We start from the raw sequence: 288,358 nt of genomic DNA on the forward strand, positions 1-288,358 counted from the left end.
GGCCTCTCAGCCTAAAACCTGTGTTTAAATTGTGTTTTAGGTTTAATAGTTCTTATATTACGTGTTAATGTTTATGTATTTTGAGAGCTGCACTAGTAACTTGTGTTAACAGGGCAACCCTCTAAGTATAGTTAATAAGTACATGGAGGGAGCAATCCTATGGCCGCTAGACAGCGGCTAGACGGCCATAGGAAATCTGGTTTTCCAGGAACTAACCTTGGAACCCACGGTCCAAGGTCGATTCCCAGAGGATCAACCTCCCCCCACTTCTGTGCTGTGTCAGAGGCAGCGCGGAACAGCCCTGTGCTCCACATTCGCAAGAGGAGTGTGGAGCAGCTGAGAAGGGGCGTTCCTGGAGGGCATTCCGGGGCGGGGAGGGCGGAAATGCTGGTATGACACATCTAATGTGTCATACAGCAGCCTCCTCCCCTGCTCTGTCCTCCTGTGGCTAGATAGCCGCAATTGGCTGTCTAGCCGAAAATGCAGGGTGGGAGAAGCATGGAGGAAACGATCCCCTCCGTGCTTCTCCTGCCCTGCATTGGATAGGCAGTCACCTCCAACTCCGAGTTCGGAGACTGCCACCTATCTGAATAGGATTGCGCCCTAAATAAATAAAATGTATTTAAGACCAGTAGGGTTACCTCCATTCTCTGACAGAGACTCCAGTCCAGAGTACAGTGTGCATCAAGCAGAAAGCAGCAACAGCACAAAAAAGTACAGACAGAGCAAATAACTCTTACGATGTCTGGTGTCTTGTTTTGTTTTTAACATATAGCTCTGCTTTTGACCAACATTACCTGCTTCAATGACAATGAAATCTTCACTTCACTTTGTCCACATTGGAACAGCCCTGGATAAATCAGAGGTGGAAGTTTACTAAAAAGCATCTACTCTAGATGCTGTGTTTCCAACGTGCTTAATAGAGAACCCAACAAATCCTAGCACCTCCAATTTAGTCTATGTCTTAGTGCCATATTTGCAGAACATCTTCCTTAAGAAGGGATTACAACTTCTTCCATCATTTCTCCACAATTAGAACTATTCCCAAGAAGTGCAATGTATCTTTCTACCTTGACGCTACAAGTTTATATGCTTACACCCTTACAGGACAATCCCATGTATGTCTACTCAGAAATAAGCCTCATTTAGTTCAATGGGGCTTACTCCTGGGGAACCAAGTGGGTATAAGACTGGATCTTCAGACAGGTAAGTCACTAAGAATGCTAACCTATGCATGTTTAGACAGAAAAACTCCTACAACTCCCAGCATGCCTCAGCCAGCCATGCTGTCTTGGGCATGCTGGGAAGGACTTTTTTCTGTCTAAACATGCATTGGATTGCGTGCTAATCTAGCATAACAGTAGCTGCTGGAAAGCAGGAAACACCATCAATGCTCCAAAAACTATGATCATCTCAATGATGTGGCTGGAAGTGTTGTAATTTAAAAGTGTTCTGTTATATAAGCAAACTCAGGGGCCTCGTAATTTTCAGCTTGGCAAGCAAAGCCAAAATCATTAGATTTTTTAAATTTATTTTTTTAAGCAGAGATGTTTGCTCTGACAGTGGTTTCCTAAATGCCACAATGACAAATGGGAGCATTCTAACATACCCACAGATATTTATTTAACCAAAGAAGTAGCAAGTTTATGGTCCAAAATGAGTAATAAATAATGTCAAAATTTCCATAAAGAACAGAGTGCTCTTCAGAGCATTCAGAGTGGTGGGAGCCACCAATGACTATTCCTTTGTGAGGCATTGCCATGCTCAGCTTCAGCTGGCATCTCTGCAGCTCCAGAAGTAAACAACGGGTGAAGGGAGACAGGCAAAACATTCTAAAAGGGGTGTTCACTAAACATTGTTCACCGTCACAACAGTGTGTTCAGTGAACAGGGCAGGAGGAGTGGGTTCATGTCTACTAGCTACACCATTCATGTGCCTAGCCTCACATACCTGGCTGCTGTGCATTCAGCACTGGAGTGAAGGGGCACTATACCCATACAGATGTGTGTGTGTATGGGCTCCCCTATGCAAGCAGGAATCCTGATTGCCCAGGATTCTCACTTCATGGAGTCTGCACTTGCATACATCTGTACGCAGATAGCGCCCCCTCATACTACCATTGAACATGGGACCACCATGGGCATGGCCAGAGGTGTGCTGGTGTTTGACAGCATAGGGTGAGTGTGCAAGGTTGATTGTCTTAACCCCCCCCCCCTCGTGGTATGCTGGAAATCATTTGAACACTGATTTGCTGCATTCCAAAGTACTTATTTTCCAGGCAGAGAATCAAGGATGGCACACTTTGATTAGCAGGGATGCTGACATGATCTGCCAGCGCCCTCAGACTTCTCTGTTCTCTCTGAGCTTAGCTGCAATCTTCCAAGTTGCTGGGGGGCAGGGGGGGAGATGAATTTTCCCAGCAACAATATATTGTTCCTTGTGGTAATGTATGGCATTTTGGAGTGACTTGGTCTTGAATTGGCCATTACAACCCATTAGCTTTCCTATAACCTGCTCCTAGCAGATGAAAACTCCTAGAACTGCTTTGTTGACACAGATCAACACAGCTGCCTGTAATGTTGGCTTCTCCTTAGTGCCGTGGCTATGGGGACTCTCATGATGAGTGCCTGCACTTCCAAATTGACCACTGTGTATGTTCAAACCACTTCCACTGCACTTCCCCCCAGAGTGTGTTAGGAAATTATGCAAGTGTGTTGACACTGGGCAGAGGAGCACAGGATATGCCAAAAACAACAACCACCAGGATTAAAATGGGGAAGAAAGTAGAGTGGAGGTGATCTGGCCATCACACCAGCAGAGACACCACCATGTCTGAGAGAAACTCCATACCTGGTCTTCCATATGGCCATGCCTGAGATGCAGGTATAGCTATATACTGCTCTATTCCCACTAATCTTCTCCCACATGATTTCACTGGTTGAAGAGGGATCATGATTGTATTTAGGGGAAACCGCCTATGTGAACTCACCCAGAAGTTCTTCCAGCCTGAGACTTGATTGATCTTCTCTGGATAATGGTAGGCTGCTGGTCTCTTGAATCAGACAAAACAAAGGTGAGTCAGGTAGGCAAGAGTAGCTGTCAAAGTCTGCACAAAATATACCAGAGCTTCAACAAAGAAAAAGAAAAATAGAACTCCCCTTTAGAATAGTGGGGGGGGGGGCGTGGGAGGATAAGGTGGCTATGTGTCTTCTTTTACAGAGGACACTCCACTGTTTGAAGGGCTGCTGGTCCAAGTCTGGTTGGAAGATAGTGAACCATTAAAAACTGCTTTCCATCAACACTTAGCCAGCAGGCTGAACAGACAGGCACACCAGTCATCTGGTCACAGGCTTCTACAGTATGACAGGCTTCCACACTATGGTGAGATATACTGTATTTCTCTTTAAATTATCATCATTATTTCTAAATTTGCATCTATATACAAATACATTAAATTGGCATTTGCACATTTTGTGCAAATCTGTGTCCTCTTTTATCCTCTTTTTTGGTGATGTGTTTCCTCTTCTTGGCAATTCATAAGTGGCCACCATGGGGCAGGAGAGGGACGAATTGCTTTAAGAAAATGCTGCCTTGGAATCAGACTTTGCATGGCAAGCAGCTGCTTGCTTGTTTCCTATATTTGTTTGTTGCCATTTGAAAAATAGCCTTGGGGGCTGCAATGGTGGGCAGGGAGGTTCCTTAGCCCTTTCCCTCCCTGCCATTGGTCCCCTCAGTGTTGCCTTCTCCAAACGGCTTTTCTCCCTGGGAATGCAACAAAATATGGAAATCTTGTATGTATTTATTTATTTCATTTATATCCTGCCTTTTTCCTCTTGCAAGGAACCCAAGGCAACTTAGATTACCCACCTCTCCATTTTATCCTCACAACAACAACCCTGTGAGGTAGGTTGGGCTGAGAGTCTGTGACCGGCCCAAAGTCACCCAGTGAGCTCCCATGGCCGAGTGGGGACTAGAACCCGGATCTCCTGACTCCCAGTCCAACACTCCCACCACTACACCACATTGGCTCTCACACCATGCTGGTATCTCCCACGCACCCCAGAAAAACCCCTTGGATAGGGAAGCAGCTTGAAAGAGTGGGGGCGAGGTGGGGGGGATTTGAGCAGAGACATGGCTGGCAAGGAAAGAGTTAAACATCTACCACTTCTGCTGCCGCAGCCGCCCCTGTTTCTCTTCTGCCCTGAGCTGCAGCATCTGAGGCTGCTTTTCATTTTAAAAACCTCAAACCATTCAGGGACAGAAATGCAGCAGTTTGTACTGTGTATGCCTTGGCCCCAAGGCTGGAAGAAGGTGGTGCAGGGCAGCCTCCCTCTTCTCCCTCACCCCCACAACCATATCCAGTAAGCACATTTTAACTGTCAAGCCTGTTTGTGCAACAGCGCACAGTCTGTCAGCACATATCAATACTCGATGGAAAGCATCCGTCCGCCCACTCGCATTTAGGAGTCAGCTCCATCAGTCCTGAATCTTAGTTAATGGATCTTGACAGCACTGGAGGCTGAAGCCCTTTCCTTTTTTTTCCTCCTTAGAGGCAAGATGTAGACAACACTGACTAGGGATGTTGGAGAATTCCGCCACGGACTCCAGTGAGTCCCCCGGAGTCTGTGGCGGAATAGGGCAATCCCCCCCGCACCCCGCAGAATCCCCCCGTGACGGAGCCTACCTGGCGGCGGCGGTGGCTCCTGGTCGTCTTCCGGGCTGCTGCAGCCACAAATGGCATCCTGCGTAGGGGACACCATTTGCGTCCCTATGCTAAGCCATGATAGGCTATGTAAATATATACGTAGCCTATCACGGTCTAGCGCAGGGACGCAAATGGTTTCCCCTACACAGGACGCCATTTGCGTCCGCAGCAGCCCGGCAGTGGATGGAGGCCCCGCTGCAGATCAGCCTGGCTGGCGGCTCTGCAGACTGGCTGCAGAGCAGAGCCGGCCAGGCAGGATTCCGGGGGGGAGGACTGGATCGCCTCCCCACCCCCATCGAGGATTCCGGGGGGAGGACTGGATTGCCTCCCCCCCCCGTGGAACCCAGTGGAGCCAGGTAAGTGGGGTTTCGTACACCCCTAACACTGACTAGGCATCAGGAATCCCATTCCTGAAAGCAAAGCTCAATTTAGGGATATATCTAACCCAGCTTCTTTTTTCCCCAGGGGAGCAGGAGCCTGTTGGTTTCACACCAAAGTACAACTGCCTTTTCAGATCTACAAGACCATGCTATGATCACGCAGCTCTAAGTTGGACCTCAGCCAACCATTGCTCATCAACCTCTGAGTTGTACTCCTGGATTCTGCACTCCAGGGGTATTATTACTCCTGTATTACTGCTGGGCCATCTTGCTCCAAACCAGCTCCGCTTTTCTACATACCGAGCATCCCACAACCACCTGTCCTACGTCATGTGATGCTATAGCAGGAGAACGGGCAAGACACCCTGGTGCAAATTTGTCACACTGGCATTCTCAGGGCCAAAACAGACATTACATTAAATGAGTGTCTAGCGGCAACTTCTTTTTTTGTCTTAATTTTACTCTAGAGTAGGGATTGCCCATGCCCAATGTGGACAGGAACCCAAACATGGGGAGTGGGGGGCTTTTACGTTTGGATCAGCCCCCTGTGCCTCCTCTAGAGTAAAACTGAAAAGAAAAATAAGACAAAGCTGCTGGACACATTTAAAGTAATGTCTGTTTTGGTCCTAAAAGAGGTAAATTTACAGCTTGAACTCAGGAGCAAGTCTAACTGTGAATACATGGTCCCTAGACATTTTGCTGCCCAAGGTAAAGGACAAGCCCACCCCTGCATGCCATGTACAGAAGCTAACTGGATTGGCAGTTGAATCTTAGTTCAATGCTAGAAATATGGGAAGGCATCCTACACTGCGCCCCGAGGACAGCAGTCTAACGTAAGGGGTGCAGGGCAGGCCGCCTGGTACATGTTCTCCAGCACCTCACTGTTGCTCCCCACCATCCAGCATCCACCACCTGGAGCAGTCACCTCACTCTGCCTAATGGTAGGGCTTGCCCACCCAAACAGTGTGCATAGGATTTGTTTGTTTGTTTGTATGTTACATTTTTATCCTGCCTTTCTTCCAGATAGGGTGGCCAATTAATACATCACCAAAGAGAACACAGCAGAGTACAGATTTGTATAAAATTTACATTTGCTCATTTATATGCATTGATGCAAATGCAAAAATTATTACTGTAAGTTAATTAGAAATACAGTACATTCCACCATAATGGAGAACATCTGTGTGCCTGCTCAGTCTGCTGCCCAGGTGGTAACTACCAGTGGGCAAATTCAAGGCATCTGCTCTTTTCCCTTATATTTATCTTTAAACCAGACTTGGAATAGACAGCTTTTCAATTAGAGGATGACTTCAAACAGAGGACTATTTTCTGAAAGCCCTTCAAATACAGGACTGTCCTCTGTAAGGTAGGAGGACATGTGGGCCACCCTACACCAAAGCCTCAGCTGTGAATATCTTAGGAGTTTGTTGTTTGAGCAAGCACTTAGTATATATCTTACTGTGTATGCATGCGTGTGTATTCATTGATGTGTTCATAAGATTTTAAATTATTAACTTTATTAAATATTAAATATTATTAAATAACATTGTTTTGCAGTGTCGTTTCTAAATTCTCCTGCGAGGCATATCCTGCTTTTACTGCTGGTCAAGGAAGCTAAATAAGAAACTTTAGTGAACTTCAGCTGGAAGAGATTCAAATCAGGGGGCATACAAAGTCTCCTAAAACTGCCATTAGATGTTGATGTAATATGTCAGCGCATCAGAGAACTTAAATTTTGAAAGCATAGGAAAAACTTTGGGAGAGAGGTCTATAACTAATTCTCTCCATTCGATTGTATTTACTGTCTTAATCACGATGTGGTGGTTTTTAGTGTTTTATTGTATTATGTATTAATTTATATTTGTACACCACTGGTAACTGCAAGGATGAAGGTTGGTTTAAAATGTTTAATGAAAAATAATAAATAAATAAATAAATAAATAAATAAAGTTTCTCTGCCTGCTCTCTTCTTATAGACCTGGTTTACAAAAGAATAAAACAGTCAGCAAGATGATTCTGGTAACACTAAAAGCTGCAACAGGTGCGAGGGAGAAAGTGTTTCAGGTGTGATGGGGCTTGCAGTGATAGTATGTAGGATCACCTACATTTGTGGGAGGGGCCACAGGTCAGTCTTGGAGCCCCTGCTTGGCATGCAGAAGGTCCCAGGTTCGATCCCCAGCATCTCCGGGTAGGGCTGGAAAAATGCCTGCCTGAAACCCTGGAGAGCCTTTGCTGCCAGTGAGAATTGACAATACTGGGCTAGATGGACCCAGGGTCTGACTCAGTATAAGGCAGCTTCCTATGTTGTTCCATTTTCTCAGAAGTTAGCAATTTGTGGTCATAAAACCAACAAAAGGGAAAGCCACAAAACCAAGAGAGGAAACATCTATTTCGCCCAACACATTTCAAAAATATAATCCCTTCTTCAGGGGCTTTGCCTTCCTACAGATCTGCAGCAATCAGATTTGCTTCTGATTCCTTCTGCTCCTCCCCCTGCTAAAACTGACTATTTGCGTACATGCCCTCCGAGAACGGCCTGAAACCTCTGGAAAAAATGGTTCGTCTTTAAGGTGCCACTTCGTTGTTTTTGAAAATTGGTTGACTGGTGTTGCAAAGCAAAATTGTGTGTTATGCCAGTCCTCATTCTGTGTTCTTAATTTTCATGGACCTTGAATAATCATGTGGTGTTGGAAGAGGTGACTGAGAATACCCTAGCGGCCATTTCTATAGTCAAGGCCCTCATAGAGCTTTATAGATCAGAAACGCCTTGTATTGTGCGCTGTATTTCAATTTGTATTGAAAGCCAAATTCAGGGCAGCCCTTTCTAGTCAGACTCTCGCAGTCAGGTACCCCTATCACAACAGACTGCTGCAGACAATAATCAAGACTGTCCCTTTTCTTTAGAGAGCACATAGTTGAACTGTGGCATTTTCTGCTACACACTGTGTTGACAGCCATGGATTTAGGTGGCTTTAAAAGGGGATTAGACAAATCCATGGAGGATAAGATGGAAGCCCTGTGGGTGAGTGGTTCCCAAGGCCAGGAGATAGGCTCATTGCCTGTTCTGGGTGGGGCTGAACTCCCTCTGAAAGATCAGGCTTGTAGTCTCGGGTACTCCTAGATCCATCATTGTCACTGGAGCCCCAAGTGGCCATGGTGGCTCGGAGTGCCTTTTACCAGCTTTGGCCTCTCCTGGACAGGGACAGTTTGGCCACAGTGGTGCAGGCACTAGTAACCTCAAGACTGGATTACTGCAATGCCCTCTATGTGGGACTGTCCTTGAGGCTGGTCTGGAAGCTGGAGCTAGTGCAGAATGCAGCAGCTCAGCTGTTGTCGGGAGCTGCCCCTTTTCAGCGTGGAACTCCTCTGCTGAGGGAATTGCACTGACTGGATGCCCATTCACTACCAGGCCGGGTTTAAGATTTTGGTACTAGAGTTTAAAGCCCTAAAGAACTTGAGACCAGGATACCTGAGAGAGCACCTTCTCCCTTACCAACCTGCCCGGTCACTGAGGTCATCAGAGTGCACGTTCCTAGTGGTTCCACATGGACCTAAGGCCTGATTGGAGTCCACCAGGAGAAGAGCCTTCAATGTGGCAGCCCCCTTTCTTTGGAACTCCCTGCCCTTGGAGGTCAGGAAGCTGCCAACACTGGTGCTTCCAGCACCTCCTGAAAACAGCTCTTTTCCAGGAAGCATTCCTTAACTGGCCAGCCACAGTTTTATTGGTATTCTCTTTAAAAAAAATGTTAATATGGTGTTTTAATTCTTTTTATATTTTTACTATTTTACCCATTATGTTCACCGCTCTGGAATCTGTTTTAGATGTGGAGCAGTATACAAATGTTGTCAGTAAGTAAGTAAGTAAATAAATAAATGGCTATCAATGGCCACTTGTCATGGTGGCTGTATGCTACCTCCATGATCAGTAGTAGGCCTCTGAAAAATACAAGTTGCTGAGGGAGAAAGCTATTGCCCTCAGATCCTATGGGTGGCTCTTCCAGAAAACCTGGCTGGTCACTATGGGAAACAGGTTCCTACAGGCCCTTTGCCTGATTTGCCAGGGCTGCTCTTATGAGCCCATTCCTGTCTTCACTCGCACAGAGGGAAGATGTCTATCATTCTGAAAATCTCTCAGCATCTGTTACTGTGAAAGCCTGAGAATCTGAGCTCCCAATATTACCTGGTACCAAAATGAATATGGAGAGAGCCAGACTTATCCTCAAACGGAAAGCATTCCATATATGAAGATGCTTTCACTGAGTTTATTCATGTGATCATATTGTACAGTGCCCTGTAACCGTTCTTTGCTTTGTGAATAATCAGATGTGATAGGGCTTTGCGGAAGTACAAGTTGTTTTGAACAGTCCAGGCCAGATGAAATAATCTCTTTAACGGCTCCTCCGAATTACTTCTAATTAATCTCTCAAGGGCAGCCAAAGATTATAGGTTAGCCTTAACAAGATGATAGTGAACACGTGGCAAGTGAGAACTAAACAGCAAGGGGCATTTCCTGAAGGGAAAACACTCAGGCTTGCAAAGGGAAGCAGTGAAGGATTCTGGCAGGCAAGATTTCAGCAGAATGCTGAAAAAAGTGCTGACCAAGGCGTTGAATACAGGAAACTGTTTCCATTTCCACCCAATTCCAACATCCAAGTCTTGGTTTGTAGTTGAAAAGTTTGCAAGCCCACCTCTCACCAATGCTGAACACTTTTCTTTTCTTTTTTGGATGGCTGTCCCTTTTCAATAATATTGAATATATATCATCATGGAATGAAACTGATATATGACAGAAAATGCAGACAAAATAGTAGGATCTTCAGAAGCATCCTTAACCAACCTGGTGCCCTACAGGGGTTTTGGACTGCAACTCCCATCAACCGAAGCCAGCATGGCCAATGGAAATCAATGCTGGGAGTTGTAGTCTAAAACATCTGGAGGGCAACAGATTTGGGAAAGCTGTCCTAGGGTTATCTTCTCAAGAGACAGATATTTTAAAATTTATTTTATTTATTATTACATTTATATCCCACTTTTATTCCTCCAAGGGAACCATGGCAGCTTACATAGTCCTCCTCCTGTCCATTTTATCCTCACAAAAACCCTGTCAGGTAGGTTAGGCAGAGGATCAGTGACTGGTGTAGTCACCCAGTGAGCTTCATGGCTGAGCAGGGACTAGGACCCAGATCTCCCGAGTCCCAGTCCAACACTCTAGCCACTACACCACACTGGCTTTGATATGATGCATGGATCACAGATCAGAGATGACAGTCTGAACCATTTGTAGATCGCTACATAAGGAAGTTGCCACCTCTTCCAGGAGAGAGAAAATGACTGTTTTTCATTTGAATATATTTCATTCATATGGGGGTCGGGGAGAGCCCATTACTTAGCATGGCAACAAAACCTAAAGGAAATGGGCGGAGCAAGGGCTGGGTGGGGAGCCAGGCTGTGGCTCCTTCTCATGCCATAGTTGGCCTGCCAGAAAACTACTGGAGCAAGGATGAGTCAGGGTGAAGGCTTCTCCCATGTGTCCTTAGACTTGGAACATTCCACACACAAGAAAAAGCCAATGTCAGATATAAGCCCTAGGCTGCATCGCCAATAGTCAGGGATGCTGGGGGCTGTAGTTCAATGAGATCTAGAGTTCTCCATCCCTTCCTTACAGTCTCAAGCAATCTTTAATAAGATACCAAGCTAGACAAGTGACAAGTCATGCACTTTACTTTATTTGTTCCAGGTACTTGTTTCGCTTCTGCGGACTGCCGATCATGCAGTTTTAAACTGCTGGATTTCGTTATTTAAAATGGTCTCTGTTGCTTGAAACACAGCATCACCATAGCAATGTCCTTAAAATTTCTATCTAATCAAGAAGACTTGCTAACCCAGCTTTCCCCAACCTGGTGTTCTCCAGAGGTTTTGGACGACAGCTCCCAGCACTCCTGACCATTGCCTGTGCTGGCTGGGAATGACAGGAGTTGAAGTCCGAAAGACCTGGAGGGTGCCAGGTTGGGGAAAGCTGGTCTCGATGCTTATTTGTGTTTTTATCCACGTAGCAGCTACCTTGTCCATAGACGAGACAGCCAAATGCCAAGCCTCTGAAGGCAGGCACCCTGCTGCAAGAGACTATGTTCTTCTGTCCTTTAAAGCTGCTCCTCAGTTAGGCTGGGTTTAGATTAAAATATCTTGGGATAAGATGATGAGACACAGCATCCTGCCTAGCAGCTACAAGATGGTTGTCCAGATTCTCTTCCAGACCTGGGAAAATAGGTGAACTGGGGCTACAGAGTTGGCAGCAGCAGCAACAGGGCAGGTGGCACAGAGGGCATGTAGGCACCATGGCAGAGTGGGGTGCAGTGGAGGCTGGTGGCTCCAATTTCATTGGGGCTGTGAATGCATTCTGGGTTTCAGTCAGAATGAACTAGAACTCTAAAGGAGCTATCCAAGGTGCTGAATCCCCATTCCCAAGCTCCCTTAGAATTCTGGCTGGTTCTGACTGAAACCCAGAATGGATTCACAGACCCACCGAAATTGGACCCACCAGCCTCCACTGGTTGGGTGTGAGGCAGAATTGCTGAGGAGAGGGCCCAATGTTGGCAGGATGGATAGCACAGTAACAAGATGCCCAGAAACCCTCACTACATCTCAGAAACATTGACCTGCAGTAGGGATGGGCAAACAATCGATTTTCGTGATCGCTGAGATACTCCAAAAACCACCTTGACACTCAGCTCACCTTGTTTCCAATGTTTGATTGAGTTCTTTTATAGTTTCATTAGAACTGGGAAAGTGTGTACTTCAAAAGGGGAAAATGCAGATTTTTAAAAAAGTACCCCAAATGCGTACTTTTCCCCCATACAGAAAAGCATGAAAATGCTAATTTAAAGTACTCAGTTTTAAAAATGTGCTTTTTTCAAACACACGTTTGGGAATTTGTGAACATTTTCAGAGGACAAGCTCTCTTCCCATGTTCTGCAAATGGGGCACGTTCACATGTGTGAATACAAAGTTCTCATACATCTCTGATGTTCAGCTGAGTTGTCAGTTGAGTTGCAGTTGTTGTGTAACTTTTTGAATGAAACTAGGAGGACATCTAGAGGTGAAAGGATGCAGTAAGTCAATCTAAACCTAAGATAGTTTTTGTTTTCCAAAATTATTACATCTGCCAACTGAAATTGTGGTTGTTAACCAAGTATGTATCAAATATGGCTGCTTATCGGCAACTCCACCAGTTTGGACTGCCACAATAATCTCTACCTTACCAGATCTCACAACCTTGCTATCGGCCAAGTTCCATGCAATAATAACCCAGAATTTAAAATGATGGGTTACTGGGAACAAGGCACCCTGTTGGCGCATGCTTTCTGATCACTCCTACTGCAAGTGGGAGCAGCTAAACAAACAGTGGATGTTCTGTTTGTGGCTTGGTTAGAGTTATGTGTGAACCGGGAACTCTGCCCTGACAAGCCAGAGAAAGGGGAGTGTAGTGAGTTTGTTGGTGAGCAATAAGGTGGACTTCACAGTGTTCCTATCTGCTGTTGGTAGCCACCTAGAGGCTTGTGTAGTTTGGCCTAGCCAGCAGCTTTATAGTTAATAGAGTGGGCCTCTCACACAGACTAGTAAATTACAGCTTCACCCTGAAGCTGTAAAGAACAGAAAGCAGAGGGTAGGTATAAATTGTAAATCCTCCCAATGGAGGAAAGTAAATAGTGGGTTCCCACAGGGATCTGTATTGGGACCAATGCTTTTTAACTTGTTCATAAATGATCTGGAATTAGGAGTAAGCAGTGAAGTGGCCAAGTTTGCCAATGACAACAAATTATGTAGGCTGGTTAAAACTAAAAGGGAAGTGTAAAGTGATGCATGTTGGGGGAAAATTCCCACTTTAAGTATAACCTGAAGGGATCTGAGCTAGCAGTGACTGACCAAGAAAGAGATCTTGAGGTTTTGGTGGACAGCTCCATGAAAATGTCAACCCAGTGTGCAGCCGCTGTAAAAAACGCAAATTCCATGTTAGGCATAATTAGAAATGGAATTGAGAATAAAACTGCCAATATCATACTGCCCTTATACAAATCTATGGTGCAGCCACACTTGGAATACTGTGTCACCACACCTAAAAAAAAGATATTGTAGAGCTAGAAAAAGTGCAGAAAAGGGCAACTAAAATGATCAGGGGGCTGGAGCATCTCCCCTGTGAGGGAAAGCTACAACAGCTGGGACTGTTTAGCTTGGAAAAAAGAAGGGTAAGAGGAGACATGATAGAGGTCTACAAAATTATGCATAGTGTGGAGAATGTGGATAGGGAGACATTTTTCATTCTAGGTTATTGATTTGTGCAAGCCGAGTAGTACTGCAGTGGTGGACAGTGGTAGTTTGCCATCCACCAACAGCCCACTGGCCAATTTCAAGTGGATTACCTAGCCTCTGTTGGTTGCTGGGATCCTTGCAAAGAATGCTGGATTAGATGAAGCATTGGCTTGATCCAGCAAGGCACCTACAACATTCTTAGCTATGCTGTTACTTGGGGGCAGGCAACCTGGTGCCCTCCAGATGTTTTGGATGACAATTCCCATAATCCTTGACCATTAGCCATGCTGGCTGGGGCTGATGAGTATTGTAATCTGAAACATTTGGAGCGCACCAGGTTACCTAGCCCTGCTGTAAGGTCATGAGTATGCACCCTTGCTTTTTTAAAATACAGACCTGGTGGGTTCTAACCATGTAAAAAACAAAGAGGAGACCATGCCAGATTGATGTCCCTGCTGTACTTAATTCAGAAATCCTAACCATCTCCATATATGGAAAGTGCTTAACAAATTAAAAATGGGCATATACAGAACATAATAAGAGCCCTGCTGGATCAAACTGAACATCTATCCAGTCCTGCATCCTGTCTCCCCCTGTGACCAACCAGATGCCTCTGGGAAGTCCACAAGCAGGACATGGCAACAGCCTTCTCCTGCTGTTGTTCAGCAAGTGGCGTTCAGATATCTTTGAGGTAGTATATAGCCATCATGACTAGTAGCTGTTGATAGCCATAAGTTCGTGAACTTGCCTGATTCCCGTTTAAAGCCATCTTAGCTGGTGGCCATCACCACATTACAGTGAATTCCGTTAAATTAATTACACACAGTGTGAACAGCTATGTCTTTTTGTCTGTCCTGAATCTCTGGCCTATCAGCTTCATTGGATGTCCCCAAGTCTTGGTATTATGAAAGAGGGAGAAAAACTTCCTTCTATCCGCTTTTCTCCACACCATGTATAACTTTATAAGTTTAGAAAATTTACTCTCACCTTTATAGTCCTATTCTTAACATCCAAAAGACATTTTACCAAGGTGGTAGAGGAAATTTGGACATTGTTTGCTAGGACATGTAGCAGACAGCATGGAAGAATTATTCACTATCAAAAGTCTAGCAAGACTAAGGTTACAACTGAATACATGCATATTTGGGGATAGGCACCACTGAGCAGAAAACATCCATAGGATTGCTCTTAGTTTATCATCAGATTAATAACAGTGACCAGAAGGTCTGAGCATCTAACACCAATTCTGGTTGACTTGCATTGGCTGCCTGTATGTTTCTGAGTCTGATTCAAGGTGCTGGTTCTAACCTATAAAGCCTTACATGGCTTGGGACTGCAATACCTGATGGAGCACTTCTCCGGATCCGAACCTACCCAGATACTACAATGAACACCAGAGGCCTTCCTCAAAGTACCTCCTCTGAGGGAGGCTCAGAAGATGGCAACAAGGGAGAGGGCCTTCTCAGTGGTGGCCCCCCAATTATGGAATGATCTCCCCACTGAAGCCTGCCTGGCGCCAACACTGTAAACTTTTTGGGGCCAGGTTAAGACTGTCCTCTCCTCCCAGGCATTTGATGGCATATGATAGGGCATTTATGCCAATTGTTTCTATCAGGTCCAGTATCTTATTGTGAGTGTTTTCACTGTTCAAATTGTTTTAAATTTTGTATGTTAGAGAATTATATGTTTTTATTATCTTGTATAGTGATGGGCATTTTCTGTGAACTGCCCAAGAGCTTCGGCTATTGGGCAGTATGGAAATGAATCTTTTTTGTATAACATAGGGTTGAATCCAACGTTACACAAGCAAACACCTGCTTGCACAACAGGCCCCCTTGCTCACCTCCCCCCTGTGCTCCCCCAAATCTGGTCTGGAGAGTCCCCAACCTTCAGAGAAAATTTGAGGGGCACTTGGGGGGCTCCAGGGAGAAGGGGAAATCTGTTTCCATTCTTCTGGCAGAGAAAGAGCATTAGAAACACAATCCACCAGTCCCCTGGTTTTTACTAAATCAGTTTGCCATGCCCTCAGCTAGGAGAGTAATGCCCTCTTGAGAGTGACCCATAGAGAGCTATAGCAAAAGCTGCCTTTGGAACTGAAATACAAATTGACTCATGTTTTCCCCTTGTAATGCCTCCTGTTGTACCTAAAATGGTAGCTCATTGGTTTGCAAAGCCCATATCTTCAGAACACAGGACAGAAGATAGTATTCAGTTGAGAATACTGCCGTTGAGTAAAATAGTCACTTTAGTGTAAAACCTAAATCACAATGCAGCCACTGGAGGTCAGCACAAACTTACTGAACACTTGTGCATAATAATATCATAATATAATAAACTCCTAACCTGTCCGTCAAAGACTGTTCATGTGATGTGAAGGTGGATAAAAAAGAAAAAAAAATGCAGAAAGTAAAGTCATGTGCAACCGCACATTACAAAAGGGAGAAGTGTATTTTGCTATATGAGGGCACAATCCTTCGCATGTTTAGACAGAAGAAAAGTCTTACAACTCCCAGCCTACCCCCAGCCAGCCATTTTTCTGTCTAGACATGCATAAGATTGTGCCCTAAGGGAATCAGAGGTTGCTGCAGAAGCTAGAGGAGGAGAGGAACTGTGACATGACAACACAGTATCCGAGTGTTAGAGAACCTCTCATTTAAGCAGTTTTGTCGCAATGAGGCTCTTTATGACTTGGTCCACACTAGGACTTCTGCGTGGGTCTGTTGCACAAGTGCCCCAGACTATCTAAACTAGTACTACACGGAGATGGTGCCAGTGTCTGCATTTTTATCAGTAGTAGAGAGAATGCTGAGACCCCAGTGCTAAATCTATGAACAGAATGGTCAACTGCAGGAGGTCTGGGGCATCCCCCCCACCCCCCAGCACATACACTTGGGCCACAGGGCCCTGTGTGCTCTGTAGGGCGCCCTGAATTTTTTTAAAAAAAGAAAAGAAAATGCAGTTTGGCACCAATATGCAGTGGCAAACTGCTCTACAGTGCTAAAGGAGTTATATTTAGCTTGTTCGCCAGCTAGATTTGACCCTTTGAGCGCTCTGTAGCAACTCCGAAGTACTAAAACGGTTGATTTTCACTTTTCAACAAGTGAAAATTTACTCTTTTAGCACTCTGTAGTGCTAAAAGCACCCATTTTTTCACAAGAAAAAAAAAACACTGCCACCAAATTTGGCAACGCGTCATGGACCACATGCAGCCCATGAACCACATGTTGCCAACCCCTGATACAGGCTGCTGACAAATGTATCAGAATAAAATGCTTCCCTTTCTGTTCTTATTTAGCAACACAGATCATATCAGGGGAGACAAAATGCTCAGAGAGGAGGTGAAAGTAAAGGTTAACACAAAGCATTTAGGATCCTACCTAAAATAATGAACATTTATTACTATGAAACAAAGATAATACAGTAGTTTAAAAGACAACAGCATTTGGGGCAATGCAATACAGCAAAGTAAATAAAAATTACATATGGCTATTCCTTTTAAAATATTTTTCTTCTCTTTTGCTAAATGTTTTTTGTTTTTTTAAGGAAAGACAAGTTTTCTATATTTCCCAAGAATCTACAATAGAAATGGAGGAAGATGCCTGTCTTTTGCTCAGGGCTGCTTCATGCTTCTATTCACAGAAGAAATCAATGGCCTGAAAAACATTAAAACATGTTGTTGTTGCTGCTTTGATAACATAATGGGCTGGCTACAATGCAACACTAAAGCAGTTTAGCATTACAAGTCTAGCCTTCCCACAAGCTTGTGCACTCTCCTCTCTCGTCTTTCAGCACGGCCACAAGAATGACTTTGGAAGCTTTTCCATCCATTTTAGTTTAATTGCAGCTTGTCATGACATCTCAACCTGGTTATAGTGGAAACAAGCTAACTTCAAGACACACTTTATGAAGCTGGCCTGTTTTCACTAACTGACCTTAGTTTATGGTTCAGGCAACATGTTAAACAGTGGTTAATCTAAAGTGGGAGCTTCTGATCTCCTCCCAACAGACATGCCAGCGGAGGAGAGGGAGCACGTGAAACTGAGGGGAGGCTAGGCTCATTCTTGTCATGCTGAACCATAATTTAGCATTGTGACTGAACACAACCATTGCCTTTTAGGGCCATCTCTGACTTTTTGAAAAAGACTGTCACGTAGTGTAGATAATGTACAAGAGTACTAACATGTCAAGAAATGCTAAGGGCCAACCTTGTTGCTGTATTTGGTTAGCACAGCTGCACTGCTACAATGGGGCTGGTTTGATCGCTTTTAGGACATGTTTCATGCCTCACCTCGCCTCCCCCCACCCCCAAGCCTCCTCTGTTGCTTTTCCTGGAGCACTGATAGCTGTATTCCCTGAAGGCTTTAAGCCTGAAGGAAAAGGTAGATAAGAGATGAATTTGAGGAGACTGAGGCTGCAAGCCTATATCCAATTACCTGAGAGTAATCCCCATTGAACTCAATGGAGCTTACTTTTGAGTTGACATGTATAGGAATACACAATGAGAGATTTCCCCCACCCCCCTTGGAAAAGGTATGCTGATGCACAAATCCCAAAAAGTGGAATGGAGGTAGCTGTCCTTTTGGCTTGATAGCAATTCCTTCCCTACTTTTTTTAAAAACAACAACAACAACCCAGCATTTTTGCATAATTTAAAGATACAAGACAGAGGAAGCCAGTAATGAAAGTGCTACAGGTGAAAGAAGATCTAAACGCATAGTTTCCAAAACTGAAAGGACTTACAGACTTAGTTCAAACATAACGCTAAACCACAGTTTCTTTAACCCATAGTTAGCCCATGGTTAGTTGCCCTCCCAGGGTTTGTCTGGCAGATGTTCAAATAAACCGTGGTTGGTTTTCTCAATCTCTGGGCTGTTTATTTTCTTCCTCCTTTGCCTGCTCCCTCCCTGTATCCCAAATGCCTTTGTGGCACTGTAGTGCTGGCATGTAGAGCAGCTGGTGTGTTTTTTAACCACACTTGCCTGCTGCCTCTATAGCCAGGCAAAATAACCCAGGAACAACCCACTGTTCTGGGTTCACATGTAATGACAACCCATCGTTTAAACAACTAAGAGTTCACAACCCAACAGCGAACAATCAGTTCTCTTTTTGAGTTGTTTGTGGTTAACAAAACATGATTTGTTAGCACAGCTGGGTTTGCACAACATGACAAGCCAGAAATCAACAACCCATACCATGGCTTAGTGTTATGTGTGAACCCAGCCACAGTCTCAAATGAGACCTACCCTCCTCAGCTGAGGTAGTAAATCTGTGTTTAGACTGCACCACTACAGCAGCGGTGGGCAACTTGTGGCTCTCCAGATGTAATTGGACTGCAACTCCCATCAGCCCTAGCCAGCACAGCCAATGCACAAGTTGCAGTCCAACAACATCTAGAGGGTCACAAGTTGCCCACCCCTGCAGAGACTCACATGATTGGATGCTCTGCCATTTAAAAAGATTCCCTCCATACAGGAAAAAACCTAGATGCCAAGGAGAATAGCAGATACCAGTATGCTGTCTGTATTTGTAGTAGCAGCTCATAGAGTGGGGTGGGGGGTGGGGTCAATAGAAAAAACAGTGTGCAGAGCAAAGCTGCCTCCTCCAGCTATTGCCCCAATCCAGTGTGGCTGCTTTTAAGGTAAAATTAAAATGCCAGGAGATATGATCATGGAGCACCAACATATACTTTGGCCCAGAGTCTCTGCCTGCAATCTGAAGTGGCATAGCCAGAGACTACAAATATCAGATTGGCTTACTAGCCAAGCCTCTATCCATCCTTGCTACCAATTTTGCACACACACATGCCTTATGCTACTGGTATCAGCAGAGAGCTTCTGGAAGAGGCCGAGGGTTCTGTCATTTGTGCTGTAGTATGAATAAGGTAAGAAGAAGCAAAAAATCTCCTTCTGCCCTTTTTTACCTCCCCCCCCCCCAAACTGCGGCACATGTGATAAGACCCCACCTCTTTTCCATGACCTTCCATAAGCAGAGAGGGCTTGGGAGAGACGTGGGGTCTGGTCTGACTTGTACAGAGGTGTGGAAAAGGATTACAAACACTGGGGAAAATGCCTGCTGTTTCTTTTCTTATTCAGATCTCAGTTCAAATGAGAAACCCCCCACGTCTCTTCTAGGCCCTCTGTGCTTGCTAGAGGGCTGGTGAAGGGAAAAGGAATGTGCCTCGCTTGGAGGAAGCATTGGCAATGCAAAGACACAGCAGATATTTCCTCCTACTGTTTCTGATCTTCTCCAAAGCTTCCTGCAAGTCAGGCATAACTCCACCTCTCCCCCTAGAAAAAACAGGGGGCTTCAGGGAGAGACAAGGTCTTGTTTCACTTCTGTGAAGCCCTGCATAAGGACAGAGAGAGCCACAGAAATGCCTGCTATTTCTTTTCCTCCAAACTGCTGCACAGGTGGGAACCTGTCCGAAGTTGCTGGGGGTCTGACTTGCCAGAGAGTAAGAGGCACTTGCCCCCAGCGAGCAGGCATGTAAAACTGTTGACACCTGTGTACTGCCAAGCTGCAGGTTTGCCACCTCAGGAAGAACTAGACCTGGGTTATGTTGAGGAAGCCATCATGTTCTCAGAACTCAAATAAGGAAGGCAGGAAGGCGGGGTGGGTGGAGGCATAATCTAGATATTCCTCAGGTTCCCAGAAACAGAGAATGTGGCATGCAGCCCAGTCAGGAAAAAGGCTGCTTCTAGCAACAGGAAGCAGTCCCGCCAATAAGCGCAGGGCTTACCTTGTTTCCAGAGGAGTGCACCTCTCAGCGTATGCAGGGCCAGAGCCAAGTCAATAAGGAACGTTCTGCAGAGGCTTATTCAATAATTTCAATGAAGCTAGATTGTCACTCAGCTGTCTTAGTAGAAATATTCCTCCAAACATGAGAGGTCATTGCTATAGTTACAAACCATGAGGTTTTGATCATAAACCCACACTGACCAGTTCAAAACATGCGCCTAGCTCGTTCATTCTGTACCTTTGTGGAAAGTGTCTCGTTTGCTTCCTGATAGACGTGCTGTTCTGTGACTAAACTCCTGGGGAAATAACCAACAGTGCCCATCTGGTCCTCGTAGTGTTCGCCATAAACCTGACAGGTTACATCAAACAAACCCAGAATTAAGCAGAGCCATTTATCAAGAGTAAACTAGCTTGCTTATTTGTTGAACCAAGGGCTACCACTGTCTTTTTATATCATTGGAGATTATTTTGGCCGCAGTGAGGTGCTAGCAAAATAGATCATAAATAATTATCTTGATAGATCTGTCTTTTGAACAGGGTTGGGTGTGTGTTTTTAAAAGTTACAATTAAACAAATGTCATTTCCAAGAAAAGGTGACACAAACAGATTCTACTTGTTCATCCATAGCCTCTAATAATGTTATTCTGAAAATAATATTGCTGGAAAATATTAAATCAGGGCGGACTCTAGTTTGAGGAATCCCTGGGCTCCCTTTGCCGGGGGTCCTGGTGGCCTACCTGGCATGGAGGGTAGGGTGGGCAGCAGCAGCACTCTGAGCAGCACCTGGGTGTTGCCATTTAAATTTCCCACAATACCCCAGAATGACGCTACCCTGGGGGGCACAGTGGAAAACTCAGCCACCTGGCGTTGCTCAAAGCTGGGCCTGTGTCAAGGGTAGGCATGGTCAGTCACCTGCTGAGGGCCCACACCCTGGAAGGCTCCATGGACAAGAGTCCCCTGGAGTTGCTCCTTCCCTTCCCCACTGCACCCTGTTTGTTCACCTGCCTCTCACTCTGGCCCAGACCATGCTGGTGGTGGTAGTGGTGGTGGTGGGGAGGAGGAGGAGGAGCAGTAGATACCTCTGCCTGCTTCCCCACTGGCTCTCTGCCTGTCAAGCGGGCAAGTGGTAGCAATGATGAAGAGGAGGAGGAGGAGGAGTAGCAGCTGGTGGCAATGGACTTGAGAAGGCCACTCGCTGAGGCACTGAGAAGGCCATAGGCCACTCACTGGGGGAGGCCCTCAAAACCAGGAGTCAGCACTGGCTCAGAGTGCCAGGCCGGATTTTGTTTTTTGAAGGGGAGGCTCACCGCAGGTGTGCGCTGGTAGCTGCCCAAGTTTACCAGGTGCTGACCCTGGATATGCCCTGGACATTGCAATAAATGTTAAGAATTAAGCAAAACAGAACTGTTTCTCATCAGTAATTAGTTCTGTCCTGGCAGCAGCAGTGGGGAGAGAATAAATGTGTTCATACACTCAACATACAGTATGAAGTATTTCAGTGTTTCACTACAACCTAACATCCTTACTAGTCTTGCATAGTACAGACCCAGTAGTTGGTGGGAGCCTGCCTAAGAAGCCCAACTTGGATCCTAAGCAGACGCCGTTCACCCAACACAGCTGTCCCACTCCATCCTCCTCCTCCTCACTGCAGCCTCCTGACCCCAACTCCTGAAGGTCGGGAGACCAGAAAGAAGATGCAAGATGTGGTGCAAGCAAGGGGAAATGGGTAGGCATTGGGAGTTCGACCTTGTGCGAGTGGACTATCTTTCCTCTCAAGCAAGGCAACTCTGGATCCAATCCCCATTTACTTTGAATGTAAAAATGGAAGAAAAGGGAGATATACATGCAACAATTTTTTAAAGTAAAGGACTGCTGTGTGTGTGTTATTTTTTTTTACAGTACTTTCTTTAATACTTAACCCCAATCCACTTTAGAGGCCTCCCCCCGCCCTTTACTTTTACCCTGGCTTTTGACAACCGACCTCAAATGCAGCACTCTAGTCAAAACTGACACACACTCCCATCAGCCCAGAGGAGTAAAAACCTGCAGCCATTTTCCCTACCGAACTACAGCTTTCCAGGGCTTTTTGTAAAGGTAGAAGCTCCTTTTGCCTGCCCGTCCCCACTGCTTTCCCCATGAACTGCTCAGTAAGAGAAGGAAAGGGGTGCGTACAGACTTACGGCTGGGACCTCCCTGAGCAGTAGGACCCAGAAATACTGCAAATGACTCCTGGCCTTTTGAGGACTCTGGTCAGCCCCATCTCTTTAAATTCCAGGTACTGAGATACTGTTTATATATCACAGATTCTTACACTTCCAGCCCAGAATTCTCCAGCTCCTCTTTCTTTCACTAGCTTTGAGTAAATGTAGATCAATTGCCCCTTTTTAATATTAATGAATCTGCAGTCTGGAGCACTGTAGTCGTCTTCTGCTCTTGCCAAGGAAATGGTATCTGGGGGGAAAAAAAGCAAGGATAAGGCAGACTGACTTTATAATGGATGAAAGTGGGGTTGAGGGAGAGGCTGTCTTTGTAAATTTGTAAATGCAGCCTTGCTTCATGTAATCAAGAAGCAGACTGACCATTTTCAGCACAGCCACAGTTCTCCTCCCTCTAAAGCACAGAATGTCTGTAGGCAGCATTTTAGGAAGAGATTTGTATAGATTTATTGCTATATAAGGATTAACTCCGGGATGTGGCCACCACAGACACACTGTAAACAAGAGTGCACATTAAGAGCACACAGGTTAACGAACAGATTGATGAGAGACTTACAAAACACTCCTCATCAGCACACAGCTTCTTGCTGGCAAGTTTGTCCATAAAAATGCCCTTTGTAGTCCGGAAAGTAAATCCAAGACAGCAGAAATATAAGCAAACAAACCGCCTGGGACATTTTCTTTTGCCTTTCTGCTCCCTCTCTTGCAAGCACCTTGCTTCTCCCTCGCATAAATGTTTCTCCTTTATAGGAACACTAATACACCTCTGGGAGAGAGAGAGAATGACAACCTCTCTGACCAATGGGAAGTTATGAGGGCTTAACATTCCATCACTTTTAAAGAGCTGCAAGTCTCAGAGGGGCCCTCTCCAGTCAATCTAAAATGCCTTTCTCTACTACACAGACAAATGAAAGTGATGTTCTTATCATTACATCAGCCTTCCCCAACCAGGGGCCCTCCAGATGTGTTGGGCTACAATTCCCAGCATCCCCAGCCAGTATGGCCTGCTGAGGGATGCTGGGAGTTGTAGTCCAACGCTTCTGGAGAGCCGCCCCTGGTTGGGGAAGGTTGCATTACATCAAACAGGCTTTGCACAAGGATAAAATTATCTAGCAAGTCACACAACCCTCTGGGTTTGTTTAAACTGCAGCAACACAAGCAATTCCTATGTTGGTCATGGACAGGGGAGAGAGGGAGGAAGTGGCAGAGCAGCATCACCAAAGAAACCTGGGCCTAGGGACTGCCCCCAGTGCAAAGGGACAAGTTGTCTTTCCACAGCCATACAGGAACCTCTGAGTCCCTGCCTCGGTACTGCAGCTCATAGGACTGGGATGCAAAGGAATCCATTTCAGTCCTCAAATTCTGGGCTTCTCCAAACAGCCGTTGCTTTTGATCTCCCTCTGATCTCCCAACTGTTATCTCAAAAAGTTGACATCAGAAGCATGCAGAGCTGGCAGGTCTTACTGAGGGCTCTAAGAATACTGATTGAGCTGTTATACAGTACAAGTGTCAAACATAAGACCCGGGCACCAACAGGCCCTTTTATCAATTGGGTTGAACCCAGAGGTCCCACCAGTGGCGTGAGATGTTCCTGGTGGTTCCACATGGACCCATGGCCCAACTGGAGTCTTTCAGGAAAAAAGCCATCAGTGCGGTGGCCCCCTTCCTGTGGAACTCCCTGCCTTTGGACGTCAGGCAAGTGCCAATGTTGCATTGCTTCCGGCACATCTTGAAGACATTGTTATTTTGGGAGGCCTTCCTTGATTGACCAGCCTTGGTTTATCAAAACTCGGTTTGTCAGAACTCTGCTTCTTTTTAGAAATATTAATTATTTTAACATGGTGTTTTTATTCTTTTATCCCGTCTGCTGTTCACACTCCAAGATCTTTGGATGTGGAGCAGTATACAAATATTGTAAATAAATAAAATAAATGATCCTATTGACAGAAGGGAGGAGTCCATTTCCGCTGATTCCTCCTTCCACCCCCATAAAACCTAGTATAAAGATTAGTGGATACTGGAACAAAGTGCTTATGTGAATGGTGGGAGCCGTGATGTTTGAGGAAGGGCAACTCTAGATTGAATTTATAAATTATATTTATACTCTGCTTTTCAGCTAAGATTGGCTCTCAAAGCAGTTTACAATGAATCGTCAAAGAGATACCCCAAAAAGCAAAGGAAGCTGTGTCATCTTAGAGAAATTCCAAAGTCCGTGCTTATGTAATACTTTTATTAGGCCAGCCAAAAGATCACAAAAACAGATCTCTTCTTTGGGCAAGATGTTAAAAAGGAGGCGGCGGGGGGGGGGGAAATTGTGAGGGGAAAGGGGTGATTGGATGCTGAAGTCACATTATCTGCAAATCCAGACTAGTTAGTCCCAGGTGTAGTGTGGGAACAGTCTGCAAGTCAGTATGTCATGTGATTGTTACAGGAGGACTGGTGCCCCGGGTTATGCTGGGAAGAACAGGGGTGGAGGGATGTTGCATCCTCCATTTGGGGAAATATGAAGTCCAGCTATTCTCAGGAGTGTTTTCCATCCTGGTTGAAGCACATGGGCTCCTTTTGCCAGCGGATCAGAGAGAAATTAGTCTTTATACTGACGAAGCAGGAGGTAATATATAATATACTGAAGGGCTCTGAAACATCCAACTGAGTTACACCTGGCCTCCTCTCAGAGTTCCTTCCAACAGAATCTGAAAACAACAACAGCAAGCTTTTAATGTTTAATTTTGTTATTGCCTGTTTTAGTCTTAAGTCTTAATTGTATCTTGCATTTTATTGAACCATCTTCAGGGCTAAGAATCGGATGCCCTTGTCCCCAGCTCTGCCCCAATACTCCCTCTAAATTAGAAACTGGGTTTCAAGGGACACATTATGAAGTACACAAGAGATGAGCACAAACAAAATGCATCAGAGCATTAATGGTGCTGAATTCAGATAGACATCTCAGTGAAAAAAATTAGTCACCGAGTAGGGAAGTTCGCACTCTAACCCATTTTGAGTTTGACACCCCTGCTCTACAGTCGTCTTTTGTTACATTTTGCAGATATGAAGGGATCATTTTAAATGATTCTGGAAATCTCAGCAAAGCAGCAGCTTAGTGCAAAAATAGGGCTCTTCTGGCTACCAGCTGCATATTTCAGGTGGAAGTTGTATGTATATGGAAGTTTGCACATCACTGTGAGATACTCAGATTTATTTATTTATTTATATCCCACTTTTCACTAAAAATAGTACCCAAGGTGGCTCTGACATCCCAGAAAGAAAAGTGACTATTCATGAATATGTTTGCATAACTGAATCTTTATAGTAAAATACTCAATCTGGAATATTTATGAAATATATCTTTTCTGCATTGTCTAGAGCAGGGGTGGGTAGAAGGTAGATCTCCAGCTGTTTTGGACTTCAACTCCCAGCATTCCTGACCATTAGACACATTGGCAGGAGCTTCTGGGAGTTAAAGCTTCTGGAGATCTACTTTCTGCCCCTTCTAGAGCAGGGGTGGGCAACTTGTATCCCTCCAGATTATTTGGCCTACAGCTCCCATGACTCCTTACTATTGGCTATGCTGGCAACGGCTGATGAAAGTTATTATAGGCCAAAACATCTGGAGGACTAAAAGTTGCCCACCCCTGCTCTAGAGCTTGGATATGGAAGTATCAATCATCACTGATATCCATCTGAAAAGAAGTTTTGCGTGGGGCGAGTATGTATTTCAAATTATTAGGACTTCCAAGTCCACCCAATTCCCAGTAAACTAATTAGCAAAAATGAACAATTTTGAGAAAATAAGGCTGCACCTTATATTCCCGTTTTAAGAAATACAAATTAGCTTTATTCCTAAATAGGCAACAGTTCTTAAAGAGAACTTCACTGTGGAGCACCTATGGTCACAGTATAAAAAATTGAACCATGTGCATCAACAACATTTAACAATGTTCAGCACAAGGAGTTAGCATTCTTTGAATGTATTTAGAATTCTTACAGGTGTCTATCTACTGAATGACCCCCAAAGATTTCTTACAAGACATTTTGTCCTGTGGGCCAGTCACAGACTCTCAGCCCAACCCACCTCACAGGGTTGTTGTTGTGAGGATAAAATGGAGAGGAGGAGGATAATGTAAGCCGCCTTGGGTTCCTTGCAAGAGGAAAAAAGGCGGGGTATAAATGCAATAAATAAATAAATAAATAAATAAATTTTCCTTAAACTTAAGGAACCACACTTCAAGCTATCAAAACAACCTCACAAAACAACATCTTCATGTTATCAGAACAATAAAGATCAAAGCACAATTCAAATGATTATTTTTGCACATTTTGTTTTATATACAATAATAAATAGGGGGATGGTTATGCAGTAATACGCACTCTAAGCCAGGGCGTATGCAACCCCTGTGCCTTCCAAATATTTTTGGACTATAAACCTGACCATTGGCCATGCTGGCTGGGGCTGATGAGAGTTATAGGACAGAATCCAATGGGGTGCTTTGCCCCCACCGATTTTCTTGCGCCTCACTGATTCTGTTGTACAAGCATTCGGTCCCACCAGTTCCATTGTACAAGCAGGACCCACCGTTTGTGCCACGCAGATGTAGCACTTCCCAGAGGAAGCCCTGAAATGAGCAGAAATGCTCATTTCTTGATTGGGACAGGTCAGTGGAGCTCCCTTATGTGAGCTCCGCCAGCCTGCCCCTTTCCATAAATGAGCATTTACACTCATTTCTGGTTGCCCCGAAAGCACTAAATCTTATTTCTGCAAGCGGTGGGTATCACTTGTGGATGGGAATTGGTGGGGCATAAAGAAATGGTGGAGGCGTAAGCGCCTCGTTGGATTCTGCCCATAGTCAGACATATCTGGAAGTCACCAGTTGCCTGCCCCTGCTCTAACCAAATGCTAACAGATAAAACTGATCAATTGTTTCTGATTTACAGAAGTAAATGCGGTCACACAGGAAGGAGCCATATTGTTTCTGAAGCAAATATGCTGTGCTAAAAAGCCAAATGCATGGATCTAAAACCTGTTTACTTGCAACTTGAGAATTAAGGTAAGAATTACCTGTTGATTTTGAGATGACTTTGCTTGGGTATTTCCTGGATTCTGGTTTGCTTCCTATTAAGAAATAAAAATAGAAATTTATCGCCGTCATACTTCCAGCCAGTATTAAAAGGGCTTGTATTTAGTTTAGAAATTGTGTTGTAACACACTCAGATTTAAAGAACAAGATCACTTACATGAATTTTAAATAGTTGCCAGTCATTCATTCTTAATCATTTGAGTTCTTCATAAGTTACAAACCACTTGTAGTTTTTGGAACAGTAGCTGGTAGAAAACAGGGGTGAATCAATTGCCACAAACAGCCAGCTCCTTAATCACCAGCACGTATGAGGGACTTTGTCCCACTACCCCCTTCCAACATCTCCACTCTCTTGTCTTCAGTAAAGAAGAAGACAGAATATTATTAGAGGGGCTTTGAGAATGCTTTGAGAAAAACAATTTCCTAGAGCTCTGAAAAGTAAATTTAAGGCTTGAATTCCTTAAATATTTTTCTTTTGGCAATAGCAACAGTGTCCCATGATACCCAAACAGGCCAGATCTACCGATTCCTTTCCTCTTACCTGTGGCAGCAGGTAGCATGTCCTCAGTTCAAAGGGATCCAAATTTTGACCAAGAAAAGCCTTCTCTTTTGTTAACTCTGAACTGCAAGCTGGTAAAAAGTATGGAATACTGTAATTGCTAGTCTTAATTTCACAAGTTACTTGTAATATCCAAATTTCATGTAAGTGCTTTTCAAATGAAATTTCCCTAAAAACCATTCTGTTAGTAGTTCCATTTATCTATTTTATTTTTGAAACTGAAAAGGCTTAACACATCTTAATGAAAGCATTATTTTTTTCTATATGCATCCCAATTTAATTATCCTACTGTTAATTAAGGTCATAGGCCAATGACACTTACAGCTAGATCAGGAGAGAAAAACACATTACAAACATGCCTTACCTGATTTGGCTTTCTGTTTGCAGTATTAGCAACCTGTTCCAAGGACTTGGTCTTCTTTTTCTTTTTTCTCCTTTCTCTTCTCTTTATCAGCAAATCATTTTAGAAATGATATCGGAGTCTGTTTTTGCATACTGAATGCACTGTTTAAATTAGAAAGATTGCATTAAGGTTAATCACAGCTAGGTGCTTCAGCCAGATGCTCAGGAACAAACTGAAAATAGATCTGAGGTCACAATATATCCAGTTTACAAACTGTTGTTAAGTTAAAGCTATGTTGTATATTGACACATAGGGTCTAACGGGCTTCCTTGGATCTGGGATGAGTGCACTGTTGTAAGCCTGTTGGGCAGAATAGTGATGGAAAACGTACCGCCAGAGATGGCAACACCATCCTTACAGTAGCAGGGACTCCAACACAATCTTCCCATCAATACTGGCATACCCTAGCCAGCAACAAGGTGCATCCCCAAGCCAAAAAGAGTGTAATAGCCAGGACAGGGAAGAGCGGCTACAAAATACTTTCATTTTACCACTAGTTTTAGTTCTTACCCTGAGTTCTTTGAAATGGTAACTGTTTAGACACAATTCATTTTATTATAGGAGAGAGCAATCCTATGTCCCCTAGACAGCATCTGGGGGGATATAGGATTGTTCGGTTTCTGGGATCTGACCTCAGAACCAGGGCTCTGACCTCGGAGCCCAGAAAGCATGTTCCCCGCCCCCTGCTCCCTCGTAGCCATCATGGTTCTCTCCGTGCTGGCTACATCTCTCAAAAATGGAGTGCAGAGAGAGGGAAAAGGGGCAATCCCAGCAGCGGGGAGAGGAGGAGACCACGGAAGCTGCTTTACACAGCTTCCTATTGTGTCTCCAGGCTCCTTCCTTCCCCCTCCCCAAAGCCACCCCTAGAAATCGCCCATCTAGGCAAAAATGCAGGATGGCCAGAGCACAGAAGAGAGGATCCCCTCCGTGTTCCAGCTGCCCTGAATAGGATAGTCTATTGCCTGATTTCAGATGCTGGCAACTATCCAGATAGGGCTACGCCCTCAGTTACTTTACAGTTCCCCTCATTGGCTACTTTATGCTTCACTACCCCCATTATATTCACAGCATTATTACAGTATTTAAAGAGAAAACAGTTATTTACCACATTAGAACAAATGTTGTCATGACAGGCTTGCTAGCAACATTTAAAATAGTATCTGCTTGTTAGGATATTGCTATTATACATTTCCCTAGAAAGCTGTAGATGAAAACTGCTGCAGCAGCTTAAGATAGGGACCAGATGATCTCATCACCAACCTTGCTAGTGTTAATTCATGCAGCATAAGGCTATCGGCAGCTACATGTTTTCTTCTCCTTCATTGGGATTTAATGGTGGATCAAGGTCAAAAAGGCCCCATAACTGCCACCTACTCAAAAACCAGAAAAACCCACAACTGATTCCTACAAGGGAGCATAAATGCCTGTAACATGGCTACAAGTCATCAGTCCATGATGGATATATATTGCCTCCAGCAATATGCCTCTGAATACCAGTTACTGGGGAACCTGAGCAGGAAGGTGCTATTGTACTCATGTCCTGCTTGTGGGCTTCCCATTGGGGCATCTGGTTGGACACTGTGGGCACAGAATGCTGGACTAGATAGGCCTTTGGTCAGATCCAGTAGGGCTCTTATGTTCACCTGGACGGCTCTCCATTCTCATAGAGAGAGGCCATTTTAAAGCTCAGCTGAGAAGTAACTGGCTGCAGGCAACCAGCAGTGCAATCCTACTGAGTTCAATGGGATGTATTCCCAAGTAAGCATGTATAGGATTGCAACCCAAAGGACACCAGCTGATATTCCTATTATACGTTGCCTCTAGAAAAAGCCAAATACAGTATGTGCTAAAGGCCAATCCTCTCTCATGGCAGACGAAGGAGGGTAAGAGGGATGGAACACATCCACACAGAATTCCCATTTCTTGACCCAAGTCGTTATAGCTCAGACTAGGACTGAGGGAACTGTCCTCAGTAACATAATGAACAAAGACAATACAGGTCACATTGGGTAACTGTAAAACAATATGAGTCAAATCTACAATCAAAGTTAAAATTCAGGTGACTATCTGTAGGAAGCACATATATTGATTCTCACAGCTTTTCAGGCACATTACAAGTAGTGCGTGGACACTTTTCTTCAGATTTAAATGACATTAAGGAGATGATGCTATTGAGTTGTCAGATCTTAAAATATTCACAAGTATTCCAATAAAAATAATTTTCATGTAGAGTTTTGCAGTTGTTTGAATATAACATTTAAACCACATTAACAGTGCAATCCTATGCATGCCTCCTCAGAAACCACTCCCATTGAATTCAATGGGGCTTACTTCCAGGGAAGTCTGTATAGGATTGCAGCATTAATGCACTTTATTGAATCCCCCTTCCCCCACCACACACACATCAAATATTTCAATTCAACTAGTTTTGGTTACTGGAAAATATTTCTGTGATATTCTTCTATGCAGCATGTCAAATTAACATGGTGCACTTTGTTTTCTTTGCTTCATCTAAGCAAAACAACAGCAGTGAGCTGCACCTCAACATATACCCGAGGGCGCATGATGCTGGCCGCCTGCTGGGGCTAAGCAGGTTTGAGCCTGGTGGCGCTTGGATGGGTGACCACCTGGGCTGCCAACTTCCATCTACTTTTTGGAGCTTCAGGATTAAAATGTATTTCTTTTACTTATTTCTTTGATTTATATTTTTACCCTGCTTTTCAGAGGATTGAAAATTGGGTTACAATTAAAACTGAATACAAAGGGACAGTATCTTAAAGAGATGTGGCTATGTGTCTGGCAGTCTCTCCTGGGCCATGACAGTTGGTGAACTCATAGGCAAGTTCTAAGTTCTTCCTTCCAGAGGGATGGAGCTGTCTACAGATGGACTGCTGGTCATGGTGCTGTGTGCTGGTGAAGATGCCAGACCACAGAAACAGCCCTTCTGTAGCTCTGCAGTGTCTCCGGGCACCTGGATTCCTAATAAAAGTTTTAAAAAATCAAATCAGGGCTGCTGTTGCTCCTCTCAGCTGTCACCGCCTGTTCCCCTGTCAGTGTAAACGGATTCTCTGCACCCTTTTGACAGCTAAAAGACAGATGTTACAACACTGCAGGGATAAACACTCAGCTCCTATAATGCAATGGATGAAGTACCTTACAACGCTTTTGATATTTAAATGGGTGGTATATAGACACCACCTTCAACTGGATACTTTTTTGGATATTTGGTCCACTTTTGTTGAAGCCCATGTATAATTGCTGGCAAGCTGTATGCATTTCATGCAAATCCATTTATGTATATTTTAAAAATGGGGAAAAAATAAAAAAAAATCAGATCAGGTCTTTCAGCAAATTGGGTTGAGTTGATATTTCCGTAGCAAAAGTGCAGTATATGTGCATCTTTATATTTAGTCATAGTTGTTCACCTGAACAATATGGCCATGACTGAAAGTTAAACATTTTAAAGTCTCCTTAGTATGAGCTCTTTCCTGTTAAAATCAGTGGGACATAGAAGTGCTTAATTTAGGCTTGATTGTGCTCACTGTCATTATTAAAATTATTAGTACGATCATTTCACAGTTATTTCATCTACAATAATGAAAGAGGACACGTGTAAAAAAATTTAAAAAAAAATTTGGGTGCCCGCAGGTGCCACATTGGGGACCCCAGGCTAAGAGATAGTGACTGGCCCACACCCATCCATTCAGCTTTGTGGCTGAGCAGAGACTTGAACGCAAGCCTTCCAAGTCCCAACTCTCTATCCACTTAATCACAACAGCTCTTTACAACAAAGCATAATGTATTTTAAATTAAAAATCACTAATACTGGCCAACCGTACAGGGTTGTTGTAAGAACTAACGAACAAAGAAAACAAAGATTCTTGTGGCAACTTAAAGACAGAAATTTATTCTGGCATAAGCTTTTGTGGAGTATAGTCCAATTCATCAGATGCATAAATTATTAACAAGAGTTTCAGATTTTTATACCGTACATATGGGGGCGGGGGGCGGGGAGGAGTGACAGCAAGATCCTTCCAACGGTTAGGTCAGAAGGAAATTAAATGCAAAAAGTACAGACAGTGACAAACACATTACTAACAGTAGCCATTCACAAAACAGTTGCTGCAGATAATACAAATCCTGGCATTAGGTAAGTCAGTTACCACATAGTAGGATAACAATCCTTTATCCAGAATCAAGCCTCTAGGGAAAAAAACTGAACCTCCTTCTGAATTCGAAGTCAGTACTCTCACTCTAACCACTCTTTTAAGTTTCTTTGCTCCACAATGGCCATTTCAAGAGGCTTGGAAGTTGAAGGGTTCTCCCACTACTTTTTGAATATTGCCATTTCTGATGTCAGATTTGTGTCCATTTATTCTCTTCCATAGAGACCTGTTTGACCTGTGTAGAATGCAGAAGGGCATTGCTGACAGACGATGGCATGTATCACACTGGGAGATGAGGAAGTGAATGAGCTCCTAATGTTGTGGGTGACATTACTGGGTCAAGTAATAGTATTGCCTGAGTAGATATGGAAACAAAGTTGGCATCTGGGTTTGTGGCAGGATTTGGTCCTTGAGTTTGTATCTTGTTATGTGGCCTGTTGTTGCTGGTGAGTAACTGTTTCAGGTGGAGGGGAGGGTGCTGACTGTTCTTGTTTTGCTGTTATGTGGAATGTTTTTAGTATAGGTGCCAACTCCCTCATGACCAAACCCCTTCTGCATTCAGAATTACTGGAGGGCCAGAGGGTGTATGCTCCTCTTAACTTAAATAATGCCCCCCTGAGGGCCTATTTAGAAGGCTCCAGGGGGTGGGGGTGGCTACAGAGCTGATTGGAGCAGGGCCTGTGGATTTCACTTAGGGTGCGATACTATGCATGTTTAGCCAAAAAAAAAAAAAAGCCCTACAACTTCCATGCTGGCTGGGCATTCCCCACGCTGGCTGGGGAATGCTGGAAGTTGTAGAGCTTTTTTTCTGGCTACACTTGCATAGGATTGCACCCTCTGGGTCTCTCGTCCCATTCCCCCCCACACGATTCAAGCACTGCGCTCAGGCGTGCAAGCCGACGGCTAACGTTCTCTTCCCGCCTCTGCGCGCGTTTCGCACGCTTTTGAGCTGGAAAATAAAGCCCTACAGTTCCCGGCATGGCTGGCCAGAGGGATGCTGGGAGTTGTAGGACTCTTTCCCTAACTCAACATGCACAGGATTGCGCCTTCAAAGAACTCGGCGGCGGGAACAGCAGCTCTTGGCTCGCCCGCCCGCCCCCCATCCCGGAAAGGAAAAATTTATGCAGCTAACAGAGAACTGAAGGGCAGGGGCGGGGCGAGAGCAGAACGCCAGAAGTTCTGGACTTCAACTCCCAGCATTCCTGACCATTGGCCGTGTTGGCAGGCGCTGATGGGAGGCGAAGTCCAAAAATCTGGAAGACACCCGGTTGGGGAAGGTGGGTGTAGCGCGAACCCTGCACCGTATTTCTCCAACACGGAGAAGCCTCAAATCCTCCCCCTCCTCCCTGCCTTGCAATGAGACCAACTAAGGAGCCCAACGCCACTTCCGGCATTCCGTCGATTTCAGTAGGTTCAAGCGAGATCCGTCGGGCTTTCACCACAGAGACGCCAGGGATAGAGCGACGCAACCATAGAAATCGCATTGTGGCCAATCTGTGCGGCCGAGGGGATCTTCCATAGAGACAGGAAGCGGGGAAAAGAAGGTCGGTGTGTATCAGATATACGCTACATATTATGCAGCCTGAGCTTGATTTCCGGTGAAAGCGGAAAGCGGACATTGGCCATCATTTTCTATGGTGCGCTCTAGGGCTCATCGTCTCCATGGTGAAGCCCCTCTATCCTTTGCTTTGGAAGCTAGAGCGGGACACCGGTTCGGACTTAAGCCGGAAGTGTTAGAGATGAAGCGGGACGGAGCGACGCTCTTCCCTTTTCCTCTGTTACCGCGTTTCCCCCGCGCGACAAGGCAGCGGAATCGACCCCATAACGGTCGATGGGCGAGCTCGCAGCCATCGATGAATTAATTGCCCCTCCTCGCCTTCGGAGCCCCCTTTGTTGCCCGCGGGGCCTGAAAAGACACGGGCGTCCCTGGTCTAAGGGAGGTTTACCCAGGAAGTGATTATTGTTCAATTCTGGGACGCGGCTCCAGGGCATGAATTCTGTAAGAAAGATGCCTCTGAGTATATACAGAGTGCGCCTTTGGACTGCCGCAAACCATTATCCTACTTGCGGTGTGAGTTTCAGCGGCAAGCACTTCCTTTCAGATAGCGAGTGTGGTGGCCAATGCCATACGTTTTCCTGGACTAATATGCAATATGTGGCTTGTGCCGTAATTTTGTTAGCCTTTAAGGCCCCTGAAGGCTTTTCACTGTTTTCGCTGCCACAGCCTTAACACGGGCACAAAGAATCAGTTCCCCAACACTTTTGAATGCTGGTATCCCAAAGTATCCTTGGAACAAAGTTGGACTTACTTCGAGTAAACGTGCAAAGGACCGGGCTGCCCTTCTAATTTCAAAGCACTTCACTCCAACAAAGCCCTGTTGACAACATACAGTAAAATCTAAAAGCCACTAGAGTGAAATTATACTAAACATAGAATAAACATCAGCAGAAAACCAGCAAATCCCAGCAATCAACTCTGCAAAAAAGAGTTTCCCTGATCACAGAAACAACACATGGAGGGAGCAGAGCTAATCTCTTGAGAGCGAGTTCCATAGACAGGGCATCATCGAGGCTTTAGAGATTTTTCTGGTATTTTTGGGCCCCACCCCTTTTGCCCTGCCCCTTTGCCTTTGACTGCACCCAGCCCTGGAATCCGGGGCTCCTTCACACGGAGCTTTTATCCTGCTATTGAGACTGTTCACTCACGGAAGTTTGTGGGCCCTTTTCATGACGTTGTCAGCCTCCAGGGCACATCTGGAGGTATTTCCCGGTTATTCCATGTTAAAAAGATCCTGGGAAAACAAGGTATCAAAATATATTGGATTGTTGCGTTATTAAAACAGCCACTAGATGGCGTTGTTTCATTGAGTTCTACAGAACCTTGAAAATTAAAAACTTCCCTTCTCAGCAATCACGTGGTTGCCATCTGGGAGCCTGCTGTAAACACAGAAAGGCTCCACAACAGTAGGACTATGGATTTTTTCTTTAATGTAAAGGCAGCCTTCACATGGAGCTTTTATCCTGCTATTGAGATTGCTCACTCACAGAAGTTTGCGGGCCCTTTAGATGACGTCGTTACTTCCAGGGTGTCTCCTGCACTAAATGACCTTCATTCCATTTTTTAAAAGGTTGGAGATAATGAGTTATCAAATTACAGTGCTTGAGTTCCCTTGTGAAAAGAGGAAAACGCACAAAAAGAGGAGCTAGATCACTGCACCATCTAGCTGCTGTATAATGAAACATATGGAAGACGCAGATAAGAAGGAGGGGAAAAGAAAGTGCGTGTAAAGGGACTCAGTCATGATCCTGCATTTAAAATGGAACCAGAAAGCCCTGTTTTAAATGCGGGATATTAGGCTGGTGTAGAGATGCTCCCAGTCTCCAAGAGCTTTTCTGAAACAGAATTCAGTCCTTTGATGAAAGAGGTCTCCTCACCCATGCTCTATTCTACTCTTTCATTTCTATCTAATGTAACAGGAGTGATACAAAGCAAGACAGCTCCAGATGACCTCAGTTAGTGAAGAGGTATACATGAGGAAAAGGCAGCAGGCTTGGAGATTTTAAATTAAAAGGCAGTTAAAAAAAAAAAAGAGTGCAATCCTATGCATGTTTAGACAAAGAAAAGTCCTACAACTTCCAGCATGTCCCAGCCAGTATGGCTGGCTGGGACATGCTGGGAGTTATAGGATTTTTTTTTTGGACTAAACTTGCGTAGGATTGCACCCTTAATCATTATAAGCTTTAAAGGTGAGAATCACCACTTAGAATAGGCCCTGGGCACTAACAAGTAACCAGTGCAGCTGTGCTAATGGCTTTTTAATTAAAAAAACCCTGTTGTCACCAAATGAGCTATGGCATTCTGCACCAGCTGAAACTTCCACACAGTTTTCCATGGGCAGCCCATTGTGGACAATAATCCAAATGGGAGGTTACCAGTGCAAGAAGAACAGAAGCAAGTTTAACCTGGTTAACAGATCAGTAGGTAGGAAAATGTGTTAGACCTTCCCAAACAGGGTATCCATTTTATTGGTGGCCCAAGAACATTTTAACTCATTCATTTGATTATAATTGAATCATCCTGCTATCTCAATGTCATGAATTCAGGAAAGCGTGTTGCATCCTTGCTGGGGCATCCAGTGTGCAAACTGAGATGTTAATGCTTCGGGACGGCAGTAGGCAAAGGAGGCACGTGGCCAGCATATGCAGGACCTCATGCAAGCACTGGTTGAGTGTGCAGCTCTCTCTCCCCATTGGAATCCCCTTGCTATTTCCAATCTGTGCAGAGACATAAGGGGATTCACTTTTGTGCAGCTGGCCCTCCCACTGGGAGGGGGAGTGGCACACAGGGGAGTCCCCTTGGTATCTCTAATCTGTCATCTAACAAAGAGATTCCTTCCCCCACCTCCGCCCACACCCCCAGTAGCCTCTGGGGGAGGGGCTACAGCCCTAGCCCCCATGGGCTGAATGGTGAAACTTTTGCAGGCTGTATTAGGCCTGTGAACTCTACAGTTTCTCTCATTCACGCCCACAAAGTACAAATCAAGCATCTGAATGTTAATTTGGGCCTTTCAAGCATCCCTCTGCATGATAGCTAAGATAAGGAAATGTGGCGGCAGAGAACACACAAACCAACATAGTTATTCTCCATAGAAACACTGGTAAAGAGAGAAAAGTATATATTAATTAGATGTGACATTTCAGAAGCTATTGTGCAATGGAATCCTACAGATGTTTACCCAATGGTCCTACTGTGTTTAATGGGGTTTACTCCCTAGAAAGTGTGTTTATGTTTACAGCCTTTGAAAGATGAAGAATGGGAGCTTTGTTATGCAAGAAAACATTTGCAGCTGAGTGTGCAATAAGAAGTTTTTTTATTATTGTTTTTCCCTACAGGATTAATATCTGACTCATCAACTTTTGACTAACCAGTGAAGGCAGTGGCTTAGAAATGCCTATATGGGCAAAGAATGTTCAATAAAAGCTGTTTAGAATTATTGAAAAATAAAGATGACCAAAAGATATACTTCAATTCCCCTGAGTTGCCTACAGGAATAAACATTCCTAAAAGTACAGATGATGAATGCTTGGAATCAGTTTGCTGGCAAAATGCCTTGATTTGTGTGAATGAGCAATCACGAAGTATTTTTCAAGGAGAGTTTGCTTTGTGAGAGAAAGGCTTAACCTAGTAGTGTACTGATGCGAATATATATTAAAATCAAAATTGTAGAGCATCTGGTGCTTAGATTGCTGATTGTGTTTCATGCACACTGACACATTTTTCTGCAGAGCGTTATGTCAATTATTCCCTCTATTTATGAAGTTGAGGAGTGAGTGCTGATCTTTATATAGCCTAAATGGCATCTTCCACGTGCAAAACCAGCAGGGTTTATAGTAAACCCCAGGGTTTATAGTAGTACAAAAAATATTGGGGGGGGGGGAGAACCTTAAAGGGGGAGGAACCATCCAATGAGGACTGAACATACCCACGATCAGCTGCCAGGAAGGAGAGGATAGCAGAGAAAAGGCTTGCAGAGAAGCGAAGCAGGAGAGTGGAAGATGGGCCATTATATCTCTGTATCTCTTCCTCCATTGTCCTTTGCCAAGAGAAAAAGAGAAACAAGCAAAAGAGGATGGAGGAAGAGATATGTAGGTATAAACAGGGCTCAGAGAGGCATCTTATTTTCTAGATATGCCCTTCTCTGGTTCACACTGAGAAGCTACTTTTAAATGTCTCCAGGAAAGAAAGCAAGAGTTGCTCATAGAAATCAAGGGAGACATCGAATATTTTAATGTAATATTTTAACAGGGCCTTCTCTGTGGTGGCCCCCACTCTGTGGAACTCCCTCCCTAGGGAACTCCGTCATGCCCCCTCTTTAATGAGCTTCCGTCGTGCATTAAAAACGTGGTTGTTCAGGCAGGCATTTGGGGTGGGTTAGGGTATTTTTTTTAAAAAAAAATTATGGTAAAATTTTATTGTTTTAAATTGTTTTATGGTGGGTTGTACATCGCCCAGAGTGGCTGGGTGACCAGTCAGATGGGCGATTAATAAATTTAATAAATAAATATTTTAAGGTAGCTGGGATTGGGCACCAGTGCGACCACCACCACCACCACCACAGAACCCAAAAGGTAGTAGCAAGGAAAAGAGTTCCTGCTCTATCTAATTCAGTTCTAATCTAATGTGAAGGATTTTTTTTTTTAAAGCCCTGCTTACGCAAATTTCAAAGCAAATGCAGTTCATTGTCCTGTACTGCAGGTTGGAAGAGGCTGTGGCTGGGAGAGAACGGCTTGTGACAGACTTGCAGCGTAGTTCGCAGTGAATACTGCAGGTCAAGCCATGGCTGATTCACAACAACCTTGCAGTGTTGTCCAGAGGTATTAGGCATGTGTTGCAGGTTGAGCTGTAGCTGAGAGAGTAGCTTATAACAATCCTGAAGTGTTAGCCATTCCTTTTATCCCCACATTGCAGGTTGGGCTGAGGTGACCGTATACAGTGGGGGTGGTCAGAAGGTTGAGCTAGATCTAATGGTAGATCTCTGGATGATTTGCAGTAGATCAGCAAGGATTTCCGACTTCCAGTTGTTTAACAAACAGCAGGAACAAAATGACTCACCTGCCCCAAATTATACTGCTGAACTGAAGAAAGCTCAGGGTAACCGGACATGGTCTTTTGGCTGGAAGGACTGTGTGTGCCATTCAGTTCTGTATTCAAAATAAATGCCAGGGCTAAGAATTCCTTTTTAAGTGTTTGTCTTTTGCACCAGGGTCCAGTTGGTAGATCTTGAGACTGTAGTAAAAAACACAAAGCAGATCCCGGAAGCCTGGAGTCTTCCCAGCTCTGGTATACAACAACCCTGCAGTGTAGTTTGCTGTTCTACACCACGACATGTTGGGGGGCTGTGCTGAGGCAGAGTAGCATACAGCAGTCCTGCAATGTAGTCCACTGTTAATATTGCAGGTCAGCAGTGGGGCTGAGGCTGGTTTGGACTTCCAGTTACACTCCCCACCCCGTACTTCTCAGGGTACAACAAAGGTTAATCTACTTACATTGCTCCCTCAGATGATGTTCTCCCAGGCCAAATCCAGCACTCAGCTGCATGCAGAAGCCTTGTGCTCCACTGTGTTGCATGCAGACTGGTAACACTTTTAAATGTTCAAGAACTTTATTTGAAAATCCTTTCAATTTTGCACATGAAGCAAGACCCGAGTCCTGTCTTTGATGCTACCCCCACCCCCAGGCTTGGGGAACACATGCATGCCAAGGACACACTGCAACATTTGTTGCAGGACCCCACTTGTAGTGTGATTCTTTCATACGCTGAAAGAAGACATCCTGAGGTTTTCTATACAAGGCTGTTAATCTGCTGTATCTACCATTGTTTTCATCACAGAACTGAGATCCGAGCACCACAGGATAAGCGTTTCCTTTCCTGCTTTTCTGCCACATAACCTCTAGGTGGCACTGTGATATAGCAGAATAGCACAAATACACAAGAGAAAATGGCGCTTTCTTTCACTTTCACAACTAAATGCCACATTTTCCCTACTCTAAAAACTTTTGCTGCTGCAAGTGCTGCTTAGACACAGAAGTGAAACTGGAGGGTCACGACATCGTCTAAAGAACCTGTAAACAACCATGAGTAGGGAATGATGAGCGCATGATAAATGCCTCGTGTAGAAAAGCCCGCAGTGATTCGTATTTTCTATATTGTCCTTAACAGAATGGAAATAGCTGAATTACATAAATAAATCATTTCTAAAAGTATGGGTATTTTCAGCTCCATCTTATAAAGCCAGGAAGTGATTCATATAAGGGTCTGAGAAAGTACTTCTTTATTCATAGATTTTATCTTGTCTTTCCAACTGCTGCTTATAAATAACCAGAAAAAAATACATAGGTCCTGATCCAGAGATTGTTGATTGTCATGTGTTGCATCTGACTAGTGCCGCGGGACACAGGATGGATGTGTGTGATTCCATTTATTACAGAACTGAATCATTCCCTCCAGATGGCTAGATTCATTTCACTGCCGCATCACATTTCCGTCTCTTCACTTGTATGATGGCCTCTCGTGCCGTTTTTGACACAGACACTTGCGGTGCTTAAAAACGTCTAATTACATTCCTGAAATGAACCAGGGATGAATGAAGTTGTGTCTTCTTGATGTTTGCAGTTAATTCAATCTTGTGCAAAACCATTAAATCATGTCTCCCTGCCCCCCAATCTTTGTAATTTATCAACCATGCAGAAATGAAGTATCACTTAGGAGGAGGAATGGAAAGATGCAAGCAATGAGTGTTACTCGCTAAGCATAGCCCCAGAACATCTAGGGCAGCCTTCCCCAACCTGGAGCCCTCTTCTAGAGGTCTGGGACGACAACTCCCAGCATTCTTCACCATTGGCCATGCTGCCTGGGGCTAATGGGAGCTGAAGTCTAAAAGAGCAGAAGGGCACCAGGTTGGGGAAGCCTGAACTAGGGCTTTTTGATGATCAGCCATGTAATATTGCAGTTGCCCGTGTGTGTCATCCCCCTGCGCCCTCAAGAGCTTTCCATTCCATCCTTTGTTGGCAACGTGAACCCAATAGCTTGTAGCATTCTGATCCTGACCAAAGTGGGCATCAAAGGTGAGAAATACCAGGAGTTTTGAACAAACAGGGCTGGCCCTACCATTAGGTGGAGTGCAGCAATCCCCTCAGGCAGCAGATGCATGGTGGTGTGGAGGGCGCAGTGGTGGCAGCCGCCTGGCTGTTCCCCTCCCTTGGAGGACAGAGCTGTGCGTGCCAGGCAGCCTGCCCCACACCCCCGACGCGAGCCTGCTGCCTGTGGTGAGGTGGAGGATGCTGCCCCATCGCCAGCGTCCAAGTAAGCGCCGACTGCCCGTCCTGTCAGCTTCCATAGGTGCCATCTTGAGGAAGCCTGCATGTTTGAGGAAACATGCATGTGTGCGCTTGATAAAAGGAGATCAGATGTAGAATTTCAAAAACACATCAAATGGCACAAATGCATTTGCAGACAGTCACGGGCAGTCAACCTGATTGTAATCAAGGTTCTTAGAAGACAGTGGAGCCTCTCTGAGACACTCTGACATTCTTTCCTCATTAGTGAGTGAGAGTGATTTAAATCGATCCAGATTTGGGGGGTGGGAAGGGAAGAGATCCTGCTTAGCCTCCAGTACCCTGAATTTTAACTTTGCATGCAAACCGGCAGAATACAAGTGGACCTAAGTAAAAGTGACTTGTCTGCAGAGCAAATGAGACACTTCTCAGGAAGCCAGGAAGTGACAGCCTCCAAATGCAGATTCACTAGATCACTCATCATCTGGAACAGTTAAGAATGTAAGAACACAAGAAGAGCCCCTCTGGATCAGACCAAAGGCCTATCTAGTCCAGCATTCTATGCCCACAGTGGCCAACCAGATGCCCCAGTGGGAAGCCCTCAAGAAAGACAAGAGTGCAACACCACCATCCCACTTGTGTTCCCCAGCAACTATTACTCAGAGGTATGCTGCTTCCGCTAAAGGAGGTAATATATAGCTATCATGTATCAGAGGCTATGGATTGTGGTTTGAAGCATTGTGGTTCTGGAAGAGGATGGCGCCATAATTGCCGCAACCATGACACAGTCTTTCAGGAGAGAAGGTCTTTATGCTGCAAGCAATTTCAGCCTCAGAGCCAACCAAGGCTCAGTTCATCTGGGTTCACGTTTTATCTCTCAAATTCCTCATAGCAAAGGGTGGCCTGTTCTGAAGAAGTAGCCTCAAGACAAAATTTGAGAGCCCATGGCTTGGCTACATTAACTGAAAAACTGCAAAAGCAGTGGTTATATCCACCAGAAAATTCGGGGATCCACTTATCTGATCTCTTAATTGTCCTGATTGGCTACTTTGACATGGATATGGGAGAGGAGGATTCTGTGTCCCCAGAAATTTGTATTATACTTATAATTGTGTACTTTTTCTATTGTTATAATAAAAACCTACATTCATTTCTCTTAAAAAATGAAATGGAGGGAGCAATCCTATGTCCCCTGGAAGACAAAGGATTGTTTGGTTTCCTGGATCTGAGCTCGAAGACAGGGCTCTGAACTCAGAGCCAGGAAACCGCATGCCCCTCCCCTCCGCCCTCATACCCATTACGGAGAGAACCGTGCAGGCTACTTCTCCACGCTTGGTAAACGCAGCACGGAGATGGGGGAAAGAGGGTGTTCCTGGGGGCAGGAAGGGGAGGAGACCAGGGCAGCTGGCTTACGCCTTTTCTTATTGCCACCCCAACCTCCTTCCCTCCCCGAAGCCTCCACTAGACAGGTGAAATTGCCCACCTAGTTACAAGGCAGCATGGGAGGTGCAGGGTGCCTCCAGCTCTGCATTGGATACACGTAAGCCTCCAAGTTCAAAGGTTTATGTGTACCCAGGGTACAACCCATAGGATTGCGCCCTTACCCATGTATTTTTGTTATATATATGTCCAGCCTGTCTTCTGAGGAGCTTAGGGCATCATATATGGGGTTCTTCAGAGGTCCTCCATCCAGGCATCCAGACCTGCTTAGCTTCAGCAAGGTTGTCGCATTATGTCTCTCAGGACACAGCCCTGTCCCCTAAGGATCTGATCGAGCTAACAACCATCCCTGATAATCAGCATTCTGCGTATCTTAACACTTGCCAGGGATTGATTGCAGATCACCATCACACTACTATTGGCTGTTTACAGTATAAGCATTTTACAGAAATCTCTCATTAGTTCATGGATGGGTGCAAAATATTATATAGACCTATCTACATTTGGTTACTGAGTTCACAAAGGCCCAGTTTGCACATCATGACAATATGTGAATAAGCCTAATCACTCTGGTTGCAAGCAGGGTTGGCTAAACAACCCACGGATGGTTTCGTTAGTGTTCCATGTTGGGTTGTTCCTCTGGCTTGTCAGACGAGAGACAAGCTAGAGTCCTTGGCTCACACACATAAGGCTAACCAAACCATGGATGGAAGATCTATAGGTTATTTTATTTATTTATTTATTTATTTATTTTCTATACTGCCCAATAGCCGAAGCTCTCTGGGCGGTTCACAAAAATTAAATCCAAAAAGTGCAGGGTAAAACAATATAAAATATAAAAGCATTAAAACCACAATATAACAATACAACCAGAAGAAAACCTAGCAACAATGCAGAGATTTAAAATACAGATTTAAAACACCCGAACTAAAAGACTAGAAAACTAAAATGCTAAAATGCCTGGGAGAATAGAAGGGTCTTCACCTGGCGCCGGAAGGAGAACAACGTAGATGCCAGGAGAACCTCTCTAGGAAGCTCATTCTACAGCTGGGGTGCCACAGTAGAAAAGGCCCTCTTCCTAGTAGCCACCCACCTCACTTCCTTTGGCAGGGGCTCACGGAGAAAGACTGCTGAGGATAATCTTAAGGTCTGTGTAGGCACATATGTGTTTTCCTTATAACATTCCCCCCCCCCCATCTAAAGCATAAATGTTTTGATCTAATTCCAATCATGTGTGACCTATGGCTTTCACAAAAGTGATGAATGTCTGCATTTTGCATGTTTGCTTATATTATCATTTCCACATGCTAACACATTGAAGATGAAACTGGTGGATGAATTTAATGTTATTCAAATGATAAAAATTAGTTTTAGATGTTTGAGTTTCCCTAGAGGGTCTTTATTGATTAGGCGCTGTGCCATCTGGCCCCATTATCACTTTTTGTTGAAAAGATGAGCAAAACACTACTTTTCTTGAATATATCTAGTCTCGTGCTCATTGATCTTCTACAGCTTTGTTGTTATCTCTTTGATTTCTCCTTATGAATGAACAGCACCATGACAGAGTACCACAGCATTTTGTAAGAGACAGCATGGCTAGGAAATATTTTGATTGTCCAATGCAGTGAAGTCACTTACATCGGGGTTTCTTTTAAAAAAATAAATGTATCAAAATAATGTTCGTCCTTGCTTATTCCCTTGATATAAGTATTTCCACTGGATCTAGTAGTAATGTTTATATCTTAATTTTTCTCTTAGTGTGTGCTGTTGCCGTGTGTCCTACTTTACAAAGGACATTCCTTTATTTGAAGGGCTATTAAAGGATGGTTCTCTGTTTGAAATGCTGTTCGGTTCAAATCCAGTTTAAAGATAAAGAACCATACAAGGGGAGAGCCAGGGCCTTGAAGTTGCCCATCAACACTTAGGTGCTGGGGCCGGCACATGAGTCATCTGGCCACAGTCTTCCCTACTATGGAAAAATGTACTGTATTTTTATTAAAAATTACAGGTATTCTTTTAAAATTTCCATACATACATATTCATCAGCACATGCAAAGTTGTATGCAAATCTGCGGCCACCTTTTTGGCGATGTGTAAATCCCCACCCTGCTTAATAACAGAACATTTACTGGAGATCAGTGCTGACTAACAATTTCATGGTAATCCCCAGCATTCAATGTAATGTTTGAGAGAGAGGGAGAGGGACAGAGGAGAGAGGGAGGTATTCTAATAATGGTCCTATGCCATAGTTTATGGTGGAGTGGTCCAGAGCTCAGTAGAATAGCATCTGTTTTCCATGCAGATGGTCCCAGTTTCAGTCTCTGGGATCTCAATTAAAAGGTTCAGGGGTAGCAGGGCTGGGAAAGACCTCAGCAGGAGACTTGTTGCCAGTTGGACTCACAACCTGGGCCAGATGCACAAATAGTCTATTCTGGTATAAGGCATCTTCCTGTGAGACATTGAACTCTGGTGTTGCACTCTTCCATGGAGATGGTTCTCTCGCTTACCTTAGGAGAGCCCCATTTGTTGCTCCTGCTCTAATGGCAGTTAGCCCTTATGTATCAAGATATGCTCTTTGGCATGACAAAGCAATACACACCAACCAGGTGATAGTCCAAGTTAAAATCTGAGGAAATATAATCGACAGTGAATACTACCCCAGTTCAGAAAGGTTTTGTGCTGGAGCTTGGAGCTTTGTGTTTTTCCCCTCCACCCCTGGGGTGTGAGCATGCTTTGGATGTGGTGGCTGTTACAGCAAAGTAGTGGTGGTGTATCTTTGCTCCTCCCAACTTGAATAGTTCTTCAGTCCAGAAAGGTTTGGCATTTTGTCTCGGAGCTCTAAGGAAGCTGTTGCTTCATCAACAGTGCAGTTCAGACTGAGGGCTTATATAGGCTCATCCCCTTCCTGGTTCTCAACCAGGCCCTGATCCAAGCAAGTGCTTGCATGCACCCCCTCCTCTTGACTGATGTGCAGCTAGCTAGGCACCTCACCAGCAGCCATGATGTTCCTGCCTGGCACACCACCTCCTCTGCTCCTGCCGCCCTGGAGGTGACAGGTGGTGGTGGTCCAAGAGCCATCTCAGCTCCTCAGAGTTTCTGGGGGTTCAGAAGCCTGCTGGGAGTTGCTGCTCCCCCTGCTCATCCTCCAAGTAGACCCCAGGTTACAAGCAAGAAACAAGCATGGGTCAACTCACAGGAGGATTCCTCCAGCAATTCAGTAAGGTTCATCTGCTTCATAAAGTGATACAATTACTCCAGGATAATGTGGGGTAATTCTTGCTGGTCCCAGCGCTCCATCCTCCCCATCTCGATTTGGGCCTGAAAAAATCAGGAAAAGTGTGGGTGCATGGAGGGTAAGTTGTAAACAAGCACAATTTGTGGCATTGCACAGCATCATCACTGATCATGGGGCACATCTGTTAAGGCATCAGCCTTAGCTTCCAGTTTCCTGGCTTTGTGGAACTTGAGCCAACATGAGATAACCTTAACTCTGGTCTTAAACCGGCAGGTTTTTTTTAAATCATTGAATATTAAAATCAGAACTCACATTTTCGTGGAAAATTATTGCTAGAGAAGTCACTGGGGATTGCAATTATCTGATTTGAATTACAAATTTAATGAGGTGTTAATGCTCGGATATATTTCAGACTGAGTGTCATTTTCCCATCACCACCATAAGCTCTTCTCCACTGCTGAATGTAAAACAAGATTCAGCACCCATGTAGTCAGCGTTCAGGCTGCTTCGTAAGTCCACGTGCAAAGTCCTTTTACATTCTGTGAAATTATACAGTGAACAACAAAGCCTTGTAGGAACAGCTGCCAAAGTTCTTTAATGCTAACACCTTTTCTGAATCAAGCTCTTGTTGATGGCTGTCAGCTAAGTGGCCAGACCACCCAATCCAGCAGGCTATTGTTTGTTAAGTATATTCTCTATATGGACGAATAGATTTTCTTGATGGTTTCTTTTTCGGAAGCATGTTGTGATTTTTGTCCTGCATCCAATTTGAAAATCCTCTCATCTGAGGTGTCTCCGTTGAAGGGCAGGTGCTGAAATCCAAGCTGCCGCAACCAAGCACACTGGGTGCCATGCATGGTTGTGGAGTGTGTATTTGGAATGCTGAAGGTGTGTTTCAAGGGCACCTGAGAAGTTAGCTAAGGTTGTGACTGCACAATGTGGCCCAGAGGGAGAGGCTGCCCGTTGTGCCTGCAGGGCCAGAACAGGATGCTCCCAAGATCCCACTGGTCAGTGAGGAGGAGCCAGGACTCCACCATGGCCGGGATCTGTGTGGCATCATGGTCTAGGATCAACTCCTGGGACTTCTGGAGTTGAGGGTAAGGATGCAGCAGCCAAAGGGGAGCAGAGAGAGAAGCCATGGGCATCAGGTCAAGGTGAGCAGCTAGATTGTGGAGCCCATGGCATGCCAACAAGGTATTGTGGCTGTGGCATTGGCAGCAGGGGGATGGGATTCCAGCCACACAGGTGCCAGGCAAACCAGGACTATTCAGGATAGGGGCCACCCTGGAGGATGTGCCTATGACATTGCCCAGTGAACCCTGCTGTTCAGCGGTGCCTGGAGCACCGTAAGCAAATCTCCAATATGTTCCCAAGACAGCAAGAGCCAGCACATGCCTCCAGGGTGTTCTGAGGAGCCATGACCAAGCCCAGGTATCCAAGGGGCCAGGGGCCATCTGGGACCTGTTTCTTCCTTCTTTGCTGTTGCCCCACTGCCTGCCTAGAGCTTGCTTGCTTGCCCATCGGTGTGTGAAAGGATTCCCTATCTGTTTACTTGACCCCTCACAAACATAGGAACAGTATCTGTGACATGGTGGTATTAATTGTACAGCATCTGGGGTGGGGTGGACCCTGAAAGGCAAAGACAGGTATTTGGAGTTGCCAACCGGTTGCTCCTGCAGGGCCGTGTCTTTGACATTTGCATGGTGGAGCGAAGAGGAGAAGATGTGGTGTCCCTCATGGCTTGGTGTCCATGTTAGCAGGATCTGACCAGCCATTGTTAGGACAGACTCCTCTACTAGACGTAGTTTGGTCTGATCCAGCAAGTCATTTCTTACAAACAAACCTACGTTAGCTACCAATAATTCTTATAATTCTTTTATATCCAATCACTAACTGATCTACTGTTGTCAATTTAGACCGCATCTAAAATATGCAGAATAATTACTGTCAAAATATATCCTCATCAAAATCTGAACTCTGAAACTTTTCTCAAGCTTCCAATTTTGATGTAAAAAAATTGTATTTATTTCTTTGTTCGTTCCTTGCTTTTATCCCATTATTCAGCTAGATGATTCCCCAAAGCAGCTTACAAACCTTCCATAACAATACAAAACAAGGCTTAATGGCAAACTCGGAAGTGACCAACTATCCAGTGCAGGGCGGGCGAAGTGCAGAGGGGATCTTCTCCTCCGTGATCCAGCCACCCTGCATTTGCTGTCTAGCTGGACCAGGTCAGAGCAGGGAGGGAGGCCAGATGGCGCATAGAAAGCGTCATACCGACATTTCCGCCATCCCTGCCCCAGGAACGGGGGTGCCCCTCCCCACCCCAGAATATAAAATATTCTTCAAAACAGGCTGAAACAATGTGAAGATTCATCAAAGGTTGTTGTAAAGATTACAGCTAAAGAATACTTGGGAAGCACTGTGAACACTTGAAGGTACTACAGAAATGTTAAGTATTATTGGTCCCTTGCAAATAATAAAGAAAAATATAAAAGTCATTTGACTTTTGCATGGTTAATTGGTGGTTCAGGGATTTTTTTTTCTTGTTCTTTTTTTTACAAATCATACACAACCCTGTCCAGTGACTAGTTCCAAGTATAGGAGAACACAGAACTCTCCCACAGTGCTTCCCGACAGAGGAGTCCTAGCACTAACCATTAAAAGGCATTGTGCAACTATTCCATGTTTTCTTCCTTAATGGGTCTTTTTTGTAAAACAAAACACAAAACACACACACAGATGAAAGAAACAGTGGGAAAACACAGGGGGTGTACAAATTAGAGGCAGCAATGACTGGAACCCCCATAAAATTCTGTGAATGAGGCAGTGCAATTGCACAATAAATGGCTCATCTGGAAGCACCCCCAGTCACTGGTGGCTTGCCTTGTTCTTCCCAATGAAGGATGCTGCGATCTATGTGTGTATTCCATCAATACGATACAGGTACAAGGATCTCCTTCCTCCCTTTGGAAAGCAATGGAAGGCTCTGATTTGGGGTGCTTGATTCTACACATTTATGGGGTGCTGTAGTTGTGCATGGTAAAACCAATAAGGGAGAAATAGTAACGATTCTACTGTTGCCCTTATTTTAAAATTAGGTGAATTAGATGTCTTCAGTCTTCCACTCTAGTCTACACAATTAATTCATCCAGTTAATTCACTCAGAGTCACTCTGATAATTAAATCAGAATAATATGCTCATTTCTAAAGAGCTGCCTAAGGTGCAAAAATTTGCACACTTTCTAAGCTTTAGTGGCACATTAAGAATGGAAAGCTTCACGGATGGGTCTGCTTTAAAAAAAAATGGCAGAAAAGGAGTCATTAACAGATTCAGAATTATAGCCACAGCCTGTGCTTATATGTGAAAAGCCCCAGGCTTCTGTTATGGAATTTAAGTAAAATTGGGATTTCGTCTAACTACAGTCATCATCTACTCTGAAATAATTCTTGCCTAGAACTAAATGCCCAGAAGATGGTAGGGAAAACCCCCCACTGTCTTCGATGATATTTTGACTGAGGATTTTCATTATCTTCAAATATTTCTCTATCAGCTCCCATGCACTCACACATCTTCTTTGCTGTGCAGATATTAAAAATTGCAGTGCAGTTTTACCGACCCATGTTGTGTATTTTATGTATTTATGTTGATTGCAAAAGAATACTCTATTACTATGCTGTTTAATTTCATTGATGTTGCTAGAAGTCTTCTTTAGATTTGCCAGTGCAATCATATTCTTGGAGCAGTGTGTACACCAAATAGGCCGCTAGAGGAAAAAGTCGCTTCTTTTATTTTGAAATATATACTCATAGGGAGGTACTAGAATTTTGCCTCTGTTCACAAGTCATACAAACATGTCCTGTTTGCAATCCTGAACGTGAATGCAAGCAGGAGCCCTTCTCTGGGGGTTTCAGAGTGATTTTGCCTTTCCAGGTTCCTAGTTGCTGCAGCTTGGGAACAGCAGGAGCTATGCATGTTGAGAGGTTTTTATCCCCTGCCCCCCTGCCCCTAAACTCTGTCTTATGCTCCCCTTTCCCCCTCCCTGAAAAAGCACTCCCCAAGCCCCTCTTCAAACCAACATGAAAGCCAGTGACCTCCTGTTCCATGCTTCCTCCTCTCCCATGCTCCCATTGTCATGTCTCAATGATACACTTCTTTCCTCTTCCCTTGCTCAATGCCCTCCATACCCACTTACCTGGGAGTATGTACCATTGAGATCAATGTGGCTTACCTCTGAGTAGACTTGTATAGAAATGCATTGTCAGCTTCCTAGTAGAGGGGAGAAATGAAGGAGAGAAATGGGTAATGGGGTAGGCTTGTAAAGACATTCCAGCATTTATTTCCTTCAAAGGAGAAATGGGTGTGTGGGGGAAGAAACACCAGTTTCACTCTCCGTTTGATTGAGCAAGACAGAAGTAGAGACAGAAGGAGAAGGGGAGAGGCTGATGAGGAAGACTGATCAAGCCTTCAGCCATGTGTCAGAGGCTTCCTGAAAGGACGTGCTGATGATGACTCTCCTTCTCCTCTACAAAGTGCTATCTTTTCTCCTGCTTGTGGGACCACAAATATATTCCATTGAGCACACCTGTGCAGGATCACTTTTGCAAGTAACATAATAGAAAAATGTGCAGATACTTGCAGCTGTGGAGCTGTGAAGGTGCACACTGAAAAGCACTATTAAAAAAAAGAAGTTCAATGGCTGACCACCCAGCCTGGTCAATGATGGGGAGCAAGTGGAGGACAGATTCCTGTTTCCTCCCCACTGTGCCACAGTGCTCCCACCAGCCATCCAAGGTGAAGGCAGGGAAGCCAGTTCTGCAGGGTGAAGCCACTCCCAATGAGGTGTCACGTTCCTTCGTCCTCCCCCTTCACAATCAACAGACTCCAGGAAACAAGGCTACAGGCTCACTACTTTATTAGCTAACGACTAGTTTCATTACAAATGCAGATGCTAGGAAACTCTCAAACTGCGATGGAAGAGCTAATCCACACATCTAGGAGTATCAATATAGGAGCTGAAGTGGAAGTTAGAGAAGTTGCCAGCAGTCTGGGCAAGGACTTCTTGGGCAGACTAGCTTTGCAGGGATGCCCCTCCCTTAGGGTGGCTCCCTCCTACATAGGCTTTCATGCGTGGCCAACCTGGTGGAGTGTCTGAGTGCCACCTCTAACTTTTCCTGCTTCGCTCTGCGACAGACCCTAGCATTCCTCAAGTCATGCCCCTCGCTCTCCTCCTCCCACGAAACTTGGGTTCTCATGGAGGAATAAAGGGGGGAGGCGTTCAGGATGAGTCATCTATGTGTCAAGGTCTTAGGAAGAAAGGCTTGCCGTATCTGAGCTCACTAGGGAGGGTGCCTCTCCCTGTTCTGACTGTTCCCATTCTGAATCTGAGCTGCTAGACATCTCCACACACTCAGATTCATTCCTGACAAGAGGCTCCAGACAGGAAGATTCCAAAACTGACCTAGACGGAAAATCAAATCTGAGTGGAAACGACCAAAAATTAGTACCGGTCAGCAAATAAGCCTGATGATATATAGCAAGATCCAGAAAACCGAACCCACCTTCTTTAACTGGAAGTTGCATCCTTTTCAAAGATATTCTTGATGGAAAGGAACTTCAGAAGAATTTATGAAATAAAGCATTACATTTTTGGAAATATTTGCCAGGTATAATTAAGGGGATCCCATGTATAATGTAAACAGTTCAAGGTATAGTATTCATCTTAAGTGTGTTAACCTTCCCCCATAAATTCAACTTTAAAGATGCCCATCTATCTATATCTCATTAAATATTGTTAACAACTTATTTAAATTTAACTTAATCATTTGAGATATGTCTCTAGGGATCATTATTCCCAAATAAATAATAAACGCTGGGGACCGCCGAAATTGCGAATTGGCTAATACATTGGAGTAAATCCTATCTCCAGTCAGCATTATTTCCAAATCTAATCAATTAATCGAATAACCAGACAAATCACCAAGAGTATTAATCAATTTCATCAACGCTGGAACTGATGAATGGACTTATATTTGGATATCTCCTCTGCTTTTACTGCAGTTTATGTGTAATCTATTATATTCTTTTTTTCCTTTTTTTCTCCTTCGAATGTTGCATTATTTGAAACTGAAGACTTTTGAGTATGTTGCTACATTTTCAATTTTGGGGTTATGTTTTTGGTTTTTGTTGTTGTTGAAACTCACAATAAAAAATTGATTTAAAAAATGCAAAGCAGGTGATCTACCCCTTAGCTACACCACCCCCCTTGACTATGAAGCATAAGGAATAAAACCAAAATGTAAACATGGAGCAAAATATATCCCGAGTGAATAATAATAACAATGTTTTTGTTAAGACCTATCGGTAGGATACAATAGCAGCATGAACCTCAGTAGGAAATGAAGGATACCTACATGCTGGTGCTATGCATCAAAGGAGGTTAAAACAGTCACATACAGCTCTCAGAGTAGTAATGCAGATGCTGAGAGACAGAATAGATCAGCTGACGAGCTGATTTGCAGTTTCCTTCCCCCAAAGAGTTGAGGGGGATGAAAGGAAAGGATAGCCTTGCAGACGAACTGATCTCCAACTGTGATGAGATGACATTGTCTTCAAAGCTTCTGTTGAATAAGAATGTCTTGCTGATTTCTCATGAACCAGAGATCAATCTTTTCTTTCTTTCTTTTTAGAAAGATGGCAGTTAAGCTGTTTGGAGCAAATTAGGAAGTACGTCCTCAATCCCCTTGCTCAGAATGGTGCTTTCTGTGATCTATGACAACTGTAGGAAGGCCTGGATGATGGCAGCTAGACAGTCTGGAGAATTGATTTTGACATGGCTTTATTCATCAAGTGTAAACACAGGCTGTTCCTCATGTTCATTCCCATTAGGTCCTTTACCTCAGAAGTAAATGTCAAAACAGGGTAGGAGGGGAAAAGGTATCTGAATCAACCGAACACAGAAATTCCAAGTTTCAATGACTAAGTAGAGAAACTATATTATTGTTATTTCTTTCTTTCAAATGGCACTGATAAGGTGTTTCACCTTCACCCAACTCATAGCTCTGTTTCTCCCCAAATCTTAACTCCAAACTTGCTCCAAATTGTTTCTCTGCCCCTTGCCATTAGCTGGAGGGTGTCAACTTCCAGAACTCTAACAGGCATTACATTCCAGAAGCTGGAGATAGATTCCCAGGTATACAGAGAGCTTCTGTCATTAGCTCCCATGGATGAAACATTAACTGATCTTCCTGAACCATGAGCAAACCATTAATCTAAGAAAAGGATAGCCTCCCAGCACTTATCTATTGCCTTTTCAGGGCTTTTCTAGACCTTTAGACACCAAGGATAAAACCAGACTTTTCACAACCTCTCTCCCCTACACCTTAGTATTTGGATGAGACCTTTCCTCTCCACCTATTGCAAGAATGGGAAACTTGTGGCCCTCCAGATGTTGTTGGACTGCAGATCCCATGATCCCTCACCATTGGCTATACTGGCTAGGGCAGATGAGACTTGCAGTCCCACAACATCTGGAACGCCACAAGTTGCCCACTCCTGACCCAGTGAGATCAGGGACCTAACGTCCTCTTTCCTCTCTCTTCCCAGTGTATAATGAGAACACCCATACCACTTGCCTGCCATTCTTTCATTTTTCTGTATGGAATTCTTTGAAAATAAATTGCAAAAACTCTTCTCCCTTATTCCTCCTCCATCTATTATACACAAGAGCCCCATTTCAGCACTCACTCCATGTGATTAAGAATCATGTGAAGGGAGAGAGCAGGGCCCACCTGCTGCCCCCAACATTTGGGGAAAACACCTGTAGAAGGGACCTTGGTGGACGTCTGTAGGCTCCTGCTGTAATGTGAGATCCCATCTACAGATGTTTTCCTCCAACATGTGGTCTGTGGGGGGCAAAGCTGGCAGGGATGTGATGGCAAGAGGAGGGCCAGGGGGCATAGCCTTGGTAACAATCAAAACTCTCCATATTCCTATACCTGTCTGGAGGTAGCTCCAGACTCATGAGTATGGGGTTCCTATTAGGGATGTACGAAAGTTCCGCCATGGATCTCGGGGAGGCCGAATGCCAGCACATTCGGCCCCCCGAAATCGGTGGCGGAACGGCCCCCCATGGGACAGGACTTACCTTAGGCGGATTTTCCTGGCAGTGGCGGTGGTGGTTCGGCGGCGGCTGGTCTTCCGACCGGCTGCCACCATTTCCAGGTAAAAAACAAAACAAAACAACGTGATAGGCTACGTAAAGATTTTAAAAAAACACCGTGATAGGCTACGTAAATGTTTACGTAGCCTATCACGGCTGATTAAAAAAAAAAATCAAACCCGCGTGTACGCAAATGGCGGCGCCCATGGGCGCCGCCATTTGCGTTCCTTATTTTGGCACGTCTTAGTCTACGTAAACATTTACGTAGACTAAGACGGCGAAAATAAGGGGAACGCAAATAGCGTAGCGTCTACGCTATTTGCGTTCCTCTTATTTTCTCCGTCTTAGTCGACGTAAATGTTTACGTCGACTAAGACATGCCAAAATAAGGAACGCAAATGGCGGTGCCCATGGGCGCCGCCATTTGCGTACGCGCGTTTTTGTTTTTAAGTCAGCTGTGATAGGCTACATAAACATTTACGTAGCCTATCACGGCTGACTGCAGGGACGCAAACGGCGGTGGCTACAGCTGCTGCTATTTGCATCCCTGCTAGCCAGCGGCTGGATGTCTGGCTGCTGGCGGAGCCGGCCAGCGGCTCAGCAGAATCGCTGTGGAGCACAGCCGGCCGGCCAGGATTCCGGGGGGGGGAGGAACAGAGCACCTCCCCCCCTGGTGAGGATTCCGGGGGGAGGGACGGAACGCCTCCCCCCGCACCATCAGCATAATCCCCGAAAGGTAAGTGATTTTCGTACATCCCTAGTTCCTATGCATGTGCCATCTTGTAGCAAATATGCCACCTGTTGGTTCCTTCTAATATCCCTTACCAGCTGAGGAATTACAGCTTTTAATGAATTATGAATGTCTTTCATATTTTCATGCAAAACCATATAAAACCATCTAATATTTCCTTAATGCCTAAACTGAGGTTTTGGTAATATGCAAATGTATTTAAATATAATTATCAATTACATGAGTGGTGATCAAGTAAAATATTTTTAATCCATTAACAGCTCTGGTGGGTGTATTCCGCTCAAGCTAAAATGCGATTGGGACATATTCTGACCAAGTCAGCATCGCTTCCATACAGAAACGTGCGCTAACAGTCTTTGTATGTCATACTAGACCATTCTACTGAGCAAGACCCACCTATAATCCAAGTGCAAATGACTTAACTGCTTTGTGCATTTCATTCTCGGTTGCTTAGTTCATATTACAACCATCATGGATTTGCTGTATAGCAGAATCTCTGGAATTGTTGAGGCACAGAGCACTATAAAGTGCTCCACCGAAGTTAATCCCTGGGGTTGTCATTCTTGCTTGCCAGAGCCTTATGGGGATATATGCAAATTAAAGCAGCCATCCTTCACTCCATATACCATACGCACCCCTACACTCTGATGTGAATGTGTCAACTGAAGGCATAATTCTCCTATACATAAGAGTGTTTTTGGAATGGGCACCAGTGTGCGGGAATCTACTCTGATATAGCAAATCTGAAAGCTCTACTCTTTAACCCTAGTTACATTTATATAATTACATTTATATAACATTTGTACATATAAATTTCATTTATATCTTTGTTGTTGTTGTTGTTCAGTCGTTCAGTCGTGTCCGACTCTTCGTGACCCCATGGACCATAGCACGCCAGGCCTTCCTGTCCTGCGCTCTCTCCCGGAGCGTGCTCAAGTTCATATTCATTGCATCCGTGATGCTATCTAGCCATCTCATCCTCTGCCGTCCCCTTCTCCTTTTGCCTTCAGTCTTTCCCAGCATCAGGGTCTTTTCCAGGGAGTTTTCTCTTCGCATTAGGTGGCCAAAATATTGGAGCTTCAGCTTCAGTATCTGTCCTTCCAAGGAGCACTCAGGGTTGATTTCCTTTAGGATGGACTGATTTGACCTCCTTGCAGTCCAGGGCACTCGTAAGAGTCTTCTCCAGCACCACAGTTCGAAAGCATCAATTCTTCGGCGCTCAGCCTTCCTTATAGTCCAGCTCTCACAGCCATACATTACTACTGGGAAAACCATAGCTTTGATTAGACGGACCTTTGTCGGCAAGGTGATGTCTCTGCTTCTTACTATGCTGTCTAGGTTTGCCATAGCTTTCCTCCCAAGGAGCAAGCGTCTTTTAATTTCATGGCTACAGTCACCATCTGCGGTGATCTTGGAGCCCAAGAAAGTAAAATCTGTCACTGCTTCCATTTCTTCCCCTTCTATATGCCAGGAAGTGATAGGGCCAGATGCCATGATCTTAGTTTTTTTAATGTTGAGTTTCAAACCAGCTTTTGCACTCTCCTCTTTCACCCTCAACAAGAGGCTCTTGAGATCCTCTTCGCTTTCTGCCATTAGGGTGGTATCGTCTGCATATCGGAGGTTGTTGATAATTCTCCCCGCAATCTTAATTCCGACCTCTGATTCATCCAACCCGGCATTTCTCATGATGTACTCTGCATATAAGTTAAATAAGCAGGGTGACAATATGCAGCCTTGTCGTACTCCTTTCCCAATTTTGAACCAATCGGTTGTTCCATGTCTGGTTCTGACTGTTGCTTCTTGACCCTCGTACAGGTTTCTCAGCAGACAGGTAAGGTGGTCTGGTACTCCCATCACTTTAAGAATTTGCCACAGTTTGTTGTGATCCACACAATCAAAGGCTTTAGCGTAGTCAATGAAGCAGAAATAGACATTTTTCTGGAATTCTCTTGCTTTCGCCATGATGCAGCGAATGTTGGCGATTTGATCTCTAGTTCCTCTGCCTCTTCGAAACCCAGCTTGTACTTCCGGTAGTTCTCGGTTCGCATACTGCTGAAGCCTAGCTTGTAGGATTTTGAGCATCACCTTGCTGGCATGTGAAATGAGCGCAATTGTGCGGTAGTTTGAACACTCTTTGGCGTTGCCCTTCTTTGGAATTGGAATGTAAACTGACCTTTTCCAGTCTTGTGGCCACTGTTGAGTGTTCCAGATTTGTTGGCATATTGAATGCAGCACTTTAACAGCATCATCTTTTAGGATTTTAAATAGCTCAGCTGGAATACTGTCATCTCCGCTAGCTTTGTTGTTACTAATGCTTCCTAAGGCCCACTTGACTTCACTCTCGAGGATGTCCGGCTCAAGTTCAGTGACCGCACTATCATGGCTATCAGGGACATTCAGATCTTTCCTGTATAGTTCTTCTGTGTATTCTTGCCACCTCTTCTTAATCTCATCTGCTTCTGTTAGGTCCCTGCCTTCTTTGTCCTTGATCATATAACACTGTCAGTGTGCATGGTGCTTCACAGAATAACAGCAAAAAGACAGATCTCTTCCTTGAGTTTATAATTGAGGTTTGGGGCCATAATGGTGATTTGTTGGAGACTCTACACATGCATAAAAGCAGCACCCTTTATTCTCAAGGTGGCACAGTCCCATACAACCTACTGGGGAGTAAGCCCCATTGAATTCTGTGGGGCCTCCGAGTAACCATGCAAAGGCCTGTTCCTTTTCAGAGGGCTGCCTGATTCACATTTGTACATGCTCATTTTTTACTACAGAATGTTTAAACCAGGGGCTGGCAACTTGTGGTTCTCCAGATGTTGTTGGGCTGCAACTCACACCATCCCTCACCATTGCCTAGGCTGGCTAGGGCTGCTGGGAGTTGCAGGCCAACATCTGGAGGGCCTATACCCCAGGATGAAATCTGGAATTAAATCTGGAGGGGTTTGGTTTTAAGGGCTGTGGGCATCTTCAGGGGGCTTCAGGGAAGGGCTGCAGCTCAGTGGTAGAACTCATGTGTTGCATGCAACATCCCAGGTATGTGGATTGGGGAGTTTGCAGGGTTGCACTTAGAAACTACAGGGTTGCTCTGTAGTTTGGGGGTGCTCCTGGATTCATCATTGTCATTAAAGGCCCAAGTGGTTTCTGTGGTGAGAAGTGCCTCAGGTTGGTATGTCAGCTACACCCTTTCCTGGACAGGGATAGGCTGGCCGCTGTAGTCCCTGCATTGGTAACCTCACGTTTAGATTACTGTAATGTGCTTTACGTGGGGCTGCCCTCGTGGTCTGGAAGCTGCAGCTAGTGCAGAATGCAGCAGCCAGGATGCCGACTGGAGTACCTGGCTGTGTACATATTACACTGGTGCTGAAGCAACTGCATGGGCTACCTATTAGCTACTGAGAATGTCTTGCTGTTAGCATATAAAGCCCTGAACACTTGGGACCAGGTTACCTGGCAGATCACCTTCCCCAATATGGACCTGTGCGAGCATTAAGATCATTGGAGGTCTTGCTGGTTGTACCATGATCTGCAGACTGCCATCTCACAGCAACCAGGAAGGCAGCTGGACCTTCTCTGTGGTGGTACTCAATTTATGGAACGCTCTCCCCCCTGGTATGCGGGAGGCGCCAACTGTATCATGCTTCAGGCGTCAATTAAAGGCCTATTTCTTGACCCAGGCCTTACCTGAGTGAATGTGCCACCTAGCCCATTAGTTTGTACTTACGATGTTGTTTTAATTTGATTTTAGTTTATATAAAAGTTTTGGCAATTTTTATAAACTTTAACGTATATTATAATGTATTTTGAGAACCGCTTAGAGATCTTTTTAGATATGTTCCGTGGTATATACATTAAATAAAAATAAATTAATTAAAGTGCCCAGGTTCAATCCAGGGCTGGTCAGGAAAACCTTTTATCCGAAATGCGGGAGAGCCACTGCGGGTTAGGCAACAGTGGGTAGATGGGCCAATGCTGGTACAAGGCAATTCCCTAGGGCAATAATAACAGCGCCTTTTTCTCCTGTGGCTGAACTCCGCCTTGCTGACTTCTATTTCTAGCAGCAACAGCAGTGGCCTTTAGGGACAAGCGCGCTTTGCCTCCCTCTCCGCTGAAGAGTTTGCAAGGCCATGGCCAGAAAATCTGAGGCTGCTGCTGCTGCTCCCCCCCCCCCACGCCCTAGAATATGTATTTATTTATAGCCTGCCTTTTTTCCTCTTTAAGGAGCCCAAGGCGGCGTCCATAATCCTCCTCCGCTCCATTTTGTCCTCACAACAACAACCCTGTGAGGTGGGTTGGGCTGAGAGCCTGCGACTGGCCCAAAGGCACCCAGTGCGGTTCCCTGGCCGAGTGCGGACGAGAACCCGGATCTCCCGGCTCCCAGTCCAGCACTCTCGCCACTGCACCACGCTGGCTCCCTATGATGGATGACGTGGAGGCGTTCTAAAAAGAGCGCCTCATTTGCATGGCTGCAGGCTACTGGCTCCCGACGTCGTGGCCTGGCGCCTCTGACGGATGGAGCTTTACGGTCGCACACCCTGGGCGGTTAAAAAAAAGGGGGGTGGGGGCGCTGCGTCATCAGAATCCAACCTAGAGAGGGAAGTTCCCGCGGGGCACAGGGCGGGCAACGCGTTCGGCGGCCGTTTGTCCCTCGGCAGCACCCTTACGAGAGCCCTGCGAGTGGTAGCGGCAGTGTTGTGGAGCCGAGGCCCGAGGGGAGGGGCGGCGTCGGCGGCGCTGCTGCTGCCGGCTCCAGGAGGACGGTCCTGGCGCGGCCGCAGCGCGTGGAGTAGCGCCTAGCAGGCGGAGGCGGAGGCGGAGCCGGCGGGAGGGGGAGCTGGCCGGCGCCTGGTGCTGTGAGCCGCGCAGCCGAGAGGAAGCGTCTGCCGCCGGGAGACACTGGGTGCCCCCGAGGGGCAGGCGAGGGGGGCTCCTCGTTCGCGGACGGCATGCGCCATGGCCTCGGTGAAGGTGGCTGTCAGAGTCAGGCCCATCAACCGCAGGTGAGCGAGCGCCCCGGAGGGAGGGAGGGAGGGAGGGAGGGAGGGAGGGACGCTTGTGCCCCCTCCCCTCCCCGACGGGAGCTCTGGGGTGGCCGCCCTGCCCCGGGCGCACTCGCCCTCCAGCCGCTTGCCCCGCCACCCACCCACAGCTGCGGAACCTGTTTTCTCGTGGCGTGCATCAGCCTTCGCCAACCCGGCCCTTCCCGGATGTTTTGGACTTCACCTCCCATCAGCCCCAGCCAGCATGGCCTATGGTCAGCAATGCTCGGAGCTGGAAGCCCAAAACGTCTGGAGGGGACCAGGTTGGGGAAGGCTGACGCGCGATACAACACGGGGCCGTGCCTGCTTCTTGGAGCGCCCGGATCAACTTCGCCGCTTCGACTGGCAGAGTCCCGGCGGGCCGAACAACTACAGCTTCTGCCGAGCCTGCCAGTGAGCAGGTGCAAAGGAGGCTCTTGGGCAGAGTTGGGTGGGAAAGGGCGTTTAATCAGGTGTCGTTTTTAAAAGGTGCACCTGCCAAAACTCCCCATGTTCCATAGAACTAAGTAATAAAGGCACAGGAGGCTTTGCCCTGTTTTTTAACCTACTAAATCTGGAAAACTATAATGTTTGAGAGTTCTATGTGTACAAGACACTGACAAACATATCTCTGGTATTCAAATGTAAACATGTACGTTTTCTCTTCTAAAGGAAACTACTGTTAAACACATACACACGTGTAGTTTTTTTTTTAAGAAAAACTTGAGTAGAGTATGCCACCTGTAAAATAACACCCAAAAGTAGTTTTATGACTTTTTAGTTTTTCCTTGGCTTGTACTATCATATAAGCTGGATACCAGTGACTGAGCGTTTGCTCCCTGGTGGCTGGTTATATCATTAAAATCTGATGTCAACATTGTGGAGAACCAGTTGTCAGCAGGATTTAGACACATAGGGAGGTGAGTTTTAATAACAAGATATTGTCAGTGGGTTCCAGAAGTGTCATAAAATTCACCTCGCAGTGTGGGCAGATGCTACAGGTGAGCGTCTCCCCACATAATTGGTGAATTTACAAGTGACCTCCACTGGGCAAATGGGAGATGTGTAACCAGCCCTAAAATCTATCTGTTGTTAATGTGTACTTGTTAGAGAATTTGAAGTTATTCCAGGCTTGCATGTAGCCGCTTGCCTCATTTTGCTAGTTTTTGTGGTGAGCAAAAATTGCATCTAGGCAACCAAAGACTGCTGTTCCTGCAGTCTCTTGTTGAAGGCCTTCACTCTTCCCTTTGCAGAAATGGGGGAAACAAATAGCCTGGCTGGCATTCTCCCTAACTGGGTTGTATATCCAAGGTTAGTCTAACTTAAGTCTCATTCATTACAGTGGGTCTACTTGTAAGTAGGGCTAACATTGGACACAACTCATGGCGCAGTTTGCGTATCACTGTTTAACCCAGGAATTGTGGGGATGAGCAAAGCCTGTGAACCTTTTTTGCTTGTTTTGTGAGGTGCAAACCTGGAAACTCAGGGTTGTTTATGGGTTGCTGCCATGACATGTGAACCAGGGCACAGAGTCCTGTTTAAGACAGAAGCTCAGCTCTGAAGGTAATGGGTGGGACTTCCTTCCTGCATGCTGAGAGAAAAGGCAGGCATGCTCCATCCAGAACCAGGGTTCTGAGCAAATCAGTGTTGTTGTTTTATTAAAAAAACACTAAGATTTTAAAATTTAAATCAGATTTTTAAATTTTAATTTAAAAATTATAAATAAAATACTAAATGTATCTCTCATTTAAAACAATAGCATAGCTTCAATTAAATCTTGCATAAACATGCTAAACCTACACGTGCAGTCTCATAAAAAGGAATTAGGGAGCAATCCTATGGCCCCTGGACAGAGTCTGTAGGGTCCATAGGATATTTCAAATTCTTGGATCTGAGATCGGTGACAGTACTCTGACCTCGGACCTAGGAATCTGAGCTCCATTCCCCCCCCCCCCCCGCTCATGCAGAGAGAACTGTGTTGGCGGCCACTCCAAGGTCACAAAAGCGACATCGGAAGGAAGGGAAAGGCGGGTGCTGCCTCGGAGGTAGCGTGGAACAGCTCCGTCCTCCACACTCGCAAGAGGAGCGTGGAGCAGCCGAAAAGGGGCATGGCTGGGGGCGTTCCCAGGGCGGGGAGGGCGGGAATGCCTGTATGACACATCCTATGTGTTGTACAGCAGCCTCCTCCCCCGCTCCGTCCTCCTGCAGCTCTAGCCAGAAATGCAGGGCAGGAGAAGTGCGGAGGGAACAATCCCCTCTGTGCTCCTCCTGCCCTGCTTTGGATAGGCGGTCGCCTCCAAGTTCGGAGGCGGTCGCCTATCTGGATAGGATTGCGCCCTAAGCTGACTTCAGGAACTGGATACGTTCATATTGGGAGAGATGGTCCTTGAAGTATTTGCACTGGCAGCCTGGAAATTGAGATCTGAATTTGTTGCTCACCTCTGAATGTTCCTTCTGTATTTGTTATGGGTTGTGTTGTTGTTCAGTCGTTAAGTTGTGTCCGACTCTTCATGACCCCATGGGCCATAGCACGCCAGGCCTTCCTGTCCTCCACTCTCTCCCGGAGTGTGCTCAAGTTATGGGTTGTAGCTAAACAATAAAACTGTTACTACAGCTACTACTACTGTTGCTGCTATGGGTAGAATCCAGGTAAAGTCCTATTTAGAATAGACCCTTTGAAATGAATGGGACTTGTTAGTTATGACTAACTTAAATACCATTCATTTCAGTGGGTCTAATCTAAGGATTTTAGTTGGATACTGCCCTATATTTCCATACTTAACCTCAAACAGTCATGGGTGTTGCTCATAAGAAAGAAAGGAATGTCTTAAATACATTCCCTCTATACATAAAAAGTAAAGTATGCACAATAGATAGTGAGATGCAAAGCCTGCTTGTAAGAATGAAACAGTATAAATACTACTCTGTTTAACTGTGAATTAATATGGTTTAGTGATTGGATTTGCACCATTATTCAGGAGATATATGGAAACGTTTCAGTGGGAAACTTGATTTAAATCAACACTTTCCGTACTGATTTAAATCAGTCCTCCCTCCATTCTGAAAGCTCACAGACCTCTGTCTTCCTTTGGAAGGAAGCATGACTAATTCTATATTGCCAAACTTTCTACAAATGGAAGGCACAGGATGCAGTTCTGTTACTGGAAGTAAGCAGGTTTGATTCTGTAAGTTCTAGCTTTTGAATAAGAGAATTCTGGGAACCCAGGGGAGACTCTTGGAGGAACAGCAGGATATAGGTGAGGTACATGCATAAATCTAGTTTGGCAGAAGCATGGAACTGTCAGTTCTGCAATTCATTTTTTATTCTACATACATCCCCCCTTTTGCAAAAAAAAAAAACATGGGAGGAAAAGCAGTCAGTGGAATCCACCTGAAGCTGAGGTTACCCGAAGCAATGAAATTACAGTCAGGGCCAGAAATATCGGAACAAGGATAACTGTTTTGGCAGTTGGCCTCCGTACACCACCACATCGAAGTTGAAAGGAAACAAACCCAGATGGGAGCGAAGTCAGGACTTTCAGCTATAATTCAAGGGGTTTGACAAAAGTGGGGCATTAACCATTCAGGAAGTACAGCCAGTGGCATACACACACACCCCTTCATTGGTGGCTCATAAGTAATGGAACGAATGGCTGACAAGCAGCTGCATGGCCAGGTATGGCCTGTTTCCTGGGCACCCCATGACCAGTCAAGCAGATTGAAGGCCTGGAGGTGGTTCTGAGTGTTACATTTGCATTTGGTAGCTGTTCACTGGAAATCCCAACATGAAGCCCAAAGAGGTGTCCATGCGAGTGAAGGAGGCCATCATTAGGCTGAGGAAACAACATAAACCCATCAGAGAGATAGCAAAAACCGTGGGAATGGCCAACACAACAGTTTGGAACATCCTGAAAAAGAAGGAATGAACTGGCAAGCTCAGCAACAGCAAAAGGCCTGGCAGACCACGGAAGACAACTAAAGTGGATGACCACAGAATGCTGCTCATGGTGAAGAGGAACCCTTTCACAACATATAGCCAGGTCAAGAACGCTCTTGTGGTGGTAGGCTTGTCATTGTCAACATCTACAGTCAAGAGACAGCTTTATGAAGGTAAATACATAGGCTTCATATCAAGGTGCAAACCACTGGTAACGCTCAAGAACAGAAAGGCCAGATTAGCGTTTGCCAGCAAACACCTAAAAAAGCCTGCCCACTTCTAGAATAAGATTCTTTGGACTGATGAAACCAAGATTAACTTGTACCAGAATGATGGGAAGAGAAAAGTGTGGAGAAGGAAAGGAACAGCTCATGATCCAAAGCATACCACATCATCTGTCAAACATGGTGGAGGCAGTGTTATGGCATGGGCATGTATGGCTGCCAATGGAACTGGGTCACTGGTGTTTATTGATGACCTGACTGCTGGTAAAAGCAGCAGGATGAATTCTGAGGTGTATAGGACTATACTTTCTGCTCAGATTCTGCCGAATGCTGCCAAACTGATAGGACGCCGCTTCATATTGCAGATGGATAATGACCCAAAACATACAGCAAAAGCTACCCAAGAGTTTCTCCAGGCAAAGAAATGGGATGTTCTTCAATGGCCAAGTCAGTCACCTGATCGCAACCCAATAGAGCATGCTTTTCACTTACTGAAGACAAGACTGAAGGCAGAAAGACCCACAAACAAGCAGCAGCTGAAGGCAACTGCAGTCAAGGCCTGGCAAAGCATCTCGAGGGAGGAAACTCAGCATTTGGTCATGTCCATGGGTTCCAGACTTCAGGCAGTCACTGACTGCAAAGGATTTTCATGCAGGTATTAAAGGCGACGCTTAAGTTTGAAATGATGTTCGTTTGTTCCATTACTTAGGAGCCACCAACGATGGGTGTATGTGTATGCCACTGGCTGTCCTTTCTGAATGGTTAGTGCCCCACTTTTGTCAAACCCCTTGAATTACAGCTGAAAGTCCTGACTTTGCTCCCATCTGTGTGTGTTTCCTTTCAGCTTCAATGTGGTGGTGTACAGAGGCCAACTACCAAAACAGTTATCCTTGTTCCGATATTTCTGGCCCTGACTGTATGTGCAGGATGCATACAGTAGGGTGCTGTCATGCTTTCAGCAAACTACAGATATCTTGTCAAAACCAAGATGACATTTGTTATGCAATGCATCCTTTTGGATAATGTAGTTCTTCATAGTAGTAGTAGAAGTAGTAATACTTTTATATAGCATAATATAACGCTTTAGAGTGTTTAAATTACTTCACATTAGTTCATTTTGGATGTACATTTCCCAGCTTGCCAAATCATTGTTAGCAGCCAGGAACGAGTGTCAGGACCATGCAGTCTTGCCTCCTTCCTCCTTGGCATGCCTATCCTGGTTAGCTTCCTGTTATGTTTGAAATGGGAAAGTGTGTGTTAACATAAGTTTTTTTATATCATTGTTGACATGGCATTAGTTCACTCCCTGCAAATGTTTGGTGCCAGCTCACCAAAGCTTATAAACATATAGAGTCTCTGATGATAATCTGTTTAGATGGAGAGTGGTATACAAATGTTGTTAAAGAAGTAAATAAACTGTGTATAAGTGCAAATTATTAGTACTTTCTCTGTTGTTGCTGTTAAGAATTCTAATATTTGCTTATATTCCATTTATTTTTAATTACTTTATTATATTGCCAGATTCTGTAGTTAATTTGAACAGAAGTCTTACCGAAAGTTTTTTGTGTCTACAAAATACTGAATGTTCAAATTTTGCTTTTATTAATGGACCCAGGTTGAGTTGAGTACCTGGTTTTGTTTTATTAATAAATGCAATTGAACTGTGCCCACAAGTATCTTTTTATTTTATTTTTTCATGAAATTGGTGCTTTGTGTAAGCATAAAACATTAGCATTTTAAGTGGAGAGAAAAGCAGTCCATTCTGTACAGTGAGTGACTTTACCAGTGGGTGTTACTGCATATTATAGCACTACCCTCTTCTCTCCCACCACCTCACCCCTCTAAATTAGAAGCGGGCTGTCATCGAGAGTGTTGAGTATACAAGAGCATTTTAGCAGAATGCTGATGGTGATTAATTCAGGTGGATTTGATACCTTTTTGGTGAAAAAAAATGTGGTGTGGTCCTCCAGCACCTGCTGGGTGGAGAATTTGACCTTAGGATCTGTTTAAATTTGACTTCAACATTAGGTTTCAAGGCTAAGTGAATATACTTTTTGAACTGGCAAAATAGCATTTTTTTATCAAGTATATATACTTGATAAAAAAAAATTCGCATTTGTATCCTAGTAGAGGCAATAGTACCTTGAGGCCACAGTCCTTTGGACTCCTACCTCATTGGGGCTTTCTTCTGAGTAGACATGTATCGGCATGCACTGTAAGTCTCCTTGCATTCTTTATTTTTCTGTAAAGGACTCCATTGCATGCAGTTTACAAAACCAGGCATGGTCCATTGGACCTTCATTTGGACTTAATTTGACTTCTCTTTTATAGCATACTGCCAGCAGAAAGAGTTCTTAAATATCTGCCAAAGATGTGGAGATACATTGATGAAAAATTATATAACATTTGCACAACACGTATCAGTTCTGCACTTAAAAACAATTGTTCATTGGAGCAACTGTGTCGAGGAGAGGTATTTCTGATTTGGAGTGGAGTTCTAATTTTGGTAATCCTTTTCTGAAATTAGCAGAGTTACCACACTCAAGATTTCATATTACCTGTTCTCTGAGTGCTAGATTGGGGGATACTGAAGCCTTTCTTTCATCTTGGCTAATGTCCTTAATAAGTATGATGACATTTATGGAGAAGTAAGGGAGGCTGCAGCAAGCTTTGATTGTAGTATCTCTGCATAAACTGTTTGTTTGTTTATTTATTTGAAGTATTTTTTACTTTGTGCTTCAGCCAAAACATGTTCCAGTATGGCTTACATACAATTAATAATACAAGACAGTCCACTCTGTGCCTGCAGGCTTACAATCGAAAAGACATGACTGAAAAGGAAAAGGGATGGGGAGTGCTGCGTTGGGTTTTCTACTTGTCCTGAGGGTTTGAAAAGTCACTTCACTTACAGTGTATTTCTATAGTAATGCTGAGATTATACCCTGCAACTGACCCCCATACATTTACACCTTTAAATTCTCCAAGGATGGTAGATAGTGATATGGGGTGGAAATTTTTTCCAGTGCTTTATTTTTCTGTGGAAAATTTCAGTTAAATAAGTTCATTGTAAAAATCAATGTATGCCAATTGCAGATACAATATTAAGCAAGCTTGGCCTTTTCAAAATTGTAATTATTGTTTTTCAGGTGATTATCTCTACCAAGTAGGTGAGAGAATACATATATGTCATTGAAATACAGTCAGGGCCAGAAATATTGGAACAAGGATAACTGATTTGGCAGTTCGCCTCTGTACACCACCACACTGAAGTTGAAAGGAAACACACCCAGATGGAAGCGAAGTCAGGACTTTCAGCTGTAATTCAAGGGGTTTGACAAAAGTGGGGCACTAACCATTCAGGAAGTACCACCAGTGGCATACACACACACCCCTTCGTTGGTGGCTCATAAGTAATGGAACGAATGGCTGACAAGCAGCTGCATGGCCAGGTGTGGCCTGTTTCCTGGGCACCCCATGACCAATCAAGCAGATTGAAGGCTTGGAGGTGGTTCTGAGTGTTACATTTGCATTTGGTAGCTGTTCACTGGAAATCCCAACATGATGTCCAAAGAGGTGTCCATGCGAGTGAAGGAGGCCATCATTAGGCTGAGGAAACAACATAAACCCATCAGAGAGATAGCAAAAACAGTGGGAGTGGCCAACACAACAGTTTGGAACATCCTGAAAAAGAAGGAATGAACTGGCAAGCTCAGCAACAGCAAAAGGCCTGGCAGACCACAGAGGACAACTAAAGTGGATGACCACAGAATGCTGCTCATGGTGAAAAGGAACCCTTTCACAACATCTAGCCAGGTCAAGAACGCACTCGAGGAGGTAGGCATGTCATTGTCAACATCTACAGTCAAGAGACGGCTTTATGAAGATAAATACAGAGGCTTTACAACAAGGTGCAAACCACTGGTAACGCTCAAGAACCAAAAGGCCAGATTAGCGTTTGCCAGCAAACACCTAAAAAGCCTGCCCACTTCTGGAATAAGATTCTTTGGACTGATGAAACCAAGATTAACTTATACCAGAATGATGAGAAAAGTATGGAAAAGGAAAGGAAGAGCTTATGATCCAAAGCATACCACATCATCTGTCAAACATGGTGGAGGCAGTGTTATGGCATGGGCATGTATGGCTCACAATGGAACCAGGTCACTGGTGTTCATTGATGACCTGACTGCTGATAAAACAGCAGGATGAATTCTGAGGTGTATAGGACTATACTTTCTGCTCAGATTCAGCCGAATGCTGCCAAACTGATAGGACGCCACTTCATATTGCAGATGGATAATGACCCAAAACATACAGCAAAAGCTACCCAAGAGTTTCTCCAGGCAAAGAAGTGGGATGTTCTTCATTGGCCAAGTCAGTCTCGATCCAATAGAGGATGCTTCTCACTTACTGAAGACAAGACTGAAGGCAGAAAGACCCACAAACAAGCAGCAGCTGAAGGCAGCTGTGGTAAAGGTCTGGCAAAGCATCTCGAGGGAGGAAACTCAGCATTTGGTCATGTCCATGGGTTCCAGACTTCAGGCAGTCATTGACTGCAAAGGATTTTCATGCAGGTATTAAAGGCGATCCTTAAGTTTGAAATGATGTTCATTTGTTCCATTACTTATGAGCCACCACCGATGGGTGTGTGTGTGTGTATGCCACTGGCTGTCCTTTCTGAATGGTTAGTGCCCCACTTTTGTCAAACCCCTTGAATTACAGCTGAAAGTCCTGACTTTGCTCCCATCTGTGTGTGTTTCCTTTCAGCTTCAATGTGGTGGTGTACAGAGGCCAACTGCCCAAACTGTTATCCTTGTTCCAATATTTCTGGCCCTGACTGTACATATATGTCTCAGGGTGAATGGGAACTAATAAATCATGACAGTGAAACAAGGTGCCCCAACAACCTTAGTGGAAGAGGGTTGAATGCCATTGAAATAGATGAGTAGTTGTCGGCATATCATGCACAGTTCTTTGGGTTACTAAAGTGAATTAGTGTGCAAACAGTTCTCAGCACCTTCATTTTTTCTTATATTTAAACAATGTAAGGGAAGTACATGCTCTTGTCTTAAATTTGTACAAGTATTCCAATAAAAATTTACATAATATAACGTTTAAATCACATTTAAGTATGCTTTCATATTTTCCCTCAAATATTTCAGGTCAAATATTGGAGGTGCATTAGGACAAAAAATTAACATGGGATACTTTTTTTAGCTTTACTGTTTACTAAATACAAGTAAAATAAACATGACAAACTAGATCTCTCTAAGGCACGGGTGGGCAACTTGTGGCCCTCCAGATATTTTGACCTATGGATCCTATTACCTCTAGCCAGCAAGCCAGTGGTGGGGGATGATGGGAGTTGTAGGAAGGGCCATTGGAAGGGCCACAAGTTGGCCATCACTGCTCTAGGGTATAAGAATATTTTCTGATGCAAACTGAAAATTTTCCTATGCAAACAATCCTATGCAAATTAACCTAATTTGAATTGGAAAATTTCCCAATGCAAACTGAAAAATTTCCTGTGCAAATGACCCTGTGCAACTTAACCTATTTCAAATTATCCACATTCAAAATTTTCCAGAAAACCCACGTCACTGCTAGTAGGATTAAATTTTTGCTCTTCTGCAGTGGTCTTTATTTATTAATTTAAGTAATGTCCAAGGGCCACCATATTCTGTGGTGCTGTCCCTAAGAAACATTCTGGCTTGAGTCACTGTGACAGGTCTATTGAACCCATAGGTTCATCTTACTTCTTCAAGAAAAGATAATCCTAAAGAGATGGATATAAAGCAGCGTCAGTAATTTAATGAACCATGGTAAAGTATCTTACCACATCAAGAAATGGAAATAAGAGCAACTGGCTAAAGTGGCTAGACAGGTACCATTTCAGGCTCTGTTTCTGCTGTTCCTCCCTTTCTCAAAGAATACGGAACAAATTTACAAAGAGTTGCCAGGCTAAGCTGCATATTCAAAGCTGAAGTTTCATAAGTGTAACTACTAAATAGGCAGTCTGTTTTTTTTGTATGCAAGAGATAAAAATTTTGTTCCAAGTTGAGAGTGCTGTCGCTGGCTTTATTATACTTACCCATTGTTGGGGAGTCTGTAGACTTCTTGTGAACATTCTTAAGCTTGGTCATATGGGCTGTATGGGGGCATAACCCCTTCGTTTCGGAGGCTGCCAACTATCCTATGCAGAGCTGCTGGAGCATGGAGAGGATCCTCTCCTCCTTTCTCTGGCTGCCCTGCATTTTTGCCTAGACCGGTAATTTTGCCCATCTAGGTGCGGCTTCAGAGGGGTGGGGGGAAGGGGTCTAAAGACCTGATACGAAGCTGTGATAAGCAGCTTTCGTGATCTCTTCCCCTCCCCACCCTTGGGACCACTCCTTTTCCCCTGTTCCTGTGCTCTGTTCCTGAGTGCAGAGACATAGCTGGCACAAAGAGAACCACGCCGGCTACAAGGGGGTGGGGAGTGTGGTTTCTGGGAACTGAAGTCGGAGCCCTGCTCCAATCTCTCTTCCCAGAAACCAAACAGTCCTGTAGCCCCCTAGACAGTGTCTAGTAGCCATAAGATCGCTCCCTAATTCTCTCAAGCACCAGTGGACTTTCTGGAGTCCTTCCCTTCAGTCTCTCGGCGGGTCTTGAGCTGGAATAGCTTCATGCACCAGTGGAATTACTTGCTCACACTCCTCCGTAGCTTTTCCTTTCTGCAAAATGTCAAATAAGTAAATGACACATGTTTGATATATGCATTTTTGGTGCATTCTGAATTATTTTAATTATATCTTACTGTGTTTCGCTGGTGTATGTTTAATATATTGTGGGATAGACTCTTGCTTATTAGTCAGTGGGCTGTCGACCTCCCCCCCCCCTTTGGTTTTTCAGTTACAGAACTTAGAGTGCAATCCTATGCATGTTTAGACAAGAAAAAAAGGTCTTACAATTCCCAGCATTCCCCAGCCAGCATGTAGGAGTTTTAGGACTTTTTTTTCTCTCAACATGCATAGGATTACGCCCTTACAGAAGCAACCTGCTTCTGTCTATCCATTCGTGACCAATTATAACAAGGTCAAAGTTAACCTTCATGGCCTAGTTAGTAACGTAGTGCTAATAGTGGAAGCAGTAGAAGTTATTTTCCTTAAAAAAAAAAAAAAGAGTAGCCAGAATTATTTTACTTTAGCTTAGTTGCTTTTGATCACTTTTATTCTAAGAAATTTCTTTATCTTAATATCTAGATGAGCTGTTAGGAAGAATCCCTGAGGAATTTGCATGTTTATTATTAATGTTGGTTATAAGCCAGGAAGTTGTTTTCCTGAGGGTATGGAGCTCAGTACAGCATGTGAAATTGCAGTGGAAAGTAGCTTATGGCTAGATCTGGGAGCAAACCAAGTATGGAGGGAGCAATCCTATGGCCGCTAGACAGTGGCTAGACGGCCATAGGATATCTTGTTTTCTGGGAACCGACCTCCCCGCACTTCCGTGCTGCCTCTGAGGCAGCGCAGAAAAAGTCCATCCTTGCGCTCACAAAAGGAGTGTGGAGCAGCCAAAAAGGGGTGTGTCTGGGGGCGTTCCAGGGCGGGGAGGGCATAAATGCCTGTATGACACATCCAATGTGTCGTACAGCAGCCTCCTCTCCCGCTTTGCCCTACCGCGGCTAGACAGCCACAACCAGCTATCTAGCCGAAAGTGCAGGGCAGGAGAACCGCGGAGGGAACAATCCCCTCCGTGCTTCTCCTGCTCTGCATTGGAAAGGCGGTCGCCTCCAAGTTTGGAGGCGGCCACCTATCTGGATAGGATTGCGCCCTAAGTTAACTTGTTACTTATTCTTCGGCTCCCTTCACTCAAGGAAGGGAAGGAATACTAAGGATTACCTAGAAGTTACCTAGAAAACTTACCTCATTATTAATGAAAGACTTCATATATGCTATAAAATAAGGCAGTGGAAAGTTCAACTGTGACACACATGGAAATTGGCCATAATATGTTTTACTGAAAATAACGAAGGGTGTCATGGCGAGTTAGTGATGAAACAACATTTCACAAAAGAAATAATTTCTGTCCCTTCCTTCCCCATGTAGGTGCCTGCAATCCCCAAAAATCTTTCCTGGTCAGGGCCCCCTTCTGAATAATATGGGGATGGGGGGGCTTGGGTGGGGGGAGGGGGAATCACCCCACATTGGGCAGAGGCACATCCTATGAGTGATACCTCCATCTGATTTTTGGTTGGTTGGTTCCCTTCTCCCCAGCAGTTCACCATACCCCATCCCGCATTGTACAACAGGGTTCTCCAAAGAAGCTTTCTGGACTCACAGGTGACTGAATGGGGAGGGAAGAATGAGAAACTTTGGGGAGGGGAAGGGGATCTTAGGATCCAAGCCTATATTTGTATCTGAGCTTTGTTTTGCCCAGGCCCCCACCTGCCTTCATTTCTAAGGAGAGAAAATGTATGTTGCAGCCATCGGTTTACCTTTGTTCCACCCTGCCCTATATATCCCAAAGTGAGTTCTGTGTAGCATTTTCACTGGGAACCTTCCTATTGATTCAAACCTTCCTATTGATATTCAGCCTAGTCTTGTGTTAAGCATTTTCAGATAGTATTATCAGAAGCTATGCTCCTCAGCTTTTCTACCAGGAGGGCAAGGAGGGGAATTGTTGGTTTCTAATCCAAACCTACCTGCTGCATAGAGCTTTTGGTACAATGTAAGATATGACCTACCAGCCTTGTTTAACAACTGGAACAAACATTAGAAGTTAGAACCAACATTTTCTTGACTTCTTTGACTGCAGTTCTTTGTGTTCTGTGTGTGTGTGTTAATATTGTTAATTAAACAGTTGTGTTCTGATCTGGAGCTGGGGGTTCTAAATAACTTTATCTGGCCTCTTGGTCTGCTTGGGCAGTTGGGGTGGGCAGAGATTGGAAGCTGACTAAGTGGTAATTCACTTCAGTACCCTAGTTAGGTAACTTTTTAGGGTGGCTCTCATTCCAGTGCTAAAATGGGAGCCAGTATTTACCCATCTCATTTGGATTACCTAATGACCTTCTTAGGTGCCAGGACAAATAGTGGATTGAGGACTCTCTAAAACAGATGTGGGCAAATGGTAGATTTTTAGATGTTTTCAACTTCAACTCCCATCAATGCCTGCCAGCATGGCCAGTGGTCAGGAATGCTGGGTTTTGTGGTTTTTGGAGATCTACTTTCTGCCCACCCCTGCTCTAAACCAGTCTTCCACAATGTGGCGCCCTCCAAATGTTTTAGACTACAACTCCCATGATCCCTGATCAATGGCTATGCTGGCTGGAACTGATGAGAGTTGTAGCCCAAAACATCTGGAGGTCACCACATTGGGAAAGGTCCCAGGGACTTTACAGAGGGCCACAATGAAAAATGAAACTACTATTTATGATAATATATATATTAATAAAAATGCATCTTGCTGCCTACAATTATATTTTATGTAGTATTTTTAACCTACTATAATATGTTAATTTTACAGGGAGAAGGATCTGGATGCCAAGTTCATTATATCAATGGAGAAAAATATAACAACAATTACAAATATGAAGGTGAGTGTGTTCAAGCCACTATGGAAATATTTTACTTGCTTGATCTTGTCTCTTTCATTCACTTCCTGACAAATTGTTAGGACAGGATAGTGCCAGAATTTAAGACTAGTGGGTCAAGATGGATAAGCCTCCTTACCATAGAGCAGCGATATGGTTTTTCTGGAAAATATTCAATTAGAAAATGTTCAGAAGTTCTGAATGAGGCCCCAAATCAGTTGGGATCTGATTTAGCATCTTTGACTTGTAAAGAACTAAAAAGGTATGCCATGTTAATTTATGTGCTGTATAAATATTTCACAATTTTTCCCAGTAGTCAAAAGGCATTTTAACTGGAATATCTGACTAAGAAGAACATTCAATAACATGTACATAATATAATTCAAATATTATATTCAGACAAATTTGAAGCTTTATTTGAAAATTATTTTTATTGGAATACTTGTACATATTTTATGGTAATAAGATATGGCAACTTATTACCATATAATCCTTACATTTTAAGAAGAGAAAGACACTGAATCATACATGCTTCTTAGGGATAGGCAGCTGAAAACAAAGTTAAATATAATGTTAAAGCTACCAAACTTGACTGGTAGCTTTATTATAGTGATTGGTAGTTCATTATGATACTAATTAATTTCATGAAGCAATTGCTATCTTTGTACCTTGCATTTTTGGCCTTAAACAGATGATGCATATGACTATATGTATGATAAGGCAAACTAAGCATTCAAGTTATTTTGGAATCCTTGAAAACACTGTCCCATCAAAGTAGTGTAAGCCCTACTAGGATAAAACGTAAACTGTGGCATAGAGATCTTGAATTCCTAACTCTGTTCCTGAGTATTACATACTCAAGCAGCCTTCATTTTTTTTTTTTAAATATCAGTTTTGCTGTATAATAAAGGAAATAGGTAAGTTTAAGTTATTGTCAGTATCTTGTGTTCTCCAGAGAAGGTGCTGGAAATACACGCAGTTATTATCTCAGCATGGAATACAGTAATAATTTGCTTGTTCTTCTTTAGATTCCAGAGGGAGGAAGTGGAGACATCGGAAGAGAACGGACAAAAATGTTTACATATGATTTCTCTTACTTTTCAGCTGATACTAAAAGTCCAAACTATGCATCTCAGGAAATGGTAGGCAGCTAGATGCCTGTGCTTCTCTTTCAGAATGAAAATATAATGCCACAGTTTGTGCTTCATTACTAATCTGACTTCACACTGGGAGTGCCATAGATGATTGAGAGAGGATTTTAAATGCTTCAACTGCTATAAAAATAATTTGTTATGAGAGCTTTGTTATAAATTAGCTGTATGTAGTGCATGTTGATCATGCAAGTTCAGAGGACAAAATTCAGGTTGTTGTTGTTCAGTCATTCAGTCGTGTCCGACTCTTCGTGACCCCATGGACCATAGCACGCCAGGCCTTCCTGTCCTGTGCTCTCTCCCGGAGCGTGCTCAAGTTCATATTCATTGCATCGGTGATGCTATCTATCCATCTCATCCTCTGCCGTCCCCTTCTCCTTTTGCCTTCAGTCTTTCCCAGCATCAGGGTCTTTTCCAGAGAGTTTTCTCTTCGCATTAGGTGGCCAAAATATTTGAGCTTCAGCTTCAGTATCCGTCCTTCCAATGAGCACTCAGGGTTGATTTCCTTTAGGATTGAAAAAAAAAATTCAGGTAACATGTGTTTAATCAAAACCACTAGATCAACAGGTGGTGGGTTCTCTCTCTCTCACTCTCTGTGTATACACACACATGCACATATCATGGCAGCTAGCTATATCTAGATTGCTCCATTATCTTCTGATCCGTTGGGTAGCCAGTGATATCAAGTAATTCATATAAACCTGAACATCATATTTAAACTTCTCAGTCTTTAACAAAACGTCTCTAGAGCACTTGGGAATCTAATTAGAAACAATGTAATGTTTCTTCCATTTCTAAGTTAGAGTCTCTTCTCCTTGGTCTGTCTGATGAGTATGAACCATATTTATGTTGTTTGGATCTGATTTTTCAATCCTATCCGCAGATAACTTGTGAGTGAAGTCCATAAATGCTTACTTCCACAGAAACATGCACAGGTTTAGGCTATGCATAGACCTTATACGCATGTTTAATTAATAATTACACACTAAATATTAGTAATCAGGGATACAAAAGAAGGTATGCAACATATCTTTCTTTGTACACCTGAGCACAAATATCGCTTGATTTGGAAATTTTACCTAAACCTAGATTCTTGTAATATTTTAATTTCTTCCTCTATTTTCAGTTAATCCTCACTATTTTCTGTTAAGCCACTGTTTTCTCCTTCTCGCTACCCAGCGGCCTTCAGAATTCTTCATGTTTTGCTGAGAGTGTACTTGTAAACAAAAAAAAGTCTTCTGAAGATAGGAGTGTGTAGTCACTAGGCATGTATTCTTCTGCACAGTAGGAGATACAAATGGCTGGTTTGCTACAACTAAGTGTGCACCCCTTACTATAATGATTGAACTATATGAACACAGAACAGATGTTTCAGAAATCAGAACTTACTTTGATACTCGCAGGGCTTCAGTGGCTGAACTATAAATGGGTCATACTTTTCCCTTCAAAGGACATCTAGTCCAGTGCAGAGAAACAGGATCCTCTATACCCTAATCAATGATACAGCATATAGTAATTCATAAGCAGAAAATAGAAGGAATCAAGGTGTATCATGTCACAGATAAAGAAAGCGAGTAAATAGTATCGCTAATGTCTCCCCCGCACATGCACGCACACATGCACACACATTCTTAACCATGTTTATGCATTGCCCATACTTTATCATTTGTATCTGTAAAACAAAACGCATCCTTTTTCTGGCATGCTAAAATGCAGGTGATTTCTAAGGTAATAAAGCAATCATTGTGACAAACCTTACACTGGATAATATAGGATGACATTGACATTAGTGACGCTTTAGCAGAATAGAGAAGTGCTCATGTGTTGAACTTAGAGGGGGAAAAGTGGGGAGCCATTCATGGCCAGACACAGGAATATTTTCTTCTATACTTGGAGTCTTAGGCTAATCAGGAAATGTTTATTTTTATCACATTATTAATTAGGTAGTTAGAATTGTTTCCTCTCTTTTGCAGGTGCCCTTGCTTTTTGTTCTTAAGAGAGTTGTTCTCACCTGTTGCTTATTCATCTAAGCAGGATAGATGCATGTTGTTGTTATTGTTCAGTCGTTAAGTCGTGTCCGACTCTTCGTGACCCCATGGACCATAGCACGCCAGGCCTTCCTGTCCTCCGCTCTCTCCCGGAGTGTGCTCAAGTTCATATTCATTGCATCGGTGATGCTATCTAGCCATCTCATCCTCTGCTGTCCCCTTCTCCTTTTGCCTTCAATCTTTCCCAGCATCAGGGTCTTTACCCTTTATCAGGGTCAAAATAGTTGAGCTTCAGCTTCAGTATCTGTCCTTCCAATGAGCACTCAGGGTTCATTTCCTTTAGGATGGACTGATTTGACCTCCTTGCAGTCCAGGGGACTCGTAAGAGTCTTCTCCAGCACCACAGTTGGAAAGCATCAATTCTTTGGCGCTCAGCCTTCCTTATAGTCCAGCTCTCACAGCCATACATTACTACTGGGAAAACCATAGCTTTGATTATACGAATCTTTGTTGGCAAGGTGATGTCTCTGCTTCTTACTACGCTGTCTAGGTTTGCCATAGCTTTCTTCCCAAGGAGCAAGCGTCTTTTAATTTCATGGCTACAGTCACTGTCTGTGGTGATCTTGGAGCCCAAGAAAATAAAATCTGTCACTGCTGCCATTTCTTCCCCTTCTATATGCCAGGAAGTGATGGGGCCAGATGCCATGATCTTAGTTTTTTTAATGTTGAGTTTCAAACCAGCTTTTGCACTCTCCACTTTCACCCTCAACAAGAGGCTCTTTAGATCCTCTTCGCTTTCTGCCATTAGGGTGGTATTGTCTGCATATCTGAGGTTGTTGATAATTCTCCCGGCAATCTTAATTCCGACCTGTGATTCATCCAACCCGGCATTTCTCATGATGTACTCTGCATATAAGTTAAATAAGCAGGGCGACAATATACAGCCTTGTCGTAGTCCTTTCCCAGTTTTGAACCAATCGGTTGTTCCATGTCTGGTTCTTACTGTTGCTTCTTGACCCTTGTACAGGTTTCTCAGGAGACAGGTAAGGTGGTCTGGTACTCCCATCTCTTGAAGAATTTGCCAGAGTTTGTTGTGATCCACACAATCAAAGGCTTTAGCGTAGTCAATGAAGCAGAAATAGATGTTTTTCTGGAATTCTCTTGCTTTCTCCATGATGCAGCGAACGTTGGCGATTTGATCTCTAGTTCCTCTGCCTCTTCGAAACCCAGCTTGTACTTCCGGTAGTTCTAGGTTCACATCCTGCTGAAGCCTAGCTTGTAGGATTTTGAGCATCACCTTGCTGGCATGTGAAACGAGCGCAATTGTACGGTAGTTCGAACACTCTTTGGCATTGCCCTCCTTGGGAATTGGAATGTAAACTGACCTTTTCCAGTCTTGTGGCCACTGTTGAGTGTTCCAAATTTGTTGGCATATTGAGTGCAGCACTTCAACAGCATCATCTTTTAGGATCTTAAATAGCTCTGCTGGAAGACTGTCATCTCTGCTAGCTTTGTTGTTAGTAACGCTTCCTAAGGCCCGCTTGACTTCACTCTCGCGGATGCCCGGCTCAAGTTCAGTGACCGCACTGTCATGGCTATCAGGGACATTCAGATCTTTCCTGTATAGTTCTTCTGTGTATTCTTGCCACCTCTTCTTAATCTCATCTGCTTCTGTTAGGTCCCTGCCTTCTTTGTCCTTTATCATGCCCGTCTTTGCACATAACATTCCCTTGAAAGAGTGTTTGCTATGATCAGCGTGTTCTCTTGGCAAAACTCTATTAGCCTTTGTCCTGCTTCATTTTGTACACCAAGGCCATGCTTGCCTGTTATCCCGGTGATTTCTTGACTTCCTACTTTAGCATTCCAATCCCCTAGGATGAAGAGGACATCTTTTTTTGGTGTTAGTTCTAGAAGGTGTTGTAGGTCTTCATAGAACCGATCAACCTCAGCTTCTTCGGCCTCAGTGGTTGGGGCATAGACTTGAATTACTGTGATGTTGAATGGTTTGCCTTGGATTCGTACAGAGATCATTCTATCGTTTTTGAGATCGTACTCCAGTACTGCTTTTCCCACCCTTTTGTTGACTATGAGTGCTCCTCCATTTCTTCTAAGGGATTCTTGCCCACAGTAGTAGATATAATGGTCACCTGAATTAAATTCGCCCATGCTTGTCCATTTTAGTTCGCTGATTCCCAAGATGTCAATGTTCAGTCTTGCCATCTCATGTTTGACCACCTCCAGCTTACCTTGATTCACTGATCTGACATTCCAGGTTCCTAAACAATATTGTTCTTTACAGCATCGAACTTTCTTTTCACCATCAGACACATCCACAGCTGAGTGTCCTTTCGGCTTTGGCCCAGCTTTCACTCTTTCTGGCGCTACTTGGAAATTCCCTCTGCTCTTCCCCAGTAGTATATTGGATACCTTCCGACCTGAGGGGCTCATCTTCCGGTGTCATCTCTTTTAGCCTTGTGATACATTCCATGGGGTTTTCTTGGCAAGAATACTGGAGTGGGTTGCCATTTCCTTCTCCAGTGGACCACATTTTGTCAGAACTCTCCACCGTGACTTGTCCGTCTTGGGTGGCCCTGCATGGCATAGCTTATGGCTTCACTGAGTTATGCAAGCCCCTTCGCCACAACAAGGCAGTGATCCATGAAGGGGAGATGCAGGTTAGGTTTCATCTAATTGAATATTTAAAATATTCAGTATTAAAAATAATTGAATATTTTTCTTGTTTCTTATTTATAATTGTACCGTTTGGAACACAGTGGTTTAGGCCAGACCAGCATGAATTGTGACCTACCTAACCAAAACTAGCCCACCACCCTGTGGCCCTCCAGATGTTGTTGAACTGTAACTCCCATCCGCCCTAACCAGCAATGCGGGGGAGCTGCAGTCCAGCAACATCTGGAGGGTTGCACTTTCCCTATCCTTGCCTTAAACAGTAGCTGTTCTAGACCACAGATGACTCTTGAAACGAGGTGAGGGATGGGTTCAAAAGCAGTTTATGCTATGGAACGGGATTTACTGTTTAAAGGGAGGAAATGAAATATTCCATGGGGCATGCCTAAATATGCCAAATTTGGATCCCAGGAAAGAGGTTAATTGAGTAACTGGTAAGGCATCATACATGGTTGGTATGCTCTATTCAGTTTTTTGGGTGATAAGTTGTTGAAGCTGGGTTTAAGCATAGCTCCTTCACAATACTTTCATGTTTTTATGCTGGTTTTTCTCTGTAACACAAGCAGGCTTTCCAGTAAAATGAAAAAGTAATAACTAAACTTGACAACTAGGAAGAACTTCTAAGCAGGTGTTGTGCAGTATCATAGACAGCTTAGTGTGCACTTGTGTGGGCAGTTTTGAGGAACTGCAGAATTGTTATTTTTTATAAACACTTGAGCTGATTATACTTAGTAAACACTTCTGTAAGATAGCAATTCCTGTAGTATGTTATACTTTAGCAGTTGTGATACTTTACTGAGAGCAAATAAAATTATATTATGAAACATTGCCAAAATCTGTTGTTGTTGTTGATGATGATGATGATGATCTTGAACTTGTTTCTCCAGGTCTTTAAGAACCTTGGCACTGATGTCCTGAAATCAGCTTTTGAAGGTTATAATGCTTGCATTTTTGCATATGGACAGACTGGATCTGGAAAGTCTTACACAATGATGGGAAATACCGTATGTCATACTTTTCAGAAGATTACTTACTTGCCAATGTCAAGTGTGCTGTTTTTCTGCAATGTATACAAGACAACCAACATACATTCTAAATTGTCACAAGGAATCTCCTGATTTTCTATAAAATTTATAATGAACAGAATAAGTTTAAGGGGCTTTTAGCAAGTTCTGATTTTGATTTAGCCCAGATGAAGGCAAGAATTTACAAAATTGATTTGGTTGGCCTATTTACTATTTATTTCTTGGGTTGTAACTGGATATGCCTAATGCATATGTGAACGAGGTGGCTTCCCTGAATTATGTACCTGGGGAACAAAAGCTTCACCACACTCTGGCATAAAGTTTAATCTCAGAGTTGGAAACAGTAACATATGAGACATCCCTAAAAGACTAATGGAATTCATATTTGGTGAATTAATTTTTAAAGTTATTTCTGCCTGAGATTCCATCCCCAAACTCTATGGGTTGGAACTGAATGTACTCGTCTGTAAACAGCAAAGAGGAAGGTGATTTTTGCAGATTCCTTCTACTCTGCCTCCCATACTGTTCCAGAACGTCCCCCAACCTTCCAGAACAGGTTTTAGGAGAATGCAAGTGACTGCAGGGTGTGAGGGGAGCTGAGACCAGAGAATACCCCATTTCATGAGTGGAACTCCATGACTTTGAATATTATCTCTGACAGTGATTTCTCAGGTTGTGGTTGCTGCATTAACCATGTTGCAGTATAACAATGGCTCTTATTGTTGTAGGGGGATGCTGGTTTAATACCGCGGATTTGTGAAGGATTATTCAACCGAATAAATGAAAAAACAAGATGGAATGAAGCCTCTTTTCGAACAGAGGTCAGGTATGTTAGCGTAGCAACTGCAAGGCTATATACAGCCAAAGTTGTCTGTCTGCAGTTGCCTTCCTATTTTTGCTAATCTTGCCTCAGCTCATTAGAATGTTAGATCAGTCTAGATGTTCATGGGGCGCATTTATTCAGGCAGGTGAAAGAACAAGTGAGTTATGAAGCTGTACCAGAACAGAGATTAAATAGAGGAGTTCAATCTGAACTTCATTACCTTTCACCATATGACCATTATATAGAACTATTTGTTTTCTCTATTCCACTTAGAATCTAAAAGTGATTTTTTTAAATTGTCCTCTCTTCCAGTCCCCTAAAAAGGTCCACCAAGTTCAATCCTATTAGGTACTACCCATAAGAATTGTTCCACTCAATCTACATAAGATCTTTGCAAATTTCCCATAGTCTTTAAAGGTGCAGTTACTCATTCAAGTCTGCCAGGAAATCTTGCATGCCTTCTTGGGGCAAGCATAGCTGACCACGTTGTATGTATATAACGCTACATAAACAGAATTTCCAAATGTATATCAGAAGTAAATAAATTTATGCTTTTAAAATACATGCTATAACCTGCGGCAATTCTAATGATAAGTCTGGGGATATTTGTAAGTGCTTACTTTTCCACAAAAGTAGTAGTGGGTGAATAATGGCTTGCAGGTTTTAATTTGGTGCTATTTATTTTAACTGTGTATAGATTTGAGTCTAACTGGTCAAATGAGCTGTTCAGTTAAAGAGCAAATTTTTTGTTCTTGTAATATATTTGGGTGCATGTGGATGATATCCATTTAGCTAGTTCCAGATACTTGTAATTGAACAGGACCAAATCTCTGAATGATAATTTTAGTTCACAAAAGCAGAATTCTAGTACCAGTTATGAGTAAAGTAAAATGGGATGCATTGGAAAGATAAAACTTACTTATAAAATTATTTCTATCTGGCATCTTCTGTCCTAAATAGGCCCCTTAAGTTGCTTATAATCAAACGCCTTAAAAACTATATTAAGATAGTTGGAACAATCTAGTAGCCCCAGTACAAAGGAAATAACCCCAAACAACAGCAAAATGTTAGAAAAAAAATCAGACAATGCTACAAAAAAGCATGCTCGAACAAAGCTTTTTGGCTTGTCACCTGAATGTACAAAGTGAAATGGATTTACTCCAGGGCAGTGAATTTGGTAGCAATGGTAGCAGTTCTATAATTGCTACCAAGAAGGCCAGATTTCATGTGCCTGTCATCTGCACCTCACAGAGCAGCAGGAAGCATAGCAGGGCCTCTCCTGATGACTGGAGCATGCTGGTAGGTTCAAGCAGGAGCAGATGTTCTTTCTATCCCTTATCCCTCACATTATTAGTGATATGGGGTGAAATCTTTTCCAAAATGGATTTTTTTCCCAGTGCTTTATTTTTCCGTGGACGTGTTTTCATTTCATTAGTTCATTAGTGATAATGAATGGATGCCAAACAATTAGGAAAGCTTGTTAGTTTAAAAGTTGTAATTAATGTATGTCGGGGAATACATATATGTCACTGATATACATATATATTTTAGCGTGAAATAGAACTAATAAGTAAACAGCGTGAAATAGAACTAATAAATAGTGTCAGCAAAACTGAAGGTTCCCCAACAACCTCAGTGGAAGAGAGTTAAACTCTTGAAATAGATGAGTGGCTCTCACCATGTTATCCACAGTGCTTTTGGGTTGCTAAAAATTTATGCATGTTAGGCAGAAAAAAATCCTACAACTCCCAGCTTTCCCCAGCTGATCATGTTGACTGGGGAATGTTGGGACTTGTAGCACTTTTCTCTGTCTAAGCATGCATAGGATTTCACCATTAGTGTATCAACTGTCCTCAGTACATGTGTGTTTTTTTCCTTAAATGTAAATAATGTAAAGGAAGTACATGCTGTTGTCTTTACTTTTTTAAAAGTATTTCAGTAAATATCTCTACATGATTTACCATTTCAATCTCATTACATGTGCTCTAATTCTACCCCCACCCCCCAAATTCAAGTCTATGCTTGTGTATTGGGACAAAAAATTAACTTGGGTAATTGGGGGGGGGGTTGTTTACTAAATACAAGTAAAATAAACATGCTAAATTCGATCGCTGTCCAGGGCATCAGAAAATTTTCTGATGCAACTTACCTTAATTTGCATATGAAAATTTTCCAGTTCAAACTTTTCCAGAAAATCCACATCACTATGCATTATGCAGTTGGCAGAAAATATTTTATTTAGAGGAATACATTCTGAAGGAGAGATGAAATTGTAGTATTTTTTTCATAGCATCAGCAGTTAAAGGCTAAAACATTTGGAGGACCACAAGTTGCCTTTTATAAAATGTGTCATAGGATTGGGTCAAAATGACCCACACCTCCCACAGGATTCCCCTGCTAGATGAAGGTAGGGAGGCAGATTTTGCTGATTCCCCCCTCTCCCTGCAGCCTTCTGAAAAGCTGCTGCAGGTGGTTAGGATCCTCCAGAACTACATGAGAGGTGATGCTGGGATTGCTGAAAGTTAGTGAATTGGACAGGTCACCTGATGACATATGGGACTTGAATTCAGAGTTAAGTTCAAATTTCCATCCGTTAGGCCACCCTGGCTCTCAAATACTTAACTGTGAAGTCTTTAAAACCACCTGTTCAACTGAAAGTTTATTGTGACTCATTTAGATGTTTGACTGAAGTCCGTATACATCTGTATGAAGTTTGTGCTTGGATAAGATTCAGTTGTAGGGTTGGCATTTAGATGATCATCTTCTGATTTAAAGTACAATTATTCATTTTTCAGTTACCTGGAAATTTACAACGAACGTGTCAGAGATTTATTGAGGCGCAAATCTTCAAAAACAAATAACTTAAGAATTCGTGAGCATCCAAAAGAAGGCCCTTATGTTGAAGGTGGGATTTAAAAAGCCTAATATGCTTCGATATCTAGTCATATGTTTAAGTGAATAAATTTGTATTGGTTATAAACTAAGGGCCAATGTAAATGAAGTTATAAAACTCTATGATCCTGATTTGGGTCTGCTAATTTGTGTGTAGTTTGTCTCCAGTCACTATGTAAATTTTAAAGATTTCTTCTGGTGTGTGATGTCCTGCTAATTGATTTGGGATTAATGATGGGTCTGACTTATAAATCAAAGGCACTTGTGATGGAAGAGCACTTATTAGAAATTAATTGGCTTAATCCATCCCCTTCCAATTTATGCCATAGTGTCTTGAGAGTACAAAATGTTTAGGAAGACTGCAGATTTCTCTTCAGGTTGCCATTCTGTACATTTAACATGCCTAGCAGTCTTTCTACTGCTAAAACAATGATGGTCATTTTACGCTTGCTATCTAGCTTCTGCTCTGTTGTGCAGTAGTAAAAATGATCCTGATTTTTTTTTCAAGTACATTCTTAAGTTTTATTTAACTTGGTAGTCATTACGGCAACCTGCTACTTCAAGTAATCGTAATTAATCAAATCAGTTTTAGTCAATATGAATAACCCATAATTTTGAAGAATAAATATACCTTGTTTTTAGACCGTGCATCTATATGTTGCAGCAGGTGCTATCTTAGAAGAGGCATTGCCTTCTGTGCGAGACTGTTTTTTCTAAGATTATGTCTGCTATCTGCAGTATTTTAAGAACTTATTAAAATCTGAAGATCTTAAAAAATCTGTTGCTTGATTAATTGCAGCTACCCTTGGGGTCTATTATTTATTTATTTTACAGTATTTAAGAATTGCTTATATAAAAGACATTTCTAAGCGATGTTCAGATATAACATCTATTTATAGCACACACGCAGATATAACATATGTGTAACATATTTAATCGGTTAAAGGTTGCAGCCGTAGTGCTCATCTTTGCTTCTGTTTTTATTAGACTTGTCTAAACACTTAGTTCAAAATTATAGCGATGTAGAAGAGCTTATGGAAGCAGGAAACATAAATCGGACCACTGCTGCAACTGGAATGAATGATGTTAGCAGCAGATCCCATGCCATTTTCACAGTCAACTTTACTCAGGTAAAATAAGTAATTATTAGTGGACTGTGAAATTCCTTGAATTCTGTTATCAAGTTGCAACTCAAATTCAGCTCCCACTGAGTTAGAGAAGGGACTTGAAAAATGGCTTTCACCTGCCTAATGGATTAAATGACAGCACATTTTCCCCAGTTTCGGAAGAACATATCTGTACTTAATGCAGTGTTTCAGAAATGAGGGGTGCTTTGGCTGAAGCCTTTTGGGATGTAAACCCCTTAAGGCGCTAACCTATGCATGTTTAGACAGAAAAAAGGTCCTACAACTCCCAGCATTCCCCAACCAGCCATCTTCTAATCCAAGGTACGAGTGTTCTGGTTGTGGTCCCTCTGCCCTGGGGAGGAGGCACTCTCTTCTTTACCTCTTCAAGCATGAAACTCTGACATGACAATGAGTTTTGGTGCTCAGCTGTGATGGAAGGTTTTTTTTTTTTTAATCTTCTTTTAAATTAGGCTCAGGGGGTGCCATGCTTCATTGGAGAGTGGCACTGGGGGAGCGGAATTTAACACTTCTCCCCATGCCTTTTCCTCAGTCTAATCACCCCCTGCACAGCTACTTCAAGCCCTGTGGCTAATTTTTCTAGTTGTGGGGCTAGTAGTGGGGGAACACATTTAAATTGGGAAAACAACATAGGAGTAGCATTTATATCCCTCTTCCATTGTTGGTAGCCTGATCACATTTGAAGCCCCAAGCGCGTCCTTTAAAGTGAAAATTGTTGGGAGATCTGATCACAGTCTCACATTTACTTTGGCCCTGAGATTTAGGGATGGCAGAGAATTCCGCCACGGATCTCGGTGAGGCCGAATGCCAGTGCATTCGGCCCCCCAAAATCTGTGGCGGAACGGCCTGCCACCCCCCTACGGATCCCCCCAGGACGAGACTTACCCGGGGCAGATCTTCCGGGTGGCGGCGGCGGCGGCGGCTGGTCTTCTGACTGGCTGTCGCCACCGCCGCCATTTCCAGTCGTGGTAAAAAAAAAAAAAAAAAAAAGACGTGATAGGCTACGTAAATCTTTACGTAGTTTATCATGGCTGGGTGGGTTTAAAAAAACAAACCCGCGTAGGCAAATGGTGGCGGCTACGGCCGCCGCCATTTGCGTTCCTTCTTTTTTACCCAGAGCCCTCTGCAGCCGGAAATCCGGCTGCGGACGGCTCTGGCCTGGCTGGGCCTAGCCGGCTGCTCCGTGGAGCTGCCGCGGAGCACAGCCGGCTGTTGGAGGATTCCGGGGGGAGGAACGGAGCGCCTCCCCCTCCGTCGAGGATTCCGGGGGGAGGGACGGAATGCCTCCCCCCCACCATAAACATAATCCGCGAACAGGTAAGTCACTTTCGTACATCCCTACTGAGATTAAGGACTAGGAACAGAGATTGAGAATTAAGTTGATAGAGGGCAGGGCTCTAACTTTGTTAATAGGTAATAGGAAACGAAAAAACAGAAATGAAACCTAACCCTTTGTTAACATACTGAACAGAGAGCAGAGCGTTGCTCAACTCGACTCCAGCAAAAAATAATTATTAGTGAACTATGAAATGTCTTGAATTGTTTGGTAGTATTACCCTGGTTGATAGCCTTTCTCCAGTCCTTATGTTCTTCTAAAAGCAGATGGGTATGTGGACTCTTATCGAATTTCCAGAAAAAAAAACTTTGGCGAAGGCAAGTGAGGTGGATTTAGAGCGCAAAGGGAAAGATAGTTGTATTTCTACTCTTTCATCTCCTATTTCCCTGCAATATTATTTACTAAATGTTCACTATTCCCCTTTTCATTAATGAAGGATTAATCTCTAACTACAGTAGAGAGAATAATTTAACACTGTTATGACCCACTTCTATTAAGAGCTGTGGTATAAGCCACAATATTAAGTTACTATCTTGTGCTTGTGAGCGTCATTGAAATTAATGTGTGGATTGCATTCATCTAGGCAAGAGTGGAGGAGCTATGGCTAAAGAACTTGATCAGCCACAATCATCAGCTGTTAGAAAAACAAACTCTGCATTTTAATATTGCCATTTGAAAATATAAGTAGAACGCAAGCGTGGGGCACTTTCTTATCTTGGCGGAACTGGAATGCAGCTTTGTACATGGGTTTTCTAAATGCAAACTAAAATGCTTTCCCCCCAAAAGGGCTGCAAATGGAAATAATGAAATATGTTGAATGTGTGGATTTATTGGATTTCAAGGTATTTCTGTTTTGCAGGCATGTGTGTGTTTTGGAAAAGGAAGACACTTTCATTTGATCTAGTGTGTAAATTACTTGACTGTTTGGAATAGAAGTACTATTTAAAAGAGGTGATATTCCTCGTATACCTGTCTTTCTTACAAATAAAAAGTTTTGCCCACCTCACCCCTTTTTTTAACACTTCAGAGCTTTGTAAGGCAACATGTTCTTGTTGTTTTTCTGTAGGCTAAGTTTGATGCTGAAATGCCATGCGAGACTGTAAGCAAAATACATCTGGTAGACCTTGCTGGAAGTGAGAGAGCAGATACCACTGGTGCTACAGGTGTTAGATTAAAAGAAGGAGGAAATATTAATAAATCCCTAGTTACTCTGGGAAATGTAATTTCTGCCTTAGGTATGTCTCTCTGTTTTTGTTTTAATTTGTTGCATGCTAAAATCGGGACCGAGATTGTTATCTGGCCATCTCCAACGTAAATGTTGCCTCGCTGTTTTCCTCCTTCACAGCTGATCTATCTCAGGATGCCTCAAACCCTCTTACAAAGAAGAAGCAAGTATTTGTGCCTTACAGGGATTCTGTTTTGACGTGGCTTTTGAAAGATAGCCTAGGAGGAAACTCTAAAACAATCATGATTGCAAGTGAGTGAATTATGTGAATTCTCAGTGCTTTAGCTTTTACAAGAGGCTTTCTACAAATCCAACTGATTGGCATTACAAATTATTCATTAAGCCAGGGGTCCCTAACGCAGCACCCGTGGGGACCTCCAGTGGCACCTGTGAAGTTCTCTACTCCCTGCCCCCTTTCACAAATTTATTTTTAATTAAAAAAAACTTGAAAGATGTTAGGGTCTAAGGTACTCCTTCCTGTTCCTGAATCTGCTGCTGATCAGCTGCTCAGCAGGCAGGAAGAGAAGGAAAGGGTTGCTTCCTGGCTCTATCCAGTCTTCTTCCATCCACATATTCCACATTCCACATATCGCGCTCGCTCGCTCTCTCTCTCTCTCTCTCTCTCTCCCCCTCTCTCTCCCAGCCTCTAGCCTTGCTATTTCTCTCCACCCAACCTTTCCTTGCAATTTCTCTCCCTTCCCCATCCCTAGCCTTGTTCTTTCTCTTCCCAGCCCCTAGCCTGGCTCTTTCTCTCCGACTCACTCCTTTATCTTGCTGTTCCCCTCTGCTCACAGCCACTACTGTAGCTATTTATCCCCCCTTATCTCGCTGTTTCTCTCCCCTCCTTTGCTTTGCTATTTCCCCTTCCCTCTCAGCCTCTAGCCTTGCTATTTCTCCTCACGCCCACACCTCTTTTGACTAGCCAGGCCCCTAAGGCAGCTTTTATGTGACTAGCCACATCCTCAATGGGAGCTATTTTGTGGTTGTGCCCACAGAAGTTTCTCAAATTCCCAAATGTGCCCACAGGTCCAAAAAGGTTGGGGACTCCTGCATTAAGTAGTGGTGCTATTTACTATTTTATTAGCGCTGTCTTTACAGGAAAGCTTTCATAATACCATCCTGTAGAGGAGTAGAGAGGTGACTTTTATTGAATACACAATTTGCTCTTATTAATTCAATTCAGTTTATGAGTTGCCCTATAGCCAGTGTTCTCAGGGCAACATACATAATAAAACAAACACAATAAAACCAATGATAAACACATTAAATGAATTTAAAAGCCCCAACAATAATTTAAAATAGCTTTAAAAAGAGGTAAATATCAAAGCAGCTATAATATGGGAAAGGATTTTACAGTGCATCTTTAAACAATTCCAAGAGTTAGGCATCTGAAGATGTGGACTGAAGCACTGTAACACCCAGCCCCATCTGATATGTAGATCTTGGGATGATGAATGGTGCAAGGCAGAAGCTGAAACAGGGAGATTCTGCTACACTTAGGCATCCCACTGGGGATGCAATTGGTACCTGTCCCAGTTGCTGCACTACTTTGGGTTTCCGAAGTGTCCCCCACTCCCCTTTTAAAACTTCAAGAAGGCTCCGCAAAATGGTTATTGTGATTTCCTTACAGTCAGACTCCAAGCCAGGGTCCCTGTCTTTGCAAAAGTGCCACCGGAGGAAGAGGAGCGCATGAGCTTTTGCTGGCCATGAGGCCTTGCCTTGAATTAATAGGCAAGGGGCAGAGAGGCAGGTCTAGGCTACAACTCATTGTAATGTCTGTCTACGGAAGGGACAAGTCAAGTGAGTGAAGGGGCTGGCCTGGTCCTGCTCTTGCTGCAGTACATAACCTACTGCACTGCTCATAGGAACATAGGAAGCTCCTTATACTGAGTCAGATCATTGGTCCATCTGGGCCAGTATTGTTGATACTGACTGGCAATGGCTCCGCAGAGTTTCAGGCATGGGTTTTACCTGCCCTACCTGTAGACGCTAGAGAGTGAATTGGGGACCTTCTGCATGCAAAATGTATGCTCTCCTATTGAACGACAGCCCTTACATAAGCTATGCTTCCCCCCACCCCCTGCTGCAGCACAAAGCAGCACCCCACTGAGAGCACAAGATGTCCCTTTTTCATGAGTAACACTCTTCACTGAGAGCTGTGCAAGCATGCCTTGTAGCCTGCCTCTTGCCTGATCTAGGCAGCATTATACAAGATACTAGAAAGTGAACCTGTTTCCCTGCGGAAGCAAAACAGAAAACAAAATATTTGTGTCGATATTAGGACTCCTCAAATCTATGTCATAATAAATTTATTAGTCTTTAAGGTGCCACAAAACTCCTTGATCTAGATAAGTCCAAATCAGGGCATTATATATTTAAAAGGATACTGCACCTTTTGTCTCTTCTCATAGAAATTTGAAATGGTTCATGGTGAAGTATATTATGCTTGCCATTAAAGACTTGTATACAAATAGCAAGCAGATTAATACAAATTTTCTGAAATGTCATCCTAATCATAGTAAAATGTACCGTTTGCTTTTTCGCCACTCTCAAGGGGCTTCTGGGACTTCTAAATAAAATCTGGTGTTCATATAACGTAATTTTCAATTCATTCTCCTCAGCTATTTCACCTGCTGATGTCAATTATGGAGAAACCTTAAGCACCCTTCGCTATGCAAACCGAGCTAAAAACATAATCAACAAGCCTACTATTAATGAGGATCCGAACGTCAAGCTCATTCGTGAGCTTCGAGCTGAAATAGCCCGACTAAAAACTCTTCTTGCTCAGGGGAATCAGGTTAGCTTGCACTTGAGACATGAGTAGTTTCTTTGCATAATACCATCTGTTTCTATAATGTAAGGAAGATACTTTTTAAAAATTACACTGGTGTGTATAAATCAGTCTAGGTCAGATATTTTCCTAGCACCATTTGCCTTTGGTTAGCGGATAACCTATGGCAATGTCTCATGTTTGTTAAATCTTCATTTTATTGCTTCTTTTATTGTGAAGTGTTGAGAATTAACTGACACAAACACATTAAAAGTAAACATTTTGTAATTTAGCTTACTAAAGAGTCTCGTTCTCTGCTCTGCTGCGTATGTCCCATAGACTCTATAGTATAGTGTATATGCTGTAGTACAGAGGGCAGTATCCGACAGGGTGATTATGCCCCTGCTGACTCCCCTGCGCCTGGCAGATTCCCTTCTGCAAGCAGCATCTAGTGCTTATGCAAGGGAGATGTAGCGTTTCCAGGGGCAACTCGAAATGAGCAGAAACACTCATTTCGGGAAGGAGGTAGGTTGGTGGAGCTCACAAAAAGGAGCTCTACTGACCTTCCTCCTTCTAAAAACAAGTGTTTCTGCTTGTTTGGGGGCTTCCTGTGGGAAGTGCTAAATCTCCCTTGCATAAGCAGTGGGTCCTGCTCGCACAACGGAATCAGCAGAACCCACCACTTGCAGAAGGGAAGTGGCAAGGACATATGCACCCATTCATTTCTGGCCAGAGAAAAGGATTGGGCTTAGGCATTCCAGTGTTACTTCTTTGCACTTAAGCAATTTGCAGGCATCGGACCTGCTACCTCATTGCAAGTAGAAGCCTTTGCACGTTGCAGAACCATTACGAAACGTTTCTTCAGTTCAAAGTAGAGAACTCTGTGAGGCTAAAAGGTGGTGCTTTAGTAGGTTGTCCCCAGCTCTATTCTTATTGCACCTGTTTTGAGCCATCACTCTCCATTCTTTGCTGTGCAGTTCTTTTGTCTGCATCCACTATGCCACATCTGATGCCTCAAATGGCAGTGTAGACCAATGGTCCTAGGTTAGAACTATGTCCTGCATTTGCTTGCAAGGTCATAAGGAGTGCTACTGGTAGCGAAACTAGTAGAATTAAGCTTTATTTTGGTGTATTTTGGTGTTTCTGAACACACTCAGTTGGTAGTAATAGTAGTATAATGCGGACTAGCACACATGTAAATTTGCCCTGGAGTGAATCCCAGTAACTTTGCAGTATGCTTTCTAATTCAGAATAGAAACAGAACATTTTGATTTTCTAAAGCATGATCTAACAGTATTTGAAAATACAATATTTAATCTGAAAATGCTTATGAAGCTCCAAGATCTAAAGTACTGTAGTAAATGTCACCTTTATATATGTGGGAGAACAGAATATCTTGCTCGTTCTGTCGTGACACTTGTTTCATTCTGGGGAGGAATCTCGACCTGCTATTTTATTTATTTATATAGACATTTCTATACCACCTTTCAGTTCTAAAAAGGACCCCCAGGGCAGCTTACAAATAAAATACCATAAAAACAAACAATAGCACAATTAAAACACATGAAAAACCGTTAAAAGGCAGGCAAAATAAACATGTGTTTGCTGCCTGCCTAAAAGTAATCGGGGAAGGGGCTAGTCTGGCTTCCCTTGGGAAGAAATTCTAAAGCTAGGGTGCTGCCAAAGGCTCTGTCCTGCATTACCATCAGCCAGGCCTCTTTTGACAATGGGGCATAGAATGAGTCTTGATTGCCTTCCTCAGTTGAGCGGCTCAGCCCTGGAACACATGAAGTGACGCAGATGAGAGGAAGGCTTTTGAGCATGTACAGGACAGCCTTCCTTCATCACAAAATAATAAAACCTACTTTGACCCATGCGTTCCTTCATATTTATAGATGGGGAGGAGACTAGGGCAGCCACTTACAATTGCCAAGGAGGACATATTTGCATATAATTTGCATATGCTAATTTATATGAATAGATGCAAACATAGACATTATTACTCAAATAGGGATACAGTACATTGGGAAATGCAGCCAGGTGACCTGTATGCCTGCGCAGTCTCCTGCCATGATTCTAACTACTGATGGGCAACTTCAAGGTGTCTGCTGTTATTCCTTCCAATAGAGGACTGTGGAGGAGGATACATGGCCACTTTACAGGGGAGAGAGCAAGATAAATGAGGAATAGGATGTGAGTGGCAACCAAGGGAGTTCAAAGGAGGAGGCAGAGATCAAGATGGGTTAGTGACATGCAGAGGTCAAAGCATTTAAATACCATGGGGATTGTGGGTTGGCAGAAAAGAACAAGAAAATTGGGTAGTAGAAAAAGAAGGTGGGTAGCTGGGTTGGAGAGAAGAAAATTGGATGAAGTGATATTGGGGAGCAAGAAACGAAGTGAGGGACTGGGTAGTGTGGGAAAAATGGCAAAGAGGAAATGGATACCCAACAGGTCTGCAGCACCTGCTCTGTACTTTGACTGGAACTAGGAAATGCATAGGAAAATGCTACAGAATTTGTACTTAAGAGGTAGTACATTATGTGCGTTAAAAAAAAAGCTTCCTTACATGTATGTCCATTTCCTAAAGGAAAGGCAGAGCTGACAATCTTTGCATTTGAGTAGAAGCACTTGTGTTCTGTGAGATGCAATCTAAGAGTTATGTAACAAATTGCAGCCAATGACCCTGTTTTGCACATAAAAACTGTTCTCCATCTTTTAAAGACTCCACTGGGATCTCTCTCTGTCTCTCTCTCTCTGTCTCTCTCTCTCTCAGATTCAGCACTGCTGGTTAATTTTAAGTTAGTAACTTCTGCTAAGCCAGTCGAACATATTGATATGGGGCCAGTTTCAGGACAGTGATACAAAATGTGGTATAAGATAACATATATCTTGCTGTATAATAGTGTTTCTTTTATCTAGATTGCACTTCTGGATTCTCCAACAGCATTAAGTATGGAAGAAAAACTTCAGCAGAATGAAGCAAGAGTAAGTTTTAGTTTGACAAGTGACTTAAAAATCCCCAATGCTTTCAGCACAATCTTATGCAAGTATACCTAGGAGTAAATCCCACTGAATTCAATGGATCTTACTCCCTGGTAAGGGTGCATGGGTTTGCAGTCTTTGTTATATATTTAACTCATTTTTAGGAACCATTGTTAAACGTTTTTGATTTTAAATTATATTTTGTTGTTTTTAATACATTTGATATGCTGCCCTTCAGTAAAAATGATTAGGGTAGCTTACAACAATATTTAAAATATTTTTTAAAAAATAGAATAAAAATAACAGAGCATAGTATTTGCATCCAGCGAAAGGATATATCATTTTTTGGCCTTTTGGCTAAAATCAAGTCCTATATGTCATCCAGCAGCCTCCTCCCCCGCTCCACCTTCCAGCAGCTAGACAGCTGACATCAGCTGTCTAGCCACCAATGCAGGGCAGGAGAAGTGCGGCAGGAACAATCCCGTCTGTGCTTCTCCTGCCTTGCATAGGATAGGCGGTTGCCTCTGAGTTCGGAGGCGGCCACCTATTCCCATAGGATTGCGCCCTTAGTATGTGAGCTCCTGGATGATCCATATCTCTTGATTCCAGCTGCTGTGCGTTTAAACCAACAAATAAAGTTCTTGGCCTGTTTCCAGCACTCTTAACCTCAAGGTTATAGGTCACTTTATTATGTGCTAGGCATAAAATAAATTGTTGAGTGTGACAAATATGTTTGCAAACATAGGTCGTCTACACAGAAACTTGTCACAAAGCTGTGGTTGGCCACAGTACTCTACTGAAGGAACATTCAGTAACAAACACAGGTTTACCTCTGCATAATGTGTGAAACGGCATACACAGAGCCAAGAGAACTCATAAGGAAAAAAACTTACATCAATTATTTGGTCAGTATATTTGGTTCAGCTTCTCATATCTACCATCTTTTACTCAAGCCTTCAACTCTTCCAAAATTGTATATGTTTGCACCCAAACTCAGACATGCAGCGTTGGCAGACATCAAAAGGTAGAGCAGTGAATGAGTATCATCTCAAAGAATGCAAGTTTATTAACTTGTCTTTTTTAAATAACACCTCAAATGTAGTTTGCATTTCTTCCTAGGTAAGATAAGATTATATTGGCTAATAACTGGTATGAACACTGTTCAATAAAAACACTTCAAAAAAGGTGTTAATTGGAATATATTATTCATAATCTGGCAGTAATCATTCCTTGCCCCTGTGCAGAAATGTACTTCTCTGCAAGAAATATATCGAGTATTATTTTTATTATCTTTTGTTAACCTTTCATTAGTATGTTGCATGATAGATTCATGCTAATTACAACAAGCATAATTACTGGAAATTCTATCTGTAATTTATGATAGGCTTCAGGTTAATGCAGTAATTAATTGGTTTTGCAGACTAAACCCTTTACTCCCCATGTTTAACTGAAAAGGAGAGCTTTGTTTTAATTGAATACATTTTTTCTTTAATGCTGTTCTCTAAAAACAATTAGTACAGAATCATAACCACAGGATTATTAATGTGGGAGAACCGGGATACAGGAGTGAACCACTAGTAGGCTACCCTGAATTCCTTGGAGAATAGGCATGAAACAACTGGCGTGCATAACCGAGACCTGGGTGGATGAACAGGGAGGAGTTAGTCTCTCCCAGTTGTGCCCACTGGAGTACTTGGTTCAGCATCAGGATAGATTTGAGGGCCAGGGACATGGGGTTGCCATGGTCTATAAGAATTCTATCTCTTTCGCCAGGCTCCCTGTCCATCTGACTACTTGTCTGGAATGTTTGCATCTTGTGTTTTGCCAGCGGGACAGATTGGGGATTCTGCTGGTGGACCACCCACCTGCTACCCAGCAGTCTTCCTACCTCAGTGTATTGCCCCAGCCGTAGGCTTCGACCTCTTAATTTAGAGGTGCCAAGATAGTGATAGATCCAGGTTTACTTACAAGGAGTACTTTATTGAGTAACTTACAGCACACAGGCGTACCCAGTGGTTGGATCAGACAGCTTCTCTGAACCCAGAGCCATGGGGTACAATGGGTTTTATACCATACATGTTAGCAATGAGGCCGCATAACAGCAACAATCACCACCTAGCGTTTATTCCCAGCGTAGACTAGAAATGTTTGGTTCTCAGCAACAGCTACTTGCAGCTTTAAGACAGACAAACTTTCCTTCCTAGGCACATCTTGATATCAGCCTTTGATTCATCTCAACATGCTCAGAGGCCTACTAGCAAGGGAATTGCACCAATAATGAACTTAAACAAGGCATTATGGATCTCTAGGCCCCTCTAACACTACAGGTGACTTGGTTACACTCCTGGGGCCAATACACTCAGGTGGCAGAGGTCATCTTAGATGTGATGCTGAGGTCCCCCAGGCTGCTGGTTTGGGGGTGACATCAACATTCATGCTGAGGGCCTCCATGATAACCATGGGACTGTCCTAACGTGTCATTGGCCCAACACATGTAGCAGGGCACACTCTAGACTTGGTTTTTTCAGCCAGTCATGGGGATAGTGATCTGAAAGTGAGGGACTTTGAATCAGTCCCTTTGTCATGGTCAGATCACCTGTTGAGGTTTAGACTGACAGCAGCTTTTCCCCTCTACAAAGGTGGGGGACCTATTAAGATTGTCCGCCCCTAGAGGCTAATGGATCCAGAGGGCTCTAGGGGTTTTTCCGGCTAATATAGCTGGTGCTCCTGCCGAAACCCTGGTTGATCTGTGGAATGCAGAAATGACCTGGGTGGCTACACAGTTGCTCCTGAGTGCCCTCTCTCTAGTAGAGCTCATACAGCTCCGTGGTATCCAAAATGAGACGGCTTGAATGCAGATGGAAAAAAACTCGTAGTGGATGCAATCAAACTCTGGTGTATGCCTGTGGTAAGGAATATGAAGGGCAATGTGGGTGGCAAAGAAACAACATCTCACTGCCTCTATTGAGTCCTCTATCTGCTGCTCAGCGGAGCTTTTTAGGGTCACCCAGGCCCTATTACATGCTGCCCTTAAGGACACTGTAGATCCATCTGAGGCCCGCTGTAACACATTTGCTAGGCACTTCCAGGATAAAATCTCTTGCATCTACTGGGACTCTGACTCCAGTGATACAGCAGGTGAAACAGGTGAGCACAGCCTGGTCCAGTTTTATTATTTATTTCTTATTTATTTACAATATTTATTTACCACTCCATATCAGAAGATTTCGGAGCAGTGAACAACACAGTCATGTTTTTTCTTGGATGAGTTTCGGTTGGTTCAGCTCAAGCACATTGACAAGGTGCTTGGACACTACATTACCTGCAACCTCTTCCATACAGGATCCTTGCCCCTCTTGGCTTATAAAAACCAGCAGGGAGGGAACAGCCATCTGGGCCAGGGAAGTGATTAATGCCTCCTTGCAAGAGAGAGTAGTCCTGTGCAGCCAGAAAAAGGCAGCAGTTAGACCATTCCTGAAGAAATCCTCTCTGGACCTGGAAGATCTTAACTTTAGGTCGGTGGTAAATGTTCCTTTCCTGGACAAGGTCCTTGAGTAGAGCAGTAGCCAACCAGCTCCAGGTACTCCTGGGTGGGACTGATTATCTGGATCCATTTTAGTCGGTGTTCAGGCTGGGTTTTGGCATAGAAACAGCCTTGGTTGCCCTGTATGACCTATATTGGGAGAGAAACCGAGGGAATGTGATCCTGTTGATACTCTTGGATCCCTTGGAAGCTTTCGATACTTTTGACCATGGTATCCTTCTGGGGTGACTCTCTGAGCTGGGAATGGGGCATACTGCATTGTAGTGGTTCTGGTCCTACTTGGATGGAGGGCTCCAGAAAGTGGTACTTGGGGAACATTGCTCAGCCCCATGGATTTTCCAGTATGGGGTTCCTCAGGTTGGTTTTGTCCCCCATGCTGTTCAACATTTACATGAAACAACTAGTGGCATCATCCAGAGTTTTGGAGTGCATTGCCATCCGTATGCTGATGACATGCAGCTCTATTTCTCCATTCATCTTCATAAGTTGAGGCTATGGATGTGCTAAATCAGTGCCAGGCTGCTACAAAGGCCTGGGTGAGAAATAATAAACTGAAGTTCAAACCAGACAAGACTGAGATGCTGTTAATGGGTGGTTCTTGGAGGGTACTCATCCTGCTCCAGATGGGGTTGCACTCCCCCTGAAGGAACAGGGGTGTAGCTTGGGAGTTCTCCTGGAGCCATCTCTGTCACTTGAGGCTGAGGTGGCCTCTGGCATGGAGTGCCTTCTATGAGCTTCAGCTGGCAGCCCAGCTATGCCCCTATCTGGGCAGGGATAACCTGGTTTCAGTAATCTATGTTCTGGTAACCTCCAGGTTAGAGTACTGCAGTGCACTCTATGTGGGGCTGCCTTTGAAGACTGTTCAGAAGCTTCAGCTCATGCAAAATGCGGCAGCCAGATAAATAACTGAGATCAGAAGGTCTGCACATATAACACCAATTCTGGCATGCTTATGTTGGCTGTCTGTATGTTTCCGAGTCCAATTCAAGGTGCTAGTTTTAACTTATAAAGCCTTACATGGCTTGGGATCGCAATACCTGATGGAGTGCCTCTCCCAGCCTGAACCTACCTAGACACTACAAACAGTATCTGAGGCCTTCATCTGAGTGCCACTTCCAAGGGAGGCTTGGATGGTAGCAACAAGGGAGAGGGCCTTTTCGGTGGTGGCCCCCCACCTATGGAATGATTTCCCCACTGAGGCCTGCCTGACACCAACACTATCTTCTTTTTGGCACCAGAGTAAGACTGCCCTCTACTCCCAGGTATTTAAGGGCATATGATGGGGCATTTATGTCAGCTGTCTTAACAGCTCTAGTATCTTATTGAAATTGTTTTTAGCTGTTTAAATTGTTTTAAATTTTGTATACTTTGTATGCTGTATTTTATTAATTTTTGAATTGTTGTGAACTGCCCAGAGAGCTTCAGCTATTGGGTGGTATAGAAATTAAAATAATAATAATAATAACTGATAATTTTAAACATGGAATTTTATTTGTGAATAATACTCTGTTTTATTTGGTAGGTGCAAGAGCTGACCAAAGAGTGGACTAACAAGTGGAACGAAACCCAAAATATTCTAAAAGTAAGAGTTAAATGCTTCATTGTCAGAACATTCAGATGTATAAGGAGTGGGCTCCTGAGTTTGTGTTTATAGACTTTTCTTATGTTATATTTAACGTCTGTTGTTAAATATAATTTAAATTCTCCTTAGTTAGAGAGCTGAAGATAAAGGTTTAATAGAGAGCTTGAGTAATATCTTCTTCAGTATGAGGAAGAACTTTTCTTATGACCAACTTAAAAGTTACCAAAAAATGATCAAGCTTTTGAGTTCATCAACATTCTTCATCAGGCTGGCTGTTAAGTGCAAAACTTTTTTTTAAGGGCAAGGGAGAGACACAGATATTGCTGGGCTTGATAAGAGCCCAGTCCTGCAATCTGTAATAATTTAAGATGGAATGAAGGAGGTGATAAGCAGAATTAAGTAAGGTAGGCCACACTTGATACTGAAAGATCTCTGGTAGTACCAGAAGGCTACAGAGAAGCTTAGCTCCTGTCTCTTAGAAAATATAAAAGCCAGCAGTATTTAGATCTGCTTCTAGTGATGATCAGAGTGATCAAGTCTCTTGTAAGGCAAAGAGCAGAAGTAAAGAAAAACATGAAGCCAAACATATATGTTGTATTATAGTGGCAAAATACATCGTCGTCGTCATCATCATCATTATTATTTTTATTTTTATTTTTATTATTATTAATGGCATATGCTTTTGTTGTTTTTGGTTCTTTTTATATCAGTCTTGGCAATTATGCTGACAGGAGGGATTGCATTTTTCTATAAATGTGTCAAATTAGCAGAGTCCCAGTGAATTCCCATACAAAAACTGTCATGCACAGCATTAATAACTTGTTGTCTATGCTATATCCTCAATAAGTAAAACAAAGCAAATAACAGCATGATTGCAGAGATGTAGCACTCTCTCTTTGCACCCTCCCACCCTAATTGCAGCACAGAAAATCATGCTGGGAAATTACACTGCTCAGAAGACATTTACCTCTCCCCTTCTCCACAAATGGCAAGCCTACCCTGCATCAGGGAGTGTTGGCTGCAGTAGCTGCTGGGTTTTTGTGGTATTACAACAATAAAGTGGCTCACTCAATTGTTTTCCCTGTTCATATCTGGGACATACTGATAGTGCTGCTTCATTCTTCCCACCACCTCCCTGCCTCCATTCCCAACTCTGCCATAGTGGCATTTAAGAAAAGGTAAGCAGTTAAGTGTTAGTATGTGTGGTGTTACCCAACTTGTCAATAACATAATGACTTCATACTTCAAAATACATAGTCCGGAATGCAGTTCTGAACTGAAAACTACCTGGCAGATGGCATGACAGAATGAACTGATTTGTTTAATTTCTGCCTAGAAATTGAATTGGGAATTAAAATATTCATCTACTTCAAATTGTGCAGTATATACCACAATAGTGGTATAGTCTCTTTTTTTATCTGCTTGTTTTGTTTGGTCTTGTGTGTCTCGCCCCCTCTTGATGTGCCAATCATATGGAAATAGCTTATGTTTCCCATTTTAACTTGCATCTGCACAACATGCTTGCTTCAGGGGAAATGGAAACTACAGCTAATTTATCTGTTCTACTTTACTGCTGCATGCTTAAACTCTGTCTTTGGGAGAAGCAAACTTTAAGTATATGCTATAAAATACACTACTCCTGCAACAGCTGGAACATAAAACAGCTGGAAATGCTGGCCTTCCAGAAGTTCATTGGCTCCCCATATACTTGAAGATACAACTTGGCTTTCCCTTGTTATCCATTTGCTTTCCATTGCATATCTACGTATCTTGAAATGGGTAACTGAGTGAAATGTACACATCTATCTGCTTCTGACATGACAGTGTACATCCTTTACCTGTTTATTTCTAAAGTGACCCCCACCCCCTAAGCTGACATAAAATGGGAAAAGTCTGAGCATGGGTTATGAAGATGGCTTGTTTTAACAAACTGTTGTTAAGATTAGCCACAGTTTGTCAGGTTCAGATGAAATGACAAGCTGCAGTTCATCAAAAATGAAAGCAAAAGCTTCTGATCTCCTTGTGATCAAGCAAAACAGGGGAGCGGGGAATGCAGAAGTCTGGAGCTCGCTAAGGCTGTTCCCGTCACAATAAACCATAGTTTATCATGACACGTGAAGCAGCTCAAAGTTTAGCTTTTTTTTCTGATCTGCAACGCAACAATTTTCAACTTTTTGAAATAACTGCAGTGTGAGACTATGATACATGATGCTATTTCAGGGACCCATGTTTTCTGTTAGTTGCAAGGTGTTGCTTCCAGTTGACCCTAGTGAGCATTTTGGGGTAACTGGACTCCAATTTTAGAGCAATTACCTACTCCCTGTGTAAGTGCATTGCAGCAGCAAGACCTGTGAAAACACTGTTAAAGTTGCTCTTTCAGTGTAATAACAGCATTTGCTGAGATTAAGAAGCTACATAGGCTTTAAGTAATGCATCTTTTGATAAACTTACTGCTTTGTACACAAAAGGCTCATAAGATTTTTTAAAACTGTGCAGAGAGAAACACAGACATAGCCAGGTTTAGTATTTATGCATTTTGGCAAGAAGCTTAATTTATATTTTGGAGCCAGAGTGTTCTCTCGTGTATTCATTTTCTGTTTTATGTGTATCGGAATAGGATGTCTGGGTTCATGTATGATTTGGGCTGTTGGTTAACTTCAAAAGACATAATCATCTTCCAGGTTTCTAACTAGAAAGAGCTTCTTCCTTTTTTTTGCAATCTTTTTTATTTTGCAGAGCCTTTATTATTACAGCTGATCATGATGGTTTAGTATTAGGGCTGCCTTTGTGTGTTTATCTACCTACTTGGAGATATATATTTTCTTGTCCTAATTTGTGCATTTGTTTATTTAGGATTGTGTGAAAAACTGCTTGGCTTTGAAATCCAAGTTAGATGTTGACTGCTTTGACCCCATCTGCTGTGTACTGGCTTCCCAAATGTCACCAGCTTTGTCAATACAAAATCTACACACCATAAACTGTTCATCTGGAAAAAATTATCTTGTGTTTGCAGGTGTCTTATTAAAACTACTCCTCTCACCTCTCTTACTGCAAAGAGATTGCCTGTTGGGGAGCAAAGAGAGTAGTTTTTTGTTTTTCATGTTCTGAGATTTGGGTAACTGGATCTAAAACTTTGCGTTAAACTGTTTTAAGTCTTGCTCTGAGTGTATTTACCAGGCCAAATATGTCCCATGATATATTTTATCATGTCAGAAAATATAGAAGTATCAAATAATTAGACTATCTGCTACAAGAAGCATTGCCTGTTAAGAGTGGAGGGTAGCTTCCCTTTCATAAATTTATTTATCATGTGGATGTACTGTGTAAAGTCTGTATGAAACTTACTTCGACAAGTAAGACTGCTTTTAAGTTGGTCTGAGTGTTGAGTTGTACAGAATGCTCCCTTGGCTTCCTCTTTACAAAGGATGTTTTAAGTTATAGTTTCCCAGCTCTTAGAACATTAACTGCTTTGTAATGGTCCCCAAGACAAAGAAAAGCTAACATTTTATGTTTATTATCACTGATTTAATTGCTCAGTCAATGTTATAATGCTTTGGTTCCAATGAAAGTTGGTTATTTGGGGTGTAAATTTTCTGGTTCAAATTGCTCAACTCTGCTTCTGGTTCAAATTGCTCAAGATATCTGAGAAATAAAACACTTTATTGGGCCACCAGTCTGAATGTTCGGGACCACTGAACTAAGCATTTGCAGTGGATATTCTCAACTGTCCCAAACAACCTGTGTGCTATTTTTATGTTCCTAGACCATTCAAATATGTGTTTTCCCCTCTTATGCATCTTGATAGGTTGAATCAGGGATGGCCAAATTCTTCAACATGGCCATGATTCTGCCATGATGTCCCCACTCATCCCCCCTGCCACACACAAACACAGAGACATATTAGATAGATAGTTCAGCCTCCCAATAATGAAGAATTCTCCCAGTGCTTAAATGACTGAACATCTCAGAGGCCTCACTAGTACTGCAGAATCTTTCAGGCATTCTCTTAGTGTTGAGGCTGATACGGGTGTTTTTGATATCTAGGCTTTTGCCATAAATTGGCAGAATCAGCCAATCAGAGATCAGTATTCTATGCTCTGCTTTGCAGGAAACAATTGAACATTATGCATATTTCACACCTGATCTCACAGGAAGGAAGATGTTTACCTCAAGCACTCCAAACTGAATTAGCATTGCTTGACTAACAGGAATGGGTGGGGAGGAATTTAAGTGGTGCCCAATGAGATTTTAGGCAACAGAAATAGGTATTCAACTAAATTTTTAAATTCCAGCGAATTCTCTTTTCACAGGTCTACTTCTTAAAAGATTTTTATTTTGCAAATTATGAGCAAAACAATAGCAAGAAACCAAAAGATGTATAGAATCGTTTAGGAGAGATCCAGATGTGTCAGTGCAAAGAATGATTTTCTGTTAAAAGGAGCACTTTTTTCTCTTCACTTCTGTTTAATTCCTTGTGAATCAGTGTTAATGTTTCTTGCTTTACCTGTTCTTGTGTACTTTACGCTTTTTTATGTTAGTGTATTTTTTTTCTTCCAAATTTTAATTGTGTTGTCATATTACAGTTCTACTTAAACAGCAGGCCTGACTGTCTATTATGCTGAACTTTTAAATTTGATCATAGTTGTTTCAATATTCAGTTTCTCCTTGCCGCACCCACACATAATCTCTTTTCTCACTCTGTTGGTTACCTTCTCCAATTCTCCTCCCTCCTCCCCAGTTTATCTAATTTCCTCTTCTTATCCTCACTCTTTTCTTCTGCTGATTTAGTATGCCTAGTCATCCGTGTCATGGCTCCCTACCCTCCCGCCTTCACCTTAGGAAGTTCTGCATGCTTGCTTGTCCTCCCACCAGCATGCTACCTCCCTTTGTTGCTCAACAATAGTAGCAATAACTGATGACAATGCCAACAAGATGTAATATAAAACTGGGATTTAAAGCTTTAAAGCCTTCCTCCTTGTCTTCTCCAAACTTTTGTCTAGATGCTCCCCAATCAAAACATGCCCTTTCCACAAATATGTTTTGTGCTTACATAGGGCTTTATTGTCATTAGGTCAACTGTTTAATGCCAAGCAGAGTCTTTTAGCTTTGTTCTTTGCCAGACAGTCAGATTTCTGAAAGGGTGGCTGCCTCTCAAGATGAATAAGCACAAATGTCTCTTTCTGCTAAAACTGAAGGCAAAACAAGCAACAATTCTTGCATGTTGAAAATTGGTTACTGTACCCATGGAACTGGCTAAATTTGCCAGTTATTTGCTTGCTTCACCACAAGCACAAAATGCAGGTCGCCATGTCCTCTCAACCTTTGCAAAAATGAATTGGGAAAGGAAGTGGTGACCCATGCTTCATGCTTCTGACTAAGCTAATGGATACCTGCATCAGGACCTGTTCAGTACACAGCAGCCCTTATTATATACTAGCAGAATTGCTCTGTAAATGGATCCCAGTGTGTTTGAAAGTCAGTCAAAACCTAGCCCTGTATCTAGCTTGTAATTGCAGATCACATCTCAGTGATCTGACAGTATTGAAGACTTTTCTTCAAAAAGATAATAAATGATTTGAGGCAGCCAGGTTACTGGCAACAACCAAATTGCAAGTCCACTCCTATTTGCATACTGATGCTGAGCTTAGCCATTGATAGTCCATTGAAGCACAGCATTTCACTTTCAATTTCTATAATTTCTGTGCCTCCTTCTCTGTGGCTGAATTCGCAGAACCCATGGGCTGTTGTAGGGTTCTTGATGGCTCGTTAGCCATGGCAACAAGCCATCTTGGCCAGGTTCACATGATATGACAAGCTGCATTGTCGAGGGTAATTATGCAAATCCCCCCCGGCACAACTGGCACATGTAGGGGTTGAATTAAGCCATGGTGGCTTATTTCCCCTCCATGACTGTGTGAACTGGACATGCATCTATGTTAAGACCAATCTTACATATGTGTTCAATATTTAACATAATTGAATCTATTCATAAGTTCTTAATCCAGGAGCAGGATCACTAAAAAGATACAGAGATGCAGAAGGGCACATACCTATATGTGTGCACACACATGCAAATATATATATTGCTTTTGTACTAAAAACTTCTTCCTGTTCGCATTAATCCATGCATTCTTAAATATGAACATTTTTGCATCTCAGCAGTTTATGATCTCCTCTTTATGATCTACTAAATTATCTTGGCCCATAAGCCTCCTCGATAAGAATTGCTCTTATTCTTAAGAATTCCTCTCCATCAGAATTCCTCCTCTTCTGATGGAGAGAGTCTTCCAGGAGGCCTTCAGTCAGAGCAAGCTCCTCCCATTGTAGGAAGGGAATCTTTGCATCCAATCCAATACGCACTGTTTCTTAAGTGTGAAGTAGATAAGGTGAATTACCAATTTAGATTGACTTCAGATTTGCAGATGACACCAAATTATTCTGTTTGATAAAATCAAAAAGGGATTGTGAATAGGTCCAAAAGGATCTCTCCAAACTGGGTGAAAGGGCAACAAAATGGCAAACGTGGTTTAATATAAGTGATGCACATCAGGACAAAAAACCCTAACTTTACATATATACTCTGTCATGGTGGATAGTTCAGTGAAAATGTCAACTCATTGTGCAGCAGTGTGAAAAAGGCACATCCCATGTTAGAGGTCATTAAGAAAGGAATTGAAAATAAAACTGCCAATATCTTAACGCCTCTATACAAATCTATGGTGTGACCACACACTTGGAATACTGTATACAAGTCTGGTCACTGCACCTCTAATTGGATGTTGTAGAGCTGGAAAAGATGCAGAAAAAGGCAGCTACTAACTTAGCCTTAGGTTCCTATATCTCTGCTAAGGGAATGCAGATTCACTGAACTATCTCCTGGTTACAGAACTTGTAATATGGCTCTGTCTTCTACACCATGCACCTTGCTGGGGTATAGAAGGCTTTGTTTATATCTCCTAGCTTACTCTCCCTGCACCCTTTCAAGTTCTGGCTATTTAGCCCTTACATGCATATCGGGGCACAACCTCCATAGATATAGAACATTTCTTGTTGCATATGATTATTTTATTATATTCTCTATTTTCTCTTTGTACCTTATTTTCAGTGCTTAGACATTCTGTAGGAGAGCACATAACTTCTAAGGTTGTGTGTTTATGTGTGTTTTTATTGCATCATTGGGCTTTGAGGGAAATATAGCTTCCAACTTCCCAAAACTTGTCTGCACTTTGTTTTTCTCAGCTCTAGGTGTCACTGCAGATACAGATATTTGCTTTTCTGTACTGTATGCAGGACTCTGGCTATATCAAAGGGGAAATGGATTGGAATAATCTGGCTTCATGTTCTATCGAGATAGCAGTTTGAAGAACTGCGAAACATTGCTATGGGTGCAGATTATAACAAGATAATGTAATTCTGGCTGAAGAACATGCAGACTACTGTTGTTCTTTGTTGCAATGCGCATGTGCTTGAACAAACGGATAAAATATCTGTTCACTTTCATTGTGACTCATTTCAAATTCTATTGGTAGATTTTGCAGTAGCAAAAGTCTTAATAATAGGAGTCCCATTTCTCCTTTCTGAAGCTGCTGTATTCATAGGAAGGAAGCCCTGCGCTGCCAATGGGAGATTTCCTCCCAATGCAGATAGCAGGTTCTAAGGAGTGATTTTCATCAGGACCACAACAGGGGAGGAAAGGGTTAAACTCCTGCTATCTGGCTGCTGTGATTCCTATAATTCTCCCTCCCTCCCTCCCTCTCTCCCTCTCTCTCTCTCTCTCTCTCACGCTAAGTGCATTTTTAAAAAATGCATGTTAAATGTAAAATGCAAGTATTCAGTCCAGACTTTACTTCTGGCATTTGTTTGAATGGGAGGAATGGTCCTTGAAGATTTTTCTGATCTTTAGGAGCTGTGAGAAATTTCATACATTGGCGGGGTGGGTGTGCAGGGAGGAGGCTGCCAAGGGCTCAGACAGTCTTTCTTTAATCTAGTAAAAAGAAAATTGTCATTTGCCACCACTTCAAGTAAACAGCAGCCCAGTGGTGCTGCTTGTGTAGAATGGCCACATGCGGGACATTCTTTTCTTTTGGGGCAGTATCCAACGGCATCATTCCACTGGTGCAAATAACATTGCATTAGTGTAAACCAGGTTCTGAACTATGTTGAAGAGGAAAATACAATTAAAGTTGCATTTGCATGTTACGGTTGAGCAACGAATTTTGCATTAAGTTTGCGCAAGTGCAGCTGCGCATTACACTTGCACAACCAGTTGCACATCATGCTTGGGCAAACATCATGCACAACCACTTGCGCAGTGGAAAGCTTTGGCGGAGCTCCACTAGCGCTATTTGAGTTTGTGGGATGCCACTGTTGGGTACTGCCTGTTGTTTTTCAGAATGGTGGCTGCTCCCACTGGCCATAACATAATCCTCCTTTGGAGGAAAAAGGTACTATGGCTTGGATTTGAAGCTCCTGTGAGCAGAACTCTTGTCATATGATACTCCTGTTGACATCGGGCAGGGGGCGCAATTTCCACCAAAATGGGAAGCGGAAGAAGAACCACTGCCTGCTTCCCTATGTTAGCACAGCAGCAGCACACACAGAAAGAGAACCTTTCCACCTGTTTGGTGAAAAGGAGGAACTGATTTCAGAAACAAGAAAGAAAGCATGTAGTTCTTGCCTTACATGCACAGAGGATATGACCATGATTAGATCTAGGTGTTAGCCCAGGTCTGGCCTAGATCCAGTTATTTGGAGTCTGGAAATAAGGCTATTGTTGTGGCTGTATCATTACATTTGAATGCGGTAATTCCTATCCTTTAACACAGGGGTAGGCAACCTGGTGCCCTCCAGATGTTTTGGAATACAATTTGTATAAGCCCCAGTCAGCATGGCCAATGGTTGGGAATTATGGGACTTGTAGTCCGAAACATCTAGAGAGCACCATGTTGCTTACCCCTACTTTAAAACGTGTGTCAGTGTGATGGAACTGTTAGATTGACTTGACCCCAGAAATGTGTGGATCCATCTAGATTTCAGAATTATCTTGGGGATATTCCCACTGAATGACAGTTATGCTATTTATGGCCTTCTTAACTGTGTGGAACAGAAGATTGACCATGGCTATAGGAGCAATTGCATCATCTGCTGCTTTGCTGTCACAGGTATTTTTTGTTTATGAACAACCTTTGACAAATGAAACAAGAAGGCATGTATCTTTCAACTTGAGGTTATCTCACAATTTATTATTGAAGCATAGGGAAAAGCAATGTTTTCCAAGTACAAGGTTTGTATTTGTGGTGTTGTGTCTCATATTGTGGATGACATTGCAAGCAAGTATGCTAGAGCCAGGCTAGACCTGACTCAGAAGGTCTGTGATTGCTTCTCCAGACACCTTTTTCTTTGGTTGAAAGCAGCCAGTGGGGGTGGGGTGGGAAGAATTTGGTTGGGACCATGGTAGTGGGAGAGCATTTTTTAAATCCTTCCCCTTATGCCATTTCCCCAATGAAAATTCCCTCCCCCAAGCTGTTGTTAGCTGCTGGGGATGTCAGTGGAAGACAGGTAACAGTACAGGTACTGGTATCTTGGTGGGTGGGATTTCTATAGGAAAAGGGTGCAGGGAAAAAGGATGACCCCCACCCCATGCCCCATGCCATAGCCTCAATCTAACTTGAGGGTATGTTGGCTATTTTTAGGGAAAGAAAAAGGCATTGGGGGATCCTATCATGGCTTTCCCAGGTCACTTGTAGTTTGACCCTCAGCTTGAAAGTGTTCACAGCTTACAGCTTCTGCAAGATAGTGGTGAGAAGTGTGCTGTGCCTTGGGTCCTCTGCATTGACACCATAGGCATTCCCACACAGTTGTCTATGTTGTGCAGTCATCACAGATTGGACGCTGGGCCCTGGAATCAAGATTTTTTGGTATATAGGAATCTGTGGCAGCAGCTGAAGTTTGCTCAGACACTGTTCGTAGTTGATGTCTAAACAGCCCTGCCATAGGTAATCAAGTGGCCATTCAGATTAGCATTTAACAAAAGTCCTAGTAGGTTTTTGAGCAGGTTTTCCCCCCTTTCAAATGTTCAATTTTTTAGTCTTCCCACCTCTGCCCCTTCTAACCTTTATGGGAAATGTGAAAAACCACTTCTGTAATTGAGATGAAAGTTTCCTTTTTATCAAATTTATGTGCTTATAACCCTGAGAATCAAACCTATTTTGTATGTCTGTCAAATAATTTAATTATCTTCCTTTTAACCAATGCATTGATTATGCAAATTTAAATTTAATTATCACCAAAGCCATAATATAGGTATTGCTGGTACTGAAGAAACTGTAAGATAACTTACAATTTTATAAACAGAAGGTTGTATTTACTTATGGAAAGACATCGTTAATGTTTTCCCCAGTCAAATTAAAATATCGGAAACAAAATAAACAAGTATGCCCTTAATGCACACCCCCATCAGTTGCAGTTCGCCACCCTCAAAGCTTCCAGTCTGACTTTTTAAATCTTACTTAAAGATTTAATGTTTCCAGGTCTCATTTTCACAGGCAGAGCAAATTAGATTTAATTTGCCTTCACTCTCTTTTCCGCCATTAAAACAAATTAAAGGTTCATATTTTTCTTCATCCCTTGCTGCTGTTCTGATTTCTTAGATTGTAGGTTATTCTATTTTACAATATATTAGGGGTGCAGGTGGCTACACTTTGGCAAAGTATTAAAACACACACACCCTGGAATCGTATGCCTGAGGAATACTGGATGCGTTCCAGCTCAGCTGCTGTCCATAAAATTCCTTGCTTTGACTATTGGAGGTTTCTGTTTGTGGATAGCATGTTGCACTTATGCAGGGGGGAAATTGTTACTGAAATTAATCAGAGCTTTGTGCAAATACAGATAATATTTTTTAAAGCCATTTGTTTATTTAGTACACATCACTAAAAATTAAGGCCATGTTTTCTGCAATATCATTTGTATCTGTTAAAGGTTTTATAATGAAAAATACTAGTGGAACATTAATTATGCTAGTGTTCATCAGTGTGGCAGTAATAATTTCTTCTATGTGTTAACAAGCATCAATATTTGTATGGCCAAGTTATCAAACAATTCATGGGAGAAAAAAGTAATAAATAATGGAAAGAGTGAATGGATGGAAAGAGCACACTGACTTTATAAGATCTATAATGGGTCTGTAATTCCCTTCCCCTCACCACCCTGAAAAGAATGGCATCATTAATTGCACATCATTTCAACTTCACTATGCCAGTAGTTGCTCATTTGGACAGAGCTGCATCCTACATCTGCCTTTTTTAATTGACATTCATTTTGGAGGTCTATTGATGTCTGGTCTGCTTTGGCACTACCTGTATTTTCTCAGTAAGCTGTTCACAACAGTGCTATGTATGCTTAATGTAGTGCGCTCACCCCTCCTTTATTTAGTTTGCTGCACAGTCTTCAATGGATTTTCTTGATTGATGAAGATAGCATGACCTAAAGTACTGAGAGGGAAAAACAAATCTAAGTAGGAAATCTCATAACAGTTTGTGTGAGTTGTGCCGGTTTTGTGTATCTTTGCACATAGTTTATTAAGCAGGATAGAAGATTATTAAAACATTATATATAACATTTATTTTCTCTTCATCACTATTTGGGTAGAGAATAAATGTCAAAACAGAGCTACACCTCAGGTCTGTTTCTAGCGAGTTTCTGGATATCAGGTTGGATGCAAATTTAGGTGTGTGCTACAGGGCTGGTGGTAGCAGACTTCCCCACTCCCTCTTCCCCACAGCAGCCCCTCCAGCCCTTTGAAAATGCTGGACAGAGGGACAGAGGACCCTGATGAATGGGATAGACTTAGTACAGAAGAAAGGGGAGATCCCCCCAAACTGGGCAGAGATGCCTCTCATTCAACCCTCATTCAACAGGGTTCCCTGATCCTCTGTCTAGCATTTTCAGGGGCTGGAAGGGCTGCTGCGGGGGTGAGAGGGTGGGGAAATCTGCTACCATGAGTCCTCTTGCATATGCCTAAATCTAGATCCATCCCCTTGACTGCAACATAACTTATGTCCTGCACTGAGAGTTTTTATTATAACATTTATATCCCACCTTTTTTGCTCTCACAGGGAACCCAAGGCAGCGTACATGATCCTCCTCTCCATTTTTTCCTCACAACAGCCCTGTGAGGTGGCTTAGGCCGAGAGTCAGTGACTGACTGACTGAAAGTCACCCAGTAAACTTCACGGCCGAGTGGAGAATAGAACCCAGGTCTCCCTAATCCCAGTCCAGCGCTTTTACTGTTGCACCACACTGACTCTGTATTAACAGTGCAACTCAGATAACTTAACAAAACTATGTAAAAAGATACTGGCATTGTGTTGACAAGGCCCACTGAATAAGTTTTTTCCCTAATTAATCAGTGTCTCATAACTTCAACAAGAATTTGAAAAATGTCAAAATAACTTTCTCACAACAGGTTTTGGCATTAATTAACTTGTCAATCATACCCAGATGCTATTGAATTTTTCTTCGGTTTTCAATATTTTGTCTTAAATAGCCTGATTGAAGACATCGAGAACCACGTCAATTCTCACTTATTAGGCAAGCTTTCAGTAATAATAAGATCCAGAGTTCCTGTGAATAGAATTTGGACCACGGGATACTTCTGAGGGAGGAAGGGAGGTAGGCATTTTTTTTTTATTCCTCTGCTCAGGAGGGGATCTTCCAGAGCAGTATGGGGATGGCATTGGGAGCTGCAGAGGAAGGTAGAATCCCTCCTTCTTCCAGCTGGAAAGTCAACTCTGGATCCACCCCATAGTACGTTTACTATACAACATGCCTTACATTCCACAGCTCAATCAACATTGCAATTTTTATGCGGTAAATCATTACTATTGCTATTTTATATATGAAAAGTTGAACCCAGTAAGTACTCAGTGAAGTCCAAGGCCCTTAACATTTAAATGTTGATCCTTAATTCTTCTATACTATTCCACCAGGATTGAAACTGTTACCATGCTTGTTGCTCTTCTCTTACATTTTCATTCTCTTTTTGTGACTATAATACATAGTCTGTATTATATATACACTGTATTATATATACACCAGACTATAATACATTGCATTCTAGTGTTCATATGTATAGTGCTCATTCCCTAACATCTGTAAGTAAAGAGCAAAAAAACCCTTTCCAGTCATTTTTTCTAGAACTCAGTTAGAAATACTTGATGATTGTTACCATGTATCTTTGTGTACACTTGTACCCCTGACCCATGTGTGGGTCTTTAGCCTAAACCAGAAAGTAAGGCATTTGTGTATTTCCAGAGGTCCCACACCTATTTCTCACAAGACGGGAACTCTTCCTGTTGTATGTGCCACAGGAGGACAGCCGATGTACACCTAGTTCGTTGCCCTTTGTTTGCCTAAGCTTTTTGCTTTGCATACCTTTCCCAGTCAAAATGGAAATTCTTGGAGCCAAGGTGCTAGGAGATAGTAAAACATTTACTATTGAGCCACCTTGACTGCCATTTTCTTGGTAGAAAGGTGGGGTTCAAATCAAATAAATAAATACACTTGTTCATTCGTTAAATTGATATCCTTCCTTTCCACCAAAAATGGTTCCCAAGGCCTCTTGGTAACAGTGGTAGTTCTGGAAACTATTAATTTAATGTTCTGAAACTACAGTCTGATGCTTGAGCATCTTTCCAATTGTTGGGGTTGGAATCCTTGTTTGATTGTAATGAATGTTGAATGTTGCTAAGCCCTGCATATCCATAGTGACCATATTATTGGCAACTGGTGTGATTCAAGATGAAATGGAAGCAAGGATTCTTTCTTTCTTTCTTTCTTTCTTTCTTTCTTTCTTTCTTTCTTTCTTTCAGCTTCTGATGAACCCATTGAACATATGAATATATCTGCTTGGTCTTAACTAAGCAGCCACCATTCACTATTTTTTTTACCAGACTTTGTTTAGATTTCATGAAGCCTCTTTGTGTGTTTGATAATTTCTTGCCAGGCAGAGAACTTCTTTTGGCTGTTCTCATTTCTTAACTGATGTAGGACATCATTATAAGTCTAGCCTTTAACTCAAACAATAGCTAAATGCTGAGCTGATGTCATTTTGGCGACAAACTTATGGTATGAAAGTAAGGGATACTGTGGACATTACATTTTTCAGGTGTGCACCTAAGATGTTTTAAATACAAAAGTGTGGGTGTAACAAATACATGCTTGCAAGGGAGAGTACTTTTATAATACACATATTAGGAAGCCATGGTCAGCTTCACCTCCCTGTTGAATGTATAGTGCTAGTATGTAATGTGTGAAACAACCCTAAATTCTGGTCACATAGGTGTGTGTGTTTAAAATGGCAGCTTCAAGGAGCTACAGTACACCATTTTCCATGATGCAAACTCTTACTGATTTCAGTGTCCCCTGAGATTCAGAGTTTCCAGCTTTTAAAAAGTAAGTCCTCTGGGTGGGGCAGGAGATGGATCCAGAGCAAAGCTTGGTGGATCTTGGAGTGCAGTCAAGAACATAACATAACACACACACACACCTGTTTTCAGACTCGAATTTTAGTTATCTTTCAGAATGTTTTTGAACTTTCCATGGATTCTGTTTTTAGGGGTTTTCCTGGGTACTATTTTTTTCTGTTTTTAGGGGTGCTAACTGGTTTTCAGTTGCTTTCATGGGTACTTGCTAATTTGCTCCTGATGGTGCAAATGCTTTGATCATAAGAGTGAGACTATTTGGTGAACGTATACCCTTCCAGAGCACAGGAATATGGCTTTATACATGAGACATCTTTTTTTTTGCTTCATGTTCTATATTATGTACATATTCTCACTGTGAATACAATAAAACCATAATGTTGAGTCAAGAGGTTATTTTGCAACTTATTTATATTGCATCAATAATAGAGCACATTAAGTTTGGAGAAGGTGATTGCCTATTAAGACAACTTTTTTGAAATGCAAAACAGAATTTGCATACTTGTAGAAGTACATAAAACAGCTGCAAAATCCACAGCTATCTGACCACAGCCAATTACCTATGACATTTGCGAGAGCAAGAACACCAATTATTTTATTGTATGGATACACAAAATCAAACTGATAGGTTTTTAAAGGCCATTTCATCTGTCTTTGTGAAAACACTTGATCTTTTTCTTTGAGTACAGTGCCTTTCCTTCCCTTTTTGCTGTGGTTTGACCTTTTCATGGTCATTCTAATTTTTATATTAAGTTTCCAATAACTCACAATTTAAACATAATGTCACTGAAATATGATCTGATGAAAATGAACGAATTTATTTCTAGGAGAAAATGTTAGGTGATAATGGCTTCATCAACCACCAGTAAATGTGCTATAAGTTCTGATCCTCACACAAAGTGCTGTATCCAGTGATGGCTTTGTGCTAGTAAGTTCTTCTGCTCAGGCAAGGCACCTGATTTTGCTGCCTCCCCCTCCCCCTCAACATACACACGGTAGCCCTTCTTGCCATATTTCATACTGTTCCAGAGGCTTTGTTTCCCAAGTCTCTGGAACAGCAGGGGGCCACAGGGAGCTGGGTGTGATGGATTGATGAAATCCGGTGCCCCACCTTGCACAAATGGAAGTGCTTTCTGCAAGCACAAAACCACCATAGGGTACAACCCAATAAAATGTGTTAACAATTTGTCTCAACACTATTCAGGAAGGATGGATTGGGGGGTGTTACTCTTCCCACCTCCTTTCATTGAACTGAAAAATAGATGTCCTATACATATGAGAACAGAAGACAGGAGACTTTCAGGAATTATGGGTTAGTTTTCTCCTGAAGGTTATTGTGAAGACAATTCAGAGAACTAACTTTGTTTTAAGCAGGGGTGGGGAACCTGCGGTCCAACAGATGTTGCTGAACTACAACTTCCATCAGCCCTGACCATTGGCTGTGCTAGCTGGGGCTAATGGGAGTTAGAATCCAGCAACATCAAGAGGGCCACAGATTCCCCACATCTGTTTTAAAGTCTGGCTGGTCAGTCTCTTCTCTACCCCCTTCCCAGCCCCCGAATAGTATCTCCATCAGAGTCAGTGCAGATAAAGGCTTATATAGAAGGCTGTCCTCTCCTCTCCCTCCTTCCTCCAATAAAATAGAACTTGTAGCCACTATTTCCTTGGGTTTCAGTATATCCTACATTTAGTATACTTAGGCTGCAGTCCTGTGTTCCCTTACTTGAGAGTAAGTCCCGCTGAACTCAGTAACTCATATTTCTGAGTAAATATATATAGGATTGTGCTATCAAGCCCTCTTGAAATCAGTCGAATTTAACTGTGTGCTCCCTGATGATTATATTCCACAACTGATTAACATCTATCACAACGAATATATCAATACCTTGCAATATGTCAAAACATCTGCCTGTTGGTTTTTCTGTATGTGTGTGGCATAAGCCTAATTCAGTCTCACTATGTTCAGTTATACTTCTAACATTTTTATTTTCCATATTTGTATCTACTTCTTGTCACTTGAAACCTGTAGAATTCTCTTAAATTATCAAAAAACAAAATAATTATGGCTATAACAGTAACCATACTTAAGTGCCCTGCTAAGAGCATGCATATGTGCTTAGCTAATTTCTCTCTCTAACTCAGTTGCTTCTAAATCAGTTCCTATTAGCTGCAAATTACCAGTAGCCATAAAGCCAAACAAGCTAAATTTATAGGTCACGTAATATTTTATAGCAGAAAAGAAACTGCTTTGTGGTGTGGCTTACACTTGCTTTCACCTAAATCATTCAAATTAGCACAACCCTCTAACCTGGTTTAACTTCTTACATCTAAACTTATTATGTATAAAACCTGCCGGACACACTTATTTCCAGTTCCATTTCTCCAGGCCCAAACAAATGACCATTAAAAATCTGTTTGCCGATTTGAATTTTGGCTGGTTGTTCTGTTTTTGACATTCCTTAAGCGTTTCCAGTTACTTTTTTCAGTTAAAGGCCTTGGGTGTTCTGTCAAAGGAGTCTTTGCTCATCAGCATAATATTGCACAAGACTTTGAGTTTTAAAATTGCAAAAAGATCTAATCTTTTGCATGACTAGTTCTCCCTAGCTTGCACTGTGTCTATATTTTCAGGGATCCTTTCTATAATGTCAAACCGGAGAAGTGCATTTGAAAGTGGTTGATTGAGCAAATCACTGTGTCGTCATGGGTTTTGTGCAATTTTAGTGACCTTCTGTGAGCTTCCACAATCATGCAAATTGCTGCAATTGTATGTATGCACCATGTCTTGGCTGATGTCTTAGACCATACTGCAGTACTCCATCCTATGTGTCTATGTGGGCTTACCCTTGAAGAGTGTTTAGAAGTTTCAGCTGGAACAGAACGTGGCTGCCATAGTTGTTTCTGAGGCCCATTTTACAGAGCCTATAACTCTGACTTTGTTCCATGTGCACTGGTTACTAGTACATTTTGGGGTTCAATTTAAGGTGCTGGTTACTACATATAAGGCACTAATCAAGGGGTAGGCAGTATGGTGTTCAAGGCAGCAAAGCACCCCCAAACACCATTATTGATGCCTGCCAAGGTTCCCTACCCTTCCCACTGTAAAAATAGAAATAAAAAAATGAAACATTTTCTAACTAGGTTCACTTTTAAGCAAAGTGAGGGCCTCCAGCTTCTGCCATTTTCATTTCCCATGAATGCCTCTGCGCTACATGAAGGGGCTCAAAGACATTCTTAGGAAATAAAGATGGCAGGCAGTTGCATCCAGACTGATGCTTTCCTCTGCAGTGCAACCAGCCACCAAGAAAAAGAGTGGGGAGGAGAAAAAGGCACTAAACACTGTAGGTATAAAGGAGTTGTTTAGTGTGCTGTGGCTCAGCCCCCACCTTTGCTTTGTATGCAGACGTTTGGGAAGGTTACTTGTCCTTTGCAACAAGTCACGCCTCCCATGGCAGCCATTTTATGGTAGTTCCCACAACAGTTTCTCAAATAGTCAGATGTGCCCACAGGTCTAGAAAGGTTGCCTACCCCAGTCCTAAACTGTTTGAAACCAGGATATTTGAAGGACTGCCTTCTTCCACACAAACCAGCTCACTCATGTGGTTGCCATCTGTGATGGTTGTTCATCCTGTTGCCATCAGAGGTCTAGTCAGCTTGGATGTGGGACTTGGATGTGGGACAGCACTGTAGTTGTGCCCAGTTTGTTGAATTCTCTCTCTGAAAGGCCCATTTGGCCTACCTCATTATTGATGATCACACATGCGGCTAAGACCTTTTTGTTGCATTGCCTCTTCGTTTAGTCTACACACACACACACACACACACACACACACACACACGTTTTATGCTTCTGCTCTATTGTGTGAAATTTGGTTATGTTCTCATTTGATTTTACAGGAATGTGTATTCTAGATTTTTTAAATTTTTGTTGTGAGGTGGTTTGAATGTCTTTGGATTGAAAGGCAGATTAAAATGAAATAAGTGTGGAAGTTGTGGTATGATCCAGGATTCTGCATAAGCACCTCCTGGCCACAAGCCCAGTGGCAACTTCTCTTCTCCCAGATGTGATTGGAAGTCACTGGATATATTAACCGCCCTTTGGTTTCTAAGTGTGTCAAAATGCGCAGCGTGATTTTGAGTGTTAGTCTTGCCTATTTGTAAATCTTATGTGAGCGTTGTTGAATGGATATGTTATTTTTTTAAAAAAATTAAGACCTCTATTAAATGAGTAGTGCACATAGCCCATGAGAAATATTTGTTCCATGCTTTGTGTTCAAGATCTGTGCCTCCATTAAGAGTTTTACCTCCATTACCTTGTCCTCACAGTTGTGGTTAAAAACTCTTAACATAACTACAACAGTCAACAGACAAAAATGAACAATAAAGAACACCCCTTTCATCAAAAGTAATTATTTTACTGTGCCTTTTAGGAATCTTTCTTAATTTCCTTCTACGCAAACATGTTGACAAGCATGAAGAAGCTGTGGATATCTTGCTGTCAGTCTCTCAGTGGTCAGGAAGCATACCTAGTAATTCAGCTATGTGACATTATTTATTTGATTTGTACCCTGCCTTTCTACCAAGAAAAATGGCACTCAAGGTGGCTTATAATCATAAATAAAACTCGATTAAAACAATAATAAAACAAATGCATTACCTCCATGTGAACTCACTATGAAGTCTATGTCTGGTTTTTCCATGTCTTTTTCTTTTTTGGTTTATTCCCTTCCTGACATATCCTAGGCCAAGAACATTAGAGATGGAATGTTTACTTTGTGGGCCTCCCCGCCCATCCTATCCCGTACTTTTTCTTCCAGGCTCAGTTAGTTGGGAATAGGAGGAACAGCCCAAGTAGTATCCTGGCTGCTGCCAACAACATCATCTCCTGCGTCTCCCCAGTTATGCCTTCCCTAGTTAGGGCTAAGCAGGCAAGAAAAGTGTAGCACAGAGCCAAGTGGGTGCTGGAAACAGAAGCTACATGGATGTGTATTTCCTCCTTCCTGCAAAGTTTCTTCCAGGCCAGGCTTAGCTAGTAGCGAATACAGCAGCTTCTGTCTTCTCTCACTTGTGCTTTCTTCCCTGGCCAAGCAGGTGAGAAGGAGAATTATTCCAACAGTAGTTCTTATTCTTGTTATGTTACCATTTTAACTGTTGTTGGCATTCTTGGAATGTCCATTCTTGTTTACATTTTGGAGGTCAGGGCTCCTTCTTTTTCTAGTCAAGGTTGGGAGATTGGGTAGCTGTCGGAGCGGGGGATTGGTCATCGGTGAGCCCTGCCTCCCAACTGGATGGGAGGGGATATTCCCAAGGACAAATAATGCACATCTGCATTGGTCAAGAACTGGAGTTTTCTGTAAGAAAAGTTGTTGTTGTTGCAGCTCTTGAGACTGTAGTTGTATTATTTGTCTTTTGTCATAGAAATGTACAGGCAGCAGGTATAAACAACCAGAACACAATACTCCCCATTTTATGTGATACCTAATTGATGCAATTCATTGCCATTGGTCAGACGTTATGAGTTAAACAATTATTAGAAGAAGATGAGTGCATCAGTTACTATCCACCAAGGTGGTAGGATAGATAATTCTCCTTGCTCCTAAATGTCAAAAGCCATCATATGTTTATTTTTAATTTGTTTGATTAGAAATAGCTTTCCTGTTTCTTTTTGAATAAAGGTATGGTTGCAATCAGTAGTAACATTTTGTATTGGATGGACTATTCTGTTACAGTAGTTCTCATTTTCTGTTGATCAGAATTAGAAACTTCTCCCCTTCCTTTTTCCATTATGAACAAATGAGTCATTTGAAAAAGTAATTATTACATTCACTCACAGAAATAAATCCTGCAAGCGAGTTTTGTCCTGTTTGTTTTTACAGGAGCAAACTTTAGCACTCAGGAAAGAAGGAATTGGTGTTGTCTTAGATTCTGAACTGCCTCACCTAATAGGCATTGATGATGATCTTCTGAGTACAGGTATCATCTTGTATCACTTGAAGGTAATTCAATATTTATCTGCCTTCCAGTTCCTAAATGGACAATTTTAATTGTAGTGTTAATCTGCTGTCTAATTACGCTAAGCATTCATTACGTCTCTGCAATAATGTAACATCAGCTGTTAGATACTTCTATATTTAACAAATTAGAGTATCAGTCAGCTACTGCCTATATCTGTCCTGGAGGTCAATGATAAATGAGTGGCATTCTTGTCGAGTGTATTGGTTTTTCATTCATTTTGCTGTAACCATGAATGGGTGTTGCTTGGAAACTTTTGCCTGGTAAGCATAGAATTAAAAGGACTCCGTTTTAGTTCAGTATTATTATTGTAAGTGACAATAATAATATTGAACTATATATGAATAATATTGAATAATACAATAATATTATTGTAAGTAACAATAATAACTTAAAATAATCCTTGATAAAATGTTTAAATAACAAGCTATTTTAAAACCCATTTCATTTAGCTATTGTCTTATGGCAACAAATATTACAGATGTAGGATTTTGTACACAAATAAATCTTTCACTTTTCCTCTGTAGGAGGGCCAAACTCATGTGGGCAGAGAAGATGCTGCAACGGAGCAGGATATTGGTAAGAAAAGGGGTGGGGGGGAGCAATTGAGTCTCTTTAAGAACCTGACCGGGAGCTCTTCCAAAGACGGAGGGATATTACTCATGATGCTTCTGTTGCATGCTCTTGTTAATCTGAGGTTTATAAGCTTGAAGGGGACCTTAGAATTTCTAGCCTGATGCTCCTCCTGTGAAACAGGGTTGTACTGCAAAGTACAGTGTGCCTCAAGCGTTATGATGGCCCGCTGCAGAATGCTCGCAGATCAAATAGCTCCACTTGTCTTAAGTAACCTGTACGTTTTAACATCGTTGGTGCAGATGTAACTTGCAATTCTTTTAACAACGGTTAAGATACTAGGAGAAGGCCATGGCAATGCATATTCCTTCTTCTGCAGCCCTTCTCCTCGGTTTTGAGGTTTCCCCTGCTTCCCTTAACCATGCTTCATCATCATGTCTACACTTACGTTAACTATGATTAATGCTAACCAGGGCTTGTTCCCTACTAGAATTCAAAACCAGGGTTTAAGCTACCTGTGGCCACTTCCAATCCCTTAATGATGATTAAGGGATGGGCAGTGCAAGTTGTTATGAAATCTAGGAGTCCTTTTTGCAGTGATTGAAATGAGAGTCAGTAGATTTAAATATTAGGATTAGAGCCATATGATACATACAAGTGCTAGTCTTATTGGTTACTAAAAAGAAAAAAAAATCTATTTGTCTGTTGTAGTCCTTCGTGGCCTTGATTTGGAAAGTGAGCATTGCATCTTTGAACATTTCAATGGAACAGTTAATTTAATACCACTCAATGGAGCACAGTGCTCTGTAAATGGAATTCTGATCACAGAGGCCACACAACTCAACCAAGGTATTTGACTAGAATTATGTATTTCTCTCTTCCCCCACCCCTTTACAACTATACTGACAAAAAACGTTTTATCAAGAGACATAATTTCCTCCTTCGGTTCTACCTCTTCTCTATGTAATAGTCATCAAACGTCTGTTAAATATTTTCTTTTAGTTCAGCTACACAGATAATGCATTAATGAGAAGGATGTCTTGTAATTAGTGTGTGTGTGTGTGTGTGTGTGTGTGTGTGTGTGGTTATATCAGAGGTGGCCAAACTGGCTTGTAATCTCCATGCAGTTCAGGTGTGGCCAGTGGGCCATTCCAAAATGTAAATAGATCTTTGGTTTAAAAACTTATCCCATCCACACAGTTTTGGATCAAGGCCACTTGATGAGTGGCTAGCAGTGTAGCCTGCATGTCCTAAAGAAGTGGGGCCAAACAGTAGGAGGGAAAAATGGCTGGTGGCCTGGGCTGAGTCTGGGCAGGGCCATTTAATTGGACTGAGTATTTGTACTAGAGCTGTCCCTATGATGGTGCTCAGCCGTTAAATTGCAGTTTCACTATTCTATTAAAGGAGAAGGAATTACATTTCACTTTTCCTCTGCCATCCTCTTTTCAGTACAAAGCCTGACCTGTAATGTTTGAGCGTGAAGATGAGGGGACAAGATGGAAGCTTGCTAGATATTGTTTTTCTGGGTTTTATGAAGTATGCACAGGCAGTTTCTCTGGGAAATGCAAGATCTTTCATGAAATTCCCCACCAACCCAGTTTTTAAGAGTCCAGGTGGGTGCTGACACCTAAGAGGACACCAGTCTGTTTTTAATGTGTCTCCTTTGTGTTTCTCAGGGTTTTAAAAGCACACTGTAGGCCCTTATTATCCTGTTCTATTTTTCTTTTCTTTTAAGGCCAACTATCTGCAGGCCTGAGATAAGAGTGTATTCTGCTAACCAATCAACTAGATTTTATTTTGTATATATTAAGTAAGGAAGTCTTAAAAAATGGTTTTTCACCATGACTTAATGAGCTCAACTTTGAGATCCTGTGTTTTAGAGGAAAAGAGAGTTGGGGTTAACCTAGGCCATCAATATAAATGTAGACAGATGGCAATTATATGTGCACCAAATCACAGTTTGCAAACTGAAATGTCTTAATGCTAGCTTTTAATATGCATGTTTTAGCACTGTTTGTGAAACAGTGCTTATTTTTGCGATATACAATAACAGGACCTTTAAATACCTGCTTCAGGTATTTCTGATTAGGTTATTTTGTGTTAACTATTTCCTTTCATTTTAAAATTACCATTCATTTGGATGCGTTAATAGTTTAAGACTCTACCGGAGAGTTGTGGGGTGTTCACCTTCTAATTAAATACAATTTGTTTGTTCAAACTCGCTGCCCATATTTATGAGTTGGCATTAATGTGTCTTTTAATTCAGCATAACTGAATGCAAGATTTCCACCTTACTGTTTTTTTAGCTTTATTAACTGTTGCTGAATGTCCTTTTCACATGTGCACATGAACTCACGTATGTACCCAGGCACCCAACAAACCTGGAAATGTTGGGATCTTTTGCTGCACACACAGCAAATTGTACACTGAACTTTGACAGAAGTGGGGAAGTTAACTCAAAATGTTGGCAATTGAAGCATAGACGTTTTATTTTACCATATATAATTACAGAAAGAAAAATATTGATTAATAGATCACCACCCAGCACTGGACCAGCAGACAATTCCTGAGTAGCAGCGATAGAGGTGGGGTGTTATCGTTTGCCAAATAGGGAGTAAAGAGGATGCTAGGGAAATGGCTAGGCAGGCCTTGGGAGGCCTACAGGTAGCGGGAAGACCGTGAGTTTCAATGGCATAAGGTGGGCCATGAAAGGAACAGAGTGGATAAATTTAGAGCAAGATTGGCACGAAAGAGAAATAAAGTCAGAGTAAGTATATTTTCCTTATTTCAGAGGAAAAGGAGCACAAAGGACTTTGCTTCCTGCTTGGTAATGTTTTTTTGAAAACTCATAGCGGGTGCAGGCTACCCTGGTGTTGATCAGGCTTGGGACATGAGTTTTGGCTTTGGTCCGGATGGGGCTGAGGACTACAATATTCCACCACCCTCTCAAAGGCTGATACTTCCAAAGAAAGTGGACAAAGGTGATGATGGGGAATGTGACTGCTGGTTAAGCTATTATTAGAAACCAGAGCCTCATACAATACAACATGCAAAGATCTTTGCATAATGTTACATATAAGGCATGATTATTAATCAACAACCCCACCAAAAGTCCACATTATTTCATTTTGCACTTTCCAACATTATGTAACACTTTGTCATATCTTTATTTTTAATTATCTTTCCATGATGATAAAGCCATATGCTGTTCAGTGGACAAACTATTAGAGAAGCCAACAGTGTTTAGTTTTTGTTCTGTTACGTATCTGGCATCCTCCCCATGGTTTCAAGTTGGCTTGTTTTCAGAGGAGTCATAGTTAACATTAAGCACAGTTTATTCGTTCAGATAAAACAACAAACTGCAGTTAAGCAAAAAGGAAGTAAAAGCTTCCAAATTCCTTTACCCAGCCATGCAGGAGGAGGAGACGGAAGTGGTGAGTACGCAAGCCTGAGGCTTGTTGTGGCTTATTCTTGCTCATTCACATTGCACTAACTGATGGGTGATGAGCCTTTTTTAGCCCAAGGGCCGAATTCCTTTTCAGAGAAGATCTTGGGGACTGCTTTCCAGTACTGGAAAGAGCCACAGGCAAAAGTAGGTGGAGCTGAAAATCCACCTGCACATCCATGCCATTGTTACCAATTTATGGTAGGAAGTATGGCTACTCAGAAGTCAGCATGAGCATCAAGTCTACTCACAAGTAAGCAGGACAAGCCTCTGCTCCTCACCATCTTTCAGGTACATTTTCACACTAAATTTCTCAGGCAACACACAGTTCTCCCTTCTGCAGAGGCTGCAACAAGCAGAGAACAGAGAATAGAAGAGAGCCATGGCTGTAGAGTTCTTAGTTTCTAAGCTCGTTTTATAAATAGGTTGTGGATTTTGATATGATATTATTAGAAAGGGAATTCTTACCTGATTTACCCATTTAGCGTTGTGTACAAAGATAATTAAGAAGTGAGACATGAGAAGCTATACAACGCAGTGGTGGGGAACCTTTTTCAGCCCAAGAGCCAGATTTGATTTTGGAGAAGCTATCAGGGGCTGCATTCCAATGGTGAGTGGGACCACAGGAAAAAGTGGGCAAGTTTAAAAATCCGACTCCCCAGTTGTTACCAGTTTATAGTAGGAAGCATGTCTACTCAGAAGTAAGTATGAATATCATGTATACACACAAGTAAGCAGGGCAAGCCTTGGCATGACTACTCAGAAATAAGCAGGTTCAGAAATCATTGTTAGGAGATCAGAAAACAGTTGCTGGTTCTTATGTAAGACCAAACTATGGTTTGGTACTGTATGAAGAAGCCCAAGTGCCCTCATCCCCCTCCCTTTGAATGGTCGGATTGTGTTTCTTGCTTCTGATTTGGTAGCAGTCCATCATTTGTCATTACATATGAACTGAGCACAGCAGAATTTGCCCACAAAGATGGATTACAAACTCGTCTCGTGATCCTGGTTAGGAGGCAAACTATGGCAGTTCAGATATATTACCAAACTGTGGTTTGCTGCTAAATTGGAAATGAGAGTAAATAAGAGCATGCAAGGGGAGGGGGAGTGCATGAGCATACAGCTTCTTCATACAGCACCAAATCATTGCATCTGAACTCACCCTTATTTCTGCAACAGGCTGCTGTGTTTGCTGCATAAGCCTTAAATTAGCAATTCTTACATTTTTCTTTTTTTCCTCATGGCCAAACTAGAAACGATGTTACTTGTGTAAATACAATTAATCTGCAATTTTTTTTCTATGTAAACAGCAGATGGGGGAAAATCCTACAAAAAATCCCCTCACTGAAGCTATTTGCATTTCAAGGGAACCCTCCATTGGAACCAGTGGGGCCTTCCCTCCTGATACAAGTAGCATCTTTAGAGAGGTTATTTTTGTCCCCACCCCAGTTGCAAGGCTGCTCAGTCTTTCCCTTGGCTGCTGTTGACATTTTTTTTTAAGTGTAGGTTAATTCCATTCACTCAGTTAACATCTACATTGGTACCACCCTTTCTCTCAAGCTGTTTTGTCTCTCCAGAATGTCCTTGTTTGTATAAGTGAATACTACAGCCAAATCTTATTCTTGTAAAGACAAAGTAAGAGAAGTCTGAGACTCCCTGTATACTTGGGGAAGCATGTGTGTGTGTATATTTTTGTAGATAGAGCTGCAGTATAAATGCCATTTAGAAAGGCTTTTGGCATTGTTTCCAAACAGATGAGTGAGTGTATTTAAATCAGTGTCTGAGCTTTTAAAAAGAAAATAGTAAATTTAACATTCAGGGTGGCACAAAGGATGAAATGGAGAGAAATCTTTTGGAAAGAATGGAGCATATGAAAGAGTTAAAAAGGAAATGTACACTGTTAGCTGGCAGAATTCTAACCAGCTGGGACCCCTTCACTGCAATTTCATAAAAAGTATACCAGTTGAAAGGTAGGCCAACCTGGTGCATCACATAAATTACAGTGATAGTATTGAAATAGCTTTGCAGCATAAAATTTTATGAACAGTAAATCTTCTTTAAGATTAGACTGCGATAAAGTGCAATAGGCAATGTTAGCATAATTTTGAATTGAAAGAAAACACTGGATTCTGCCTTTCCATGGGGGTGATTTGGCACAGTCTGCAAAGTATATTCATCTTACAACCTTTATGACATTTTAATTTCCATAGCAAATTGGGCAAACTATAAAAAAAGGTCCCTGAGATAGAAATATTTTAAGAAAAATGTTCTAAGCTATGTTGCACTGAAATCGTGGTTGTTGCTTAGCATTCATCCATAAACCGTTATGCATAAAGTGTCAAAAATTGCTGGTAATGTTGGAATTCCTGGAAATACAAGTGGATTGAGAGAATTAACAAAATATTCTGTACTGAAAATACTTAACTGGCTGTGAGGATTCAAGATTGACTTCAGTTGACATCATGGAGGAAGTCTTCTTCCAGCCCACTTGCAAAGGGTATTCTACCCTTCATCTTAAAAAAGATGAAGAATGCCTCCTTTTATCAGCCACTCTTGCCCTAATGAATTATTTAGATTTCAGTCTTTCCAGTGCATATGACATTTCATGATATTTACAGAAGGGGAACTTGTTGGTAACTGGAACCTCCAGAGCACTGTTGTATCTTGCCAAGTCAAGAAAACTGTTTGAGCCTTTCCAAGAGTAATTAAGGCAGAACATAGAAAGTTGACTCACTTGGAAGCATCTGCTTTTGTTTGGAGCAGACAGATCATGTTCAAGGTCTGGAATGGGCTACTCTTTGACATCAGAGAGAGTGAAATGAAAGAACTTAAACTCTCATGCCTAAATTGCCCTATGATCCCCAGAATTGTCTTAATTCCTGTCTCCATTTCTGGAGTGTCTCTCCCTACATATTTCTAAATCCAGAAACATTGGTCCTTGATAAAACACACAGTGGTTACTTGATTGCCTGTGGGCCATCACACTGGAAGTGGTTTGTTCAGGAACAACTAGCCACATTTTGTGTGTGAAAGAAAAATCTCAGAACTGAATGGACAGATAGTGCCAGACCACACAGCTTGTATTGGAACCTTTTGCACCTAGGATATTCATTTTGCACATGTGTTTTGGATAAATTCAGAATGTATACTACTATGACCACTGCCTATCTACTCAGCAACCAGGAGACCTGTGTTCTAATCCTGGCTTCATCAGAGAGTTCCCTTGTTTGTAAACTTGGAATGACCTACTTCATAGGGTGGTTATAAAGATTAATAGATCAGGCTCAGATTTAAATACAGTGATTAAAACAGTAATAATAATACTGGTATTGGGGCTGAAAAAACAAGTCTCCATTATGAAAAACAAAGAACCCTTGAATAACTCTTGCGTTTCTGTAAGCCTTTTAAAATAAATCTCAAAGGATGGCCAAATACCCACATGCTGCGTTTTGCAGTTAGAGTTCCGTGCTGCTTGTTTTCCTAGGTACAAAGAGCAGTGCAGAGCTATCTGCGATGTGTGTAAGTGGCTCTTTAGATATGGCTTTCTGAACCTTGTGTGTGAGAGACTGAGTCTTAGGCTCACATATGCCTCCACCACACTCCTCCCACTATTCTGACCTAGCTAAGTACTATGTATATCTGCACATAGGATCTCCCTAAACCTACCTAAACCTAATGGAAGGGCTGAACTGGGGCAAGCCTGTCCTGTTGCCCTGATGCTTTTCTTCCTCTTCCTCCATCACATGAGTTTCTTATGTCATTTTGTGGATGGAGGAGTGGCAAGGTTTTCTGTCCTAACAGCTGCTTTGAAATAAATATGAGTCTGCCAATGATGGAATATGGGTTCACACTGCATTTTAATTATGAAAGTACTCTAGAAATTGGCCTTTTAAAATATGTTCCTAATTTAATGCAGTTGAGGGGGTATGAGAGAAATATTTCGTGTCAGTATTCTAGTCAGTTGAAATAATGTGCTGCTTTCCAAGTGGATGGCTATGGCACTATATCTTTGGAATTTTAAGGCAAGGTAAGTGTATAGTTATCAAAAGAATGTCTGTCAAACCATCCTTCCCTGACAATGGCTGCTCAGAAATTAGTTACATGCTCGTCTAATTGGTAATTGCAGATGTTGCTAACTCCAGATATATAGATTACTCGGTAATTAGAGTAGAGTATTTTCCCCATGAAACTTGCCTAGTCTCTTAGAACATCTGTGCTTGGTGGTTGAGAGTGGTTATAGTTCAGCGCTACATTATTTATTTATTTATTTATTTATTTATTATGGCATTTCCATACCATTCAATTAACCAAGTCCCCAAGGCAGTTCAGAAAGCTTTAAAATCAACAAAAAACCCAACAGTCAAACCAAAAATAGTCCAAGTTGTATCTTAAACATGCAGCGCAGGATAAATTCAATGTAAAAACAGTGCTATAATCATGTAGGAGAAGGAACAATTAGCCCAAAGATCTAAAATACACTGAAACATAATTCAGAGAGCTTGGGAAAATTAAAAGGATCTTCAAAAAGATCCTAACATAGGTGCTATACAAATCTCTATGGGAAAGGCATTCCATAATTGAAATGCAGCCTCCTCCAAAATAGGTTGCACACCACTCAAATGGACAGACAAACCACCCACTAACAGAACTTTCACCTTATCTGGATTGAGTTTATTGGCCCTCTGAATACTCACTCCCTCACCTGAATTTGATGAAAAGGAGAGAGAGAACTGGGTGTCATCCACATATTGGTGACACCTGAGTCCACAGCAGCACAATACCTCCAACACCCAACCCAGATAGCCTCTCCAGAAAGATACCATGATTGATGGTATCAAAATCTTCTGACAATGTCAAAATCAAGAGAGTCTCCTTCTCCTGTCCTTCTCTTGGCAAAGGTGATTCCACAGAACAACCTAGATACTTTCTGTCCAAAGCTAGGACTGAGGCCCAGTTGAAATGGATCTAGCAAATTAGTTTCATCCAAGAGTGCCTGGGCTTGGCTGGCAACTTGAGAACCTTGCCCAGGATGGGGATGTTGGCAATCAGCCTATAGCTGCTCATATCTTCCAGTTCCATGATATGTTTCTTCAGGAGTGACCTAATTATCACTTCCTTTAAAGAGGCAGGTATCATCCCCTCTCTGAAGGAGGAATTTACAAACTCCTCATATGCTTTATGTGTTATCAGGGCCCATATTTAATTCCTGGTATCGCCATTTAAAGGGATCTTGAATAGCAGGGCTAATGGGCATCCCTGCCTGAGATCTTTGTGGTATCTGTAAGAACAGACAAATGCTAGATTGGATGGGTGCTTCTTGTATAACGTCTTGTCAGTTAAGATTATAGGGCCCTGCTTGAATACTGTCCTTAGGTGGGTGGTAGGAAGGAACAGGGCCTTTTCTGCAATAGCCCCATTTAAGTAGATGGTCTTATGATCTGCATAAGGCAAGTCCTTGCATTCTTTTAAACCAGAGAGAGGAGGAGTTAGGACCATTGGATGAAGAAGGAATACTGCTGATAGAGAAATGATAGAGAAGCTAAAGTAATTATTTGAATTCACTATTGATGTTCTTTGACAGAGATCCACCCTTGAAACTGCTATGAAGAATGCATCTGAGAAACTCTGTCAAATAGAGGTGACAGAGGATGAAATCTAAAAATTATTTGACAAATCAAAAGTAACATGTCAACATGGACATATGCAATTCACACAAAACTTAAACTCACATTTGTGAAATAGTTTATTTTTAAAGTAAAGAGTGGTATCCAACTGTGTCATTCCACATTAACCTTGAACAGCCAGTTGTGCATTATACTTCCACAGTGGAAAGATTCTGCGGAGCTAGGCTAGCAAAGTTTGCTCAGTGACACCATTGGATGCTGCCCAAAATATATAACATTAGTAAAATCACCCTCATTACCAAAGGAATGAAATGTAGCCAGTACCAACTTTCATAGGGTTCCAATAAATTAGACTTAGCCTACCTTCTGTCTCAGGTAGATTGGTAGAAAGAACTATTAAGACCAGAATTATTAAAACATACAGAACAAGCATTCTTTCTGAGGAAAAATCAGCATGGCTTATTCTGGGAAAAGTCTTGCTTTATCAACCTTTTAGGATTCTCTTAGGGTAATTTAACATGTAGTACATAGTGATCTGGTAGATTATATATTACTTTTACAGTACAATCTTGTGCATGTTTACTCAGAAGTAAGGTCCATTGAGTTCGGTGGAACTTCCTCCTAGGTAAGTGTGCATAGAATTGCAGCCTTAAAAAGGCTTCAGCATAAAGACAGTAATTCCCCAAATCTCTTATATTTCTGAAGAAATATACATTAACAAATGTATCAAAAGATAATGCTAACAGAAGCAAATACAAAACATTGAAAAACAAACTGAAATGCACAGATGTCATTCATTTTCCTCTCAAAATGTGTGTGTGCATTTCAGTTTGTTAGAAATAATGACCAGCTTTCCGAAAAGATAAAAATGTACTGACTGAAATACACTGTATACCACTTGGATCACTTCAAAAGGCCTTGAGGATGTATGTAAGAAAAATATTATGAAAGAATTTGTAATGCCAATAAGTTGCTTTCACTTGCTCTTAAACATCTAGGCAAGATGTTTTATCCATTTTTATTATATAGCAGTGAAGGAGAATCTAAAATGTAGTATATTTAAAAGTGGCAGATCTGCACTTAAATTATTATTTTTTAAACACCGTGTTTGTTTTTCCTTGAAGCAACTAATGGTGTTTTGCTCAGAAGTGACAAATAATGAGCACTTTCGGTGTGGTTATGTTAACTAATATAAGTTGGTAAGTGGAGTCTGGAGAAATGAGAGAATGATACTATGCATTTTTCTTGCCAGGTGCTGTTATATTACTTGGGAGAACAAATATGTTTCGTTTCAATCATCCGAAGGAAGCAGCTAAACTGAGGGAAAAAAGAAAGGTGAGATTAGCTAAATACTTGGGAAGTCTACATTATTTGTTTGTTTGTTTATTACATTTCTGTACCACCCAACAGCTGAACTCTCTGGGCATTTCACAACAATTAAAACCATAAAATACAATATGATAAAATACAATATAAACATTTAAAAGTTTAAAACTACAGTATAACCAAACAAAACCTAGCAGCAGTGCAAAGATTTAAAATACAGTAAGGGAGCAATCCTGTGGCCCACTAGACACTGTCTAGAGGGCCATAGGATATGCTCTTTTCCAGGAACAGACCTTGGAGCCTGCACTCCGAGGTCGGTCCCAGGAAAACTGACCTCCCTTCAAGTCCACACCGCCTCCAAGGCAGCGCAGAGAAGCCCCGTCCTCTGCGCTCAGAAGAGGAGTGCAGAGCAACTGAGCAGGGGTTGGGATGGGGGGTGTTCCAGGGCGAGGAGAGTGGAGCTGCGTGTACGATACATCCAATGTGTTGTACAGCAGCCTCCTCTCCTGGCCGCTCCCCCACCCCACGGCTAGACAGCTGAAAACGGCTGTCTATTAGAAAATAGCAGGGCAGGAGAGGCACAGAGGGAACGATCCCCCCCGTGCCTCTCCAGCCTTGCTTTTGATAGGCAAGTTTGAAGGCAGCTGCCTATCTTGATAGGATTGTGCCCTAAGAGATTTAAAACAACAGAAAGTGAAAGAGTAAAATGCCTGGGAAAATAAGGTCTTCACCTGGTGCCGGAAGGAGCACAACGTAATTAATGTATCTGGGTGAGTGAAACTTTTGCCCTAATTTGAATTATTTATTTATTTACAAGATTCAGATTTGTTAGGCATTGGGGAACATTTTGGGACAAGCCAGGCCTGCACAGGAGGAGTCAGCTCCACTTAAACCAAAATGGAATCAGGCTGCTGCGCGAAACAGAAAAAGGGTGGCAGATCAGTTTTTAAATTGAATCGTGGGGGAAAATTGATGAGCTGGGAAGCATCCAGTTCAGGTTAAATCACCCCTAGGGGATGAAGATGAAAATGTTTCCAATTGCCCAAATGGAGATGGGGAGGAAATAGGCTATGAGGATATGGTGAAACATGATAGCCAGTCAAAGAGGCCTAAGTGCCATAGCAGAAGATGCACACACCAGAGACTTTTGGGGAGAGACACCATGTATAGGTGTTTCTGTGCTAATGCTTGAAGCCTCTGAGCCAAAATGGGAGAGTTGGAGTGCCTGGTTTTAAAGGAAAAGCTAGATATAGTGGGCCTGGTGGAAGGGAGAGAACCAGTGGGATACAGTCATCTCTGAATATAAACTCCATAAGAAGGACAGGGAAGGCTGTACTGAAGGAGGTGTTGCTCTGTAAGTCAAAGAGGGCATAGTGTCAAGCAGACTGGAAAATCTAAAAAGGGCAGACTCCTCCATAGAAGTGCTGTGGGTGACAATACCGGGTTCCAAAACAAATTTAGTACTTGGAACATGCTGTCGTCTCACAGACCAGGATGCTCAGGATGATGTTGAGGTGGAAAACAAAATCAAGCCTCCAAACAAGGAAGTATTGTAATAATGGGTGGCTTCAGTTACCCCCACATTGACTGGATAAATACATGTTCCTGTCACAACAAAGAGGTTGAATTTCTCAGTGCCCAAATGAGAACAAAAGGGAGCACAAGCTTGTACAAAGGAGATACAAGAAGACAATAAGAGATGCAAAAAAGCATTTTGAAGAGCATAACACTAACAACATCAAGGTCAACAATAAATAATTCTTTTAAGTTTCCTGCTTCTGATATAAACAGGAAAGCAGCTTGGGAGGCAGTTGCACTGTTGGAGGAGTACTTAAGTTAAAGGAGTTTAACTTAAGGGGGATAAGGAGATTGTTATCTTGTCGTGGTGCTAGAGCTTGAGCACCTCAATGACGTCATGAGCTAAACCGTGAAGGGACACCCAAGACGGGAAGGTCATGGCAGAGAGGTCAGACTAAATACGATCCCTGGGGAACGAAACGGCAACCCACCCCAGTATTCTTGCCATGAAAACTAAATGGATCAGTACAACCAGAGATATGTCAGTATACCATCGGAAGATGGGACTCCCAGGTCGGAAGATGGTCAAAATGCTACTGGGGAGGAACAGAGGATAAGTTCAACTAGCCCCAGATGTGCTGGCGGTGAACAACAAATCTGATGTTCTAAAGATCAACACACCATAGGAACCTGGAATGTAAGATCTATGAGCCAGGGCAAATTGGATGTGGTTATTGGGGAGATGTCAAGGTTAAATATAAACATTTTGGGTGTCAGTGAACTGAAATGGATTGGAATGGGCCACTTCACATCAAATGACCAGCAGATCTACGACTGTGGACAAGAGGACCACAGAAGAAATGGAGTAGCCTTCATAATTAGTAATAAAGTGGCTAAAGCAGTGCTTGGATATAATACAAAAAATGACAGAATGATCTCAATTCGAATTCAGGGTAAGCCATTTAACATCACAGTGATCCAAATATACGCCCCAAACACAGATGCTGAAGAAGCAGAAGTAGATCAGTTCTATGAGGATCTGCAGCACCTTCTGGATAGTACGCCAAACAAAGATGTTATTTTCATTACAGGAGACTGGAATGCTAAGGTGGGTAGTCAAATGACACCTGGAATTACAGGCAAACATGGTCTGGGAGAACAAAATGAAGTAGGACATAGGCTGATAGAATTTTGCCAAGACAACTCACTGTGCATAACAAACACTCTCTTCTAACAACCTAAGAGATGACTTTATACATGGATTTCACCAGACGGTCAACACCGAAATCAGATTGACTACATCCTTTGTAGCCAAAGGTGGCAGACATCTATGCAGTTGGTAAAAACAAGACCTGGAGCTGATGGTAGTTCATATCACGAACTTTTTATTGCACAATTTAGAATCAGACCAAAGAGAATAGGGAAGACCCACAGATCAGTTAGATATGAGCTCACGAATATTCCTCACGAATATGCAGTGGAGGTGAAGAATAGATTTAAGGGACTAGATTTAGTAGATAGGGTCCCGGAAGAACTATGGACAGAAGTTCGCAACATTGTTCAGGAGGCGGCAACAAAAAAGTCCCAAAGAAAAAGAAAACCAAGAAGGCAAGATGGCTGTCTGCTGAGACACTGGAAGCAGCCCAAGAAAGAAGGAAAGCAAAAAGCAACAGTGATAGGGGGAGATATGCCCTATTAAATGCAAAATTCCAGAGGTTAGCCAGAAGAGATAAGGAATTATTTTTAAACAAGCAATGCACGGAAGTGGAAGAAGATAATAGAACAGGAAGGACAAGAGACCTCTTCCAGAAAATTAGAAACATCGGAGGTAAATGCCAGGCAAAAATGGGTATGATCAAAAACAAAGATGGCAAGGACCTAACAGAAGCAGAAGAGATCAAGAAAAGGTGGCAGGAATATATGGAAGATCTGTATAGGGAGGATAATAATATCGGGGATAGATTTGACGGTGTGGTCAGTGAGCTAGAGCCAGACATCCTGAAGAGTGAGGTTGAATGGGCCTTAAGAAGCATTGCTAAGAACAAGGCAGCAGGAGATGACGGTATCCCAGCTGAACTGTTTAAAATCTTGCAAGATGATGCTGTCAAGGTGATGCATGCCATATGTCAGCAAATTTGGAAAACACAAGAATGGCCAACAGATTGGAAAAAATCAACCTATATCCCCATACCTAAAAAGGGAAGCACCAAAGAATGTTCAAACTATTGAACAGTGGCACTTATTTCACATGCGTTGCCCTTATTTTCGCCGTAGTCTACGTAAATGTTTACGTAGACTACACGTGTCCAAATAAGGAATGCAAATGGCAGCGCCCATGGGCACCGCCATTTGCATACGCGCTTCCCCCCCCCCCAAAGTCAGCCGTGATAGGCTATGTAAGGATTTACGTAGCCCATCACAGCTGACTGCAGGGACGCAAACGGCGGCGGCTATGGCCGCTGCCATTTGCATCCCGGCAGGAGACGAGATTCACGGCCGGAGGGATGGGGTGCCTCCCCCCTGGCCAGAATTTCGGCTGGAGGGACGGGGCGCCTCCCCCCCGGCCAGAATTTTAGCAGGGAGGGATGGGGCGCCTCCCACCCCGCCCAGAATTTCAGGGGGAGGGATGGAGCGCCTCCCCCCCACCGCGAAGCAAGCTGCGGGATCAGGTAAGGGACTTTTATCCATCCCTACTTTCTAGGCGCAAAGATTACTGCAGACACTGACTGCAGCCAGGAAATCAGAAGATGTTTACTTCTTGGGAGGACAGCAATGACAAATCTTGATAAAATAGTTAAGAGCAGAGACCTCACACTGACAACAAAGGTCCGCATAGTTAAAGCAATGGTATTCCCCGTAGTAACCTATGGCTGCGAGAGCTGGACCATAAGGAAGTCTGAGCGAAGGAAGATAGACGCTTTTGAACTGTGGTGCTGGAGGAAAATTCTGAGATTGCCTTGGACTGCAAGAAGATCAAACCAGTCAATACTCCAGGAAATAAAGGCAGACTGCTCACTTGAGGGAATGATATTCAAGGCAAAACTGAAGTACTTTGGCCACATAATGAGAAGACAGGATACCCTGGAGAAGTTGCTGATGCTAGGGAAAGTGGAAGGCAACAGGAAGAGGGTCCGACCAAGGGCAAGGTGGATGGATGATATTCTGGAGGTGACAGACTTGACCTTGGGGGAGCTGGGGGTGTCGACGGCCGACAGGAAGCTCTGGCTTGGGCTGGTCCATGAAGTCACAAAGAGTCGGAAGTGACTGACCGAATAAACAACAACAACAAAGAGATGCTGAACAAATTATTTTCATCTGTCTTCACTGCAGAAGATATAGGACTGATACCTCTGCCTGAACCATTGTTTTCAGGAAGGAGCTGAGGCAAATAAAGATGACAAAAGATGAAGTTCTCAACTTTATATTTATTTATTTCATTTCTAAACCGCCCCATAGCTGAAGCTGTCTGGGCGGTTTACAGAAGTTAAAACATTAAATACAATATAAAAAGTTTAAAAGCCATTTACAAAAATGTACATAAAAGCACACAGACAATATGCACAAGCAACATATAACTAAAAACAACATTGAACTATCAGTCATAACTAAAGACACATCCAGGACTGATTAAAACTCATCATGTGATGCCAAATGCCTGGGAAAAGAGAGGTCTTAACCTGGCACCAAAAAGATAATAATGTTGGTGCCAGGCAGACCTCATCAGGGAGCTTGTTCCACAGATTGGCAGGGGGGGGAGCACCACTGAGAAGGCCCCTCCCTCGTTGCTGCCTTCCGAGCTTCTCTTGAAGGAGGCATTCGGAGGAGGACCTTAGATGCTGAACATAGTGTATGGGTAGGTTCATTTTGGGAGATAAATAAAAATAAATAAAATAATTGTATTGACAAATTGAAAGTTAAATCACTGGGCCTGGATGGTATCCATCCTAGAGTTCTTAAAGAACTCAAATGTGGAACTGCTGATCCTCTAACAAAAATATGTAACATGTCCCTTAGATCAGCCTCTGTACCAGAGGACTGGAAAATGTCCCATGTAACACCAATTTTTAAAAAGGGATCCAGGGGGATCTGCAAAATTACAAGTCAGTTAGCTGAATGTCTGTTCTGGGTAAATCATTTGAAAGCATTATTAAAGATAAATTATTAATCATACAGAAGGACAAGCCCTGCTGAAAAAGAATCAGCATGGATTCCACAGAGATAAGTCCTGTCTCACTAACTTTTTAGAGATCTTTGAGAGTGTCAATAAACATGTGGATATGTTGATCTGGTAGGTTGATCCGGTGGACATAGTTTACTCAGACTTCCAAAACGCTTTGGACAGAATCCCTCACCAAAGACTCCTGAGTAAACATAGCAGTCATGGAATAAGAGAAGTTCTCTTATGGATCAGTAACTAATTAAAGAACAGAGAGTAGGAGCAAATGATACATTATCCCAATGGAGGGATGTAAATAGGGGGGTCCCGCAGGGATCTGTATTGGGGACAATGCTTTTCAACTTATTCATAGATGATCTGGAATTAAGAGTGAGCAGTGGCCAAGTTTTCTGATGACACCAAATTAGTTAGGGTGGTTAAAACAAAAAGGGATTGCGAGGAGCTCCAAAAGGATCTCTCCAAACTGGGAGAAAGGGCATCCAAATGGCAAATGCAGTTCAATGTAAGCAAGTGTAAACTGATACACATTGGGGCAAAACATCCCAACTTCCAAGAATAAGCTGATGGAATATAAGCTAGCAGTGACAAACCAAGAAAGAGATTTTGGGGTTGTGGTGGACAGCTCAATGAAAATGTGAAATGTGAAAAAGGCAAATTCCATGTTAGACATAATTCTAAAAGGAATTGAAAATAAAACTGCCAGGATCATACTACTCTCATACAAATTTGTGGTGGAACCACACTTAGACTACTGTGTACCATTCTGGTCACCGCAACTAAAAAGGGATATTGTAGAATTGGAAAAAGGGCAGAAAAGAGCAACTAAAATGATCAAGGGGCTAGAGCCACTCCCCTATGAGGAAAGGTTACAACAGCTGGAATTATTTAGCTTAGAAAAAAGGCGAATAAGGGGAAACATAGAAGTGCACAAAATTATGCATGGCATAGAGAAAGTGGATAGAGGGAGATGTTTTTCTCCCTCTCTCATAATACTAGAACCCGGGGTCATCCCATGAAGCTGATTGGTGGGAGATTCAGGACAGATACAAGGAAGGACTTCTTCACACAGCACATAGTTAAGCTATGGAATTCGCTACCACAGGATGTAGTGATGGCCACAAATTTGGATGGCCTTAAAAGGGGATTGGAGAAATTCCTGGAGTATAAGAATATTAATGGGTACTTATCCTGATGGCTATATGCTACCTCCAGTATCAGAGGCAGTGAGCCTATATACACCAGTTGCTGGGGAGCATGGGCAGGAGGGCGGCGTGCTTTTGCACTCATGTCCTGGTTGTGGGTTTGTCGTGGTCAGCTGGTTGACACTGTGTGAACAGAATGCTGGACTAGATGGACCCTTGGTCTGATCCAGCATGGCTCTTCTTAAGTTCTTAAGATTTATATATTACTCTACATCCAATAAAATATCCAAGCAGTGTACAATAAAAAGAGGAGGAGAAAATCATCATCATCATTATAATTGAAATACAGAATTAAAACCTTTAAAATCAAATGGTACCAATAAAACCATGGCTGGTTAGTCAGGGAAGGCTTGTTTAAATAAAAATGTCTTCAGCAGGCACCAAAAACAAAATAATGTTTGTGCCTGATGGCAGGGAGTTCCATAGAAAAATAAGTTCCATTATGAGTTGAAATTATATTTTGGGCAGGAAAAGTTTGGATAGCTTCTTCAAAACATATTTAATGTTATTGGTTAAGTAATTGTTGAATCTTTTGCTGTCTTGTTAGAGCGGACTCCTTTCTACCTTCAGTTTGTCCATGTCAGATCTTTCAAAATCTTGTGAAAACCTCTCAGCAGTGATGCTATATAATCCAGGGTGAGTACATGCCAAATACTGTTATTCTTACTGATATCAGCAACGGTATGTGTGTGTGAATGTCAGTGTTTGAAAAAAGCAGTTTTCCTAGCCTGCTGCAAGTATATGATATATGCTTACAATAAGGAAACAATACATGTTAACTTATGTTAGGCGGTAAGTGAAGTTTGGAGAAATGAGAATACCAGGTTGAAGTGCTCTGTTCAGCCGAGAGGGATTGCAACCATCTAGAGTTAGTTTCACTACTACAGGTGTTAGCAGTGTATAGATTGGACCCAATATGTAAACACATGTACCCTTTATTTTCAAGAGTTTTGAGGAAGTATAAATGTAGTTCTCCCACCAGTGATGTTTTTGATTAACACTTTAGCTTTGTGCTAAGAAATGGTCCCAAGTATTAAGACAAAACAAAACAAAAAAGAAAGGCAAGTGAAACGGGAATATTTTAGAAGGTTATTATGGAGAAATGCACAAATAAATATAAGAAATGGAATTTGTTTAGAAGGAGAATATTTTTATATTACTTGAGTGCACTAGGTCAAATATTTAACTTGTGCTAAAGCAGAAAGCTTTGTAACTTTTATTGTATTTCTTAGTTGAGGTCCTGGATGTAGTGTACCTGCAGAGTAGCAATTAATCCCAAACATACCTTCCCTCTGCTTCCTAATGGGTGATTAGCACTGTCAATGCTGGCAGCTCTAGTGTCTGTTCATTGATGGAGATGCTTACATGCAGCAACAGAGTGCAGCCCAGAACAAACTGCTGCTTAGAGAAGCTTGTGCCATAATAAAGTATTTAGTTTATAAGGATTACTTTTTATTACCTCTACTGTGGACTAACACAGCTATATCTGTAATTTGCCTCTGTTTAGTGTGTGTTTCGGTCTCCATTGTGTACAGCAGCTTCCCCAGTGTGGTGCCCTCCAGCTGTACATCGGAAACTGCTTTATACTGAGTCAGACCATTGGGCCCAGCATTGTTGACACTGACTGGCAGCGCCTCTCCAGGGCTTCAGGCAGGATTTTTTCCAGCCCTACCTGGAGATGCTGGGGATCAAACCTGGGACCTTCTGCGTGTAAAGCAGGTGCTCTGCCACTGAGTTATTGCCTCTCCCCTGAGCTACATCCCCTCCCATCAGCCCCAGGAAGCCAATGGTCAGGAATGCTGGGAGTTGTAGTCCAAAACATCTGGAGGACACTAGATTGTGGAAGGCTAGTGTAGAGTATCTGCCCATTCGAGTGCTCTGATATCCTCATGATGAATCACTCTGGGGGTTTGGTGGCGGTAATAAGTCCACATTTGGTCTCTGTAAAATGTGTCCACATTTGGTCTCTGTCCTCTCCCTGAAGTCTTATTTCTTGCCTTCAAAAACATCTCTGCACTAACTCATTATATTCTTGCCATCTTTGAGACTTTTAAAGATGTGTTCTTTTATAGTGGAAACTGTTGAAGTTCACTCAACAGTTTTACAGTTTGCAGGGGTGGGAAACTGCTATTTAATTTTAAAAAACACCAACAGACACTCTGTGTGTAATTTGCTACCCAGAAGAGTTGTCCTGCTGGGTCAGGCCAAAGGTCTATCTAGTCTAGCATCCTATTTCCATCAGTGGCCAGCAGATGGTTCTGGGAGGCCCACAAACAGGTTGTACAAGCAATAGGCCTCCCACATTGGTTTGTGCCCAGCAGCTGATGGTCATCAGAACCATACTGTCTCTGATCATGGCAGTTCCGTTTGGCTGTCATTGCTAATAGCACTCTCCACAGATTTGTCTAACCTCCTTATAAACAGAAACAATCCATGCACATCTTTGAAGCCTTCGAACATGCGTTTCCAGTTTTCACTGTAGTCATTCTATTCTTCTGCTACAGTGGCTATGAATCTGTATCCAGCACAGTTTCTGAAGTGCATTGCACTTCAGAGGGCCACAAACCTGAAGTAAAATCCCAGTGCAAGCAAGTCTTTTAGTGTTTAGGGCAAAATCAACAGAAATTAACTGTAGACTATATCTTCTTCCTGTTAATCCTGCAGAAGTCTTAAAATATCTCAAAACTATGAATAGCCATAATTGAGATGAGAGGGCATTTTCCCTTTTAAATTACTGATGGCTGGTTTCAGCCACTCTATGCTTGCCTTTTGTATTTAAAAGCAGCAATTTCCATAGTGTTGTGGAGTCAGAAGATACTTCCTCCATGCAGTTGTGGTTCCATGGGCAGGTGGAATGCTGAATAGTTATTTTTTTAAAAGTCTGAACTGGCCCTAAGTATCTTAGAGTTATGCTGTAACAGTTAAAGTATGAGTGACTTCCCATACTGGACTGAACAGTGTGCATCCTGTCATCACACTTGCAGTACAATTTGCATAAGGAGGAGTCCTCCTCTGCCTAAGCTGCACAAACTCTAGATGAAGGAATATCTCACCAAGGGAAGACATGCAAACCTAATACAGTGAACATGTAAGAATGTTTGGTCACCTGGACATATCCTGTTGTGGATTCTTTTTAAAGTCGAAGTCCATCCTAGATATACAGGGAGAGCAATTCTGTGGCCATTAGACAGTGTCTACATGGCCAGAGGATTTTTCGGTTTCTGGGAAATGAGCTTGGAGTCAGGGGTCTGAGCTCGGTTCCCAGAAACTGCACTCCCCGCCCCCTCCCCTGCTGCCTCATAGGTGGCACAGTTCTTCCCTGCTTCCACACTCGTAAACGCAGTGTGGAGTGGGCAGAAAGGGGGCATTCCTGAGGAAGAGCAGGAGACCACAGGAGCGTTCTGACATTCCCTATGCGCCGTGCAGCCTCTCCCCCGTCCTTGCTCCAAAGTCCCCAGCTAGACAGCCAGCATCGGCTGTCTAGCCACCAATGCAGGGCGGCCAGAGCACAGAGGAGAGGATCCCCTCCATAGCTGGCTGCCTCCGAGTTTGGAGGTGGCAGACTATCCTGATAAGATTGAGCCCTAAATGTCTTGTAAAATATAGATTGCATCCTAACAGTTGCAAGCAGAGTTTCTTCCCTCTACACCCTCATGAAAAGGTGTTCCCAAAGGTTGAGGGACCTCTGAACAGCATGGGATATAATGTGAGGCACTGTAGCTGGAAGGAGTAGTCAGTAGAAATATTTGTTTTAGGAGAAGTGCTTTCCACTCAAACTAGGGTTCCTATTTCTTCAATCGTATATATGTATGTGTTCATATATGCTTATATTCTGTGGTTAGGCTGTTGCTGCTTTTCTTTTTAATCTTATTTCTATAAACTCTTTGCTTAACTGATGACTTTATTTCTCTCTACCTCCTCTGGCAGTCTTTTCCCTGTAAAAGGACCAATCTGTCTAAGGTAGAGAAACTAAATTTCTTTATATTGATTGCTATACCTGCATGTACCTAAGTTGCGATTAGCTGTGCTAATCATTTATCTGTCTTGATTAATGTTGCTATAGTGTGACCATAAATTATATTGAATATAAAACTCATTTTGTTAAGTTGAGTATATTAAATTATAAAGTGTATAATAATTCATCAGAATTCCTTTTTAATTTTGCTTTTCATTTTTTAATGAAACAGATTAGAATTTGAGAGACAGCAACGAGAAGAACTAGAAAAATTAGAAAGTAAAAGGTAACTGTTGGATGTCTGACTGTAAAGACATATGCTGATAAGTGGTTGAGTAAGTGGTAGACACAAATAATTATATTATTTCCTTTGGAATCTTTCATTGACAAATAAAACAGACAAAACAAAAGAGGTTCTATTTGAGCAACATATTTTGTTGTATTAATATTAGCTTTTAAGCTTTACAGAGCTTTCCTTTATACAAATCTAACATTGGGCTGTATTTATGTTCCAACTCCATTTGACTGGAATTAGGCCCTACAATAAATCATAAGAAAAGGTTTCTGTCTCTCCTCAAGGACAGAAGATAACATGACTCCGTGGCACAGCATTACTTGTAAACTTTCACCACAGAAATCAACTATAAGGTAGAAACTAAAACTGTGGAAACATACCCTGTAAGAACAAAAGGAAGATGCATATCACTTCCCTAGTTTTGTGCATCATACATATTATTTTAATATTTATTTTATGTATTTTAAAAGCATCAGCTTATGTTGGATCCAGCAAAAGCCTCCCAAGGACAGAAGGCCTCCTCTGTCAGCAGGAGGCATTTGATCCAGCGCAGATCTTCTGCTGGTTGAGTGGGGGCAGAGGTGATCTTTTCCTCTCCCTGAAGTCCCCTGTGTCCCCCAAAATTTGCTTGCTCCAGAGGGTTTGGCGATACTCTGGAACAGTAGGAGAGGTGGCATGGGTCTGCAGAGGAAGGGAGAATCTGTGAAAATTGCCTCCCTTTTCTCCAGTGGGATTGTTCTGAACAGAATTCCATTCATGGACTTTCCTGCCAGTGGAATAAAAACTCTGGATCCAACCCATTGTATTTACTGATGTTCCATGTTGTCACAGATGCTAAGCCTTCCCACTGAGTAACGAGGCAGCAGAGACTTGCTGTGCAATCCACAAACTCTTTATTCAGCTAATAGCCCCTCTTCACCTCTGAAGTGACTACAAATGCTTAGAGCTGTCCTCTAAGCCTAATTTGCAAAGTAAATCTTTTGGTAAGAGAGCTACTGAAAGCAAGTCAGTTGCATTTCATCTCCAAACAGGTTTTCCACCATGCTTGGCTGGCTTTTTCTGAGCTCCTGCCTTCAGGGAGGATCCTCCCGCCCCAACTTCTGATGGACAGCCAATCTGGTGTGACGCCTCCCTCCTCCTCCTCCTCTCAGTTCCGCCCGCTTAACTTTGGCGAGTTCTGACATCTGTCTATACTGACGCTCTCTCCCCCTCCAACAGAACCTGGGTTCCCACGGATGTGGGGAGATGGTCTCTGAGGCTGGCCCTCCTCCTCGATAAGCCCCTGGGAAGGTTCTTTGCTGGCTCCTGGGGAATCTTGGGGAATTTTTCCCCCCCACACCCTATCTCTGTTGGACTTCTTTTAACTCCATCTCTGAATCTGAATCAGAGTCTGAAACCAAAACAGAGGGCCTGGGCTAAATAGTGACACATGTGCACTGCCATATATATGATTAAAAAGTAATTTAAAATCATGGAGGGAGCAATCCTATGGCCGCTAGGCCGTGGCTAGACAGCCATAGGATATCTGGTTTTCCGGGAATTGACCTCCCCCGACTTCTGCGCTGCCTTGGAGGCAGCACAGAGGAGCCCTGTCCTCCACACTCAGAAGAGGAGCACAGAGCGGCTGAAAAGGGGTGTGGTTGGGGGCGTTCCGGGGTGGGGAGAGCAGAACTGCGTGGACGACACATCCTATGTGGATAGGTGGTCGCCTCCGAGTTTGGAGGCAGCCGCCTATCTAGACAGGATTGCGCCCTTAGTAAAGTATAACACCAATAATATAATGTGTTTTTTTAACCACGTTAAAAAGTGTTCTTAATACACATTTATATTGATCTTGTTCAAGGGCTGTTTCTCTCAATAGTTACAGAACAGCTCTTCATTTGTAGGAAAATAGAAACAAGGCACAGATAGCTTTTCTATAAAGTCTACTATCTCTTAGGTGCAACATCTTTGGAAAAATAAAACCTCTCTTTTTAAAAAATAACTTAGAAAGCTGATAGAAGAAATGGAGGAAAAACAAAAATCTAACAAAGCTGAACTAGAAAGAATGCAGCAAGAAGTGGAGTCACAACGTAAGGAAACGGAAATAGTTCAGCTGCAAATCCGAAAGCAAGAGGAGAACCTTAAAAGGAGAAGTGTTCATATAGAAAGCAGGATGAAAGACTTGCTGGCAGAAAAGGAAAAATTTGAAGAAGAGAGATTACGTGAGCAGCAAGAAATAGAACTTCAAAAAAAGAAACAAGAAGAAGAAATTTTTGCTAGAGTTAAAGAAGAACTTCAGCGATTACAAGAGCTCAATCAGAATGAAAAAGCAGAGAAAATGCAGATTTTCCGAGAACTGGAAAAGCTTGAAAAGGAAAAAGAAGAACAATATATCAAGTTAGAACTGGAAAAAAAGAGGCTGGAGGAACAGGAAAGAGATCAGTTACTGCTGGTAGCAAACTTAGAAGAGCAGCTTAGAGACAAACAAGTCGTGATACAGCTGCTCAGAAGAGGAGATGTGCAAAGGCTTGAAGAAGAGAAGAAAGGCCTTGAAGACATCAGGGAGTCTCTCTTACGAGTCAAAGAAGCCAGATCTGAAGGTGATGAAGACTGTGAAGAATTAGAAAAGGTACAGCACAACTTCATAGATTTTAAGCAGAAACAGCTAGAACAGCTAACTAGTTTAGAGAGAGACTTGGTTCAACAAAGAGATCATCTAGAAAAAGAGATAACTGATGAACACGACAATCTGGCCCGTTTAAAACATGCACGTACACAGCACTTAAATCTTGAGAGAAATGATGAAAACATGCTGGATGTTGCACTGGCTGTTGAAGAATGTAATAAAATAAAATTGGGTGAATATAGACTGCAACATAAGGAGAGGCAGCTCCTGTATCTGATTAATAATCATTTACCAGCTTTGTTGGAAGAAAAGCAACGAGCCTCTGAAGTACTTGATCGAGGCCTGCAAAGCTTGGACAATACTCTTTATGAAGTTGAGAAAGAAATGGAAGAAAAAGAAGAACAGCTTGCACAGTATAAGGCCAGTGCCAGCCAGCTACAGCAGCTTCAAGAAACGTTTGAATTCACTACCAACATAGCCCGCCAAGAAGAAAAAGTTCGGAAAAAGGAAAAAGAAATTCTTGAATCAAGGCAAAAACAGCAACGAGAGGCACTGGAGCAAGCAGTGGCTAAGCTGGAAAGGCGACACTCTGCCTTGCAGCGTCTTTCTACCATAGAAATTGAGGAACAAAAGCAGAAACTTGCAACTTTGAACAGCAGCTACAGTGAACAGGCAGACCTACAGGCTACTCTAGAAGCAGAACAAAAGGCCTTGGAACAAGACCGAGAACAGTAAGAAGAATTAATTTTGTCATTAATTCGCGCGCGCACTTTCAATGCCGTTTCATAGAAAATACCCAGTTTCAGTGCTGCAGTAGAAAGACGTAGTCACCTAACTTGATGAACCCTTCTCAGGGTCAAGATGTTCTTTCTTGTGGGGAGGATATTGAGCAGATGGGAGCTTTCCTTCTTGTGTAAATAGTGGTTTTCGTAGGAGCAGTTTTGTCAAGCCTGCAGCCGTGGAGGAAAGCATTAAACTCCCTCTTCCCACCTGCTGCAGTCCTGATAATTATCAGTTGTATCCCTTACATTAAAAAAACAAAACATGTGTGTTAAATACAAAGTCATTTTAATGTCATGTCTGGTTTGGCCCTTAAACTGCATCAGAAGTTTCCCTCCTTTCGGACTGATCAGTGTGCTGTTTCTGAGAAGACGAGTTGAGAAGTTCTCTAAGGGTACAATTGTATGGCCCCTGGGATGGTGTCCCAGGAGCCACAGGATATATTGGACCTCCCCACTCTGAGGGCAGAGAGACAGAGGTGTTATAAATTGCTGGGATTACGAGGTGAGATACAGACTAAGACTCAAAACCGAAATACAATTTCTAGAATACCTTTATTTAGGTAAAATGCAGTTAAATTCAATTCATTCACAGTTTCTACATTCATACAGTTACCAATGTTGGAGCAGCAGAACCTGATGGCCAACTCAAATTGTATACTGAGAAGCAGGTGGTGTGCTAGCTGCTTTTCCAGTGTTCTCAAGAGTTCTGCTGATTTTGGTGTATCTTAAATAGTCTTTATTCCCAAGTCCTTGCATGATGTGTAAAAACACATCTTTTGACTACATGTCCTATCTCATTTGGAAATCCCTCTTTCCAATGTTAAAGGACATCACCTTTCCCTCAGAAACCTGGACCTCCACTTCACCTGCTGGCAACATCCCTGAATTATGTGACCCATGCTTCAGGTTTTGGGCTTATCTTGGAAGTCTCTTTGTCCAGTGTTTTTCCCCAGGCTCATTTTCTTGTTCACATTCCACGGTCAGCTTTACACACACACACACACACACACACCCTAGAGATGTGTGGGGTGTCAGAAAAAAACTAAATCTTGGGGGAAATTGAAAAATAAGCAAAACTATTTTTTCAGTGTGCTTTACAGATCTTAAGACACTTTGTTGCTTTAAGACAGCCGTCCCCAACCTTGTGATCTCCAGATATTTTGGACTTTAGCTCCCATCAGCCTCAGGCAGCATGGCCAGTGGTCAGGAATGCTGGGCACTGTAGTCTAAAACATCTGGAGGGCACCAGGTTGGGGAGGGCTGCTTTGGAAGATGAAGCAGCCTTTCTGTTCCTAAAATTATTTTATATATAACTTAGTTTGCTCATAAAATTATCATTATATTTTAAAACTTTTAAAAGTAAACTCAGTTAATGAATTTGTAATTATTGTCTGAATAGAGTAGAACTACATTAGATGACTGCTATAGCATCAGAAACACAGGACTCTATAGAACAAAACCCAAGCTGTCAAGAATGCACAGTGGTGACTCTATTCACATGTTGGGAAACTGAACATAAATGTCTATCAGTAAGATATACATTAGATCAATATTTTGATGAGGAATGAAAGAAATAACTATGCTGGAAATCTTACAGAGAGGATTAAAAAAAATTCCCCATGGCTTCATTATTTGCAGACATTTTACATCTCTAGTCTTTCTATAAAAAAGTTCTTATTACATAGTTTTTAGAAGTCATCTTTGTGGGGGAGGGGAGTAAAGGCTGGTTGTTGTTGCTGTTGTTATCCAGTCGTTAAGTCGTGTCCAACTCTTCGTGACCCCGCACACCAGGCCTTCCTGTCCTAAAGGCTGGGTAACAATATATAAATACTTCATTTTAAATTCTAAAAGAAAATATTTCATAATCCAAAGCTGTTCAATTTTTCCAAGTTTTTGGAAAAAAGCAAAAACAGTCCTCAGAGAAAAAAAAAACAGGAAAAAAACCCACACCCCTGTTTTTCCAATTCTGCAGCCTTTTCCTTCTGGTAACTTTGCATGTTTCTCCTGGTAACTTTCCTCCATTCAAAGCTCAGGAACTGTTTCACCCAAAAGGGGGCCATTGTATGATTTTACTTGATAGAAGTAAAGGTTAGGATTGCCCTTCCAAACTATTTAAATGGCCACTGGAGCATCATAACATGCTTTTCTCTATGAATAGTTCATTAATTATAAAATGAGAGGAGGGATGGAGAAATCTTTGTAATGTGCCAATATTCTGTCGCCCAGAATTTTCTGTATGGTTTGAGTTTCGTATTTATTATTTTAGCCATTACAGAAATCTCAGAAAAATAATGAACCTGTGGTCTAACCTAGTTTCACTGCAGCAGGAAGAGGTAGCCACCTAACAAATGACAGCTGGAGAGTGCGTCTCATTCTGAACAGGGGTTTAGTTGCAGGGAAATGTTGATTTATTATTAATTAATTATTAATTAAATTTCTTATTCGCCCATCTGGCTGGTCACCCAGCCACTCTGGGCAATGTACAATAATACAACAGTTTAAAACAATAAAATTCCACATTAAAACATTGTATTTCTAAAAATACCCTAACCTACTCCAAATGCCTGCCTGAACAACCACGTTTTTAATGCATCGCGGAAGCTCATTAAAGAAGGCATGGCGGAGTTCCTAGGGAGGGATCTCCACAAAGTGGGGGCCACCACAGAGAAGGCCGTCTCCCTCGTCCTCACCAGCCTAGCTGTCCTGGCTGATGGGACAGAGAGAAGGCCATCCGAGGCTGATCTTGTTAAGCGGCCATTCTGGTGTTGCTGGAGGCGCTCCTTGGGATAGGTTGGGCTGGAACCATATAGGGTTTTAAAGGTCAAAACCACACCTTGAATTTGGCCTGGAAAACAACTGGTAACCAGTGCAACTCCTTCAGCACTGGAGTGATGTGATCTTGCTGGCGGCTGCCTTTAATCAGGTAAGCCGCCATGTTCTGCACCAGCTACAGCTTCCAAACTGTCTTCAAAGGTAACTCCATGTAGAGCACATTACAGTAGTCTAGACAAGAGGAGACCAAGGCATGTACTACCGATGGGAGCAGATGGTTGGGAAGGTAGGGGCGCAGCTGCCATATCAGATGGAGTTGGTACAGCGCTGTCCGGCTCACAGCTGACACCTGAGCCTCCATGGACAGCTGGGAGTCTAAAATGACCCCCAGGCTGTGGACCTGGTCTTTCAAGGGTAGCCATACCCCATTCAACACCAGGTCAGCATCCCTCAACCTCCTCTTGTCTCCCACCAAAAGTACCTCGGTCTTGTCAGGGTTCACCCTCAGCTTATTCTCCAGACAGGTATTCTACGGCCACCCTTGGTGAAGATTTGAACGAGAGGTAGAGCTGCGTATCATCTGCATATTGATGACACCATAACCCAAGCCTCCTGATGATAGCCCACAGCGGCTTCACATAGATGTTAAATAGCATCAGGGAGAGGATGGAACCCTGTGGCACCCCACAAGTGAGCGGCCACAGGTCTGACACCTCGTCTCCCAGTGCTATCCTCTGGTACCTGCCAGAGAGGAAGGACCGGAACCACCACAATACGGTGTCTTCCATGCCCAACCCCTCCAGGTGGTCCAGGAGGATACCGTGGTCAACAGTATCAAAAGCCACTGAGAGGTCGAGGAGAACAAGGAAGGAGCATTCACCCCTATCCAAAGCCCTCCTCATATCATCCACCAAGGCGACCAAGGCCATTTCTGTCCCATGCCCAGGCCTGAAGCCCAATCAAAATGGATCTAGATAATCGGCTTCTTCCAAGTGTGCCTTCAACTGCATCGCCACCACCTGCTCAATCACCTTGCCCAAAAATGGCAGATTCTAAACTGGGCGAAAGTTGTTCAGGACTTGGGGATCCAAGGAGGGCTTTTTTAAGAGCAGTCTTATCACTGCCTCCTTGAGAGCTGATGGCATGACTCCCTCCTCAAGGGAGGTATTCACCACCACCCTGATCCCCTCACCCAGCCTCTCTCTGCAGTTCATAATGAGGCCAGATGGGCAAGGATCAAGGAAGCAGGTGGTCGGCTTTACAGATGAAAGCACCTTGTCTACTTCATCAGAAGGAAGAAGCTGGAACCCTATCATTGTGTGAATTGTTGTGTGTTGGGGAGATAACCTTTGTTGGTTTGTTTGGACTTGCTTAGGAGTGGATCAGGCTTATATAAATAATCTGTTCGTATGACCCTGCAGTGGTTCTACAGAAAAGAATAAGCAGCATTGTCTCTTTATACCTAGGCTTGAAAATTCATATTTGAAGCAGTAGTGTAGTTACTCCTGTAGTAAGCAAACTCTTGCGATGATCATATGGGAGCTGGGTGGAACTGAAAAAGCTAACTTTAGATTTTATTATTAAAATGTTTTAATACTTTCCCAGTGCAAATATTAGATGATCCTTAATATGTGCACACCATCTGCTTTGATGTGTATACATTATTTTGTTTCAGACTGTTGGGAAATATGAGGGTGTTTGCATTTGAATGCAATGAAAGCTGAATCTTCCAAAACAAATTGTCTCCCTTGGTTTTTATTTTAACATGCTAGTTATGTATTACAGAGCTTTTGTACCCACGTTTCCTTATAAAATCATCCCAAAGTGGGGTGCAAACAGAACACAGTAAAATAATACAACATTAACCCAAAACAAACCCATACTAAGTTTTCTAGTATGAGGCACGGACCAATAATGGACTTTCAGGTCTATTTGAAAGTCTCTATTCATCCAAAAATGCTCGGAATGTTTTAAAAAAATGTTTGTCTTCATCCGTTTGAATCTAATAGCCCCTTTTGACTTGTGCCAGTTCCTCTAGAGGCTAAATAGTTGAAATCATTGTTGAAGCTCTAAAATGAGGCAAGGATACTCAAGTGCTGTTAATGGTCTAAGGCTCATGAATCAATCTAACTTTAATGAGCTGACTAAGATATTTGCTCTGAAAATTACTAGTGTTCATTTGTTTAACCAATATATTTACATCCTAATGTAGTTCCTTGTTGACAAATGAGTACTTTGCTATTTAAACAGTTGTAACATTATTTGTGTTAATGTTTGTGTGTATCTAAGGAAGTGGCCCTTGTGGGATAATATCCTGATTTAATTTCTTCTCAAACCATATTGGCTGTAGTCTTGTGCCTACCAAAATACAATTGGATATAAGTATGCTCTGAGGCTGTTAATTTAAAGTACTGTAGTAAGTAGGTCTACATAAGGAAGTATGGACATTTACTTGGGGAGGCCCTCCTACAATCCAAGTTAACATGAGTGGTTGTGCCTCCTGCCGCCCCCAACACATGTTGAAACTCTACTTTTCAGGTTTTTAGTTTCTTTAGGGTGCTGTTCTATGCATGTTTAGATATAAATACGTCCTACAACTCCCAGCATCCTAAACATGCATAAGATTGCGCCCTTAGAGTCCTTCCTTAAAGAACTTTGCAGCACTGATATTCATACCCTCAAGATCAAAATACCTTGTTAGCAGAAACCTCCCTAAATTTGTTTTGTCTCCTTTTTATAGATAGGCTCAAACTTAGGGGGCTTATCTTAGGGAAGCTTAATACAGCAGAGCTTTTGAAACCCTACTGTGTCGATGCATCTTAAATAATATGTGTTGAAATTTGCTGACAGTTTGGACTTGCAAATACAGCAGTTAAAGCAGAAGATATATGAAGGTGATGGAGTTGAAAAAGGCTACCTTGGAGCCGTAGAAGAGAGACTGTCTCATAGCAGTTCCCCTTCTAGCATTCCAAAATCTCCATCTCATTTTATTCCATTGGTTGATGACAGGTATGTATTCCTATTTTACCAAATTATAAACCTTTCAAAAAATTCTGTAACCCAGTTTTCTACTGAAGTATTTTTAGATGGATGCCTTTAATAAAATGGCTAAAATAATGCTTTCATTGCAACAGGAGTCGAATGGCACAGTTCCTTTGCTTTGAAGCATTTGAAATGTTTCCCAAATAAGAATTTGTACCTTGTTTTCATTTACTTGGTGCAGCTTATGGCTTTGAGCTCTTAAAATCAGGGCCCAGGGTTTTATAGCATTTTATGATCATACTTCCACAATGTGTGGGAAATATGTTTAATACCATGTAATCAAGGGAATATGAAATAATACCTAATCGCGTACACCGAGCTAAATCTCTGACCCCATCCCAACACCCTTGGGGTTGTTTTTTAAACATTATCAACATACACACACACACAATTTCTCTCTTCCTTCTGTTGCTTTTAACTCAAATCCTGCTCTCTAGCAGCTATAAGATAATACTGCCTCTTATTATTAATAAGGAAATTTCACAGTGGGAACTAAAGTTACATGCTGCAAGCTATGGTAGCACTCCTGTTGCTTTTGAAGGCATAAGCAAAACATCCATTAATTCTTAATGGATGATTGCAGCTAATGGGCTGCCGCCATATGTTTAACTTAATGGGGGAATTGACTGTCACCAGTTCTTCTGTTTATTGCAGTTTGTAACAATAGGAAACATGAGAGCAAGGCAAGCAATTTCTGCTGTAGTTTAAGCAAAACTGTTCTTTCTTCTTCTTTTTTTAGCCTGGCCAAGGCTCATGACAGGTAACAATATATTAAAGCTATAAATCTGTTATTTATTAACACTGCAGTCATCCTTTCCTATCTCTAACCACCAAAAGCCATTGAAATAAATATCTGGTTTCTGCGCGGAAATGTTGTAGTTATTCTTAATACCTGTGTTCAAGATTACCCAAGGGTCAGTGCCTTGATAGTCCCTTTCATAACTGAATAATTATTTTATCTTCTTATGTGCTATGTTCAACATTTCTAGAATAAATGCCTTTATTGAAGAAGAAGTTCAAAGACGCCTCCAAAATATTCACTATAGTTCTGGAGAGAACGATAATAGCCTGTTACATTCTACTGAACTTACAAAGGTGAGAAAATAGAATTGCCTACCCCTAAGCCTGCATTTATGACCACTTCTGATGGGGAAATGTCTCCATGAAGTGATATTTCCCTCATATTCTTCTGAAAGTTGGTGGCTGTCAACTCAAAGAAAGAAAGAAAGACTGCTCAATGCACTTTTAGCCTTTACTTTTCTCCCACAATTCTTCAAGCAGGAAGCAGTGGTAAACTGGGCAAGAGTTTGAGCTATTCCTCTTTTCTAAAAGGAGTTCCAGCCAATACTACTACTATTACTACTTCTTGTTGTTGTTAATACAGCACCATCTAAGTACATGGCGCTTTACAAAGAACAGGTATGATAGGTCCCAGTTCCTCGCTTTGTACATTCAGAAAAACACTTGTTTTTTTAATGTGACCAGGCTAGCTTATTCCCTTCAGTTAACCCCTAAAAATGTGCTTCATGCCGCTTGTGCATGTTAATGTATAAAACAGTAAATAACAAGTGGGGCCCCACAACAAAATGTTGCAGTTTGTCCCTGGTGCGCGTGTGTTACCTGACCCTGTGGCAGAAGGAACTGAAAAAATAAAAGGTAGCCTCACAGACATCCCTGCTCTAACTTGGGTCTTCTTTCACATGCAGAATTCTGGGTGTGTGTGTGTGTGTGTGTGTGTGTACACGCACCTACCTACCTACCTACCTATTCTAAAAATGTAACCAGTCTGCATGAACTCAAGGGAGAGTGATGCTTATGCATGCAATGGAGTCCTAGATTTAGCCTAGGAGGAGGTTTCAGAGGGCTATATCCGTAGATCAACCTTTGCTGCAACCTGAGAGGTGGGGGGTGGGGATGGGCAGGGTCGACTGGGAATCCAGATCAGCGTCAGCCCTACCTCTGATATTAACAGTAGACTGCATTGCGGGGCTGCCATATGCTACTCTGTCTCAGCGCGCGCACATACACACACACACACACTACCAACCTGCAGTAGGGGTATAATAGTGAACAATAGTGCAGGGTTGTTTTATACCAGCCCAACCTGCAATGTGGGATAACACTTTAGGGTTGTCATAAACTATTCTCTCAGCTTTTGTTCACCCTGCAATATGTGTCTAATACCTCTGGAGAACAATGAAGGGTTGTTGTAAACCACCCAGAGCCTGACCTGCAGTATTCAGTGTGAACTACACAGCAGGGCTGTCACAAGCCATTATCTCCCAGCCACAATCCCTTCTAATCTGCAATATGAAGTAGTACAATGAGCTGCATTTCCTTTGAAATTTGCTCTAGCAGGGTATTTTTTAATACTTCACACTAAATATGAGCTGAATTAGAGCAGAAACTCCTCTCTTTGCTAATTTGGGGTATGGGGGTTGGACATACTGGTGGTGAATCCCAGATATATAAACCCCTTGGATTTCTCCCTTTATTTCTATGGGCAGTTCTTGCTTTCATTCCTGGGAAGATTTAAATATAGCTTCTCAGTCTGAACAAGGGAAGAAACTATCCAGAAAATGACATTTGCCCTTTTTATATCTGTGTCTCTTCCCCCATCCCCTTTTGCTTATTTCTCTTGGAGGAGGAAAGGGAAGGATAGAAATGGAGCAAAGGACAATGAGGAAGAGATTTAGAGATATAATTTCCCACCTTACCCTCTCCTCTTTATCCCTCTGCTTTCATTGCCTTATCTCTCAGCTAACCTTTCCTGCGACAGCTGATCAGGTGATCAGCTATGATCAGCTATCAAAATATACTATTTTGGGGGTGTTGATGCCAGTAGTGATGCATCACGGTCACAGACTGGTGGGGGACAGGGATGGGGGAGGCTGATCAAGATGGATTCATAGAATAATAGGGTTCAAAGGGGCCTACGAGGCCATCGAGTCCAACCCCCTGCTCAATGCAGGAATCCAAGTCAGGGCAATCCTGACAGATGGCTGTCCAGCCTCGTCTTGAATGCCTCTAGTGTGGGAGAGCCCACCACCTCCCTAGGTAATTGGTTCCATTGTCATATTGCTCTAACAGGACGTTTTTCCTGATGTTCAGCTAGAATCTGGCTTCCTGTAACTTGAGCCCATTATTCCGTGTCCTGCACCCTGGGATGATTGAGAAGAGATCCCGGTCTTCCTCTCTGTGACAACCTTTCAAGTACTTGAAGAGCGCTATCGTATCTCCCCTCGGTCTTCTCTTCTCAAGGCTAAACATGCCCAGTTCCTTCAGTCTCTCTTCATGGGGCTTTGTTTCTAGTCCCCTGATCATCTTTGTTGCCCTCCTCTGAACCCTCTCCAGTTTGTCTGCATCTTTCTTAAAATGTGGCGCCCAGAACTGGACACAGTACTCCAGATGAGGCCTAACCAGTGCTGAGTAGAGGGGAACTAGTACTTCCCAGGATTTGGAAGCTATGTTTCTCTTAATGCAGCCCAAAATAGCATTTGCCTTTTTTGCAGCCACATCACATTGTTGGCTCATATTCGGTTTGTGATTGACAACAATTCCAAGATGCTTCTTGCTTGTAGTGTTGTTGAGCCACGTATCCCCCATCTTGTAACTGTGCATTTGGATTCTTTTTCCTAGGTGCAGAACTTGGCATTTATCCCTATTAAATGTCATTCTGTTTTCTGCCCAGCGCTCCAGTCTATCCAGATCAGTTGGACTTTTGTTTCTGTCTTCCAAAGTATTAGCTATCCCGCCCAATTTTGTGTAATCTGCAAATTTGATCAGCATTCCCTGCACCTCTTCCTCCAAGTCATTAATAAAGATGTTGAAGAGCACTGGGCCCAGGACTGAGCTCTGCGGTACCCCACTCGTTACCTCTCCCCAGTTTGAGAAGGTCCCATTGATAAGCACTCTTTGAGTCCTATTCTGTAGCCAACTGTGGATCCACCGGATCGTTGTTTCATCTAGCCCACTTTGAGCTAGTATGCTCATCAGGATATAATGGGGCACTTTGTCGAAAGCTTTGCTGAAGTCGAGGTATATGATGTCTACAGCATTTCCACAGTCTACAAGGGAGGTTACTTGATCAAAAAATTAGATCAGATTCGTCTGGCAGGATTTGTTCTCGACAAATCCATGTTGGCTTCAAGTAATCGCTGCATTGTTTTCAAGGTGCTTACAGATGGCTTGCTTTATAATCTGCTCCAGAATTTTCCCAGGGACTGATGTCAGACTGACTGGTCTGTAGTTCCCAGGTTCCTCCTTTTTACCGTTTTTGAAGATAGGGACAACATTAGCCCTCCTCCAGTCATCTGGCACTTCCCCCATCCTCCATGATTTCTCAAAGAGAATAGACAGTGGTTCTGAGAGTTCTTCTGCCAGTTCCTTTATTACTCTATGATGCAGTTCATCTGGCCCTGGATATTTGAACTCATTCAAAGTAATTAGGTGTTCCTTGCCCATATACCTATCGATCTCAAACTGCAATCCTGCCCCTTCAGCCTGTACCTTGCCTTTGCCAGGGGGGTCATAGACCCTCTTTTGGGAGAAGACTGAGCCAAAGTAGGAATTGAGCACCTCTGCCTTTTCTTTGTCATCTGTTATCATTTTGCCATCCTTATTTAATAGCTGAACCACCATTTCTTTCCTCTGTCTTTTATTATGCACGTATCTGAAGAAAGCCTTTTTGTTGCTTTTAGCAACAGATTAAACACCTTGTGTCCACCTGAATGCAGTAACCAGCATGCTGTTCCATGATTCAGAAAGTCACTGTTTAGCCAGATGTGCTCTGTTTAGCTATTCTGCTTCAGTTTTTCAAGCTGCTTCTGGACCCATAGAATGTCGCAGCATAAGGCAGCAACCTCCTAGCAACATGCCCACTCCCAGCAATAGCTTTGCTGAGCATGCCCTGTCAGCTTCACCCCCATCGACTGAATGCCAGGATCTGGGGGAAAGGTGGCTGCCATTTCAGCAGTGGTTGTCTCCTGGCATGGTTGTGGTGCTGCAGGCAAATCTTCACCTATGCACTGGCTCCGTGGGCTGTATATAGGTGCTGGCAGTCATTTTGGTGCATGGAGCCTCCATATTCTGCCATTCACATGCTGAAGGTCAGGGCTGGTAAAGTTAACTTCATGATTTCCTTGTGATTGTAAGAGAAGTACTGCAGGGTTGTTGTTGTTGTTTAAAAAAAATCTTACCTTCCTGTTCAGACAATGAAGGCGTTTCCTTTAGTGGCATCAAAATATCTAATTTGCAATTTTGTATGAACAGCTGTTGGCATTTTAAAAGTGAATATGTTACAAATCACACTTGCTGTACACCACCAAGGCTGGTCATTTGTGCAGAAAGGCAGCATAGAAATAATAAAAATAAAAACTATCTTGATGTCCTTTTATTAGTTATTAGAAGGAACCACTGGTGTAAATTTTCTATTTGCCAATTCTGTTTAAGTTTAAACCCATTTATTGAATTAGGTCATTTGTTGGTATAAAGTTTTGTTCCCCTTTTTAAAGAACCAAACATTTTGAACTATATCTTTTTCTTTGCTTTCCAGGATAACGAGAAATTTCATAATAGTACTGGTCAGCGTAAGTTGAAGTATGAGGTAAGTTATAGCTTGTCAGCTTGAAGAAGTGCTGAACTTAAATTATGGCATGCTCTGTAATTAAATTTCTTAACATTTCACAGCATAATTATAGTTCTGTATTTGAGCAAGATTAATGGCCAATGGGAAAAGACAGAATTAAATCTACTGTGGTAAAGATTTGGGTGGATGTGATAGTGGTAATGTTTTATTAATATTTTGATGCTGCAACAGTATCCCTTTCAAAGGTCTACAAGATAGAGACACAATTTATTATAAACAATTGGTTACAATCCAGCTACACTGAAATTCCTTTCCAGCTTTCGTTAGAGGTATGAAAGGGCACACTTTTCTAGTCAGTGTATTACCTGACAATCTGGATAAATTAAGGTTCAACTTTCCAAATATTCAGAGCACAGTGCGGAAATAGTGCATGCAAAGTGTTGCAGGCATCCAGGTCTTTAATTGTCGTAATACAGGGGGTGGGGGTTGCCAATACACTTTAACTGCTCTATTCCAAATGAAAATGACTGTTTAAATAGGAACTTTTCAGTGAATTCCAATTATTATTTTAGAGATGCTTCTTTTCGGGGGAATTAGGGATATAGGATTCAGTCTTGATTCATAAAATGAATAGGACTTCTGCCATTGACAGAGATGTGGACTGCTCATAACTGAAGTGAAATGGATACTGTTCTAAATGCAAGATGGCAAAGGAAAATTATGGCTTTTCTTTCTGAATCAGAACTGATCTCATTTTATAATTTGGTTTTGATGCTATTTAATTCAGAGTTGCACAGCACAACTAAACCCTTACCTAAAAAATTAAATCAGAACAGTTTTCCTGTTATGCACAAAAAGGCACCTCTTGTTTGTGTTTTTTGTGTGTGTGTTTTGACATTTTAAACAGAAAAGACAGCCTGGGTTCCCCCTTTATGGGTTTCTCGCTCTATCTGGTGATGACAGCCAATGTTATAACCTGATTGGTGAAGATGCAAGAATAGAGGTCATCAATAAGCAGGACAAAAGCATAGCCACACTTAATCCTGATTGGAGGAGAATTCTGCAGTTCTCCATGTCTCAAGGAGCTACAAATAAAAGGAGACAGTTAGAACAGGAATCCATCAACTGGCTGTGCAGTAATGAATGCGACTCTAATCAGTCCAAAGTCATTAAGAGCAAGCAAACTTGCTCTAAATATTCTACAGATCCTCTTCCTCAAACTCATGATGGACGTGGAATGATTAATTTGTCAGATAAAAAAGCAGTGCTTCAACATTCTGGAGATACAAGCCTACCTGCTGCTTCTTGGGAAGACAGTAGCTCGGATACAGAATCTGGTTCTTTCCATACCCACCATATGCCTGCCTCAAAACTTGTAGCCTCTACTAAACATCATTCTGGTACTTGCACTTTTCTCTCTCTCAGAGACTATTATAACAACATTCCCCATGTTTATGAGCAGATTCCAAACCAGCAGTTGGATGAAAGTGCTACAAATGCCAGCCAAAGATATTTCCCACAGTCACATGTGGGAACAAAATATAGTTATGGCCTGGGATATCTATTCAGCAAATTCTCCAGTATCTACAGTGATACCAGTCAGCAAGTATTTAAGAGTAGCTGGTATTCTAAACAGATCAAACATCTAGTCAGTCTCTGTGACAAAAATGAGAAGTATTCACAAGCGGTATCATTTATTAAAAGTTTTCCATTTATTAAAAAAATGCAGTTAAATCTGTTTTTAGGTATGAAGGTGAATAACTCTCACGATGCTAACATCAGCTCAGGAAGCCCTTTGCAAAAAGAAGACACCATGAACTTCTTCCCCTCAAAAATCTCAGTTGATATGTGTACAGTGGATTGCGCTGAGGAATCTAGTAACTGTTACAGAAATGAAACACTGAAAACTAGCCTTGTACTTAGGCAAAATTTTGTGTATTTCTCAGATGGGCTTCTGCAATTGCAGCTACATCCTTGGGATGAACTGTTGCAATATGTGACCTCTGTTTTGCCAGAAATTTGTGCCAAACCTGATGAACTGAAAGGAATATACTGGATTGCTGTGGGAAACTATAAAAAACCTGGACCAGAGCCTGCATGCTTGCTTTTACTCAGTTCTGTCTTATATGCTCTTATTCCATCAGCCAATCAACGAGAGAGCATTCGGGACTCTCTGGAAATTTTTCATGTTCTTCCAGTCTCTACATTAAGAGAAATCCAAGTTGGTTATGCTGGACAGAGCATTAGACTTTTGTGTTCCAATGAAGAAAATGTACTGAAATTATTTACCTTTAACAAATACTTCACACAAAGAATATGCCATGACATACTTAGCACTGTGATCTCGTCATCTGAGTATGCTTGCTTAAATCACCCACTCTTACAAGGAGATCTGTTAGCACTTTCACTTGATTGGACTTCAGCAGTCACTGACTTAGTTTTTAAAAGTGGTGTGTACCTGTCATGCAATTTTGAGGGAAATTTAGCTGATCTGGTTTACTTGCTCCATGAAAACATGGAAATCAACAAACCCCCGTTAGGAGAAATTCGGTTATTACTGTATACAACAGTAAAACTAGAGGGTGAAATCAGATCACTAGTTCTCACTAATACTCATATAGGTCTTGTACAGGAAGATAGTGCCTTCTGCCAAATTCCTAGAAATTTGCATTCTTTAGTTGACCAGTCGCAGTTTGGCAGAATTCAGCTGCATTGTTTAAGCGAACTCAAGTGTGTGGTTGTCCCAGAAAAAGAGAATCTATTCAAAATTGAACTTGTATTTTCTAGGTCAAGTAAGGTTGACTGTGATGCAATTAGTTTGTCTTACACTGCTCAAAGAGAGAAAAATACCCAACTGAGATCTGTTTCATCCTTTTGTTGTGTTTACTCTAGCAGCCCATCATATACCTGGAAATTGACTTTCAGTTCAAATGAAGATGCCATTAGGCTAATGTTGCATTTGAAAGGACAGTAAATCTGAGTGCTCCTTAGACTTTTAAGTTCAAGTCAAATAGTCTTAAAATCTAGTGTCCAGAAAAATATTATGCAAATAACTGTGTGTGTGTTCACTTCTCTAAATGTATCTTGGATGAGACACATACAGGGTTGCATTCAGAGGGAAATTGTCATGCCAGAATTTCCAACTCATAGTTGCTTTACTGTATCCAGGATATATCTGAGACTTATTCCCGAGTGTTGGTGTCAAGCATCAGTTTTAAATATTTGTTCTTTAGGGCTGGGAGAGAGACAGACCCCTCTTCTCAAGCCTTCTGCTACAAGCCTGTTAAAATGTTTCCTAGTCTTCTCAAAGTTGCAACTACTTCAGAGCAAAAAAGCACATGAACTGCGTGTACGTGTACATTTGGCAGTTTGAATTCAGAACACTTTCATGTTTGGGACGGCGTGGCCTTTGATCAGGGCTACAACTATCAGTGTAGATGTAAGGATTAATCTGTGTGTATGCATGTGTGGGCTTGAGAGATAAATACTTATCTTGCAATAGGATCGAAAACAAATGGGTCAATCATAGACCTAGATGAATATTTATCTTTCTGCCCTTATCCAGGAAAGACTTAATTTAAAAACAGCAGCGTGTCTGCAGGTATAATTATAATGCAGTGGTTTCCTCTTTTCACTCCTTTATTACTTCTTGAATAAAAAAAACTTGCTCCATTCCCCTTCGCTGGTACATGAATTCTAATTGCTAAGATTCTTTTCTTCCATGTTATGTGGCTGTTTTGCAAGTTATTTGAAACTGTCAATACCTAGTTCAGTTCTTCAGTGTGTGAATAGTGAATCCTGAAGTGTATTCTGGGACCAAAAAGGAAACAAATCATTTGATCCACTGTTCAATTATTATGTATATTTGTACTACAACCTGTTGCTTGTAAGTCACCTTGAGAATGAAACTGCCATGAAAGAGATAGTTCTTAGCACAATTATCTGTTCTGAAATCAACACATATTCTCTCTCTCTCTCTCTCACACACACACACACACACACACACTCTCTCTCTCTCTCTCTCGCGCACACACACGCACACACACACACGCTAGAGAGAAAAATGTGATATGAAATTAATCTCCATACTGTGTTCTCAAAAAACACCCCTATGTTCATACTATTACATCTGTCATTAAACAATAATTTAATAAATTGAAGTCATAATAATGGCTTTAAGGAAAGAAGGCATTCAGTTTTATTGGGAATGGTAGCACAAAATTCTTGGGTGAAATCCTCATTTTGTAACTTTTTCTTTGCTTAAATACAATTAAAACTCATATTGCAAATGTAGATATCGATATATCTCTTTAATTTGTTTCTGTAAAAATCGCATCAACTGAAAACGCAAATGAAAGGCTGCTCATTGTCTTGCTGGTTATTCACAGTCATTTATTTCCTCCTCAAACACTTCCTCCATCCAGTTAACATATTACTTCACAAAATGTTGTTGGTAATAACTTCCAAGTAACAGGGGAGAATTTGGACTAGGCATATGAAGGGATAGCAAGTGGAGATAGAGAAATTGCAGGGGATGGGTTCTGTGTTTTTCTCCCTGAGGAAGTAACTCACTTAAGACTTTCAAATGTTTCCACATTTTTTAAATATTTGGTCCAAGAGAGCAGTTTGAGAGTCTGCCAAGCATTTTACTCCTGCAACATAGTGGAAAGGTCTTTTTACAACACAGCCTTTGTGTTCTCTTCTCATTTGCCTCATATTCTTCTGTCTTCTCCATCAAGTGAAAGAAACCATATGTGCTTTCTCTCTTCCCCCCACCCCCACCCCGCCTCACTCTCAAGGAACAAACTAACACATGGAAGATTTAAGAAGCTTGATTCATATTTTCTATTTTCTGAAGTCTATAAAGCTCACAGCGACAATTCAGAGTTGTACACTGTAGATCTTTTAACCATCTGATTTTTGATAGAAAACAAACATGCGTTATAACACTGATAACACTTGTTTTAATGGTGCGCACATGTGTTTCTGCCCCCCACACCTGGCCCCTGTGCAGCAATTCCCCTCCCTGGGCCAGTTGCTTACAGTTGAAACTGAGTGATACTAACTGCCACTACTCCTGTTTTTCTGTAGCTTTGAGCCAGGAGGATCCCAGAGGTACAAGCTAGTTACTTGCCTGAGGCTTGAAGTAGCGCCCGGCTGCACTCACTTGTTTGTGCCAACAGCCTACTCCCTCCCTCCCCAAGGTCCAGGTTCAAATACCTAGGTAAAGTTACTGAATAGTTAAACCATGTGAGGAGAGAGAACCTCTCTCCTGGCTCTTGGTCACAAACCCACACTCCATACCTCCAGTCTGAATTTAAAAATTTAATTAATTTTGTGTTATACATTTCAACAGAACAAAGCAAAACAAAATCATAAAAGAAAAGATTTTTTTAAAAAATGTTGACATGATTGAATGTATCAATTTCAGTTAATACATGTGATGTGTGTGTGTGTGTATGAAAATACAGCTTTCTAAAAAATAAAAGAGATTATACATAAACGTCAACAAAGGCAAACGAAATATGCATATATGTATCCATTCATGAGTGGCGCCTGTGTACCACCCGTTCAAACGTTGGAAGTGTTATTAAGTCCTCAATCCATTGTGTTATAGGAGATGAGGATTAGGAAAAAGTTACTAGGTTCTCACATAATGCTACTGTGGTTTATTTAAGCCCCCTGGGTTGTTGAATTCTGGACTTCTGTGATGTCGAACCCCAGCCCTGGTAACAATCCATTGTTTGCTGACCATGAACAACCCAGAAAGAGAACCTCTGGTTTGTTGTTGCGTTGTGAACTCTAACACTGAGTATGTTTGCAGTTATTTGAATAAAATTAAGGCATATATACAGTTTTATCTACTAAGAGCTGTATTCTTAGACATACTTACTGGAGAGTACATTCCATTAAACTGATTTACTTCTCAGTAAGCATGCATAGGCTTATGCTACATATCATGCATCAAACATATTTCCTTAAAATGTTCAAGTAAATTTAGATTTGATAAGAAAATATTGCATATATGTCAGTTTCTCAAAAATTTCAGCTCTTGAGATTTTCCCCCCATGGCTTCATAATTTTCAGAAATTTTACATTTAGTACTTAAGCACATTTCTTTGGTTTTAGCAAAGGCTGCAGTATTTTAAATTGGGAGAGCTACTAGCAAACAATCTCAAACCCAGAAAGAATACATGAATAAGCTCACCCGACCATGCATTCCCACCTCCCATTGGGTGCAACCTCAAAGTTGTTTTGTCAGTTCAGTGTACTTGATTCAGCAGGGAGGGAAAATAGAAAGGTTTCCTGAACCAGTGGTAAATCCATGTTCTATTCTCCCTCTACCTCAAAGGCTGGTTGGATGATAGTTCTAGCCTTCCCTGGTACAGTTCTGCATCTACAAGGCCCTTCAGAGACTGCACTGTCTTGCTGCCCCGCTCACTGCATAGGCCTTAATACAGTCTTGTATGGATGGTATATCTTTGAACCCATGAGGTTTTTAATTTATTTTTAGCATATCCATTCCCCAAACACGCTACTTCTGCAGAGCATTTTCTTACATTGTTTTTCTGTTTGCTATGTTAACATTTCCTTGCCTACATACGTGTTACTCATTTGTCAATCTTTAACCAGTCTATATTTGTTAGATGTTAAGTCCTCATCAGGAATGAGATCTGTTCTGTACAACATGTGGTACAGCTAGTGTAATATAAAATCACAATGTCTGAAATTATTATGCATATAATTACTCCCATCATCAATCTCTTGCTGATCAATATTTACTTGATGCATAAGTTATTCATTCCATATCTTTCTAGGGAAGCTGCTAATCCATGAATATCAAGAACTTTCATAACTCCCATGTTTATGATGATAAGCACTTAGGAGAAACACCATTGACTTCATAGCTTACATTACGTCACTTGATAAAGCTGTATTACTAAAGTGCTTATTAAACTACAACAGGCATGACTTTTTGAATACTAAAACAGTTGCTGGAGCTGTTGTTGATGTCGCAACTAATGTAACAGTGGAATATCATACTGCCCCTGATGACTCAGTTTCAAGATTGCTTTTATATGATGACAATAAATTATACCCTTGTACTACTTTATGTTACACAGCTGGCAGACCTGTTCTAGAGAGCTGTAAATATGTCAATGACCTCTAATGTTGGCAAGCTGTTAGTGATGGATGCTAGTCTAGACAACATTGATTGATTGATTGATAATATTTATATACCACCTTATCTGCTAAAAAGCCATCAAAGGAGTGTACAACAATTTAAAACAAAATTTGCAACAATAAAAGCACAATTAAAAAGAATAAAATGTTAAAACTATACATTTTAAATGGCTAAATTGAAAAAATGTGTCTTCACCCTTTCTAAAGGCCAAGAGAGTGGGAGCCAATCGTAGTTCTTGAAGGAGCGCATTTCATAGTTTGAGGGCAACAATGAATATAGAACGTTGTGGACAGTATCCAATACTGCTGCTGTGCTAGCAGGAACATCCACTAGCACAACGGGAAAGTAGCACAACCAGAAACTACCTGAAACTACCACTTCTGGAATGGGACAAGTCAGAGAAGGTCGCCCAGCTGACCTGTCCCATTCCGGAAGCAATAGTTTCTTGGTTTGTGCTACCAAGTGCTACTTTCCTGTTGCACCAGCAGTCATCTCCACTGGTACAAAGTGTTTAGAGCTAGAGGATTGCCAGCATATTTTTGCTGGATTTGGAAATATCTGAATTTCAAGCACAAGCTTTTGATGTAAATGCTAACTTGAAGCTGGTCCCCTACATACTTTCCCTTACACGAGTAACTTAGATTTCACTCCAGAGATCATCTTTCACACAGATGTTTATCTCCAAAACTAGGAATACATGGAGCCTGATCTGCAGAGTCTGTGGGTTCCTCTTAAGTTATATTGCTCAGATTAGATTGTGTGTATGCTGTTAAGATGCACAAGAGAACAGAGGAAAGTGATATGATATGAAAGTGATAGGAAGGAACTCTTAGTTGCAGCACGTAGGCTCAGCCAGGACAATATTTTTGCTAAGGGTAGACTTCTGGGATTCTTGGGCTGGAAAGGAACTTTATATCCTAAGATGGAATATAAGCATGGAATCCCCATGGTGTGATGCTGAACTCCTCTCCCCCAACCCCCAGAAATTAATTTCATCCTGGTCTTGAGAAGCAGAGAACAAAATCAAGTCCCATTCTGAAGGTGCTTACATGGTTTAAATAAATAAGTGTATAGAACAACCTACACAATTTTATCTTCAGTGTCACACTACAAAGATAGGCAAAACCTCAACAGTCTCTCCAATGTGACTTTTAGGGAAATTTACCAAACAAACTTTATTATATCCAGTAGATGTTGGTACCATATGTTGAAGTACTATCAATTTCCTAATGAGATTACAAAATAACAAACTGCCCTTTTTAAAAGAAGCAACGCTTTACACAATTGCCAGGTTCTTTCAAGTTTGCCTGGTGTCTGTTACAGTAAAGATTATTTTATTTCTGATCATAAAGGTTTGTTATGAGTTGACTCCCATGAATGGAAGGTCTCCTTTCATTTGTGCAAGGAACTGCAATCCATCAGAGGTCCCCATGGTGTGTGTGGGGGTACTTCCTCTGATTCTTCCTTCTCCCATGTCACCTCCCATGCTGTTCTGGAGGGTCCCAGAACCCTCCAGAGCAGATTTTTGGGGGATTTGTAGGAGGAATTAGCAAAATTAGAGCTCCCCTTCTGCCAGTGGGAGCATTCATAGGATAGTTTTGCCCACGCAAATTTTGTATCTGAGCCTATGTGTTTGTTACCTGACTTTAACTGAAACTATAGTTTTTATTATATCTTTTCCATTCTGCATAAAGCTGCCAGAAGAGTAAGCAATACTTTTCAGTGGTGTTTTCCATTTTCCCCTGTGTACCTGAAATAAATGCTTGACCATTCGTAAGGGGAATACTGCTTGCTTTCACAATAAATCCTTCCATAAATCCTTCACTTTCTATCTAATCTTGTTTTATTTTACTTTTCTGTCAGATAAAATCTTTTGACCTCATAGGGTATTGCTCCTGGAGTGATGCGGGTTTTAATTTGTTTTTCCTCTTTGATATTCGTTTGATAGCGAATGATCTGCCGCTCTGTTAAAACAAACCCAGATGACCTAAAGAATCCAGTTAAAATAAGTATTCCACGCTATGTCATTTGTGGACAGGGAAAGGATGAGCACTATGAATATGAAGTAAAGGTAAGGTGTTTGAGCTTTTTTCACAATGAAAGCTACTGTTCCATTTCCATTTGCATGATTTGTTCCCATGTGCTAACTTCTTACGTGTCTTCTAAAGGCCTGTCTTGAAAATGGGAGAGTGGACTTTTCTGTTATAAATAGTTGTAGCTTCCTTTCTCTGTTGCATGTAAACATTCCTTGAACCTGTGCACTCAGGCTGTGGGTCAGGCTTTTTATTGGGGGTGTGGACTGCCAGTAGTGGGGAGCACAAATGACTTTGGATTGTATCCAGTGATGGCTTTGCCTTAGTGGAAACTTCCACAGGGCACCCAATTTTCACCAGTCTTCGCTACACACTTAAGCTTCCTGTTCTCCCCTAAAACTGCTCCTCATGACTGGGGACCCCACCCCACAGAACAGAAAAGGATATGGCACGGTGAGGGGAGAGAACTGCATGGATATACAAGGAGTCTAGGAGTTGAATGAGTTTATCCAGAGAAGCCTTTAGGTAGGGAGTAGGAGGCATAAGATCTAGTAACTATAGAAGGAGGTTATGATCTCAGGAAGCTTGAGAAATGTAGTCTTAGAGTCAAGGGTTTTATCATTGGATGTTACTGAGCCTGTTGTGCGAGTCTAGTTCTTTTGCAAATCCTGTATCAGTGAGTAAATTTACTTCCCATGCACTACACTGGCCGATACCAGTATGCATGATCAATTCCAAAATTATGGGACTAGAAATGATCCACTACAAAGGAAGAAATAAAAGGTGAAGTTAAATTCACAACGCAGTTCATGGCAAAACACATCTATGACTTTCATTGAGTAACCTGGGTTTGGCTTCCTTCAGTGTAGCTGGAGCAGTATGGGAGCCATTTCCCCATAGTATGATCCAATACAGCTGCATGTGAACGTCTCAGCCATGTGGATGGAGCCAGTTGCATGGCTTGAAGTAAGAGCCTCTTACACACTTGGCACCCTTCCTCGTGGTTGGTGTCCCCCCCCCGCCCAATGCAGTCAGCCCTATTCACAAGTTTGGGTCATTCACAGGCAGGCCATGGCCACATGGGATTACACCATGGGGAAACAGCTTCAATGCCACTGTAGCTGTATGTGAATGGGAGCCCAAATCCACACTTTCCCACTGTGCTGAGAATGCAAGCTCATTTTATTTCCAAGTCTAATTTGCAGTTCAGGATCCGTCATGCTTTCTTTCAGTTAAACCTGTCAGTAATGGTTTAATAGGAGAAAATTATCAATTGTAGGGAACCTTATAAATGTGTTTATCTGAAATCTATATGTTCCATTCTTAATGATGCTGGATTTTTTACCCTTACGTAACAGATTTCAGTCCTAGATGAGACATGGACAGTATTCAGGCGGTACAGTCGCTTTAGGGAAATGCATCAAACATTAAAATTAAAATACCCAGAGGTAAGATTGCTAATTATTATTTTTACCTGTATTTGTATTGATAATACCAATATGTATTATTTGAATTTGTAATTTGCTTTTGGGCCTATGATGATAGCATAAACTGATGAGCTTGTCCATCTGCTTCTCAGGAAGTTATTGTTGGTGCTTTACCTGAGAGAAAGCTTTAAAGAGGTTGTTTCGCTTTCTTTCGCAAGAGAGAGTATGCCTGGCTCATTATTAACAGTTATAGAAGGATTTTTTTCTTTATAATGTCTTTGGAACTGCAGAAGTTTAAAATGGATTCTTCGGGGGGAATTCCTGCAGAGATTTTTCGAGTGGATTTGAACATAATGAGTTGGGTCCAGAGCTGCTGTTCCACAAGTGGAAGGCCTCCTTCCATTCACAGAAGTGACTCTGATCCAGCAGAGGCTTCTGCTCTACTAGCAGAACACTCCCACAGGCAGAAAAGTGGAAAGCAATTTTCGCTTTCCCCTTGCTCCTTCAACCCCCAGCACCACCTCCCACACTATTCTGGAGGACTTTAAAACTCTTTAGAGAAGATTTTCTGGGGCCCAGAGAAGATGGTACCTCTTTACTGTATTTTTATTGCATTTTCAGTACCCTTTATCATAAAAAATCTCCATAAATACTTTTATGGGAGGGAGGGAGGGAGGGAGGGAGGGAGTGTGTGTGTGTGTGTGTGTGTGTGAGAGAGAGAGAGAGAGAGAGAGAGAGAGACCTTGCTTTGTACATTATTCTCTCCCATTTTATCTTCACAACAGCCCTGTGAGGAAGGTTAGGCTGAGAGATAGTCCAGCACAAGGTCATCCAGGGAGCTTTATGGTAGACTGGGGGTTTTAAGCTGCGTCTCCCCAGTCTACCCACTACTACAGCACCTTGTCATAAAATAAAATGAGGGTTTGGAAACAACCTCTGCGTATTTGCTTTGAAGTGTAGGCATAAAAACACAGTTGTTCATTCAACGTCTGTGATTTGTAGTCAACAGCTTCAGTTGGTTCCCTGCTAGTCCATGTGGCTGAGAGGGGCAACTGCAGAGAATCAGTGCAGGCTGTGTCCTCTGATAGTAGGTTTTCAACTGTCAGTGTGGGAGTCTCAAGGAGGAAAATATGGCTTTCTTTCCCTGGGCTACATCCATACTTCCAGATAACCATTGCAGTGCCCAACTAAGAATGAAATGCCTCAAGAAGACTGGGAAATGTTCATTAATTTACTAACAGCTGCTAGAATTACAATCAGTTATAAATGGAAGCAAAATGGAAGCAAAACAATATCCTTTCAATAAGAGAATGGATGATGAGGGTCTGGGAGCTACTGTTTATGCTTAAAGTCATGAATATTATTAGATTTAGAGAGGTTAGACAGGGAAACAAAGGCTTTATTGAAAGGTGATCTATTTTGCTTATGTTTTAGGATAATACAGTACAGGACATGGTGCAATCCTATGAATTGTTAGGAACATTGTAAAGAGGAAAAGCTGTGTCAAGTTATAAGGCAATATAAGCAATTATTAATTGACTGGAATAATATTGTGAATGATTATTCAGTAGAAATATGTATAAAACTGGGGTGGGAGAGAGAAGTGTTTCTGATCATCTAAGGCTGCAGTCTTGCACACACAGTTAAGGACGCTTTAGTCCCCTTAACCTCAGTGGAGCTAAACTGTAGGCATCTAAACCTATATTTGCTGTTTAAGTTCACCAAAAGAGCATTCATAATCAGCACCAGATTATGCCAATGAAGAGTAACTATAAGATGTTTTATTTTTTGAGCACTAAATGCATAGTAGTTTCTCAGATATTCCAGTGGGATACAAATACCCTTTCACAAAGAGTTGCTGCTGTTGAGAGAAAACTAATTGCCCATTCTTGGAGATGTCAGATCTGGCCATGCTGACACATCCATCCCGTTTGAAGTACTGTAATGGGCTGTACTTGGGACTGCCTTTGTGAAGCGTTTGGAAAAGTCATGTAGTCCAAAATGCTGTCGCCAGACTCTTTGTCTGGAGCCAGTTACAGGGAGCGTGTGACTCCCTTGCTACAACATCTTCACTGGCTACTAGTCTGTTTCCAGGCACAGTTCAGAGTGCTGGTTATGACATATAGGAGAGGGCAAGCATATGAGTGCGAGGTTTCACCCTGGCTTGTAGAGGCTCATCCACACAGCAGTAAATTCTGGTTTAGTGTAACATGTGAACCAGGTCCCTTTTGAGATATTTCAAGAAGTATGTCAACAAGAGAAGCAAATCAGCAGAAAAATATTCTGAGATGAAAAATAAATCATTGATATAAGGCAAACATAATAAACGTGGGTATTTTGTGGGTTCTGAAATAACTAATGCTATTTAAATAGAAGAATGATTCATGTTCCATAAACTCAAATATTTCAAAGTATCCTCAAAATTCTGGGTAGTTAATATTGTGAACTGCTGAGAGATTTTATTATACTCAGCGGTATATAAATGCCATAAATAAATAAATACATAGTTGTGTTCACTCTACAGCATGAAGACCTGTTTAGGACAAAATGCATTCTGATCCATGATGATAAATGCACTAAAAATCCATTGTTGATGACATTTGTAATTAAACAGTTACACTATTAGCTTATGCTTCCACTTGAAGATGTTGGATTGCTGGTTGTTCTAATGACATCTTAGGGAAAACATTCCAAATACTCATAATATTATTTTAGTAGGACTATTTTTCATAGTTAATCTTTTGACTTCAGTCCTGTTTTATTATAAACACAAACATGAATGCTTGCTTAATATATGCTGTGTCCTGTAGAGGTGAGCTTTCTAGCTCATTAGTTGTTCAGTTCTGGACTACCGTTTCAGTATTTTTAATTTGAGGCCGCATTTCATGTTTGTGCCACTACATCCCCAAAACAAGTATACTGATTTATTGAGGAGGTAAAATCCTAACCCTTTAAAAATACTGCTGCTATCTTACAATTTTAAAATTTGCAGTATGTAATTTTGATGAGTCATGCATATAAATCAGTTAAGTAAGGTGATACTGATAACCAAATGAATGCATCTAATCAAACTGTGAGACAGGACATTTCAGAACCAATATGACTCCAGTTGTAATATTGTAGGTATAGGCACTAAACCATATTAATTATACATCTGGTTTTAAATCATGTCTAGATGTTTACCGGGCCCTTTAGAGACTCATTATTTCCTGACCTTGTAGCATGTTGGATAAAAATGCTGCTTCACAGTCCCAATGCTAACTCAGCAATGGGCATAATAAACACTGTATAAAATCAGCACTTGAACTAAGGTGAGCTACAAACAGAAATGAATAAAATAGTGGGGGAATGAAATGTTTTGTTGTCTAAGGACATAGACTGTCGTCATCTTCTCACAGTTCTTCATTTTTGTATTTTGTTACAAAAACTGTAAAAATGGATAAATGCAATAGAATTAATGAATTCAGTCATTTGTAGTTCAATAATTACATGCGTTTATTTTATTTGGCTGGGATTTAAAGGGGGGCTGCACATAGTATTCTGTGCCCAGACCAGGCCTTTCTGATCCCCCTTCCAATTGCAGCTTCTTACCTCCCTCTTCCACCCAGGCTGCTCCTGAGGATTAGGGGAACTCCCAGAGCCTTATGTGATGGTTAAAGAGCACACAACCAAAGGGATTGGCAGCACACCCGCCATGTGCGCGCAGAAGTAATTTCTGCTTTACATGAGCTTTTTAGATCCCAGCCTAAATCTTTGTGTTTTTTTTATTTTGCCTTTCCACCTGCAACCTAAAAGCCTACAAAATCATAAAACACTTCAAAAGTAACATAATCAAGTATAGTACATAAAATAACATGATAAAAAAAATCATGATTCTGTAAAAATCAGAAGAGATAATACAACTTGCGAATCATAACACAAATCCCTCTTAAGCATTCATTCTAAAAATCAAGGCAACAGTCAGCATCTTAGCAGTCAGCCACCCAATGCTTAGTAAAATGAGTGTTTTCACCACCTTCCTGAAGGAAAACAGAGAGGGAGGGATGTGTGCAACTCTTTCAGAAGAGCATTGCACAAACTGGGAGCAATAACAGAAGGCTTTTCTTCCACCCATATACATCATTTGCAACATGCAGGGAACCTGAAGCAAGGCTTGTCGTTTGCTTATGAAAAAAACATCATAGTACTGGAGACAAAAGGATGTAGCATATGCAGTAGAATACTGGAAATAGGCGATGTACTTAGCATATTCCCACTTATTTTTACTGCCTGTTAACAGAAACTATCTGTGGTAAATGATTGATAGATGTAACATGAGACTTAGATATTTATTCATGTAGCTGTGTTTACTTACATCGTTTATGGCGTCAAAACATAATTTTATTGCAGATGCATTTCTTGATTTAGGGCTATTCAGTGTAAGCATCTTCGATGGCATCCAGTCTGCCAAGGCTTTTTTCAGCCACTACAGCTCACCTGCAGACTGGTATTTTTATGGGTGGAGGGAGTAGGCGAGATTCTTCCAGGTAAATTTTATTTTAGCCTGCCCTTCCTTCAAGGATCTCAGGGCATTGAACATGGTTTCTCCCATTTTATCCTCCCAATAATCCTGTGGGATAGATTAGGCTGGGTGTTTAGTCCAGGGTTTTCCAGTGAACTTCATTACCTAAATGTCTTGCTGATCCAAGTTCCACTCTCCATCCACTATACCACAGTGACTTTAGTTATAGCCTTTATGCCCCTTACGTTCTCTATACCGCTTTTATACAAACTACAAAGAATCGCAAACACTGGAAGTATTTGTTGTATGTATTACTAATTAATGTCTAGTTAATGTCGTGGGTCTCCATGGACCCAGGAAGTAATAACTTCACAGCAACCCTGTAAGGCAGTGAGCTTCATAACTGAGTATAGATTTGAACCTGAGTATCCCATAACCAAATCAAGCTCTCTTGCTACATCTCACAGGTTCTAAAATGTCTGATTAAGCTGAATATGTAACCAGCAACCGTGAAGCAAAAATGTATATAGAGAGTGTTACTTTCATGTGCCCCCACTTCAGTTCAGCCAAATTTGAGGTATATTACTCTGTAATCATGGAAAATCCCTATTCAGGCCTGAGCAATTGAGCCGTCATACTTCTGCTGCAACATCAATCCATGGTTGCTGGAAAGTATATTATCTATCCAGCAACCGAGGCTATATTGTATAACCCCTATGAAAATATACTTGCACTTCTTGCATTGTCAATTATTTTAAAATTAGCTTCTTTCAGAGTAAAAACATCATGTTAAATAATGGTCCTATTTTCACAGACTCTCATGTTTTTATTCCTCAAGTTAACAACCTCTGTTTCTCAGAACACTGTGTATGAGAAAAGTCTTCCTATCTGTGAACTGATGGAAATAGTCAGTACCGGCAGTAGCCGTGTGTGTGTGTCAGTGTGTGTGTGCGTGTGTGTGCGCATGCACACGCGCATATAATTTGCTTTGAATGTTACAAGAATTATTATATTCCAATGGATTTTTACCCCAAATACTTCAAAGTAACTTCATAGCTATCTTCCAGATGTGTTGAGATAGATTTTTTTTTCTTCTGTATCTAAGCAGTCAGATATTTTATTCATGATCACAGAATCATAGAATAGTAGGGTTGGAAGGGGCCTACAAGGCCATCGCATCCAACCCCCTGCTCAATGCAGGAATCCAAGTCAGAGCATCCCTGATAGATGGCTGTCCAGCCTCGTCTTGAATGCCTCCAGTGTGGGAGAGCCCACTACCTCCCTGGGTAATTGGTTCCATTGTCGTATTGCTCTAACAGTCAGGAAGTTTTTCCTGATGTTCAGCTGGAATCTGGCTTCCTGTAACTTGAGCCCATTATTCCATGTCTTGCACTCTGGGACAACGGAGAAGAGACGCTGGCCTTCCTATCTGTGACAACCTTTCAAGGACTTGAAGAGTGCTATCATATCTCCCCTCAGTCTTCTCTTCTCAAGGCTAAACATGCCCAGTTATTTCTCTTCATAGGGCTTTGTTTCCAGTCCCCTGATCATCTTTGTTGCCCTCCTCTGAACCCTCTCCAGTTTGTCTGCATCTTTCTTAAAATGTGGTGCCCAGAACTGGACACAGTATTCCAGATGAGGCCTAACCAGTGCTGAGTAGAGGGGCTAGTACTTCCCGGGATTTGGAAGCTGTGCTTCTATTAACACAGCCCAAAAGAGCATTTGCCTTTTTTGCAGCCTCATCACATTGTTGGCTCATATTCAGCTTGTGATCGACAACAATTCCAAGATCCTTCTCACTTGTAGTGTGGTTGAGCCACGTATCCCCCATCTTGTAACTGTGCATTTGGTTTCTTTTTCCTAGGTGCAGAACTTGGCATTTGTCCCTATTAAATGTCATTCTGTTGTTTTCTGCCCAGCGCTCCAGTCTATCCAGATCACTTTGAATTTTGTTTCTGTCTTCCAAAGTATTAGCTATCCTGCCCAATTTTATGTCATCTGCAAATTTGATCAGCATTCCCTGCACCTCCATTCGTCCAAGTCATTAATAAAGATGTTGAAGAGCACTGGGCCCAGGACTGAGCCCTGCAGTACCCTGCTCGTTAACTCTCCCCAGTTTGAGAAGATCCCAAGCACTCTTTGAGTCCGATTCTGTAGCCAACTGTGGATCCACCGGATCGTTGTTTCATCTAGCCCACTTTTAGCTAGTTTGCTCATCAGGATATCATGGTGCACTTTGTCGAAAGCTTTGCTGAAGTCAAGGTATATTATGTCTACAGCATTCCCACAGTTCATAAGGGAGGTGATTTGATCAAAACATGATACCACATTCGTCTGGCAGGATTTGTTCTTGACAAATCCATGTTGGCTTTGAGTAATCACGGCATTGTTTTCAAGGTGCTTCCAGATGGATTGCTTTATCATCTGCTCCAGAATTTTCCCAGGGATTGATGTCAGACTAACTGGTCTGTAGTTCCCAGGTTCCTCCTTTTTACCCTTTTTGAAGATAGGGACAACATTAGCCCTCCTCCAGTCATCTGGCACTTCCCCTGTCCTCCATGATTTCTCAAAGAGAATAGACAGCAGTTCTGAGAGATCTTCTGCCAGTTCCTTTATTACCCTAGGATGCAGTTCATCTGGCCCTGGAGATTTGAACTCATTCAAAGTAATTAGGTGTTCCTTGACCATATGCCTATCGATCTCAAACTGCAATCCTGCCCCTTCAGCCTGAACTGCACCTTTGCCAGGGGGGTCATAGACCCTCTTTTGGGAGTAGACTGAGCCAAAGTAGGAACTGAGCACCTCTGCCTTTTCCTTGTCATCTGTTATCATTTTGCCATCCTTATTTAATAGCTGAACCACCATTTTTTTCCTCTGTCTTTTACTATGCACGTATCTGAAGAAAGCCTTTTTGTTGCTTTTAGCATCCCTCGCTAACCTCAGCGCGTTCTCAGCTTTAACGCCATCCCTGCAATTCTGTGCTACCTGCCTAGGGATGGCGGAGAGTTCTGCCACGGACTCCAGTGAGGCCGGATTCTTCGGAATCCAGACCCCCGGAGTCCATGGCGAAACGGAACATTCCCCACCACCACCCCGCGAAACCTCCCCAGGACGGAACCTACCTTTTGTTGGCCTTCCGCAGATGTGAATGGCGGCCCCAGTCTGTGGCCACCATTTCCCTCACTCCGTTAGCCGTGATAAGCTACGTAAGTATTTACGTAGCCTATCACGGCAAAGAGCAGGGACGCAAATGGCGGGCGCTATGCCATTTGCGCCCCTGTGTTGCCATAATAGGCTACGTAAATATATACATAACCTATCATGGCAAAGAGCAGGGACGCAAATGGCGTAGCAGCTGCCATTTGCGTCCCTGCTGTTTGCCATGATAGGCTACATAAATATATACGTAACCTATCACGGCAACGCAGGGACAGAAATGGTGGCTGTGGCCCAGCAGTGGATTCGCAGCGGAGCTGTCCAGGGAGGATTCCAGGGGTGGGACGGATCGCCTCCCCCCACCGCGGATCCCCAGAACAGAGCCAAGTAAGTGATCCACCCACCCCTATATTTGCCTGTGCTCTTCCTTTGTTGCTTGGCCTTCTTTCCACTTCCTATATGTGTCCTTTTTTGTTTTCAGGTCATCTCTAAGCTTCTTATGAAGCCACATTGGCTTCTTCTGTTGTCTTCCACCTTTTCTTCTTGTTGGAATTGTTTGTAATTGTGCCTTGAGAATTTCCTTTTTTAAAAGCTCCCACCCATCTTGGACTCCTTTTCTCGTTAGAGTTGCTTGCCATGGGACCTTACTTATCATTGTTCTGCGTTTATTAAAATCAGCTTTCCTAAAATCCATGGTATGCATTTGACTACACTCGGCTTTTGCTTTCCTTAGAACCAAGAACTCAAGTATAACATGGTCGCCTTCCCCCAGAGTTCCTGTAACTGCTACTTTATCCACTAAGTCATCTCTGTTGGTTAAGATCAATGATAAACATTTGGCATTTGAGTGAATCGGAGAACTCCATATTTTTATGAGGCCTTTTTGTACACATCTAATTAATGTAGAACTACTCTGCAAACACAGTGAAGTGTTTTTATCCTACTGCTGATATACAACTTCATATGTCTTCAAGTGACAGCCTAGAGACGATGGTGTTAAGATCTACAAATGATATGCCAATAGATAAAATTTAGCAGATTAAAGGCAAAAACTCACACTTAACATGTAGCTACTGCCAAAAATGTGTCAAGTTCTCTCCCACTCCCATAACATAATAGTATTTGCCTTATGTCCTGAAATCATTACCATGTGTGTTCCCCCATCGGCAGCAGGTTTTGGTGTGAAATAGGTGGGGTAGCTCATCCCATCATTATACTATAGGGGAGAGGTCAGGGGAGATCTGCAGTGAAGCTGGGCATATCTTTAAGTGGAAAGGAACCCCACACTTGTTTTCATTCATGTTTGTAATAATGAACTTCCAATGTTCATATTTTCCTCAGCACTTGGAAACCAGGAGAAAATATGCTAAACGTGCAGAGACTTCCACACACCAGGATAGACTTAAGAATATAAGAGGGGTAATTGTTTGGTAGAATTCAGTGGATCAGTGAATCCTCTTTGTTCAGAATGTGTGTTATTTTCTTCACCAACTTTACGGTGAGATTGAATAAAACACATGAGAGTCAAAGGATGTAGGAAATCTGCACACACATTAGGGTCATTGCAGATATTATACCATTGTTAATACAAACCCTATGGCACTCTGAATGAACCCAGCTTTTGCAGCTGCTAGTATTATGTCTGCACTAGCACTCTGTCATGGGTCTCTAGACAGTCAGGATGCATGCATTTTAAAATAAATCCTAGGTAATTCATCCAGATTACTTTCTTCTCTAAACAAAGAGTAAATTTGAGACAGCATAGTATTAGAAATCAGTACTTTATGAAAACCCAATTGTTTTAGTTCTCAATGAAGAATAACTCTAAGTAGCCTTTGAAGGTTCAGATGCTTTTGAGTTAATAGTTTAAAAATCAGTCTGTCAAGCATATTTAAGTATGATGGAGCTGTGTTTTTATTTCATTGCCCTGTAACTGTGTGGAAGACCTTTCTGCTCCAATTTCCAAAGGAACAAGTATAAATTCATTCACCTAAGGGCAGAAATTGAGCATAGAAAATCACACAGTCCAAAGGTAAACATTTTCAGAAATTTCTAAGTATACAGACACAGGATTTAGATCATAGATGTTTGTAGCATTAAGTATAGTGTTTGCAGATAGTAAAGTGCAGAATATGTTTATAAAAAACACCCTTTAGCAATGTATTCATTTGCATAAAGATAGCAAATCAAATACGAACATTCTTAAAAAAAAATTAATACTTTTTTTAGATTATGAGTAGGTTCTCATCTGCAACTGTGGTGAGCAAATTTAAGCATTTAAATTTCTAAGCTGTTAGGCATATATAAGTAGCAAATTTAAATGAATGAAACAGGTAAATATAACACCTCTCTACCTCCTATGGATAGAACTATGCAGCCACCAAAAGTGATGTCATGACATTGCAAGAGATTGCTGTTGGTCAAGCTTGGAAATCATGGTAAGAGATATGTTATTCCCTTTGGTATGTTAGGCCTACGCTGCTATGAGTTTCATCACTGGATGATAATTAAGGAACTTTCATCACATCTGCAACATAATAATGTAACTGATGTAGTGTGCTCCAGTTGTTCCACCTCTATGCTCAGGTTGCACCTTCCAACTTTTTAAAAGTATAAAGAAAAACCTTTCTTCCTGTAGATGTACTAGTATTCTCTCAATGCTTGATTCAATAAATACCCACAAACTTAACATTGTCAGTTCTGAACATTATCAAGCAGAGGTGGTATCCATTAATGTACAACTTATACACAGGACAAGGCAGAATATTTGCTGCTGTATGGTAGGTAATCTTCAGTAAACCAAATTGTAACTCTTCTAGCTGAAGGAAGTATGACAAGTATGTTGTGCAACTTGGTATTTATTGAGGCGTCTGTATCTTGGGGTTCATCCACGGACAAAGACTCTTTCTGATGGTGGATATTACAGGTGCTATATAGCACACATTGATGGGAACTAAAATTTTAATTGTTAATAATGAAATATTCCTCTTTTAATGTGCCTGCGGTTAGTTTACAAGAATATCTCCTGGCCTTGACACTTTCCACACTCTGCTTTCAGAAATCAGGGCAAGGCACCCATGAAGTAGAAATGTGTGTTTGGATAAGATGAGGAGTTAGAATAGAACGGAATAGTGGAGATTGATACTTAAAGCACTTTAACTATTAAGGTGCACAGAGAAAGTCAAAACAGCAGGTAGAAACGGAAGTTACAGCATGTGACTTCTGTAGTAACCTGTGGAGATAGACAAAAGGATCCATCTAAAGAACTTTGGATGAATAGGAAGAACCCTAAGGGAAATTTTCAGTTATGGGCACCTTTTTAGTTCTATTGATCCTTTTGGCAATTATTTTCTGCTGTGACACCAATGCACACACAGCAAATTCATTTCTTAGCTGTATTTGGAATCTAGTCAGAATAGCAAATATTAGCACCTGTTTATAAAGTATCAGTAGGGCTGTACCTGGAATACTCTCTACTAATACTCAAAGTTGGAATATCTGCTAAAAAGAAGAACTAGAGGGTTGGATCCAGTGTTGTCATTCCACCAGCGGAACAGGGCTTCCCTGTGCTCAGCCCCCTGCAGCCCCCTCCTCTCGTACGCCTTCCAAATCTGCTCCAGGAGGTTGGGCCTGGTACAGGGGGAAATTAATCATGGCTTAAAGAGCAGGCTACAGAACTGCAGGCACTGCTTAAAATCAGGCACGATCAATTTTACCGACATAATTGGTTTCATTTTAATGTGAGCTGGCAACAGTCACCATGCTGAATCTGAGGCAAGGGTGAGAAGAGCAGGGGAGGGAGCATGAGATCCTGGTCTCTAAAAGCTGGTTTAACTTACCAAGTTTATTGCTGCCAGGCCATGGTGTGATTTTTAATTGATCAGTTGTGAACTATTATTCTATTATTAACCACACAATATGCACATGTGACCATTGGTTTTCCCTCAGTTTCTCTGGGTCAGATGGCTTCCGTCCATCTAGAAAGCACCTTTTAAAAATACATCTTTGTAAGCATTTACATCATGAATATAACCCAATTTTAATCATAGTCGTATGGCATGTAAATCCAGTTGACTTCAATAGGATTTAAGCAGCTTCGTTAAGTGTGAGATTAAAGCCGTAGTTGATTGGTTGCTTCAATTTCATGAATTAAAATTTACAACCATGAATAAAAAGATAACACATGTCCCCTTGATATTGCAAGCAATGACACTTGTGAAGAAAGAGCTTGTGTAAACAAATTGGGCAAATCTGTTCACATATATAAAAGGGGAGTCCCGATGTGCTAATATTTGATCCGAACCTTAACTGTGGGCTACCTGAATGGTTCTCCAACTTTGAGGTGCCCCTCTTTGGGAGCACAGCGCTCCTGTAGTGGTGGGGCTGGGGGGTTGCAAAGTTGTAGGGAAAGGATGGGATCCTGAGGCAAATGGAGCCTTCGTCCCAGTTCCTCACCGATCTATGTTAGATTTGTAGGGATGACAACTGCTTCTATACCATCATCCCAATTCTGTTTCCAAAGAATTGCTTGCTGCTTTGTTCGAATGATATTCTCCTGTGTGGTTTTCGGAGGAGTCAGAGACAACCGTTTCCATTCCTCTTCTAATGCCATTGTTGGATTAATTCTTCAATCCAAAGATCCTTATACTGAACAGCAAACAGCATGCACACAAGTGCATGAAAGACTCTGTACACTCACCAATAGATGGTTGGTGCTGAGTTAGACAACTCAAATACTCAGAGTAAGTTTAGTCAGGGACTGGAGCTCTAAAAGTTTAACAAGTACTGGGTTAAAACAGGATGTTCTAAAAGCTGTTCCACGAGCCCCATTGGGTGAAGAATTCAGGGTGGAAGTATAAGAAATAATGAGTTTCCACTTTCCTGTGTGGAGAAATGGAAATTGTTCTCTTTCACTTTTATGGGAAGGTACTGTGTAATAAATGTTGAGCCAGAAAAATGCTATTGTACTATCCTGGCACTTGCTTTTTTAATCAAGCGAGTTTTGTAAAAATTCCAGTTCAAACAGTTTTCTTTCTTGCCTTTCCTCCTGTGTGACTGTTCCTAATTTCTGATGGTGGAGTTCTTGTTATTGTTGTTCAGTCGTTAAGTCGTGTCCGACTCTTCGTGACCCCATGGACCATAGCACGCCAGGCCTTCCTGTCGTCCGCTCTCTCCTGGAGTGTGCTCAAGTCCATATTCATTGCATCAGTGATGCTATCTAGCCATCTTATCCTCTGCCGCCCCCTTCTCCTTTTGCCTTCAATCAGATTTCCTAGGGTTTTTTCCAGTGTATAGGAGCTCTAAAGAAGAGAAAGCCAAAACAAAAAACCCCAACCTCAATGCAGGAAAAGATCTCTTTGAGATCTTTTTGCTTATTAAATTTTTGGTTAATCAGCTGATCTGTACAAAGATAACATTTAAATGGTCTAGATATACTAAACATGAATAACATTTTAAAATACCTGGAATAATTCAAAATTACTTTTCTGTCTAGCTTGTCCTGAAGAGCTACTACTGTTGTCTCACAACAAATTAAACCTAAAGGAGGGATGCTTATTTGTTTGCAGGTATATTTCTATGTGATGGCTGTTATTTTAGGACTTGGGACCTGCTATTAATTCTGGGTAGTCAGAAACACATCCACCTCATCAACACCAAGAATTATTGCTATCCTTTGAGTTTTCATTATTAGCATTTCTCAGAGGCAAGGGTGGCTGAAATTTACAGCGGTGTTTGGTCTCACAAGATGAGAATGTTTCATAAATGCTGCCAGATGTTACTCAGCTGAGCTTCTGTACAGCTGGAAAATCATCTTTGGTGTGGACAATGCTTTTATGGAGATTTTTGTCTCAGAACACAGAGTAAGATACCCTATCAATTTCAAGGTTGCTAATGGAATGCAAAATTACTGTACTAATTAGAACTTAGTGATGCTGTATGTGGAATTGCTGTTGTTCTTGTTATTAATCTAGGGGAAAAGCCAGATAAAAAGCAAGGGAAAATGGCCTTAAAGGAACATTCTGTGAGCTTAGCCTTACAGTATCTTCCAGAATGTTATTATCATATAAAGCCCTAAGCAACTTGGGACCAGGATACCTTCCCTTATATACCCCCAGATGACATTTAAGATCTTCAGAAGAGGCCTTGCTAGTCATTCCAAAGCGAACAGAATGTCACCATGACAAACCTCGACGCAGCCTTCTCAGTAGTGGCACCCACCCTCTGGAAAACCCTCCCTTGTGCAGTTCAGGAGGTAGAAAATATAACATCTTTTAAGCACCTCCTGAAAACACACCTTTTCACACAGGCTTTCCCTGGGCTGTAACTGCTGCTGGGTTTTATTTTGGTTATGTGTAGTAATTTTAAACTTTTAAAAGTTTTATATGGTGTCTTGTCATGTCGTATTTTATGGTTTTAATTGTGAACTGCCCAGAGAGCCTCAACTATTGGGCAGTATAAAAACGTAATACATAAAAAATAAATTAATGTTCCTTCAAGGTCATTTTCTGGATCCCCAGCATGGGCCACAGTCTGTGGGGCGCCTAAAAAATAAAAGCCAAATCACCCATTCACTATTGAAATTCGGCAGCAAACCACTCCATAGCACTGCAGACCACCACAATGGCTAAATTTAGCTTGCTATGGGTGGAAAGCGGGGGGATCCAGATTGCGGCATGACAGAAGGGCAGTTTAACTCCCAAGCTGCTCTTCCCCCCAGAGGAGCTATTTGCTGCTGGTGTCCCAATCTACACCAGAGGGCCAGCTGTAAGCATGCTACATAAAAGTGTGTGTTTAATGTACTTTGTAGTTTGGCCCATTGTACAGCCAGGAAAGTTTTAAAAATACTTTTACATATCAAAGCATCGGAAGTACAGTAACATTCAAGGGGATCAGTTCACAAGTTAACATCCTATATTACGTACATGTCTGTTTCTGTCATTATCAGAAGAAAAATTAGTCATACATGGAAAAACTATATTTAGTTTTGGAGAGCAGTGGAACCAAACATGGGGACCTTGGCTTATGCTGGGAACTATAGGCTCTAGGACAGCAGTAGGCAACCTGGTTCCCTCCAGATGTTTTGGGCTACAGTTCCCATCAGCCCAAGCCAGCATGGCCAATTGTCAGAGATTATGGAAGTTGGAGTCCAAAACATCTGGAGGGTGCCAGGTTGCCTACCCTGGCTCTAGGCCATTCCTTACCCATTTTTGGCTCTTGCAGAAACTTGAACGCAGCTAATGTGCAATAGAGGGTGGGTCATGGGACACCTCACAACCCAATTCAACATATAAGCATATGTTGAATTAAAGTAAGTAGGACAGGAGCAATGAGCACATTTGCTAGGGGTATGGTTTGTACAGTAGCTTCACTTTTCCTTAGTTGACATCTGGATAGACCTTGTATGACCTATGGGAGTTCTTTGGTGTGTGTACACACACACACACAGACGGTTTAGTAGTCCTTTTTGTGTGTGTAAGCAGCCTAAAATCTAGTTAAGACTACATATTGTTTATAGCACTATAAATGGTTTGCATGAACTTCTAAATTGCAATGCACTCTTTATTAGCATTCTGCATATGAATGCTGCCACACTACTTATAATGAATCCAGTGGTAATTTATCATATTATGTTACCTATCATACCTGTACTACCAGTGTTTACTGCTATATCCAGCTAGGTCCAAAATTGCTTTTGGAAATGAAATATGCCCCCTAACCCAGATAAATGTTTTCTGCTGAATTTAATTTGTTTCTTTATTAGCATTGGACAGACTGATGTTAAAATAATGTAATAAACTCTGATGCATGAACACACACACACACACACACACACACACACACAAATGCCTATACGAAAGTGAGAAGGATTCCAGTCAATTTTTGCTGCAGAAGCTAGCCATGCTAATACATAGTCTACATAGTCTGTGAGGCAAATATTGCACATTATTAAGAGACAGAGAGCCCTTTTCAGAGACAGGCCTTGAGAAGCCACCTGCAGGCACGATGGTTTTGCTTCTTTTTCTGGGTGCACAGCTGCCTTATTTTCAGTCTAACTATTCTCTCAGGTCAATGAAAAGGGAGTAATATGAATGTTGTAGTTGCTAGGCAATTGTAGCCTTTTAGGCAACTAAAAGCGCACTTCACCCTCTTTGACATGAGAAAATCGACTGGACTGAGAATGAAGAAACAGTGAGATGCCCTAGTAGCGTTGAGGTCAGGACTGCCACACATTAATGGAAGTTGAAGAGGATTATAAATAACATCATTTTAATAATGCTGGTGTCCATTTATTCGTGCTTCTGCCCACTCCCTGTTTTTAGAATATTACATGTTGAACAAATCATTCTGCATAGAGCTCAGAAGGAAGTTAGGAAATAATTAGGGGAAAAACAGCCAAGACAACGCAGGCTACTTCTGACTGAGATTGGCAACCTTAGTATCACTTCAGCTGCAGGTAAGAACTCACTTGATTGAATGCTTCTTTGTTACAAAAACAGCAACCCCATGCACATACAGAAGTAAGATATCAAGGAGAAAGTTAAGCTAGGACTCTTTTCCCTGACCTCTAGTTTTATATGTGCAGGATTTTTTATTATACGGAAGAAAATACAATCATCTGAGCACCCACCTGTAGTCTGAAGAGGTAGAGCCCAGGCACAGCCTGCCCACCTCGGTGAGATATAGGCCATAATCTAGAGCAGTGTTCCCCAAGCTGGTGCCCTCCTGATGTTTTGGACAACAACTATCAGCCCCTAATCAGCAATGCCAGTTGTCAGGGATGATAGGTGTTGTAGTCCAAAACATCTGGAAGGCATCAGCTTGGGGAAGGCTGATCTAGAGGACTTTGTTATTTTGCATGTTAATAGTTACCCTACTTGAAAACTAGGTGTGCAAGTTAGTGATTGATTTAGAGAAAAATAGATGTAGCTTTAACATAATGGAATGGTTCATAAATGTAAGATGGTTTCAATGCAAAAGGACCATCCTATGCTTGATCAAAACAGAGCAAACCATCTCTGTCCCCAAGCACCACCCTAAACCCTGAACACTTACTATAAGAATGACCATGTGGAGGTACGCACTGACCATCCTTGAACTTAGTCTACCACATCTGTGTCTATTATGGAGACATGCCCAGTCTTGAGCACATTGTCATAACCTCTAGATGCATCACTGAAAAGCACTGTGACCATAACCACCTTTGTTCATCAAACAGAGCCAAGGACAGCATAATTTATTTGAGGGGAGGGAGGAATCACTTGTTTGATTTAATTTCATGTTTCAGAAATACGAATCGGCCTACAGGACAATGTGTATTTTGTTTCCCCTATATAAAGTTTGAAAGAGGTCTTTGCCTTAATTGGCATTTTAAATTAAATGCTTGTTTATATTACTACTACTACTACTACTCCTTCTCTCTGTGCATCACACATATGGGCTCTGTGCCTGCGTGGAGCCTCGTTCGGGAACATTCTCTATCTGAGGAAAACATTTTTGGCTGGAACCCTCCCCCACCATCAATTGCACATATCCCCGCAGGTTCTCGCCCGTTTCCTCAGTTCTCTTTCAACCGCCTTACTGTAAGGATGTCTCATTAGCACTTTTCTTTTTTCGGCTTTTCGCTAAGGTCATTAGGAGCTTTTTTCTCTCTCCCTTCTTTCATGTTTGGCTTCTTTCTGTTAACAACAACAAAAGTAGATTAGAGTTAGTGTTGTATTTTTCACGATCTTTGATCGCTGCTTGGGGATGCATGGCCGTTAAGGGCCCTTTTCGTAAGTGCATCCAGTGTGGCAGTAAACTGCCCCCCACTGACGGGCATTCTCTTTGTTTGTTTTGCCTGGGGGAATCTCATGTGGTGGAGACCTGCCAACACTGTATGAATCTTACTAAACAAACTAAGTGTCATTGATCAGACCGCTTAAAAGCGATTTTGTCAAAGAAAGCCTTGGAGGCTGTTGATTCAGTGCACTCAAAGCCTTCTGCCTCTCAGCCCCAGGCAATGGCAGAGAAAGTTCAATCCCTGGCTGTGGAGCGGGCCAAGTCTACAACTGTAACCACAGGTCAAACTGATCCACCCACCCCAGGCAGGTCTTTGACAATGTCTACAGCAAAAAAAGCTGTCTAAGAAGGCTAAGACACCAAGGGCATCTAAATCAGTGTCTGAGACCCCTAAGAAGAAGAAAAACAAAGACCACAACGCGCGTCTCCTTCTCAGTCTGCTGTTCAGCGTCACACTTTGATCCCTCTGCCTCCGCCACTTTTGGACTGTCCAATACAGAGAGCTCCATTGATTTCGCTGTTGGTACTGAGAGTACCTTCGGTATCATTGCCTGAGTTGCTACACACCGCATCAACATCAGAAGGCGAAATCAGAGAAGCGTTGCCACCGATAGCTCCTCACGGTTCACTGCCTCAAATACACCTGTCTCCTCCGGTACTGAGGGGGTGCTTGTATAGGATACCTCACCAGATTCCTTTCATTCTGAAAGATCAGGCATACCCTACTGTGACCGCTATGAGAGGAATGTTGGCTACAGATCCCGTTCACCAATATGCGATTAGGACAGATATGGTGAATGGTCATTTCTGCCCAAGATGCACTATCAGTACAATGATTGGCATTATCACCGTGATGTTTTCCATGACTAGACAAGGTATTTAGAAGCAACATCTGCTCGGTACTGTCTGGCACCTTCAGCAACGGTTTCAAGGCCACCTTGAACGGATCCCTTTTTGCCTCCTCCACCAGTCCCAGTGCGCTCAACCTCCTTGAGGGAACACACACAGCCTGCAATAAGACCGTCGGATCACTAGTTTCTGAAACCTTGGGATCGGTTCTGCTGCATCCTCTCCCACCTCCATGTGGCCCAACACCTGAGGAGTAGGAGAAAAATAATGATCAAGGGGCAGCTTCGTCCCCGCAGTCCATTGAGGACTATCTTTCAGACTCAACGTCTGTATCCTCAGTACTGCCCTCAGTCTCTTCCCCATACAGTGCGGTACGGGTACATGAAGAAGCCGTGCCTTCCAAAGATCTTTACCATTTCACCGAACAAATACTAAGGATGGCACAGTCGTTAGGAATTGAGACCCAACAACTGGCTGAGAAGTTACAAGACCCGGGTTTTGATCTAGTGTACGTGGAAGCTTCGGCTCCAGTTTCCATTCCTTTTCTTCTTACGCTGCTTCATACCATTAAGGAATCCTGGAAGGCCCCATCTTCAATGGCTCCCATGTCAAAACGTTTAGAATCTCTCTGCAAGGTGGGAGAGAAGGGTGCAGAGTTTTTGTTCACACATCTGCACCCAAATTCTGTTATAGTAGAATCATCACAAGTCAAATCCCAGAAGATACACACCTCACCAGCTGATAAGGAGGGTCGCAGTTTGGATTTACTGGGCAGGAGAATTTATTCCTTGTGTGTACTTGGCCTCCACGTGGCTAACTACTAGGCCATGATGTCAAGATACCAACTTTTCTTGTGGGAAAAGATTGGATCTTTGTGTGATTATCTCCCAGAGGACCAGAGAGAACTTGCCCATCTTTTCCAAACTGAAGCGGTAAAGTTATCTCGGCGACAGATTAATGGTAATCATCACCAGGCTAGGGATGTACGAAAGTGACTTACCTTTCGCGGATTATGTTGATGGGGGGGGGGAGGTGTTCCGTCCCTCCCCCCGGAATCCTGGACGGGGGGGGAGGCGATCCATTCCTCCCCCCCGGAATCCTCGATGGCCGGCTGTGCTCCGCGGCAGCTCCGCAGAGCAGCTGGCCAGGCCCCGCCCCGCCCAGAGTCGTCCGCAGCCGGATTTCCGGCCGCAGAGGGCTCTGGGGAAACAACAACAACCGCGTACGCAAATGGTGGCGGCTACGGCCGCCGCCATTTGCGCTCTTTATTTTTGGCCATCTGAATCTACGTAAATATTTACGTAGACTATGACAGCGAAAATAAAGGGGAACGCAAATAGCGTAGCGGGCGCTATTTGCGTCCCTTTTTGATTCACTGTTTTAGCCTACGTAAATCTTTACGTAGGCTAAAACGGTGACTCAAAAAGGGACGCAAATAGCGCCCGCTACGCTATTTGCGTTCCCCTTTATTTTCACTGTCATAGTCTACGTAAATATTTACGTAGACTAAGACGGCCAAAAATAAGGAACGCAAATGGCGGCGGCCGTAGCCGCCACCATTTGCGTACGCGGGGTTGTTTTTTTTTTAACCCACCCAGCCATGATAGGCTACGTAAAGATTTACGTAGCCTATCACATCATGTTTTTTTTTTTAAACCCAGCCATGATAGGCTACGTAAATCTTTATTACTTAAATCTTTATTAAGATTTACTATGTAAATCTTTACGTAGCCTATCACGTCTTTTTTTTTTTTTTTAAACAAGACTGGAAATGGCGGCAGCGGCAGCCGGTCGGAAGACCAGCCGCTGCAGCCGCCACAGCCGCCGCCGCCCGGAAGATCCACCCCAGGTAAGTCTCGTCCTGGGGGGGATCCGCGGGGGGGGTTGGCAGGCCGTTCCGCCACGGCGTTCGGGGGGCCGAATGCACTGGCATTCGGCCTCACCGAGATCTGTGGCGGAATTCTCTGACATCCCTACACCAGGCTGACTGTGAACCAAAGGTGATGGTGGGAGTGGTAGCCCTACACCAGGCTGACTGTGAACCAGAGGTGATGGTGGGAGTGGTAGCCCTATGCAGACACGCCTGGCTCAGGTCTGCCGACTTGACACCAGAGGCTCAGTCATGTATAGAGGATCTCCCATTTGATGGAGAAGGCCTCTTTAATTCCAAAACTGATGAGGTGATGGATGCCATTCAGAAAGCGAAGAATACCACTAAGAAAATGGGAATTTCGCAGCAGTACCACCAACAATCATACAGACAGAGGAGATGGTTTAGACAACAACAGTTCCAGCAACCGCGCCAATACCAGGATAATGACCATCAAATTCTATCAACAGCAGCCTCGGAGGAAACAACATCCTGCCAATCATTTCCATCAATCTTGCTCCAAGGGGGATGATTCCTCTAAATGACACCTTTGACTTAGCCCGGTGTCAGATTCACGTTGATGCTACACTTCCCATTTTCGGTTCCCTCCTATGCCGTTTTCTACCAAATTGGATGGCCATAACATCAGATCAATGGGTCCTTGACATCATTCAATTGGGATAGCGCTTGGAGTTCGAAATCCTCCGTCCGCTCATTACCATCCACATTACACCACTTTTGGACGTTCTTACATTGGAGACAACTACGCTTTTAGCGAAGGAAGCAATCAAGAGATGGAGGACTTTGTCCTGTTCTGGATCTCAGGGGCCTCGATGTCTTCATCAGGACAAGAAAATATTGAATGACTACTTTAGCGACTGTTATCCCTCTTCTTCCTCACAGTATACGGTTTGCCTTGGTGGACCTCAAAGATGCCTATTTCCACGTTGCCATCAGGGAATATTATCAGAGGTACCCTCGCTTTGTGATGGGAGATCAAATGTTCCAGTTCACAATTCTCCCTTTCAGTTTGGAAACTGCACTACGTGTCTTCACCAAATGCATGGCAGTGGTGTGTGCATACATTCGAACTCGAGGCATCGAGATCTTCCCGCACTTAGACGACTGGTTAGTAGTGGCGCTGTCCAAACATCTTCTTACTCAAGCAGTTCTACTCATCATGAACCTATTGAATTCATTGGGACTAATAATAAATGAAGAAAAATCCAGATTGGAACCCACTCAGGTGATCCCCTTCATCGGTGCAGTACTAAATGCAATGACTGTGAGGGCTTACTTACCTAAGGACAGATGCTGGACGTTTGCTCACAAGATCTCTCGTTGCCACAGGACAACAGCTTTCCAAATCCAGAGACTTCTGGGTCTGATGGCATATACGGTTTATGTCGTAGCTTGGGTGAGACTCCCCATGCAGTGCCTGCAAAACTGGTTTCTGAAATCTTTCTATCCCAAGGACAATGCCCAGAGAGTGTAGCTAGTAGGACCAGACGATGTAGTGAGCAGTTTGATTTGGTGGACGCAACCAAGCAATCTTACAGTGGGTATGCCATTCACATCAATGCCACCATCTCGAATCTTGGTGACTGATACATCTCGGCTAGGATGGGGAGCCCATTACAGGCCTCTTCAGATTCAAGGTCTTTGGCAGAGGCACAACAGGGCACTGCATATCTACACACTAGAACTCTTGGCAGTGCGAAAAGCACTCCAAGCTTTCGAAACTCACCTTTCTCACAGCCATGCCCATGTTCTTGTTGTTCAGCCGTTAAGTCATATCCGACTCTTCATGACCACATGGACCATAGCACGCCAGGCTTTCCTGTCCTCCACTCTCTCCCGGAGTGTGCTCAAGTTCATATTCATCGCATCGGTGATGCTATCTAGCCATCTCATCCTCTGCCGTCCCCTTCTCCTTTTGCCTTCAATCTTTCCCAGCATCAGGGTCTTTTCCAGAGAGGGTGTTTTCCCTCATCTCTTTTAGCCTTGTGATACGTTCCATGGGGTTTTCTTGGCAAGAATACTGGAGTGGGTTGCCATTTCCTTCTCCAGTGGACCACATTTTGTCAGAACTCTCCACCATGACCTATCCGTCTTGGGTGGCCCTGCACGGCATAGCTTATGGCTTCACTGAGTTACACAAGCCCCTTTCCCACAACAAGGCAGTGATCCATGAAGGGGGCAGTGATCCATGAAGGGGCATGCCCAGGTACTAACAGACAATACCATGGTGCTGTGGTATCTGAACAAGCAACTCATTCCCCAACGCTAGTGGACATGACTGTCGAACTTCTCAATTGGGCAATCGAAAGGGGAATTACACTCACAGCCCTTCACATACCAAGGAAGGACAACAACCTGGCAGACTCGCTAAGCAGGACCTGTCAGATGTCTCATGAGTGGCAGCTGTCTTGTCCCATCCTCAGCTCTCTCTTCAAAAAATGAGGGAAGCCACAGACAGATCTCTTCGCTACCAGTCAGAACACAGTTTGCAACCATTTTTGCTCCAGAGGAGGTCTGGGCAAGGAGTCATTAGGGGATGCCCTTCAGGTTCTTTTGTCAGAAGGCCTCTTCTACATCCCCCCCCCCATTTCCTCTAATTTCCAAGGTGCTGCAAATGATTCGGAAGGACAACACAGACTGTATCCTAATAACGCTGTGGTGGCCAAGGCAACCATGGTTTGCTCCTATGCTCAATCTGATGAACATGGAATATTTACAGCTGCCATCAATACCGACACTGCTGACCAAGCATCAAGGTCGCATTTGTCATCCAGATCTCGATACCCTACGTCTCACAGCATGGAGACTTCGGTAAAGTTAGCCTGCCTGCCTGTGGAGGTTGAAATGGTGTTGGACGCGGCCCTCAAACTGTCTATATGACAGGCATATAATAGTAAGTGGAACAGTTTCTCTGCCTTTGCATCTTCTCGAGGCTTTCCCTACTCGGTGTCACTACCGGCTGTACTTACCTTTCTCCACACTCTCTTCTGAAGAGGACTTAAACTCGCTTCAGTTAGAGTCTACTGAGCTGCTATTTCAACATTCCATACTCCGACTGATGGGTTTATAATATTTACATATCCAACAACACGGCAGTTTCTGCAAGGTCTGAAAAATTTAGCTCCTCCAACTTGGGTTTTCATTCCGGAATGGAGTTTATCCATTGTTTTGAAGATCCTGTCTTTGAAACTGTTTGAACCATTGGCTAAGGTCAATCTTCAGCTTCTGTCTTGGAAGGTGGCGTTCCTAATAGCCACAACTACTGCATGAAGGGCAAGTGAGCTATGTGGCCTTTGGATAGACAAGCCATACCTCATTTTCCAAAAAGACAAAGTGGTGTTAAGAACCGACCCATCCTTCTTACCTGAGGTTGTCTGATTTTCATGTGAATCAGGATATTGTCCCTCCCACGTGTTTTCCCAGTACCGCCCTCTCAGTTGGACTCCTAAAGTATGGAGTGAAACAACACTCCATACTTTAGATGTACGTCAAGCACTGGTCTTCTACAAGCCTAGGACAGAACCTTTTCGTAAATCTCAAAAGACTATTTGTCTGTTATGGAGGAACTAAGAGGGGATTGCAGGTTTCCTTTCAGAGATTTGCTTCTTGAATCATGCATACTATAAAGGTAGCCTATGAACGTGCGGGATTGGGGCTCGGCAGTCCCAGAAAGGCTCTTTCCACTAGAAGCGTGTCCACCTCCACCAAGTTCAGTAGGGGAGTGTCAATACTAGACTTGTGTAGAGCTGTGACATGGCTGAAGCCACCAACTTTCATCTCATACTATAGGCTGGATGCTCGGGTGAGGGAGGATTGCAGTTTGGCCGTGCAGTCCTGTCATCAATCCTCCAATAGCACATGACAACATTCCTGCCCAGCTTCAGTAAGTCAGCTTGTTAATCGCCCATGTGTGTGATGCGCAGAGACAACAAAGAAGAAATTTATTTATTTATATTAAATTTATTAATCGCCCATCTGGTTGGTCACCCAGCCACTCCGAGCGATGTACAACAATAAAAACAGTTCAAAACAATAAAATTCAACATTAAAAACATCACATTTCTAAAATTACCCTAACCCACCCCAAATGCAGGTTGCTTACCTGCAACTGCAGTTCTTCGAGTGGTCATCTGTGCATTCACACAACCCACCCACCATCCCTGCGTTGGTGTCGATGTCACTATTTTGGTTGATGTCAGAGTGAGATAGTTCCTCCGGTAAGGCTATTAGTCTCAAGGAGCTGAGGGAACGGGCGGGAACTTGCTGGGTTATGCACAGTGGATGTTGTGGGAGGGTTCCCACCAAAAATGTTTTCCTCAGCTAGAGAATGTTCCCAAATGAGGCTCTGCGCAGGCGCAGAGCCCATGTGTGTGAATGCACAGATGACCACTTGAAGAACTACAGTTACAAGTAAGCAACCCGCATTATTTATATTATTATTATTATTATTTGACCTGTTTTAGAGCCACTTGTTGCAAAACTAGCATTTCTACCATTCACCAAGTTTTGCTTTTCTTATCGTGCCTCTTGATAGCTCTATAGAAACATAGGCAAAGGCTATTTTATCCTCAAATAAGTTACTGGAGAAATTTCCCAAGGCAAGGAAGATGAGAAAGTTGTCAGAGTTCCAAATATATAGTGCTACTGCCAACTTAACAGCTTTTTTGTCCACTTTTTTTACTCTAGGAGTTTCAGGACTTCTGTAAAAGATCTGAAGATGAGGCTTGAGTTACATTGTTTAAGTTTCAAAAACATAAAACTAGGGCGTATTTTTTTTTCTTTCATTATTAGCTGAAAAGTAAGTGAAACAGTCTACAAAATGAGACCACTTCTGGTTTTTCTCATATCAGGCATAGAGAACTAGGACAAAGGATCAAAAGTCTGGTACACTCCTTGAAAAATTGAAGCAATCTCAGCCTGTGAATTTAAAGAGACTTAAATTACATTTAACATGACATTATTTTAATATTTTTCTCTATGGAAAATAATGCACAAATATCCAATGATGAAAGATTAAAAATTGCTCATGATCTGCTTCTCTTAAAGTTTTTCAAAACTGTATTGTGGGCACTAAAACATAGGCTTTGCCCTAAATTGAAAATGAAGAATCCTGCTCTCCTTTTGTGATAATCAGCTGGTGCTGGTTGCCTGGGTGCTTTTTACCAACTGTGTAGGCTCTGCTCCTTAGACAGAGAAGATCTTGCTATACTGATCCATACAATGTACTTTATGTAGGTTTCTCATCAAGATGACCTGGAACTTCCAGCTAGTCCAAAATCTGCCTGCCTACCTACCTCTATGAATACTGGAAATCATGAACATATTGAGCCTATATTGCATCACCTGCACTGGCTGCCAGTGTTCTCCCATATCCAGTTCAAGGTGTTGGCTTTAACCTTTAAAGCCCTTTATAGCCTGAAATCCATACATCCTAGGAACTGCCTGTTACTATATTAGCTCCCACGATAATTACATTTCTCAAATCATACCTTGCTTCATCTTCCATCAGTTCAGGAGATGTCATTTGCTAGAAGCAGAGCTTGGTGTAAATAATTGTATAGCTGTCTTCAGAAAAGGCTAGAAAGTACACCCATTTCAGTTGTGGTTGGCTAGGTTTTATAAGTTTTGTTGAGCAAAGTTGAAGTTAAGAAAAAATGCTTTTTGGTTTTGGTAGTATTTTTTTCTGTTGGCTTAAAATGTAAGACGTAAATATTGTTTTGTTTGCTTGGAATCTGCTCTGGATCTATGGAGAGGTGGTGTATAAATCTTTTATATAAATTAATTTAAAAAATCATTTCCAAGAAGAGAAGAAAGATTAGAGCTTAAGCACATTACAGCAGTAACATTTTAAGAATGTGCTAGTATACTCATTGACTTGGGAATAAGCTCCATGGGACAGAGCTCCATTGATTTCTGAGTACAAATGCATAGAATTGCACTAGAGATTTTACAAAGGGTCAGGTCAGGCCTCAGAAATGATGGAATAAGCAGATTGTGATTACTTCTTTGCTGTTAGTTGGTATATCTTCTTTACAAGATTCTGTGATACTATGGCTAACATAGGCTTAGTATCCTACCCACCAAGGTTATATTAATATGAACGGAAGAGACTTAATGCAGTTGTCATTAAGGGCGCAATCCTGTGCACATTTAGAAGAAAAAAAGTCCTACAATTCCCAGCATGCCCCAGCCAGCATGGCTGACTGGAGGGATATTGGGAGTTGTAGGACTTTTCTCTGTCTGAACATGGATAGGATTGCATGCTAATGGTGTAAGAGTAGTTTATGCGTGTTCTGCTGAGAAAATAGTAACTTTTGACTTCTGTCTTTGAAATGTATGTACTCCAGCTGGTCATTATAAGAACATTGTAGCTAAGAACGAATGCTTGAGATTTCTCCCATGCATGTGAAGATTTCTCTTCACACACCCACCATCTCCCTTCCCATCCCTTTCTGTTTGTATCATGACTTTTAGATTGTAAGTATGAAAGCAGGACTGTCTTATTTTTGATCTTTGTAAACTGCTTTGGGAGCCTTTTTGAGCTGAAGAGTGGGGTGGAAATCCTTCAAATAAACAATAATAAATAAATATTAATTTCTCTCTGTATCTGTTTCATAGCTTTTAAGAAACAGTTGTCAACTAATTCATTTTCTGGTGTCTCTTGCAGCTGGCTATGTTAGAATTTCCTCCCAAGAAGCTCTTTGGAAACAAGGATGAACGAGTCATTGCAGAGCGGCGGAATCACTTAGAGGTAATAGAATTTTTTACAACAGCTTTACGCAGATATTTTTACACAGTTCTGTCTGCTTGACCAATAGGAATTATTTCCACGTGATAGAAATTAAATAACCTATTGGTAAACGCTGCTGCTTCATTTAACACAGGAGATGGCAGCAGTAGATCATAAAGTAATGAGGCATATACATAATATTATTCTGGTCTTGTGAGGCAGCATGTTTGGAGTTCATAGGAAGTATGTTCATTACAGGGCTAAAAGGTTAGATGTGAGATGAGCATTTAGAACAGAGATATGAGCATATTCAGTGGCCAGCTGACTGGGAGTAGGGAATGAAAAACCAGGAGGGAAGAGGAATGGAATGGAGTATCCTAACAAGGAGCACCCCACACTGCAACATTTTATTGCAGTTCTCGTTGGTTAACTTCCTTTATTTGGGGTGTTTTATTGGTGCAGTGTATGTATGAAGAGGCCAGCAATTTTCACATGTCATTTGGTTTTATGTAAACATATGAAGCTGCCTTATAAAGACAGACTACTGGTCCATCTAACCTAGTATTGTGTACTCTGACTGGCAGTGGATTTCCAAGATCTCAGCTGGGTGCTCTGATTTCTGAAATTCTTCTAGCTGGAGATGCCAGGGATTTAATTTACAACCTTCTGCCTTCATAACATGTACCCTTCCAGTGAAATAAGCTTTGCCTTGTGAAGGTCTTGTCAACATCTCTCCTGGTGGGACTTGAACTATCTATCCCATTGCCATATTTTTCTCCAGTCAGCTACCAAGTAGCTACATTTCACTGGGCTTTCTTTGTGCCATATATTGGTGCACCTTCTTTTTCAGTGAGCTGGTTTCAGTGCCATCTGGTTAATGTGGCAAAGAAGCGAGAGAAGTCATCTTCACAAAAAAGGATATTTTTTTTCTTGTGTTCCATATAGCAAAGAAAGTCACTTATTTTGACCTTGAGAGGAACTCTTTGATTTGATCACACATTCATAAGTGAATATAAGAAGCTAAAAAGGATGAGACTGTCAGATTCATAGTAGTCAAGGCTGCACCAGATGTTTTAATATTTCAGTTATTGGGTTAAAAGTAGCACTTTTGGGAAGCTGCAGAAATATCTCTAGATAAATAAAGCCTTAATTGTTGTGATGCTCACCTTTTTAAACCTGTTTTCTGCCATTGTTTTTCCTATCCGCTTCTTCTTCTACAACATTCTGGTACCTGGATGAGTCACATGGATAATCTAACCTGATTGGGGATTGAACTAGATGCCATCATGACACTATGTAGCCAAATATGTTTTGGCTATAGTTAGCTTCTCATATTTGGCTCCACATATAGAATGAATGGCACTGTGCCAGCTGGCTCTGCCCCTGATATCCACTCTTGGGGGCCAGAGGTGAGAGTTGAGTTTTTACAACCATAACAGAGCATATGTAGAGAGCTTTGAATATAATCAGGAACCCCCATTCTCAGCTTTGGCCCATTATGCTGAGATTGGGGTGGGTCTAGCTAATGCACAGAAGTGAGAGGACAGAGCAAGCTGGTGTGTTCCCACTCCCTTTCCATGTTCTGTGTGTGGATCCAAACAAGAGAGGAGGGCTAATACGACAATGCTACTGAGGGCGAGTAAGGTCAATAGTTCCTAATTAGATGAACCCTTTCGAAGCAGTTATCCCTAATGTTTATTTGATTTGTACCCTGCCTTTCTACCAAGAAAAATAGCACTCAAGGCAGCTTACCATCATAAATAAAACTTGATTAAAACAACCATAAAACAACACATTAAAACACAATAAAAACACAGCAATAACATAATAAAAACAGCATCCATCCCAACAGATCCATTTACATCTTTGCCTGCTGGCGGAAGGACAGCAGAGAGGGAGCCAACCTAGCATCCCTTGGGAGGGAGTTCCATAGCCTGGGAGCAGCCACCAAGAAGGCCGTCTCTCACATCACCACCCAGCGTGCCTCTGAAGGTAGCGGTATCGAAAGAAGGGCCTCACCCAAAGATCTTAAAAACTGGGCAGCCTCATATGGCTGAAGGCATGGTGGGGGGGCATGAGTGCTTGTGGACATGTACACATACCTTGTATTACCTATGACAGTGGATTCTCTAGCACAGTATCCTTTTATATGTTTATTCAAAGCGTTCTTACCCCTCTCTTCAGTTAAAAGGCTCCCAGAGAGGCTTACAAAAATCAATAATTGGACAGTCCCTGCCCTCAGGCTTACAATCTAAAAAGACACAAGATGCAAGGAAAGGGAATGGAAGAAGCGTGATGATGATCATTGCTTCAGTTGCCCAGATGGATAGGAATATATATATTCTGGAACCAGTTGTACTCAGGTTTGCATCACATCTATTATCTTTCTGGACCAACCTGTTCTTTGCTGGCATGTTCCTCTTTTCTTTCTTCTCTTCTGCAGTTTCTCTTCTCCTTTTGAGTTCAAACTTAATGTGCTTCTTCTCCTGTTCCCTCAGTGCAAGATGTTTCCTCAGCAATCTTTCTCATGGTGGCATTTGGGAGAGGGAGGGACTACCACTAGACGGTGACAGCTCATCAAATTGTGTCTGATGCCCTCAGATGCCCTTTCTGGTGGCAGTTATATCAGAGCTGAGGGTCTATATCTTGTCCCAACCAGGTTGGGGGCAGGGAAATATCTCAGTAGTTCAGTGTTCTTCTGCCCTAGTTACTGCCACTGTCTTTGATGCATGGGTACTTTGTGGGCATTGTCTGCAAGTGTTAATGTGACAGTCGAGTTGCCAGGTATGCTGTGGGAGAGGCCGTTAGTTAGCTTTTGTCACAAATAGTATTCTTGTAATTTTGCTGCTGGGAGAACATACTATCATGACTGCATCAACTGATGTTAACTTCTTGCATTATAGTGTTGACCTGAATTCATAAACCAGTGCTGTAAAACCTATAAGCTATATTATTCCACTCTGGGCCTTGTGTTTCTTGAGAGGGACCGGGCAGCATCAGAAACTGAACATTTCAGTGAAAAATCAACTGTTCCAAAGAACTATATATAAAAATAAATGTGTGCTCTCTGGCATGGTATGTGGTTTTGGGTGGTTTATAGTTTTACTTGCATTTCTGTAGTTCCATGCCAAAAAGGTGAACCACAGACTTCAGTTTAATAAAGACAACTATAAGGAAGTCACACAAACTTGTATATGTCGCAATCTTAACAGATATTCTTGGAAGACTGAAAATGATTGACAGAGCTAATAAAAGGAACTCCATCCCATGTGGGATAATAGATTTATTTATACTAATAAGGTCTATAGAAATACTTTTGGACATTTTGGATAGAAAATGGTAGAAGAATGGCAAATCAGAAGCATAACAAATTTCCACCAGTATGTTCTGTCAGCCTTGAAATTAGCCATTTCTCTGGTTCCTTGGTTACTCTGGTGAGCAACAAAAAAATGTCTTTGGGCAATATGACAATCTCACAGCAGAATGCTGAAACTACTGTATCTGTACTCTGTCCATCCATCCGTCCGTCGATTTTAAAACATTTGTATCCTGCTTTATATCATTAAGATCTCAGGGCGGTGTGCAAATAAAATCAACATAAACAGTATAAAACAATCAGTAATTTAAACAGCTAAAACATATTAAACAATGTTTTAATACCAATTAAAATCTAAAACAATAAAACAGTTAAAAGAGTGTGCAACTTTAGAGAATGCATTAAGCCCTCAAAGGCTTTGGTAAAAAGCCAAGTTTTAACTTGGCACTAAAATGAAACCAACGTACATGCCAATCAAGCCTCCAAGGGGAGGGCATTCCACAACTGGGGTGCCATAGCATAGAAGGACTTCTCCCATGTCCCACCATGATGTATGTTTCGCACTGGTGGGTCGCAGAGGAGGGCCCCTCCAACAGATCTCTGTCCTCGGGTAGGCATATCTAGGGAGAGGCACTCCCTCAAAAATCGAGGTCCCAAACCACTTGGGGCTTTAAATGTGAGCACCAGAACCTTGAATTCTGACCAGAAGCATACTGGCAGCCAGTGCAATTCCTTTAAAAGTGGTGTTATATGATCTTTAGGGATGGCGGAGAATTTCTCCCCGAAACTTCGGGGGGCTGAGCGCCAACGTGTTTGGCCCCCCGAACAAGTTTCGGGGAGAAATTCTCCGCACCCCCCCGCCCCCCGCACCCCCCCCCCCGGGACGGGACTTACCTTTGCCGAATGTCCCGGCGGCGGGTCCGGCCAGCGGTTCGGCGGGTGTTCGTGCGGGGCGGGAGCGGCAGCCGGTCTTTGGACCGGCTGCCGCCGCCGCCATTGCAATCAAAGAAAAAAAAAACGCCCCCGTGATAGGCTACGTGACGATTAACGTAGCCTATCACGGCTAGATTTGCAAAGTCAGCCGTGATAGGCTACGTAAATCGTCACGTAGCCTATCACGGGTGACTTTAAAAAAAAAGCGCGTATGGATAATGGCGGCCCCCATAGGGAGCCGCCATTCCCGTTCCTTATTTGGTCGCCGTAGTCTACGTAAAGATTTACGTAGACTACAGCGACCAAATAAGGAACGCGAATGGCGGCTCCCTATGGGGGCCACCATTAGCGTACGTGCTTTTTTTTTTTTTTAAAGTCACCTGTGATAGGCTACGTGACGATTAACATAGCCTATCACGGCTGACTTTGCAGATCTAGCCATGATAGGCTACGTTAATCGTCACGTAGCCTATCACGGGGGCGTTTTGTTTTTGTTTTTTAACTTTGGAGTTCGCGGCCGGGCGAGGCGGGAAGCCTCCCCCCCGGCCTGAATTTCGGCCGGGCGAGGCGGGAAGCCTCCCCCCCCGGCCTGAATTTCGGCTGGGCGAGGCGGGAAGCCTCCCCCCCCCGGCCTGAACTTCGCGGGGGGAGCAGCGAAGCGCCTCCCCCCCCACCGCGAACAAGCTTCGATGACAGGTAAGTGACTTTCGTCCACACCTAATGATCTTTACCAGATATTCTGGTCAACAGTCTAGGTGCTGCATTTTGCACTAGCTACAACTTTGGAGTCGTCTTCAAGGGCAGGCCCACGTAAAGTGCATTACAGTAGTCTAATCGGGAAGTTACCAGCGCATGTACTACTGTGGCTAGGTTATCTCTGTCTGGGAAAGGCCATAGCTGGCAGATCAGTCGAAGCTGGCCCCAAGTACTCTGGGCCACAGAGTCCACCTGGGGCTCCAGTGACAGGAATGGATCTAAGAGTACTCCCAAGCTACGCACCTGCTCCTTCAGGGGGACCGCAACCTCATCCAGGACAGGCCGCTTACTCGATTCCCAGACTCAGGAACCACCAATCCACAGAGCTTACATCTTGTCAGGATTTAGCTTCAGTTTATTGGCCCTCATCCAGCCCATTATAGGCTCCAGGCACTGGTCCAGCACCTTCACCGCCTCAGCTGACTCCGACAACAAGGAGAAATAGAGGTGAGCATCATCAGGGTACTGGTGACACCCCACCCCAAAACTTCTAATGACCTCACCCAACGGCTTCATATAGATGTTGAACAGCATGGGGGATAGAATAGAACCCTGTGGCACCCCACAGCTTAATAGCCATGGGGTAGAACAGGAATACCCCAATACCACTCTCTGGAATTGGCCCTGCAGGTAGGAGTGGAACCCCTGTAGCACAGTGCCCCCAACTCCTACTTTGCAGGTCACCTTAGGTCACCTGTAATGTTTCATTATAGAAAGAGAGAGCATGTGAGGAAACACAATAGCCTGCTCTGTCTGCTCCCAAACTGAGCACACAGTAGTTTCCTCATACATCCAGTGACATAGAGACTGCTCCCCTGTGGTCTGATCTCGTGCCATTGGGGAATTGGGCAGGACCGATCATGTGGGTCTTACCCACCTGATTGGCTCCCTGATGAGAGGAAGAGTACCAAGTGGTAGGAAAGATCCATGTGATTGTGATATATATACAAGCTTCCCAATGGCATTGGATCATGTGTATGTATTCAGGGAATTTGTGTGTGTCTTCATTTTGTTGAGGCAGGGGAGGGACAGGTGAACCTCTTACTTCTCTCTCTCTTCTTGAGATTGGAGAGGAAACACTGGCATGCTTCCTTAGTGAGGAGAGCAGCCCACTATGGGAGCAATGTGAATGTTCTGTCTCTTTATCCTTCATTGTTTAGACTGTGGAGACACTATATTTGCAAGATTATATTATGAGTGAGCAACTAAGGGAGCAATCCTATCCAGATAGGTGGCCGCCTCCGAACTCGGAGGTGACCGCCTATCCAAAGCAGGGCAGGAGAAGCACGGAGGGGATCGTTCCCTCCGCGCTTCTCCTGCCCTGCTTTTTTGGCTAGACAGCCGATTGCAGATGTCTAGCTGCGGGAGGATGGAGCAGGGAAGGAGGCTGCTGTACAACACATACAGGCAATTACGATCTTCCTGCCCCAGAACTCCCCCAGCCACACCCCTTTCCGGCCGCTCCACTCTCCTCTTGCAAGTGTGGTGGATGGAGCTGTTCCACACTGCCTCCAAGACAGCACGGAAGTGGAGGGAGGTCGGTTCCCGGAAAACAGCATATCCTATGGCTGTGTAGCCACTGTCTAGCGGCCATAGGATTGCTTCCTCCATGTGGATAATTTAATGTTAACATGCTTATCAACATTGTGTGTCAGGGAGAGAAATGTTTAATTAGCTATTGATTAATACTAGATCTATTGTTGCTTTTAAAAATCCAGATAAGCTTATGAAGTAATTGTTGTGTCCTTGGTACTGATATGTATTGCCCATTTTTATTTTATTAAGACCTTGTTTCTGAGCAAGATACTCAGCACTTTTTGGCAAAGGAGAATTTAGGCCAAACGTTTAGCTAGGGTCCAAGTAGCCTTCCCCACAGTACATCCTGAAGTCAACCACATGAATTGAGTTTATATCTAGAACTTCAGTCAGTATCTTCATTTCATGTATAAAGTCATTTCATTCCATACCCAGACTATCACATCAGTCTGAGGTCACTAGGCCAATACAAGACTTCTTTGTTGAATCAGCAGGCAGCAGCTGAGATACTGTCTCTACTTGTCACCTAGAGGGACAGTGCAGAAGGCCACTAGCACCAGGTGGCTGGCTGTAAAATTTGATCACTGCTCTGTGGTCGAGCACCAGGGCTTCCCGAGGCATGAAAATCATCTACTGTTCAGCTTTAACATGGATTAGATATCCACATTCAATTGGGAAGCAAGAAAATGACATCGGTCATTAAATGTTTATTTTTTGATTAAGCAACTTCTCACATAGTCACTGACATCAGTGCTGCATAGGAGTATCGTTCAAATTCATCTGGTAATTTACAAGCAAGCACGTGAGTCTAGCATATGTAATTCCTGTGTAGAAACCAGTTTTGGGGGCTACCATACCGATAACGCTGTCTGCTGCTGTATTGGGAACAGCAAACTGCTTCCAGTCACGGAATGCATGTCTAACTATATGCATTTTCTTATGGCAGTTTCTTTGCAGAAACCTGTGCACTTTCCTCAACCACCACCCGGAGAGGATCTTCCATGGGATAAGTGTGAACCTGTCCAATTTGTGGGTTTGTTGTTGGAGGAGGAGATGCTTATTCAGAAATGAAACACAGAACAAAGTTTCTTACCTCTAACAGTTCTTTCATTTTTTGCATTCTGTGAAGTCTCTTCCATCAGATATGCCATGCACCATCCCCAGCTTGGAACCTTGTAGAGCTCTAAACATGAACAGGAAGCACTGTCCCACCTTCCCCATTGTGGGACTTGTCATAATTTGCTTAGAGCGCATATGCTAAAGGGAAAGAGAGCACCATCTCTTCCTAGTTCCATACTATGGAATGAACGTTTCCATCACACTCAATCCATCCTTCAGAAATTACCTTCTGAGCCATAAGCATGTGGGCCAAAGATTTCCAATTAGAAACTTGAATAAAAACAGTAAGATTGCCGAATGACTAAGATGTTTCCTGGCAGAAAACAGTCACAAGGTGATGCAGGTTCCCTTGCTGCTACTCTTCACAATAGTTTGACACGACCATGAAGCAGGAGGCTTAAAAACCCATGGCTTTTAGTCTTACCACTGAGGTGGTAAATCAGTGTCTGGGATATGAAGCCCCAACCTGCAGTCTGAAGTGACCGCATCCAGACATAGGTTTACCAGCTCAATGAGAACTAACCCTAACTGTCTGGCTTATTTTGTCAATTTACTGGTCTACTGTTGCAAAGTAAACTCTAAATTAATTGTTCTGCAGTTTAAGTACTGCAGTGTTAACTTTAGAGCCAGCCTTGCTTGATTAAATCTGCCTTGACTGACACAGCCAAGAATTTTGTTGATTAAAGTTAATGAATAGAAGTTAATGTTGTTTATCCATTCATGCCATTTGATAACTATAAATAGGGAAATGCTGTCATTATTTGTACGTTTTTTAAACCCTGGCAGAGCATGTGCATTTAAAGTGAGGGAAAGCAAAGGATGCCAACAGTTAATATTAAAATTACTCCTCTTGCAAAGTAAAAAATTACTTGCTAAATATGGAGATATTTTATTTAATTCATTTATGTGGAATTGTGTAACATCGGAATGCACTTTCCTTTAACAAATCAGCAGTTTCGGCAGTCACCCCAAACCTTTTATGAAAAGCAATCTTTTAAAAAAAATCATCCATGGCTATATATAAAGGTGGGGCTGCTACTTGTTTACCCAGGTTGCACACAGGCTGCAGCGTACTTTATGAGACAAGTGGAGTATGTCTATCTACATACGCTGCTATTAAAGCAACGTATTACATTTGATGCCTTATCGGATGTGCAGAGTTTTGCCAACGTACTGTGCAACTTATTAATCAGCATGTCTTGGTATAGTATATAGTTGAGTCTTCTCCATGTCCATGCTATAATGCCGCTTCAACATTTTTTGAGCAATGTAGTGGTAGCTTATTGCTTCATTGTCAGATATGGCAGTAATAACATTTGCCTGTGCTGCTGATACCCATTGCTCCTCATTGTATTGCCAGCATAATGCCAGAAGGTGTGATGCTGCACTGCTGGGGGCAATTGTGTGTGTCTTGTATGGGAGCCCCCAAAATCCTGGAGCCAATACTGCTGTTGCCCCTACTCAGTGTTACCATTATCCTGCTTACTTTTTTCCATTCTTTCACAGATGCTGAGGGTGGGCATATTTATTTCTCAAGAGCATATTCAACACTGCCCCCCCCATCCGCTAGCATGCATTGGGAAGCTAGAGTATCCTGAAGTAAATGGAACCAAGCCAAAATGCTTGATTCTAGAACAGGGCAGGTCAGCAGAACTTGTAGAATGGAGCTCTGCTGACCGGTCCCATTCTGGAAATAAGCATCTCCACTCCTTTCCATGTTTGCTTTAGGAAGCACTCCCCTCCTGTTTTGCTCATGGTGGGTCTCTGTCCCGCTGGCGCAACAGAAACAGCAGGAGAGCAGCAGCAGTATTGGATACTGCCCGAAGTTCTGCATGGTATATAAATTAGGATTTACAATATCCAAAACCCTGTCTGGAGGCTTAAAATCGAGACAGACATGAGAAAAAGGAGGTAAAGAAAGACAGTTGAGGAAAAGAGACACATCTCAGCAAACTAGAGAAGATTTGGAAAAATAAGAAACGTCTTAAGATGGTACTTAAAGGCCCAGTTCTCATGTAACACTAAACCTTTTACACACTCATACAGCGAGGAGAAGGACTGCAATAGTGTTTAGTTTCATTTCCTCCTAATACTGATTTCTCATTACAGAAGAACCAGAAATAATTTGTTTGAATTGTGGCTCTTAATACGAAACTCTTCTGTACTACTCATGCCACCTTTACAGAAAAAATCATCAATATAGAAAGTGTTTTGTATCAGTGTCCAAATTAATACATAGATGACTTTACATAGATGACTTCTGTTTAGTTGCACTAAATTAAAATACAGAAGTTTTAAATTCCTTCTCATCTATCCCAGATGTTCTATATATGCAGAAATGTTAGAGATTTGGGTCCTAGTCCAAAGAAAATTATTCACGTGTTAAGTCCCAGAGAAATCAATGGGACTTAAATTAGTTGTGACAACTGTATCCAATTGATTTCAGTGGGAATTAAACACACCTAATATTCTCTGGATAAGGGCTTTTTAGTTGATTTTCAAGCTCATGGGTTTTATTGGCATATATTATTTTTCAATGCAGCAGTGCACTGCAATATTGTATTTTTGCAAGGGATGTAGAAAGAGGTTTTGAAAGTTATTTTCATTCCATTCATATTAGGTGGTTCACTAGCAAAAGTTGTGTGAAAATATGTCTTACATTGGACAGTATCCAAGTCAAGACAAGTGCTGACGTAAATTACGTTGTGCTAGCATAAGGGACCTCTCTGGTGCAATGCCAATAGTGTTAGCTGGCACAACGTGCTTTCTGGGGAATACTGTCACAGCAGCTAATGCTATTGGCATTGCACTAGAGGTTCCTTACACTAACGCAATGTAATTTATGTTAGTGCTTTTCTTGATTTGGATACTGGCCAATACATTTTGTCTTACTGACTTCCCCTTTCCTAACTCCCTTTGCCCTGTTATATTTAGGGTTAATTAACACAATTAATTTTTTTCTCATAAAGTATTTTTTAATCAATTTTCCGATTGTAGAGATCCTTGTGGAACTAGTTCCTGCAAAATGGATTCAGCATATGGTCATGTGCTCTTCCGCCACTTGCCTGAAAAACTCAAGATGCATTGATGCAAAAGATACAAAACTAGGACTTCCCTGTCTCCCCCTGCCCCCACTCAGGAGGGTCCCCCAACTCTCTGGAGCAGATTTGAGGGCTGCAGGGGGAGGGGAATTTATTTTGCCAGTGGTGTCCATTCCATTGGCAGACAGACACCATCAGATTCCATCCAAAGCTAGCAAAAATCTTGATCAGTGAAACATTGGAATTACTGGCTTTCATTTGCTACCTACACACTGATGCCATAAATGTTACTGTACAGTACGGTTTATTAAGAATCTGAGGGGACATATGCTGGTAGATTTATCAGACTGAAGTTATTGTAAATGGAAACATTGATATCTAATGCTAGATAGTGTTAAAAGAAGATGGAATTATGTAGTTTGGCTGCACAAGTGAGTGAAATTTATACTGTCAGAATCCAGTCCTCTGACATGCCATCAGAATAAACACAGGTGTGTGTGTGGCGGGGGGACAAGCAAGGTAATATCCTTTTTTGTCCGGTTTCCTTCATCCCCTTTGGATTAAGTCTACTTCAGTATCTCAAAGAAATTATAATCAATATCCACATACCGAACCATTGGGCAGAATCCAATGGTAACTGCTCACATGCAGCCAGTCCTGCCAGTTCTGTTCGGAAAGCAGTGCCCACCACTTGCATGATGTAGTGTTTCTGTGGGCAACCTGAAACAAGAAAAAATGCTCATTTCTGGAACAGGCCAAGCCAGCAGACTTTTGCCCTGTTTTAGAAACAAGCATTTCTGGTCATTTGGGGGCTTGCCCCGAGAAGCTCTAAATCTCCGTTGCACAAGTGATGCACGCTGCTTGTGCAGTGGAGTCAGCGGGGCTGGCACAGAACAAAAGCAACAGTGGGGCCTGCACACAGACGGCCAGCACTGAATATTTCCCATAGGTATTTGAATTCTGTGGAGTTTGCCCTTCTGTCTATTTAAATAGGGAAGGATGAATGCTGCTAAAAATAATAGCAAGTGAAACGTTACTATTTCTCTGGTAGAATTTTATGCAACTGTGCTCAGTTAGGAAGAGCTGTCAAAGCTACTAGTTCTATGTCAGCTCAAAAAGAATTATTAAGAAAATTGTTTGGTATTCCGGTGCTGCAGCTTTGCAAGCATTGCTTTAAGGCAGCTTATTATTTTCAGTTTGAGTGTAGGCCTGTGTTGGCATCTCTCTCTCTCTCTCCCCCCTTTTTTGCTCTTCCAGTTTAATTTTTAGAAGGTTGCTAAATTGCTATAATTTATGTTGCATCTCAATCATATATTTTTAACCTTTTAAAAAGTGCCACAGTATAATTTATATACCAGCAATCTCCATGTGGCCAAAGACGGTTTTCATCTTAGTGGGAAAGAACGAAGACATAACTAATGTTGGTGTCTTTAAAAAAATGTTTTCCTATTTAACCTAATACAATCTCCTTTGCTGTCAGATCAGGACAAATTCTTCAATTCTGCCTGCCTGCTCAGTGGTTGGCTATACAGTACCTGTATAGCTCTCAAACAGCGGTTCTCAGCAGTGTTCGGAGCGCAAGTGTATCAATAAAGGGAACACTCCAGCAAGGATGCAAGATACACTTCAGTCTTGTCCCGTTTCAGAGCAACCTTATCAATCATCCCTCAGTTTTTGATTTCACCAAAGGAAAATGAGGGTGATGCATGTCAAGCGCTTGGGCTAGCTGTTTGCCAGGGCCACTCCAGCAAATGACATCCTGTCACTGCTGACCCAAAGATGCGTAGTAAATTCAATTCCTTTGTTGTTTTCTGTGATCAGATTTTGACAGGACACGTTTTAACTAGTGCTCAGGAGAAAAGATTGATTTCCTTCAGTAGCTAGGCCTATTTTGATCTTTTTAAATATGGTCTTATACATCCAAAAAGCAGATTCACAGAGCTACAGAAACTATAAATCACAGGTTTTCTTGCCTCTGACAGTCTAAACAGTGTTTTCCACCATTGGCAGCAAAGAACATAAGCTTTAATGTGTAGACATAAGGAATATTAAGTCCTATGGATTCTAAATGAATTTCATTTATTAAAGTGCAGTTGGATGCATTACTGCAGATAATTATGGCAGGTTGAACTTGACCAGCTAGGACAGTTAATTTGATTGATGAGGCTCAGTGTAATTCAATACTATGTGTTCATGCCAGCAGAGGTGCACTGGAAAATTCTCTAATAAATGGAGACCACTGCAGTAGACACTGCAGGTAATGTTATGTTTTGATTGTCATAGTGTGAGAACAGCAACTCTTACCTATGCAACTACAGGTAATGGCTTCACCCTGGTTCGAAGCAATTTCCTTACATCAGGGGAGGGCAGAAGGTAGAACAGGATCTACTGGTAGATCTCTGGGTAATTTGCAATAAAGCAGCAGGGGGTTTCAGGCTCCCAACTTTTGAACAATAACAACAAAATGAGTTTCCTCAGCTGAATTAGTTGCTGAAAAGAAGAACATTTAGAGTAACCAGAAATTGACTTTTGTGTGAAAGGACTGTGAGCCCAGTTCAGTTCCGGTATTGCAAACAACTTCCTAGGCTCAGAACATGTTCAGAGGAACCCCGTTCTTTAATTTTAAATGCATGCCTTTTGCAAATGGCTCTGGTTGGTGGTTCTTGGTGTTTTAATAAAATACAAAGTAGATCCAACAAGCCGGAAGTCTGCCCACCCTTACATAAAACTTGCTGAAAATACAAACTTCAAAGGACTGTGGAAACCATTCTGATCCACAGTCTTATTGCAATACTCGCATACCAGGAAAAGATTTAAAGAGACTATGGTGGAGTTTAAATTTAAATCAAAGTCTTTCCAACATATAGCTCATGTTATCAACACTAGGTCATAACCAGCTACAGCAGCCTTCCCCCAAACTGGGTGCAATAGCATGTTTTGGACTTCAACTCCCATCAGCCACAGCAAGCATGGCCAGTGGTCAGGAATCCTGAAAGTTGTAGTCCAAAACATGGAGGGCACCAAGTTGGGGAAGGCAGAGCTACAGGTAGGGCTGGCATTTCAGCAAATTCATTTCATTTCAGCAAATCCCAAAATGGGAAGAAGAGGGGTGATACAAATTGTTTCCTGTCATTTTGGGAGAGAAGAGTGCATTATTTTCATTTGCAAAAGGTGCTGGTTTTGCAGCAGCAGAGTTCTGGCCACTGCCATCTTACTTCCCAGAGGCACTCTGGGAAGAAAGACGAAGGTAGCCTAGCCGCCTTCCCACTATATTGGAGAAATGATTTTATGAGGCCCTTTGATATTCTTTTGAAATTCAGATTTCAGTGTGGCTTACATTACTGAAGCAAGGAGGGGATGGGTCGAAGCAAAGCATTGTTTAGTTTTATTACACAACTTTCTGTAAACTGTAGGGGGAAAATTAATAGAACCTCAAAGAGTTGCTTGCTTTTGTAAGCTACAAGTGCTGCAAACACAAACCTTTTCTTCATAGTAGTTTGCAGTGCACAAGATGTAAAACACTGTATGTATATATAATAGTAATGATAAAAAAGAAAACTTTTCAGTTAAGCTCTGCTGTTTGCTTCACAGATTGTCACCACTTGCAATAGATTATGAGAACAGTGTAAGTGAACTGCATTCCTTGTTAATATGTCACAATCAAAAGAGCAATAATGGCTCTTCTTGATTTGCCAAAAGCTATTAAATTTTTAATAATTTTAATAACTTTAAATTAAACTTAAGATTTATGTTGCATAGCATAAAAACCTGAAACCTCACATTGTGAGATGGTGCAGAAAATGTTAGAATGTCATCTCGGTGCTAATGTATTGCATATCACATGAACTCGAGGCCAGTTATAGAAAACTTCCCTATTAAAATTATTTCTAATATGGTTTTAAATGGCTACAGTTTCACACCTGCCCTAATTAAAGCTTGAGCAAAGTTGCTCAGCTCAGTCAATAAAGAAGTAGATCTAAATTTTAGCAGGCTTTCTCACACTTTTCTTCTTCCTCTCAGGGGTGTTTGAATGGGAAGGTTGACGATTTGAAGGTGAACTAAGCATAGCTTACACAATATAGATCAATTTAGCCTGTCTAAAGGGCATAACAATGTAGGACAAACCAAAAAGGCAGTACCATCACCTTTTCAAATCTTGGGTCAGAGCTCTGTGCTGTAGCAACATGCGTTGAGCCTCGAATGAAGTTTGAAGTGAGCGCTCCCTTAAAACATTTCCTTACACATTCAGTAAGAAAAACCTCTTTGCAAAACTGTCAACAGTCTTCATAACTGTGTGCCAGCAAGATGCTTAAAAAGGAGTTGAAGCCAAACAAAAGGGCAACACCACACCAGTAAAGCTTGAAGGTACATGTCCAGTGTATTGAAGAAAATCCAATTATAGACATCTAATTAAATTACTTACTCATAAACCTGATCATCTGTGTACATTCCAAAGTGATGTCTTTTCATCAACAGTTTTTTGTTTTGTTTTTAAAGTAGTGTATGTGTAAAGATAATAAAGAGTAATCTTGTAAGTCAAGATATAATCATTTAAAATGTTGGTGCATATTTTCTAAGACATTGGCCTTCAGGTGGTGGGCCAAGACTCACAAATAGGTTGTTCCCTGACCATAGGTGAGGCATATCATTGGCATCACTGTATTTTAGTTTTTTGGTTTATTGTAATATGAGGGAAAGGATTAGGGAGAGCAGGTGGACACATTGAGGAAATGGAGAGATAATGACCAGATTCAAAGGAAGAAGAGTTCCTTTACTTTTGATATTTGTATAACCATTAAAGTGCAGGATTTGTCTCCTCCTTTTTATCTGGTCACCCTAGCTCTCAGAATAAGAATGAATATATATGCTTAAAATATATTATTGCAGGTTGAGGAAGCTAGAAAATAGTGTTTTATAAACCAACATAATGCAAAGCATAGCAACCTGCTAGTTAGGCTGCAGTCCTATAAACGCACTCATTCAGGCTTATTTTTGAGTCGGGATAAATATGATTGCACTTTTGGTGTCATTTATTATTTATAAGAATTTGTATACTATGCTTGCAATGGGAGCAGCTAATCAAGTCCTGAACACTCTGTCCCCAGGTTGATTAGCGTTATGTCTGAACCCGCACTTCTGGCCTGTCTCTTCTATGACAAGCCAAAGAAATAATCCTAGAATCAAATCATGCATTCTTTTTCTGGCTTGTCGGTGGGAGAGACAAGCCAGAAGTATGGATTTGGATGTAAAGCTGAATAGTTTGTGCCCCAGATTTTAATATGAGGACAAGCTAGGTCTTAATAGAATTACTTAACTTTTTAAAGAAAGAAGTGTAAGCATAGGGTTGGTGCAAGTGTTGTCCTCTCCAAAATGGCTTTTAATATATTGTGTACATAGTCTGTAGTGAAGAGCTCTTTTCATCCTCTGTGATAGTCCACAGGGGTTCTGAACTTCAAAACCAGCAGGAGCTTCAGTGCCTTTTATAGGGGCACCAATAGTTGCTATCCCCACAACTTGTCTGCTGCATCCAAAATTTAATTTCGTCCCCTCATTGAGAGAGCGGTGTGTGTGTGTGTGTGTGTGTGTGTGTGTATGAGAGAGAGAGAGAGACCTTGCCTTGTGAACTAATTATGACTAATGCTGGCACAACATCTGTTCCCTGCTTTAAATTACTCCTTGTCTATTGGCATTCTTTTTAAAGGAACTTCTTCATGCATCTTTTTAAAGTGTTCGTATGAATGTTAATGTAACATGTGGGGAGACTTGAATACAAAATCCACCCCCCCCCCCAAGCTTACATGCCAACTTTTTTGGTTATCTGTGCAATGTGCAGTATTAGCATAATTCATTTCTGAGAACATTAGCAGTAACTAGAGAAGCTAGTTAAGTTTATATAGAGAAACCACTACTAAAAATGGAGGCTGTATTTTATTGGGGAGATACTTCTCAAAATAAATTAGATGCTCCATGTAGCTCTCTGAACTGTACACTTTTCAAAGGATATTGTACTAAATAGATTATCTCCCCCCTGAGTCCATGATTAGTGTGCAATGTCATGGGGATACAGCAAGGCTGTTATCATTATCCAGTTTGTAACGAAGCAAGCTTTGATCCTTTTACTATGTATAAGTTTTTCCTTACAGCTGCTTACATTAAATCTTAGTTTTTGAATTAGTCGCCATCAGATGTCATTTCCTACATACATTTCATTGCCACAATGCATTTGGACACTTCATGTGCTTTTAATAATCCCCCTGAGATATCATAATGTTTTCACCAAGTGTTTGATATGTTTTGCATAAATTTTCTTCATGACATAATAATTTGTCACTTACAATTTTTTATGCCATTGACTTTTCTAAAGGAATATATTTTCCCAGAAAATATGTTGATTGTTACCTGTTTAGAACTGAGAATTTCTTTGCATTTAATTACTCTTCACCTGTAGCATGGTGGTGATAAAAAGGAAGGTATATAATACAAAAGGCCATGGTGGCTTAGTGGCTAAGACGCTGAACTGCAGACTGGAAGGTCGGCAGGACAGCAGTTTGAGACCCGAGTGCTGCGTGACGGAGTGAGCTCCCGTCTTCAGTCCCAGCTTCTGCCAACCTAGCAGTTAGAAAGCAAGAAATTGCAAGTAGATAAATAGGTACCGCCTCAGCGGGAAAGGTAACAGCGTTCTGTGCAACGGTGTTCAGTCATGCCGGCCACATGACCACGGAAGCGTCTTTGGACAGCGCTGGCTCTTCGGCTTAGAAACGGGGATGAGCACCGCACCCTAGAGTCGGATACAACTGGTTGGGGACACCTTTACCTTTTCTTATATAATACAAAGCTTTTATCATCAGAGAGGAAGAGATTTCTTACGTTCTTATAAATATAGTTAGTGGAATTCAGGTAGAATAAATCTGAATATTGTACCTAATGCAGTCCAGAATCTCTGATCATCTCACTGAAGTTTCCAAAGTGCTGGTAAACGAAGCAGTATTGAAACACCTAAAGAGTAACATAGGACATTGTCTTAGGGCCGGACTAGATGGTCTTAAAAAAAGATTAGCAGTTGTGGGTTTGACACAAAGAAACTAACAGTTTTAGAAATAACTAAAATCCACAGAAGTATGTTATTCACCAAACAAAAATATTTATGGTCATATGGATATGGTGATAATGTTGGAAAATAACTGATGGAATCAGGACAAGAAAAAATTGTATTCCACTAATAAAGAAATCAGATAGGATATTAACTCTACTAAAGAAATAATACAAATCTTTGTATACATTAAATTGTTGAATACAAGTCTTTATATTCAAAATCCAGACAAAGTAGCTATTCGGTTTTTTCTTCAGTCTTTAAAACCAATCATGCTTGCTAAGATGAAAGGAAATGTATAGTAAGATTAATATAGATTAGGTTACAGAACTAAATAAAAAGCTAAAGAATAAGACAGGAAGGCATAAATAGATTTATTTTTGAATGCTCTAAGAAGTTTGCAAATTTGCTTGCTGAAACCTATCAAATGCAAGAAACAAAATACATTTGACTGGGAAAATTTCCCAATAATGTAATGGAGTATTATATTAATAGCAAAACTAGTGTATAGTCCTATAAATCTATATCCCTCCTTAACTCCCTTCTTCACCGCAAAATTGTGTAAGGTTACTGAGTAGCCATACATCTAGATCAATCACGTTTCACACCCAGTCATTCCTTTAACTTCTAGTACATGTAGGTCTTAGGGTGCAGTCCTATGGTATGTGTCCTGGCTACTTTTAAGCCCCCAGCCTTGCGCCCCCTGTGCTGCATTTTAGCTAGATGGGCGATTTTGCCTGTCTAGCAGAAGTTTCAGGGAGGAGGAGAGAAGGAGGCTGGGTGGTGATAGGAAAAGGCATAAGCCAGCTGTCCCAACCTCTTCCCCAACCCCAGGAACGCCTCCTTTCCCCCTCGCCTCTGCACTCTGCTTACCGAGAGTGGAAAGGCAGCCAGCACAGTTCTCTCCACACCCGCTACAAGGGGGAAGGGAGCACAGTTTTCTGGCTTGCAGCCCTGTCCTCGAGTGCAGAGCCAGGAATATGAAAAATCCTATGTCCCCAGACACTGTCTAGGGGACACAGAATTGCTCCTTCCATCAAGTATATTAAGGAAGTTAAGACACCATCATTTTCTTGTGCCAAAAAGGTATCTGACAGATTGGAATGGTCTTAAAACATACATAATACAGGCATTTCGGTTTGGTCCTAATTATGCAGAAGTGAATAAACTCATGCCCAAGTGCCTCTTTGAGCATCGACAGTGCATTTTCTGAAAAGGTTACTATTTCTAGAAGTACTAGGCAAAGCTGTCTCCCGTTATATTATTGTTTCCAGTTTTATTCTGGGAAAGAAAAGAAGTGAGAGTCAAATCAAAGATTTGCTTGTAAATATAAGAAAAACGGTGGTTGGGCATTCCAATTATTAAACTATATTATTATGCTAGTATATTTAAGCCAGTATCCAATACTGCCTGCATGGTAGCAGGGCCTGCTGCTAGTTAAATGGGAACCTAGCAGATCCAGAAGCAATCTGAAATAAGCAGAAACACTCATTTCTGGAAGAGCACAGGTTAGCAGAGCTTGCAAAACAGAGCTCTGCTGGCCACTCCCATTCCAGAAACAAGCATTTCTGTTTCCAGAGTTACTTTTAGAACTGCAAATTCCCCATTTCACAAGCAGTGAATGCAACAGAAATGGTGGAGGCTGAGCGGTACTATTGGATACTGCCCTTAATTTGTTACTACAGTGGTTTTCTAAAGAAGAAAAGTATTTCCTTCAATTCTGTTGATGGATTTATGTGGTTTTATCAAGCAGCGTATTTGTATACTGTTATATCATCAATACATTACTAGAAATGTGGAATAAGTTTCAGGAGAAGATAGCTATTGTATTCATTGTTGAAGCTTTTATGCTTTTAAGCAATGCTTTTAGACTAGATGGATACTTGAAAAACTGTTAAAAATATAGGTTAGATTGGTACAAATCATTATGCATAGATAATACATTATCTTTAGAATAAATGACCATGGGTAAGTAGCCAACTGTTTATCAATATTAATAGCTGAAACTGCATCACATTCAGGACATAACTAATTCTGAGAAAATTGCATTTTCAATCAAGAAAAGTTGATCCCTGTGATGTATTGGATTCCTATGAATATAGACACTCAGAAATTGTACATATTGAAATGAAATCAGGATATGAAAAGTCAGATACCAGAAGATGTAAAGTCTTTTCTATTTCAAAAGGAATGCATTTCTCAATATCTTCATCATTACAAAGGAGATTTTTTTTATAAAATGGTCTTCCGGTGGCATGTTTTCCAGAACATGGGAAACATGCTATCATTGGGGTCCCATCATGATGTGTGCCTCCTCACAGCTATTCCCTCCCCCTCATAAGAACATAAGAAGAGCCATGCTGGATCAGACTATGGGTCCATCTAGTCCAGTACAGTGGCAACCAGCTGTCGACCAGGAACCCACAAGCGGGGCATGAGTGCAACAGCACCCTTCCACCCATGTCCACCAGCAACTGGTGTACATAGGCTCACTGCCTCTGGTACTCCCTCCAAATGTGGGAGATCCTAATCATAGGTCTTCCGTGTCATATGTAGTTTGGCCTTTATTCATCAAACGAAGATGCTTGCTAATAACAATATCCAAAGAGCATTGTAGGCTCACACAAGGTGTTTGTGCTAGCCTAGTAGAATGTATGACTTGTTTTCTTTGTACTGCTTACCCTCATCTCATGTCACAAACAGCATTTCAAATGTCTCTCATTTTCAGAAATCATTAGCCTTATGGAACTAGTTTTACAGTTCTTTGGGTCCTGGCTTCTTTAGCGTTTGCATCCATTTCACATGTTAAAAGTATTTATATTTCCGGTGTGTTTCCTAATTTTCTAGTGTTTTTCTCTTTCTTTAAATACTTCTGTAACCAAAGTAATCTATTCTCCATGTCACTGTTGTGATCCTGGCTTCCTTTTCCTTCTCAGAAATACCTCAGAAACTTCTTTGGCACAATGCTCAACACTCCAGCATCCCCACTGCATGTAAATAAAGAGGACCTGACCCTGTCAAAACATGATATTTGTGAATTTTCATCATTCTTCAAGAAAGGTGTATTTGACTACAGCAGCCATGGCACTGGTTAACCATTGGAGACCTCACTACTTATTTGAAGAATAAACTCATAGCCTTGTCTTCCTTTCTGCTTTACACGCTTAGTAAAAATAATATACAACAGATTGTTTTGCATCCCTGGAAAATTTCCACCAGAAATACTGGCTGTTAAAAAGCAGCCTTTTAACAGTTCTGCCTAGACCTGGTTCATTTTCTGGCATAGAATATGGAAACAGTTTGCTACTGCATGTTGGTTTGAGATGATACAAATTTCTCATGCTGTTTGGATCCACCCAACAGCTGAAGTTCTTTCTTGCACACGTTTTCTGGCAATTTGTTACAGCCTCCCATTACCACTTCCAAGGACTTTGATTATGCTCTAAACAGCCAGACAAGCTTATTCCCAAGTAGGTTTCCTGTTTTTGTTCTGCTCCAATTTTTAAAACTGAATTTATGCACTGTTGTTCTATGTGCATCCTAAGAACTGCACTTCATCGATTTGATCATGTCATTTTCATATTCTGCATATCACCTTAAATTTGAATGTTTACAAAATATATACTGTGGATTACTTAAAATCCTGTAGGTCTTCCATACCTGATTACCCTGATGTAAAGACTTTTTTCCATTAATTTAAAGGAAAAGTAAGCAACAACTATTGAAAAATGTGAGATCGGGTTTTTTCACATTTTCTAATTACATGGATTGTAAGTGTATATTATGCATCATACAGTGCTCATGGCTATGCATAAAAGACATTCAGCATGGAATCTTATTTTTTAACTTTTTTCCAGAAAGGTGTAACACTATCTCATTAACTGAGCCTTAGCTGCAAAAATAAGAATTAAAGTTATTTTATTGTGCTTTAAAATTTACTCAGGGCTTATTTAGAATTGCACATGTATAGAGGCAGCAGTATATATTTTGTAGAAATACAAATGGAAAAAATATTGTGACCTACAATGGAGGCATATACATATTCTGTACATAATAAAGATTTAAAAAACCAAAACCCACTCATTGTAACTAACTTCAAGGAACTGTTAAAGTCATTTGTGAACTCTCTTTCATAGAGTACAAAAAGGATTTTCCTGTCCATCAGAATGGAGCCTTAAAGATTTTTTGGTATTAGCCAACAAGTCTATTGGATTTCATATTTCAGGAGAAGTTAATCTTGATTTTATTGTTGCAGAGGGGGTGGGGGGAATTCTGTTCTTCATGTAGGATCTTCATAGACTTTATTCTATACTTATATTAATGCTAATAATAGGAGTTCTGTTCAGAGAGGTTTGAGGCAAACCTACTCTTTGAAAATGGGGTATCTAGGCCAGTTTCCAGGGCATCTTCTCTTAGGATGGAGCCACACACAAAAAAGATAAAAGTAAACAAATACTCTAAATCAGGGATGGGGAACGTGGCTCGCCAGATGTTGGACTGCAACTTCCATCATACTTCACCAGTGACTATGCTGTCAAGGGCAATGGGAGTTGCTGTCCAACAATTGGAGAGCCACACCTTCCCTGCCACTGATCTAAATGCATTTGTGGGCTTCAGATTGTGGGCTCAAATCAGATCCGGGGGAACCCTGGCTTCTTGTTTTCCAGGACTGGATCAAGGCCATGATGGGCCCGGGGGCTAGCAATTTGTCATGGGCTCCCTACTCTGCCCCCAATACTGAAACTATACACGACATGTACATTCACAGAGAGGGTGTCAAAGTTATTTTATGTACAACAATGAAATAACGTTTTTACTTCATATTTTAGTGGAAATCATGTTCTATACTTTCCTGGAAGCAAAAGACTAATACCTCATCCATGGTAGAGACCTCAAATGCAAAGCTTCCCTTTTACAGCATATAGCATACAGATTCAGGGAAGATAAACACACAGATACTCTCTCACAAGTGCACGTTCAAGCGATACAAAATATCTCACTGCCTCTTTCAGACAGGACAGCAGCAGACACAAAGCCAGGGCTGGTCCAGGACATTTTGGTGCCTGAGAGGGACCAAAAATGCCACCACACTCACATGATAACCTTGGGCCCATCACTGTCTCCCAGTCTTCCCCAGCCTGGATGTTTTGGACTACAACTCCCAGCATTCCTAACCATTTGGCCATGCTGGCTGGGGTTGATCAGAGTTGAAGTCCAAAACATCTGAAGGGCACCAGGTTATAGAAGGCTGGCCTAACCTATGTCATAGAACTGTTGTGAGGATAAAAATGGGGAGATCTTTAGCTCCTGGTGGAAAGGCAGAACATAAATATAATAAAATAAATTTTAAAATAATATACTAGAAAGCATGATTGTCTTTCATTATACTACTAGCTATTCAAAATATGCCTTCCTAGCATGTAAGATGGCCAACCGTGCACTGTATGCTTCCTTACTCTATGTACACAATTTACATTCATGTGCAGTACAGAAAAGATGCACCCTGTAATCCTCTTGGGAATTTATCTTATAGAAACCCTAGGGAGGGAGCTTGAAGATTGACACCAAGTCATATAACTTGTACTAAAAATTCAAAATTTGAAAAACTTCCTCTTTTTCATATGCCCCATCCATACATCTTCATCTTCTACATGATCATCAACTCAAATGTTATTAACAGCACAACACTATATATTTCTACTCAGAAGTAAGTACCACTGTGTTCAGTTGAATTTACTCCCAGGTAAGTGTATAGGATTGCAGCCTTACAGCACAATCCCATACATATCTACTTTGGAGGGTGGGAGGAGTCCCATTGTGTTCAATAAGGTTTCCTCTCAGGCAAATGTGTATAGAGTTGCAGCCTAAGGGTGCAATCTTATGCATGTTTAGACAAGCCCTACTTGTCCAAGGCTGAGGCATGCTGGGAGTTCTAGGCTTGTTTCTGTCTAAACATGCATAGGATTGCACCCTAAATCTCTTTTCTCCCTCCCCCTTTCATGTTACTGTTAAGGCATAGAAAGAACTCAATGGATAAAGAAACTTGGGCTGAAATGCTAAATACACTTAAAGCTTTTTCAACATGAGGAATTTATTGCACACTCATAATTCCTTACAGTTGTTTACAGATTCTTTAGATGATGATGTGACCCTCCAGTTTCACTTTTGTTTTTTAAGAGCACTCTGGGGTTATCTTAGAGCAGGGAAAATGGAGTATTATTTCTGAAAGTGAAAGAAAGCATATTTTCCTACTTGTGTAGTTTCATTATTCACTATAGCACAGTGCCACCTAGAGGTTATGTAGAAGAAAAACAGGAAAAGAAAAGCTCTTTGTGTAGAGCTGGGATCTCAATCCTGCAATGAAACCGAAAGTAGATTCAGCAGATGAACAGCCTTGTGTAGTAAAGCTCTTACTTACTGGAGAGCTGGTGTGTTGCTGTTCTGCTGCAATAAGTTCAACTAGGAGGGTGTCCATGCAGGGGGTAGTTGACTGGGCAGGGAAACACTTCTGGCATCACCAATAGCTGAGCCAGCAAAAATCGCACAAAGGCCACCATTTCGAATTCCCCATGTGTGCTTACACACAGCTTCCTCCCAGAATGCAGGACACGGAATAATGGGCTCAAGTTACAGGAAGACAGATTCCGGCTGAACATCAGGAAAAACTTCCTGACTGTTAGAGCAATACGGCAATGGAACCAATGACCTAGGGAGGTGGTGGGCTCTCCCACACTGGAGGCGTTCAAAATGAGGCTGGACAGCCATCTGTCAGGGATGCTCTGACTTGGATTCCTGCACTGAGCAGGGGGTTGGACTCGATGGCCTTGTAGGCCCCCTCCAACCCTACTATTCTAGGATTCTAGGATTCCTGGGAAGGGATGGCAATGTTGAATGGCCAATGAGAGTCCCTGACTGGTTGTCAGTTAAGGGAGGAGGCAGTGGACTAGACAGAGAATAGTCTTAAGTTGGATCAGTTAACAGTGGTACAGAACCCAAGTGCCAAATGCAGTGGTCCTGGGGTCTCAAATCAGGCCTCCCGACAACTATTTGGTGGCTTCCCAGCTTTTGTGGAGTTTTTTTTCCCATTCTAAAAGGCTGAAATGCCTCTCCTAAGGCTTAGTTTATAGTTTTAGGCTAACATATGCTGGTATTTCTGCCTTTCTCTTTTACTTTCAGCCCCACCCACCACTGGAATGCAATCCCCAAGAGTTCCAAAATGGAATTCACCCCTCAGGCTGGGAGCTGAGCTGAGCTCAGATGGAACAAGGCCATAAAAAGAGTCCAATCTCTACATTACTACTCTACATTACTACCCTGTCCAGGTAAAAGGGTATATCCTGTACCCTCTTATCTGGGGCTAAGGCCCATTTAGCTGAATGGGACTTACTTCTCTGAGTAGATATATAAAGGATCACACTGTTACTAAACTGTATGCAAACATTCTCCTACTCCTTAACTTCACACACACACACACACACACACACACACCTGCATTTCCCTAAGCAGCAGACCAGATAACAACTGAAGGATACTGCAGTGGTGTCACACATGTCTCTCTCCCCCAGCAATGTGGGCATAACAACAATGGGCTACCTATCTTGCAGGACTGAAGTAACCCATACGCAGCCACAGTGCCATCACACACACACAATATGAGTATGTTGTGGCTGAGATTATTTGCATTGGCAGGAGGATTTTTTAAAATGTCTACCAATGCAGAAAAAAAAAAAGTATGAAATAAGACCTGAGCTATAAAGAGCATGAATTCTTGTTGTTCCTACTAACTATTGTTTGGGGCTGGATCTGCTACAGCTACACTAAAATTCTGGATTTCTCCATTGTTGTCTATGGGCAGTAATCACTATTCCACAAGGATAGACACCCCCCCCCCCAACAGGTTCAAAATTAGTGCTGTGCTGAATCTTACCCTCTATTTTTAGGAACTTTTTCTCTCCCTGTGAAAGAGGCATTGTTTTTTCTGCCTCTTTTGCAGGGAAGGGGAGCATTTCAGAGAATTTTCTCCTTGGGGAGGGAGACAGGGTTTCTGCATACCTTTTTTAAAAAGTTTATTATTGTTGTTGTTGTTGTTGTTGTTGTTATTATTTCTTCCTGCTTTTTCCCCAGTACTGGCACTCAAGGCGGCTTTACAACATTAAAGACTTGTACAGTTAAAACATATAAATAGAAATATACAATAGTTAAAATATAATTAAATCATCAGTATTAAAATTGTATAAAATATCACAATGTAAACAGACAACAATATAAACAGTAATACCAATCCATCATATTCTCACAGGCCTGACTATCCCCAAAGGCCTGCTGGAACAAAAAAGTTTTTGCCCACCTGCAAAAACATACCAAGGAGGGTGCCACTCTTGCCTCCCTGGGAAGGGAGTGCGAGTCTTGGGGCAGCCACTGAGAAGGCCCTCTCCCACGTTCCCACCAGGCAAGCCTGTGATGGTGGCGGGACCATGACAAGGGCCTCCCCTGAAGATCTCAGGTCACGAGCAGGCTCAAAGGGTGAATGAGTGCCTGAATGCCTATTGGAGAGGGAGAGGACACGTGGTCTCCTGGGTGTTCAGAAATAACTGCTGGGCTGGAGAAGAGTCCTGGGCTCCTGCAAGTGGAGGGGGTGTTTATTTCAAAAAATAAAAACGGAAAGAAGACCCCCCCCCCAAAATTGCCCACACTTAAAAAGGTATGTGGAAACCCTGTCTCCCTCTCCAAAATTCTCACCTCTCCGAGCCTTTTTCACCAGAGTTTTCATCCCCACCACCCCACCCCCGAACTGCCAACAATGGAAGAATTGAAATTTTTAACACAACACTATTCAAAATGAGCCAGGAAGTCCCCTCTGCAGATAAGTGGTCACTCTACACTTATATGGGCTAGCCAAATATCAGTCACAGCTGTGATTTCACTCATTGGTAAAAACACACTGAAAGGTGTTAGCAGGCTCATTTCTCACAAAATGGTTGTACAGAAGTGTGCCTCAACATTTTGACTCATATCTCAGGTTCTATAAGGGCTAGAGACTTGCTCTCTTTTTAAAATTAATTCAAAAGCTGGGAAACTGAACTAGCTAGTGCCACCTCACCCCTACCCCTGAGATGGTGTAATGCGGCCTACAACTCAGTGATTAATCCACCCATGTTATTTACTAGTAGCGTGCCCATGCACTCTACCTGGTCACTCCCACTGCAAATGGGAGCAGCTAAACAAACTACAGACCCTTTGGCTGTAGTTTATCGTTATGTGTGAACTGGAAGCTGGCTTGTCTCCTGGCAAGCCAGAGTCATAAACCAACAACAAACCATAGCTTTGTCTCTCATGGGAGAGAAGAGCCAGAGTTCCTGGCTGACATGTAATAACAAACCCTGGACAGAAGGTCCATAGTTTGTTAAGCCAGTCCCGCTTGCACTAGGCTTGATCAGACAGTGTACACAAGCATGCTGCACGTAGCAATAAGCCCCTGGAATCCTGCCGTATCTTTATGTCTGGACTTTAAACCGGAACAATGGATATTTTACAGGCATCTTCCTATTTAATGTAGTTTTGGCTTCTTCACAACCGCTCCCCTTTTTTAATGGCTTATTTTTTAAAGCATAAATTTTGTGTGTGGGGGGGGGGCATAGAAACATATTTGAAGAAAAACAAGCGAATTAAGCTTCAAATTAGTATTATGCACTGCCAGAAGGTTTCTGGCTTTCTGCCATCTATTAAGGCTATATGCTTGAGGCTAAGCTTTCTTTATATTTAGACATTTGGCTGCATTGTTTTAAAAGGGATTTCTCATTAAACTCTTCCCCACATGAAAGACTGCATGGTTACAAAGCTTCCACTTGTGCTTCTGAGATTCTTAAAAGGGGTTTATTAACCTCTGTGTTCCTGGGAAAGAAAATTTAAACACACACCTCCCTTTTAATTTTTTTCCCTTGGGCTGGGCTGAAGGGAAGGCTCCCTGGCAATGGGTCTCAGAAACACCCCAAGCAGCTGGGCAGACTAGGGAGTGGCAGGAGATTCATCCTGACTGGTGGCAGCCTATTAGGAAGTCTTTTTCTTGGGAAACCCTCGTAAAGGAGGGGTCTACCAGAGGGAAAAGTCACCCTCCCCTCCCCATCTTGTAACAAGGATGCTTAGGAGCGATTGTTTGCCCCACCCAGGCCATCTCTAGATTTCACGGACTGACTAGGGCTTCGACAGGAGCACCCACCATGGTGCTGGAAAATCCACCCACAGCCCCAGAATTTGGAAAATTCAGAGTCCATTAGCCTCTGAGGGCAGACTGTCCTAATAGGTCCCCCATGCCTACAGAGGGGAATAGTCACTGCAAGGAGATGGTCTGACAATGACAATGGAGTAGATGCAAAATCACCCACATTTAGACCACTGTCCTGTCCTGTCCTGTAGAGAAAAGCAAATCTAGAGCATGACCTGCTACATGTGTCAGGCAGATGACATGTTGGGACAGCCCTATCGTTGTCATCATGGCCATGAAAGCCCTTCCAAACAAGGTAGCCATGGAATGGATGTTCAATTCCCCCAGAGGCACTATTCTTGGGGTCCTCAACACCAAATCCAAGACCACCTCAATCAGCTCAGGTTCAGGTAGGGAGACTGATGGGCAGCAAGATGGATGACATACTAGCACACCCTAATCTGCCCCAAGAGCCCAGCACCAAACACTCGACTGGCACTCAAATGGACAGGAAGCCTAGAGAGAAAAATATACTATTTTTGTTCTTATTATCAAACACTTGAAGCTTCTGGCATTCACTTACAAACACCTATACATTGTGCCCCTCTCCAACTGTCCTTTTCGTGTACATTTTTTTTTCATATAACATTTTGATCCCTTTAGATACGTAACGTTAGTTTCTATATGCTTATTGCCAAATTCTGCCCTACCTCCCACTTTGAAGATGTGAAACATATTTATTTTATATGCTATACAGCTGGCAAATGCGCTGGGGGCAGTTTACAAACATAAAAGCCCCCCCCCCGCCCCAAAACAACAAATACAACAATTAAAATAACATCATAAAACATTAAAGACATTAAGGGTGTAATCCTATCGGATCTATCCTTGATACTTGTAAGCCTCTGAACTTGGAGGCTTATGAGTATCCAGCGCAGAGTGGGAGGCGCAGTGGAGATGATCTTTGCCTCTGCCTCACCCTCCCATTCTGCATTTTAGCTAGACAGGCGTTTTCGCCCATCTAGCTCAGGCAACAGTGAGGGGGAGGGGAAGGAGGCCTGAAGATACGGCATAAGCCATTCCCTCCCCACCCTTCAACACACACCCATTCCCATCCCTCCAAGGTCGCCTTGTAGCCTTGGAGAGGCATCCAGTGCCCTTATCTCCATGCCAGCTGTAAGTGGGAAGGAGCGGGGAGGTCAGCCTCCTGTGTCCAAGGCTGGAGTGCTGTTTCCTACCTTAGATCCAGGAATCCGAACTATCCTATGCCATCCACAGACTCTGTCTAGGGGCCACAGGATTGCTTTCAAAGAATACTAAGTAGCCAGCAGCAAAGTTAATAATCAAAGCAACAGATTAAAGATTGAATGCCTGCTGGGTGAAGAAGGTGTTCCATCTCACATTGATTGATTAATATAATTGGTAATCATGCCCTTCTAATTTATATGGCCCAGTGGGAGATGGCTTAGGTGGAAACAAAATGGATGCTATGATGAACCAACTTCAAGTATAACCTGAGGGGATCTGAGCTAGTGGTGACCGACCAAGAAAGAGATCTTGAGGTTGTGGTGGGCAGTTCAATGAAGATGTCAACCCAGTGTGCAGCCACTGTAAAAAAGGCAAACTCCATGTTAGGCATAATTAGAAAAGGAACTGAGAATAAAGCTGCCAATATCATGCTGTCTGTATACAAATCTATGGTGTAACCACACTTGGAATACTGTGTCCAGTTCTGGTCACCACACCTAAAAAAAGATATCGTAGAGCTGGAAGAAGTGCAGAAAAAGGCAACTACAATGATCAAGGGGCTGGAGCATCTCCCCTATGAGAGAAGGTTCCAACAGCTGTAACCTTCTCTCAGGGATTGTTTAGCTTGGAAAAAAGGAGAGTAAGGGGAAACATGATAGAGGTGTACAAAATTACGCATGGTGTGGAGAATGTGGATTTTTTCTCTCCCTCATAATACTAGAACCTGAAGTCATCCCATGAAGCTGATTGGTGGGAGATTCAGGACAGATAAGAGGAAGTATTTCTTCACACAGCACATAGTTAAACTATGGATTTTGCTACCACAAGATGTAGTGATGGCCGCCAACTTGGATGGCTTTAAAAGTGGGTTAGACACATTCCTGGAGGAGAAAGCTATCAGTGGCTACTAGTCTTGATGGCTATGTGCTACGGTATGCATGTGTACACCAGTTGCTGGGAAACATGGACGGGAGGGTGCTGTTGCACTCATGTCCTGCTCGTGGCTCCCTGTGGGCAGCTGTTTGGCCACTGTGTGAACAGAATAGTGGACTAGATGGATCCTTGGTCTGATCCAGCAGGGCTCTTCTTATGTTCTTATGTTATTAATCATGAATTTAATCATTTGTCACCTCTCCTGGTTTTTCCCCCCTCAAAACATGCTTGTTTGTGAAGCCACAACTGTGTGTTGGACAAACGAGGTTTTCATTTTATGATCCATGATTATCATTTTTAATTATTCTTTTGTTATTCTAATTACTCTTTTTAATAAGATAGATATAGATATAGATAATAAAGACTAACAAAAGAAAAATAAAGCTGCTTTCTTTCCCTTTTTGTTGGCCAGCTTGACTGTTAGCAAGAAACTTTTCAACCCTAAATTCTGGTAGGTTTTAAACCTTCAATGTTTAGGAGTTATCAGTAGTTACTTATAAAGATCTGCTTAATTAGGCATATCATAAAGGTCTTAACCTGGTGTCTATACAGTGAAGATGCCCAATAGATCTCCCTGGGAAGAGCATTCAACAGAGATGGGGTGGGGGGAGCACTACAGAAAAGGCTCTTTCCTTGGTAGCCATCCGTCACACCATTGTGGGTGGTGGCATCCAGAAGAACATCTGAAGATGATCTTAGCAATCAGGGAGGGAGATCTGGGAGAAGGCCCTCCTTCAGGTAGACTGGTCCTCCTAACCCTTTTTCAACATCACCCATAAGGAGTGAGTCACCCCAACCCAGAGGATTCCCACCTCCTATCAGCTTCCCCACAATAGTCAGTTTAACTTTTGATGTTAAGCAATTTGGTTCTATTGCAGTTTAATGTGAGCCCATCTCTCTTGTACTGGCTTGGATTATCCCAAAACATTCTCCAAAGCCTAACAACCCTCCCAGTACCACCAGATCATCCATGCATTGAAACCTTGCAGCTCTGCCTGCCCACCTAGCCCTTCACATAGAACAAGTAGCCTTTCTAAAAATGCTACCTTGGAGGTCCTGGACTTCAACCCCTTACCTAGCAATCTAAATCCAGGATCGCCCTAACAATAGTGTTCATTTGTGACTACTGCCAATGTGTCCCCAACCAATAAATCACCCCTATGCTATCAGTCCATGATGTTTGCAACTTTCACACCAAGTAAACATTTGCTCAACACACTCCCCTTCTGGATTCACGTAGCCAATTAGGTAAGGGCCTAGCTTCAAAACAGGATGTGTTCTGTGCTTTGATCCTTCCTTTTTCTCTGTATGGCTATAGTATGTGCTCTAAAACTGTGTTTGACTTCAGAAATAAATAAAGCCTACAGCAGCTGCTATTTTCCCTCAGAAGGAAGCTGCCACTGATACCAATGGCAGCTTTCTTCACAAGGCAAGTAGCCACTGCAAGGGTGTGGGCAGCTGGATCAGGGTTGCAGCAGGGGTTGGGGTTAGAGCCTCACTTCCCCTCAAACCACAGTCCTGATCCAGATGCTTCCCTCTTTGCAGTTATTATTTAGTAAAGAAAAAACAATCATAAATAATTCCATGTCTAGTCTGGCCATCAACTGGAATCAATGTAATGTTTATCTTGGAATGCAATTAGTAATTACGATTTAAGGCTAGAAAGTTGAAGTTCGGGGAAAATGCAAAGATGGCATAAAGCCTAAATCAGATTGTGAGGGATGAACTTGCTAGTGAAATATACAGTGAAGGATTTGAGGAGGAAGCTAGATCTGAAATAATTGGGGATTATTGGACAGAGGACAAGATATATGTAATTTTATGTATTACATGATTGATAACTTAATTGGTTTGGGCATAGTGAAGGAAATACATGTTTGATTTTAAACATGACCTACTGAAAGTCTCAGTTTGGAAAAGCAGATCAGCAACTACTTGGAAGGAGATTAACATGGCTTTAAGTATTTGTAAAGGATTATGTCTAAGTCATGCATGGTTTCATTTAACCTTGCAAAATCAGTTAAAAATAAAATTTCTTTTCCTGTCTACATAATCTTTATATATATATATATATATATATATATATATATATATATATATATATATAACATACACACATACACACACATACCTTGCTCTTTTAAAAAGAGTACTATGTACACATATCTCCACTTCCACCAAGGTCCAACAGTTTTCCAAGTATAACTCTACATACCAAGGGTGGGGAACCTCAGGCCTGGGGGCAAAATCTGGCCTTCCTGGGGTCCCAATCTGGCCCTCTAGGATTCCTCAGGTGGCCATGTCTCTATTTCCCAAACCCCTGATGGTTTGGTGGTTTCCTGGTTTTTGCACAGTAATGCGTAGTCAACGGCAGTAAGAGCTTCAAGCTAAAATATGCTGGCATTTTTTGGTATTTTGGCCGTGCCTTTTTTGCCTTTGGATCCATCCCCTTACCTTTGGCCCTGCCCACTACTGGAATGTGGCCTCTGAGAGCTTTTCCAAAATTAAATTCGGCCCTTTGATAGAAAGAGGTTACCCACCTCTGCTATAGACAAGTGAAGGTAACCATGGCTTGCAAACAATTGCACCAAGGTTGACCATCATGTTGGTCATGATGTCTCAGGCATGTTGTCTCTGTCATCCACAAATATATGCTCACATACTTCAAAGTAATGTATGAGATTGACATGCATGGTTATTGGATGTAACTTGTAGCCGCTTCTATGATTTTGAAGGCTAGGAAACTCCCTTCAAGACTGCAGCAACTGATGTTACTCCATAAGCGTGATGCCCGGAATCACTGCCCATTATCATGCTTTTATTCCTAGCCCTCTAAAACCTCTTGTTGATGGCTTGGATTTATGAAAAGTAACATGAAAGTGGTTTACTAATATACATATTTGGTATTTCCTGGTCCCAGCAATTGTTTTTGTATCATAATAACATTTTCACTTTGGAATAGTGGAATAAATATATTCTCTAGCCAGTTTCTGGATGACCTAGATTCTTCATTCCTTTGCCATTAAAAACATGTGTATGCTTCTTGGAGCATTTCAAATTAACCCTTGGAGCAAAATGTCAAGGATTTCCTACCTCTATCAAATTAATGTTGCTGGAGCACCTAACCAATTGATGCCCAGGGGTTAGCCCTATTAACCATTCTTTAATTCTCTAAGCATTCCCCGGTACAGTCAGTGTTAGGTACTTATTTATTTATTTATTTATTTATTTATTTAATTTCTATACCGCCCAATAGCCGAAGCTCTCTTTATGTACTTTGATGAGTTAGTATGTCCATGGATCATCTAAGACCCTTTTAATACCTCTTCGGGATTCTTTTATTTATTTATTATTCTCTTTAAGTTTGAATAAAGGCACTTGGAGCGTGTTCGTTTCTCATTTTAAAAAGCCCCCTACTTTTGATGACAGACCAGGGCCAGATCTACACCCTGTGTCATGTCATTATGACCCCATCATGGTGACACTATATCCCTCTTGCGCATTTACACCTTGCAGGACACACAATGACATCTGTGGTGGTAGTTTGGATAGAGAGGAATAAAAAGCAGGAAATAACACTGCAATAGCGGTGTGTCAAATGTGTAATGTGCCCCAACAGTTATTAGTGCATCTCAATACTGCTATAATGCAGTAGTGTAGATCTAGCCACGGACTGGTGTCAGTGGCTTTGACTAGCACTTGGCTGAGCCAGCCTTTTAAATGACAAGGTTAAGAAATAGCTGGCAGTCTGGCATCAGAACAGAAGCAGCAAAGGGTTGAAGCCCCTGCACCCACACCATGGTCCCAATCTGCCCCCCCCACACACACACACACATTCAACATGCGAGGGTCACCCACATGATTAACATTGTGTTCAGTTTGTTCTGTACGTGTTGTTCTGTCTTCTCAGGGCAAGGTGATTCCAAAGAAGCCAGGTGTTGACAGCTGGGACATAGGATTCACACGCTATGAATCCCCAGGGCTCTTTTCTTAGCTTTCAACATATCCTGGCTTTTGATCCGATCCAACCCTAAGTCCAGGGACAGGGAACATGTGGCCCTCCAGGTGTTGTTGGAGTGCAACTCTATCATCCCTCGTATCATTGGCTATGGTGGCTAGGCTGGATGGGAGTTGCAGACCAACAGCTTCTGGAGGGCCACCTGTTCCCCACCCCTGCTTTAGCCTGTCACTAAATCAGAGACTGAATGGGGCATTTAGAAAATCAATATAAACATTCCCAATTAAGTAATCCTAGGCATGTCTGCTCGGAATTAAGCCCTATTGAGTTCAGCTGGACTTACTGCCTGGTAAGAGTGTATAGAATCATAGCCTGACAGAGTAGGCCTATGGAGTGAGGGAGGGAGAACTCAAGGCAGACAAATAGCCTTTTCCTATGCCTTGTCAGGCTTGTACCAGCAAGGCAAAAGTGGGGAGGACAGCAGCTTTGTATTACACACACACACACTTCCAGTGTCTCATCAGGCTTCCTTCCCTCCTCCCCCTAAATTGGTTCCAATGGGGAAGATATTAAGCATATCAGCACCAGGGCTGGCATAGTTTTGCCGCTGGTTTGGGGCAGGGGGTGGGCAAGGGAATGAGATTACTGTGGATCCCGCCAACCCATGCCTTCCCCCAATCTGCCCCTGGCACACACCCTTTTTGCTTTCTCTGAGGTTGGAGCACCACCATGAAAGAGGCAAGGGCTGCTGAGGTGACTGTGCTCATAATGGAGGAGGCCTGCGAGGACAGCAGGCCCTATTAGTAAGTAGAGTGAGGCGATTGCCTCAGGCAGCAGATGCTGTGAGGCGCGGCGTTCCTCCTGGTCTCCCCGACTGTCCCCTTTTGTTGGAGGACAGAAGTAGGTGCCCTTTACAACCTGTCCTAAACCCACTAATCTAGCCTATTGCTTCGGGGTTGGTGGAGGGCACTATTCCATCACCAGAATTGCAGTAAGGGTCACCTGCCAGTCCATATGGTTTCTGTACATGGAATGGGGAGGAGGCGCCATCTTGCCCTTTGGTTCAGGAAGCAAAATGTCTTTGGCTAGCCTTGGAGGGGAGGTCTCTTTCTCTGAGGGCGGGCCTTCTTATCTGACTTTGGAGAAGGAAATTCGCACTATCCTCTGGCCCCTGGGATCCCCTCCCAGGGACCTCAGTAGTCCCTTAGTGTCATTTCTATATAAGAACCTCTAAACTTCTAGGTGGTAGATATAATAAAATTCCAGCCAACTACAGACATTGCTCTTGCAACAGTGGAGAGGTACAGTCTGTTCTGCACATCTTCTTTAATGGCAGTTTTTACCAAGCGGCTAGGGAGCCTTTGATTTACCCTGTTATAGAATCCATTCCTGGATGATCCTTAGAGTTCATTTTGATTATTTTACTTGAGGGTTCAAACATCTCAATTACAAAGCTATCCAAATTAGACCCTCTATGATTGTTTCATGACTACGCTCTTACATTTCTATGTACTTTATTTTCCAATAGGTATTTTATATTTTTACTCTTTATGTCTGTGGTCAGTAGACCGCAAATAATAAACTACTACTATATAAGTGACTGCTCTATTTTATCGTGGGCCTGTGTTATTTTTTAAATCAAAAAATATCTTTAAACAAAATAACTGTCCAGATTTCATTTTTGCTACACTATCCATAGAAAGCATCATAGCAAATATCTATGAAGCTGCCGTAAGGCTTTTCCTTTTCCTTCAGGTTTTCAAAGAAAGTTACTCTACAAAAACCATTTGCCACCTCTCACTTCAACCTCTGCATCAGTTTGAATGTACTAAATTAGGGTTCAATTTACTAAACTATATGACACAAATTACCATTTATATACCTGTGAATTTGCTTTCTTGAGGCACCAATTTTCCTGGTGATAATGCTAGTCTTTTACATAAAAATTGCAATACCCAAGGTAAATTATTATTCAAACTAGCACTTTTTACCACAGATACACATGGGAAGAATAAATGGCTTATGCAATTCCAATCGTAATGTATGTGTAGAACATTAATAACAACAGTCTAACATAAAAGATACATTTTTCCCCTTTGTAACCTGGAGTAATTACAAAGTCCATCAATTTTACCATAAGTAGAGGCACCACTTTGTTGGAGATTTTTTCTCCTCATACAATTTTAATGAATTTGCTTGCTCAGAATACAACACTTTAAATTAAAGAATTAAAAATTTAACAGTGGATTGTTTCCCTGACAACAGAGAGGGCTGCCCTTAATCCCCCACCTCCATACTATATATCCGGTAGCTGGTGTAAGTGAGAGGTAATATACCTCAAGCTAATTGTATTGGTACTTGAGTAGGTGGGCCTAAAAACAGGGCCAGACATCTTCCCAGTGGGAGGGAGAATTATTTTGCTGTTTGTCATGTAGCAAGAATAATTGCTTTCCTTTTTTTCTGGATTTAACAAAAGTTAATAACGCTGTTTTTAAGCCCTGCGGATTGTGCACATTCTTACTGCCAATTTTCCTTTGTAACTTCTGATACCTTTTATTTATTCATAACATTTGTATCTTACCTTTCCATTAGCAAAATTCAAAGGTGTTATGGAAACTCTCCTCCAGGCAGAAGTAGTAGGTTTATGGTTAGCACCCACCCTCCCCCCCAACACACACACACACACACACACACACACACACACACCTCACCTCCTGGAAGGTTGTATGTGTAAGTCTTGCTGACAGAGAGTTAACACAATTAGAGTGTAGGTGAGAGCTGTTATAGCTCATCAATAAATCTCTGTTCTTATGGGGGAAGCCACTTTCAGGCCATCTATCATGTCCAGAAGAAATGGAAAATTCAGGAATAACCCTACAAAAGAAAACTTACATTGGAAAAAGTAATCTGGATGCAGTGTGCATACATGGGAGCTTGTAAGGCAGCCTTCCTGTTGGCCATGATAACTGGAGATGGTGGGAATTGTAGTCCAACAAATCTGGAGGTACTAGCTTTGGGAAAGCCGATCTAAGGGCTCAGTGAAGCTTGAAGCATTCACACAATGAACTAGATACTTCTAACAGCTTCTTCACTTCCTGGAGGTAGAAGGAAAGTAGAGGGGCAGTGAAGGCCCATTTCACAGCATGAGTGCTGAAATATAGTCTTGAGTCCTCCAGGCCCTTTACATCAGGGGTCCCCAGCCTTTTTGGTCCCGTGGGCACATTTGGGAATTTGAGAAACTGCTGTGGGCACCACCACAAAATGCCTAATCAGTGGATTGCAGCATCTACCTGTCATGTCTATAGATTTTAGGCTGCATCTTATTCAGCAAAAACGTTTGTTTTGTGTTTATTGGACACCGCAATGTCTCTTTAATAAGTGATTGCCTAATTCAGCTAATGCTGGCAGTGCAATACAGCTAATGCTTCTTTTAAACATGTTTTGGCAATGTTCACTGGATGCTTCTTTTGGAGAGGAGGTTATTACACAGATAAATTTTGTACTGGAACAGTCTTTAATATTCACTGATGCACATGCTCTTTTCAATTATTTGCCTGCTTCATGGAAATTAACAAATGGTCAGTGTAAATGGATTATTTTGACAGCTAAAAGAGTGATATTACGACTTTGGAAGGATAAACACTCACTTCCTATAATGCAATGGATTGAGGACAATGCTTTCAATATCTGAACGGATAGCATACCTTCAAATGGATACTTAGATACAGAAAAGAAATCGAAATTATATATAAAATGTCCTTTTTAAAGAAAGCTTGGTTTCCTTTCCCAGGTTTCATGCAAGGATTTGGGTGCAGCAATGCTTTAAAAGTCCTTATTAGTTTCAGATTGGCTTGAATAATGTACCTGCATGCATCAGTGAGCTTAAGCAGAAAACTGAATGAACCTGCTTAAGATTAGGCTTCCTTAGATTTCTGATTTGTTTTAATTTTCATTTCTCAGGAAGCATGACACAAAGTGGCAAGAAAGCAGCAGCAGTTTCATTACAGCAGCAGTGGTAAAACGTGCCTCCTTTGGTTTCAAATATTTTGTATGCCCCTTTGGGATGAATCAGGGAACTGGATCTGAGCCAATTTGCATAACCATCTGGGTGAACAGTGGACCCTGCTCATGGTGAGCTGGTTATGTCCAACCATCATGGTACACGTAATAACATTAATTTTTTAAAATCTCCTCCTTTCTCAAAGGTGCAGAATAGCTAAATACTGAAAAATCGCATGTCTCAAATGAAGTTGGCAACGCAGCAGGAGGCAGCATGTGTGCTGGTTCCCGTGTCCCTGCCCGCTCACTTCCACTGTGATAAACGATCCAAAGACCCATCCCTGGGTTGTTTATGTGACATCCAAACATGGAACTCTTAGTTATTGGGGGACAAACAACCCATACTTGGAAGCCATGGTTCAACCATGGATTCAAAGTCTGAGTTGTTTGTTCCCAACAACCCAGAATTTCAGGTTCAGGGCATCCCTGTTATTGTAATGGAAGTGGGCAAGCATGGGGGAACCAGCACACACATTTGCTCCCAGTGTATTTCTGGCTACCCGTAGTTTGTTAACTGTGGTTTGTTTGCAAGGTGCGAACAGTAAACCCATCACACAGGCTCACATGTTGCGTTCACTTTTCTCCTCATCTTTCAGCCCCAATCCTTTTCCTCTGCAGGCTGGACATGAATCCAACCCACAGGTTTTGTGGGAGTCAGCTTGGACTTTCTCAGAAGATGGAGTGCATGTTTATTTGTATATTGATTGTATAGCTATACCACTTTTCTGAAGACAAATGAAGTGGTTTACAAAACATTTAGAAAATAAAAAACATAGTTAAATAATAATTTTAAAAACCTTTAAAACCCTAACAATAATTTAAGAAGTCATATTAGCATGGTGCCCCTTCATGGATCACTGCCTTGTTGTGGCGAAGGGGCTTGCGTAACTCAGTGAAGCCATAAGCTATGCCGTGCAGGGCCACCCAAGACGGACAGGTCATGGCAGAGAGTTCTGACAAAATGTGGTCCACTGGAGAAGGAAATGGCAACCCACTCCAGTATTCTTGCCAAGAAAACCCCATGGAAAGTATCACAAGGCTAAAAGAGATGACGCTGGAAGATGAGCCCCTCAGGTCGGAAGGTGTCCAATATGCTACTGGGGAAGAGCAGAGGGTATCTCCAAGTAGCGCCAGAAAGAGTGAAGCGGCTGGGCCAAAGCCGAAAGGACACTCAGCTGTGGATGTGTCTGGTGGTGAAAAGAAAATCCGATGCTGTAAAGAACAATATTGTTTAGGAACCTGGAATGTCAGATCAATGAATCAAGGTAAGCTGGAGGTGGTCAAACATGAGATGGCAAGATTGAACATCGACATCTTGGGAATCAGCGAACTAAAATGGACAGGCATGGGCGAATTTAATTCAGGTGACCATCATATCTACTATTGTGGGCAAGAATCCCTTAGAAGAAATGGAGTAGCACTCATAGTCAACAAAAGGGTGGGGAAAGCAGTATTGGGGTACAACCTTAAAAATGATAGAATGATCTCAGTACGAATCCAAGGCAAACCATTCAACATCACAGTAATTCAAGTCTATGCCCCAACCACTGAGGCCGAAGAAGCTGAGGTTGATCGGTTCTATGAAGACCTACAACACCTTCTAGAACTAACACCAAAAAAAGATGTCCTCTTCATCATAGGGGATTGGAATGCTAAAGTAGGAAGTCAAGAAATCACCGGGATAACAGGCAGGCATGGCCTTGGTGTACAAAATGAAGCAGGACAAAAGCTAATAGAGTTTTGCCAAGAGAACATGCTGATCATAGCAAACACTCTTTTCCAACAGCACAAGAGGCGACTCTACACATGGACGTCACCAGATGGTCAATATCGAAATCAGATTGATTATGTCCTTTGCAGCCAAAGATGGAGAAGCTCCATACAGTCAGTCAAAACAAGACCTGGAGCTGACTGTGGCTCAGATCATGAGCTGCTTCTTGCAAAATTTCGGCTTAAATTGAAGAACGTCGGGAAAACCACTAAACCGTTCAGGTATGACCTAAATCATATCCCTGATGAATATACAGTGGAGGTGAGGAATAGATTTCAGGGATTAGACCTGATAGACAGAGTGCCTGAGGAACTATGGACGGAGGTCCGTAACATTGTTCAGGAGGCAGCAACGAAATCCATCCCAAAGAAAAAGAAATGCAAGAAAGCCAAGTGGCTGTCTGATGAGGCTTTACAAGTAGCTCACGAAAGAAGGGAAGCGAAAAGCAAGGGAGAAAGGGGAAGATATACCCAACTGAATGCAGAGTTCCAGAGAATAGCAAGGAGAGACAAGAAGGCCTTCTTAAATGAACAATGCAAAGAAATCGAGGAAAACAACAGAATGGGAAAGACTAGAGATCTCTTCAAGAAAATTGGAGATCTCAAGGGAACGTTTTGTGCAAAGACGGGCATGATCAAGGACAAAGAAGGCAGGGACCTAACAGAAGCAGATGAGATTAAGAAGAGGTGGCAAGAATACACAGAAGAACTATACAGGAAAGATCTGAATGTCCCTGATAGCCATGATAGTGCGGTCACTGAACTTGAGCTGGACATCCTCGAGAGTGAAGTCAAGTGGGCCTTAGGAAGCATTAGTAACAACAAAGCTAGCGGAGATGACAGTATTCCAGCCGAGCTATTTAAAATCCTAAAAGATGATGCTGTTAAAGTGCTGCATTCAATATGCCAACAAATCTGGAACACTCAACAGTGGCCACAAGACTGGAAAAGGTCAGTTTACATTCCAATTCCAAAGAAGGACAACGCCAAAGAGTGTTCAAACTACTGCACAATTGTGCTCATTTCACATGCCAGCAAGGTGATGCTGAAAATCCTACAAGCTAGGCTTCAGCAGTATGTGAACCGAGAACTACCGGAAGTGCAAGCTGGGTTTAGAAGAGGCAGAGAAACTAGAGATCAAATCGCCAACATTCGCTGCATCATGGAGAAAGCAAGAGAATTCCAGAAAAACGTCTATTTCTGCTTCATTGACTACGCTAAAGCCTTTGATTGTGTGGATCACAACAAACTGTGGCAAATTCTGAAAGTGATGGGAGTACCAGACCACCTTACCTGTCTCCTGAGAAACCTGTACGAGGGTCAAGAAGCAACAGTCAGAACCAGACATGGAACAACCGATTGGTTCAAAACTGGGAAAATTGTGACAAGGCTGCATATTGTCGCCCTGCTTATTTAACTTATATGCAGAGTACATCATGAGAAATGCCGGGTTGGATGAATCAGAGGTTGGAATTAAGATTGCTGGGAGAATTATCAACAACCTCCGATATGCAGACGATACCACCCTAATGGCAGAAAGCGAAGAGGATCTAAAGAGCCTCTTGTTGAGGGTGAAAGAGGAGAGTGCAAAAGCTGGTTTGAAACTCAACATTAAAAAAACTAAGATCATGGCATCTGGCCCCATCACTTCCTGGCATATAGAAGGGGAAGAAATGGAAGCAGTGACAGATTTTACTTTCTTGGGCTCCAAGATCACCGCAGATGGTGACTGTAGCCATGAAATTAAAAGACGCTTGCTCCTTGGGAGGAAAGCTATGGCAAACCTAGACAGCATAGTAAGAAGCAGAGACATCACCTTGCCGACAAAGGTCCGTCTAATCAAAGCTATGGTTTTCCCAGTAGTAATGTATGGCTATGAGAGCTGGACTATAAGGAAGGCTGAGCGCCGAAGAATTGATGCTTTCGAACTGTGGTGCTGGAGAAGACTCTTACGAGTCCCCTGGACTGCAAGGAGGTCAAATCAGTCCATCCTAAAGGAAATCAACCCTGACCGCTCATTGGAAGGACAGATAATGAAGCTGAAGCTCCAATATTTTGGCCACCTAATGCGAAGAGAAAACTCCCTGGAAAAGACCCTGATGCTGGGAAAGACTGAAGGCAAAAGGAGAAGGGGACGGCAGAGGATGAGATGGCTAGATAGCATCACGGATGCAATGAATATGAACTTGAGCACACTCCGGGAGAGAGCGGAGGACAGGAAGGCCTGGCGTGCTATGGTCCATGGGGTCACGAAGAGTCGGACACGACTGAACGACTGAACAACAACAATTAGCATGGTGGACAAGTTATCATGCCACGCTAAGCCACCCTGAAAATAAGCCACCATGGTTTGCTCGCTAATCTGTCAGATGATCAGATGCTCTGCTGCTTCCCATGGCTTTCCATCCTCAGTCCCCCTCAGTCCTCCTGTTGGATCCCAGTAGGTGTCCCAGGCGCCTTTGCAGCAGAAATCCATGTTTCTTCTGTCCCAAAGTTAGTCAGCACCCTTCCTGCAACTGGTCTGCTGGGGTTGCCAGCTACCGAGGGAAACTCCCCCACACATCAGATAAGACAAATGGAATTAAGTTTCTGAGTCCTTATGAACGTGGTAACACATTTGCAACCCCCTTTCCGCTGCAAGGTCTTGCTCAAGAGCACAAGATGGACTGTCCACTATTTAGCTCAGCATACCAATCTCCCCCTCTTGTCAATGTCCTTGTCAATTTCATCCTCAGCTTCCCTGCTTGCCTTGCTAGCAAACACCTTTTTAAAAAAGCAAGCCTGCTTCAGTTACTACCAATTACACCCTCCTAAAAAGCTCTCTCTCCTGCAGCCACCAGCTGCTTTCCCCCTCCCCTCCCCTACCTTTGTACTTGTTGCTTCCCTCTACTGGTCTCTGTTGTTAGCTGTCAGATATATACGTGTGTGTGTGTGTGTGTGTGTGTGTGTGTGTGTAAATATATATGGTTACAGAGCAGTGAAAGGGATCTGTATCAGCAAAGATACGCACATTTTCCAGGTAAAGATATGCGGATTTCAAGACAGAGCAGAGAGTGAGGGGAATCAGTAAAGATACCCACATTTCAGCGCAGACAAGTGAGGGGGATCAGTAAATACATGCACATTTCAAGGCAGAGCGGTGAGTGGAATCAGTAAATATGTTTGTGAAAAATTAACTACCCTGTGAAAACCACGTCAGGTTCAGATGTCATGACAATCCACCATGGTGAGTTGTGGTGTCATGCGAACAAGATTGATATGTCTTGCTCCCCTTCCTCAATGCAGAGAGCATGGCAACCAGTCAGAGCTCCAAAGGGGGTTCATTCCAGAGTTTGGGAGCAACACAGGAGAAAACCCTTTCCCGTGTGTCCAACAAGGAGGCATCTGCAAGCAGGGATGTCTTCAAAAGGGCCTCTCCTGCTGATCTCAATAACCAAGCAGGTTCAGACCAAGATAGGTTGTCCCTCAGATAGCCAAGCTCTGAGCCATCTAGAGCAGGGGTCCCCAACCCCCGGTCTGTGGACCAGCACCGGTCCGTGGCCTGTTAGGGACTGGGCCGCAGTAGGGGTGTGGGAGCCCCCTCTTACCTTGGGTCTGGGGGGGGGGAGGTGATCCAGTGAGTCCAGGGTATCTGCAGCGAGTCCAGGGCCAGCGAGGATTCTGGGGGGGGGAGGGACAGTTTGCTCCCCCCGTGGACCCAAGGTAAGGGGGGTTCCCACACCCCTACTGCATCCCGGTCCCATCCCCCCCTCCAGTCCGTGGAAAAATTGTCTTCGACGGACCGGTCCCTGGTCCCAAAAAGGTCAGGGACCGCTGATCTAGAGCTTTAAAGGTTAAAACCAAAACCTTGAATTGAGCCTGGAAAGCAATTGGTACTAGTGCAGATCTTTCAGTATTAGGATGATGTGGCCATGCAACAGTTAGCAGCCTAGCTACTGCATTTTGCAATAATGTTCATGTCAGGATTCCCGATCCCTCAAGCACACACCCCCAGGCAATCTGACACTGGACACCCAAATCAGTGAGGCTTTTTTATTGTAGGAAATCCCACAGCTATAGCTTAATGGTTACACTCTTTTGAAATCATATAGCTGATGGCCAGTAGCTATAGGCTGTAAGTAATTCCAGAACAGTCAAAAGTTAAACACTACCACTGTGACTGAGATCCTCATCAACATGGTTTCCCCATTGCCATCTCCATGGCTCTGAACACAAGGGAAGGGACCCTGGATTCCTGGAGTATCCAACCCAGGCAAGGCCCCTGTCTGAAAAGGGCATCACTGCTCAGCCCTCCAGCATTGGTGCTTCAACCTGGCTGACCCTTCTGCAAACCCCACCCCACCTCTGTAAGGTTCTCACAGACAGCTTCCAGCCTCCCTGCCTGCCAAGGCCAGACCAGCAGGTGGACAGGGAGCTGGGTGACTCCCCCTGGCTCTGCGCTGAGAACCCTGACAGAGATAAGCTCGCACAGGCTCTGACATTCCAGAGGCTGAATAGGTCCAGGCCCTTCCAGGCTACTTCTAATCAAATCTTAGCTATGAACTACAAAGCCTACTGCAATGCTGAAGCTAACCCCTGACAGTTCAAATCAGAAGGTAGGGACATACATCTGCAAAGCACTGAGGGGTCGCAGCAAATTCAGACAATGGAGAAGATGAGGAGATCTGAGGAGGTTTTGATTAGGCAAAGAAAGAATCCTTACAGTGAGTAATGAATTTTGACCCCAAGCAGAGGTAGAAGAAACTGGAACCTCTAAACAAAAGGCTCTGCAAAAAAAAAAAAAAAAGGGGGGGGAGTGCAAGGGACATTTCTGATGTGGTGATTACATCTGTCACACCTGAGTATACAAGTTAATAGTTTATAGTAGAATTCTCTTTGCTTGTATAAACGCAATCACTGTATACTTGAAATAGTTTTGTATATCATAAGTAAATGAGCAGATGTTCTTGTAGCATGAAAGCATGCATGGAATTTCCTCTTTCTTCTCCAAGCCTCGAAGTCCTACAATAAACAGGATGCAGATGTAGCAAAATGATGGTTTCCACAAAGAGATGCCAAGGTATCTTTGGTTTGGCAGAGCTTCCTCTGAGTACTCACTGGAAATGTTTGGTTGCAGTGGTAATTACCACTGGGAAATTTCTGAGGTGACACAGCTCAATATTCAGATGCGGTCACGGTATCTAAGTGCAGCTATCAGGAGACATTGGCAAATATTTAGGTTGGCAATAAAAGTTCCCTCAAACAATCACTGGGCTATTGTCATTCTTGTTGATTCGCAATAATATTCAGAGTTAAATTCAATGTAAGAGTTAATTTAAGCAATGGCTGTAATTTGGCTACAACTTTCTGTATTGGAATGCTCTACTGTCATAATTAGTTAAAATTCTATCAGACTGGGAGCATTCCATTTTGTGGAACAGTGTGGTGTAGTGGCAAGTGTGTTGGACTAGGAGCTGGGAGATCCAGGTTCTAGTCCCCACTCAGCCATGGAAGCTCACTGGGTGACTTTGGGCCAGTCACACACTCTCAGCCCAACCCACCTCACAGGGTTGTTGTTGTGAGGATAAAATGGAGAGGAGGAGGATAATGTAAGCCGCCTTGGGTTCCTTGCAAGAGGAAAAAAGGCGGGGTATAAATGCAATAAAAATAAATAAACATGCTGAACACATTTTGGTTAACCATATGAGTCTGTGAACTCTTCCTGGTTAGCGTGCTATTTATTGTCTATAATGAATTTAAAGTAATTTAATAGAATTGGCTATTTTTCTTACTTGGTTATATAATCCTTTTGCAGGAAATCTGAATATTGTGTGGGAAGAGTTTTTCTATATTTATTTACTGGGTAAGACCTACAATTCTGTGTGTAGTGTTCCACTCACACATGGAGGCTTTTCAGCTCACCATGCCCCCCCCCCCCAGCCAAGGAGCCTTCCAGATCAGTACTCCATGAGATGTGAGGGGCTGCTGGTGGAATGAAATGGTGCCCTGCCTGGCTGCCTTTGCATGCATGATGGTACTTTCCACTCATACTGGGTTCTGGTTGGGTTTATTAAACCTTCAAAAAGGTCTTGAAAGAATGTGGCCTCACTTTCACTTCGAAGGAAAGGTTGGTGGTTTTCTCAGTGTAAGAAACACAGATATTCTGCCTTTTAATCCTGGGGTGGGGAACTGCTTTCATCTCAAGGGCCGAATTCAAATCCCCGGAAGTACTAGTTCCCCTCTACTCAGCCCTGATTAGGCCTCATCTGGAGTACTGTGTCCAGTTCTGGGCACCACACTTTAAGAAGGATGCAGACAAACTGGAGAGGGTTCAGAGGAGGGCAGCGAAGATGATCAGGGGACTGGAAACAAAGCCCTATGAAGAGAGACTGAAAGAACTGGGCATGTTTAGCCTTGAGAAGAGAAGACTGAGGGGAGATATGATAGCACTCGTCAAGTACTTGAAAGGTTGTCACAGAGAAGAAGGCCAGGATCTCTTCTTGATCATCCCAGAGTGCAGGACATGGAATAATGGGCTCAAGTTACAGGATGCCAGATTCCGGCTGAACATCAGGAAAAACTTCCTGACTGTAAGAGCAATACGACAATGGAACCAATTACCTGGGGAGGTGGTGGGCTCTCCCACACTGGAGGCATTCAAGACAAGGCTGGACAGCCATCTGTCAGGAATGCTGTGACTTGGATTCCTGCATTGAGCAGGGGGTTGGACTCGATGGCCTTGTAGGCCCCTTCCAACCCTACTATTCTATGATTCTAGGATTCTATGATATTTCTGGCACCTAGAATAGTTTGGGGAGAACACAGAGTGCCCCTTCACCTAGATATTACCTGGTGTAGATAGTTATTCCACCACAGGATTTTCATTTCTGTTTTCACTTGATGGGGTAGTTCATGAGAATGAAAGGTGGGAAATGTTTACCTGAAAAAAGTTTTTCTCCCCTTTCACAGAAATCTCACTGCCCAACGGGGGTGGGGGGGTGGGGATCTGTTTTACATGTAAAATTGTATCATTTTGATTGCATCTGGATTCCATTTGATTATTTTTAGTTGCATGCAGCTGTATTACTTCTTACATAATAAAACAGAATTTGGGTTAAGAAAGTTAACAGATTTTTTTGGAATGTTAATAACACCTTTGCTATGCAATTTGTTGTACTGCTAAGTTTTAAAGGTCAAAATTACAAAAAATGAATTTGTAACTGTATTGTACAACCATAACAGATACTTTGAAATTGAGTCAAGGACATAAACTAGAAGGTGAAGACAGACTTCCATAATAACTTAATCAATCTAATTCCGGGCTGGGATTAATATGATATTCTCTGGTACTGTAAAGTAAGGATCCTTGGAGCAGATCTTGCTTTTGTATGTCTTCTGCTATGTTTCCTTCCACTAAGAATTGGCTTTGTTGCATTATATTGCAAATACGGATGTTATTGAAAACTTGGTTCACATTTTTCCAGTTTCCCCTTAACCTTTGGAGGGATGAGGGAAGGGGGGAGCATGTGATAGCTCTAATTTGCAAGAACTTGACTTTGTCCTCCACGTGGAAACAGCATTCAGCTTCCCAGAGCTTTAGTTGCACACTATTTATTAGTGGATTCAGTCCCTGTAAAAATTGCTGTTCCATATCTGGAACCTTGGTTCTTATCCCCCCCCCCCCCATACTTCTCCTTTCTTCAAACTGACTGTTGCAGATTGTCTGTAATCTCCTTTATATGAGTTTTTGCAGAAGACAAGAAATTTTGTTGGGACCATGCTACACTTCTAAAACGTTCAGGGACCAGAATCTCAGGCGTAAATATTAAACAGGCAGCAGAATGTGATCACAGCAGAGCTGTCTAAATGATTAGTAGTACACAATTCAAGCGCTTCACAACAACAACATAAAGAGTTGTGGTGGGGTTAGACTGAAGTTTTGCCATCCATTATTCATCCAAGCTGACAGCCTCCTGGGATAATCACCTGATGAGATCAAGGAGCCCCTGCTTTTCTTCTTATGGGCAGGAGAGGCAAGGAGGTCAGGAGCAAACTAGCACCTCATACTTTACAGCCTGTTGCTGCTGTGAGCTTCTCAGCAGGTCAAATTGCCATCACTCGGTTGCTGTGCTCTGGGGATGTCCCAGTTTATGGAAAGATTTATTAAGTGGGTAAACATTTTTGTTCATCCCCACAGGCATCAATGACCACTTAGCAGATTGGGGTGGATTTTCTTCCTCCACAATGATTTGGCCATCAAACTACAGCTCTCTGCCTAACAGTTGGGAAGTTAACATCAACATGCAGTTTGTTTGTGGCCAGGAGAAGAAAAGGAAACTAAGAAGATAGGATCCAAGTTCTGACATATTGTGACGTTTCTGAGGGAGAAGATAAACAAGGAGAGAAGATAAAAGAACAGCTATGTTCCAGTCTCTCTGTTTCCCTTTTGCTCCTTCAAGTAAAAAATCCAGCTATCACACTGAATACCAGATCTGCATCCTTTTCTTACAGTAGCTACTCTAGCTTGGCAAAACACTTTGAGATTTAACACTCTGGTGTATGTTCCTCATGCACCCACACCACGTCATCACTTTATCTACAATAAGCCCCCCTCCCCCGATCCAGATTAAGAGAACAGTTGGTTCCTTAACTGTGCAATCCTAAACATGTTTAGACAGAAAAAAATGCCCTACAACTCCTATCATTCCCCAGCCACCTCGGGAATGCTGGGTAGGGTATTCCCCTTGCTGAGGAAAACTGGGTTGGGTATTCCCCTGGCTGAGGAATGCTGGGAGATGTAGGACTTTTTTCTGTCTAAACATGCATAGGATTGTGCCCCAAGTCCTAGTGAATTTGTGGATGACAGGAGATTTGAACCAGTGGAACAGCCTGGTTCAGAGTTCATCCTCTTTGTCATTATGCTACAGAGTTCTTGCCTATGTGTTTCTTGAGAAATGCATTAAATCGTCAAGGAAAAAAAAAGATTGACCACAAGCCAGGAACAGCACAGATAAACATGTATTTTTTAAATGTTCACTATGGTGAATAGTTCATTTTAAACAGAGAAACACAGTCATGGCCTGTGCCTCAAAGTTGCTTATTTTAGCCTTGGGACAATGAGCCTATTTCCTCCCTTTCCCATCCCTAAAATGTGCCACCTAATCCATTTAAAAAGTTTGCTGAGACTGATTTGTTGTGAACAAAACGATCTATTAATAGCTCTCTTTATATTTCTTTTAAAAATTTCTTCCACAATGGTTGTCTTATCAGTTATACAGTGCCTAAAACCCATTTCCCCAGAGAAGGAAGGAATGCGAAAAGGCAATATACAGGGACCGTTTTGCTAGATTTGTGTTAAGTCCTTCATGCTAGATGTTTTTGCACACTGATCAGTAGTGCCCTCAGTCCAGGGATCCATTGCATGGAGGGAAAGCGGAAAGTTCCAATGTATAGATGGTGTTCTGAATCAAAGCATATAAGCATCAGTGTACTAGTATATTTATCATGTAACTCTTGTCATTGTAAAGACTCTGCAAGTGACATCACAGCACGTAGGCAGGAGACCATGGGCAACAGAAGGATCAGGGGCAGGGGGCGGGCAGACAAGCAGCCTTCCCTAACATGCTGCCTCCAGATGTGTTGGATCACAACTTCCATCATTCCAGTCAGCATGGGGCTTGCTTTCTGGGGATGATGGGAACTGGAGTCCAAGCTATCTGGAGAGCACCAGGTTGAGGAAAGGCTGATCCAAAGGACAGCTGTCCTCAGCCAGGTAGAGTCAGGCTGCATTTGCCGGCCCTTGGACAGGGCCAGCTTTCTCCAACCCGTTTTGGAGCCCAACTGAAGCCCTCTGTCCTTCCTAGGCCTATCTGCTCCTCTACTCCACTCTCAACCCCAGCCCTTTCCCAAGCTGTGGAGATTCTTAAAGGGGCAATCCTCTCTGTCTTCTAACCGGGTGGTTGACCTGCGCTGACAAACAGGCAGTGAGGAGTACAAATGAGCAGGGGTCAGTTCCTTATAGGAATCTGGCTCAGGAGGGCTGTCCCCAGGGCTCTCTGACTCAGGGGTCTCTGCTGGCTCCAGGTGGCTCCAGGTTGCCAGGCTCAGCCCCATTGTCAGGTCCTAGGTCTCAACACGTCTGCAGTTTGTGCCGCCGGCCATCCTGACATGGCTGGCTTCTCCCCTCTGAGGCTTGGCTGCTACTCAACATTAGGGTGGCCACTTATGCATGGCCAAAAAAGAGGAGATGCATCACTGATGCCGGTTTCCATACCATTTGCATGTGCTAATTGATATGCATAGATTCAAATTTAGAAAGTATGACTATAGCTTAAATAGAAACAGAATACAATTGTGGGGAACACTGTGACCAGTTAACTTCCTGTGTGCCTGCTGAGTCTGCTGTCCAGGTGCTAACTGTGGACAGGCAACTTCAAGGTTGCTGCTCTCCCTCCACGGGGTCCTTTCACTTTAAACCAGACCTGTATTGGACACCTCTTCAAACAGAGGACTACCCCCTGCCAGCTCTCCAAAACAGAGGACTGTCCTCTGTAAAGTAGGACACCTGGCCACTCTACTTGAGGCTGGGGTGGTCAAGGCATCTGAGAGGTAGGAGCTTGTAGAGATGCATTGTTTCTCTCTAGTCCATATCCCTTTGGAATCCATTTTGCCTCCTGGAGGGATTTTAGACGATGCTCCTGTGCCACACTCGACAATGGTGGCAGTCGCGGCATAGCCACACACTGATCGACCCTGATTATGCCTGGATTGGCTCACTGCACCTGCACAATGGCCATGCGGTCACATTTGCCCCATCCCAAATCAAACACTTAGTAGCGCAGCAGCTTGTTAGTAATGCATTAGTCCTCCTGATCCTAAACATCAGTAGAGGCTGGTGGCTCCGATGCCAGTGGCGCAGTGCATCCTGTCTGGGTTTCCGTCAGAACTCTAAAGGAGCTATCCAAGGTTCTGACTGAAATCCGGAGCGGGTTCACCACCCCACTGACATCAGAGCCACCAGCCTCCACTGCTAAACATTAATTCCCATTTAAACCAACAGGATTTCTTTTGTCTTGTAGATGCATGTAGATCCACTGTGAAAGTGGCAAAATCTTGCTAAAGGTGGTCTTCTCTGTATTTCCATCCATAGAATGGCAGTATTCTGAAATTATACCATGCTGGGGGTGGGGGAAGAGTTAAGAATAAATAACACAAAGGAAGTGCCAATTGTGCTTTGCATCTTCTAGACAGGAGACACGACGGTGCTCATGGAAGGCAATTTGTCTCACAATATTTTCTTGCTATTTTTTTTTAAGAGACAGCCATTGTTTTGCCTTCTGTCTATAACTATTCAAAAGTGCTTAAAGAACATTAGCAGAGTATAAATCTTTGCAAGCTGTCAGTTGCTATGTTACTTACACTCACGTACAATACATTTATAGCCAATCATTGGCTGTTTGCCATTGTGCTAGGTGACTGATTGTGGGTCAATGAAAAAATTACTTCCCTTTGCTAGTTTCTGATGACCAGCCTGAATATTATGTTTCTTCCTGTCCACCAGCCCCCTCCCCCATGCCTTAAAACATCATGCATGTGTGTGTGTGTGCGTACGCGCATGCGGGAGCGCGCACGCGCGTGCATGCATGTGCTTATTTATTTATTGCCATGAGCCTGGCTGTTGACTGAAGGGAAATAGAAAAGGCATTATTTTGTTGCTTGCTTACATTTGAATTAATTATCAAAATGTTTTGACATTGACTTTCCCTACTTTAGTACCTTCATCTAGTTACCTACAGCTATTGTATGTGGAAATGATAGCACTGGCAATTGCTTACTGTAATCATTGCAAAACTATTAAGGAGCTTCTCATTTCCTACAACTTTATTGCAGGTTCACAGTGCAGTGAGGTTCATGTCTACTTAAAGTAAGCCCATCAGTGTTCAGTGGGACTTACTGTCAGGTAAGTGTGCATAGGATTGGAGCCTTAGGCAAACCACACTTGTATATTATTTATAAACACATTTATATGGCTGCTTTTTGGTTCTAAACAAGAACCTCAAAGCAGCTCACAGTAAAACAAAATACAATTAAATGCATCCAATACATTAATATGAGAAGCATAATAAAACAGAAAGCATAATCAACAGGCTTCAAAACAGACTTTGAAGACAAAACTTCAAAAAGACAAAACTTACTAGGAAGTAAGACCCATTGAGTTCCATAGGACTTACTTCTAAGTTCTAAGTACCCATGCAGGCTAGGATTTCACTATGACTATTTCCTCCCCCTTTTAGACCACATGACAGTCTTTCAGGTGCAAATGACTGAACTCTAGTTAATATGCAAGGAGGAAAACTAAATTTAAAAAGTAGCATGGATGCAAAAGCACTTATTTATTGAATACTGATGGGAAGGAACTTTCCTAGCTTTGTTAAGAAAGGATTTCCTCAGATATCTCTCTGCGAATAAGTTCAGTACTGTGCTTTCCTTGATCTAATCTATTGATCTAATCTATTGCTGTGCTCGGAGCTTTATTAGAAACATGCATGTCCAATACAGTTAATGCAGGGAGTGGGGTTTTATACCACTCTGAATTTAATGTTCTGTTAGAAAGCAACTGATAGTCACTTCACCCTGACTTCATAAGGCAGGTCAGGGGGCAGATTCCAGCCGGAAAGGCAGACAAGTCCCCACTGAACTCAACAGAAGGAGAAGCTGCTCTTTTACCTCGCTTCATGCCTCACCTCAGAAATGGCAAACTTGGTTTATATAATCATGAAGCAGCTTGATTCTCTTAGCAGTTGTGTAACCAGTTTCCCATTAACGATAGCCTGTGAGCAATACTCATTGAAACAGTGATGGTGGGAACGTGGCCTTTGTATATACTCACATTGGAAAGGGGAACAATGCTATTCAGTGCAATATCTATCAGTAGAATCAGTAGGTGCTCTGATCCACAACTAGGGATGTTAGAGAAATCCATTTAGGGGGGATGTTAGGCATAATTAGAAAAGGGATTGAGAATAAAGCTGCCAACATCAAAGTGCCCCTATACAAATCTATAGTGCAACCACACTTGGAATACTGTGCCCAGTTCTGGTCACCACACTTAAAAAAAGATATTGTAGATCTGGAAAAGGTGCAAAAAAAGGCAACTACAATGATCAAGGAGCTGGAGCATCTCCCCTATGAGGGAAAGTTACAACAGCTGGGAATGTTTAGCTTGGAAAAAAGGAGGGTAAGGGGAGACATGATAGAGGTATACAAAACTGTGCATGTTGTAGAGAGTGTGGATTTTTTTTTCTCCCTCAAAATACTAGAACCCAGGGTCATCCTATGAAGCTGATGGGTGGGAGATTCAAGACAGATAAGAAGAAGTACTTCTTCACATAGCGCATAGTTAAACTATGGAAATTGCTACCACAGGAAGTAGCAACGGCCACCAGTTTGGATGGTTTTAAAAGGGGGTTAGACAAATTCCTGGAGGAAAAGGCTATCAATGGCTACTAGTCTTGATGGCTATTTATTTATTTCATTTATATCCCGCCTTTTTTCCTTCCTCCTCCTCCTCCTCCTCCATTTTATCCTCACAACAACCCTGTGAGGTGGGTTGGGTTGAGAGTTTGTGACTGGCCCAAAGTCACCCAGTGAGCTTCCATGGCTGAGTGGGGACTAGAACCCAGATCTCCTGGCTCCCAGTCCAACACTCTAGCCACTGCACCACACTGGCTATGTGCTACCTCCAGTACCAGAGGCAGTGACTGGTACACCAGTTGCTATGGAACATGCCCTGCTTGTGGGTCCCTGGTCGACAACTGGTTGGCCACTGTGTGAAAAGAATGCTGGACTAGATGGGCCCTTGGTCTGATCCAGCAGGGTTCTTCTTATGTTCCTAAGTGTTTGATGAGTTTTCCTAGGCTTGGCCCCCTGGTCTTCATTTCGGTTCCTGCTACAGTGACCAACTCAATAGGCAGCGAGTTGGGTCAGTTTGTGGATTTCCCAGGAATTTTGTGCATGGGGGGGAGAGATTCTGCAATTTACCCAAATTATGGTCAAATTTGTGCAAATTGTGCAAATCACAGCTGAATTTCTGTAATTTCTGCAAAGTGATCAGAAATTTGCATGAATTGCAGAGCCTTCCCCCCACCCCAAATGCATAAAACAGTTCCCAGAGTTCAGGGAAGTGCCCACAGCTTGGCTCGCAGATACAAAGTGAGCTATACATGTTCCATCGAGCCAAAAAAGAACAGATTTTCCAACAACGGACATACCTATCAACAACCTACTACACAAAATATCTATTTTCTTTGTGCACACTAGGCTAAATCTAATGTTATTCATTTATTGATTTACAACATTTATATGCTGCTCCACATTTCAATAGATTTCAAAGCAGTGAACAATAAAACATAAAATGATAAAAAGATAAATAAAACACCATATGAAAAAGTCTTATTTTAAAACAGAGTGCCAATAAAAACCATGGCAGGTCAGTTAAGGAATGCTTCCTGGGGTAAAGCTGTTTTCAAGAGGCACCTGAAAGAACACAGTGTTGGTGCCTGACTGGCCCCCAGAGGCAGGAAGTTCCATAGAAATGGGGCCACCACACTGAAGGCTCTTCTCTGGATGGGGCTCCAATCAGGCCATAGGTCCACGCGGAATAGGTCCAGGAGCATGCCTTCTGATGATCTCAGTGACCAGCCAGGTTGACAGGGGAGAAGGCACTCTCGCAGGTATCCTGGTCTCAAGTAGTTTAGGGCTTTATACACTAGAACACAAACCTTAGACCTGGCCCAGTAGCAAATAGGCAGCAGGTGCAGTTCCCTCAGCAAAGGATTTGTATGCTGAAAAGGGGCATATCTCACACTGGAGGATGAGCAGGTATGTGAACCCTTGATATTATGGATGTTCTGCTCTAAACTGAGTCCTGGCTCTTTGCTAAGGAAATACAGGGATGTATACAACAGAGCAGTCAATTAGTAGGCAATGGGTCAAGCACAGTTTTACCAGACACAGAGGGTTTTTTTTTTTTCCAGAGCGAGGTCTAAGGTGTAGCCAAGGTAAAAAACCAGGAGATCAATCAAGTAAAAATGCAGTCCAAAAGCAGAGTAAGGTAGAAGTCCAGAGGTCAGTAGCACAGAGATCCAAATACACAGCAAGGTCAGTGGAAAAACAGGATACAGAGACTAAAGCTGAAGTCCAGCCTTTACTTGCAGCAGCTCTCAAGTTACAAGCTCTCAGCTGTACCATGTCAGAGGCTTGTCAGATGCCCTCCGCATGAGGAGAGCCCAACTCATGAGTAGTCCTCTTCAGTAAGCAAGCATTCCTTCGCCTGGCCACCATCCTATCATAGATCTTAAAGCGCCAGCATTCTCGGGTGCTAGGTAGTGGCCTAGCATACCCCTCTGCCTCAGAAGCAGAGCTTTCTGCCTTTGCAGGAGGCATAGCCAAAGGCATCACCCTTAAGGGTCCCGGACCATCCTGAGTAGTGCCAAGGTCTGAGGGGGCAACTGGCTCTGAAGGTTGTGGCTCATCCTCTGAAGATGACTCCAGTGGAGGCATGACACCTGGGACCATGAGAGTGGATGGCATTACCAGGTCCTGTGACAGTGGTGCCAATATGTATCTTTAATCAGGTCCAGTGCTCTCTGTATCCTGCCCTCTCATGATATGTTGCTTGGTGTAGAAATGCACTACACCAAGTGCATTTCTTGGTATGCATATCGAGATAGTCGCCAGCCTCCAAAGTCATTGGCTGGCGACTATCCTATGCAGGGTGGCTGGAGTACAGAGGGGATCCTCTCCTCCACACTCCACCCGCCCTGCATTCTTGGCTAGATGTGCGATTTTGCGTGTTTATCCAGGGCTTCGGAGAGAGGGTGGGAATGGGCCTGGAGAGCCCATAGGAAGCAGTGAAAGGGGCTTCCACAGGCTCCTCCCCTCCCCGCCCCTGGGAACACCCTCTTTTCGCCTGCGCCACACTCTGTTTTACAAGCCTGGAGAGGCAGCCACTGCAGTTCTCTCCCTGCAGGCCATGAAGGGGAGCGGGAGGGGAGCACTGAGCTCGGAGCGCTGTCTCTGAGTTCGGAGACAGGAAACGGAAAAATCCTATGGCCCTCCAGACAGTGCTAGTGGCCATAGGATTGCTCTCTAAAGCCATCAGACAAACATACCAACTAACCAGCAACACAATATTTACACAGCACATATTTAACAATGAAACATAGCTTTCACCATCACTCATGCTATCAGGGGTGTTGCTAGGTTCTTAAAAGATCTGAGGAATAGTCCCATAACACAAATTTACGCACATACACACACACACATATCAGTATATATAGATATAGATATATAGATATATAATATATACGAGTCTAAGTGTACCTCTCATATATATGTATCTATGTATGTATGTGTGTGTGTGTGTGTATGGTGTGCTTGTGTGTGTGTATAGATTACATACACGTACAAAAAAGGGCCACAGTTGTAGAAACTGTGGTAATTATACTTTTGTATAATAATAATAATTTGTATATACCTGTGATAGAGATGCTTCTGTTATCTACCAGTATAGGTACAATTGTATTCATATATATAATTATAATGTTCTCACAACCCTATTCTAAATAGATTACCAACACTCACTACATTATTGTGTGTGTTTCCATATTGTTACAATATCATATTAGTATAACCTGACTCACAGTTGTGTGTTTGTTCACTAATTTCCTATAGATTACATACATACATACATACATAAGAAGTGTGCACTGACCCCTCACCTCACACCCTGATTCAGCATTTTGGAAAACATCCCGCTTCTGCACTGGCCAATTTGTAGTCAGACCATTTCAGCTCAGCACCAAACCTGAGTCAAGGTTTGGAAAAATGAGTCTTTATATTTTCTGCTAACTACCACGGGAAATTAGAGAAAAACTGTAACTTTTTTCTCTTGGTCAGAACTGGATGATAATTTCAGGCATAGTAGCCCCCTAGAAGGGGATTATACCTGCCCAATGTCAGAAAAATAGGTGCAGGGTTTATATTTTGATTTTCTTTTAAAGGGAACTGCCAATAACATCTTTATTACTTGGAAGAATTGGATAAAAATTTCTGGATTCATTGCTCCATCAGAGGAGATCATGTCTGCCAAGTTTCAGAATGATAGCCACAGGGATTTTTGTGCAAGGGTGGCCTTGACATTTTGAGGTCTCCAAAAGAAGACATACTCATTTCCCTATTTTTCTTGTGGACCATTGTTCTGAAAATTACAGACAGCCTAGAGTTGTCCCTAAGTAAGAAACCAGCAAAGGTTCAGAAGGATAGGTGCAGCAGTTCATATGGAAGGGGAGTTCTCCAATTTGGGGGAGGGAGTGATTTGCTTTCCCTTGCCTTCCCCCCTTCCCCAATAGTTTTTGGGTAAGTTTGTATGTAAATGCACAGGTCATAGAATCATAGAATAGTAGGGTTGGAAGGGGCCTACAAGGCCATCGAGTCCAACCCCCTGCTCAATGCAGGTCATTAGAGGTGTCCCCCAGGCAGGAAACCTGCAAAGTTTCTGAAGGATATACATGCATGCAAATTTAGAAATACTAGAATTTATTTACAGTTCACCAATGTTAGCAGGGAACATGGTTGGGAAGGTGCTATTGCACTCATGTCCTGCTTGTGGGTTTCCTGTGGGCATCTGGTTGGCCACTGTGTGAACAGAATGCTGGACTAGATGGACCTTGGTCTGATGCAGCATGGCTCTTCTTATGTTCTTAAATAGAGAGTGCCTCTGAGCTTATGCAGAATGTTTTTCTTTCACGGCTGAGCACTTACATTCTCCCCCTACCAATTCTATTCCCCTCTATGCAACCATCCCTCCTCATGCTACCATCCTTCAGCATCTCTTCATAAAAACAGATGTCTTGTTTTGTGCAACTCTCCTCTACCTCCTCCTTGTTATTCACAAACTCTCATTGTATCTTCCTCCCCATGACTTCATTTGTGCCAATACTTCACCAGGATTCAGCCAGTGAGTCTGTTTTCAAAACTAGGGTTAAGTTATGGAGAAACTCTGAGCATGTACTAAGTGCCTTTCTCTTACTACTGAAGCTCGAGTTCATGCACCCCACCCCCGGACAAAACATGCATAGTGCTGAGCTGAAAGGATAGTCAGTTCATTAGACGGAATTGGGTAGGCACCGTATTAAGCCTGCAGTACCATGTTCACAACTCAGGACTAAGTAAACATGCAGAACATCAAGGATGAAATCTCACTACAAAATAACTTGTGCTGGAATCCTGTGCACACGTCTCTTGAGGCAAAGCCTCATTAAATATAATGGGGCTTCTGAGTAGGCATACATAGGATTATATAAATGAGCAGTATTTCTCTCCCCTCCACTTAAAAAACAAAGCCCAAACTCCTATTTTTATTAAAGCTTTCTGTTACAGCAACATAGGAAGCTGCCTTATACTGAGTCAGACCCTGGGTCCATCTAGCCCAGTATTGTCAACACTGACTGGCAGCAGTGGCTCTCCAGGATTCCAGGCCAGATGCTTTTATAGCCCTACCTGGAGATGCTGGGGATTGAACCTGGGACTTCTGAATACCAAGCATGTGCTATACCACTGAGCTACAGCCCTTCCTATTGCTGGATAATGGCAACTGACAAACAAAACAGCCCCAGATTTGTTTTTCTGCAACCAGGTGAACCCACTTTTCTCAAAGACTTGAGTGAGAAGGAGAAAAACTAACCCTCTTGTCTGTTTGTATAAAGTCAAATAGAGTTCAGAGCTTCTCTTGCCCACCGAAGAGAATTCTCTTTAAGAATTCCCCAAGATATGGTCTGGGTGGAATAAAGAAGAGAAAGAAAGAACAGGATAGGGGAAGGAAGAAGAAAAGAAGAATAGTGATTGGAAATTCGTTGGGGGGGGGGTAGAGAAAAAAGAGCCAAGTGGCTCCTTTCAGAGAGGTAGTACTTCAGAAGAATTTGGGCGGCTGTGGAGGGTTTGTAAGGACTGCACATACTGAAATTAGCTTTATGAGGTGAGGTGGCTGAGGGTTTTTTCTAGCCTTTTTAAAACTGTAGAACCATTTAAAATCCTCAGCAGTTCCTTGATCATGATGCCACATAGGCCTAACCCTCCTTTTGGAATAATTTGAGCCCTACAGCTATTTAGGAGAATTAAAGTGGAGGGGGAGAAAGAAGTTTGTGGAGGCTGATTGGATCCTTTGCTGTTCTGAAGCTACTAAACTTCTGTAGAAGCCAAAAGTTCCACTTTGGGGTAGTAAAATCAGGTGCTGTGTGAAATACCAGTATTTCACATGAAGCTCTTTCTTCCCTTCCTTCTCCCTCTTCAAAATTTCATTGCAAGCAAGCTCCCAACAGTGGGCATGGAAGAGCAGAAAAGTAGGGGGAGAGAGGTTTTTTGCACCTCAAAAAACAAACAAACCACCCTACACCAGAGATTAGGGATAGTGACCTCCTAACAGTCACCTTAAACACCTTCTGATTAGGATCTCTAATCCCCTGTATGCCTTGACAGTTTTTTTACTTTTTATTTTAATCTTTGAGAAAAGGAAACTTTACGCATGGCTAGCACAAAAGCCACTGAACCTAACTGTTTGAACTTTGTCAGGCTCAGTCACCTCAATAGGGGCTGCCAGGTCCCCCAATTCCATGCACGTATGTGGAAGCATAAAAATATAGCTCTTTGCTTTGACAGCTTGTCTTGAAGACAGCACATTTTACCTGTGACTAGCACAAAAGCCACTGGGCCAAACTGCCTGAAATTGGGCAGGTTCAATAAGCTCCATGGGGGCTGTTAGGTGTCCAAATTCCATGAACCTCTGTGGAAGAACGAAAAAATTATAGCTCTTTGCTTTGACAGATTTTCTTGAAAATAGCAAATTTTACCTGTGAGTAGCACAAAAGCCACTGGATCTAGCTGCCCTTCTTGGGGGCTACCAGTTCTCCAAATTTCATGTATTTATCATACAAACCAAAAAAGTTATGGCCATTTCGGTTTTCCAATGCAAGTCAATGGGAAAATGTTAAAAAATGGCAATTAAGACAGCTCAAAAGATCCAGGGCACCGCTCAAAAAAAGATCCAGGGCCCGTGCCCAGGTAGGCCCTAGTATAATGACACCCCTGCATGCTATCAAGAGCATTTAAGGAATTGTTTACCTCATGCAACATGTTCAGGTAGATAAATTTGGGAACGAATGCTTGAAATAACTCAAGAAAGTCAAGGAGTTCTGTTACTTTACAGCTTGGAGGAGATGGTTGCTGTGTTACAGCATAGAAGGAAGGAACAATTACAGAATGAGCCATTTTATGGATAAGAGAGTGAGGAGTGGTCTGAATGAGCATCTTGGGAAGTGATCTTAAAAAAAAAAAATTTGTGGGAAACTTGGGCCCCACCTATATGGCACCACTTTGACCCCCCACCCTGTCGCAACTGCGCAGCAATGCAGCTTCGGGTCGGCATGTCCCGCAATACACTCGTGAGGTACTGCGCACTTCCATAAGAGACTTGCCGTGCCCTTTTTTTACCATTATACTGAAATGCGCAGCTGTGCAGTCCCATGAATGTGGGGCTGAGACACTTCAGTGGCTGTTTTATATTTGAGGTGCTCTGCTGTGTCTTTCTGACCCTGTTTGAGGTAAAAATTGGGTGTTTTGTGCTCCTTCATTTCTGCACCATCAGTTTGTCAGTTCCCCAGCCTGAGACTCTTGTGATGGTTCGCACTCACAACTGTGAGTGCTACGTGCCTAGCCATCACTCCGAAACGGTGCCCGGAGCGATGTTGTTCCTCCCCCAAGACCCTCCCCAGCCCTTGGATACTGAGTCCAAAAGCAACTGTTGCGAAGATACGAAGCTGCAAGAATGTGCAAAAGTGTGATTAAATAAAGGAAAACACCCCTCTGTGCCTCTGTAACTGTGCAGCTGTGAAGGGATGGGGAAGCAAAGGGGTGTTACAGAGTGACGCAGGCACTACACACGCCTACAACACGCCCACTGTAAGATGCAAACTCAGTTTGGGGAAGGAACAGATGTCCTGCAACCATGGGGGAACCCACAGCAAACCCCCTAAATCGCAGTAAAACGACTCCTTCGAACTCTGCTTTTTCTGAGGGAAAACCACAGATGGCTGCGAAGTTGCAACTATGTTATCTATCATGAGGGACCTCAACTCGCACCCACCCTGGAGTAAAAGTCTGGTGTAGATGGGGCCCTGGATAATTTCAGCATATTTATCTGTTCCTGGTGGGCTTTTCTGAAGCCTGGCTGTGCTACTCACCCACCCTTTTTGCCTTCATTTCCCATTTTTCCACATACCTTGGAATATCCATGGTACAAATCCTGTGGCTTTGACTCTTATATGCAGCATCTGTGCAGCCCTGAAGCTGGCAGCTGTCCCACTGATTTTGATCTTGCCCACACACTCACTTCTCATTTTCAGCAACCAGCAGGTGCCATCGTCACTAAACACACTGTAAACTGGTTACATGCAGAAAAATGCTGGTTACCATTGGTTGGTTTGCAGTTTAAAAACAAAGCCATTCATTGTATGGCACTTTTCATTGATTGACAACCTTACACTTTCACATCACAGATCCGTGAGATTGGGAAAGTGTTGCTGGCTAGGAACTGTTGTTAATTGATCGGGCTCTGAAACCAGTGCTGACAGCCAAATGGCGAGCTAACCTGAAGACATTTCAGAGGAATGAGCTCCAGATAAATGAAAGCAAGGAGCCCAGATAATTCCCTGGAAGGCCAACCATGGAAGTGATGGTAACCTTAAAGTTATAGGCAGCAGCAATGATGAATATCAAGAGCCTTTCCTGATCAGTAGAGACTCATCAGGAATGGCATAAATGATATTTTGCAATGGCACAGCTCTGGGTGTGGCCAGCGACAATGATGGCTGCATTTGAATGCAATGCTAAACCATGGTTTGGTGGTATGAGAACAAGGCTTGGGCTTGCATGCCCCCCTCTCTTCCTCCAGTGCAGCCATGAGCAGATCAGAAACATCTGTTTTAGATTAACTGCAGTTTATCATGTTGTCCAAACCCTAAACTGTGGTTAATTTTAAATACAGTTTGTTGAAACAAGCCAGTTTCATAACCCATATTTTGAAGTTGGCTTTTTTCAAACAAACCATAGTTAAGATTAACCACAGCCTGTCAGGTTTGGACAACACAACAAACTGCAGTTAATAAAAAAATGGAAGTGACAGCTTCTGAAGTCTTTGCAGCCAGCCACGCTGGAGGGGAGAGGGGAATGCACAAGCCTGAGGCTTGCACTGGACCATTCTCATAACACTAAACTATTGCTTAGTATCACATCCAAACTGGCACAATATCTCACAGGTGACCCAATGTGGGGTAGAAGTATGCACCCCACCCCATATGTTTAGGATTGGAATGTTATTAAATATCATAATATCTCTTTCAGAAATCTAGCATGTGGGACAAAGCTGCCCCCCTCCCCAATTTACTATGCCCCTTCTGTGCCCCCTTCCAATATTTTTTCTTCTATCACCACCAATATCTTTTTCTTATTGTTGGAATTTTGTAATCAAACAGGCCATATTCCTTCAGTCCCTCTCTTTCAAGCTACTCCTTCTACTAACTAGGTATGGCACATACATTTTGATGACCTAGTGCATAATGTAATGTTACCAGTCCTGCACTTCTCTCTAAGGATCAATAGACAGGCTTTGGATGGCAGGGCCAGCCCTACTGTTAGGCAGAGTGAGGCAAATGCCTCAGGCAGCAGATGCTTGGGAATGTGGCAGGGCAGCATCAGCCATTTCTCCTGAGTCCCATTCCACACCCACACATCCCACCACTGTTCTGTTCTGCTGAAAGACAGAGCTGTGTGTGCCACATGGCCTGTTCTGTACCCCGTAAACTAGCCTCTTGCCCTCGGGAGGCCACTGTCCCCTTACCAGTATTGATGTAAGATTCAGCCACCAGCCCAGTTGGCTTCTGTACATGGAACAGGAGACACACCATCTTGTCATTCACCTTGGACAGCAAAATGTCTTGGATTGGGCCTTGTCTGATGGCTTCACAACTTAAATGCCCCCAAGCAGACTTTTGCTGGTAGTCACCCCTAGGGATGTTAGGATTGTATTTAATCTGGTTCGCATGGGGTCTGCAGATGGAATTAAATTCTCTGGTCCATCGGTCACAAATCCATGGACTCAGATTGTTTTTTTCCCACCCAAAAAAATGAGCAAGTAAAATTAGAAGTGGGTTGTTGTTGTTGTTTTGGAATATATTTTTATTTATTTTATCTTTATAAATGAAATATAGAATACCAAACATACCAACAACCTGATCAATACTAGAATTTCCCAGCAATACAATATTATGATGAGGACACCATAATAACAAAAAGAGAAGGAAAAAGAAAGAAAAAAAGGGGGAAAAAGGCAAAGGGAGGAGGAAAAGAGGTGAAGAAAAAGGAAGAAGATTCTTTCCCCTTCCCCCTTCCCCCCTCCCTCCCCCTTAAAGAATTAAATTTAAACTCCAGTACCCCCCAGCCTCCGATGCCATTCTATTTTACAAACCATATAACCTTAACAATCTTACAGTTTAATAAACAACCTTACATTTCAATATCATATCATCAGTCTTCTATCCAAGAAACAGGTCTACAGTTCATTCCCAGTAGCCTACATTATTACTACTAATAATAATTTAAAAAGAAAGGAATATAATGTTATATAATAATAAAACTTAAAGTAAACCTTCAACAGTCAGTAATATATTTTATATTTTATGCTAGATATATAAGTACACATTGTACCCCCAAACAGTTAATTTAAATACAGCATATCTATTTTGAAATAAAAAAATATAAAGAAAAGCAAGAAAAAACAAAATGTGAAAGAGAATAAATGAATATATATATATAATCATTTATCTTCTGACCTAGCTTGGATCATGTAGACTAAACAGAAACAGTTAACAAAGCTTGTTTAAAGATTCCAGTTCATGGGGTTGTAACAGGAATCTCACTCATTTTTACGTTCAGTCATGCCTCTGCCATTTCATGATTTAGAAACTTCTTCATCTGACCTTCAGACACGATACAAGGTGTAGCAGGATATTTTAAGTAATATTGTAAGTTCATTTGTTTTGCCATATTTTTTGCTTTGATAAATTGCCTTCTTTTATTTGCCACCTCTTTGATGTAATCTGGAAATAACATAACTTTATCTTGTTTCCAGGAAAGACTTCCCCCCTCTCTTGCCAAACGCAGGTTTTATTCTTTGTGGAGACTTTTGCAAATTGGACTATGATGATATAGTCAGTCCCTTTCGCATTTGGCACACGAAATGCCTGCTCAATATCAAGTAAATAATCAGATGGGATAGGGAGTATCTCATGCAAAAGTTTATCCACAAAAATAGGCAATTTTACATCGTTAGACAGATTTTTAATAATATGTACATAATATGTACATTGGATCTTCTCGTGAAGGCCTCCAGTTGAGAAATTCTGTCAGAGATATTTTTAAAACAAATTTGTGTCGAAGCTTCATTCCCTGCTATTCAGTCTTCTAGCTCGTTAATTCTCGTCTCCATTTTTTGCCATGACGCATTAATTAAAACGATGGCTCCTTGCAAGGCGGTGATGGAATTTTGGATTAAATCCAACCTTCTGGTTTGCTCCGTAAATTGCGAAGATAAAGTCTTTATCAGAGTAGCTAATTCCCCTATATCTTCTGTTTTCAAAAATTTTGACACAGGAGGTACGGGGGGAGTTTGCGGTGAAGCCATCCCCTTTCTTCTCCTCGGTGCATTCATGTTTCTCTCAAACAGATCTTACAGGTCCTCAGATGTTCTCAGAAGTTGTTAATATTTCTTAAATCATCCCACAGGAGTTGTTGATATTTCTTGAAGCATATATTTTTATGGAACACGTCAGCCCTGTTTTCTCCTATGAAACAGGAATCTCATCACAGCTTTTTGTGTTGGTAAAGTTCTGGGGAGATAATCCTGGAATCCAGCCCCCCCCCCCCACTATCTCGAGGAAAGTATTTTTCTCCAAGATGTTGTCCATATGCTGCCTTGCCCCCCCTTTAATTCCAGGGGGGAGATGAAAAGGTTTCTCAACCTTTTAAAAAGCTGTTTGAGAAAGCTCCCACGGGAGAACCTGTGGGAAGCTGCCAGAGCGACATCGGTTCCAACTGGAAGAAGTGGTTTTTTAAATAAATTTATTTTAAATTTTGTGCTTACTGATTTTTTGTGCTTACTGATAACATAGTGAGCCATGTGTGTGTGTGTGGGGGGGGTTAGAACGAAGTCTCCCATATTGGTGCTCTTCCTGGAATATCCATAAAGATATTCCAGGTCCTTTCATGGGCATTCCCATTAGCTTGCTGGCTGGGAGATTGCCTGAGCATCTTTCAAAGACAGAGGGAAAGGGCTCTTCCTTTGAAAGACACAGGCAGTTTCCAAGTCAGCAAACTCAAGAGAATGCCCGTGAAAGGGCTCCAAGCCCTTTCATGGATATAGGAAATGCACCAACACAGGAGACTTCATTCTACAAACGAACACACACACACACACACACACCCCCCATTCACTATTGGTAAGTACAATACTGACCCCTCCCCAATTAAATTTCGGAAATGGGGTCGGGGGGGGAGTTGCATGTCTATGGAACCCACTTGATCTGTCAATGCCAGTCCAGCGTGCAATTTGCGGACTGGATTGCAAGAAATCTGGACTCATTTGAGTCTGTTGCGGATTTCTCTGGCATCCCTAGCTCACCCCCTTAACTGAGCCCTGAGGACAGGACATGAACCACTCTTTTGTAACCTGGGTCATATCAAAGAAAATGGATTTAGTTTTCTCACTTGACTAATGGACACTGTGATCACTTGAGCCAACATGAGCCTTAACTCTGGTCTTAAACCAGCAGGGTTTGTTTTTTTTTAATAATTTAATTTCCTTGATTTTTGAAAAGGAAATTTCTCCTCAAGGTATTTGAATCATGCAACCCATATATAATACATGGGATTATAAGTAATGGTAATCATGATTTCATTTCATGGTGCACACTCTTTTTAGGTGTATACTTCAAACAAACAATAAATATAGGGAACCGTATTTGCTGATTGTTGTTGTTGTTCAGTCGTTCAGTCGTGTCCCACTCTTTGTGACCCCATGGACCATAGCACGCCAGGCCTTCCTGTCCTGCGCTCTCTCCCGGAGTGTGCTCAAGTTCATATTCATTGCATCCGTGATGCTATCTAGCCATCTCATCCTCTGCCGTCCCCTTCTCCTTTTGCCTTCAGTCTTTCCCAGCATCAGGGTCTTTTCCAGGGAGTTTTCTCTTCACATTAGGTGGCCAAAATATTGGAGCTTCAGCTTCAGTATCTGTCCTTCCTATGAGAAGTCAGGGTTGATTTCCTTTAGGATGGAGTGATTTGACCTCCTTGCAGTCCAGGGGACTCATAAGAGTCTTCTCCAGCACCACAGTTCGAAAGCATCAATTCTTCGGCGCTCAGCCTTCCTTATAGTCCAGCTCTCACAGCCATACATTACTACTGGGAAAACCATAGCTTTGATTAGACGGACCTTTGTCGGCAAGGTGATGTCTCTGTTTCTTACTATGCTGTCTAGGTGTGCCATAGCTTTCCTCCCAAGGAGCAAGCGTCTTTTAATTTCATGGCTACAGTCACCGTCTGCGGTGATCTTGGAGCCCAAGAAAGTAACATCTGTCACTGCTTCCATTTCTTCCCCTTCTATATGCCAGGAAGTGATAGGGCCAGATGCCATGATCTTCGTTTTTTTAATGTTGAGTTTCAAACCAGCTTTTGCACTCTCCTCTTTCACCCTCAACAACAGGCTCTTGAGATCCTCTCCACTTTCTGCCATTAGGGTGGTATCATCTGCATATCGGAGGTTGTTGATAATTCTCCCAGCAATCTTAATTCCGACCTCTGATTCATCCAACCCGGCATTTCTCATGATGTACTCTGCATATAAGTTAAATAAGCAGGGTGACAATATGCAGCCTTGTTGTACTCCTTTCCCAATTTTGAACCAATCGGTTGTTCCATCTCTGGTTCTTACTGTTGCTTCTTTACCCGCGTACAGGTTTCTCAGGAGACAGGTAAGGTGGTCTGGTACTCCCATCACTTTAAGAATTTGCCAGAGTTTGTTGTGATCCACACAATCAAAGGCTTTAGCGTAGTCAATGAAGCAGAAATAGACGTTTTTCTGGAATTCTCTTGCTTTCTCCATGATGCAGCGAATGTTGGCGATTTGATGTCTAGTTCCTCTGCCTCTTCTAAACCCAGCTTGTACTTCCGGTAGTTCTCGGTTCGCATACTGCTGAAGCCTAGCTTGTAGGATTTTGAGCATCACCTTGCTGGCATGTGAAATGAGCGCAATTGTGCGGTAGTTTGAACACTCTTTGGCGTTGCCCTTCTTCGGAATTGGAATGTAAACTGACCTTTTCCAGTCTTGTGGCCACTGTTGAGTGTTCCAGATTTGTTGGCATATTGAATGCAGCACTTTAACAGCATCATCTTTTAGGATTTTAAATAGCTCAGCTGGAATACTGTCATCTCCACTAGCTTTGTTGTTACTAATGCTTCCTAAGGCCCACTTGACTTCACTCTCTAGGATGTCCGGCTCAAGTTCAGTGACCGCATTATCATGGCTATCAGGGACATTCAGATCTTTCCTGTATAGTTCTTCTGTGTATTCTTTCCACCTCTTCTTGGCAAGAATACTGGAGTGGGTTGCCATTTCCTTCTCCAGTGGACCACATTTTGTCAGAACACTCTGCCATGACCTGTCCGTCTTGGGTGGCCCTGCACGGCACAGCTTATGGCTTCACTGAGTTACGCAAGCCCCTTCGCCACAACAAGGCAGTGATCCATGAAGGGGATTTGCTGATTAGAACACATCAAAAGCATAATAGTAGGGCAATACTTTCATTAGGAATAACCAACAGTTACAATCCAGGGAGCCAGCTTTTGAGATATCCAGAAGGCTTTTTTTTTTTTGCTGAAGTATAATAATAAAAAGGAGAGTCTAAAGCTGTTTATTATCACAGAGAGCGACCCCCTCAGCCTTCAAAATTACTTCATTCTTATTTCAGATGACAGTTTCCTGCTACCCCTCCCCCACTGGCAGAATACTGGCAGGAACACTGGAATTCCTCTGAAAACACTGGAGTAGTGGCAGTATACTAGCTTCAGAGTGAAACTGAGTATGCCTGACATAACTTTGCTAGCAATTGCTGCCATAGGCTCTCATCATGCAGAAAAACCATAATAACTTTTGAACCAGAGCTCAGAAAGTCATCAAACCAATGAAAGGCAGATCACCTCAACAAAACTGAATAAAGTACATCAGTTTTCACCAAAAAAAAAATGTGAAAGAAATATCTGACATGCCAAGTTAAAAAAAGCTTAGAATAAAGAGTACAAATATGTCAATTTTCAGCTCTCTTTTACTTTCAGTACCTGTGGCAATTTTTCCCAGATTTTGCACAACTGTAGACCCCATCAGGTAGATCATGGGTGCCAAGCCTCATTCCTATAAGCATGACAGGTTTCCTGATCCTCCCTCCGCACACGCTCAGGCAATCTGACACTGGCCACCCGAATCAGTGAGATTTCTTTATTGCAGGAAATCCCGTGGCAAAAACATAATGCTTACACTCTTCAGAAATCATATAGCTGATGGTGAGTATCTATAGGCTCTATGTAATTCCAGAACAGTCCAAAGCTACCATGACTGAGATCCTCATCAACGTGGTTTCCCCATTGCCATCTCCATGGTTCTGAACACAAGGGAAGGGCCTCTGGATTCCTGGGAACCTAACCCAGGTAATCCTTTCACAGGGTTCCAACCCCAGACATGGAAAGGAAATGATTCCTGGAATGAACCCATCAGGCAATCAAGGGATAACTTCTTGATGAGCTCCCGCACCCGTAGGGAGTCCAACTTTGAATCTTTTGTTGATAACTCCAGGCTACATGGTCAAGGCCTATCAAGATCAAAGGAAGGGTAAACCCAGACACACAGGGAGTTCCATGCCACCGCTTTCACATTCATAACTCCATGCTGCATGAGTCCAGGCAGAGGAAAGTCCAAAAGTCATAGATCAAACCCAGCCTGCCAGTACGCTGAGCAAACAGACACACCCAATCAGCAACGAGAGTTCAAGTCTATGAAAAGCCTCACAGTACTTTTCATGGCAAGTCCTTAATAATCCAAAGTTCCAGTCCATGTGCAGAGTGCCTCCAAAAGCCCAGACAATAATGGATCCAAAGAAAGAAGGCTTCAGGCAATGAAGGAGAGATGTTCCTAGCAAAGGCTCTTCACCTTTGCATCAGCTTAAAAGGGGAGGTGTGACTATAAGACACCCCCTCCAGACAGACACGGGCCTTTAGCCTTTCAGCAAGGCCCCTGTCTAAACAGGGCATCAATGCCCAGCCCTCCAGCAGTGATGCTTCAACCTGGGCGACCCTTCTGCAAACCCCGCCCCTCCTCTGTCAGGTTCTCACGAACAGCTTCCAGCCTCCCTGCCTGCCAAGGCCAGGCTGGCAGGTGGACAGGGAGCTGGGTGACTCCCCCTGGCTCTGCTTTGAGAACACTGACAGAGATAAGCTTGCACAGATTCTGACTTTCCACCAGAGGCTGAATAGGCCCAGGCCCTTCCAGGCTACTTCTAATCAAATCCTGGCTATAACCTGCAAGGCCCTGACAAAGCAGTGGAATTTTGAGGCTTATAATAGCAGAACCATTTTTTTGTGACTCACTGTCACTAAAGGGGCATTCCTCCTGTGCCCTTTTAATTATGGTGAATTATAGATACCACAGCTTTGACTGCAGGCCTCTAGCAACTTTGAATTTGGGGAGGTTTTTAAATCAGGCCAAATGTCAGTGGACAGTATCCCCAGGCAGCTGCCAGTGCCCCAGTGGCCTAGCAGGTCTCACCACAAATTCCTGCCCCAGGCCCTTTTTAAAACACACACACACACACACACACACACACTCCATTCCTACTAGCAGCAGGCAGCTCACAGCCACCATCTGTGTTTCCAACAGTGGTCCAGCGGGTTTGGTGGGGAATTAGTGCCAGGGTCACTGCAAAAAACCCCTTCATGGATCACTGCCTTGTTGTGGTGAAGGGGCTTGCATAACTCAGTGACGCCATAAGCTATGCCATGCAGGGCCACCCAAGACGGACAGGTCATGGCAGAGAGTTCTGACAAAATGTGGTCCACTGGAGAAGGAAATGGCAACCCACTCCAGTATTCTTGCCGAGAAAACCCCATGGAACGTATCACAAGGCTAAAAGAGATGACGCCGGAAGATGAGACCCTCAGGTCGGAAGGTGTCCAATATACTATTGGAGAAGAATAGAGGGAATTTCCAAGAAGTGCCAGAAAGAGTGAAGCGGCTGGGCCAAAGCCGAAAGGACACACAACTATGGATGTGTCTGGTGGTGAAAAGAAAGTCCGATGCTGTAAAGAACAATATTGTTTAGGAACCTGGAATGTCAGATCAATGAACCAAGGTAAGCTGGAGGCGGTCAAACATGAGATGGCAAGATTGAACATCGACATCTTGGGAATCAGCAAACTAAAATGGACAAACATGGACGAATTTAATTCAGGTGACCATTATATCTACTACTGTGGGCAAGAATCCCTTAGAAGAAATGGAGTAGCACTCATAGTCAATAAAAGGGTGGGAAAAGCAGTACTGGGGTACAATCTCAAAAATGACAGAATGATCTCATTATGAATCCAAGGCAAACCATTCAACATCACAGTAATTCAAGTCTATGCCCCAACCACTGAGGCCGAAGAAGCTGAGGTTGATTGGTTCTATGAAGACCTACAACACCTTCTAGAACTAACACCAAAAAAAGATGTCCTCTTCATCATAGGGGATTGGAATGCTAAAGTAGGAAGTCAAGAAATCACTGGGATAACAGGCAAGCATGGCCTTGGTGTACAAAATGAAGCAGGACAAAGGCTAATAGAGTTCTGTCAAGAGAACACGCTGATCGTAGCAAACACTCTTTTCCAACAGCACAAGAGGCGACTCTACACATGGACATCACCACATAGTCAATATCGAAATCAGATTGATTATGTACTTTGCAGCGAAAGATGGAGAAGCTCTATACAGTCAGTAAAAACAAGACCTGGAGCTGACTGTGGCTCAGATCACGAGCTTCTTATCGCAAAATTTCGGCTTAAATTGAAGAACGTAGGGAAAACCATTAAACCATTCAGGTATGACCTAAATCATATCCCTTATGAATATACAGTGGAGGTGAGGAATAGATTTAAGGGATTAGACCTGATAGAGTGCCTGGGGAACTATGGATGGAGGTCCGTAACATTGTTCAGGAGGCAGCAACGAAATCCATCCCAAAGAAAAAGAAATGCAAGAAAGCCAAGTGGCTGTCTGATGAGGCTTTACAAGTAGCTGAGGAAAGAAGGGAAGCGAAAAGCAAGGGAGAAAGGGGAAGATATATCCAACTGAATGCAGAGTTCCAAAGAATAGCAAGGAGAAACAAGAAGGCCTTCTTAAATGAACAATGCAAAGAAATTGAGGAAAACAATAGAATGGGAAAGACTAGAGATCTCTTCAAGAAAATCAGAGATCTCAAGGGAACGTTTTGTGCAAAGATGGGCATGATAAAGGACAAAGAAGGCAGGGACCTAACAGAAGCAGATGAGATTAAGAAGAGGTGGCAAGAATACACAGAAGAACTATACAGGAAAGATCTTAATGTCCCTGATAGCCATGATAGTGTGGTCACTGAACTTGAGCCGGACATCCTAGAGAGTGAAGTCAAGTGGGCCTTAGGAAGCATTACTAACAACAAAGCTAGTGGAGATAACAGTATTCCAGCTGAGCTATTTAAAATCCTAAAAGATGATGCTGTTGAAGTGCTGCACTCAATATGCCAACAAATTTGGAACACTCAACAGTGGCCACAAGACTGGAAAACGTCAGTTTACATTCCAATTCCAAAGAAGGGCAATGCCAAAGAGTGTGCAATTACTACCGTACAGTTGCGCTCATTTCACATGCCAGCAAGGTTATACTCAAAATCCAACAAGCTAGGCTTCAGCAGTATGTGAACCGAGAACTACTGGAAGTACAAGCTGGGTTTCGAAGAGGCAGAGGAACTAGAGATCAAATCGCCAACATTCACTGGATCATGCAGAAAACAAGAGAATTCCAGAAAAACGTCTATTTCTGCTTAATTGACTATGCTAAAGCCTTTGATTGTGTGGATCACAACAAACTCTGGCACATTCTTAAAGGGATGGGCATACCAGACCACCTTACCTGTCTCCTGAGAAACCTGTACGAGGGTCAAGAAGCAACAGTAAAAACCAGACATGGAACAACCGATTAGTTCAAAACTGGGAAAATTGTGACAAGGCTGCATATTGTCGCCCTGCTTATTTAACTTATATGCAGAGTACATCATGAGAAACACCGGGTTGGATGAATCACAGGTCGGAATTAAGATTGCCAGGAGAATTATCATCAACCTCAGATACGCAGACGATACCAGCCTAATGGCAGAAAGCGAAGAGGATCTAAAGAGCCTCTTGTTGAGGGTGAAAGTGGAGCATGCAAAAGCTGGTTTGAAACTCAACATTAAAAAAACTAAGATCCCCATCACTTCCTGGCCTATAGAAGGGGAAGAAATGGAAGCAGTGACAGATTTTATTTTCTTGGCCTCCAAGATCACTGCAGGCGGTGACTGTAGCCATGAAATTAAAAGATGCTTACTCCTTGGGAGGAAAGCTATGGCACACCTAGACAGCATAGTAAGAAGCAGAGACATCACCTTTCTGACAAAGGTTCATATAATCAAAGCTATGGTTTTCCCAGTAGTAACATATGGCTGTGAGAGCTGGACTATAAGGAAGGCTGAGCGCCGAAAAATTGATGCGTTCAAACTGTGGTGCTGGAGAAGACTCTTACGAGTCCCCTGGACTGCAAGGAGGTCAAATCAGTCAATCCTAAAGGAAATCAACCCTGACTGCTCATTGGAAGGACAGATATTGAAGCTGAAGCTCAAATATTTTGGCCACCAAATGCGAAGAGAAAAGTCACTGGAAAAGTCACTGATGCTGGGAAAGATTGAAGGCAAAAGGAGAAGGGGACAGCAGAGGGTGAGATGGCTAGATAGCATCACCGATGCAGTGAATATGAACTTGAGCACACTCCGGGAGAGAGCGGAGGACAGGAAGGCCTGGCGTGCTATGGTCCATGGGGTCACGAACAGTCAGACACAACTTAACGACTGAACAAAAACACTGCAAAAACATGATGAGCCCCACTGGTGGCCTCCATTTTGCAATGGCCGCAGCCATTTCCCCCTCCAGTGCCTCAGAATGATCCAACTTCTGGGCCATCATCAGAAGCAGAGATGCCAGCTACCTGCCACCAAGGTAGCCCCAATCAGGTTTCCCACAAACCGAAGGGGGCAACTATCACAAGAGGGGCTGATGGGATGACATTTTGCCACGGGCCCACTCTGCTCTGGAGCTGGTCCTGTTTAAAATTTATGCTGGGACTTCGACAGAAGGTTGCTGTACTTTTTCTCACACGGGTCCTATACCTACTTTCCTTCTTTTTGTTTTTAAAACAAACATTCCAATACAAAATAAAAGCGGATGGGGAAAGGGCAGTAGCTTAGTGGTAGAGAACATGGTTTGGATGCAGAAGGTCTCGGGTTCAATCTCCGGCATCTCCAGGTAGGGCTGGGTAAGACCTCTGCTGAAGTCTAGAGAGCTGCTGCCAGTCAGTGTAGAAAATACTGACCTGGATGGATCTATGGTCTGACTTAGTCTAAGGCAGCTTCCTGTGTTATCTATGTTTAAAGCAGCAGGGATACAGATCACTCAATGAAAAGCCTTGGAGATTTTTTAAAAAGTCTTAACCTGTCTCCTGAAGGACACCAATGTCAGTGTCCTCACACATCTGTTTGGGGAGGGGGCTCTACAAACAGGGTGCCACTACTGAAAAGACCATCTTCCCAGTTACCATGCGCTTAGTGTCTGATGGCAGCAGCACTCAGAGGAAGCAGTTCTTAACAATGGGGCAGATTCATATGGGAGAAGATGATCTTTCTGTACAACAGAAGAATTAATCAGACGCAGCTTCTCCTTGCAGAATGTGCCATGAAGGGTGGAATGCCATCTGTCTGAATTTCTGCCGGTCATGCTTCTATGAAAGAGACAGACCTGCCAGAAAATCAGGTGACAACTGTACTAATTAAGGTGTTCTCTTTTTCCACCAAGGTGTTTTTCTTTTCTTTTTTTAACAAGAGATAAGTCTTTAGCTACACAGCATCTTCACACAGTGTGGATTTCCCTTCCAGACATCTTGCTTGGATCAAAGGCAGCAGATGGAAAACTTTGCAAACAGCTGACACCTCTGTTCCTGGCAGTAAATCAGAATCAAGAACAGGCTCAGGTGTTGGCTTTGTGTCTTCAGTGTTGTAGTTAACTAGATTTGTCTAGAGGATTACGGAAGCAATGGTTGTCCGAATTAAGCATCTGCACACAGGTAATTTGTTGAGAGATGTTTTTCAGTGTTGCTGATGGAGGATAAATGAATACCTTATGAAGGATTTTGCCCTATTTTTAGTCCATTCTGATACAGGGCTAGGGTTCCAATTTTGTATAGGGTTGGCTTATATAAGAGACTAAGGATGCAATCCTATGTATATTTAGATAGAAAAAAAAATCCTACAACTCCCGGCATTCCCCAGCCAGCCAAAATTTCTCTTGATTACTTTATCCCAGTCCTACATATATACTGGCAGGTGGCAAATCAATCTCCCCTTCTTCATGTGAATAAGATCACCCTTATGCTAAACCAGATAATGGAATATTTATTGCTTTGTCAATCTCTTTATTACTTTGCCATTGCCATGGATCCCTCATTGTAATTTGCCACTGCTGCTTTCTTCCTCCCAAGTCCGCCAAAAACTAAATGACAACATCTGTTCAACAAGTGAGTGTAGAGGCATGTTTAGAACTAAGCCAAAACTGTGCTCTCAATTTTGCCCACCACCACCTGAGAGGCTGGAGAACCATTTTGGCAAAAGAGGTTGCAGCTATGGTGAACTTAACACCACTGGTGATGGTGATCCACAAGGTCTCAGTGGCTGCCATTTTCCCTGCCCTAGAAGGTTGAGAGTGAGGACGTAAAGCATTGCTGTGGATAGGAGCGAATGCTCATTCCTTGTTCTCCTCGACCTCTCAGCAGCTTTTGATACCATTGACCATGGTATCCTCCTGGACCGCCTGGAGGGGTTGGGCATTGGAGACACCGTATTGCGGTGGTTCCGGTCCTTCCTCTCTGGCAGGTACCTGAGGGTAGCACTGGGAGAGGAGGTTTCGGACCCGTGGCCACTCACTTGTGGGGTGCCACAGGGTTCCATCCTCTCCCCGATGCTATTTAACATCTATGTGAAGCCACTGGGGGCTATCATCAGGAGGTTTGGGGTGCGGTGTCATCAATATGCGGATGACATGCAGCTCTACTTCTCGTTCAAATCTTCACCAAGGTTGGCCGTAGAATCCCTGTCCAAATGTCTGGAGACGGTGAGTGGCTGGATGGGGAGGAATAAGCTGAAGCTCAACCCTGACAAGACCGAGATACTTTTGGTGGGAGACAAGAGGAGGTTGAGGGATGTTGACCTGGTGTTGAATGGGGTACGGCTACCCTTGAAAGACCAGGTCCGCAGCCTGGGGGTCATTTTAGACTCCCAGCTGTCCATGGAGGCTCAGGTGTCAGCTGTGAGCCGGACAGTGCTGTACCAACTCCATCTGATATGGCGGCTGAGCCCCTACCTTCCCGACCATCTGCTCCCATTGGTAGTACATGCCCTGGTCTCCTCTCGTTTAGACTACTGTAATGCGGTCTACATGGGGTTACCCTTGAAGACAGTTCGGAACCTGCAGCTGGTACAGAACGCGGTGGCTCGCCTGATTACAGGCAGCTGCCGGCGAGATCACATCACTCCAGTGCTGAAGGAGTTGCACTGGTTACCAGTTGTTTTCTGGGCCAAATTCAAGGTGTTGGTTTTGACCTTTAAAACCCTATATGGTTCTGGCCCAGCGTATCTTAAGGAGTGCCTCCAGCAACACCAGACAGGCCACTTAACAAGATCAGCCCTAGATGGCCTTCTCTCTGTCCTATCAGCCAGGACAGCTAGGCTGGTGAGGATGAGGGAGAGGGCCTTCTCTGTGGTGGCCCCCACTCTGTGGAACTCCCTTCCTAGGGAACTCCCCCATGCCCCCTCTTTAATGAGCTTCCGCCATGCATTAAAAACATGGTTGTTCAGGCAGGCATTTGGGGTAGGTTAGGATATTTTTATGATGTTTTTATTGTAGAATTTTATTGTTTTAACTGTTTTGTTGTTGTACATCGCCCAGAGTGGCTGGGTGACCAGCCAGATGGGCGGTTAAATAAATAAATAAATAAATAAATAAATAGCCCTTATGCTGATTGGCTTCCTGACAATCATGCAGCATCATTAGGAAGCCAATCAAAGTGAGGGTGATATTCCTGCCTTCATAGTAGAGGGGGTGTGTGTAGCTACTAGCTCTTGAGACTGTGAAGAACACGGCTGCTGCTGTTGCTAGGGTCAAGAAACCCACAGCAAGAGACAACAAAAAAGAGCCCCGGAGGCTGGTTTTGCTTCCTTTTCACCCCGCAAAACATTCTGGTAAGAACCTGACTTTTAATTTTCATAACAAGAGAAATTAATTCCCAGCACACTTTAAATGAGTCCACACTTCAGTAAGGACTATAGGAGAAATTATCCATTTTCACCCTTTTCCAAAGATTTTGCATGGCTTTCTTTTTAACATTGCTGTTTCCCCATATCCTTTAAGAAATAAGATGGATTTCCTAACTGTAACATTAGGTTGATTCAGATCTTATTTTCTGAAGATGTAAATATGCCAACTTACACAGAGGTCAGTGTGTAGACAAATCTGGCCCCTGAGGGCTGCTGCATTGCCTCCCCCTTTTCTGCCCTGCCATCTAACACAGATGCAAAGAAAGGAATAGAAGGAGCAGCTATGTCAAATACACAGTGTGTGGGGGGGCTCTGTCTTCCTCCATCACTTTCTCAGAGTAGACCTCTATATACCTAATTTCTTTACCAGGGTCTTGAAATGTGCAAATATAATATAGGAACAGATGGAGGGAAGTTTGAAGGATGGCAACAAAGGAGAGGGCCTTTTTGGTGGCGTCCCCCCCTTCCACCCCTATTGTGGAATGTTCTTTCCAGCAAGGCCCACCTGACACCAATGTTTTCATCTTTTCAGTGTCAGATTAAGACTTTCCTGTTTTCCCAGGTATTTGATGGTATATGATGGAGTTTTTAAAGCATCAATTGAATTGTTTGGTTGTCACGGATGGTTTAGATGTTTATGGGGTTGTGGTATTTTAGTGGAAATAATTTAGCTGTTTTAAATTTTGTATATTTTAGGGAGCAATCCTATGGCCGCTAGACAGCGGCTAGGCAGCAATAGGATATGTTGTTTTCCAGGAACCGACTTCAGAGCCTGTGCTCTGAAGTCAGTTCCCAGAGAACTGACCTCTCCCCACTTCCTCTGCGCCTGCAGGCGGAGCGTGGAGCAGTTGAAAAGAGGCTTGGCTGGGGGTGTTCTGGGCAGGGAGGGTGGAAATGCCCATATGACAATCGGCTGTCTAGCTGAAAAAGCAGGGCAGGAGAAGCGCGGAGGGAACAATCCCCTCCATGCTTCTCCTGCCCTGCCTTGGATAGGCGGTCGCCGCCGAGTTTGGAGGCGGTTACCTATCTGGATAGGATTGCTCCCTTAATCTTGTTGCTGTAAGTCACCTTGAGTGTTTAACAGCAATAACAATAGATAAATATTTAGTTCTATGAAAGTAGTATGTTCTCATCCTATTTCCAGTGTTTAGCACTGTACATCCATCTATCTTTCCTGGAATATAAATACTTGTGTTTTCTCTCACCTATTACTTTGAGTAGAAGCGAGCATTCCTCCAGATTCTATTTCTGGTCACCTCTTTATTGTTTATTTCCTGGCAAACCCTGCTCTTCTAGTCTGTACTATTATTTTTATGCTGACAATACTGAGCCCCCTTTCTGCGCCCTCTACCCTTGATACTGCCAATTTGTGACTTGGCCATTTCTGCTTGCATGGTCCAGCCACTTCTTAAGCTGAAGACAGACAAACCCAAATTCTGTCTCTTTGTATTTATCTTTCTCCTGATATTGATAGTTTAATTCTCAGATCCTCTGGCCAGGGTCATTGCCTCTGTGTAATTTTTCTCTTTCTTATCAAATTTAATCTGTTCCTGCCTTTAAAAAAAAACAAAAAACATTGCAGAAATCCATCACTTTCTTCCTGTTTGTACTGCTAAGACACTCGTCTAGAATGTAATTGTTTTCACTTCTGAATTATTGTAATGTTGTGTTTTCTGGTCTTCCTCTCTCCCACACTAAACCTTTTGTTACTGTTCAGAATTCAGCTGCCCACATTATCCATCTAGCATAGCACTTTGATCATATCTTGCCTCTTTATAGTCCACTCTGCTGGCTCCATATTATCTTTCATACCCAATTCGTACTGTTGCGTCTTGCTTTTAAACCCTTGAGTGTCTTGGCCCCTCTGTACTTGTCATCTTTGATCTCTTGTTACATTCCATCTTGTGCTCTTCACTCTTCCCACTTTTGTCATCGTGTTAGACCTCAGTTTTCTTGCTCTGTCTCTCATCTCCCTATCTCTCCTCCCCCCCACTCTCTTTTTTGGGTAGCTTCTCCATATGCTCTTCCAATATCAACCACGATTCTTCACTGCTTCTTTTCAGCATTCTTTAAAATATAAGTCCCTATGCCCATCTTTTGCTTTCCCTTCTTTAGAAAAGAAAAATACCCTTCTCACAGTTAAGGAGGCAAAGACAAGAAAGAGAGAAAAGATGCATTTTTAGATTGTCCTTGAAATAAATAAATATTTAAACCATTTATATACCATCTTTTATCAGAGATTTCAAGGTAGTTTACAAAAATTAAAACAACAACCAAGGTTGCAATCCTATGCATGTTTAGGTCCTACAACTCCCAGCATGCTCTCTCATAATACTGGAACCTGTGGTCACCCCATGAAGCTGATTGGTGGTGATTCAGGACAGATAAAAGGAAGGACTTCTTCACACAGTGCATACTTAAACTATGGAACTCACTTCCACAAGATGTAGTGATGAGCACCGATTCCGATGGCTTTTAAAGGTGGTTAGCCTTCTCCTCCAGGAATTTGTCTATGTGCTACCTCAAGTACCTGAGGAGGTATGCCTGTGTACACCAGTTGCTGGGGAACACGGGGGGGAGGGTGCTGTTGTGCTCCTGCCCTGCTTGTGGGTCCCTGGTCTACAGCTGGTTGGCCACTGTGTGAAGAGAATGCTGGACTAGATGGACCCTTGGTCTGATCCAGCATGGTTCTTCTTATGTTCTTATGCTGGGGGATGCTGGGAGTTGTAGGACTTTCTTCTGTCTAAACATGCATAGGATTGGGCCCTAAAACAACAGTAAATATACTCAAAACAACCAGTAGATAAAAGTGCTATTAAATATAAATTTAATAAAATAACATCCATATCTGCAGTTGCCTGGCCACCATTTGCTTGAGCACCTTGTCCAACAAGGATATATTGGCGACTGGACAGTAGTTGGCACAGTTGTCTGGTTCCGCTGTCTACTCTTCCAGAGTAGAAATACCTGCTATCCCCTATCTCCTGATTTCAGTTGAAATGGGCACACAATACATAGATTTCTAGCAGGTAGACATGAAACCATATTATCTTGATAGGGACTGTAAAAATCAGTTCCTTATTGCCAAATAAAATTTAACATAGACTTAGGTTACTGCTATTTTTTAGTGCTTCCTGATCAAAGTCAGGTTTTCGGACTATCTGGATTAGAATGGAGATAGGGACAGGGCTTCTGAGGCTCCTGTTTTTACAAAAGAACATGGGGGGGGGGTGCCAAAAAAGAGACCTCAAACTTGTTGGAAGAGACCACTAATGTTGTTGTGGCCACTGAAAAGATATGGTCAGAGCAGAAGAAGCATGTTGCTGACATAAAATCAGTCATGGGATGTACGGCTATGTAAAATCCATTCCGTCTATGTTTCACAGGTTGTCAGGCGCCTTTTGTTCCATCATCTTCCCATCAACAGAATTGGCTTTTCATTTAGCTTCCAGATTTGTGCCAATTCGCATTGGTGCAAATTTGCACATGCAGAAGTGCACAAATCCCCCCCCCCCCGATGTGCACTTTCATGTTTTAGCCGATGGTGGAAATACACATTTTTTGCTGTTTTTTTAAAGATTTGGAGTATTTTTCTATGATGAAATTTGCCCAAAATTCTCAAAGGTTAGAAAAATGGCCCGCAAGTCTGCAAGCATCCACCTGACGGGGGAAAAGCTGGTCCGCTGTGGAATCTGCAGGTCAGATTCTTAAAAATCCAAACTCATTTGGTTCCACTGTGGATTTTGCTGGTATCCCTAGTCATGGTGAATCCTTATACTGGGTTTTCAATGGAAAAGAAAAGCAGAGTATAAATATGAAATATTAATCATCATGTGCTATATTTATTTCTCATGCAGGATAATTTCTTCTCGTGCAATCATCCCTTTGTGTACTACCTTCATATACATGTTGCAGTTCCTTTACTTCTAGAGTTACTGTTGTAATCAAGGGCTGATCATACCTGCCGGTATTTTATCATGCCTTCCATTTATAGTCATCCTCTTCACCTGCCAATTAACTGTTTTGAGCACATGGTTGTTAATGAATTCCATTTGGAATCCAACAATGTCTCTTTAATATTTGCCAATGTTTGTCACCAAAGAGGGTGTTCTTCTTGACACGAAAATGTCACTCTTTGCCGTCTGTTCAGTTTCTACCCCAAGGATTTTCTCTAAAGGCTAAGTGTAGGCAAAGGATAATGCACAGCTGCCCATCTGCTTAAGATTCACCAGACCTAAGGCAATTTGTGCAATCTGATCTGTGTGCCTCAAACTAGCAATTTCATTTAGCTCTCACCAGAATGGTTAGTCATTGGTATGTTACACATATCCATTGGCTCACTCAGAAAAGAATAAAAAACCACCTACCTTAAGGAGAAAAGACTGCCTTATCAAAATAGCTTGCCCAAATGTCTGAACTAGTTCAGCAATGAAGCAGCCATTAAAGCTATTCTGTATACACTTACGCGGGAGTAAGTCCTGTTGAATACAATGGGATGTACCTTTCAGTAGACACGCATAGGTTTGCGCTGTAAATAAACTTAATTTTGATAGAGGCAGTCATGAATTCTAATTTGAATAATTAAAAACAACAATGATTAAAGGTTCATTGATTTTGAACGCAAGAGTAAGAAAGATACTTAGGTTTCATAATATAAATGAAATGGGGTTTAAATGTTATCATCTTCTTTATACCACATTACAACACGTTACAGCAATAAATCTAATGGTGGGATAAGAAGCAACAGGGAAATGATGGGTCAGCCATTGTTCTAGTTCATATTTTTTAAAATAGTTTATGATGTGTGAAGACTAGCATTGGCATGTGATTAGCCATCATCTTCCTCAACTGAACCTGCATTAGGTTTAGCAGTTTGAAGAGGGAACTCCTCAAACAGCATCTCAGCTAGAGGGAGGGATGTTGGAGAAATCCGCCACAGACTCCAGTGAGGCCAGATTCTTTGGAATCCGGCCCCCCAGAGTCTGTGGCGGAACGGCCTCCCCCCCGCAAAATCCCCCCCCTGGACGGACCCACCTGGTGGCGGATGCAGCGGCGGATGCGGTGGTGAATGCTGCGGCGGCGGCTCTGGCTTGTCTTCTGGCCACTGCCGGGCTGCTGCAGCCACCATTTGCATGGCTGCCTTTTGCTGTGATAGGCTACGTAAATACTTACGTAGCCTATCACGGCTTGGCAGGGACGCAAATGGCGGCCAGCGTAGTGGTCGCCATTTGCAGCCGCAGCAGCCTGGCAGCAGCTGGAATCCAGCTGCGGGCAGCCGCGGCCGGCAGTTCTGCGGAGTCACCGCGGAGCGGAGCAGGCCGGGGAGGATTCCGGAGGGAGGGACGGAGCGCCTCCCCCCCACAGCGTACGCCCCGGATCGGAACGGTAAGTGCATTTCATACATCCCTAGCTAGAGGTGTTTGCTGTTTGCAAGCACTGATTTTTTAAAAAAGAGCATCCTATCGTTTTGCTACCTTGCTAAATTGCCCTTAGTGAAAGTGGCAGGAAAATTCGGTAAAGGCCCATAGGATGAGACATCTTGTGATCTGAACAGGACTGCTATGTACAAATACAGCTGGATCAGGGCCATTCTGTAGAAGTCCTGGGAGACACAGAAACTCCCCCACCCCATCTCTGGAAGACACAGTTCCTAATGCAGAGATGTGAGTGGCAGAAAGAAAATGAGCAGTGGCAGCTGGTGCTTTTTGGAGATGCTGCAGCAGAACACATGGCAAGTACTGGTAGGCAGAGGCAGGGTTAGGCAGAGCCAGGGTTACAGTAGGTAGAGGTAGGAGTAGATCATGAATGCAAAGTGGGGGGGGGGTCTGATGCACACAATATAAGGGGGGAACCTATTTTGAACCCACATTTTTCTGATCCAGCAGCAATCCACTGAATTATAAAAGGTTAACATTTTTTAAAAAAATTTCATGTAAATTTAAAAATTAGTGAGCGGTTGGTTCCCTGCCCCCACCCCCATAGTCAGTTCTGCAGGGCCACCAGAAGGATTCATGGGGCCTGGTGCAGGAGTGATGTCCATTGAGAATGACACTGTTCAGAACCTTGATCTCTCAGCCACTGTGCTTCAGTTTGCACAGGCCAAAGTTCAAAAAGCCACATTCTGAACAGTGGCAGTGCACTATGCAACACAGCAGGACTATCAGAGGTTTTTACTTATAATGTTTTGTTTTGTTTTCTATCAGTTCCTAACTTTTGGTAAGCATTCTTTATTTTAGAATGTCCATTATTTGTATCTTTAAAAATAATAAATAAAGGTTATAAAATAAAAAAGGTATCCAGCTCGCCTCTCACAGATTACGGCTTTATTTTATTATTATTTATATAGTGCTTATAGTGTTTACAGGATTTGAAGTGCTAAGTGCTCCATAGCGTTACCTCAAAACAAGGCTGTGTTCCACTGATTTTTACCGAGTGTAAATGATATCAAAGTGGAAACGATATCAAATGATATCAAAGTGGAAATTGGAAAAAAAATACTTTAAAGCTAACTGAAGAAGTAATTTTTGTAGTTAGTACCCAAAGAACCTGTAGAACCTTAAAAGAAAGTTTACAGCCGCTGTAGCTCACTGCAGACAGTACATTAAAAGAAACACAGCCACTCAGCTGAGCTTGGTGCCCAGCTCACCCACCCCTAAGGCCAGCCCTGATTAAAGGCACAATCCTATGCGTGTTTAGACAGAAAAAAACTCCTACAGTTCCCAATATTCCCCATCCAGCACAACTGGCAGGGAAGTACTGGGAGTTGTGGGACTTTTTTCTGTCTAAACATGCATAGGGTTGTGCCCTAATTCCCAAAGGAACTTACCTGCTCTGCTGGCTCTCGCTTCCCTCCAATCCTCCTGCCTGGCTGCATTGAGAGCCAGTGTGGTGTAGTGGCAAGAGTGCTGGACTAGGAGCTGGGAGATCCGGGTTCTAGTCCCCACTCAGCCATGGAAGTTCACTGGGTGACTTTGGGCCAGTCACACACTCCCAGCCCAACCTACCTCACAGGGTTGTTGTTGTGAGGATAAAACGGAGAGGAGGAGGATAATGTAAGCCGCCTTGGGTTCCTTGCAAGAGGAAAAAAGGCGGGGTAGAAATGCAATAAATAAAAATAAATAAATTGTGCAAGTACTGAGGGATTTTTTAAAAATAAAGCAAGCACTTGTCTGGGGGTGTCCTTCACAGCCATCTGAACAGATGACAAAAATCAGCATCATGAGTGTCCCCCTCCAGCCAATCACAGCAAAACAGGGAATCAGGCAGAGCAGTCCACTGGACACCCTGCCTGTGCCTTATAATAGGTTTCTTTTATTTCTCCAGCCTGAGGAACAGGGAAACAATGAGGATGGAGGCAAGTAGAAGGAGTGGAGTGGGGGGGGGGGCATGTGCACCTTGCAAAGACCTGAGGCTGGCTGCAGACACATGAGTTGTTTTGGGTCGGGGCAGTCCGGGGCTTTGGATCAAGAAAAGGCTCTGGCTGGGGTCTCTGTGGCAGGCAAGAGACAGGCAGGAAGTCATCACCCTCCCCGCCCTAAATGATATGCTGTCCATGAAGATGTCTGACTGAGGCAGTTTTTATAATTTGGTGCAGGCTCCTGGGGTAGTGTCCCAACACTTGGGGCTGGGAGGAAGCAGCCACTTAGGTGAATTACAGAAATTAGGAGACAAATTAAAAGATCTCAACATGGCACCATCATGGGGGAGAGGAAGTGGTGGCGCTTGTCCCTTGTGAGGTCACAACTACTCCCTAATAGGTGCCTGTGACATGACTGCTGGGGGAAAATGCATTTTTTCCCAGTGACCATATGGCATAGTTAGAATACTCTCTCTCTCCCTCCCTCTCTCCCTCCCTCTCTCCCTCTCTCTCTCTCATTCTCTCTCTCTGTGTGTATGTGTGTGTGTGTGTGTATAGTCTATCATTAAGTATGAGTACTTTGCAGAAATCTAAAACAGTTGGACAGAATAGACTTGTGCCATGCTCATCAGAGGGCAAATATCCATCCACATTTCTATGCTTTGCACATTCCATATTAATCAAGACTGGAGCAGAGTACAACATTTTCTTAAGTCTTTGCCTTGCTAAATTCCAGCTGTCGAAGTTAGAAATTCCTTACTCAACCAAAGCATGATCCTGGGCTAGCTCTCAACCTAGCCATCTGCTAGGGTGGCATGAGGCCAGTAGAAAGAGTAGTTTGCCAGTTTAATTAGGGGCATAAATGCCAGCCCCAAATTGGTTTAGAATAGATAGGCAGCCTGAATATTCTGCAAGTCATTTTTTTTCCTCTGTAATCAGGCACCTTCTACAACACCCACTGGTGTCACAGCCAGGGGCATTGCTAGGTTCTTAAAAGATCCAGGGCACAGGCCCATAACACAAATTTGCATATATAGATATATGTAATATATATCCAAGTCAAAGTGTACCTCTAATGCATATATATGTGTGTGCGCACAGATGTGGTGTGTTTGTGTGTGTATAGATTAGGTACATGCATACATAAGAAGTGTGCACTGACACCCCCCCCACACACACACACTTCAATTCAGACCCCGATTCAGCATTTTGGAAAACATCCCGCTTCGGCTGTGGCGAATTTATAGTTGGACCAGTTCAGCTCAGCACCAAACCTGACTGAGTCAAGGTTTGGAAAAATGAGTCTTTCTGCTTCCTGTTGACTACCACGGGAAATTAGATAAAAACTGTAACCTTTTTCTCTTGGTCAGAACTGGATGATAATTTCAGGCATAGTAGCCCCCTAGAAGGGGATTATACCTGCCCAATGTCAGAAAAATAGGTGCAGGGTTTATATTTTGATTTCCTTTTAAAGGAAACTGCCAATAATATTTTTATTACTTGGAAGAAGAACTGGATACAATTTTCAGGATTCATTGCCCCATCAGAGGAGATCATGCCTGCCAAATTTCAGAATGATAGCCACAGGGATTTTTGTACACGGGTGGCCTTGACATTTTGAGGTCTCCAAAAGAGACCTACTTATCTCCCTATTTTTCTTGTGGACCATTGTTCTGAAAATTACAGACAGCGTAGAGTTGTCCCTAAGTAAGAAACCAGCAAAGTTTCAGAAGGATAGGTGCAGCAGTTCATGTGGAAGGGGAGTTCTCCAATTTGGGGGAGGGAGGGATTTGCTTTCCCTTGCCTTCCCCCCTTCCCCAATAGTTTTTGGGTAAATTTGTATGTAAATGCACAGGTCATTAGAGGTGTCCCCCAGGCAGGAAACCTGCATGAAGGATATACATGCATGCAAATTTAGAAATACTAGAATTTATTTACATTTCACCAATGTTAGCAGCAGGGAAACATGGTTGGGAAGGTGCTATTGCACTCATGTCCTGCTTGTGGGTTTCCTTTGAGCATCTGGTTGGCCACTGTGTGAACAGAATGCTGGACTAGATGGACCTTGGTCTGATGCAGCATGGCTCTTCTTATGTTCTTAAATAGAGAGTGCCTCTGAGCATATGCAGAATGCTTTTCTTTCACCACTGAGCGCTTACATTCTCCCCCTAACAATTCTATTCCCCTCCATGCAACCATCCCTCCTCATCCTACCAGCCTTTCTCATCCTACCATCCTTCAGCAACTCTTCATAAAAACAGATGTCTTGTTTTGTGCCACTCCTCTCTACCTCCTCCTTGCTATGCACAAGCTCTCATTGTATCTTCCTCCCCATAATTTCATTTGTGCCAAGACTTCACCAGGATTCAGCCAATGAGTCTGTTTTCAAAACTAGGGCTAAGTTATGGAGAAACTCTGAGCATGTACTAAGTGCCTTTCTCTTACCACTGAAGCTCGAGTTCATGAGCACGTGCACACACACGACAAATCATGCATAGGATTGTGCTGAAAGGTAGTCAATTCATTAGACAGAATTGTGTAGGCATTCTATTAGGCCAGCAGTACCATGTTCACAACTCAGGATTTATTTCTGAGTAAACATGCAGACCATCAAGGTGCAAACCTTCCTGGAAAAGTAACTTGTGCTGGAATCCTATGCACACTTTCCTGAGGGTAAGCCTCATTAAACATAATGGGGCTTCTGAGTAGGCATACATAAGCTTTTGTATAAATGAGCAGTATTTCTCTCCCCTCCACTTAAAAACAAACCCCAAACTCCTATTTTTATTAAAGCTTTCTGTTCATAGGAACATAGGAAGCTGCCTTATACTGAGTCAGACCCTGGGTCCATCTAGCCCAGTATTGTTGGCACTGACTGGCAGCAGCAGCTTTCCAGGGTTTCAGGCCGGATTATTTCCTAGCCCTACCTGGAGATGCTGAGGATTGAACCCGAGACCTTCTGCATATGAAGCATGTGTTCTACCACTGAGCTACAGCCCTTCCTATTGCTGGATAATGGTAACTAACAAACAAAACAGCCCCAGATTTGTTTTTCTGCAACCAGGTGAACCCACTTTTCTCAAAGACTTGAGTGAGAAGGAGAAAAACTAACCCTTTGATCTGTTTGTATAAAGTTAAGTAGAGTTCAGAGCTTCTCTTGCCCACTGAAGAGAATTCTCTTTAAGAATTCCCCAAGATATGGTCTGGGTGGAATAAAGAAGAGAAAGAAAGAACAGAATAGGGGAGGGAAGAAGAAAAGAAGAAAGGTAATTTGGAAATGCAGGGGGTGGGGGTGAAGTAGAGAGAATTCCCTAAGCCAAGTGGTTCCTTTCAGAGAGGTAGTACTTCAGAGGAATTTAGGAGGCTGTGGAGGGTTTGTAAGGACTGCACGTACTTAAATTAACCTTATGAGGTGAGGTGGCTGAGGGCTTCTTCTAGCTTTTTTAAAACTGTAGAACCTATTTCTACAGCAAAGGAGATTGTTACCTTGTCGTGGTGCTGGAGCTTGAGCACCTCAATGACGTCATGAGCTAAACCATGAAGGGACACCCAAGACGGGAAGGTCATGGCAGAGAGGTCAGACTAAATATGATCCCTGGGGAAGGGAACGGCAACCCACCCCAGTATTCTTGCCATGAAAACTAAATGGATCAGTACAACCAGAGATATGTCGGTATACCATCAGAAGATGGGACTCCCAGGTTGGAAGATGCTCAAAATGCTACTGGGGAGGAACAGAGGATAAGTTCAACTAGCCTCAGATGTGATGACGCAGCTAGCTCAAAGCCGAAAGGACGGCTAGCAGCCGATGGTGCTGGTGGTGAACGACGAATCCGATGTTCTAAAGATCAACACACCATAGGAACTTGGAATGTAAGATCTATGTGCCAGGGCAAATTGGATGTGGTTATTGGGGAGATGTCAAGATTAAATATAGACATTTTGGGTGTCAGTGAACTGAAATGGACTGGAATGGGCCACTTCACATCAAATGACCACCAGATCTACTACTGTGGACAAGAGGACCACAGAAGAAATGGAGTAGCCTTCATAATTAACAATAAAGTGGCTAAAGCAGTGCTTGGATACAATCCAAAAAATGACAGAATGATCTCAATTCGAATTCAGGGTACGCCATTTAACATCACAGTGATCCAAATATACGCCCCAAACACAGATGCTGAAGAAGCAGAAGTAGATCAGTTCTATGAGGATCTGCAGCACCTTCTGGATAGTATGCCAAACAAAGATGTTATTTTCATTACAGGAGACTGGAATGCTAAGGTGGGTAGTCAAATAACACCTGGAATTACAGGCAAGCATGGTCTGGGAGAACAAAATGAAGCAGGACATAGGCTGATAGAATTTTGCCAAGACAACTCACTGTGCATAACAAACACTCTCTTCCAACAACCTAAGAGATGACTTTATACATGGACTTCACCAGACGGTCGACACCGAAATCAGATTGTCTACATCCTTTGTAGCCAAAGGTGGCGGACATCTATGCAGTTGGTAAAAACAAGACCTGGAGCTGATTGTAGTTCAGATCACGAACTTCTTATTGCACAATTTAGAATCAGACTAAAGAGAATAGGGAAGACCCACAGATCAGTTAGATATGAACTCACGAATATTCCTCATGAATATGCAGTGGAGGTGAAAAATAGATTAAAGGGACTAGATTTAGTAGATAGGGTCCCGGAAGAACTACGGACAGAAGTTTGCAACATTGTTCAGGAGGCGGCAACAAAAAACGTCCCAAAGAAAAAGAAAACCAAGAAGGCAAGGTGGCTGTCTGCTGAGACACTGGAAGCAGCCCAAGAAAGAAGGAAAGCAAAAGGCAACAGTGATAGGGCGAGATATGCCTAATTAAATGCAAAATTCCAGAGGTTAGCCAGAAAAGATCAGGAATTATTTTTAAACAAGCAATGCACGGAAGTGGAAGAAGATAATAGAATAGGAAGGACAAGAGACCTCTTCCAGAAAATTAGAAACATCGGAGGTAAATTCCAGGCAAAAATGGGTATGATCAAAAACAAAGATGGCAAGGACCTAACAGAAGCAGAAGAGATCAAGAAAAGGTGGCAAGAATATACGGAAGATCTGTATAGGAAGGATAATAATATCGGGGATAGATTTGATGGTGTGGTCAGTGAGCTAGAGCCAGACATCCTGAAGAGTGAGGTTGAATGGGCCTTAAGAAGCATTGCTAAGAACAAGGCAGCAGGAGATGATGGTATCCCAGCTGAACTGTTTAAAATCTTGCAAGATGATGCTGTCAAGGTGATGCATGCCTTATGTCAGCAAATTTGGAAAACACAAGAATGGCCAACAGATTGGAAAAAATGAACTTATATCCCCATACCAAAAAAGGGAAGCACCAAAGAATGTTCAAACTATCGAACAATGGCACTTATTTCACATGCCAGTCAGGTAATGCTCAAGATCTTGCAAGGTAGACTCTAGCAATTTATGGAACGAGAATTGCCAGATGTACCAGCTGGGTTTCGAAAAGGCAGAGGAACTAGAGACCAAATTGCCAATATCCGCTGGATAATGGAGAAAACCAAGGAGTTTCAGAAAAACATCTATTTCTATTTTATTGACTATTCTAAAGCCTTTGACTGTGTGGATCATCACAAATTGTGGCAAGTTCTTGGTGGTATAGGGATACCAAGTCATCTTGTCTCCCTCCTGAGGAATCTGTATAACAACCAAGTAGCAACGGTAAGAACAGACCACGGAACAACGGACTGGTTTAAGATTGGGAAAGGAGTACGGCAGGGTTGTATACTCTCACCCTACCTATTCAACTTGTATGTAGAACACATCATGAGACATGCTGGGCTTGATGAAGCCAAGGCTGGAGTTAAAATTGCTGGAAGAAACATTAACAATCTCCGATATGCAGATGATACCACTTGGATGGCTGAAAGCGAGGAGGAGCGGAAGAACCTTATGACGAAGGCAGTGACAGACTTTGTCTTTCTAGGCGCAAAGATTACTGCAGACGCTGACTGCAGCCAGGAAATCAGAAGACGTTTACTTCTTGGGAGGAGAGCAATGACAAATCTTGATAAAATAGTGAAGAGCAGAGACATCACACTGACAACAAAGGTCCGCATAGTTAAAGCAATGGTATTCCCCGTAGTAACCTATGGCTGCGAGAGCTGGACCATAAGGAAGACTGAGCGAAGGAAGATAGATGCTTTTGAACTGTGGTGCTGGAGGAAAATTCCGAAATTGCCTTGGACTGCAAGAAGATCAAACCAGTCCATACTCCAGGAAATAAAGCCAAACTGCTCACTTGAGGGGATGAAATTAAAGGCAAAACTGAAGTACTTTGGCCACATAATGAGAAGACAGGATACCCTGGAGAAGATGCTGATGCTATGGAAAGTGGAAGGCGAAAGGAAGAGGGTCTGACCAAGGGCAAGGTGGATGGATGATATTCTGGAGGTGACAGACTTGACCTTGGGGGAGCTGGGGGTGGTGACGGCTGACAGGAAGCTCTGGCGTGGGCTGGTCCATGAAGTCACGAAGAGTCGGAAGTGACTGACCGAATAAACAACAAGAACCTATTTAAACGCCTCAGCAGTTCCTCGATCATGATGCCACATAGTCCTAACCCTCCTTTTGGAATAATTTGAGTCCTACAGCTATTTAGGAGAAATTAAAGTGGAGGGGGAGAAAGAAGTTTGTAGAGGCTGATTGGATCCTTTGCTGTACTGAAGCTACTAAACTTCTGCAGAAGCCAAAATTTCCAATTTGGGGTAGTAAAATCAGATGCTGTGTGAAATACCAGTGTTTCACATGGAGCTCTTTCTTCCCTTCCTTCTCCCTCTTCAACATTTCTTTGCAAGCAAGCTCCCAACAGTGGGCATGTAAGAGAAGAAAAGTAGGGGGAGAGAGGTTTTTTGCACCTCAGAAAAACCTACACCAGAGATTGGGGTAGTGACTTCCTAATGGTCACTTAACCACCTTCTGATTAGGATCTCTAATCCCCTGTGTGACTTGACAGTTTTTACTTTTTATTTTAGTCTTTGAGAAAAGGAAAATTTATGCATGGCTAGCACAAAAGCCACTGGACCTAACTGTCTGAAATTTGGTAGGTTCAGTCAGCTCCATAGGGGCTGCCAGGTCCCCAAATTCCATGCACATATGTGGAAATACAAAAAATAAAAAAATAAAAAATAGCTCTTTGCTTTGACAGATTTCGTTGAAAACAGCAAATTTTACCTGTGACTAGCACAAAAGCCACTGGACCCAACTGCCTGAAATTGGGCAGGTTCAATCAGATCCATGGGGGCTACCAGGTCTCCAAGTTTCATGTATTTATCATACAAACTAAAAAAAAGTTATGGCCTTTTCTGTTTTCCAATGCAAGTCAGTGGGAAAATGTAAAAAAAATGGCAATTAGGACAGCTCAAAAGATCTTGGGCTGATGCCCCCATAGGCTACTTATAACGACATCCCTGGTCATAGCAATCTTTCCACCAGGCCATGCTTGTTCCTAAAGCAGAGTTAGAAATTTTGAGGGCTTCATGGATGCTCAAATGTTGGAATGTTCTGCAGTCATTCGGGGAAACCTTTGTCACTACAGGTAATGTGAATACATTCATTTGTCCCTATAGAAGTGGATCATATCAATATCAGACCTTATATTCACATTCTGGTATGATGCTATTTTGTGAGTCTAACTGAAAAATTCCTATGCATATTTTGCATTTGTGCACTTCATGGGTGTATTGCTGTGTGAAATCACTTCATTTTTTATCATTCTTATAACTCACATAAGTGGTGATGCTTTAACATGCAGTTGTGGGTAGCACAGTCATACTCATTAGAGCAACTTGTGGCCCTCCAGATGTTGCTGGACTCCAACTTCCATCAGCCCCAGCCAGCATTACCAATGGTATGGTGAGAGTTGCAGTCCAAGAACATCTAAAAGACCACAGGCTGCCTACCCCTGCATGAGAGTAATGTACTGAATCAGGCCAATGTGTTTAAGTTAGAAATGCAGGAGTATATCCCAGCAGCAAAGCTCTAGTAAAATCATAGCATGGCAGCAAATTTGAAAATTACTAATAACCCTAAATTACTAATCTGGGATTATAAAACTGCACAAAGGGCTCTATAGTTAAGGTGAGAGCTGTTTCCAAAGTTCTATAACTAGACTGAAAATTCAATTCATTATCAAATGAAAACGATTTGACCCATCAATATGCAACTTGTCACAGAGAATCCACTTACCTAGGAATATAACATGGGGAAACAGAAGGAGATGAGCATCCAAAGAAGATCACAAAGACGAGAAACAAGTTCTCAGGATGCAAACATAATTTTATTATAGGAAGCTGAGAGCTCGTTTCTATTCTGAGGAATATAACATAGCCAAATTTCTGCAAAATCTGCTGGAAAATGGATAAAAGGTATAATAATACATGTTTTCTTTCTGTTTGTTTCTTTGACTATATTGTGACTTCAGCTGTACTATGTGGTTTCTTTTGCTTCCCATGATCTTCTCTGCATGTGTTTTGAGCTTTCTGCCATCCTAAGGGTGCAATCCTATGGCCGCTAGACAGTGGCGAGACAGGCATAGGATTAGCCAGTTCCCAGAGATCCGCCTCCTCCCCCTGCCACCTCCTCCCTGCACTTGTAACAGCAGCATGGAGCAGGGCAAAAGGGGGTGTTCCTGGGGGCAGGGAGTGTGGAAGTGCCAGTACAACACTTCCTGTGTGTTGTCCAGCCTCCCCACCCCGCGCTCCAATGTCCTTCAGCTAGACAGCTGAAATCGGCTGTCTAGCCGCAAATAGGGCGGCTGGAGTGTGGAGGAGACAATCCCTCCATGCTCCTTCCTCTGTGCATTAGATAGGCAGTCGCCTCTGAGTTTGGAGGCGGCCGCCTATCCCCATAGGATTGTTCCCTTTGTAGATTGCCTTCTAGTAGGTTGCATTCCAGGATTGTTATAAGCCACTTTGTCAAAGCTTTACTCCCTATGGGATGAAATCAAATGGCCTACTTTGCAGGCGTATTGTAAAGCACATGCGGGCGCCCCACAGCCCATGGAGTGCCTGTGTGCCTCAATGGCCATCTGTTTTATTTTATTTTATTTATTTATTATTAAATTTATTAATCGCCCATCTGGCTGGTCACCCAGCCACTCTGGGCGATGTACAACATACAATAAAAACAGTTTAAAACAATAAAATTCTACAATAAAAACATTTTCTAAAATACCCTAACCCACCCCAAATGCCTGCCTGAATAACAGCGTTTTTAATGCAACGTTTTGCCCATGCAGGTGCCCAACCAAGTGGCCCCACACCTCTGGAGTGGTTAGCATTGGGGGTCTGCCAAGCCCCTTCATTGGAAGAAGGTCTTGAAGACCTACTTGCTTACTCTGGCCTTCTCTTGATTATGTTTTACTAGATTGTTTTACTGTGTAGCTGCAATTATACTCTAGGTTTTTAGTCACATTTTATTGCTGATGTCTGTTATTTGATAAATGTTGTTCTACCATATTTTTGTATTATTTCTTAAAGTTATATGAATTGTGGTGTTGTAAGCCCCCTTGGAAGGGTTTTTGCTCAGAAAGGCAGCCTAGAAATATTTTAAATAAATAAACATTGAAGAAATTTTGCCTGTGTCAAATTCTTTTGCATACTGGGTTGTGAGCGTGTTTTTTCTGGAGAAGATGGTGCATAGGGATGGAGGAGAAATTTGTTTCAGTTCATTTTTGATCAGGAATTTACCCAGTTTGCATCTTCTGGTTTCCGAGCTTGCGATGTGATTTGTGGACCCCCCAAAATTCATTCAACAACACACGTACATTTGAAAAATGCACATGGAAATATGCACACTTTTGAAAAATGCGCACAAATACATTTTAATCAATGGGAGAAGAATGAGTACATTTCAAATATGCACACAGCTGATGCATTTGTTGTTTATTCATTCAGTCACTTCCAACTCTTTTTGACTTCATGGACCAGCCCATGCCAGAGCATTTGGGAAAATGTGCACAGAGTTCCATCAAAAAGAAAAAAAACAGAGGTCACAATCTGATACAGACTTGAGTTGGAATAAACTTTGAGATGGAATTCAGAGAACTTTGGTGAGCTCAAGTTTTGCTGGTTCACACATCCCGAGTGGTGCATGGGGATGACTCTGCCCATGGGCCATCCTCCCCAACACAGTGGTGCTTCCCCCAACATGCCAAACAGCTGAATAGTGAGCTGGGAGGTGGGGAACCAGTTTATATGGGGACAATGGCATGTGGGAAGGGTCATTGTTGTTGTTGTTGTTGTTCAGTCGTTCAGTCGTGTCCGACTCTTCGTGACCCCATGGACCATAGCACGCCAGGCCTTCCTGTCCTGCGCTCTCTCCTGGAGCGTG

The 288,358-nt window shown here is 42.6% G+C and overlaps 2 protein-coding genes across 10 annotated transcripts; one reads left to right on the forward strand and one right to left on the reverse strand.

Annotated features, from left to right (window-relative positions):
• Positions 1–16,759: 16,759 nt before the first annotated feature.
• OTOR (otoraplin) lies at positions 16,760–23,077 on the reverse strand. The gene is given in 5 exon segments (XM_084830434.1): positions 16,760–17,045; positions 20,369–20,479; positions 22,442–22,581; positions 22,884–22,987; positions 22,989–23,077. Coding segments are annotated over 5 exon segments (468 nt in total). The 3' UTR covers positions 16,760–17,021.
• A 36,598-nt stretch (positions 23,078–59,675) lies between these two features.
• On the forward strand, positions 59,676–215,803 carry KIF16B (kinesin family member 16B). Of its 9 annotated transcripts, XR_014786291.1 has the most exons (27): positions 59,676–59,973; positions 73,651–73,720; positions 74,746–74,859; positions 80,432–80,548; positions 81,298–81,395; positions 84,188–84,297; positions 85,272–85,414; positions 87,832–88,000; positions 88,111–88,242; positions 90,612–90,787; positions 93,680–93,745; positions 98,809–98,868; positions 119,225–119,344; positions 119,888–119,939; positions 120,645–120,782; positions 130,255–130,337; positions 137,773–137,861; positions 141,413–141,466; positions 143,465–144,814; positions 150,488–150,646; positions 151,669–151,774; positions 156,234–156,284; positions 165,401–165,523; positions 166,844–166,933; positions 176,937–177,007; positions 193,757–193,840; positions 214,547–215,673. XR_014786291.1 is itself a non-coding variant. In XM_084824040.1 (26 exons), exons 1-26 carry the CDS (start codon positions 59,927–59,929, stop codon positions 214,703–214,705), a joined length of 3,960 nt encoding a protein of 1,319 aa, XP_084680166.1. In that variant the 5' UTR covers positions 59,676–59,926; the 3' UTR covers positions 214,706–215,803. The 9 variants fall into 9 exon arrangements, 8 of the variants coding, with proteins under 8 accessions (XP_084680166.1, XP_084680175.1, XP_084680186.1 ...); XM_084824040.1 differs by lacking the exon at positions 176,937–177,007 and having other exon boundaries at positions 214,547–215,803; XM_084824049.1 differs by lacking the exons at positions 176,937–177,007; positions 214,547–215,673 and adding an exon at positions 201,307–201,549.
• The last annotated feature ends 72,555 nt before the right edge of the window (positions 215,804–288,358 follow it).

The sequence above is a fragment of the Heloderma suspectum genome, chromosome 1, assembly GCF_057233095.1.
Source record: "Heloderma suspectum isolate Gila_16-S chromosome 1, 16-S_ref, whole genome shotgun sequence".
NCBI lineage: Eukaryota > Metazoa > Chordata > Lepidosauria > Squamata > Helodermatidae > Heloderma > Heloderma suspectum.

Excerpts from the sequence above, each read along its gene's own strand:
- KIF16B (XM_084824005.1), top strand. The coding sequence starts at position 59,927 with ATGGCCTCGGTGAAGGTGGCTGTCAGAGTCAGGCCCATCAACCGCAG. Across the intron at positions 74,860-80,431 it reads ACTATGCATCTCAGGAAATG|GTCTTTAAGAACCTTGGCAC; the intron begins GTAGGCAGCTAG and ends TTGTTTCTCCAG. Across the intron at positions 80,549-81,297 it reads ACACAATGATGGGAAATACC|GGGGATGCTGGTTTAATACC; the intron begins GTATGTCATACT and ends TTATTGTTGTAG.